Genomic DNA, 231592 nt, shown 5'->3' with positions numbered 1-231592 from the left:
TGGTTTCCAAGTGCAGAGCTCCTGCTGTTGGTTTTTCATACATATATTATATGCTTTTAAATTTCATTCCCTTTCTGTTATTCCAGTTGTTGCAATATCTATTTCTTCCTGGTTTGAGCCTTTAATCCTCTTCTGTGGTAGTAATATCTCTCAGTGTTTGCTTTCTGCAGAATTTCATTAGCATACTTTTTGGTGGCAGTCATTACTGCAAATATTAAATAAGGCAGATTCCAGTATTGATCTTTCAAGAATTACAATGATATCCTCCCCTGAGAAAACAATTCCTCTTCTAGCACAACCAAGGGCTTTTCCTGCTTTAGCATTTTATTCACAACTTTCTTTGCAGAAGCCTCTTTGCAGATAGATCTTATCTGCATCACTTTCTGCTGATTAAACAATGGTTTTAATCAACAGAGATACATTCACTCAACCTTCTTCACCTTTGGTAAACTTAACTTACATTTTGTCCCATTTTCCATTTTTTTTTCTACTCACATGGACGTTTTTCTTAAAGGAAAAACCTTCTAAATTCTTGAATATTGTTGAGGTCACTCTTGTGTCTTCTGGTTATACATTTTTCCCCTTTCTGAAGTCCTGGCTAGAGGTTTGCTTTTCAGCAGTGCTCTGCTACCAGTCAGCAGCTTTATTAAAAATTCTTGCTGCTGGACATGCAATTTAATGTGCCAGTTCTTTCAGAACCCAGGGACAGAGATTATCCTGTCCTTCCAATTTCAGTGCTTTAAGCTCTTTTATACCTCACATATAATATTTTCCATTTCGATATCCACATTTACATTTACATGTTACTTTTTTTGGTAGATAGTTTTATCTTTAATTGCAAAGTCCCTGACAAAGAAATTCTTACTAGAATTAATTTTCATAATAAAGATCCTTTGATAAATTACAGTTCTATGTGAATTATTAGGGCTTTGCCAAAACAAATTAAAACCCCATAGTTTTAGGATTTGTGGGGTTTTTTTACAACCAATTTGATATATAAATTTTACTATGAAAAGAAACAGTTACACATACCTGTATGTTATGCATGTAATAGTTCTGCGGCAATGTCACTACTATCAGACCATGCACGATTTAGAATACAAATACATCTGAAAATAACTTGATTTTTGAAATGGAAATGGCAGAACTCAACAGGTAACACTGCAATTAAATGACTTGCAGGATTAGAGAATTCATTCTGTTGTCAGAGTATTTAATTCAGGAGCCTGCACTGCATCCCTCCAAGCTCCACAGGACAGAGTAAGGTGTTTTGGGAATTACAAAACCTCACAGATGTACAAAGTTTACTTACTCAATACTTAATAACAGGGAAATAAGGAGAAATTGCAAGACTGTGTACCTGACAGAAAAGGTTTTCCAAAAGAAAAAAAGGTTCCGTGTAAACATGGAAGTTGAGCACAGCTTATGTGGAAATTTTAGTCAAAATGCTGGGAAGGGAACTACAAAAGGTGGTTGGCCCCCGCAGATTCAGTCCCTCAAACTCAGTGAGGGCAAGCAGAGCTCCTGCAGTTTGTGTTGCAGCTTTGAGGCCTGGGTGCCCTCACTACTGACTGTTCTTTGTGTCTGCACAATGGAAGCCTGGATGCAACAAATGCAGGAGTTCCATTTGAAGACTGCGGCACTGCAGCAGCAGCAAACTGTGCCTTGATTTCCCTCACAGGGCCCCTTCCTGCCCCACAGCGCGGCTGCCATTTTGATGTGCGAAGGTGCGAGGGCAGAGCGCTCTCCCCTCAAGGCCTTCAGCTGAGCCTCTCTGGCTCTAGGGCTGGTGTGCACTTCAGAGCAAGGCAAGGGACATTTCAACGGCAGTTTTATTGTTCCTGTGCATGTTGGCGTTGCTCAGGGCTCCCTGCACACCTGCCAGCCCAGGTGCCTCAGCAGGACCCTCCCTGTGCCTCAGGAAGGGCTGAGGTGAAAAAAAGAACATGGTCACCTCAGGGGAAAAATGGAGCCCAGCGCTACTGCGGCTGTGTGTGGCACCTGTAGAAGGGAAAAACACCCAGGAAGAGAGGAGGAAATAGAAAAAGAGACACAAAATACGGAGTAGCTAAAGTGGCCTTGCATTCCTTCCACAAAGGAAGCATGAAGCCATCCTTCAAGGAGGTGCTGCGCCAGGGGAAGCACAACATGGCCGCCTGGCGGGAGGAGCCCTGCAACCTGCCAGGGCAGATGGTGCAGGGCAGCAGTGCCCACGAGGAGCAGGCCCACTCTGTGAGGATCCCAGCCCTCAGCGGAAGAAGCCGCCGAGGAAAAGGTTAGTTTTTTAACTGAGGTGTTTCTTTCTGGCATTGTGAGGGTTCTTGGCTGCAGCCACCATTGTGGCGCCTTCTGTTTTTGTAGTACCTGGGCAACAGTACATGGCTGTGGTGGCTCATTTACCACAGCTCAGGGGCAAAAATGAGATGGGGGAGAGGGAACCAGGCTAAAGCTGTGTGGTTACATTCTCTCAAAAAATAAGTCTCCTGAAGCCCTCAGCTCCTCAGCCCATCCTTGAGCAAGGAAATTTCTTCAGCCTCCTTAGCCCTGGCAGAGTTGTTCTGTGCTGTGGTTATAAACTCTTTTGAGGATGAGAGGGCAGGGGCAGGAGGGCAGCAAGGGCTACCAGCCCCTGGCATCACTAGCCCTGCTCAGGAGCCTGGCACCAGCAGCTTTATCCATGGCATTGCCAAGTCTTTTTTGCTGGCCAGGGCTCTCTCTGGTAGAAGCTGATGTGCTGCTGCTCGCAGTCTCTAAAAGCTTGAGACAAAATTTCTCTGAGTGATGGGTGGATCTAGATAAAGAATCCATGGCATGGGTTGCAGGGGAGGTGGGTGCTTGTGCTTTCTCAGCAGAGTGCTGTTTCTAGAAATTCAAACTAAACTAGACAGTTCTGTCAAGAAAATGTTATCAGCTCCTGCTAGATTTTATTCCTTTATGCCAGGCTTTTATGCTTTGTTTCTGTCACAGTGGCAGGTGGAATTTTCATAGGGATAAAAGTGTTCTTGGCAAGGAATAGTTAGCCGAATATTATGGATTAGGTGAGTGTTCCCTGTGCAAGGACAGAGCCAAAGCAAAACTTGTGAGGAGAAAGAAAAAGCTGCAGTGACAACTTTGTCCTGTTGTTGGTTGTATTCTCAGTGACCTGTAAAATCAACAGAGCTTTTAGTGTTTATAATGCATCAGGCATAATAATAAAAAAATTGTACATGTACAATACATTTGGAGGGAATGGAGTTGAAAGCACTGCTTTGCAGCCAGGTCCAAAAGAAGCTGCTGCTCTGTGCATGCAAGGTCTGTGTACACAGCCCTGGACTGCAGAGCACAGCACTTCTGCCCCAGGGGCCCTTGGTTTGCTGGGTTCTTGAGACAGCTGAAAATCGTCTCATTAATGGCATTATTGATAGCAGAGGAAACGTACTCAAATTGCTTTTCAGAGAGGATAAAATACATAATTAAACACATTTCAGAATTCTTTTTAATTATATGGAGTCTATTTTCTTTATCTTTTACTTGAGCTCCTGAACATCTTTGTCTATCTAAGCAGACAATACATTTTTAATTAATAGCCAGTAAAGACCTCAGGATAGAAATAGAATCCTACAAAAAGATTTCTGTTGTGCTTTATTATATGAACAAATCTCCAAAGAAGACTTTTAATGTCCTAGTTTTTCTCTTTGAATATTCTTATTCCTCTGAGCAGAATCCAGCTTGGACAGAGGTTACTGCACGTGATGCCTGGCTGGGTCATTTTGCTGTCAGGTGTAACTGCACTTGCCTGTAGCATTCTTTCTCTTTGTTGAAAAAAATGGAGCATTTTTGACCCCGCACATCCCCTTTTCTCTCTGTTGCCAGCAGGCTGTGTGCAGTGCTAGCACAGCCAGAACATTTCCAGAGATTTTCCTGCAGTGGATTCCTCAGAGCTGATCAGGGCACCCCAGGCTATGGAGCAAAGTTTTGCTGCTGTCCATCCCTTCACTGTTACTGCAGTGATAAATATTCCTTTTGGGGCCACTCTTAATACTGGGAGCTGTGCTCAAGATGGCAGAAGACTGAGGTAATTTGGGCACTTTGCTTTATTTGGGCATTTTGCTGCAATCAAATTAATTTATAAGACCTTCTCTAATCAATGCAAGGTGCCATGTCAGGGAGGTTCAAGTTACATCTCATCCATCCTTTCTCTAGAATAAAGAGACAATAAGATAAATTTGTTTACAGATCTCAGCATGCAGCCACTGCTCTGTCTCAATACAGTTAATTTCATAGAAATTGTTCTTTCTATTTGGAATTTCAGAGGTAGTCTGTTTCCAAATGCTTGTTTCCAATGTTTGGATTTTCACATGTAGTCTATTTCCAAACACCTTGTTATGGTTCATACAGGTTTAATTTTCCTTAGTCTCTCTGTAATGTTCTGGTATAACTTATTTGATAAAACAATTTAGTTCTTTTTAAAGAGAGCTCACATTAAGCCTGTTTTGATTGATTCCTACTGTGCGTCCCAGCAGCTCTCAGGGAGCTTTATTCATCCCTCCTCTCAGCAGGATTTACCCAGGTTTGTACCGGAGCTCAGGTCTGAAATCTGCGGGATGGTTCCTAACAAAGTCATTCCGCCTTCGGATCAGTAGATGGAGCTCCAAGATAAATCGTTCCAGCCCTGAAGCGTTGCAATCAATTAAACATAACAGCTGTTAAGAGACCACAGTAATTACAAGGCTAAATGATATCCTTAAATAATCACTTGGGATTTATACATCTTATTCCTTAAATCTTATCATACATACATGGAGGTTTGTTAGGGAGAAAAATAAAATTAATTCTGTGCCTCTCTGCCAGATCTCTCTGGTGTCTTTCCAAGTGTTTAGAAGACTGAATGATAGCCAAAGTCATACAGTACTCTTGGCTACAGTGCTTTCTCTTCAGCTGCCTACAGAAATCCATTTTATAGAAACCTGCTTATGATAATGTGCTTTATTTTTAACCCTCTTAAATTCCCTGCATTTTTCCCATATAATATGGACAAGTAGTACTGATTTCTGTGGTTTTCCCACTTTACTGTGTTGGCCCTTAGTATCCCAAATTATAGTCTATAGTTAGTGCTATAATAATTGTTCAAAAATCTGACCCTCTACTTCAGGGTAATTTTTATTGTAATTAAATTGTCTCTGACCTCTACCATTCACATAATACACTAATTGTTCCCAAAGTTCAAATGCATCCCTTCCTGATAACAGAAGAAACATCAACAGTGAGAATTGCCATTTACACTGGGGTATCTATACAGGATGCAGTTGTCCAACAGTATTTTTTTGTGACAGCAGTAAAAGACAAACTGTCAGGGCACCAAAAAAAAATTGGTCTTAAAGTTATTAATTAAATTACTGAGCATATGAAAAGAATGACAATTTTTTAAATGAGAATTTGAGCTTTGGTAAAATAGTTGTAAGAGAGATAGAAACTAATTAGAACATAGCAAGAAGATTACCATGCAGCTTCTTTCCAGGTAAGTGAAATTAGGAAGAGTCAGGAGGCTGTGAGAATGACACAACAACAAATTAAGAATTTACTCTTGTAGAAAACCTGGATTAAGTCTGAGTTCATGTCCTGTTGTTCACGATGTGGGATGGGAAATGCTGCTGGTGCTGTCTCATATTTGGCTCTCTGATAAGCTCAGGCAGTACCAGTGAAGCCAGGGCTACTCTATATTAATTTACTGAGACTCTGTTTGCATCCTCTTAGTTAACTAAACATGTGTTTGCTTCTTCTGACATGTGAGAAATCCACAGAGAAGCATTAGCCATATTATATATTAATGTAAAATGAAATGAATAGTGATGTGAGCTAATAGGCTGGGCTTTGAACTTTGGCTGCAATAGGGAAGATTTCTTGCTTTTCTTCCCACTCAGAGGGATGGTAAACTTTAGGCAGGTGATGGGAAGATGCTGGCATCCAGCGTTGTAAGACCAGCAGCAGGAATTGCTGAGATGATGGATCACACACCCTGGGGACCTGTTTCCATCTTCACTTAAATTCCTCCTGGTGATTTTGCCAAGGCTGCACCTCACACTGCAGTTTGCCTTCCTGTTCCCTTGAAGGAATGAAACCCAGCGTGAGAAGAGCAGACTGACAGTGAGAATGATGGGACACAGATTGATTATGAATATTTCTCAGAGAGGTCATCCATTAGAGAGCACAGCTGACAGTGAAAGTTGAGATAATGTTTCTTCCCATGGGAACAATGCCGAGCTGGAGAGGACAGAGCCCCTCGCTGAGCTCCCTGCTCCCCTGCTGCAGGTGCCTGTGCTGCTCTGAGTCTCTGCTGCAAAATGGCAGCGATTTAGGGGATCAGCTCCCCCCTTTCCCCGACCTTGGGCCATGCTGCACATGAGGAGCTGGGCATGAGCTGTGCTTGCTAGAGTTTGAGCTGTGTTTGCTACAGTTTGAGCTATGCTTGCTAGAGTTTTCCAGTGGAAATTTTTCTCTGCGGTTCTGCTGAGTTCACCTGCTGCAACCTCCTTGCAATATTTATGGAAATGTTTGGCTGAGCTTGTGAGGATCTGTAAATCCCCAAGACATCTTCATGCGGGATTTCCATTGATGCCACTTGCAGTTAACTTTCACCAAATCCTTGAATAGCAAAAAAAAAAAAAAAAAAAAAAAAAAAAAAAAAGACCTCAAAGGGGAAGGCTTCAAAAAATTAATTGGGTGGGAAAAGCAAAACACCTTCTGCTGTTTGAAAATTCAATTCCATATAACTGTAACCCTTGGTACTCAGCAGCAACTTTAATCAGAACTGTGGCTGATTTTTTAGCAATGTTTTTTACTGCAGCCCAGCTTTGCTATTAAAACCCATTCTTCTGTTATGCCTTGGAGGAGAGCTGGCTCTGTTGGGAATAACATAAAGCATGTATATTGAATTTCTTTTTTTAAAAAAAGAGGTTAAAATAGCAATAGCAACCTTGTCAAAGAGCATTGGCTGGGGAGCAGCTTGCAGAACCCAGTAGCCTTTGGGCTTGTCTTCAATGGTCCAGTCTCACAGGTGGTCGTCAACCCTTGGAAATTCTGTCAGTGTTGATTGTTATTTGTTATTTTTAGTTATCAAGTTAAACACTGTAAGTTAGATGAGAGCTAAGAAGCATGGCTTGTCAGTTAAACTGAGATCTGAAATGCATTAATGGTGAAATTTCCATCTTCTAAAACCCTCTGGGATTTTTTGGAAGAAAGGAAAGGACAGATATGAATATGATGAAGTTTAAGCAGAGAAGTAAAAGGATTTTGGAAAGAAATTGCTAAGGAACAGAACCTGAATTCTTAAGCCAGCACAGGTGACTTCAACTGCAAACGTCCTGATCAGAGCTGGTTCAGCCTCTGTGTATCTGCTGAACAGCATCTTCAGGGAGAAAAGTAGATAGGGAAATGATTTCTATTTAAAGCATTTCATTGCTTCAAGTTGAGTCTGTTTGTACAAAGCGGAGAAGGAAGCTGAATAAGAAAGATACCATAAGCTTCACAGGTGAAAAGGCAATATAGAATAAATCAGGAGTGTCTGACATTTCCCTTTACACTTGGCATAAACCAGCAGAGTAGCAAGCTGTCATTATAAGCAGTGCTGTAGGAGAAATTCTCCTGGAAAGATGCTGTTCATTTTTTTCATTGCACCACCTGCCCCAAGGCCAAACCTGTCCAGAATTTTAAACATGCAGTCCCAGGCAAAAGTGTTAAAACCAAGTACAACTTATTTAGCTTTTCTTGAGTAGGAACAGGCTGGAAATAGACACTGAAGTTTCAGGGAACTTGCTGTCACATGTTTGTTAACGTGAGTAAAAAATCCAGTGGTGAGCCAAAATCTAGCAGCAACAGGAGGGAAAAACCAAGGGGAGGAGACCCCTGTACTACTGAGAGCAGGAAAAAATGACACTATATCCCAAATATCTCCTACATCCTTTCAGCAGGACCCACAGACACTGGATGCTCTCTGGCCAGAAGGGGAGGGAGGCAAAGAGCAGAAGCACAAAACTGCATAACAGAACTGCTCCCTCCTTTGTCTTTCTGCCTGGGAATCCTGGAGCCTTCATTTATCATCTGCAGTACTGAAATCTCTCCCTGCAAAGGTTTCAAGGGAATTAAGGAAGAGCAAAGAAATAAGGAAACAAATCTAGTAACAGAATTCCAGCTCCTCTCATAAATTGCATGCTGGCCTAAGCTTTAGCTGGAATTTCAAGGCAAATGTTAATGGACTGATAAGACTTAGAGGGGTTTTTTTAAAATGGAAATAGCATTGATAATACAGTGAATGGTTCAGGAAATGATCCACTTTAGACTAAAACTTCAAAGATAGAGAGGCAAGGCTCATTTACTGGAGAAACCACCCATGTAAAATAATATGCCTGAAATCTCTCTGACCAAGGAGACAGCTTATTTCAGAGATAGTCATCCAAGACCTCAGCTAGTGCAAATCAGCATAGCTCGACTGATTAAATCCTGTGAAAACATAATTGGGTAGAGTATCCCCTGCACTCCATTTCTTAGAGAGGGGTAAGGACAGGCCCAGTTCTTGTGGTGAAGAGGGCAGAAGCTGTAACAAGGAGTAATCTACAGGAGAGACATAATGAAAGAGAAATAAATTTGTCTGTCCAAGGATTCAAAACAGTTTGGAGCAATAAAAGAATGCAATATAGCTGTTCATTTTTGAAAAAGTGTCATAAAAAGGCTGATCAAAAACTCCATCCAACTTTGCAGTAGAAAAGATTGAGTAAAATGATACCATTTTCAATAGAAAATTGTAGGGGGAAAAAAAGCAAAAGAGCTCAGCTCTCAGTCTGCAGAGTAATTACTGAGAGATACCTACTCAAGCTTTGTCTGTCAGAGATCGTGATAACACTTACAGAGATACAGCCAGACTGTCTCTTTGGCTAGACAGCATTAATATAAACCATATAATTTAGAAACTACCTCTCCAGATTCCATCTCCAGATAGAAATCTGCTAATGAACCATGATTCAGTTATGTTCCTAATCAGGAAAATGTCTTTCAAGCTGTATTCCAACTGGGCAGTGTTTTGCTTCCTACATCCCAAAGACCAATTAAATGCTTTGTATGCAGTTATGCCATAGCTAATGAATGTACTGTACAAATTAACTCAATTTTGGTGAGAAAAATAGCTTATGTTCTGCTCATTTCAGTAAAAAGCCAAACTGCTGGTTTGCAGGACCCCTGTAAAATGGAGTCCTACACTGAAGGGAGCAGGGATTGTAAGTCTGGGTGGCAGCATGACAGTTCATGGGACTGGGCACTGCAGAAATTGGTGCCTAATCTGATTCTGCAGCATGTCAGTCACAGAACAGCAATACCACAGTCTGGGCTCCCACCAGAGATAGACTTGGCCCATTTAACTCAGGTCTGGAAAGGATGAAGTCCTATCAGTAAAACCTGGAAATAGCTGGGAAGTTTAAATTCATCCATTAATAGAAGGCAGGACTTTGTAACCCTCTTCTCTCATCACATGGGTCTGCTCCACTGATTTTTTGCCAAGTCAGAATTCTGCATTAAAATCTTCCCTGCCAGAGTTTAAATTAAATCCTCTCCATCCTGGCAAGGAGAAAATACAGAGGAAATCCCAATGCAAAAATATCCATATAGTTCAGAATCAGGGCAGAATCCAACCTCTGCACCAGACTTCAGACAGTGAACTACTATTTTAATATATAGCTTTTTTTAGGAAGATCATAAAAAACTTTCACAATGCTTCTCTCCTGGTATAATCAGAGAAGCCAATTCACTACAGTCAGAGAAGAGTCATGCTAGCAGCATCTTAATTTTGGATTTAATTGGCATCAGACCATTTATCATCCATGTTTCTCCCCAAAGATAATTGGGTTTACATATTGGTCCACCAAAGATTGAAACAAAATGTGTTCAAAACACAGAGGGGAAAAAGCTATTTATTTGTGTCCATGAAGGCCTTTTGTTGCCTATTTTGGAGCATCTTATTCTTTAGGCTGTTTCCTGATGGCTTCAATTCTGATTACTTTTCCTCAGGAACTCAGCATGATATTAGTTCCACTGACGTTGTTGACTTTGCTTTCATGTGCAGCGGGTAACGCTGGGGAAAAAGCAGAAAGGATGGAGTCATTATAGATTCTGAAAGAAGTAAAAACAAACACCCACCACAGAACACTTGGAAGAACACAGGAGACCCTGCAGCACAGCTCTGCTGTAACAGCCCACTCATTCCCACAAGCCTTATCTTTATGAGTGGAAAATGTGCTGGCACCAGAGACAAGCTTGTGTGAGAAATGCGGGCTGAGCCTCCAGGTAAAGGTAAGTAAGTCAGTGCTTTCCAACAGAAGAAAAGACAAAAGGAAATGCACAGTGCTGGACTGAAAACCATGACAGATTCCTGTTCCCTGATCTACCCAGTCATGAGGGAGGTGTCACTCTAGGAAAGCATCAGTTTCTGTCCCCATATCCTCAGCCCATATTTGAGTGTTTTCAATCAGCTGTAGAATGGACAAGATTTGCAGTGGTTCTTAGGTGCTACTAGGTAGACTTAAAATTTTTTCCCAGCTTAGGGAAAGGAGATATTTAGGTCCAAGGAAAGTCGGGAAGGATATCTTGAACAGATGGCCCAGATAGTTTGTGGAGTTTCCCTCACTGGAGATACTCCAGAACAGCATGGACACAATCCTGTGCCATGTGCTCTGGAATGACCCTGCTTGAGCAGGAAGGTTGGACCAGATGTCCCACTGTGGTCCCTTCCAACCCGACCCATTCTGTGACTCTGTGACTCTGTGACTTTCCTGTTTGGAGAAGCATGAGACTGGATGTGCTATGAAATGATTTTGAAAATCTCATCCTTGTTTTGTTTAGCTCATGCTGCCAAAACCCTTGTTCTAAACACTGCAGCTCCCAGGCTGGACTCAGAAAATCTAAGTTAATAGAAGTTGATTAGGAAAGGGGCCATCAGGAAATAGAAAGCAGGAACTCCCTCCTATTCTCACACCCCTCTTACCAGATCCATGTGGAGCCTGCCACATATGTACCTACACATCTTCCTAAATGGGTGTTTAAGGCACAAGGAGAGACCTCACCTGGAGATGTTTGGGATTTTGCTCCTTATTATCCCCTATAAGGTGTAGCAAATATGATCTTTTGCAACCATGAACTCAGTGCTGCAACTCCTTATTAAAGAACTCTCCTGAGGCATCCAGTGATTTCTTGGCATGAACAGGTTCCTGTCTCTGATAAGGCTTTTTATTTATTTTTTTTTTTTTTTACAAATTGAGGCTGCTTTGTATTGCAAGGGAAAATCTGCTTTTTGTGGTCTCTTCTTCAGCTTGTTACATGGCAGAATGCTTAGACAGAAAGCAAGAGGGAGAAAGGGAGCTCTGGTGCTCAGTGAAGAGGGTGTTGGTGACCTTGATTTTGAGGATTCTCAAAGTATCAATCAGACGAAATGCAAATATTTTACAGCAAAAGTGTGGCATACAAAACAAACCTATCAGTTTGCCAAAGGTGAGCAATCCAGCAGTTATTAGGTAGTTTCCCTATGCAGTGCTAAAAAGCCAAAGCACTACCATTGAAAAAGCAGCCAGGGAAATCAGAGGGAAAACATGCACCCAAATCTGTGCATATTTCAGCTGGTGGCACTGGAATATCTTATTCACAGCACATGCCAGTAATTGCTATTTTACACCTCTCCAAACTACATTAGTGTTTGCATTGAGGCATTTGCACATTGATAGCTTTGCACTGAGGTCCTCTCAAAGCTGTTTCCCCAAAATCTCATTTTGCCAAGGAGGGACCTGCTGAGCTGTGCTGATACACAGCTCTGCACACTCAGATGCTGACATTTGAGTGACCCATTGATGATCTTATTGGCTAAGTGCCATGGGAAGAGATTGAGTGCCCATTTGATAGAACCAGGAGATGAAAACAGGTGTTCAGGCTTTGATCCTTCTATTTGACAGCTGGACCCATATCCTTCAAAATCTCTCTATTAAATTGGCATCTCCCAGGGAAGCAAAAAGCCCAGAAAGACAAGGGCAGAACTTCAGATGAGAGGAGAAAACTAAAGCAAAGAATAAAATATTTTGCCTGGATAACAGAGAGATGCAGAATAATTGGATTTGAATTCAGAATGGCACTCTAACTCAGGACTGAATGATCAGGTATTTTGGGGGTTCTCCATCCCAGCCTGTCAAAAGGGCTGAAGCAGGTGGGGAGGTGCATGCTCATCTCTACCATTGCAGCTGTGAGGGAAAAAACTGAATTTGTGTTGCCTTGCATTTAGAAACCCTCCTTTACCTGGCAGGGCTCCTCTGCTGAATCTAACAGGAATATTTTTATTTCCTCTGAGACACAATTTAAGGCTCCTGCAGTATTAAGAACAGCTGTGCAAAGTAAAAAAGGGAAGGGACTGTACAAAATGAAAGGAAAAGGCAGAGTTAGTGAAAATAAAGCTGAATGGGGCAATAGTGAGGTATATAAAGAAATGCAAGCATGACTCTTGCTAAGGCTGCAATCCAGAGCTTATTAATTTGTACAGATGTTTTCCCTTTTATTTAGTGATCTTTTAAAACCCCATATTGTGGATTAAGATCAATAGAATTTTTTTTTACCAGTTTTCCAATGTATAAATCCTACTGGTACATAGAATAGAAATGGAAGATGTAATAGTGTTGATCCCCTCCCAGAGAAGAGGAATGAGCTGCACCATTGTGGAGAGCCCATCAAGGCAATTTGTAATGAGATTTTGTGTGGTGTCAGCAGAGCTGCATATCAGGGAATGGAAGGACAGAGCAAATTATTGAGACAGACAGGCAAAATTTGCTTGAAATAGTAACTATGCAGTTAGAATTTGTTATATGGCAGCTACAGAGGACTGAAAAAATCTGGTAGAGTACTGATAAATGGCTAAAATGAGGATTTTTTGATGAGCACTATGAGATCCCCCTATCCTCTGCCTTATCCCATGTACAGATCATTCCATCTTCCTGTGAAAGGTCCACAGGGAAAAAAATCCACAGATCCAGAAACTTTCCTGAGAAAAGACTCATAAACTTGTGTGGAGAAGCTTTGTAATTTAAGATCATCAGCAAAAACAGGAGATGCTTTCCTACTGTTGCCCAAAACAGTTTCTGTAGAAGGAGCTGTTGAAGAGAAATATTATGCTTAGAGAACTACTTTTATCAAAGAGGTAGACAGTTCACAGGCAATGTTATTAGTCAATTTTTAGGTTCTTGTGAAAGTAATAAATAGCTTTTAGCTGCAAATGTGCAAGTAGGGGACTGTACTGTGGCAGTCCTCTGCAAAACAAAGCAATAAATACAAAACAAAAAATTTCAATGCTTCAATGTATAGCAGCTCCTAAAGGGTCCTGTCAGAGTGGTTACAGTCAGCCAGGCATTGCAAACACCAGAGCTCCACTCTCACATTTCACGTTTCTCTCTGTGGCACAGAGCAGTCTTGGGGCAGAGCCATCCTGGGGCATCCGTGGCTCTGGCTATGAGAGGAGACATTGAGTGACAGGGAGGCAGTGGCTGCAGAAATCCCCAGCTTGGTTTTCCTCATCCCTTGAGAAATATGCACTCTTACTGTAAGAGTGAACTTGTTGGATCGCAGTTCCTAGCACCAGCCTCTGCTCACCAGCCTTTCTTTAAAATAAAGTAAAAATGACAGGCAGTCAGCCTAGCTCTGTATTAGAAATTAGTACAGCTGAAGAAATCATGTTTTCTGTAAATAAAATTGAAGGACCTTGACTATGGTTTTTGCCACCTAAGCAGCTTGATGTCCTTTATTAAGTTCTTTGTGTAGAAAATAGAGAAAGAGAGAGAAGAATTAAAAAAGCATTCCAGTTGTGATACAATGATAAGCGGAGATATCAGTCCATGAGGAGCAGAACCACAGAGTGCAAAGCTGTGTATGCTACAGTGCAGCTGAAATTACATTATTAAAGAGTAGATTTGGCTTTGTTCTGCACAGCAGAGCCTGAAACAGTAAAAAAATGTATGCAATTATTCTCTATTTTAGGTGAGCATTAAACATTCTAATGTGAATTCTAACAAGCAGTAACCTGTGAAAGAGAGAGATCTTTCAACAGTGTGGGGTCTGGGGAAGGGAGACTAAACAGACAGTTCATAAGTCATGGCAAGGGCATAAGTGGCTTACAGTTCATCCAGCTTTAGATTCAGTGCCCCTCTGCTGATTTCTGGTGTGAGCTTCAAAAAGCTGTGACAGGTGACTCTGAGAAACCTTCTCTAGCTGTCTGTAGTAATTCCTGCTGGAGGTGCCCACAGTTACTCCTCTCTGCCTCACCTGAGAAGGACGAACTCCCAGAGGTGGGAGCGGTCACGGTGCCCTCATGCTTCACGTCCCACGGCTGGCCCCGATGTCAGCAGGAGCTCGATGTGTCACTGACAGTGACACCCCGAGCCACCGGCCCGCCTGGTGTGTGGGGGAGCGGGCTGACCTTGCTTCATCCCGAGGCAGGGGTGATAGTGCTTATCTTCAGTGTGCCCGATACAGATCAGAGACAAGTGGAACATGAACTTACTTCCATTTGGGGAGAAGCCTGGAATTTTTCCTGCTCAGGAGAATCATGTTTAACAAATACAAACTTCTCCATCATATGTGTAACCAGCTGCTGCAAAAACTGCCACGACTTCAGTTCCCAGCAAAAAGAGAAGAGCCTGCTTTTACAGATACAGGCTCGCAAGCACAGGCATTTGTAGGGACTCTGTGCCCCCTCCTGCATTTTGCATCCCATTTTTACTACTTTATTTTGGATTTGGACTGACAGTATTGATGCCTCAAACCTGAGGCATCCACATCACTGGAATGGTCTGGGGACAGCGTGCCTAAGTGCAGTATTTACCTGCAGGACCACCATGTCAGCACAGCATGAAATGTTAGTGCCACAGGAATGCCTTGGAAAGGACTCATCAGTATGCATGCAGTAGCTGCTGAGCACAAATATGTATGAAATTCTGATCATTGGTATTGAAATGGTGATCCTGAATATAAATTAGGACACTTCTAAATGCATCAAATTTAAGTTAAATGAGAGCTAAGTAAATACTGCATTTTAAAATTATAGTTGTCTTCCATTTAAAAAACAAAATCTGATGTTAGTTGGTTCTTCAGATAAGCTAAAGGCCTTTAGGAATGTAAAAACCACATTATTAACAGAGACATTTAAATTTGAAAAATAATTGCCTAGGCATAAGCAAGACTTTAATCATGCATGTGAAGCTTTTAAATCTTTAGATCTTGTTGAGATATGGCAGATAGGTTATAAAAATGCTTATCTATGCAATACGTTTTTGCTCACAGAATAAATTCTCAAGTAAATTGATTATTCTAAACAAATAAAAAACCCAAAACAGAGAGAATTCACTGTATCTTGTTCCAGCTACCACTTGTGAGGGCTTTGTCTTCACAGCTTGCTTGCTATGGCAGCTCTCTGAAAACCATTAAAGATTGGACATTTTCATCTTCCCCCAACATTAAAGAAGAGAGAATTCCCATCATCAGGGATATAGAAAAACCACCATCAATTTTTTCTCAATTCCCTTTGCAGAGGAGCTGAAATGCACTTTCCCTTTGCATTGTCAGCTGCAATCCTGGGAGCAGCTCTTCATACAGTCAACAGAAAACCCTGCATAAGGAAGACACCAGCAACTTTTTTTTTTTTTTTTTTGCTTTATGAATCCTGATCTAGCAAACCTCTTTAATTACCTACCTCTGCAACAGAAGTTTTTAATTCAACCAGTGAGAAACACACAGTGTGTTAGTACTGCATATGTTCAAATCACCATGATGTAAATATTTGATAAACTTTCTATTCATCTTAAGCCAGTCTCTGCTTAACATATCAAATAACTGTGGAAAAGGAGAATGCAATGAATAGGAAAAGAAGTAATGGGAAAGGATTTCTAAAATTCAGAAGTGGCTGGGAGTAGAAATTCAGAAGGCAGTCCTTTACTTCTAGAGTATCATCTCAGTCTCTCAAATAAGACAGGTACAAAATCTATCTGTGCAATCGTGCACTATCTTTGTGTATCAGCAAAAGGGGATTTGGGATGACAGCCAAAGATACATAAAAGAGCACTGCCTTCACCCTTCTCCACAGCTCAGAAAAAACTGTCATGTCCAAATTGTGGGTAGACAGTTGCAAGGCATTGAATGCTTGTTTTTAATGATTATATCCATACAATAGATTTCTGAGCCAACCAGAAAAAGAAGCTTTCTTTTGCTGTATTTCACAGTTAAATGCTACAATGAGGGCACTGCTGGAGGTACCAGAATACAAAACACACATTGCTTAGTGTGCAGTACAGGCATGTGGCAGCACACGTGAACACCAAAGAATATCTCAGACCCCAAAGAGTTTGCAGGAAGTCAGAGGAAACACAGAGAAAGTCAGAGGTGACAACAATAATGTGCAGTATAAGAGGAAAGTGGAACCAGTGGAGCATGACAATGCATTCCCTCCCCCTTGTCCCAGGATGGAATATGGAATACAGCTGAAAGCAGAGAGGATTGTCTTCAGCAGATCCAGGGGCTGTATCTGGGATTACAGATAACTACAGCTGGTGGTTTGTTGGTGTTTGTGTTCCCATCCTGAACTTCTGTGGATGCTCACTCAACATCCTCTGTGATTATGGAATGGGGAATCACTGGAAAGCAAAGGTCATTTTTGGAGGATCCCAGCTTGTACACAACCCACAAGGTACAGCAGCAGGTCAACAAACTTTAGCAACAGTATAAAGATTTGAAGTAGCCTCACTTACAGTTCCACCACAAAGACAGTGGCTCTATTTCACAGATCATCTCGTGCCAATGCTTTTTTGGAGACTGAGCTAATACTGCTGCTTGTTAAATCCTGAGAGTCTCAGGTAAAATCTTATTTGAAGTCTGGTTCATGCCAGTAGCAAAAGTCTCTGTCATGAAACTGAATACTTTTAGAAGTTCATTTACACATTATTTGAAAAGGACTTTTATTTGGAAATATCACTATACATAGCAATCTTGATTGAAAGGCAGAGCTACACGTAAATATACAGCACAACATCAGGTGAGGCAGGTGTATCAGCTTATGGAAAACTTGCTTTTTGTGCTTTGCAGTGCCCTCAGACCACCTCTAATATCGCACAACTTTTGCAATCACAAAATTTCATTCATTTCAGTGGAGTATCTCTGCTTACACTGATGAAATAAGGAGGAGAATGTAGTGCCATATTTGTCCTGGGAGTCAGGGGAGGATGTCAGGATCACATCACTTGCTGTGGTGGGCATAAAATGAAGATGATATCAAGCCAAAGAAACAGTCTCCAATATCAGTCTGAAACCCAAGGATTTAACAAGCAGAAATTAAAAACCTGTCTTTGATATAAGAATGTACAAGTCAATGGCATTAAGTTCTGTTGCTGATTATCTGGTCTTTGTGATAATTGATTTCCCAATATTTCATGGCAAAATATTTCCCCTTCTAGTTGGAGTATGTGATTAGAAGTAAAACCGGGACCCTTTCAAAAGGTGAATTATTTGGAGTGGCTGAAAATCATCCCTCTAAGGGACAAGTACTTACAAGCACAAATCCTACTGAAAATTAGGAGACCTTGCAGACACTTTGTGCTAGCCCTAGGAGGGGATCCAATATGTGTTTTTATGGGCCCTTAATCATGATAATATTTGTACAATTAGTAAGCATTTTTAAGAAGAGAAGGCTTGGAACAAACGAACAACATTTCAGTGGAATGGCATTTCCACCTGCAACTGTCACAGTTAATGTTTTATTGATAAGATGCAGGTCTTGCTGACTACCATACATATCCTTCACTTCATTTCCTTTGCAGGCAGCAAGAATCCATCATTCACATTTTTCTCCTGGCCTACATCTGTCTAAGAGAGTATTCTCAGTATATAGTACTGGAACAATATAATATATTATTAAGTTGATGTTATATGCTTAATCCTGTTGTTTAGGCCCTCTCAGTGGGCAAAAGGGCTTCACAAAATTTTGGAAGTGCATGAACATCTGAGACTCTTGATTTCGGAAAGAAAAACCGCTGATCATCTGCAAAAGCAATCAATTATTTTTCACCTTTCTCTCTTCTCACTAACAGTGCAAAAGTGAAGGTGTGGACACAATGAACAATGATGAAGTTGTCAGAAATGTTCGTGTACAAAGCAAAGTCACACTTCTTTCCAAAGCTGCTAGGATGGAAACCTAAAAACCAGTGACAGAGTGTGTTCAGCATCTCCAGTGAGGCAGTGTCTGTTCACTGACAGCAAACTTCACTCTGTGCAAAGACCTGTGCACTATTTCCACATCCCTTAGGTGCAGTATCGGCCTTCTCAGTGGGAAAAATGAGTTCTTCAGTTCACTTACCTTCATTCTAATTTCTAATTCACTGACTCAACTCACTGGTCACAGTCATCTCTCATTTCTGTCTGGGCATCAGAACTACTCCTTACTCATATGACACTCCTCTTAACTGAATTCTTTTCACATAATTGTAGAAAATAACTTGTATTTTTGGCAAGAGCATAAAGAGAAGCTTGACTTGAGGTACAACACGGAAAATTGGGAAGGGAAGCCTAAACTGCCCCTGATGGATAACTTGATAAAACTGCACAGAGAGTTTTTGTATGGGTATCTCTGTCACTGTAAAAGAAAACTGACAGTGACAAATGTACAGACTCATATTTTGTTTCTTCTTTAATTAATGTAAATTTTAAAATTAGTAACATGTACTTTAAAAACATATCCCATATCTCACACCTATTTTTGAGAATGTTAAAACAGGAATGAACTTTGTGATGCATGAATTCATCAGCAGAAACAGTTCAGTAGAACAAAGCAATGATTACTACAATGTACAGACATGAAAACTGCCCTGAGGACATCCCTTAAACACAGCATTATAAGGAATGATATTAATTGAGTTTCCCATGTCACTGAATCTCCTGCTACAAAAGTGCCTTCACTCAAAGCAAAGCTGGAAAAATGCCTTCTGGCAGAGTGGAATCCCCCAAGAGCATGGGGATAGATCACACCCAGCCACCGGAGGACAGCAGAGAAACCTGTCTGTGCCTATTCTGGTCACAACTGTTTTCTTGTTAGCCAGCAGCTCCAAAACTCTTGGATATTTTCATTAGATCTGTTTCCACTGTACATTCTGTCTTTAGTCACATGTGTCATTTCAACTCCATGGTTGAGAAGTAGATCTGGTGTCTCTGCTCGTTGCTTTAGAGTGCAGTTCCTGAGGTCTTGCCTGCTTGTTCTGTTTTCTCCAGTGTTGGCTTCATTCCAGGATGTGTGAGCATGGATGTGTAGGAAGAAAACAAGAGAGCAGATAGGGATGATGAAGAGAATAAACTAACAAGCATTAGCCCTTTCTTTAAATTATTTTCTCAAAAATTCTTAGGTATCTTCTTTTTTTTCATCTTTCATTTTTTCCCAGAGTTTTTATCCTGCTTTACAAGTAGGGAAATCTTATTTTCCCATTCAGAGAGACCATCTGAGGGCACCTTTGCAAACGATAATTAGCTGTCCTTGCTCCTAGATTTCTGTTTGAATCTGTATATTCTGATCTTTGGAAGTTCTAAGAAAGTTTAGTTACAAGTTTTGTTTTTCTGTTGCAGCAGGAACTTACCACAAGTGATATTTTAAAGCGGGTCAGTAAAACTTTGATCTCAAATTTTCAAATCTAGCCTGACATGCAGCACCTTAAAGAGGATCTGATTTACAGACAGTGCAGGCTCAGCACTTTCGAAGGCAAAGTCCCCCTCTTGTCTTTCAAGCTGAATGTTCAAAAACAGAAGCATCCCAAAACATCAGACACATTTTGGAAGTCAAAGTGAATCTTTGCTATGGCATATTTGTTGTCACTGACTGATTTCCTTTTTTCTCTGCTTTTGCAGGGATTAAGATACAGAGATTACAAAGTCTTTCTTGTAGCCCCTGTATGAGCAATAGGAGGCCCTATAAAAAACCTCTCATGTTTATGTTCATTATTTTCAAGAGTTCCAGCTATTTATGTGCCTGTAAATAACCATTTAGCAGCAGTAGGAGTTCTCCATGGAGCAAGTCTGTTCCATTACACTGCAGCACCAGGCTGAAGGATGATGCCTGATCAAGCTGTCATCTGCATCTTTCAGACTTCACACCTGCTTGGAGTCAGGACAGTTTTCCATTCATAGGCTCTGTCCCTTCATCACGCTGGCCAAGGCGATTCTTAATAGTAGCACTGAGCTGCAACAGCAGGTAATTCAGACTTGCACAGAAAGGAGCAGCTTCCACTGATGCAGATGCAGGCAAAACAACACAGTTCTTACACTGAAACCTTTTCACTGCTAATACAGCCCCAAAGACAGAGCCTGACTTCCTGCCATAATATGCATTTATTCATTCCTTTATCACCACAGAGCAAAAGTGGTTTTCACCTGTCACAGAACTCCTGGAACTCGTCTCCCTGTGCCAGTGGCAGAAGGGTTTCTTTGAAAGTCTCACGGGAGAGCCATTTGCATGCAGCACGTCGTGGACACGCTCCAACTGCTGCTGCACCACAGGCATACCAATGCACAGGGCTTATAAAATAGGGTTTGTCGTGGCTAGTCCTTGAGAGGTGGCATATTGGGAAGAGAAAAATAAAGGTATTAAGTGAGACTGTAGCCATTCTCCCCTTAAGAGAAGCGTGTCATCTGCCCGCCATTGGCAGTGTGAGCCAGTGCCAGCTGACAGAGAATATCTGAAGAGACAAGTGGGAGTGTGCATGGACTAAGGGATTGATATGGAGTGACTCCAAAATTTGCACATATAATTTCTAAGGCCCTTTATTCAGGAGGTGCAGATGCACATATCAGGGCATTTATAGCTTGGTTTATGTCTAGTAAATAAAGAAGTGGCAACTGGGCAAAAAAAGAAAAAGGTCTTTTGCGGCAAAGAAAGAACTTGCACAACTGTGTTAGAGGGTCCATACAAATGTAGGGATTAATGGACAGAAAGGCACAGAGTTGAAGAGTGTACTGTACATTTTCAGCATCTTGCTTTTTGGCTATCACAGATCCTGTAGCTGGCAGAAATAGCCAGCAGTGCAATTCATCATTTTCCTGTATGGTAGGCCCTTTGCATTTATCTTCTTTCACTGATGTGATATATTAAACTTGGTGATTTCTGGATATTTTCTAGTCAATAAAATATGTTTACTGTAGTCTCATAGTATGTTTAACTTACAAAAAATTATTAAAAAACACCAAGACCTGACATAACAGTTTAACACAGAATTTCCCAGACAGGAAAAAGAAGAAATGCTAGTGTTCTGAGCACCTATCTAACTGGCATAAACATATTTTGAATCTTTCAAAAGTATTTTTAATATTTTGAATTTTCTATCCCCTGCCTATTTGAGCACTAATTCATGGAATTGCATTGGTGGTTCTGCTATAGAACAAAGACTCCAAGACTGAAAACAAGACACTGTTACCTCTTCATCATAAGAGAAAAGATACACACATTGGTTGAGGCTGGTGCTCTGAGTCAAGAATTTCTTGTACAATGTGCTTCAACTTGGGGGACCAAAAATGGTAGTTTAAAACCCTGTTATCAGGAAGCTTAAATTTGCCATACATGGAGCCACATCCCTACATCAAACAGAGCTACTCAGGCTGGAATTGTTGAATAGCTTCATTGGTGATTCACTGAGGTTATAGAGAACACGATTGTTAAATTTGCAGATTAGCACCAGGATTGAAGGGCTGCAAGCATTTTGGAGGGTAGGCTCAGTATTCAAAGCTATGTTTATAAATTAGAGAAATGAGCAAAAAAAATGTGAAGACAACTTGATAAGAACAAGGAGAGCACAGGCAGGAACCATGGCTGCAGCAGCAGAGCTGAGTGAGAGTTCTGCAGGCAAGAGTGCAGAGAACTTCAGCACATCCTGAACTGCTCTTCAGGCACCAGTGCTGTGCTATTGAGCAAGTAACAAACAGCACTTGAGCTGTCCAGGCTGAAGGAATGAATCAGGCAGGTGAGGTATAAATGCCCCAGGCTTCTCTCTCCTCTGCTGGAATGGTCTGACCCACCTGGCACGTTGCACTTTAGGAACACTTGGATCAATTAATTAGTCCTCAATGATGGTAGCCAGAAGGATCACAGATCTAAAAAATCATGGCTTTGAGGAAAAACTGAATAAATTGAAATGGTCCAAGGATGTCAGGGCTGATGGGGGTGGGGAGGAGAGAAAACAAATTGCCATGGAGTAAAAAGAATCTTCTTTCTCATATCTGTTTTCTGTCAGTAGTATTCTGTTATCATTGGACTTCTAAGGAAATATCTCTAGACAGCAGCATTTAGCTTTCTTTGCTTGTCTACAGTATAAAAATATTTACATTAGTTTCCTTACTAAATAGATAGGAGGATGTCAAATAAGTCTCATTTTTCTAGGCCAGTTTGACAGAGAGAATTAATATATTGCTGCTTATTGTTATGCAGTATGGTTTTAAAGTTGAAATTCAGTGAAAATGACTGACTTTGTGGTGGAAATATCAAAGTTGGAATTAGACTTTGTATTTAGCTGCCTCTAGTAAAAGAAGTTTCCCATACTTACTTTCAAGTATCTAACTCAGCACAGACAGGAAAGTTATGAATGTTGTTGGTATGTGGCCTGTTAGCATTTCACATTTATTTTAATCGTTTATTTTATGGTATTTCTTAGATTATTCTGGAATCCACACCCATTAGGGCATTAGTGATTTTCCTTTTCCTTCTCTTTATCTGATGAACACTGGATTTAGGCCCAGATATATAGAATTGTCTACACAGAGACAGTGCCCTTCATTTACAAACTAGCTGTTAATTTTCAAGGTTATTTGTTAGGGGCATAGCTAACATTTCTAGTTAGGATATTTTATTAAGAGCTGAGTCAAAGTTTTAAGCTTCAGCCAGCTGGATAATACCTTGCAGGGCACCTCCAGTAATTATAGCAATTTTCTTAGAATAACATGCTCTTCCATGAAGTGCATCTGTAATTATTTATCTCATTAATGGGATAATCTGCTTTCATCAGCATGACCATGTGAAAATGCATTTCAACATACAAATACAATGTTAATGCCATGTGTGTGTTTTTATGACTTTTTCAGCTTTTGAAGTATTATTGTGTTTAGAATGGATCTGTGCAGCAAAAATACTAAAATAATTTCCTGTCACTGTCCTAGGACTAGTATGTGTATCACCATTGCAGATGCATCCAGCTTCACTGAACTGCTTTGCCTTGGTATCTTTCATGCTGCATTTACAGAATGGTTATTTTCCCCAATATTCTTTTTAGAAAAATCATTCTTTTCTTATTTTGTTTTGGTCTGATTCTTTCCCTTTGCTAGTCGTTCATTTTATTCACTAACCTAATATTGTTCAAGTACAAAATAATCTAGATCTTGACACTGGACTCAGCCTTCCTGTAGCTCAGTGAGGTTTGGAAATTTTACAGGAGTAATTATTAATTCTTCTATTCCTCCTTGAGAACATGATCTGGTATTTTCAGGGAATTCAGTGCTGCATAAATTTACTATTTGTCTAAAGAGAGGCTTATAGTTTCATTGCTAATGATGGAGACATGCACAAAAAGCTGTTTTGAAATATTCAACTCTGAAGTAAATTGCAAATTTCTACTATCAGTAAGTTTGAATGAGTATTGAGTTGGATATTTAGCCAGCCAGCAGCAGAGGAATAATGTTCCCAAAGAGCATTAGAGGTGTTGCTCATCTCCAAGAGCTGCCCCTTAGGGAAGCTCTGAATTTGTATCATGGTGCTTGTCCACTCTGACACCTTTTCAATTTCCCTGTTTCCTCATAACTTTATCCCAGAAAACTGATTCTACTAGAAATACTACAAATCAGTTCCTGTGAGATGTATAAAAACCTGTCCCCAGAAACTCAGGAACAGTGATTGGTATTGGAGATGAGGAAGCTGTGAGGGTGAATTGAAAGGATGTGACATCTCTGTTCTCCACTTCTGCATTATGGCTCCTATTTTCCTTGAGGAAGGAGACAAATGGGGCTCGTTTCCAAGCTAGTGAATATAAAGTTGAAGTAATTGCATCTGCAAATATGTGGTCATGGTTTATATGGTTGAAATAAATGACATTGTGTCTCAGTGCTCAGTGATGCAGAAAACAGAGTTAGAGACAGAAGCATAATTTTTTTTTTTCTTTTTGTCTTCTCCCTGATTAACCAACATGTCACATCTTCCTTTTATCTGAACTCTACCTTACATGATGATAACCAGCTGTGTGTTCATGGGGTGAAATCTGCAGCACAACACCTGTGACACAGACATTTGCAAGGTATTTTAATGGTGCTCCTCCAACATTAAACGTGGTCTGATTTGTTATTCATTTTGTGAAATCCTGAGCATATAGCACATAGAGCAACATATCAATTTGTTGTGCTTTAGCAAACAAACAATGTTTGTAAAAGAGCCAAAACAAATCTGCTGCTTGTCATGTCTTATGGATATGTTGTTGTCCTAAAAAGTATGGAGCTTTCCATCAGTGTGCTATGTAGAGTTCAACTTAATGCTTTAGTAGTACATTTTACTACCTTTATATCTAATAAATACTTTGGCATGGTACAATTAAGTTACATTTCAAAGAAAATTTAGAATTATAGAATCATAAAATTGCACTTCTGTTTGATTTGTTATTTCACAGGAAAATCATCTTCATTTTCAGGAGCTGTGTTGCTATATTTACTATTGATTCATGGCTGGTTTTTGTGAATACAAGCAACATTTCTCTCAAACTAAATTTGGGTTGATCATGAAATATTACCTTGCTGTCTTATGCACAGGAAGGAGCCTTTAGATGCTTGTGTACTAAGAGCAACCTGTCACAGGGCAAGAGCTGCCTGCTGTAACTCAGACTCGACGGAGCACATCTCTTTTCTCCTCTGGAATGGGGACAGAGCATCCTTGGTGCAGCTTTGTCAGATCTGTGACAGACCAGCTCTTGGTGGAGCTGGTGCCTAGGATGCATTGGAGTATCCTTCCATACTCTGTACAAAGTAAAGGGTCATGGTGTACTGGGTAAGAGAGAAACACAGCAATAGCTGCAGTGGAAATCTATTCCTCCTTTTTCCTATCCCTTTCCTAAAGACAGCTGCAGAGAATGTAGTCTGGGAGCTCTCAGCACTTCTGCATAATTGTGCACTTAGTAATTATTAAAATTTTGCTCATTTACTGATTTCTAAGGAGCTGGTTCCAGTTCAGCTGTGGATAAGTTATTTTTCCAGCTGCATCTAAATGATAGTTTTCATTTTCAGCACCATGATTAATGATTTCAGAAACAATAAGAAAAAATATAGTTTTCATCAGCATATTTCTAATCCTTGTGAATCTGAAAAGTTTCTGTAAATACCCTAATCTTATCTTTAATTATGTTGGTTATTTGTGTAGGTTTCTTTGTCCTTGTTGATGCCTCACCTGAATGCTGTAAAAAGGCTTCTGGCTGGGCGCCCTGTGTTTAAGTGGCCACTGTCCTAGATTGTCCTGCTCATATGATACTGTTCAAAGGCAACCTGCCTTCAATGCAAATCTGGAGTAATCCCACTACTGTTAATCAAAGCACTCCTGAATGATACCAGTTCAAATGGGAATAGAATATAGTGCTGTGATACAAATCCAAAGCAATCCAATTGAACTCAGCCCTCAAATATTCACCATAGGTGTATTATAGAGCTATGGCCATACAAAATCACTTCTCAGTAGTTCATTTCATATGTGTTTGTTTTTATTCCCAGCAAACCTGAAGGGCCATCAAACTGTAAATAAAATTCTTTCCCTCAGAATGTGAAATCTTGAAATATTCAGCTGCAGGCTAAGTCTTACTCCTCAAGCATCATTCCTTTATTTAAAGCTGTTCTCTGCTGCAGACTGTTACTCTGTTGGCAGAAGCACTTCCTGGGGCACTCGGATGAAGGAGACGTGGCTGACAATTTGTCTTCAAAATCCCCTGTTTGCTTGAGGAAGGCTTTTTATTAATAGATGCCTTTAGCAGATAGTGAATCTTTTAATTGCCAATTTCCAGTCTGCAGAAATTGCTCATAGCTCACCAGAGCAATAGTCATCATCAGCTTGTAAAGGCCTTTTGTTTGCTCCTGCCATGAACTCAGTGTCATCACACCCATTAATCTGAATAAACTGCATGTTGTTTATCTCCATCATTTCTGTGAGCTGGTGATGAGCCCTGTCAGTCTCACAAACATTGAGATGAATGGGTTTCCTTGGAAAACCATTGCTGGGACAGGAAAAAACAAAGACAAAAGAATAAAGTGCTGAGGAAAAGAAAGGTAAAAGTTAAAACCTGGGTATTAAATTGAATTGCCTGGATTTGAAAATAAGATTAAATTCTTTTTGGCCAAACTGCTGGCAGGTTGACTTTAAATTGTCTGAAGTGAGTGGGAATTTTTTACCAGGTAACTTCTGAGTCAATACAGACTGAGCCCTCTCAGCTGGCTGGGTCAATTGATTAAGCTGAGTGCCATATGAGCCCCAGAGCACTCAGTTATCAGACACACGTGACAGGCAGCACAGTGGAGAGAGCCCAAGGTCTAACCCAGACCTGTGTTCATCCTGTGAGCAAACCCAGTGTGAACAATCTTCTGGGGACCCCTCTCCACTCCCACTGAGTGTAACAAGGCTGATCCTGCAGGACCTGCAGCTCCAACTGAGATCTGTTTCATCCAGGAAGGGAATAATGCTTTCATACTTTTGTAGCTAAGTTCAGTGTGCATTTGGAGAGAAATTACAAATTAATAAATTATTATGTTAGACTGCACAAATTATTTTGGCAGGTCACTTTAATAGATTTAATAGATTTATTTTTACTGTTACACTGAAGTTTGGAGTGTTTAGTGCTGTTATGGAGCAGCTGTGGTCTCTGTGGAGCAGAGACACTGGTACCCACGTGCTCATCTGAACCTCATTGCACTGAAGCACATTTTAATGGGTTGAAGCCCCTTGTAGGTGCTGTGGGAGAGCCACCCTGTCCCACTTGTCACCCTGTAAAGTGCAGTGCAGGAAACAGTGGATGTGCAGCACAGAAATCCTCGTCCAGGTTGCTGTGAATATGCAGAGACCCATCTCTAGAAACAGAGAGGGAGAAAAGCTTCTTTCATGTTTATTTTTAAGAACCTGGATAGTGTGGAACACTTGCTAAAGTAGCAATTCTTCGGATTCAGATAAGCTTTCCCCATATATTTCTTATCTCCAGTGGCTGCTGATAATGACTGGCCTTCTCACCTGCAGAGCTGCTCAAGAGTACATTACAATGTCAAGTGCTAAAGGAAATCGGTCACATATTCATGAATGCAAGCTTATGTCCCAATTTCCAGTGAGCAGTTTCATTTGATGTGACAGAAAGCATGCAAATTGGGATATTGGCAGGAGCAGAAAAAGTTTTTTGTGCATAGTGTTACAAAGGAAAGCATCAGTGTCTACATATATTAAAATTAATCTGTTTTTAAGGTAGCAATGCTGTAAGGAACAGCTCTTGCATTCAGTATTTTAAAAGCAGAATTAGGATTACACAACAATTTACAGAGAGGGTTTTCATCCTAATGAAGATGTAATTCCTGAGGGTGACTGTCCCCAAGTGCCATCAGTGGAAAGCCTAACACTCTAAGTCCCAAACAACAAATTAGGTACAATAATGTCTGGTTGTGTGCCTAATGGTAATTAAATGCTGAGGATTCTGAGGCTGCTGATCTCAAACTTTAATTGGTGCTTATTTAAAAAAAAAAGGAACCCAAAATCTGGAGATCAGGCAAATTCAGAAGTTTGGGTTTTTTTTCCTCTTTTCTAAAAGTTTATATAGATCCAAGTGGACATTGTCATTGTTGATGTATTTACAGTTTTGTCTTTGGGTTGTGAGGTCTCTGTATCATAACTGCAGAACATTTGTGCAAAATATTGGCAATAAGGAAATAAGAAGGAGCAGAAATACCAGCAGATTTGGTAACCCCCCTTTTTTATTTTCTCCCTTCCTGCTCTATTTGCTTGGACTCTTCACTTCTTCCTTGAGGCATATTTTCATCTCATGTTGCTGCCTGTGCACATCAATTACACTGGCAGCTCTTACAGAGTAAACCCAGTAACCTGGAGAGTTACCAGTGCAGTAAATGTTTTTTTTTTTTTTTCCTTTGGCAATGATCAAAACACAGGATGGCTCATGGCTCAGTGTGCCTGATCTCTTGTGTTTAGGGCAGTACTGCTGGCATGTGTGGTCAGTGTTTCTGTGGTGCTTCTGCTCCTTAGTGCTCACCCTATTCCCAGAGCTTTGCTGAGAGTTCATCTCTTTGTGCCATTGTTTGGCTGCTTTTTAAATGTCCTAATAAATGGTCACTTTAAGCAAATGCTGCTTATGGGTAGAATATCACTGTGATTTCACTGTGGCTTCTGGAGTAGGACTTGTGATGACAAATTTTTTCCTCATCTTGGACTGTCTAGTCAGTGATTCCCTCAAAGAAAGCTTGCTAATGCCACATTCAGACATACTCCATTACATATATATATGTACACACACACACACACACACACATATATATATGTATGTATGTTGCTCTAATTCCAGACATCTGATAACTGCTTATATCCCAGAGAGACCCTCTGTGCTTATATCCCAGAGAGACCCTCTGAGACTGGGACTAAGCTGTGGTCTTATTGAGGAGGAAGGGGAAAAAAAGGGCTTGTTCTACTGGCTAGTTTCAAGGTGGAAAAACTGAGGTTTTGTCAGTGTTTAAAAGTGGTAGGAGCTGCAGACAGAATGGAACTTAACCTTTTGATAGCTTATGTTCTGCAGATGGGTATCTTGGAAAAGACTAATCTTGTATTGTAATGCTGGACTGTGTTCCAGATGGAGAGAATAAATTGAGTTGGCAGAAAATATGAGCTGTACTTTGTTTCCATAACTGCATTACTGGCCTGAAATGAAAGGTGGAAGGGCTGGCATGTGGAGACCCAGGCCTCCAGCAATTTGGGGACATCCACATCCCTGCAGTGACTGTTAAAGTCATATGTGCCATGCAGGCAGGGCATGCTGACCTGCAGAGGAAGAGGTTTCCACCTCAGAAGCACAGGCTGTAGTTATGGCACCTGGAACAGTTCAGACAGAAAAATGCTGGAAATGTTTTCTTTTCCCATTGCTTTTTCACTTAGGCTGCTGTCCATGAGGGCTAGATCCATGCCCAGCCTCTTCCTCTCATTCCTGGCAGCTTGAAGCTCTTCATGAAATATTTGGCCACCTTATTGCATCTCATATTTCCCCCACCCTTTACTTCTTGAATAGTTTGTTCACAATTTTGAGAATCAAATTATTTTACAGGAAGTGTCTTTTCTTCACTCAGATTAAAATTTTGCAAGAAGTTTGGTATAGCCTTGCATCCTATCGACCACCCTGGCCTGCAGGACTTGCATTCTCTTTGTGTTTTTCTCTCCTGAGCTCATGTACACCATCAAATGGTTTCTTGCTGTCGTCTTTCCTGTTTTCCTCCTGCATCTCTCCTGGTTGCTGTGCCAACATTCCTGCTGCCACCTATCGTGAGTCTGGAGATGTCACCACTGTTCCCCAAGCCATGTTTGCACTGAGCACACACATTTAAATATGGATGAGCCTGGATAGATTCCACTTTGTCTTTTGCCTGGCACCGTTATAAGCTTGTCATAAACACTTCCTAAAGGATTGCCACATTGAAATATTTAAGAAGCTGTTTAATCTAGTTACACAGATTAAAAATATTTAGTTCTTTAATTCACCTCACTCTCTTGCTTCTATTTGTTATATTTACTGTACAGCTGGCAAATTTGTTGAGAAAAAAGATCAACAAATAATGATACTAATCTAAGTAACTTGCATATTTTTGTTATGAAAGGCTCATCTTTTGCCACTTCCGCAAAGGAGGAGTCGGGAAGAAATACACAAATGAAATATAAATATTAAATATTTATAAAATATAAATATAGTTAAATAATTGCTTAGGCTGAGAAAAAGCTATAACTGAAAAGACTTTCAAATCATTTTATTCCAGGACTTCATGCCTGAATTATAGATTCAATGGCAGTTTTGCTACTTCTGTCACTAGGAAAAACTTTTTACTGCCCTTCAATGTCTGGTAAAATCAACAGTCCTCTGAGAAGAGTCAAATTATTCGTGACTTTGGCTCTGAATGCAGTAAGCTCCTGCTTGATGTGTCATTAGTTCAAAGCCAGCAAGGACGAGCAGGTTTTGCCTGTTCTTTGTCTTTCATTCCCCTGGATAGCTTGCCATATCTAATTAATATTTTGTCACCCATCACTATATAATTCCTCAATGCTGTCTTCCATATGAAATGTTTTAATCTATTTTGCTCTTTGTACCATGTGTTGTATAACAGGCTCTAGTCAGTAGACAATAGAAGCAGCTGCCTCTGGTGTTAAAATGTGTGGCAAACATATCCTGTTCTGTGCTGCACTTCTTTGATGCTCAAACCTTATGGTAAGTCCCAAAACTCAGAAGCATGAAATAAAAATTAGTCTAGAGAGACAAAAAAATCTCTTATTATCACCAGCAAGTAGCAAGAGTCCATGTTACCTTGTTGATCATTCTGTGCATCAGATAAATTATGTATGTGCTGGTGGTGGTGAAGAAATAAATAGTAGAAAATAATAATCAGTTCGAAGTATTTCCATGATACATATTTGTAAATAGAGCTAGCTGCAGGTTTGTGGAAGCCTTTATGAGGTTGGAGATGACCATTCTGCCAGCCATGGTTTAACCCCAGCTGGCAGCTCAGCCCCACACAGCCTCTCACTCACTGCCCACCAGCGGGAGGGGGAGAGAGCCCAGGAGCAAAGTGAGAACATCCAGGGCTGAGATAAAGACAGCTTAACAGGTAAAGCCAAGCACACAGCCAAAGCAAAGCAAGGAATCCATTCCCCACTTCCCATGGGCAGACAGGTGCTCAGGGCTCCCCCAGCAGTGGTGACTTGGCAATTCAAACACCACCACTCTGGATGTCCCCTCCTCCTTCTCCTCCCCAGCCTGAAATGCTGTGCATGACCACCAGAGTCCAGACTGTCCCTTGGTCACTCGGGCTCAGCTGTGCCCTCTCCCAGCTCCTTGTGCACCTCCAGCCCCTGGGTGGGATGGGCTGAGGAGCAGAAAAGGCCTTTGCTCTGTGTAAGATCTACACAGCAATAACTAAAACATCCCTGTGATATCAACTCTGTTTTCAGCACAAATCCAAACTCCCATACCAGCTACCAGGAAGAAAATGAACTCTCTCCCAGGCAAAATTACCACACCATTGATGCCTTAAAGAATTTGTCCAGAAGTGTCTCAAGAAGTTGCTTGGGAAATCTTTAGTGTTTTTCCTGGTTTTTTTTCAAGGTTTATCTACTTGCTGCATATTGGCCCTTCTTTTTTTGGCGTAGTATGATGGGAAAGACACAAAACATTACTGGAAAGAAGAAAGGAGTTAACCTTGATCAAAGTTATTAGTAGTCTGTAGTATTATTTTTTCTATTTTGGTTAAATTTGTCAACTTCTGGCTCATTCAGAATGTGTCCAAAAATTCCTCCAAAAGTCTTCCAAATACACTGTGAGATTAATTTGGGTGTATGAAATGCAAGTTTACAAAGTCATATGGTTTAGGAAAGCACTGAGTGACCACCCTTTACAAATTTTTTAGGTGTCATAGTCTTCTATTTTTATTTTCTTAAATGTTTTTTCTAACATGACTACAGCTATTCTAAAATTAATGGGTTTTTTTCTGCAAAATCTTGATTGACATTACTTTGACCTAATTAATTTCTAATTCTTTAAATCTGTTACAGTATATACATGAATCTTCTTCATCTACCTTACAGGTTTTAAAAAAATCGTGTTACTCTGGTATTTATCTCAGCTGTTTCATGTAACTGATGTTTTTGGAGCCAAATGCTCTATTTCAGTTGAGAATGGGAAGGCAGAATGATTGGAAACAATTTACAGAGTATTTTTGCATTGTTGGGAAGCCTCAATATGCTGTGAAGTGTCTCAGAAGTGTCTGTGCCAGCACTTGCTCTCAGCCTGCCATGGCCTGGGGCTGGTGCACACAGAGCTGTGCTGACCTCCTGGAATAATTTCTCTTCTTGTTTAGGTTGCTGCTTTCTGCCTTCTCTTGTGGCACATTTCTGTGGAGATACAGAAACTTAGCTGACAGTGAATTGTCCTTTCCCTGTCATTTATGTGCATTTCCACAAGATATTTGTGATTTAGCAGGAACCAGATATTCCTGGATCCAGATATTCCACAGCAAGCTCAGTGCTATTTTCCTTCTCCTATCTGGTGAGTCCAAGAGCAGAGGATAATCCAGACTGGCATTTCAGCTGATGCTGCCTGCAGGCAGCTCTTAGCTCAGGAGGGCAGAGGACAGCTGAGTGCCAGTGCACCTGGAGCCGCTTTTCCTGGGACCTGCCCGTGCCTCCAGCTCCCTGACCCCAGTCCCAGGGAGATGCCGGCGTGTGCAGGCCCCTGAGCTCCTTTTCCCTGAGCTGCTCAGGAGCCAGAGGCAGCCCCCCTGCCTGGCTCTTGCTGCCAGGCCTTGGTGCAGCTGCAGAAGAGTTCAGGCCCCACTGCAGCTGCCCTTGGTGCTGGGCTGAGCCCATGCAGTGCTGCAGTGGTGTGGGCATGACCTAACCAGCACTGGGTGCAATTCAGCTGTCATTAACAGCTCCCTCCTCCCTCATTTTGATGGAGGGAATTTAATGTATTTTAGTTTTCCTTGGAATAAAACTCCTTGAGAATTGAAATCTCAGAATATACTGGTTTGCAATCAATGCAAAAGTGCTTATCTCTAGCCTTGGGCTTGAGAGGCACTCAGCTTGCAGCAGTACCTATCTATATGTATTTGATGACTCAAGTACCTTCCAAGAAAATAGCAGGAGCTGTTTGACCTCTAAATAATGCTGCACTTCCTTGTGTCCTATGAACTGGGCATCTCCATTCCTCTTGCTCAAAGATGTGGATTCTGGAGCATGTAAAAGCAGGGAGATAACAATGTCACCCTGCTGGTTCAACCATTGATATTTTTCCTTGTCTCTTCAGCCCCGTCTCAGCCTGATTTACATCTTCTGAGGAACTGATGAACAGAATTGGACACTGGTGAAAGTAACTGGGTTGTTACAGTAGAAAAGCTTTTCCCTTCCTACTGGAGGTGTAAGAACTGCACCCTTTGCTTGCCTGAAGACCCTTATTTGGACAAATAAATTCCAGTTTGAGCACTGGTCTAAAGGGGGCTGAAATGCCCAATCTCTGATGCAAGGTGGCCATGGGGCCAGCTGCTCTCATCACCCCAGGCTGCTTTTAGTAGCAGAACAGAAGCCAAAAAACACCAGGATTTTGGGGGTTTTTTTTGGTTTTTTTTGGTTTTTTTTTTTTTTTGGGGTTTTTTTGAGGTTTCCTATGGTTCTTTGGGCTGGATTCTATTTGAAGATATGTATTTCTTAGGAATCTGTGTAGCAAACAGTGACCTATACTATTATTAAATCACAAAAGCTATCTACTGATAGTGGGACAATAATGTGAGTCCTACCTTATTTCCAGATAGTTTGAGGGTAGGATAAGCATCAATGACACTTTAAAGTAACCTTTTGCTTTTAAAAGGCTTGGATGTCCATAGGTTTGAAGAGGGATTTAAACCTTTAATGAAAACAGAAGGGAGTGGCAGAACCATTTAAGCAAAATGGATCATATCATACAGAGGAATTGAGCCAAGTGAGGATGTCAGGCCACTGAACAAGATGAAATAGTGGCATTCAATCCTTCTAGTTCTTATACTGAAAACAGAATTGACCTCTTGGTTCTGGATGTCAGAACCTGGGGTCCTGCTAGTGCTGCTGTATTAATTTCCTGGAATTAATAAGGGTCTTTTTCTGAGCATAAGAGTCTTTCTTTTGAAGCCTTTCCTTGCTTGGGGGAGAAGGGCATTTATTTATGCTTATGAAGCCAGATTTTCCCATGCACACTACATGATAAATCCCACTGAAATCAATTAAAGAATATATGTCATAAGTGACCATTCAGAATGAGGAAGGGTGACAAATCTGGTCTGTAGCTAAATCACAGGAGGAGAAAAGTCTGTCTTCATACTTTATTTTTATAAATCCTTAAGAAAACACAAGACAGATTGGTACAAGCATGTTGCAGAAATGGAGGTGAGCAAAATTTCTTCCAAATACCCTGATAGCTGAGTTGTACCCTATACAAGATTAAGTTGGTGATAAATACATAAACAAACTAATTAGCAGCATTTTCTGTGGGAGACTAATATCCTGCTGTATTAGCCCAAAGTACTGGGAACCAAAGTGAAAAGAGGCAGATGAAAAGATGGCAAATAAAGGCCATTAAAGGAAAAAAGACAAAAGGAAAAAGAAAATGAAAAATTCTGCCTCTGAACAGATTCCAAATGGAAAACTGACATAGAGGATGCTGGTATTGTCTCCTACCTTCTGTTAGGGCTGTCTTACGGCTTGAACTGAGGAAATCTAAACTTTCTAGACTGGTGCAAAAGGAAAAGCATCTTGGATTCCTTGGCCTGATGCCCTATTGAAGCATCAATTCATATGCCATATCAGAGTGGGCCTGGCTAACAAGTGCTTCTGCTGGAACCCTGAAAAGCTTCCAAGGATCTCCAAGCCCGGACACCTGGCAAACAGGAGCTGTCTGTTGAAACCCACAGCCAGTGTCCATCCCCAGAGCTGCACCAAGTGAAAATCCATCTGCGCTACCTCTGGGTGTGAGGAGATCGGCAGAGAGCTGTGCAGCACTGAGACACAATTCATGTAGTGCACTCCACTGTGGTTAGTTGTGGGATCTCAGCACCTCAGGATGGAGGTGCAGAGAGGCCGAGACCACCCTTTGGGGGCTCGGGAATCCTGGAATGTTGCCAGAAGTGTCTGGTGGCAGGATTTTGATCCTACACAGGAGATGAGACCTGTATGAGGGCTGGGAGGAATTCACTGGGTGAATGGTGAAGGGATAAGTTAGTTAAAGTGTAGAACACAGGGTTTAGGATTTTGGTACAGGGGGGTCTAAAGAAGTAAGATGGAGGAATTGGGGCGTGTCCTGTCCTTCTTCTTCTTCTTCTTGGCCTCCATCTTCTGTGGTGGTGGTGGCACTTTGGGATTGGTCATTACTAGAAGTGCACCGGTTAATAAGGGTAGAAGGTATTGGGGAGAAATAGTAAATATTGTATACGTAACTTCGAGTATAAAGATAAGTGACCGCCCAGGGGGCTCGCAGTGTGCCCATGGCTGACTTGCTGTGCAGACCTCTGTCGGGCTGAAAGAAAATCTTTTAGATAAACAATTAATAAACACCGAGACCGAGACAAGATCAGAAGTCTCTCCTCGTTCTTTGAAGCGTCGGCTCTCCAAGGCCATCCCTGGGCCTTTCCAGGCCACCTAAACAGCAACAGCCAGAAAACCCGACAGTTAGTGACAGCAAAAGACTGAGGAGGGAATGTGTCACTTCTCAGTGAATAGCTAAAACCAGAAAAGCATAACTGATTTATTTCTGATTAAAATTTCTGAAAAATTACTGCTGTGACGATTGTACATCTTGGCGACTTTTAAACAGAAGCACAAAGCTGTAATTAAAACGATATTTAAAATAATGGCTGCTCTTTTAAGGATAGTTGAATAAAACTAGAGAATGTATGTGCCACGCTAAGAAGAGAAAAATGGAGAAAAGGAAAAGGAAGAAGAAAAAAGGAAGAAGAAGTAGTAGTAGTAGTAGTAGTAGTAGTAGTAGTAGTAGTAGTAGAAGAAGAAGAAGAAGAAGATGAAGACAACTAATTTGTTCAAACTATAGGTGGCTAAATGCAATGAACTAGTAGTGATCAGTTTTAATGAAAATGCCTTTCATGTCCAAAGGATCTTTCTTCCAAGAATTTTGAACTATTTCAAATTAGCAAGGGCAACCTTAAATCTTTGCAGCTTTCTCTGGTGCAACTTATGCAGCCTTCTGTGCCTCCCATGCTGAAGCCACCCCTTGTTGCTCAGTGATGACTCCCTCAGGTTTTACTGCTCAGGCCATGGCAGGGAACAATTCTCTGGCCACATTCCTGTACGTGCCACCTGCAAACTTCAGGCTGCTCATGGCCCCTGTAGCTGCACTGACAGATGAGCAGCACAAGGAAGGTGGTTCTCAATGGAAAAGTGTGAGCCTGTGCTTGGGAAGTGATGGGAGGAGAAGGAGCAGGAGGTGTAAATTTCCAATTTACTGAATTGACAGATGTAGTCATTTGTAGTATGTCAGCTTTTCTGAATGTCTTTCCACAAATTCATAAAAAATAGACTGCAGCAATTTTGTGCATGATTGATGATGGTGCATACTTCATCCAGTGTTAAACTCTACAACCTCATGTGATGAGCAGTTTTTCCATATCACTTTTTGTAGGATAGATAAACATTATCTTGAAGTCTGCTTTGTGTGTTTTACTGGCATTATTAATATGTTTTGTGTCCAGTTCAGTCCCATTAAAGTCGTGTCTTCAAGTACATTCACTGCTGAGTATCTCATCAGGGAGAGATGTATATTTATAATCCCTGTTAAGAGCTTGCCAGTCTTGCAGTCTCATGCTTTTCCTCATTCAGAACAACTTAATTTTTCAGTTTATCAGTAGCTGTGACAGTAGAAGCAGTGGGTGCTCTATTCTGAACTGCTTGCCTTTGTATTATTACTCCTTAATGTGTTATATGGTAGTTCCATCTTTCTATCTCATTTCCTTCGCTTATAGCATCACTGTAAATTTACAACCTCCTGTATAACCTCTATTACCTTTTGTACCTTTTGTCTAGGAAAAACATGAACAACATTTTTTGAAGCCCCATTCTGTCCCTTCAGGAGAACATGCCTGTAAACTCATTATTCATACAGAAAACTAAAGTAGATCTTAAATCTGTTTTAAATCTGTGTAGCCGGGTGAAAAGAATGGATACCTTTTTATTTCATTAGGTATTTGTGTGATAGTCACATTGCTTTATCATCCTACTCCTTTATCACTTCTATTAATAATTGTGTTTATTTTCTACCAAATTGTTCCTGGAACTTCCATCCCTGGAGCCATAAATTGTGCTGAAATATGTTGAGATTGTGTACTTGTTTATGCAATTTCACTAAAGCCAAATTGGAAAACAATGGCTGAAAGTGACAAGGCTTTAATTCCATTGAATGCTTTATCAAAACCATAAAATAATAGATAGTAATTAAATGGTGCAAGCAACTGATTAATGCCTTGTGAGGCTGCAAATGTAGTCTGCTCTCTTGCTGCTGTTTTCAGACAAAGGGCAGTGACAGTCACTCTATGCTTCAATGACTTGTGTGAAAAAAACAAAACTTGTACAGCCAGGCCACTTGCAAGTTTTCACTGCTGACATCTCGACACAAACCCCTTTTGGGGTCTAACAGAGATCAGTTCAGCAGCACAGTAATGACCTCATTTAGTGCCATGGAAATCATAAAGCATTAATGCTATAAAGCATCAGATTTTGCTCATTATTATGTTAGAAAAACATTATTATTAACACTTTATGCCTGCTTATATGAATTCTTAAGAGCAAGCTGTGACACTAAATGGTGGGTGGGTCAGCCATGCTCTTTTTAGTCAGTTTGGAAGAAAAGACAGGGAGTCCCAAATTCCACTTTCCTGAGCACAGGGGACCAGTGAGGCAGTGCACACAGCTTCCCCTCCCAGGCCTGTTCATACACAGCTGAGCATTCCTGTCTGCCCAAGTCCCTGCTGACAGCTGCAGCCTTACATCATTTCAGAGAACGAGGAAGGACACCTAGAGCTCAGCAGCGTTGTCTTGTACCATGCACAGCTCAACCCTGCTGCAGGAAAGGTGACTCATCCCAGTTTCTGTGGGTGAAGTTCTCCTCCAGTTCCAGAATTGTTTTAATATCCTCTCAAGCACCGTGACAGGTGAGATGAGTCTGATGCCAGAGATCTTAGCTGCAAGTGTGAGGACAGCTGTGTACTCACATCCCCTCAGGAGATGTTAGAGCTGCTGTTGCTGCCTCTGGCTGGAGTTAACATCTGATGCACCAGGGAAATGGTGATCAGGATCAGTTTCTTCAGCTCTTTGGGAAAACCACATATTCTTTTATGCTTGGTGGCTCTTCCCTCAGTGTTTCTGGGTTGATTCCCTTTTAAAAGGCCCTAGAATATGTTGCTACTTCTGTGAAAAAACTTTCTGGAGATTACAGTGTCATTTTACTAATGAAACAAAGACATTTCCAGCTCTCCTCTGTAGTATAACACTAGGAAATTTCACAACCCTGGCTCCTGACATACTAAACTTTACCTGGCTTCCTGATACCCAGCCAGGCTTTGTGTTTTAAAGCACACACGTGCATGTGATACTCAGAGGTTTGAAGTTAGGTGCCCAGATACCCAGGAGTGAGTTGCATCATTAAAGATGCTTTTTATGACAGAATGCAAATGTGGCTTGGTGTGTAAGGAGGACAGGAGCAGACTTTTCTCACTGGTCCCCAGTCACAGGAACAGAGATGATGAACACAAATTGAAATGCTGGAAATTCCATATTAATGTCAGAACCTTTTACACCATGAATTGGTGTAACACAGGTTAACCAGGGAGGCTGTGGTGTCTCTGTCCTTTGAGATTCTCAGAACCTGACCAGACACAGCCCAGGGCAACCTGTCCTAGCTAGTCTGCCCTGAACAAAGGGTAGGAGCAGATACCTCCAGAGGTTCCTTCCTACCTCAACTATTCCGTGATTCCTCAGAGACCAAATATTTGGTGCAGACTATGTAATGCTGAGGAAATATTAAATATAGGTGTGGGAATAGGACAGAAGACAGGCTCTGCAAAAGGTATAACAAAGACAATTTGTACACTTATTATCACAGCTGGTATGTTTGCTCCTGGAGAGAATGTAGAGCTTACAATGACCTCTGAGAGAAAGGCCAAGATGTAAGCTAATACTCAAGTCAGTGCTTAATTAACCAAGGAAAAATATCAATAGAGGTGCATGTGAATGTCACAGATAATATGGAAATACAGTTTCTAATTTAATGCAGTAAAGTCTCTAGGCATGCCCACTCCATATAAATGAGATCTAGGCCAATATTAAATAGAAAGGGTGATAAAGTAGGGAAAGAAAATCTAATCTGGAACAGCTTGCTGCAGTATTATCAGAGATGTACTGATAGGGATCATCTGAGTTTCTGAACAACTGTACTTTAGGTTCATAAAAATCGTTTTTAATGTGTTAATTTGTCATTCAGACTTCTGTTTGTAAGTCAGTGTTCCACATTGGCTCAAACCAGTCCATGAAGGTACCATTGTTTGTAACCTGAAGCCACTGGATTGGTAACAGAAGCTGTCTTGTGGGAGAGGAGCATCTCAGATCTGCAGCAAGGCTGGCCTGCCACACCCAGTGAGGGAGGGTGCCCGCACCCCACCTGGGGCCTGCATGTCCAAAACAGAACAATTCCTCCCCTTTTCCCTCCAGATCCTGTGCCCTCCATTCCCAAGAGTGGTGCTGGCACATGGATCTGGTGATGCACATCCACTTTGTTATGTGACCATCTGGAAGTGATGTTCCTGGCAGTAAAGAAAGGTGTTTGCTGTGCTCTGATATTGGGAAATGCAGCGTGGCAGAGAGCTGAGGTGGTCAATGGTGAGAGATCCTGCTCCCTGTTGAATCATTCAAACCCAGCTAAATCTTGATGTGTGCAACGAGAGCCCTGTGATCTTGGATTGAAATAACTCCAGTAAATTGGGCACTACTGTTTCTGTTACAGGCCCTTATTTGGACGTCAGATATGCCTGAGTGGCATGACTTTACACTGAATTTCTGATGTGTCAACACTGCAATCTGAAAGGAAATGGCTCTAAAGTAATACCCACTATGTTGTTTCCCTTTTCAATTGCTGTCTGAGTAATCCATCCTGCTTTAGTCGTGTCCTTATTTTCCTGCTCTTGAGCTCTGAGCTTTGCATAGCAGCCACAATGCTTTCTGAGCAGCATATCAAATGGGTTGTGTAGTCCATAGCAGCAGCATCTGTTTCAGGTCTTGATCTAAGCCTCCTTATTCACCCAACTTCATCCTTCACTGTGACTTCTGGGGACTTTTTTGACAACAAAATAGTAAATCTTCCTTGATTTGATAAATCTCTCTGTAAATGTGTTGAGTTCATGAATGCTACAGGGTAGCTCTGGAAACTGTACATCTTTTCCTTATAAATCACAGTGTGGGCAGGGATTGTGGGTATTCTTCACAACCTCATGCACAGTGATCCAGTCTTCCAAAAATAATGTTAATGCCAGGTGGGAGCCAAAGAGTTTTTATAGTTTGGGTGCTTTTCTTGTATCAGTGGGAACATCCAATCTTGCCATACAAGGCCTTGTTGTTACCAAACACTTTGTAAATTAACAGTTCTACTTAAAACTAAACTGGTGGTAGTAATGACAATGGCCTAGGACAAATCTATCAGGCAGGAATTCCCAGAAGTATTGTTCCTCTGAACTCTGTGGGTTGCATGGGTTCTGCTCTTTCCCCAAATGCCTGCTGCTGACCACTGATGGAAGGAGGATATTGTGTGCAGGTTCTTGCTTGGCCCAGTGCAGGAGCCATGTCCTTAAATCAGCTGCCTACTCAGGGTAATTGGCTGTTTCAAGAGATCTAAATTAATTTGAGCCAGCAATTTAATTTTTAAATGCTCTGCATTCCATGACTGTAACACACAGTTCTCTGATTGTTTTAATGATGACTACATTCAGCCAGGCCAAAAAAGTAAAAAGAGTAGCAAAAGGAATACCCATGCAGAGTGGAGGATGTGTGGGGAAAACATCAATATTTTACAGCAAGAAATCACTAATATTATTGGGGGAAATGTGATTTTTCAGACCTGCTAGTAAGAAATACCATATGTGAAAAATGAGGAAATATAGAGATGACTGAATCCATACAATTATGAGAATGAGTAATTATCACTGAGTGGCTCTTTCACACCATGTAATTGATTTTTAACTAATTCTATACCCAGAAAAACTAATCCTTGTGTGAAAAAAAAGAGAAATAATTATTGGATCTAAATGAATAGATCACCAAACACTGCCCCAGGAAGCAGTGCAGTAATATGGGTACAGACGTGTTGGTCTGCAGTGAGTTTTGAGTACGGGTCTGGCTGTGCACTGCCTGCCCTGCAATCGCTGCAGTGTTGTAGTGAACCCAGGACAGATCACACATCCTGGGAGGAGCACCAGCAGCAGGTGGGGGTGCCCAGACCTGGATGTTGCTCTTGGTGCTGCAGCTCTTCAAGGCTCCTTTTCCCTGACTGCCCTTGTCTGCAGCTGTGACCAAGCTCCTCCTGGCCATGACGGGCTCTGTGCCCAGTCCCAGGTCCTGTTTGCCTTCTCTGAACACCCACTCTGCTCTCTCTGCAGAACCAACACCAACCTGTACAATCAGGTGCCCTGCTGTGAGTTCCCTTTTTGTGCTTCATGCCAGCTCCAGGCAGGAATATCACATCACTGCACAGGAACGTTTCCATTCATGGAACTGTGATTTCCTGGTGCTCCAGATGCCTTTATCTTGTGCTCATATGCACAACTGCCTGTATCTGTGCACTGCAGAAGGATGCATCCAGAATTCATTTTCTTTCTCCCATAACATGAAAGGTATTTCTGAAAGAGTAGCTAGTGAAGTGATGAGAATCCTCCAGGCTTTGAAGTCTAAGCTTTGCTGGTGTGATTACTTTAAATGGCTCATTTGCCGTTTAGGGAAGTGGTATTGATGGGTTTGGGTTTCTTCACCCCCCTCTTCTGTTCTGAAATTTGATATCACCCAACAAGGGCTATTTGGAGCAAGCTCAAAGCTGCTGTTGTGTTTCCCAATGAGAGCCCTCCAATGCATGCGCAAAGAGGAAATTATCTGGTATTTCTGAACTATTCTTCTGGTTGCCAGTGTGCTACTTTGTAATGAAAATGTTTGAAAAGACAGTGGTGGGTGTGTAATACAAACTCTCCACAAGCATAGGGCACTTCTCAAAATACTTGTTTCTGACTCACAGAGTTCAATAAGAGCGGATCCGAGTTCTCTGTGCACCCAGCTGGACCTTTTCTGCAACAGTTATTCAGCTTCTCTGATAATCTCCCACAACGAGGATTTGTCTTGGTATTTGTTGCCTAAGTTTCATCTCCCCCTCATTAAAATGAGCTCTCAGCCAGCACAACCAAGACACATCTGCCATTTATGCAGTCCAGACTTCCCTGTGGCTGGATATTAAGAGGAACTGTATGATGAAAAAACTCATTTATGCTGAAGAGCAATTTGATTTACCAACATGCAAAAAATCAATCTTAGAACTCATCCTAAGAAACCTCTTACGTAGCTCAAACCCTCTTTTATTCAACAATTCTGCATCTGCTGTCAGCAGAGAAATGGGTTTTATCTCTAAATGCACCAGAGATCTCTTGATTCTCAGCATCCTACTCACATCAAATGAAACTTTTCAAGGCTGTTTTCTACTTGTGGGTTTTTCTGGTTTTGTGCTACACAGCTAAGATGCCAGGGCTGTAAACCATGTAATTGTTGAGCAATCACAGTTCCAGCTGAGGCCACTGCGATCTTAATCTTGAATATATGAAGAACTGTATAATAGTCTGAAAATGCAGGTTTTAAACAGCTTGTGTTAGGTACCCAAGTTTAGCTGATACTTCTTACTCAGTTCATGTTCCATAAAAATGGCAAAAACTGTAACTTTAACACCCCTGAAAGTTTATAAAAACGAATGCATTGATGTCTGAAGCATTCACACTGTTCTGATAAGCAGTGCAGAAAAGCCTATGAAGAAATGAATAATTCTGTTTTCAAAGCAGAATCTGAATAGCATGCAATAAATAATGCCTGGTGAGAGTGAATAATGAAGGGAAAATAAACCATTGAAAGCTACACATTAGTTGAACATTGTTCATTCTGCACACTGAATGAGGCAAGGGCCTTATGGAAACCAGCATATGTGACAGTGTCATTTACAGTGCTATCGTGGTGCCTGTGCACCAAGCACATGAATTACTGTTTCACAGGCAACCACACCATTTTGTGTGCTTGATTAGCAGCCTTTATAATGTAAGCATAGCACAGTTTTTGTGTGCAGTAAATAAGTTCCATGGTTTTTAAATCATTTGAAGTCCCTACTTCAAGATCTGAAGACTCTGAAGCCTTTTCAGTTAAATGGTTCTAGGGTTATTCTGTTCTTTTATGTGGGAGAACAATTCATTCTCCCTGCTTTAGCTCTCTGAAATACGTGGACTATTTTGTTTGAAACTCAGAAAGAAAATAAAGAGTGAGCCTGGTGCAGGTATTTCACATGATTAATTTTATTTATATTGTGAGAACAGAATTCCATCATGGAAATTGGTGGGCAGGGTTGTTAACTGCAGTGTTTCCAGTTGTCCCACTGTTATTTAGGAACATGGTGGTGGCTCATGCACCTCACTCATGCACCAGCAGTGACTGCAGATGCCAGAGTGCTCAGAGCCACCAGGCTTGTTTGAATCTGTGTCCTATGCTGCTGTTACTCACAGAAGGAAAAATGTGTAATTATCCCCCTTCAGGGCTAGAGCAGCAGTCTGGTTGGTCTCCAGGGACTGAGGAGGAATTCCCTGGTTTCCTAACTGGGATTGGTAAAGAAACACTGGACAATACCAGTAGGATTTGAAGGAGACTCTACATGTGAGACAGCAATGCTGTGTTTTGAGATCTGGGTGGGATGGGAGTGAATCATGAGAGGTGTTCAGGTTGCTCACAGTCATTGTGAGGATGGATTTACATTAAGTTTGCTGCTGCCTAGATGAATATTAGTGCTGAGGACACAGAAAGGTGCCAGAAGATGATGGCCAGTCTAATTTCCCACTTGGTAGGAGACAGAGAATTTGGGATTTGACAAAAGCCGTGAACAGCTTCAGGGTCATTAAGCAATAAGCTCCTATTGCCCACAGCAATAGCTAAAGAAAGGCTACCATTCCACTTCAATTTTGCTTTTCAGCCTTTTTTAGGGTAATCATTACTTTTTATCCACTGACAAGTTCCCATTCTACTGTGCAGGAATCAGTCAAATCAGACTGGCTTATTTCACAATAAATTCTTAAGTTCATCTTTTACATCAGAATCCTTGTGCACTTGGTTAAAAAAAAAACAGGCCAAACCACTGTGTTGTACTATGTCAATTGTTTACTCTTCCATTTAATCATAGGAACACTGTCCTGTCCTTTCAGCTTCCTTTGGAGATGGATGAATTCCCAGAGATGTCGAGGAAATCAGGAACTTTAACTTAACATGAAACAATGGCAATTTAAAAATTTTATGAGGGTGCCAACCATGCTGGTTTAATTTTTGATAAGGGATGATACTACATTTCTGCATTTTTAATAAGGAGACTGACAAAAGACTCACTTAAGATACCTAGAAAGTCAAACTTCTACAGTAGGACTGTAACTCATTCAAATGTTAATGGTAAAGATACCAGGATAGTATGTCCTAAAAAAAAAAATTCATTAAATACTCACTAGTGTTGCTGCATAAAAGTCAAAAGATTACTTTTGATTTGCAGACTTGATTACAGACAACTACTGTCTACTTTGATTACAGACACAATACTTTCAGGTTCTTAAGATTGATTTGGAAATAATTTTCATATTTTGAAATGCTGACGTAGTAAAATTCAGGAAAATACCACCCCTCCCTATGGGTAAAAACAGAAAGAACTTAACTTTACTGACTTTCTGTTTGTTCAGGGAATTAGTCTTACCAGATTTTTTAATGTGTTTCAGAAAGATAAGTAACCTTAGACTACTAAACTCTTAAGAATATGTACAAGAGAAGATTGATTGATGCCATTGGTCCAAATTTCATTTGCTAGTCTAAGTTAAGAGTTAGGACCAGCAGACCATAATACAGGCATATAAGACACAGTAAGATTTGATTTTTTAAAATTTGCACTATCTAGTTTTACAGATTATCCTCTTTTAGAAGACCTATGTTTATCCATAAAACATTTCTATTGTGAGGACCACTGGAAGAAATATGATGGTCACTTTCTCTCAAGGTTAGGTTTGTGCACTTTGTCTATTCTGGGGAGAGCTGAATTGTGAAATGAGATCTATCACCATCCATGCATCAGATCTGCTGGGCCGAGTGGGAAGAAGCTCAGCTCAGTTGATGGGGAATAGGGTTTCTCACAGGGTTTTGTGCAGTGCCCTGTTTTTTTGCACACCACTTTGTTGCCAGGCAGTGCCAGGGCCCATGAGCCAACTCTGCCACCTCTGCAGTGGATCACAGAGCCACCCAACCCTCTGCATCCTGCATGTGGGGCTCAGAGGGGGACAGAGGGGTCACAGGGGGGACTCCCTGAGGATCCCACACCTCACTGTGGGAAGTGTGCAACAGGACATTCCTGCATTGCCCCCAGCTCGTGGGTAACAGCCACAAGGTTGATGATTGTCTTTCATGGGACTGTTCAGCCCTGCCTCATTTTTCTTCCCTCTCTCCTGCATAAATTTTCCTGGCCTGGCAAATTTTTGAGAGGCCAATAATGCTGTCAGACCCTAGATGAACATGAATAATAGCATGTTTGCACAGCTGATAACTGAGCTGTAAAACTGAATCTGCTCCCAGATGAAACTTGACATGCAAAATTTAAGCTTGGGGAACAATTCTTTGTATGTATCCTGAAAAAAAAATAATTACTTGGACTGCTTAATTTTTATTCATCCCTAAAATAAAAAACCCTACAGGAGGGTCAGCAGAGAAAGCTCCTGTGTTTTGACACAGAACTTGAAATTAGCTTTAAACATAAAATACAGCAAATGTTTAATCTGCAATAAAGTTGAATCTGCTCATTTTGCAGAAGAACAATGGCTGAGGGTCGAAGCCTTGGGTTCTGCAGTTGCCAGATGGGATCATTTCCAAAAGGGAATTTGGATGGTAATCAGTGTCCGCTGGGATCCATGCCCACCGCTCCAAGCCCGCGTGCCACAAAGGAGAGATTAGGGGCAGAATGAGAATGTGCAAGGCTGGCACGAATCAAAGGGACTCCCTGTAAAACCTATTACATCTGTGCTCTAAAAAATGTATAGAGAAACTGACAGTCAGGAAAATGCAGTTTTGATTGTGCTTTGATGGCTGGGAAGCTAAAATTGTGTGGGTGGGTGGCTAAGTGTAACTCCATGTCCATGCCAGCTCTATTTGACTGGGAGAGCCGGAGTCAGGCCAATTTTCATTGTCCTTTCGAGACTTTCAGAGCAGCAGGATAAATAAAGGAGTGAAATGGGGAAATGAATTTATAGACTTTGGGTGTCAAATGATTAATAAAAGGCCCAAACCTTGGCGTTTTGTTCTATTGATTTTGTTTTGGCAAGGCAAAGATAAGATTGTGAACCCGTACAAAGGGACGTGGTCTTTACTTCCCTCTGTGCCTTTGTGGTGGCTGGGTAATTTGCTGAATAGAAGTTTCATTTTTGGGCTGAAAGCAGGTGTTACTCTGCACTGAATTATGAGATACAAAACACCATGCCACGTTTTTGGGGCCCACATGGTTTGTTAGTATTAAATAAAAACAGATCCCAAACATTCAGGTAGGAATATCTGAGCTTCTCCAGTGCTTGCTTTGTGATAGTAAGAGAAGTTACCTACTTCCCAAATCAAGTTTCAAGTAAACTACACCAACTTCTCGTGGTGTTTGGGAGCCCCTATTAGTCCTTGAGGCCTGTGCCCTTAGCAGGTGAGGGTGCCCATGATTTGTGTCCACATCTTCTAAATCAGTTTCCTCAACCCAATCTGGCCACAGGATTTATAATTTCCAGGGGAAAGGAACTTGCAGCTGTGCAGGGCTGTGACATTGGCTGAAGCCCTTCAGAGCTCTCCTCCAGGGCTTTGCGTTGCCTGGTGTTGCTCTCTCGTGCAAGTACCAAAACCAGCCTTTCATGACCAGTGGGCAACAAGTATCCAGCAATCCTACTGCTGTCACAGCTTGTATTGCAACAGAGGAGTTACTTTTAAAAAATAGGAGTCGTGAGACTAGTTTGGACATGTTGAAGCTTTTTACAGTGGAAGTTAAAGGTAGAAGAGGTTTTTTGGAGACAATAGATTAGCTCGGCTGGTCAGAGCAGGGTGCAGGTAATGGCCAAGGTCATGGGGTTGATCCCTGAATCACAGAATCACAGAAGTTCAAGGCTGGAAGAGACCTATAAGATCATCAAGTCCAACCCATGTTCTAACAATTCAACTAGATCATGGCAGCAAGTGCCACATCCAGTCTTTTTTTGAACTCTTCGAGGGATGATGACTCCACCACCTCACTGGGTAGACGATTCCAGTATCTGACCACTCTTTCTGTAAAATACTTCCTTCTTAATTCTAACTTGCATCTCCCTTGGCGCAGCTTGAGACTGTGTCCTCTTGTTCTATCTGTTGTTGCCCGGAGAAAGAGGCCAACCCCCAGCTCACCACAGCCACCCTTCAGGAAGTTGTAGAGAGTGATGAGGTCGCCCCTGAGTCTCCTTTTCTCCAGGCTGAACAACCCCAGCTCACTCAGTCGTTCTTCATATGGCTTGTGCTCCAAGCCCCTCGCCAGCCTCGTTGCCCTCCTCTGGACACGCTCAAGCAACTCAACGTCCCTCCTAAAGTGAGGGGCCCAGACCTGGATACAATACTCCAAGTGAGGCCTCACCAGTGCCGAGTACAGGGGAAGAATGACCTCCCTGCTCCTGCTGGCCACACCATTCCTGATACTGGCCAGGATGCCATTGGCCCTCTTGGCCACCTGGGCACACTGCTGGCTCATATTCAATCGACTGTCAGCCAGCACCCCCAGGTCCCTTTCCACCTGGGCACTGTCCAGCCACACCGTCCCCAGCTTATATCGGTGCAGGGGGTTATTGTGGCCAAAGTGCAGGACTCGGCACTTGGACTTATTGAAGTTCATCCCGTTTGATTCTGCCCATGCATCCAACCGTTCCAAATCTCTCTGCAGAGCCCTACGTCCCTCTAGCAGATCTACACACGTTCCCAATTTAGTGTCATCAGCAAATTTACTAATAAAAGACTCTAAGCCCTCATCCATGTCGTCAATAAAAATATTGAACAGAACTGGCCCCAGCACAGACCCCTGAGGGACCCCACTTGTGACTGGTCCCCAGCTGGATGTGACACCATTCACCACCACTCTCTGGGCCCGGCCATGCAGCCAGTTCTGAACCCAGCAAAGGGTATTCCTGTCCAGACCACGGCCTGCGAGTTTGTCTAGGAGTATGCTGTGGGAGACAGTGTCAAAGGCCTTGCTGAAATCCAAGTAAACAACATCTACAGCCTTCCCTGCATCCACTAGCCGGGCTACCTGGTCATAAAAAGTGACCAGGTTAGTCAAACATGATCTAACCCTCCTAAATCCGTGCTGGCTGGGTCTGATACCCTGGCCATCCTGCAAATTTTGCATGATGGCACATAATATAAACTGTTCCATTATTTTGCCAGGTACTGAGGTCAGGCTGACTGGTCTATAATTGCCAGGATCTTCCTTTGCACCTTTTTTGTGAATGGGTATCACATTGGCCAGCTTCCAGTCATCCGGAACCTCACCAGTGAGCCATGACTGTTGGTAAATGATGGAGAGTGGCTTTGCAAACTCATTTGCCAGCTCTCTCATTACCCTGGGGTGGATCCTGTCTGGTCCCATAGATTTATGAGTATCCAAGCATTTTAGTAATTCTATGACTGCCTCCTCTTGGATAATGTGGGGACCATTCTGCTCCCTGTCACCATCAACCAGCCCAGACGGGTGGGTGTCTTGAGGGCAAGTCATCTTCCCATTAAAAACTGAGGCAAAATAGGCATTAAACACTTCTGCCTTCTCCTCATCTGCAAATACTAACTTCCCACCTTTGTCCAATAAAGAACAAAGGCTGGTCTTACCTTTCTTCCTACCATTAATATATTTATAAAAAAATTTTTTATTATCCTTGACAGTAGTCACCATTCTGAGTTCAAACTGAGCTTTGGCCTCCCTAATTTTTTTTCTGCATACTCTGGGTCATTCACATCAGAGTTGGACTCAATGATCCTTGTGGGTCCCCTCCAGCTCAGGAGATTCTGTGATATGAGCAGGAGTCTCACAAGGAAAAATCACCGTGCTTTGAAGGGCTGTGGAAAGTGCCTGTGGAAGTTCAAACAGTGAGTCTGAGAGGAGCTGAGCAGGTACACCAATGCATCACTACTGGGCTTCACCACAGCCACACAAGGCAAGGCTGGAGCCCAGGATGGCAGCAAATCCAGGCCCAGCTGCATTGGTAGGTTAGTTTAGACTCCAACTATGTATATGCTTGTAGCTTTTCTATCTTGATCCATCTGGTTAGAACTTAACATCTGTGGATCTGAGAGAAGCCTTTGCCTTTGGTGAAAAAATTGGGGATGGATGGGGCAACATTTTGAAGAGTGTTCTGGAAAGGGTGAGAGGAGAGCTGTTTTATGCTTCCAGAAATTAATCTTGAGGACATGTTATTCTGAAGTGCATCTATCACTAGATGCTTTATGTGATATGACAAAATGCCACAGGGACTGATCCATCAACTGCTGTTGTTTCAACTTGGTGTAACAGGCAGGGAATCTGAAAAGACATGTTTTCTGAAACTTTGTTGAAAAGAGCTGTGGCTCTGGGAGTGCTGGAGTTAGGTCTGTAACTCACACACATGGATTCTACACATGGCCTGAGCTCTGTCCTGACATTTGTGAGAAAGGGTTTCTGAGCTTCAATGAAAGAAGTGTTTCACAACTCAGTTGCTCTGATGACTCTTCTCAAACATATGGGACTAAGGCTGCATAGCCTGATTCCAGTGTCTCTGCTGAAGCTATACATAGAGACTGCCAGAAGAATATTAGCATTGACTAAGCAAATCACCATGGAAAGTGAGGACATATTTGAAACTGGGCCCACATTTGCAAGATGATAATTGGATTATTTTTCTATCCTGAAAATAGATCTTCTGGTATTTCCCTTTTCTTTCCCTTCTCCCTTCCTCTTTTTGGGGGGATTTTAAAAGCTAATTTGATTTTTATCCACTCTGAAAAACAAATAATTTCTCTCTAACCAAGCTCATATCTTTTGGTAATGCTCAAATCTCCATTCATTCTCTCATCATTCAAGAATTGAAAGTGATGAGATGGCAATATTTAATGGGATAGCTTAAAAAGATTATTAAATACAAGCTAGTGAATTGAAAGAGAAAGCCAGAAAAAAAAAAACCATTCCAAATCCAACCTTGAAAAATTTGCTTTTAATGAGTTTTCACTTTAAAATGGAAACAAGTATTGGGTTCATATTCCTTCATAAAGAAAGACATCCCTGTCAAGCAGCTATGAGAATTCACAAATTGGATGACAGACTGTGCCTGCTGCTTTAACACGAAGGCAATAGATCCAGCAGGAGCTTGAAAGTAAGATGGGTTTTAAAGTGTTCTGCTGTCATACAGAATCCATACCAAAATAATGAGAAACATTCCACACAGACATCATCCTAAATTCCCATTTGGGTATTATTTTCTCATTGATGTTGTAATTAATGCTAAAATAATTTGTCTGTGAGCCTTCAAGATGCTTAGAGGTTTCCAGAGGGCTGCTGGGAGCTGAGGGAATTGGGCACCTCACAGAACCAGACCTTGTCTCCTCTTCTGCCATCCACACACAGAACACCACTGGAGCCTGTACATATAAGGTGTGGGAGAAAAAACAGAGCAAGCATCTAGCTAGCAAGATTTTTTTAACAGGAAAAAAAATCTAATCCAGTCTTGGTGCAGCTCCTAGTTTTTCCCTATTTGTGTCTAAGTCCTTTGGGAGCCACAGAGCAAACAGCCTGTGGTACTAATCTGCTGCTATATGGTCACTGTAGAGCTACATGAGACACTGTCAACTTCAGTTTTGCTCCAATTCATGATTCCTTTGTTAGTAGTAATAGGATGAACAGTTTGAAGTGAGACCTCTTGAAAAAATCCCACTGTACTTGTTAGGAACTGCGGCCTCAAGTCTGCATTTTTGTCAGCTTTCACAGAGATTAGTCACTGTACAACAGCAAAGAGCAGAGCAGTCTATAGCAGTGCTCCTCTGGCATGCAAAAGATCTTGCCAGACACCTAATCCTCACTTGGTACCTTCATTCTTATTAAAATGAATGGGAAAGGGCCCTGTAGAGGTGGTAGGTTTGGTTGCACTCAGAGATCCATTGCCTGGGGATACTGCTGGGGCAGGGTGTGCAACCTTGGGATGGGAAAGAAGGGCAGTTCTGTGGTAGCTCCTTTCTAGCTGAACAAAATCTTTCCCAATGGACTTCAAGCATGTCTTACCTTCCCCATACCCCCTTGAAAGAATTGCTATAGAGAAGCAGGGATGAGCATGAAGTGGAAGAGGTTGGATTGGGTGCCACACTGGAAAAGTGCTGTGGTGGGGCAGGGCTCTCCAGGCAGCTGTTCCAGGGAACTCTTCCCAGCTGCTTTTCCATGGCCAGGACAGTGCTGCAGGCTGCTGGGTGATGCTGCAGGTGGCTTGCTGAGGAAAACCAGGAGCTGATACCTAAAGTGGACTAACCTGGGTTGCAGGCTTGCAGTTATATGTAAAATTCAAGGGAGTGGTTGTAACTGAGAACTGCTCTGAAGACAATAATCCATGAGTGTGAGGTAGGGACCGTTATCTGTGTGAAAATGTGGTCATTGTGTGTTTTACATTTCAGTGGAAGCTTTGATCACTAAGTGCTGCAGTCTCATACCTGGACAAGAAGAGTCCCTGAGATTTTATTTGGCCAGCAGTGTGGCATTGCTACATCCTACTGCTACATATGCTTGAATAATGGAGCAGTGGGTTTTAGGACAAAGAATAATTATGGCTGTGGAAGTGAGAGATTCTGGCTTGCAGGAAGGACAATTCTTGGATGATAAACTGATGGGGTTTGTAGTTTGATTTAAACCTACTGTGTCCTTCTTTCTTTACTAGGCCATGAGCTAACTAAAAATAAGGATATAATTAGGAGACCTGGAGCATGTTAAGGTGCTTAAACTGACCTTTTAGACATGAAGCAAGCAAAAGAAAAGTCATGATGGCTGTGAAAGGTTCCTAAAATATGAAAAGGGAAGGTGCATCCAACAGGTAAAGAAGTACAGAGCATGGATTTAAGTAAGAAATATGAAAAGCAAACCAGCAAACAGCTGACTTAGGGGATTGGAGTTCTCTATAAAGAAGTTGAAGTTAAAAGAGAATAAAATTAAGCCAAGAAACAAAGGAGATTATAGAAGACATTGAACAAAGCATTTTTAAACAATGAAAGTTCCAAAAATAAAAGCATAGAAAAAGGAGATCAAAGAGACACCATTTAGTCAGATACAAATAAAAATATAAATTGGAAAAAAAATAAGGAAAAAACCCCAAACTAAAGAATTAAGAGACCTTATTTGCTTTCAGACAAGCAAAAAGGGATTTATGCAAAGGAAAAGTAATATCACCTGTTATTAAAGTGCCCTTGCAAACAGACAGATGAGAATGGCCACTTGGCTGGACGGTAAAATGTTAATGACCACTGATGCTACAGTGAATGTGGTTAAATGCATGAGTTAAGGGAAATTCTTACAGACACCTGGACAGGAATGGAAGGATTTAAGGAAGTTAGAATGGGAAAATTGGAAATCAGTGTAGGGAAACTATGAAAAGAGGAAAAGTTGAAGAAAATTTCTGTGCAGTTTAAAATTTCTGTGCAGATTTTGAAAAAATTTCACCAAAAGCAAAAGACTAAAGCATCTTAAACAGATAAATGCAGATAAATAACATACAAACAAAAGTAGGTTTGTGAATCCCAAAAGTAGAAAGGCAGGTTGTGAAAACTGTTGGTTACTTTGAACACAGCAGGTAAAAAACAGGAGCTGTGTAAGAATCTGAAGGACAAGTCTTGATCAGAAATGAACCTGTATTTATGCTCTGCTGGGCTTTTGTGGTTTGTTTTGTGCCTCAGTAGAAGCAGCAGAAAATAAATTTCAGTTTTGAATGTAATATTCAACGACGTATAGCTGAAAAGTCACAGTAGTTCTGGCAAGAAAATGTTACTTTAAAATGTAAATAGTATTGTGGGCGCTAACACACCAGTTGGCAGTTTAAGGGATGTGGTCATTGGTGCATTGGTTCAGCTAACTTGAGTTAAAAGGTTTAATTTCAACATCTTTTTGCAAAACATATTACATTAGCATATCTAAAAGCCGTGACGGGATTGAAGGATTGTCTAGTTGAAAGACAAGACTGAAAAAGTCAGCCAATGGACAGGGCATATTTTCAAAGGTTATTATACAAATAGAGGAGAACATGTTTTAAAATATCCATTTGAAAGAAGAAAGAAATATATTTTAGAAAGTCAGTAAATTGTTTTGAGGAAATTGGAGATGAGGGGGCAGTAGCACAAATATCTCAGCAACTTGGTCTCTGTGGCTTGAAGGTTTTCCCAGTTGTTCCTCTTCCCTCACAGCCTGTCATTCTACTTTTTTTTTTTTTTTTTTTAATTTAGCAAAGATTTTATGCTAAAATAATGAAGCACCCATCATTGTTCCATTCCTGAGAGCTGTCCTCCCTGGGGGCTGCTCTCCAGTAGTGGTCACAGGGCAGGGGAGGTGCTCAGCTTCTTGACGTTCCTGACTGTGAGTGTGAGTAAAAAAGCAGGGACTGTGCTCTGACTTGGCACCATCACACCCAGGCTCCCAGAGTTAAATTAGGTGAAATCTGGTGCCTTTCTCCGAGTCAGGGTGGATGGCTTTGGGTCACCTCATCTTGCACAGCAACTCTGTGGCCTCTTGGCTACCCCTGTGGACACTGAAAAGCTCCTGGGCATCGCACACACACTGCACACCAGTGGGAATGCCTGGAGCACATTGCTCAGGATGGACTTCTGCTCTGAACCTGTGTAGTGGTGATCTAAAAAACAAGGAAAAATGTACATACAGTGGGCAAAAGCTGGGAACACCAGGGGAACTTCCACCAAAATAAGCTTGGTGCATCACTTTTCACATGCTTCTGAAAGATTCAGTTCCCACTCTGTGATTGGGAGGGTGCATATCTGCACACCTGGGGGAGTAAAAACCTGGCGTATGAATACAAGCCTGCAGAAAATCCAGGGTGCACGGGGTCAGTTATTCATCCTGACACTGAAGAGACTTCTTTGGTATATAAGCTGCAGTTAGCATGAGAAATATATGGATTCAAGGGACCAATCATTGAAATATTTAAATATGGAAACCAAGTGTGGGTTCTGCGTTAAGAAAAAAAATGAGCTATAATTTGTAAAATAGATGAAAGGAATGGTATGGATGACAAACAACAGACATCTGGCTGATGGAGCTCTTTAGAAAGGACATTTCACTGTTTTGATGTACCCCCTTGCTGTGTTAGTGGGTGTCTGATCTGTGATTTGTTGTTTAATGTGCAGTGGTGTGTGATCAACTGGAAGCAATAAACCACAAAGGTAAATTAAAAGGTAAATTAACAGTCTTAACTACTGGAACATGATGGATGAAATTATATTTCGTTTCTCTTTCATACCAAATGGCTTCCTTTGCCCAATCTACTTCTCCCATAGCACCTCCAGTTTCCTTCTTGCCTCTGCAATTCCTCAGAGACACATATGTCCACAAGATGGTACTAGGCTACCAGTAGCCCCTACAATGGCTGGTCAGTGAAGGCTCTTGAAATTGCCGCTGCTCAGATGTCACCAGAAAAGTTCACTCAAAAAAATCTCATTGGTGTTGTTTCCTATGAGAGGCATTAAGGCCAAAACACCTGTTTAATTGTTTTTTAAAATGAAACAAAATTCCATCAGGAATCAGAGCAGATCATTGCTGTGACTGATGCTCTGCACATTCACACCTGTTTAGTCTCAGATAGCTTCATTATTGCCTTTGGATCCACTGCCAATGTCAACTAATAAACTAACTTACAAAAGAGAAGAATGAGGCCATGAATTACAGTAGCTTTATAAATCTGTGTTTTGACACATTCAAAAAAGAGAAATTTGACCTAATGTATTATAAATACCTCATTTGCTTTAAGCAATTATTGTAATCTATCACATTGATGCAGCCAACACAAATATGCGCTACATTTCTCATGCTAAAAATTGTTCAAACAGGCTTGAATAAATTGTTAATACTCTATAAGCTGCTAGTGGAATAGCTCAATGATTAGCTCTTCTCTTCACATGATTCAAAGGCATTAGTGACACTGCTGACTAATGACTTGCAAAATTTTGTTAAAGACACAGGTACATTTTTAAATGGCAGCCCAGTTCTTAAGTCAATGGCATTTCAGGCTTTGAAACTGCAAAGCTTTGTTACATTGGTTTATGTAAAATTAGTGTTTGATTAAATTTTTTTAAAATGACACTCCACATATAATCATGTTAATTCTAGATTCAAGTTATTCTTGAAAAATATCTTCTCATAATACGATTACTGGAATACTGTTAATCCTGACTGTATGAAGGAGGCTGCGATGTTAATTAAAGACGGTGAACTGCTTTCTCATCAGCACCACAAATGGAGTGATAAATAAGGCCCCTGATAGCTTGGAAACCATTTGTTATTACTGATCAGACCGCATGTGCTTAGGCAGTAGAAAGGGTAAGCAGTCCCTACGAGGAGAGGTGCCCACCTTTAGTATACTTGGTACTTGTTTCACTAATTTTAATACAATTAAGTGGAGATGACCACATCAGTATAGTCATAATGAAAGCCCTCAGTGGGAGATCTGAAGTAATGAGGAGAGCACATAATTTGTGACTCGAGGCCCTTTAAAGGAGCCCGCGTGTTTAATTGGCTTAATAAAATTAAGATCATGAATGAGGCTGCCATTGCACCAGGGCCACCGAGGGAGGCTCAGGACCTGAAGGCCTGACCCAGTCAGACCCAGCAGGGCCCAGGCCCGCCTATCCCAGCGAGAGCTCCAGGGTGACCAGCCCGGCCTGGGAGCGCACGGCCGTGCCATCTGCGGGGCTTCCTTTCTGTGGCCGCGGGAGTGTCCCGCAGGTGTCCCTCCGGGCTCCTCCGGGAGGCGGGATGCCGGCCGCGCTCTCCGGGGCCGAGCCGAGCGGGGCCCGCCCAGCGGGGCGCGTCACGGCGGCGGCGCGGCGGGGCGGGGGCGGCGCCGGCCGCAGTCGGCACGGGGCGGGCAGCGAGCGGCGCGCCGGCTGCGCGCACCCCGCACACGGCGCGCTGCCACCGAGGGAGGGAGGGAGCGAGCACCATGTGCCGGCCAGCGCTCGCCCGGCTGCTGCTCCTCCAGCTGCTGCTGCTCAAGCTGCATCTCGGCAAAGGTGAGTCCGGCGCGGTGCGGCCGCTCTCCCTCCGCGCCGGGGTCCCCCGGCCTCAGCGCTGCCGGGGAGGAGGCGAGCGTCCTGCCGGCACGGGATGTGCGGCCGCGGATGCCCGCTCGCTCCGGTGCCCTGCGCGGGGTTTGGGACCTGCGGAGGGCCGGGCACGCTCGGGGTTGCGACCTGCGAGGGCCGGGCAAGCTCTTCAGGCGGGCGAATGGAGCCCGAGAGCTGGTGACAGGAGCTGCCACCTTTAATCCTTTTCAGAGGGGATTTGTGCCTCATCAGAGCAGCGCGGCACCGAGTCTCTAAAGCAGATTTGCTCCGTTCTCCCCCCGCCCTCAACTTTAGTTGGGTCAGGTTCCTTTTCCCGGGACGGCGCCCGTGCCTTTTCCGCCCCGCATCCCCAGGTGTCGGTGCGTTTTGCCCCGGCAACGGATGCGCAGGAGGTCCCAGCATCACTGCGCTTTATAATTTTTCTTTGTCTGTTGTGTTTCGGGTTTAACCATATTCTATACCCAGGCTCCTTTTCCCTCCGCCTTTAAAACAATGTGGGGAAGCACGGGAATGGCCCCTTTTATCCCTGCACAAAGCAGCTTCGGGATCGCCGCCGTGCTCCCGCGGAGGCGCGTCTCCCCCAGCCCCGCACCGAGCCGCTGTGCCCCGGCGAGCCCGGCCCCAGCTCCGCACCGAGCCGCTGTGCCCCGGCGAGCCCAGCCGCAGCCCCCACTCGGCCGGTGGTTTCTCCCGGCGCCTTGCCCGGGCTGTCCGCGGCCAGGCGGCCCCGGGATGCCCCCGCCGCCCGGCCGTGGGAGCGCGCCCCGCTGACCCAGGCGCGGCCCCGTGTCTCGCAGGCGCCGTCAAGGAGTGCGAGGAGAACCAGTTCCAGTGCCGGAACGAGCGGTGCATCCCCGCCATCTGGAAATGCGACGAGGACGACGACTGCTCGGATAACAGTGACGAGGCGGATTGCCGTGAGTATCCGTGCCCCGCACGGGGCGGGGGTGCCGGGCAGGGCGCGCTTCCCAGCTGCGCTGCGCCTCTTTTTTATGAATGAATGAATGAAGTCGCGCCGTCCCCGGCCGCGGCGCCGATTGGCTGCCGGCAGCAGCAGATCCGTGACGCGGCGCCGCGGGGCAGCGGCTCCTCGCTGCCGGCTCGCCCGGCCCGGCCCGGCCGGGATGCCCGGAGCGGTGTTCGGTAGCGCGGGTCCGGCGGCTGCCGTCACCGGGCAGCTCCCTGCCCTCCCTCTGCCCGTCCCCTCGCCTCCAGCAGCGCCTCTGCTCAGAGCGCCTCAAGGAGCACACAGTTTGTGTTCTCGGGGCAGTTGGGAGAGATGTCAAAGCCCGGAAGAGCCCGTGCTTAGGGCGAGTGACAGGTGCTCATGTGAAATGTTGCTTACTAATAATCATCCTACAAGATGTGCGGTGGGTGTGGATCTTGTGTTTAAATATGTTTGCAGTCAGGGTGACAAGGCAGATGAGCAAGTAGCACTGCTTGGTTTGGCAGTGTCAGCCATGCAACACTAATTCCTTCATAGTGTAAGGGAAAAGAGAGCAAGATCTATACTTCCAATCCTGAAAAAATGGCACTCGTTCCTTCTCCTGTGGTGTGGCCCTGGTGTGTATCAGTGGAAACCCATAAACTCTGGGTACTTTGTAGGGTTGTGCTGTTATAACTTGGCTGTTATTTAGGTTACAGCTTCTGATACCTGGGAGAACTTGTCTCAGCCATGGAGTGTAAGAAGCATCTGTAAAAGAAATTACAGAGCCTAAATCTTGAAGAGAAGTGTCTTTAATTTGGGATTTAAAATTGCAAATATTGTAGCAAGTACGACATCTCTTAAATTATCTCTGTAGAATAATAGGCACTGAATGTGCATTCAGTGAGCGAACTCTTCAAAGCTCATAGACCCAGTGAATGCATCACAAAAAGAAAGGTCACTGAGTATGTGTTTTTCCATATGTGATTTTCCTGCTAACATCTTCCCATGTAAGTCTGTCAGGTGATATTTGGAGTGAAGTCTGAGTAGATCAGTTTAAGGAGAGCAGGGATTCCCAAACTCTTAAATTATAACAAGATGTTCCCTGTGATTACCCCATAACATTTCTTTCTGGTTGCTGTCTTTATTCAGAGGACTTGATTGACTTTATATATGATATTTTTTATGATCTGGGGAGTAGGCAGCATTAATTGAGACATAGAAATGGCTCTTACAGGAATTATAATGGCACTATTTTGAGGCAACTTAGGTGTGGAATGTTTCAAATTGGCAAAAGAGTCGGGGAAGCTGGGAGTGACTGAGAACTACCGTGGACTCCTGTGCAGCCATAACTGGGAAAGTTTTCTCAGAAGTGTCTGTTTCCCAAGACAGACAGTAATCTGTGGAAGCACTGAGAATCTCTGAGCAGGTGTATAATGGTGTTCTTGAAGCCTTCCATTTAAAACCTCTGTGCACTGTGGTACAAAGGCTTGCTGAGCTCAGGTGACCTGTGGGCAGTGCTTTTGGAGCTGCTTTTCGGAGGTTGGGATCGTGGCTGGAGGAGCATCTTGAATGGATTCTGGACCCTGCACTCAACACAGAAGAGTAGGTTTGTGTCCTGAGCTCTTGCCCTGAGTGAGTGAGGGGCTCAGTATCTGGGCTGCTTTTTTATTTTCTCCTTATAAGCAACCCTCTGAACATTGTCTCAGAAGAGAGAGTGTAGAACAACATGCTGCTGAACATCAGCTCAGCGTGGACTGTGCTATGTTATAATGCTTATTGCATCTGATTTAGGTTTATTTCAGAGGGGTTTTACAGTTGCTGGGTTTGGGGGTGGTAAAAATATGTTCTTCACTTTAATCTGAATTTGGCATTTATTATTGATTGGGAATTGGACTACAGAAATTGCTCACGGACTGTTTATTTAGTTCATAAATAGAGAGATTTTGCAGTTGCTTCTTCAAGCAGGCTGAAAGACAAAAATTACATTTGTCATGCACATTTTTCTCACTTAAATTGTTCTGAACACTGCTTTGTTTTGAAAGTGCATGCTGTTTTTCAGCATATGGAATGTTTGGAGTTCTACTCACTGGGTGAAAAAATACATTCCATGTTTTCGCTTCTAGATACCGCCTCTGTTATCACTGCTGTAATAAACAGAAATTTATTTTAAAACTATTTTATGAACATATGCAATAGAAGAAACTATTTTGGAAAACTCAGCATGCCAGAGTGGTGATGGAGAGGGAAATGAATATGCAGGTAGCCTGCTGGCAGTGAGTGCTGATAAGGACCCTGATAACCTCTGTAATTACTTGATGATTCCTTCTCCCAGAGCTAATAATGTATTTGTAATAGCTCATTGCTGTTTGTGTATATTCTCCCCTTTTAAAGAGACAGGATGGTCTTTATGGTGTGCAGAATTGGTTTGTGAAACCAATTCCTTGTGGCAGACAGTGTGATACTCTTAGTTACAAAATTTTCGAGTGTATCTTCAATAGTTGGAAAGAGTTGATTTTTTTTTTTTTGGCAGGACTCTGTGGGCTTCCTACGAGAAACCATCTTTGTGCAAGACTGAATTTTAATTTGTTTGTTGTTATCTGTGTCCCCTTTGTGTTGTGTCCTGTGTCTGTCCCTGTTTCCCCCATCCTCCGAGCCCCCATGATTTGCTGGCATCATGTTTTGGATTCTAAGGAGAATATTTCAGTAATCAAAGTGAATCGCGTCCTTGGCATTTGATTTCAACTGAGTAATCCTTTTCTGTCGGGGCTGGGAGTTCAACTTATATACCCTAGGACTGATGTGTGAGTTAATACAACAGACATGGACCTGAAGGCAGCACTGGTTTTTTGGTGTATTAAGTTTATCCAGGACTGGGTTTCTGGGTTAGCAAAAGAACGGTAGCCAAGGAGGCTGTCAGGAGGGAGGAGATGGTGCTCATTGTGTGTAGGCACATGACTTGTGAAGTGTTAACAAGAGAAAAGGAGGAGACACTAATTTGTGTGCATTGTAGAAATATATAAAAATAAATCAGTAAACAGATTGCCTAAATATGAAGATGCTGTTTTGCTGTCATGTTTTCAGAAATTTATACCATTTTGAGGAAAGGAAGATAAAAAGGGAGTAGATATGTTCCTTAAAATGTATCTTTGGAAAGGAAGCTAAACTACAGAGAGATAACCAGTGGAAGTTACATTGTTTGGATTGCTGGGGAAATAATGTTTTAAACTTTGGAATTAGAAATCTTGGGTACCTACTGCAGAGTTTAAACCTGTCCTAAAACTATTTGTTCTGCTCTACGCAAAAGGATTTGCTTGAGCTCAGTCCAGTCTGTGTAGGCCTGGAAAAACAAAATCCTGGTCACAACTTACAGCTTTCAATGCCACAATCTGCACTAAACATGGTCCATACAATGAGGACAGGGCCCCAGGGCAATTCTGAACATGATTTCTGTAGATGCATTTTCGTCCTTCCCTGTGATACATTTTCCTCTTTGGAAATACTGAAAAGACACTTACAAGCTGTTTCACACAATGCGTGCAGATGACAGTCATTGGGACATTTTTTGTAATGGTACAGCAGCAACTTTATAAAACATCAAAGCTACTTTTATAGTGGGAAAAATGTCCCTTTTCTGAGGCACAGTGTTTTAGCAAAAGCATTCTTTGCTGAGATACTCAAAATGTGGGATACTTTTTTCTGTGTCTCCCTCAGGATGGGTGGAGGCTGCAAAGCCAGGTCAGATTAGGGATGTGTGTGCTGTGTGTCCAGGGTGCTGTGATCATCACCCAGAGGGGAAAATCCTAGAGCTCTGTTCTGAAGGGGGAGTGGCTCTTGGAGGCTTTTCCCCAGCTTTACAAGTTTATTCCTGCTTGCCATTGTAGCCAGCAGAAAACAAGGAAGACCTTGCAAACAGCTGCCAGACGCAATGTATTTGACGCAAAATAGGAACTCTTACTTTGATAGGTGTTTGATTTTATTTTTATGATGTATGATTTTATTTTTATGAAGTATGATTTATTTTAACCCAGACCTGAGTGTGGGTGAAAGAGACTGGAGGATCTCTGCTCAAATGTTTCACTGTTGAATAAACACTAAATGTGGCAAAGAGTATAGTTGCAAAAAGCAATGAGTAGCTTAACCAGTTTCCTAAAATGAAACACAGGCTGCAGGATCATTTCAGCTTTGTAATACCTGCCTGCAGGGGGACACAGCCAAATGCAGAATTACTATTTCTTGTTTAAAGCTCCATTTTCCACCTTTGCACTGGTATCCTTTCTGTGATGTTGCTTGCTGGTGAGGACTGCTCATGGGGATATTTTATAGGCAGGGTTGAGGCTGCCTCAGGTGTGAGATGCAGTCTGAAGGGAGTTACTGTTTCAAAAAACTGTTCCCATGTGTACAGAATGCAAAGTAAACATGTGGCCTCAGCAAACCTCCCCTACCTCAGCCCTTGCCTGCCTTGTGGCTGTGTAGCTGAGACACATTTCCTTTGCAATTGAGGAAGGAGGAGTCCTGTGCTCACACTGGCTTTGTACAGAGAATTTGACTCCTGCTGCCTGTGTGGAAGCCCAGGAGGCAGCCTCATGGTCCCTGTGCTTGTCAGTTTAGGTTTCACTAAAGCTGGAATTTGGGAGTAAAAACATATCAAAAAGCCCATTTGAAAACTAAATTCTGGATCCGGTGCAGAGTTAAGTGTGGTCTGGGTGGCTTTGAAGTGCAGGAGTGTAATGGTGTGCCAGGCTTGCAGCTTTTGGGGCGTGACCAAGTGACACAGTAGGCACTCACAATGCCACATGTATTCTATAACTTTTTTTCCTCTGTTATGCATTGCTCCAATTTCTCTTTCTGTTTCATATTGAGCCAGTGTCCTGTATGCTGAGTGATTGCTGCCTGCCACCCTGGAGATCCTGTGCATGTCACCACGTGGAGTTTTAGGGTTCCCTGGCTTACGCATGGTCATATGCACTTGATTGTGTCAGTGACATTTTACCTGTGTTGTGTGGCCAGCTTGCATACTTATCCCAAAACTGGAAGCACTTGGAGGACTGGTGTTGAGAGGCAGGACTTGTTTGCTTTTCTGTGTGGCTGCTGCCTGCTTGTCCTGGTCTGTACTGGATTCATGTCCAGCTTAGGCCCAAAACCAGTTTACTGACTTCTTGTGCTCCACAGTGAATGCCTTTATTCATTTATCTTCATTTTTCATTATATTCTTGTTATCTGCTCTGAAAAAAACTAACTTGTATGTTTTTGGTGTCTGGATTATCTTCCCTGTTAGTGCAACCTGCTCAGCAACGTTTATGTAGAAAATGAAGTTTTAAGCACATGCCATCCTCCTTTTCCCTATTTCCTGGGACATTTTCTTGAGCAATTTATTTATGCAGTTTTATTTATTAAGCAGTCTAAATGCAGACTGCTTTCCAGAAGGTGATGATTTTCTATCACTCCTGCTCATGGTCTGGGAAAGAAAGAGAGGACTGAGATGGGACCACTGAAAAGGCAGAAGAGAGAGCTGGGAGAGCCACTGGGGACATGATGGTTACTGGGGGAAGTGAACTTGGTTTTATGCAGTGCTGCTGTTTTATGCAGTGTATCTAGTTGCTCTAGATACAGTTACAGGAATGAGCTGTGGGCTGAAAAGCTTTCCTGAGGTCAAGGAGAAAGGGAAGAGTGAATGTAATGATTAAGTTCAACAAGGAAATTATGAAAGTGCCGTTGAAACCAACATGACTTGGTTTGTTTATCAGAGAGCTCAGAGCTGGCATTTCAGAGGATAGAAGCATATTCTACATTTTGAGCCAAGGTAGGTTAATTTAATCCAAAGCATTTTAAAGTATAAAGAAGCTCTGGCTGCCCCATCCCTGGCAGTGTTCAAGGCCAGGCTGGCTGGGGCTCTGAGCAACCTGGGTTTGGAACTAATGGTCTTCAGAGTCCCTTCCAACCCAAACCATTCTGTGATTCTATGAAAAGTCAATGCAGACCAGTTCTCTTATGTCTGCAGTGTTCTAGACCCAGCCTTAGCACAGGTTAGAGATGTAATTTCTGACTGATTGATGTTAAGAGTGGAAGATACTTAGGATAATTTAATATTAATCAGAAAATGTTCCAAAGTTTATTCAAACTGCAATTATGAGACCAGAGAAATCAAGTGTAATGTGTTGGTGAACACATTTATTTGATACACCTACACTAAGAGATTGCCAGTGCTAGAAATAATAAGTTTTTGTGACTCGGTTGTCCACATAAAGGACATTAAACACTCTGTTACACCTGAAAATGTCTAACCATTATTGATTCCCTCAGCAGACTCCCAGCTTTTGTTTCTGCTGGCCTTTTCAATACCATCAGCTTTTTGAATTCACTGACAAATCTACCATGTCTTTGGTGTGCCTCAGAGACTGATGTTGTGTTAGGGATGCATTTGTGGTAGGATTGATTTGGTGTGAAGTTCTCCTGATCCTTTTACTGGTGTCCTTTTCTTTTGTACAGCTTTTCCATTTTCCTGCAGCTTTTCCCTGGTAATTTCAATGTTCCCAAAGCATGCTGTTGCTCACATCTGCTTTTCTGTGCCTGCCTTATAAAATGCTGTAACATGTCAGTTGTTCTTTCATTTTTTCCTTTGCCCAGGAAAAGAAATCAGTAAGTTGAGTTTGGTGATGGAGATGAAGATGTGGGTTGCTGTTTGTTGTCTTGTGCAGTAGCTGGTCCTTGGCAGAAAGGACCCTGCCTGCTCTGCTCCCAGGCTGACAGCTGCTTCCAGCCAAAGGGGAATCCTCACTATTTCATGGTGCATGTGAGGGAAGTGTTGGAAAAGCTGAGTGTAGTTTTTCTTACTCTCTATTTTCCATTAAAATTATCAATATGTAGATACCCAGGGAGGGGAGGGTAAAAGGCCCTGTGATAAAATTAATGCAGATTTTGTACTCTGTGAGAAATTCTGTCTGAAATGCAAGTGATAAAATCCTGATTAGACTTTAGAAGTTACAATACTGTAAGCTAGTTGAAAAATAAAACTAAACCCTTGCACACTAAAATATTTTCAAAAGCCAGATTTTAACGTGCAAGAAGCCAAAAATTTTTTAAAGGAGAGTTGTGAGCTCTGTCACTGATGGTCCCTCAGGTCGAGACATCCTGTTTCTTGCCATAGTAAAGATGCCCTGGTAGACAGTGCTTCTGTTCCTGGCAAGGCCCATGACTTTCCTTCCCCGAGCTGTGGCAGATCTGGCAGCCCTGTGCCTTTCTCCTCATGAAGAGGTGAATAAATGGTGATAGAGCTCCTCTGCTCCAGAGTGACTCTGCTGTACAAGAGTCAGCAGCCAAGCCAAGAACAGAAATGAGGCCTCCTGCCTGCCAGTCCAGTGCTCAACACACACAGCTGCTCCTTGCAGAGGTACCTGTTGGACAGGTGGAAGGGTTTCAGTTTTTCCTCCAGGTTTCCTGCTTTTATTCAGCCTAAGCTGAGGCCTGGCAGTCACTCACTCACACTTAATGCCAAGAGCAAGTGTTAGGACCTGGGAGAGAACAGGATTTGTAGCTGGCTTGGAGCAAGGCTTACAAGCCTTTGGGCTGCAGCCATGCAAAGTGAGTTTTATTGCCAGATTTTTTTCTTAGATGTTCTGTTTCTGATACTTCAATATTATTTAATGCATTATTAATATTTATTAAATGCTTGAGAGCATGTGTGGCACTGTACCAGGACCAGAGCAGTGAGGGACTCAGTTTCCATGGCAGCAGGAGCACAGTCCTGTACTTGCAGAACCAGAAGGGCTCTTTTTGGCAACTGCTCTGTGCTGTTGTGATTACTTTTTAAAGATAGATATATTATTTAACATTGAATTTGTTAATGCTGCAGAATCTTGTCCATCCTGAGTGAGAATTTTGCCTGCTGTAAGTTTCTTTATCTTTTTCTTGAGTTCTAGCTTTGTTTCTGTATCTTCTGTCGGTGTCATTTCTTTTACTTGCAAAATAGTGAAAGGAGTGAAAGTTTGCATTGAAAATTCATAGTAATAGGTGGAAGTTTTATCTTGATTTTGGTTAAATTTGAAATGTTACATTGTTGAAGACTTCTTTTCCTTTACATGTAGCATATAGCATAGATTTATCAATTAAAATAATTGTTGAAGAAACTGGTGTGTACAGCTGACAGTAAACTGTTTACTATGTCCCTCATTTAGATAACTGCTCCAGTTCCAGGTTTTAACTTTGTATTTAATTTAACTGGCCTTGTTTTATACTTTTTTTCATGCTGCCTTCCTTGATATGTAATGTGTAGTGTAATGTACACTGAGGTGATACTTTGCTTCAAGGGGTGAATTAAACTTTTTCTTTGATCCCAAGTCTTTGTCATGCTGTGCATTACCCAGTTGAGGTTTTCTGTCTTTCTTTCCATGTATGAAGTTAATGGGATTAATTCCTTTGATGACTTTTTTTCTGTTTTTGTTGATCTAGGTGAGTGAGGTTGTAGGCATCCTTCCAAATGTGTTGCATGAGTCTCCTATGATAGATACCAGCTGCTTGGCTTGCTGGTTGAGCAGTGATTGTGTATCAGTAAACATGCTGGATTTACTGGATGTGCTCCATCCATATATGATGCACTCTGTGAGATCCAGGGAGTAAAAATCAGCTACAGCAGGAGTAGTGAATATACTTGCACTGAGAAGAAGAATTTTGGATGTAAACTTACAACTGTTCCTGTAGACTTCTCATCCTGAATCACAGCTGATCTATAGAGCTACTTATAAACAGAGATGGCCCAGTTTCTTTGATAGCAAATGTCAGTGCTGACTGATATAGGCCAAGAAATACACCTCCTGCCTCTGTAACTCAGAGCTTCTATTCCTGTTTGTGTGCTTGTGTTACGCTCATTGCACATTTGTCATCCCGTGGCTGCTTAGCAGTTCAGCTTTCTATGAATCTTCCCATAAAAAGTGGGCTAAATATTATCTCAGGGACATGAAAATTGATGCTTGGGAAAGTTCCCCTCTGCCCAAGGCTGTAGAGTGATTCAGCAAATCATTGTGGACATGAGTGACTCATGAAGAAAGTCCCCAGTTTCTTTTTTTCAGGTCTATTATCATGTTGTTTTACACAGATAATTGTGTTCCTTGGATTAAATGACTGCTCAAGGATTTAGCCTTTGCTTTTGTCATATACAGTTTGTAAAATATTCAGGAAAACCCTGGTGTTGAGACAACTCACGGTTTGAAAATTTTAGTGTTGGTCAAGTGCAAGAAATGCTTCAGATGTCTCACTTCTTGTATATAGTATTGGACACAGAAAATACAGGTGCTAGAGGAGGAGCATGATACTTTTGTGTTCCAAAATGAACTTTGTTTTTTTTACATTCCAACAGATCCTGAAACATAGCCTGTGTACAGACAGACATCACTGCAGCCACTTCTTCAGCTGGCCGAAAGTGCCTGTTGTGAGACTGTACCACAGACCTTTGGTTTGCTAAAGAGGCTCTTTCCATTCTAAATTCCATTCAAGACTCCTTCACCTCCTGCCCACACCTTGCTGTTATCTGAGCATGCACTGCTGAACTAATCACCTGTGCACCCGTCCCTCCATAAATTATAAGTAACCTATCATTTTCTGGAAGGAACAAAGATAACTGAGGAGCTTAATTTTCTATTGTGTATTTTATTGCTCTTTTCCTTCTTCCTTTCTCGTGTAAAACAGCAAAGGTACAGTTTAGATTGCACAACTCTGAAGTTTACACAAGGTGGGCTCTGTAGGTGATTTAGGATGTGTAACCTATATGGGAACTGCTCTTTGGCACCTCGTAAATAAGGAGTTTCAAAAGGAACCTCTGGACCAATCTCTGCCAGGATCACATTGATGTGTTGAAATTGCTTTACTTCAAGCTCTTTGCTGGATGATTTCTGTTCCACCTTTTCACAAGAGCTCTTTTAACACAGAAATCTGTCCTATTTTTTATAAAATAATGTGTTATGTGTATTTGCCCAAGGTGCCAGTGCATGTTGATCCCTGAAGTTAAATTAGGATTAAGGAGCTGCATTAACAGGTGTTGAAAAGAATCATATCTGTCCAGTTCTTGACTGCAGGCTCTCTGATTGTGGCATGGCACTTCAAAGAGAGTGAGTGTGGAGTAGGGCAGAAATCCTGGGGCACCCTTTTCTAGAGGGAAATGATTAATAAGGTACTTAATTTTTCTCCATGGTTGTGGACAAGCCCATGCCTGAGCAATATGGAGCCTTTCCCAGGGTCTTATTGCCTTGCTCTTCTTCCAGTCTTTCCCCATGAGTTTGGCCATTAAATCTCATGGCCGTGTGTCACAGAGTGCCCATCCTCAGCAGCAATGCACAAAGCCTTTGTTAACACCTTCCCTTGCTCAGGCATCACAGGGGACTCTGCAAAGCTTGGCTGAGAGCAGCAGCATTTCTGCACATTCGATTATGCATGCAGCCATGTGAATATTGCAAGCCTTTATTTGTGCTAATGTTCATAGAAAGGATAAATAATTCCTGCACAAATGCTGTACTTCAGCTGGCAAGAAGCAGCTGAGTTCACTTTGCCCAGATCTAATTACTTAATTTACAGTATTTTTTATATTTTGAGACTGAAATGCAGGTTGAGGCTGCCAGGGTGACAAGTGTTGGAGGATTTTCCAGAGCTGATGTGGAGCTCCACACCTGCCTCCTGTTGATTCCAGTTCAGGCTGTTGGGCACTGTGAGGTGCACTGGCAAGCAGCGCCCTGAGGGATGTGTGATCACAGAACAAAAGCCATTGCTGGCACTGAACAGTTTTGATCCTCCAGTTTCAAGGTCAGGACTAAGATATTCAGCACCATGGGAGATGCTGCATTCCTGCAGCAAGAGTCAGGGCTGTGCTGGTGATTATGGAGTCCTTGGTTTATGGGGCTCTTGCCCTGGCAGCTTCATCCCTGCCTGCTTGGTGTACTGGAGGAGTGTTTCAAGAAAACCTGAAACTAAAATATCCTTTTAGAAGACTGCTTTCTTTCCTTTTCCAAGCAGGCTGGATAGCTGTCAGTGAGTTGTCCATAATAATAAGGATTGAGCAGTGATCTTTGTTGCTTACTGGTTCCTTTTCTGAGCCACATTGTGCAGGCTTCATCATCATATCACAGGGTTAATTTTGGAATGCAAAAAAGATGCTTCTCTGACAGTGAAAACCACCGAGGGGGAGGAAGGCAGCCAAGTACAGGACCTAATTTCCCCCCTTCCTACAAAAGTGTTTTTTTCTTCCTGTGGGGGAGTGTGAGTTTGAATGTAGCATTAGAAACATATTCAGCGAGGGGTTTAGGGCAGAATCTTGCTGTGTTGTTTTTGAAAAGGGTTCTGTCCTTGCTACTTGTTTCTACTGAAGCCATGTGGGATTAGGTTTCCTGAGAGGAATAACAAACCTGGTGAGATCCAGAACAACAAATTGGAATTCCCTTAATTTAATTTATGGCCGTTTTTTGTGACTGTGGTTCACCTGAGAGCTGTATCACCTTTTCTGGGGGTGGCTGGGGATGAATTTTCCTGTGAAGCGTTTTGGTGCATCAGCTTGACCTTTTACATAGAAAAAGGGCATGTGTAAATGTCACTTTTCTACAGTAATCAGTTGGGATTATCTGCCATTGTGTTGGGTTTTTTCCTCTGCTTTTATAATAGCAGAGATTTTTACAGCACTTTGACATGTAAGAATGATGGCGGTTTCACTCTCTTATGCTGGAGAAATTCTTGTCAGTAGATGGGAAGGAGATGATTCATACCAATTAGGACTCAGTGTGTGAGAGAGTGATATTTCTTATTGGATATGAAGTGGAAGATGGAGGACCTCATTTCACTCATACTGTTAGAATCCAAAATGTTAAATGATGAGTCTCTTGGGATTTGGGGAAGATATTTGCTGTGTGTTCTGCTCTAATTAATTGCGATGTTTGTGGGGGTTTCTCATTACTTTAATCTGCGGACAGCGCCGTTCTCTGATGGTGAAAGTTGAAGAGAGAAAACATCTTGTCTGTGTGAGGGCTCAGCCTGATCTTGCTGCTGCAGAAGTCTCTGAGGAAATGCTGACTGGTTATTTTAGATTGCTGACAAAGCTTGGTCCTGTAGCTTCAGAGCACAGAGCTGACCCTCTCCCTGCTGGTGTAGTTCTGTTGAGATTGACGTTTCTTAGCTGGAAAAGCTGCTGCTGTGGGCCCAGAAGGGCTGAAAGGAGATGGATCGGGGTGATCCACGAGGCCCTGCCGAGAGAAGAGCCCTGGCTGGCTTTGCTGAGCACGGGGCTGTGCCCACCTAGCTGAGCTGGCCAGGCTCCTCCACAGGGCCACCCTCCCCAGGCAGGCAGAGCTTCACCTCGGGTACATTTTATCTCCTGAGGTGAGCCTGTGAAATAATGGTGAAGGGAACAGTGTTGGCAGGGGAATATGCTGGATAAAACATGAGTTTGAAGTGATATTTCAAGAGATCTTTGTTCCTTCATAGTTACAAACGGTCACAACTGACCGTAAGAAACCTTTGCAAACTCAAAAATCAATGGCTTCAGGCCTGTGGTGTTCACAAAATGTTTTCTGCAGTGGTTTTCACCAGGGTATTACCCTGTCTTTATTTTAGCTTCCAGAAGTGCATAGAGAATAATTGTGGAGCTACAATACAAGTTCTGGCCTTGGACCACTGTTTTGTTCCAAGTGAGGATTAACTGCTCTCTAATTCTGTTTTAGGGGTGAAAGTACAGCTTCATTCCATTCCTGATCTCATGCATCCCCCAGCTACAATGTTGTGTGAGAACTTGCCATTGGCAAGCCATGAAAATAGAAACCATCCATATTTTATTGACCATTCAGTCTGTCTCCATCCAGTCCTTCTTTTGCTTGTGTTTCCCAGTGTCCTGCTGAAGGAATGATCAGTTGCAGGCATATTTTAGTCTGTGATAGCCCTAGTTTTGTAGTGATCTTGCTTTTAATTTGGATGGTGTAAAATTGCTCTCTTAGGCTGCTTAGTCTGCATTTGCATCTCTGCTCTTTGGTGGAAGAGGCCAAGCTTGCTCCAGTGGATGCTGTGTTATTCTATGGCTAAAGCAAGTTCTTCCTGTGCTAAACTTCAGGTGTCTCTTCCTTCTGGAGCAAAACCACCCAGAGCTCTCAGTGTGGTACAGGTGCAGTGTGTAGGCCTGAACTTTCACACAGGAAGTCTAGAAGTGCAGGAGATCACAAGGTTAACGTGACATTTAAATTTTATTGAGAATCTGCTTATGGCAGGAGAATCCTCACTGTGGCTTTGACTTTGCACCTGTGGTGCTCACCTTGCCCTGAACAGCACAGCAACTAAAATTTCTCCAGGCTTGGCTCACAGTTTGCAGTGTTATCTGTCATAGCAGGAATAGACCCAAGGAATATGAGCAATGTTCTCAATCCCACAAAATTGACCTATTGCCTGGGTTGAGTATTCCCAATTAAAGCTCCTTGCCCTGCCTGACAATATTGTATCCATGGCTGAATATGGCTTGGAAAGTCTCAATATTATTGCTTTAATCCATTTGCTTATGAAAGAACTTTAAGTTCATGTTCTGGTTTAGCTACTGTGCAATATATTCAACTGTCAAAAAAACCCAAAAACAAACAAAGCAAGAAAACTCCAACCCTGAGCCATTTGGAGAGGTGGTTTTTCCTGCTAAGCTGCAGGCTATTAGATTGCACAGCAGAACTCTTGGAGAGTTCAAAGTGAGTTTATTGTTGCTGTGTGGGTATTTAGTGAGTCAGTGTAAACCTCTTTAATTCTGTTACGTCACTAATGCAACTTTCATCCTGCTTTTTCACTACCCTTTCTCAGGTAACATTAACAGGATTTGCCTGTAATATATAGGTACTAAAACACTTCCAGGATATTTGTAATATAATAGGTACTTCCTGTAATATATAGGTACTAAAACACTTCAAGATTCTTTTGTTTGACTGTAAAAAATGGGCAGGAAGAATTGCCAAACGTGAGTAGGCACTCTCCATCTCTATCACTGCTGTGCGCTTGTTTAGAAGTGAATGAACTTGATGGAGATTTGCTTTGATGAGCTTTTGCCAGGTTGGCCTTTTGTTCCAACAGCATTATGTCTGACTAATTACAGTCAAATAAACTGCCTTGGAGTTTTCCAGCATGCTGCCTCTCCTCTAGATGAAGAGCAGGTAATCATGACTCAGTCCTGCCAGATCTATTCTATTACAAAGAATTTCTAGGCAGGTGCCTGTGGAGTAAATCTGTACTGCTCTTGCAAGGATCTTTGCTCATGAAGGCCATTTCAGGGAAGGTTTTCAGGGGGAACAGGCAGGTGGAGCCAGGCCTGCTGGAGGGTCATTTGGGTGCTTTGGACAGTTCTGCCCTCAGGTCTCCACTGGAAAAGTGCCTCCCTGCAGAGAGCTTGCAGTGCCAGCCTGTGTGATTGGGCTCCTCACCTTTGCATTTACTTACTGTTGCCATTTGCCATGGCTGCATGCAGGAAACTCCTGCTGTCGATGCAGAGACATGGGAGGCTGCAGCTGCATGTCAGGAAGGTGCTTCTCTGCTGCAATAAGTAGAAATAGGAAAGTAAAAATGCCTCTCTACCTGTCTGATTGTTAAGGGGGCAGATTGGCCCCAAAAGTAATACTAAGGTATTATATTCTATAAATGCCCTATTTTTAAAAATGAAAACAAGAAGTCTCATTATAGTCATTGAGGGTATGCATTGGGAGCAGGGTACCTAGCTGTATTAAAATGTGCCTGATCAGGCAGGGGCAGGGACTTGGTATAAAATCCCTTTGTAAGCTTTCATTGACAGCCTCCTTCAGCTCTCATTTTCCCAATTTGCCCTCTTGTGAGACGGGGAAGTGGTTTGTCTTTATTTTTGTAGAATAGTGCAGTCAATAAATGGTCAAAAGAGTGGAACAGGAGCTTGGTATTGCTGTTTAGTTAAATGTGTGTGCTTGCAAACAAAATCAGCAAGCTGGCATTTGGTCAAGAGAAGCAGCTTTCAAGTTTAGAGGGACGGACTTCTGAATCCAGTAAGAATATTGAATGCAACCCAGATGGCATCCTGGAGGGAAGCTCTGTGGCATCAATTAGCTTGTAGGTGACCATGCTTCCAGCCAACTGTGAGTTACTTGGCAGCTTGCCACTTGACTGCTAGTGAAAATTCAAGAGCAATGAGATGAATAAAAGTTTCTCAGAGACAAAGAGAGAAAGATGTCTTCACTTGAGAAAAGATTTGTGGATACTATTTCTTAAATTATTGAAGCTGTCTGCTTTTGTACAGCCACATAGCTCAGTCTCACTTATATACATTCTTTGTGTATGTAAACCCATTTAAAACTTCTCCCAAATTTCACATGTAATTTGTTCTGAAGAAGGAATCTGCAAATAAAAGGGCCACCAGTAGCTGAACCAGTGCCCACCAGTGCCCTTGTAGCTACTAGAGGGTTAGCTTAATTTAACATTTCCCTCTGGAAATTATGTTCTTATCTAGATTTTAGGGCTCCTGTATTTCTGCTAAGACTAAATGAGGTTGTTGCACTCTGGACTCAAAAAGAGCTGCTAAATCATGAGGAACTGGCTGCATTGTAATAGATTGTATTAGCACAGTTTCAGATCATCCCACTGAGGACAGAGTCTAAGAAGCAGTAAGACTAAACACTCATATGGGACAGATGTGATTTATCTGATATTAGAATGAGCTGGGGCCAGATTTTGTTGACTTTGAGTTTATTCATCACTAACAGAAATACTTCAGCATGGCTTTTCTTTTTGGAAAAAAAGTTAATTTTAAAGGGACTTGAAATTATCTGTGTGTCTCAAGTGCCAACATTTCAGATGTCTTTTGCATCTGTGCAGGGAGGGATAATTCGGTTTGTAGAGCAGATGTTGTGGAAGGCTGCACTGCAGCATGCCTGCCTGTTTCTGGCCACAAAGATTTACTCCTGGGTGCACTTGCTTTCTATTTATGTAGAAGAATGGCAAATTCCCAGTCTTCTGTATGCAGTAAGAACTTGAAGATCTCATAACAGATTTAAGCAGTAAATGCTTCACTAAGAGCTTTAGAAATGAGTGGTTTTACTCTCAAGAATTTATTTCAGCTGCTTAGTACTGAATTTTTACTCTGTACTGAAATGTGTTGTGAGTTTTTCAAAAAGAACAGAAGTGTTTGCAAGGAAGTACTGATGGTGAGATTCTTCACTCTGTTCTGCTGAGACAAAACAATTTGAAAAAGTCTCCATGGAAAACAGAATGATACCATTATCCCAGAACTGCATTCTGTTGTGTGCAACCTTGTGCTGTGCTGCTTGCTAAAGGGAGAAAAAGGATTTTCTAAATAGCCAGATAGGAACAAGGCTATGAACTGTAAGTATGGACGTGTGCTAAGAGTGACCTAGGACTGGCTTTGTACAGTACAAACTGTTCTCCATGGCACTTTCTGGTCTGGAGATGTGGTTTTGCTTAGTTTTATCACACCACACAAGGTTGTGTGCTTCTCCCAGTGTAGCTGTCAAGGAAAAAACCTATGTTTTGATTTTGAAAGCATTACATGTAAAAAGCTATTAAGTGGAGGTTGCCTTTTTAATCAAAAAGTTACATCTGAGTTTTTAATGAACTGACAATATAATATGCAGAGGTGCTTTCCCTGCTCATGCCATCAGGTGTTCCTGTTTGCCACAGACAAGGGCTTAGGGAGCTGATCTGCCTTTCCAAGGCCACCCATTTGCTTTCCTTTGGGGGATGTGGAGGCTCTTTCAAAAATGCCTTTGCTGGGTCACTCCTCCTGGCTTTACTCCTGTATGGCACATGGGTTTGTTTTTACAGCTTCAGAAAGATGTGGTACCAGAAGCAACAACAGCTTCAAGGAAGGACCTGGAAACACAGCACTAAAAATTTTAAGCTTTCAAAGCTTCCCAGGAGTGCATGGATGTGGAAGAATATTCCATGCTCAAAGCAATACAGCGAGTTGTATTGGGGTGTGCTTTCAACTGAGCATCAGAAATGGGCACGAGTTTCATATTTGTCTTACTCAGTTGGGTCAGTTGTGTTCCAATTCAGAGCAAACTCATCTTCAGTTTGAAGTTACTGGAAGTGTCAGGGATTTCCTCAATCTGGTTCTTGCTTTCTTAGTGCCTACAGAAGGAAGAAGCTTGAGCAAGCACTCCCAGGCATTTTACAAGGAAAGCCAAAGCATAAAGTTATTTTTAGATCTGATTTTTTAAAATGCCTGCTGAAAAACCTTTCTCTGCTTTGCATAAGAATGAACCTGGCAATCAGATCCTTATATAAATAAATCCTGAAGCTCACTCAATCAATATTTTGTTCCTCTCTTGGCTCATGTAGAATAAAATCACAGAAGAGCTAGTTAGTTTTCACAATTAATGCTGATCTTGGAACAACAGTCACTATTTTAAGAGTCACCTGATGTCTCTACAAAGTCCTGGCCAAAGAATTTTCTTTTTCTCCAGAGGTTGCATTGTCATGGCACTTTTCTGCTCTGAGGATTTTATTTTTGATATCACTTTTGTCAGAATCACGTTTGAGAGCTGCCCGTTTCTCCTCTTTAAATGTTGCAATAATTTGGAAATCATCTTGACAGCTGAGTCATCTGAGTGACTTTGCTCTCATCTCCCATCCAGGGTGAATCCTCCTTGTGCTTGTTGCACAGAAACGTTCAATTCCTTCCTCTCATTTACTTCCAGTGGTTTCTGCAGTTCTCTCTCAGGGGCTGTGAGAGAGGAGAGAAGCAGATAAATATGGCAGAGCGTTGCTATGAATATATGGTTTCTGTTTCTGTCACAGCTCAAAGTCTGTTTCAGTTTTCACTTGATCTTTCCAAAGAATCCCCCCAAAAGGTTTTATTATCTGGTCAGAGCTGTGCTCCAAGGGTACTGGATGAGCCCAAAGCACTCCAGACCTTCCCACATGCAGCAGCAGCTCTGCAAGGAGTGAGAGCAGTGCCCTGTTCCTCCTATGGGCAACAGCCCCTGCTGCAAGGGACACTGTAATATTTTAGTACCTGCTGGGACAGTTTATTTTCTTTCATCTCTGAGGCAGAAAACTCTCACAAGACTGTAAAGGACTTAAAATTTGGAAACTCAGCTGCTGATCATCAGCACCAATAGTTGAACTTTGAATCTGATGCAGCCAAATGTGTCTGAGGCTAACACACATTTTATACTGGGACATTTCCAGATAAAGATCATTAATCTTCAGAGTAGAATAGATCTTGATTTAACCTCTGGGCCCTCTAGAGTGTCTCCTGTGGTGCTGTGTTATTGGTCAGTATAAAAAGTCCAATTTAATCCTCAGTAAGAATTTGAACTTCTGTGACTTTCACATTTCAAATTTCAAGCTCTGCTCTCCTCTGGGATTATCTGTGTGAGTTTATGCAGGAGCTGGGAGGACATTAGTTTTTCCATTAACATGTGGCAATTGCTCACACTCCTCTCTCTCTTCCCCCCCAAGGTTTCTGGCATGGTGCTGCATTCCTATCAAGTCATTGCTCTTGGGCTCATGACTTTCCTAATCTCTTGGGACATTTTAAATTTGATTTTTCATCATGGTGGGTACTGCTTGGTAGTTTGGTTGAACATCTGATCTGAGTTTCTTTAAAATGCTTTTCATATTTTGTAGGAATGCCATAAGGAGGACTCTCCTCTTACCCTCTGGTCTAGTGGTGACTCAGTAGCTGCCTGGAATTCAGGTCAAGAGGCCCAGGGTGATGGGTGCTGTCCCAGTCCCAGGTACAGAGACCAGAAAAGATAATGGGTGTCCTGAGAAGGACATTCTCTGCTCAGTTCCTATTTTTAGGGTCATCTGGCCATATTTGCCTCTCTGTCTGCAAACAGAGCAGTGACAGAATCTCCCCTGCAGACCTGTTTTGGCAGCACCAAAATCAGAGGGGAAATGCGGTTTGTTTTTGTTTGCCTTTGAAATCCTCCTGCAGAAAGGAGCAGGAATGGGGCAGAGCTTACGAAAGACGTTGGGTGAGTTCAGCCTCTGACCACTTCCCTCCCAAGCAGGAGTGACACTTCTTGGTGACTGCTGCCACTGGCTAGAGATAAAGCAGTATTTTAAGTGCCAAGTATTTCATAGACAATTATCAAACCAGAGCTATCCAGCTATACCTTTTGGGTGTTTGATAAAGTCTCCAATTGGATCTCTGTCTTTCCAAGTCATCACAGTAAGGTTTCAGGACTTGTAACTTTTCTCTTCCCATTTGACTTTAGTATTATACAAACTTTTGGTCTGATGCCTCATCTGATTACCTCCCATTTAGTACTCTTCTGAGATGAGTACCTGAAAAGCACAACCAATCCATGACACTAATGCCACTAATTGCAACTAATGAGTGTGTTTAGAAGCATTCTCACAAGCAATTCCAGACCCAGCCTAATAGGGATTCTGATTTGTGTTTGAAGCTATATAGGTATTCTGATTGGGCTGTCAGTGCATCTCTGGCCACCACCAAACAGGATCAGTGCATGGAATTTGCTTTCCTTCAGTGAGGATGCTAATTCAGAGCTCTCTCACACAAGCTGTCATCTAATCTATTAATAAAGTCCCCATAAAGATGATAATCTTTGAGACCTACGCTTCATTTTCCAACTTGATTGAAATTAATCAGCTGGTTTGATTAGTAGATATTAACAAGAGGTCTAACAGAAAAGCAATGTGATCATGTAATCATCATGACTTTAATATACCAGTCTACAGACAGACTTAACTGGAGTTCCTCCTCTGTCTCTGCCAGGAGCAGGGGTAAGTTACAAATACATGACAGTGCTGAGTTCTGCTGTGAACAGAGATCACTGATGGATCCTGGCTCCATGTGAATGCATACAGGAAAGATATGTCCAAAATACAAGACCTATCAATGCTCACAGCTCCAGAATAATGAAAAGTTGAACCCTTAATGATGGTGTTTTGGCTGTACTCTTTCAGTGTAAAATCATTACTCCTTGTCCTACCACTACAGGTCCTGATGAAAAATCTCTCTACATCTTTCTTGTAAGCCCCCTTATACATTGAAAGGCTGCAATGAGGTCCTGCAGGAGCCTTCTCTTCTCCAGGAATCTCAAGGATGTGTTTGTGTCTCCTGCAGTAAAAAACCCTTGGATTCTGTAATACAGGATGAGTTAGGAGTAGCTATTGAGCAAGAAAAAAGGGAGAAAAATGCAAATTCCAGTGGGCAAATTCCAGAGGACACAAAGCAGTAAGAATGTACAAATCCAGTCTGCTCATGGAACAGAAATTCCAGCTGTGTTTGAATCTGAGAGAAGCCCTGGCAGATAAAGGCTGTGGGCCCTGATTTGGTCTGGAGCAAAGGCTGCCTGGGGAGCAGTGTCTGGAGGCTTGGGGCTGTGCCTGCCTGCTGCCAGGCTCTGTCTCAGGGGCTGCTCACTCAGTGCTGGGGGATTCTCTGGTGTCTGTCAGTGCTGAGAAGGGCTCATTACAGGAGATGGTGCTGGTGTCAGACGTCCACGTGCAGGGTTGTCACAGTCTGGTTATTCTGCAAAGATTAGTTCTTTTATTGACTTCTTGCTGAAGATTGGCATGCGTTTCCTGAGGAAAATCTGGACATCCTGCCCTAAAAATAGCTGAAGACAACTGGCTTCTGAGGAGTTTGCAGTCAGTCTGTGGCCTTAGAGGAAACAAATCTGTTCGTGAGCTTCTGGTGAGCCTATCCAATATGTGACTCTGTCCAGTCTTTTACGTGTTCTCCTAGCCCAGAGCTTTGACTCCTTCACCAAATGACCCCAAGTGCAACCTCTCTCAAATGCAGGTAGGATTTAGGAGGCCAGTGAGTGACTGTACCCTTGTGCTGGCTATGGCTGCTCCAGGTACAGTGCCATAGTGGGATTTAGGATCTGCAACCCGTAGTAGCCCATGGCTTGGTCTGAGCTGTCAGGCAGTCAAAGCTCTGCTGGACTGGGCTGTGTTCACAAAATTGTGATGTGTCCATGTAATCAATGAGAAAAATCAACAGGAGCCAGCATGTGTACACAAGTGGACAGGATTGATGGCTGTGTAACTCACTGGCCTGGGACAGTCTGCATTCCAGGGAAGGGAATAAACACAGTATGGACAGTGAGATGTGGAGGTGTAAATCATTTGCTATGTCTTTATCTACTGACTTTTAGGAAAAGTGTGACTCCAATCAAATAGGAATGGTTGTGATGTGATGGCAGAGCTGTCAGTGAATTGAGGTGAGGTGTCTGTGCTTCACTGCTTCTCAGAAATTGGTCTGTCCTTGGCTTCAGCTGCATTTTTATGTGACATTGGACAAATGGCTTAACCTCTCTGGGCATTGTTGCTTAAAATGAAAATGTAAATATTTTTGCCAACCTTTGAGCTATCACTGGATTAATGGGTAAAAATTGCTGCATAAAGGGTGAGCATCATGTATGATGCATTTAATCTTGTTTACTTGCAGCTGGGTTACCTTGAAGTGTCACAACTGCCAGAAGTGTGCAGGGTGACCTACCATATTTGCCTGAGCCAAGATACCTCCATAACTAACTTCACCTATAAATTCTTCAGGTTGGTTTAAAGACATATTTAGATACAGTTTATTTAGTGCTTGTAGTGCAGAACTTCACTTTCTCTAATGGACTCTGTGAGCTCCACGCTTTCAAAAATTGCTTAGGAAGATGACAGCACAGACACTGACAGCCATGGTCTTCAGGAGCCAACCTGGGCAGGCAGAGGAAAAGAAAATATATTGTGGTACCTCCAGGTAACACATCTGCTTTATTTGTTTCATTCCTTGGATCTTTAGCTTCCCATTTTTAAGCAAACCATTTGCATGCCTTTTCATTTTAATTACAATATTTAAAATTACAATAAATGCAGTATCTTAACTGTTTTTACTGAGAGAAAGAGTCTGGTTACAAAAAATGTCATCTCTCTCAATGCCTAGAATTAGCAGTCCACACTGAACCTTGTCCACTGGCCTGACTTGTCTCTGAGGCTGCCCCAAACTCTGTATTTCTGGCATGTAACTCTTGCTTTTGTGTTGGGGAAACATCATCCAATCCTCCAGTTCACAGCTGTGCTGCTTCAATCCCTGAGCTGGTTCAGCCCTTGGATAGCTGTGGAATGGTGAGTTTTGCTGCCAGGTTGTTGCATGTCTGTGGATTTTGTACTGCTGTGGTTGTTTGCTGTGCTGCTCAGACACATCCTCCTGCATCAGACAGTCACTGTTCCAGAGGGATTTGGAAATCCTGCAGCTTTGTTCTCAGGGACAGTTACACTGGAGAGACAAAGCTGTTCCCAGCCAAAACAGCCCATGGAAATAAAGGGCCAGTGGGAGAGCACAAACTGGGGCAGCACATGTGGAAAATCTGGCTTGTCCAATGCCACTGAGTGGTTCTGTGTTGGACCAGGGCATCCTGGTGTTTGGCACTCTACAAACACAGCAGAGACCTGGCTCTGTGATTTTAATTCTCTGCTAGATGCTGACAGCTGGGAAGAAGCACAAGGCAGGAGTAGGGTACAGTAAGGGCACAACAAATGTCTGTGAGTATCAGTCCATCTCCTTGTCTGTGTGACCTTTGCTATTTCTTCTTCAGGTCTCTTGGATGCATTGGTAGAATCCTGTTTTCTTTCTCTCTGCTGGAAAAACTTCATGTGGCAAATGTGGTGTGACTCAAGCTGTGATTGGCAACGACTGAGATTGTCCCTCAAAACCTTGTTTTGGTTTGTTTAGGACTCAGAGAAGAACAACAGGGAAGGGTTGGGGCAGGAAAGCATCAGTAGCCAGCAGTGTCATCACAGGCCAAGCACTGTCATCACAAACCCCTGGCACCGAGCTGGGGGGAGGATGTTGGGGTGTTCATTTTGATTCCCTAAGCCACAAGGGCTGTCTGCTTTTGTTAGTAGCTTCCCTGTTATCCCACAATCCCTTCAGACACTTGAATTTGTCTGCATTTCTGCCTACATGGTAGGGGGTGTTGGGAGGCTTCTTGTTTCAGAGGCACTTGTGGTCTTTGAATGCAACTTTTTACCCTAGTGACAAAAAGGAGGCACAAGGCCAGAGATGGCATGCTGTGCTGTTTATTGCTTGATTTATTTGTGCCCATGTCTGTCACACAGATGCCAATAGGTTTTATCTTCATTTACAATAGCCCAAAATGTTTCACCTGGACTGACACAGGTCCTAGACCAGACAGGGAGGTTCCACAGGGAGGTTTTTCTTAGCATGTAGCTTGTTGCTGTGATTTTTTTTTTTAACCCCTGCTTCTCTCCCCGACCCGAAGTTCACTTGTAAAGCTGTGCATGTTTTCTGTGCACAGTTTGGATAATTAAAAATAGCTGCTCACGGCGCTTGGCTTCTGTGCAGTCTTTTATCAATAGTGCCTCTGAGAATACCTTGTGTTTGGATGAGTGGTTTTAAATAGAGTGCTGAGAACTGCAGGGAACACAAACCAAACAGGCCTCTTTCACAGCATTTTTTTTTACTTTGTAATGCCTAGAAATAATTTTTAGACTGAAAACAAAACATACTGATATTTTCAATTTAATGAGTTCTTGTTGATCTTGTTGTCTAATCCTTATTGATTTTTCTTAGTGAGAAGAGTTCACAGGTCTGACACGGGGGCCCATCCTCATTATTCTGTGCTGTTATTGTTCTCAAAAATCAGATTTGTTACTTGGTGTGCAACAGGCCAATAATTACACACTCAAGAGACATTATTTATTTCAGAGCTGCATAAACCCCTGTGCTCAGTGGTATTCCACAAATCAAGCACACCAACTATCAAAACTTTTACTATTTATACCCTTCAGCAAACAAAGGAATTAGTGTTCATTGGCTACAAGTGACATAGTTCTTATTAATTAATATTCTGTTTTCTATTGGTTAATAATTCTCTCGCCTCTCATGCTAATTAGGCTGCATGCTCAGTCCCTCTCTTTTGAGTCTGTGGGTTTCTTGGGTCAGTGGTCACGCTCTGCCCCTGCCAGAATTATTTTTTACCCAGTTAGAGCTGATTTCAGCACAACTGCTGAGTTGCCTTTATTAGTGTCCCCTTATCTCAGGAGTTCTGCAAAATGCCCTTGTGGCCCATAAATTCTTGGTTCTTTGTGTCCACTCTCAGTGGTACCTCCTTCTCCCCAGCCTTTGTTAACCTCTGTGTTTGTCTGAGATAACTGAAACATGTCCTGCCCTAAACCTCATCAAGGCAATTCTACCAACAAGTAATTTGTGTTTCTAACACCTTGACATCACTTAGAGCTTGTTAGCTGCTCTAGGTTTCACAGATAAATCTCCCTTCTTGATAAGGCTTGAAAGTATACAAAGATCAACATTAAAGAAAAAGCCTTTTTAAAGAAAATTTTACATATTCCACATTTTCAACATTGTGAAGAACCCAGGATGGTGGGCTAAAGAAGATTCTGCCAGAAGCTACCTAGGAAATCATCAGTGAAAGTTGCTACATAACCTCCTTCAGTGCTTATCTTGGGCTCTGAAATGGAAGACATTTTTTATTATAACCCATTATAGCCATTAAAACTACAATTCCCATTTAATAAAAACCTCTGAATGTATTTATAGTCAAAAAGGTTGCCTAATTTCTTTTCTCTCTTTCTGCAGAAACCTCCTTTCTCCCACACCAAATCTTGGAGAGGTTTTCTACTGGAGGTTGATTTGATGTGTACAATCTTTCACTGATTTATTTGTGACTTTTCAGCTTCCTAGTCTGCCAGGATCTATCTACTGTAAGACATGCAGAATTCCTAATTTCCTTTTTTCCTGTGCCCTTTACTACATCAAAATACTTTCTCTCTACCTCCTCTGTTAAACAGTTCAGGCTTGCTGGAGGCAGTAGGAATATAAAGGAATTTCTGTTGTCTGTGGCTTACTCAGACTGTGAACTTCAATTTTCAAAGCCTTTGTTTCAAAATGTTTCATGAGGAGTGCACTCACTTAAAGAAGGGTGGGTAGATGTACAGGAAAAAGTTCTCTCCTCTTTACATACAAATTTTGAGTCTTGCATGCTGTTTCTCAGAAAAATCTCACCAAAATATCTCAGTATTCTATTTCTTTCTGAAAAAAAGAGGGGCATGCTCATCTGAACGTGCAAAATATTGCATGAACACAGGAATTTTTAATTTTTATTTTTTTATAGACAGGAAAGCTCTCCTAACAGAAATGGAATAAACCTACACCCCTGTAGTGTTGTGTTGTAATCATTGCAAATCTGCATGTGTAACCTTGTCTTGTGCAAAGCTTTCTGACTTTCTAGGAAGCTTCTGGCCTGAAGATCTGGAAATGAAAGGTGGTACTTTTTCTTTAAGCATGTCCATATATTCAGAAGTGAAGAAGAGTGTGTGTGCCTTTTATGACAGGTAATTAATGTTTATGTTACTCCAATAATGATTTTTTTTTTCATCATTGACAGACTTGATGCTGTCTGAGCCACTGACTCCTGGAATTATAGGTGGGCAACGTGATAGGTTTGTTACTGTCCGAAGTAATTTTAGTACTGGTTTAATTTTACCTTTGGTGAATTTCTAATGCTGGCTTTGTTGATTTATGCATTGGGAGAGAAAAATAATGTATGTGGTCTGAAGACTGTAGAAAAACTGTGAAAACATTGCTAGGAAAGCATGAAAGTGGAAAAAAATAATAAAGCCATAAAGGCTTGGTGATGTTTTTTCACTCAATTTTTCTTCCCTGTCCCCATTTTTCGTTCATACTGCAGAGAAGTGCAATGAGTTGGGGCTGACCAACTGCAGAAGTAAATCCCCAAGGAAGGAAAAGTCTTGTGTGTGTACAAATACACGGGAGGATGTGAATGCTTTCTCCAAGAGTTTCTTCCTAGAGGAAAGCTCATTTGCACCCTCACTGATGGCAGGGCTTCCTTCCAAGGTATCAGCTTCCCATCACTGCTGGCACCAGGGCAGACAGCAGAGCCCCAGGATGCCTCTGTGCTGACCCCATGAGCAGGCAGCTGTCAGTCCGGGCTGTGGATGGTTTGCAGTGTCAGTCTTTCTGTCTTCTCTCACTACTCTTGAATTTCAATGGAAATTCCATGGATAATCAGGGCCTAAACCCTGCTAAGTGCTGACCCAGCAGCAATGCCCAGCTCTACTGCTGCTCTGGCTGGCAGTGTATGAGAAGCTAAATGAATATTAATGCTTTCCTGTCGACCAGCAGCTCGGTTTACTTGGCTCTTTCATCTTCTGCAATGAAGGATGTGCTTTCTGGCTGGGGCATTAATAAAACAGCTACTGGGTGATTTATTTCACCCAAGGTGCTAGTTGGCCATTGTGTCTCCAGTGTCAGCACTGAATGGCTTTTTTACTGTTGTCATGGTCTCCCCCTTGGTAATCACAAGGATTCAGGAGAATGCAAAGGACCAGTATTGTGGGGAACTTGCTTACCACAAGCCTTGCCCCTATTGTGCTCTTGTGCAGTTTCCAACTGAACATGAATCCTCTGTTCCTGGGAGACACCAAGACCCCCTAGGCCACTTGGTGAGAATGCAGGGACCTTGTCACATCCCTCGTGGTGCAGGGCAGATGACTGCTCTAGCCAGCACAAAAGAAGATATAAATATATAATATATATATGTATATATATATATATATTCCAGGCTGCTGAAGGTAGATGCTGTCTGTCCTCCTTCCTGGTCTACCAACCATCTCTCTGTCTCTGGTGTTTTCGTGGTTCCAAGTCTTGGCTTAGTTTGGGCTGCCATGGAAAAAAGCATTGATTACCTGTCAGTCCTAGAAAAATGTATAATTTAGAGTAGCTAAGTTACTCTGTAGTCTAAGTCAAGTGTGAACTAAATAACTTTAGTGCAGTAGAACATAAGGAAAAGATCTGCTCTGAATAGAAGATGTGTCAGAGACTCTATAGGATCTCTAGATCATTATATTTAAGGTTCTTCCCCTAGAGAGTGTCAGAAATGGGCTCAATTACTTGTTCTGGATCTGGACCACTGTTCAGGTCAGCTGCCAAAATAATCTGGTTCAAAAATAGTTCAGTACTGAACTGTGATGTAGCAAAGAGAGTCCTGGCACATTGAGACACAATAAAGCTCTGAAATAGATCTAACATAGGTGGCTTAGACCATCAGATTTTATTAATAAAATGAATGTGTTCCCTTCTCCTGCTAATTTGGGGATAAAATAATCTTTACCACTTGTTTGCATTCATTAAAAAATCTGGAACAAGTCCTGGTTCCAGGGCATTTGTTCCCTCTGCCATGGTTTTAGTGGAAGCTGCACATGCAGGTGCTGGGTACTGCTGAAGGAGCTAAAACAGCTCTGCAAATTATTGCTTGTGGATATGCTCTTACAAAAAAGTGATTACAGGTCTAAAGGAGTAAGTGTATAGTCTCAAAGGCTTCTATACAATGTACATTTTCTTGCATGTGGATGAATTTTTCTGCTTTCTCCTTGTTCTTTCTCCTCTCCTGATTTTTTTTTTTCTGTTCCATTTTTGCCATTTGCTGTCAGAAAATTTGCCCCTTCATTAAGATGGGAACTTTAAAAGACACCGAAAACCTGAGATAACCATTTCAGCTGGTGTAAGTAATTGCAGATATTTCCAGACAGCAAAATGACAACCTCAGTGAAGCTTGGACAATTGCTACAGAGATGTTAATCAAGAGGGACATGGATAGATTCCTGAATTATTAAAAATGCAATAATTTTTCTGAAGCCTTGATATGCCCTAGTGAACCATGCTTAGGGAACAGATTTTGCCTGTCCCAAGCCCTCTTATCTGCTGCAGCAGAGTAAGAACTGAGCAACCTTCTCTCGTTGCCTTTCATCATTTGGAACATCTTTTCAGCTTTGAATTTGCAAGGCTGTTTCATTGTGCTGCCATTCCCCCTCCCACCCTTCGGCTTTGTTTGCTTGACAAGGAGAAAAGGCAGAAAGTGAAGCACAGAGCCACATTTCCATAAGCTTACACAAACTATTTCTTTCTTTTTCTTTCTACTCCAGACAGGGTGCTTATAATTAATCATCCCTGCTGTGGTTGAAGCAGAGTTTTTAGAAGAAAGCTTTGGTGCTTTCTTACCAGCAAAAGCAAGAGTTAAAAATAAAACTCATGCAGTTCATAATTAATTTGGGGAATACTTGTTAGCCTCATAATTCAGGCAAATCATTTCCTTCAGCCATGTTTGTTAGAAATACTGGAGCAGAGACCTAGCGCTACTTTTCCCTATCATGCTGAGATCAGACAGTGCTGGCAGCATTTGGTGTCTTGAAGCTGAATGCAGAATTAAAAGCTTCTTAAAAAAGCAGGCTATTAAAGTGGCACTGAGAAAACTTGTTTCACTGCTTAGTGGTTGGGTGGGATAATCTGAGATTCTGCTTTTAATTAAAAGTGGGCCTGCTTTGCAGAATGCAGGCTTGGGTTGAGATGGTGTTGTGTGTGTATTTTCAAGACTCCTGAAACTGGCAGTATTGAGCTCTTGGGTTTTGGCCAATGAGCAGTTCTAGGGTTGGGAGAGAGAAGAAAGAGAAGTGATGGAATAGAACTTGAAAGAAATTTTTTCATTTCTACATGGGAAGTATTGAGTGTAAATGGTATTGAAGACTCTTCCTGATAAGAATTTTAGATGAACTGTTTGGTAAGATGTGAAATACATGATTATGAACCTTTTGGTCTGAGGGTTAAAAGAAGTTATTTCTGTCACTGCTCTTAATACTTGCTGGGTCATTATCCTGTCTTGTAAGGAGCTAAAATGTTATCTAGCCTTCTCTACCCTGCAAAGCTTATTCCCTTGTCCTTTTTTTAGTAGAATAGGAATGAAAAGAATACACTGGAAAGTATGTACATAGACATAGGCTATGGAAGTCATGTTGTGTTGGAGCAGCTGAAGGGACGAGTCCTTGTAAGTAATGACAAATTTCCCTTTGATTTCACTCAGGCAGTTGAGTTAAATGTCCAGTGCTGGTTCATGGCTTAGTGTACAAAGCTGAGCTCCAAGTGCAGCTCAGATGTAGTGTGACTTCAGGACTTGGCTGCATCTTCTAATGCAAATTGCTTGTGCAAAAATCAGACCCTCCCTGCTATTTTTGCCATGCAATAGATTCCTAGACTGTTGATTTCTAATAAATAAATGTAATATAAACACCAGTTCTTCAAATCTGCCTTGTTTCTTCTATTTTGGTAATCAGAGACAAGTTAGGTTATTTCCTGCTGTGAACATGAAATTGCATTTTTAAGTTCTGTTTAATTTTTCTGCAAAATCAGTTCTTTCTGGAAACTTATACCACTTCTTGACTGAGAAATGGTTCAGAATATCTTGATTGTTCTGAGGGGAGGGAACAAAATTAATAAAAAAGGATTTGACTTTCCTGGGCAGTAAAGATTTGGAATTTGACAGGTAACCAGTGCCCAGTATTACTTAGTTTTTCTTGCAGGAACTGAAATTCTCTTTTAAAGTCCACTGCACAATAGATTTACACTTAACTGAGTTTTAATTGACACTTTTATTATTATAATGATGGGAATAATGCTTTGGTAAATGTATTTTCCAGTTGCTGACTTTGGTAATAAAACACAGCCCTAGATTGCAAAAGAGAGAGAAACTCAGTTTTGTGGAAATAGGCTGTCCTTCCATTGTAAAGATAACAGGGTCTTCTTTTAACCTTGTATGTCACTCCCCAACTTGTTTCCTGTCTTTCCTTCATTATGTTGGTGCCTGGCCTTGAAGAGGAGATGGCTTTTTAATACAGCCACTAAATTCCACCAACTCAGAATCTTTCAATCCAATTACTATGGTACATTAGCTCTTGACTCTCTCCCTCTGCAGCTATAGCACTTGTGAATCGAGTGTTTGTTTTTCATTGCAAGTTTTTCTTCTAGAATCAAAGGATTTTCTCTTTTTTTTTTTTTTCCTTATGCCTTAGCTGGCATTGTCAGTAGGACTCTCAAATGTTAATGACACCAGGTTTGCATAAAGCATCAGCTCTGCTGCTGTGCTTTGCAAGATAAAGCTCCTTGTAAAGTTGAGCTTGGAGATAAAGCAAATGTTTATATCCCAGAGCTGTGAGTATGACTGGAAGAAGGTTTATCCTATCTTTGTCCAAAAGAGCAACCTGTCCACCTTCCCCCTCAGGAACAGTAGTATTAACTTAGCACAAGAGTTTGTATCATAGACAGCAGTTTGAAGACAAAGCATAGAATGATAAACATAATTGTTAAATCTAAGGAATGTACCACAAATTCCAAGGGAGACAGTATTACTGTCTGGAAAGGATAACAATCCTTTCTTGTAGAAATGCCAGTTTTGAAGTAGCTGTGCTTGGGGTGGTACAGCTCATGGATGAGCGCAAGATATTTATTAGAAATTATCATGGGATTTGTTTTTGAGTTCTAACCTTGCAGGGGGTTCCACTGAATGCCCTCAGCATGGGGTGTGGTTTGGCTTTGAGCACTTTTGGTCAGGCTCTGGGAAGGCAAGGCTTGGTCTCTGTGTTCCACTGTTCCCCCAGTGTCTCCAGAGGCTGGCTGGCTCTGGGATCCCTTCAGGTGAGGGCTGCCCTGCTCTGTGCCATGCAGGAATGTCACTGTGCTGGCCAGGAGCCACCACAAGGATCTGGTGTGGTCCTTGCACATCCAGGATGTCCTTGGTCGTCTTCTTTCCTTCTCCAGCTCATTCCCCCCTCCTGAGGGACTCCACAGCCATTGCCATAGTACACATCAGCCCCAAAATTATTATTATACTTGGACAGGAACAGTTTTGATGTAACACTTGTGTTCTGTGACTCGTTCTAGTTTAGTCTCTGAAGTTGGGCAGAGCAAACTGTCACTATGGGAATGCCAAATCACTGTGTGATGCCTACCTGGATATTCTAGTACAGAGCTTGGTTTGTGTTTAACTGGACAGATTTTTGCTTCCAAATGGGAACTTGATTTCTAAGCCAGTTTCTGCTGCAATTTATACTGAAAAGCCTTGGAAGTAGCTGGGGCTGGATGCACTGTGAATACATTAAAGCAGATCCTGTATTTGTGCTCCATTCCCTGGTATAGGATTTGAGCATCTGTTTTGACTGGCAAGTGTCCCTCAGCTGTATTCACACATACAACATCACATGGGAGTTTGTGGACAAATGAGATGCATCCATACAAAATCTCTTGTACATTCAAAAATGTGCAAATGCCTTTACTGCTGGTAATAGGAGCTGAACAAAATATGCCAAATGATATGGAATAAATTCCAAGTATGATAGCATTTTTATTACAAATAATATATCAAAGTTATAGCCTGCTGAGGATAGATTGGAAGTTTTGAAAGCCTCTTTAGTTATATAAATCTAAAAAGGGGATTAAGTACTAAATGAAAGGTAACTTGAAATATGGAGGTGGGGTGGTTACCTGGGGTGTTACATGCAGTTAATGTGACTTAGGTAAGGATGTTGAGACACATTGTACATGTTCATTTTGAACTTCTCCACCCCTGGAGGTTGTGTCATCATTTACTGATTCCTCCTGGGTGTGCAGGTATCTGTTACTGTGTGACTGACTGCAGGTACCTTGTCACCATGGGAGGAGCTGCTAGGGAGGACTGGGCAGCCAGGAGCCACTCCATGTCTCTCAGGCCTCATACCTTTGAAATCCTTTGTGGATTCTGCAGTGGATTATACCATTAAAAATGTAATGGAAATAATCACTCTTAATACTTCAAACCAGCAATATGTATTCAAATCACTAAGCATCAAATAAATACTAAAAGCATCTTTGGAAAATTGTATAAAACTTATGTTGTAAATGCACTGCAGTAGTTTCAGGAAATTATTTTAAAGGAGTTTTAAAAAAGATTATATATAACAAATCTCAAATTCAATATAGCAAGATACAAATTTAAGGGAACTCAACAATATAGAATTTAATTTCCAGTCTTTATACCCAGCTCTTGGATGTAGTATAGCCAGAGCTTTATACACTTCCAGCATTCCCTGTTTTTAGCAGCATCCTGCTGCTTTGTTGGATGAATTAAAGCCTGCTGTTAACTCACTCCTTATAAGCAGCCTCCCTGAGCTTCCTCTGAGGCAGTTTACAACTCTGTTCTGTCTTTTACTCCATAGCTGCATCACAGATGGATTTGGGTTTTTTTCAATGCAACGCAGCATGATTCATTTTTATAGGGAGGCAGGCTTTATGTATGCACTGGATGAATCTAGCTCATGGGAAAACCAAGCCCTCCCAAATTTTACAATGAGGCATGGCACTTATTAACCATCTTGCCTTGCAAGGAAAAAAATATTTCAACTATCTCACCTTTACTTCAGGTTCTTTATTGATTCTTTATTGTATTTAAGGTGTGGATTAAATTCCCATTTGAGCTTAGCTTTGGGTTCTACTCCAATAAAATGAAAAGGTTGTGTCACTTCAAATACTGAAATCAGTTTGGACTTTCCTCCCTTTAACAGGGACAAGACTTTTCAATATATGTATACATGCACACATGCACTTATAGTAATTATCTAATCAGTGTATTTTCAGAGTGATTCTGAACGTGTGCTTTTTCTTATTCAATCTTTATTTAGTTTCTGATTTTTCTAGATATGTCTTTACTGTCATCACTATCTTGATGTTCCTAAGAATGGTTATAAAGAAAATGGCACCAGTACCTTGACCATTTAATTATCTTTTAAAAAAGAACTGTGCAAAGAAAGACAAACAAACAAACATTTCCTCATTAAGTAGGTTTTGCAGATTTTTTCCTAGTTTTTAAAACCATGTCAGCTCCATCAGTTTGTCAGCAGAATTGGGAATTTGATGCACACTGTTGTTTGTATGATACCACTTAATCTTGTTCTGTGCTTAAAATATTAAGAGGGAGCTGTTACACTCAGGCTGTCCACATTACCAGTGTGGAATTTTGAACAGTTGTTGACAGCACAGAGAACATTGCACAGTTTTCCCAGTTTTAGATAAGACTGTGAAGGGGAGTGTGTTTAAAATAACAGGACATAAAAGACAAATACGTGTTGGAGAGAAATGAACTCTTTCAGATAAGATTTTCTTATACACTTTGCAGTAAAGAGAAGATTGGGGGGTCTGCAAAATCTCTGAACAAGTGACTCGCTGGGTTCTGTGTCGGGCTCGCATTTCTTTACCTTAGGGCACAAGCTGCCAATGCATCCTGCAGGATTCTCACTTGAAAACACACAGAAAACAAAAACTTCTGTGCATGCATCACTCTGCTGTTGCTTTTATAATTTATGCCTCTTTCTTGCTTCACTTCAAGCTCCAGCTCTGGTAATGGTGAGGAGCTGAAGCCCATTTTGCTCCTCCTGTCTCATGTGAGGCTGTGCTTTCAGCAGGTGGTGACAGGGTGACCCAGATTCCCAGGGGTGCCACACTGATGCTCTGCTCCACAGTCCTTGCTTGGCACATCTTAGCCCAGCCAGACAATGTCATTTTCTTGCCCTGCTCATCAGTGCACACCTGCCAGCAGTGGTTTCCTGCAGTTAGCATTATCTAGCAGCATGTGTGCTGGGTATGGGGTGAATACAAATGGAATAGCAGTTGGATGAGGGGCAGACAGGTGTGTTTAATAACACTGATCAGCAGGAGGGGTGGAGAGAGGAGAAAAAGCCCACAGGCACAGGAGGCTCATAGTGGAGCCTGGGAAGCCATGAAGTCAGGTGAACTGGAGAGGGATGGGAAAGCCACATGGATCTAAGGTGAGGGGGGTGCCTTCTCCCTGGTTGTGAGCAAAAGGAAAAGAGGGAATGGGAACAGATGGCTCTAAATTGTATTCCCCCCTGAAAGTCTGTGCCTCTGTGGGATCAAAATGGGATTGACTTTTTATTTGAAGGTGGAACTGTGGCTTTTACAATAGATATATAGAAAATCAGTTCACCAAGAAATAAACCCACAATTCTGGTAATTCCTGGAAAGAAGGGTTGTGGGTGTGTGTCTTTTAACAAAGACAGTGAGGTGTGAACAGTCAGGAGCCTCTTCTGATGGGTTATTATGTTTAAAATACACCAGTCTGTTCATCTTGGATGGGTTTAGTTTGTTATGCCTTTATTTTTTTCCCTAATCTCTTAAGTAACAATAAAGGCAGGATAGGTTGAAAGATTATTCTCAAAAACTTTGAGGCAAAACACTGTAACTTGGGGTTGTTCTACCAGGAATCCTTACTACTGCCTGTAGGCTCACTGTGTTTAAAGCTGGTTTTGTTTTCAGTTGAGTTTTTTGTTTGATTTTTTTTTTCTAGTTTTTGTTTGTAAAAACAGTTGAATCTTACCTCACAGACAACTAAAGATGTTGCTCCTTGGCACAGCCTGAGTTTGTAGCTTACCAGAGGAATGCTTCATGGCTGGAGCACTACAGTGATCCCAAAACAGGTTTTATTTTTTCTTTTCTGTGCAATAAATCATGGATGTTTCTGGGAAAGCCTACACTGAATCAGGAGAGAGTAAAGGTGCCCCCCAGACTTATTTGTAACTTGTGTGGAATCTCCAGTGAGTGAGATCCTGGGAGGAGAGTCCCTTGTTGGACCCCAAAGCACAGTGGATCTATGGCCTGCCTTTTCTGGGGGCTGCTCCTGTCTCCTAACCAGAATGACTTTTACCAGCTTGGTGGTTTCCTGAGAGTCCATCAGGCAGAGGAACTTTTTTCTGAAGTAACAGGAATCTGTTGCATGATGCATTGCTGTGGCCATTGCAAAACTCCTGCTCTGAACAGCTTTTAATATGGGAAACCACTAGAAAAAATGAATAACTTTTAGTATGATTCCAGAATGCTACTAGATTTTATACAGCTTCTCAAATATTTTTGGATGTTCAGCAGAGTGGCTTTTCAATTTCAGGCTTCCCACCAGCCCCCAGTCTCAGACCTATTTCTACTAATTTTATGTGTGAATTTGGAGGCAATATAGCTCTTGGAAGCAGTCCTTTGCTTTGGGATCTCACTGTCTTTTATAAGAAAGCTTCAAAATATGCCTGTAACTAAGGAATTTAGCTCCAAAATAATTATTTTAATGTGCTGGATTTTCTTTTATTTAATTATTTTATTTTATTTCATTTCATTTTCTATCATACCTCCTTTGGCCAGCTCTTTGTACCTACATTATATCTCCTGAACTCCTTTGAAACATGTTTAATTCAGTTGAGCCCTTTTTGGTGTGTATTGCCAAGAGTTTAGTCAAACCAAGAGGTTTTGTTTGTTGAGGAAAAACAAGCCATAGAGTTTCAAACGTGGTTTAAATGTAGTTGGCTTAAGGGCATGAAAGCCTTGCTGCTGTGCAAGCAGCTGTGGGTGTTTGCAGCTGCACAGAAACATGGGGGTGCAAGTTAGGAACCCTCAGACTGGGAGAAAATCCTGTTATCTTCAGCCAGTGCTGGGCTGAATTGGCACAACTCAGCTGGGATGTTGCTTTAGGGTGGGCAGAGTTTGACAGCCTGTGTTTATGACCAGGACTGCTGGTCTCCATTACATATTCTTCCCTTGGCTGTCTTACTCTGTTGACCCTTCAGGGAGAGCAAACTCTTCTCTGCCATGGTAATCAGAGCCATGGGGAATGCTGAGGGAGTGACATGTCCTTGTTCATCAGCTCCTGCTCTGGAAATACCAGCAGCTTTCTGGGCATCCCTAGGATGCAGCCTGGGGTTTGACTGTTCTGGCTGAGCTGAGTGGAAGGGGATGAGGATGGTTTTAGATGAGTAGCATGAGAAGACAGAAAGTACAGCTCAGTGGAAAGTTAGAGAACACCCTTGGTTTCAGTTCATGGTGTGAATCACATTGCACTGGGGACAGATGGAGGGAATGGAAGTTGTCTGTGTCAGGACACTGCAACCAAAATGAAATCTGAGGAGGCAGAGACAGCAAGATGGGGGCTGGGGAAAGGGCAGAGGGTGTTCCATGTTGGAAAGGAGGGACAGGGTGTCTGCAGCTTCAGTTATGTGCTGTGATGTTCCATTTTCTTAAGTTCCTTGAGTATTAGAAAAATTGCATTTGTGGTATGGTGTGTTTGGTACAACTCTTGAGCAGAGCCTTGGAAATCCCCTTTGCTATTAAAGGCCTAAGGAACCTGCTTGCTGCTGCATTTCTGGGACTGAGTTACTGCTCACTGGTGCGTTGCAGTCCAGCCAAAGCATTTTCTGGAAGTTTATTCCAGGACAGTGCAGGCAGGTGTGAAGGCAAGCAGCAGTGACAGCATCAAGCACCTGATGATTTTGGATTGCCTGGTGTCACCTGTCTCCAGCAGTGGCCTAGAGAGAGCTGTCTGGTACTGAACTGAGCAGAGGAGGAAGATCTCTCATGGCAGCTGGATGAAAAGGCTGCAGAACGTGGCAAGTCTGCTGTGGGCAAACCCAGCAGTAGTTGCTGCTCTGAATGCCTAATGCTTTTCAACCCAATTTAAAGGATGTCCATGGTTTAGAAGGATGCAAATGACCTTTCCTTCTTCCTCTGTTTGTGGCAAGTATTTGAAATCCAACAAGAAGAAAAGCTGGAGACCAAGAAAGTCTGACTCTAAAATTCTTTTCAGGTTTTGCTTAGATAAAAATTATATTTTCCTTTTGTCAGGTTGTTTCATAAGACTAGCAGGATGTTTCTAAAATTCTGGCCTGTATTACTGCCAAAGGAACAAAAACATATGCAAGAAGCTCTGTGTGCTTGTGAATACTGCTTAAAATTATATATTCTTCTATTCTGGGATTGTGTTCATCAATTATTTTGTGTCTTACCTCCCTCATAAAATTCCTGTGTTTGCTGGAGAATGTGGACACCTACGAAGGCAGAACTAAGGTTGTACAACTCTTGGTGTGCTTGACACTGCACCATACTTTTAAAAACATATATTGTCTAGATAATGCAGTGTGTACTATTCATGGCAACGCAAATAATTCAAGATTATGCCTGGAGCAATGACAGCAGGGAGAGTTACAAGAATTTGGAGATTGTAATATGCAAAGGTGGAACATACAGAACATAGACATTTATTACACTGAGGGAAAGGCGCATTGCTGACACTACAGGGAGAGACAAGGTCAGAGTGCACCCTGCTATCTCTTGAAATTGGCACTGGGGAGCATCATGTGCCCAAAGGAAAGGTCACTGGAACAGCAAAATGGGCAAAAATCTCCACTGACAGAAGATGCTGGTGGGTTATGAGGAAGCCTGTGATTAGAGCAGAGTAACAGGTACAGGCACTTTATCCAGTTCAGCTGAACTTTACATGAATTAATTATTTAATATCAAGCAGCTGCTTCTGTCAGTGATGAAGATCTATCATGTAATATCATTGCTCCAAGAGAAAGATCTAGGTGGTTAATTTTTTTGAGAGCAGTTTTTCTTTCATTACTGTTGTGTAAATTGCATAAAGAAGGCTGAGGATGTGAAGCTATGAGTAGGTGCCTCTTCCTCCATTCTCCTGTGGCATGGTAAGTTACAGCTGGGTAGAAGAAAATGCTGTTGGTTTCCATACTACAGAGTCTTTGGTATGTGGTGTTGAATGCTATAAAAATAAACTTGAACAAATATATGCTTTTCTAACTGTCAAAAATCACACAAACATGCATAGGATTTGATGAGCAGTTGTCTAGGAATTGTAAATATATTCCTAAGAAACTGGGTTTGACAGACAGGGAAGGACATGCAAGCTGTAGGATTTCAGCATTTTTGAAATCTCATTTTCATTTCTGGACCCTCCATCTTCTTTTATGTGCACGTGCACAAATACCCATGAAGGCAGTGTTCTCATTGCAAACTAGTTCCTGACTTTGATGGGTTAGAAGTCTAAAATGGTGCTGTTTGCACTTCAGACAATGTTGGATTTGCTGCAGCATAGGGGTGCCCTAAGCAGCAGCTTTCCCAGAGGGATGGCTTTTGACTGCTGGATCTACAAGAGGCACTTTTTGTGGTAACTCAGAGTTTTTGTATTTGGGGAGAGCTATTTTGGTAAACTTTCAAGTGCTTCAAGTACTTCCCAGTGCCTTCTTTTCCTCCTGTGCTAATTGCCTTAGGCTTGTGCCAACAGCTGTCCACCCCTTGCATATGGAAGGGCAGTTTTGGGCAGGGGGGCCAGACCTGGTGGGGATCTCAGGCAGCCCCCACAGCCTCCCCACTGTGCAGCCCCACAGAAGGATGGCAGGGGACCCCACTGGGAAACTCCATGGTGCTTTGGTCGGTGCTTTGGTCTCCAATTCAGGGGATTAATACCATTTGCTGTTTCTTGGACACTGCAGCCAGTTGGCCTTGTGTTCATATTCAGTTTGCCCACTTCTCAAGTGCACTTACTTGTGTAAATCTGCTCGAGCGTTTCAGGCTGAAAGAGCGAACAAACAGGGAACAAACAGGGAATGAACAGCAGCTCTGGGGGGGTCGCTTGCCTCCCTCTCCTTGTTGCCATGAACGTGGCCCGTGCAGCACACACACAGTGCTGTCTGCCAGCCCTCCCTGCCCACGGGGCCTTTCCTCAGCTCTGAAACTCCCTCTGTGCTCCGTGGCTCTGCTCCTTGGATGCTGCACACACACTCCTTCCTCTTCCTCCACACTCGCTTCCTCTCTGTGTGCCCCAGGGCAGGAGGGATGGCTGAGCCCCAGGGCCTGCCAGGAGCAGCCACCCCAGGCATGGGGACAGCCTTGTGCTCCTACAAATGGCTTGAGGGGTTACACCAAGGGAGGACAGAGCCCTTTGGATGTTCAAACACCGTGGCTTGTCCCATAACTGATGGACCCCTGCTTTCTAGAGCAGGGTGCTGAGCACTGACCTGTTTCACATGCTGGCCATACAGAGCCATTTATGTGTTTCTCAGACTCTTATAATCTAATAGGTTTTATCTCAGAAGATTGCCTCTACTGTTTTATTGTAGTTTGTGGCTGGGTTTGATACCTACATGCACTAACTACTGAAGAAATTTGGTTATATTTCAGATTTGCAGGTTGTTATTCCATTCTTTATTACTTCTGTAAAATTGCAATGGTTTTGTTAATCCCTTGCTGGTCACTGAATCTCTGGTTTTTTGAATGGTTTGGTCCCCCAGGATATTGAAGGGGTTCTTCGGAACACCCTTCTCTTGCTTCTAGATCTCAGCATACGCAGTATTTCCCCTTCTGCATTTTGGCACAGAGCTTTCTGTGTATTACCCTCCATTCCTCATAGTTTGTATCATCCCAACCTTCCTACCTTTCTGTCTTGCACTCCTGATTTGAGTGAGTTAGACAAAGCAAACTTTCTGACCAAATTCAGGTCAGAGATTCAGGCTGTATTTCTCATGGGTAATTTAATTTTGCCTATTTTAAATTTCCACTTAACCACCTTAGACATGACATTTATTCCAGTCTTTAAATCATCTATGGCACTGTCTGTACTTTTTTAAAGGCTGCCACAGTCAGTCCTGGAGTATCTGGTGTTATAAAGGTTTAAGGAGTGACTTAGTGCAGAATCAATCCTGACAGGATATTCTGGACTGAAAGAAAACTGCAATGGCTGTTGTTCTGTCATGGAAATTGTGTTCTTGTTAAACAAAGGAATGCCATTGGGCTAAAAGGAAAAATATCTTAAGATCTGCCACATATTTTAATAGTAATTTTGAATTAAGCTTGTTTTAGTCACTTCAGTGCTGTTATATGTATTTTGTGTATTTGGTGATGTCTCTTGGGATGAAGGTGGTTCTTGCTCTTTGAGGCCAGCCAGATGTATTAGGGACCATCAGAGAGACGTCTGAGGGAGGGAATGGGGCAGGTTCTGGACACTTCTGTATCCAGGCTCTGTTTGCTCTGTCTGTGCAGGACCTCCAGGTATCTGATATTTGTGTGCCATCCATCTCAACTTGTCCTTCCCAAAGCTGACTGATTCATTTAAAAGCTAGTGCTTTGTTGGGAAGCCAGTTCTTCAGGCTTTTTGTAGTGAATTATGTTCCAAGAGCTGATGGATTTTCCTGCTTAAGTTGAGCTGTGATGTTAGTTTTTTTCAGTGGAAGTTTTGTACAAAAGTGGGTCTCAAACTTCTCTGCCTGTATCCCCATTCTGTGGTGCAAGCTCTTCTACTGAATTTCATCTGACTTGTGATCCCACCTGGGATTCCTGCCCCTGTTTGCCACTTGCCCAGACAGTGCACTGCTCTCTGCAGGCTCCAGCAGGAGCAGCTGCTGCTCAGATCCCAAAGGGAATTCTTTTGGTGATTCTTTCACATGCTTTTGGTGCAGAATGCTGGGCCAAAGTAATTCCTGACATACTTGCATCAAAAAAGTGACCTACTTAGCAAACTGGTGTTGATTTTATTGTTATTACAGAGTGTTTGTCTTTAGATTAAAGTATCAGCCCTGATCAAACATACAGGTGTTCCCTGTTGATTACATCTAAGGTTTCCTTCAAGAAGAGTTTGTATATAAATAATTGCAATTTCTGTTTGAGTTCCACATGATCTCCAGTGAAGACACAACACCACTGATTCTTTTTCCTTCTCCTTTCAGCAAGGTAAGATGTTTTCTCTGGTGTTTAAAAGGTGCTGTCAGACTCAGCCCTATTGCTTTGCATTCATCCAGGTTTCCATTCCTTGCTGTCTAACAGGTGTTTAAAATGTCACAGAACTCACCAGCCTGCCTTTTGCACTGTTCATTTATGGTTATTTATTTGCCTCCTGGTGATGACCTGCTCCAAGTCAGGAGAGGAGGGAAGGTGGTTGAATTGCCTGAGACCTAAGGTCACCTCCCAGCTGGAAGGTCACTGTCACAGTAGGAGCTCTGAGGGAGTGTCACTGATGGGAGCAGGGAGAGAACCCTGTGGAGGGAAGGCTTGGCTTGTCTGCACTTCTGTCTGTGAGGGGGAAGGCTGTCCCTGGAGGCAGACTGACCCTGTCCTGTCTTGGGTAAGACACCCAGGTGGAGGTGAACATTGTGAGACACCAGGAAACCTTGGCACAGCAGCTTTATGGGACATGATAAGAGGAGAAAAAAAGTGAAAGATCTTGGGAATTACTAGGATATGATGATTGTGCTACAAGAAATATTCTTCATAAACCCTTGTAGCTCTCTGGGGGATAACCAGGGTGCAGAGTCCTGGGACACAGAGATTGATGGGTCATTCCACTCTGACCCTTCTTCTCTTCTTAGTTGTCATTGCTGTGTGAAGTCTATTTGCATTAGCTCCTGTTCCAGAGCAGGGAATTCCCTTGTGCTAGTGCACTGCCTGACTCACCAGTCATGTTCTCTTTTTCTTTGTTTCAGAGTAAAATTTTACACCCCTATTAAAGAGGTTGCCAAATCCAAACTTGCAGTAGATAGAGGCAGCTTTCTGGCTTAATTCTGCCATCTCTCTTGGGTCTGTGTGCAGTATCCTGATCCTGGACTGGGCACTGGGTTCAGTGTGCTGAGAAGTGACCTGGATTGTCTCTCATGCTCATCTTTGAGACATCCGGAACTGCATCATTGTGAAACTGGCCCCGAACTGTGTCTTGAGGACATTTGCCAGGGCACTGTGTACCCCTGCTTTGACATTTGAGCAGCCCTCTTGACCATGTGCATAGATCTTGAATCTTGCTAGGGTTGAAAAATCCAGATCCTTCTGAGTTGGGACACTTTGGGCAAAAGTAAAAAGAGGCCAGCATTAGGGCAGCTCAATTCATTTGCATTTCACCTGCTTCAAGGTTGGGCTGCTTTCCACCAAAGGAAGACTGGCTCATTACCCTGGTGCTACTCTGCACCTCTGCCCCCCTCTTAGGGATTTCTTTTGGGGCTGCTCTGAAGCAGTAATCAAATGTGTGATCCCCCAGCATGCCAGCACTGTTGGATCCTTTTTAGCTTTAGTTGATGTGGAGGGAAGTGAGAGGCAGAGATGATTCTTGGGAGCCCTTAGGAAAAAAATAGCGTGCCTTGTAAAAACAAGTGATTTTAGTTATTGCAATCGAGGAGTCAATTAACTGGCTAATTAAAGCAATTTCTCATTACATAATTGAATTCTGGTTCATCACCATTTCTACTCTGCAAGGCTGCCCCAGAGAGCAGAGCCATTTCTGAGCACTCTTTATCACAAACAGAAGAACCATTTGCTCTCTCAGCACTCAGATGTGTCTGGAAAAGGGAGAGGTGGTTTGGTGGGGCTTCCCTCCATTACTTGTGGAAGTAAACAATGGAATGTCATCCAGGTGATAAAGAAAAAGGCAGTTTTCTCAGACACGTCTCTAGTGCCAAAGATAAATGAAGAGAGGAGGTGATGAATACTGGAGCAAAAACCCATGAGGTTTAGGATGCCCAGGGCTGTGGGACTCAAGGTTACACTCTGGAACATTACAAAGTCTCAAGCTCAAAGCATTACACTGGGTTTGAACATGCTAGTGCTCATCAAATATGCTCTTAAATTTGGATGAGAAGACTGAGAGCTTTTAAACTGTCAGCTTCCTCCTGCACAGAAAGGTAGACTGAAGATGGAGTTATTTTTTAATGAAGGATGAATTAGAAAAGTGCCAGTGTGCTGAAATGTTGGATAGCTATGGAAGGTGTTTGTGGGGAAAAACCTCATGAATTAAAAGAATCTGAAAGAATTTAAAATGTACAATGTGAGAGTTTATTTGGCATAGTTAAAACCATGGTGTCAAACCAGGCCACCTGCAGTAGCAGAGGAGGGAGGGCTGGGTCAGTGACATTTGTTGCTGGTGAGCCATGACTTGACAAGGAGGGACTGTGGCAGAGAAATTTTTGAAGTTAGGATTAAGTACTTCAAAGCCCAGAAGAAATTGCATTTGGCAGCTGATGTGGACTTTGAAGTCTGAATGAGACCATTAAAAGAGCTGTAAGTAACATGTTCAGCTTCCCTGGTACCCACAGTGCTGAGAGCCAGGGACTCTGAATACCCTGGTCAGGCTGTACCTTGGAAACAGGGCTCAGGTGGAGCAGGAGCCATCTTCTCCTTTGTAGAAGAAACTGGTTAAAATTAGTAAGTGTTGTGGATTTAGTCAGAGTTCAGGTATTTTAACTGATGTCTCATTAGTGAGCTCAAAGTGCTTGAGGAAAAATTACTATGTGGGGGTTTTTTTATTTGTTTGCATATTCTTTGTTTGGTTTTTTTGTGTGCTTTTTGTTTTATATGTTGTCTTTAAATATTCAGACTACAGACTTGGGCTTCTTCCTGTGTGTGAGGCACTAATCAGGTACCTTGTTCCCTGAGCCCCAGTTTCTCATGCAGAAATTAAATGTTCTGGGCTTTGACATCACAGAAGCACTGTGGGTCGCTGGTGTTAGTGAATCACTCCTACCTTGTTGATAATTATCTCTAATAAACATAAATAGGCTATTAAGACTCAGGAGATACTATGCTTTGAGGAGTGCAAAGTTTGCTGGAAATGGAAAAGTGAGAGAGTATTTAAAAAAATAAATAAAAAAATAAATTAGAGCCTCTTGGTAATAGCATCTCCAGAGAATGATGAGAGAGAAAGGAGAAGCAGGTAATGATGCCTTTGCACAGTGAAATATTTGTTTTCTGTACCTGGATGTTTGGTGCAATGGAAGAATGGGAAGCAGTGGTGGCAGATTGCAGCACAAAAACTGGGGGGAGGAAGACTAGGAGGAATAGAAATGCCCATGTTCACCTGTGAGGTGAGGGGGAGTGGGTGTAGTGCTGTGAAGGACTCCCTAAGTGGGAAGGAACATTAAATTGTCAACCATAACACAGTCATTAACAATGTATTGCCAAGAACAAAGCTAACAGAAGTTGGGAAAGAAAATCTATGACTGCAGCATACTTCAAAAACGTTCAGCCAGAAGCTGGAATGTAAAAAGCCCTAGGATGTGTTGTAGGGAGCTGCCTGGCACTGTTCTGGAGACAGATCACCCATAGAAAATATTTTGTGGATTCAGTTCAGCTGGGTTTTGCTGAGCATGGAGTGTGAGGGAGTTTTTGTTCTATGGGCTGGATGGCTGGACTGTGGGAAGGGAAAAATCATGGCAATTAAAAAAAAAAAGATTAATATTTCACTTTTGACTGCCACTGCTTAGTATCATGATTGTGGTGGAGCTGAGTTCCAGCCCTGACCAGCAGCCTCAGCTCCATCTGTCCCTGCTCCCACGGGTGACATGGGCATTCCTGGTGTGGCACAGCTGGCAGATGCTGGTTTGTCCTGTGGCAGCTCTCCATCGAGTTATTAGTGTCATTGTCATGGAGCACTCAGCATCTTTGAGCCCTTAGGGAAGAGCAGCCAGTTTGGAACAGAAACCAGTGCAGCCTGACAGCACACACTGAAGCAGCATGGAGCTAAGACAGCATCATGTTTGCTGTCCCTTAGGAAGCAGTCTAATTCCCAGGCTGGCACTTCTGACATAACTCAATTATGGAATCATAAATAAACAGTTGACATAGGCCAGGGAACTTCAAAGCAATCAGTACAGTTGTAATAGGTTCTAGCTTGAAAAATAAGCCATGCTGATATAGTCTAAAGGATGCTTAATTTTTTTTTCCCTTCTGTCTTAGATCAAAGCTTTTTCCTTGAACAGCAGCCTGGCAACTCTCCCTCACCCCTTTCCTTCCCCCACGTCCCCTGCTGATCTCTCAGTGCAGGCATCATTACCATGGGACTGGTGTCTGCAAAGTGTACTCCATCTCCTAAATTAACTGGCTACTGATACACAGTTGCATGCAAAGTAGCTTTTGAGAATGATTCTTGGCCAGCATTTTGTTTCTGTTTACTGAATTGACTTGCACAGCCTGGCTCCTTGGGTAATAAGGGTCACTTTAACATTGCTCCATGTTTGTGCTTTTAGTTGCCTCTGTGGGGGCTTTGTACCCACAAAGTGGGGTCCCAAGATCAAGACACAGTGAGGTTCTGGCTGAGATGGAGTTGCTTGTCCAGCTCAGTGATTGCTGAGGCCTCTTCCCCCGGACTGCTTCTCACACTTGGAATTTGCTGTGAGGCAACTGACCTTCATTGAGCCCCAGGCTCTCTTTAAGATATCCCATCCTCCTTCACCAGCCTGAAAACATCATGGACTGTCTGAATGTCTCGTGCATCAGTGGCAAGCCTTGGGATAGCCTTGCTCTGTGTTCAACAGAGTCTAAACACTGTCAGAGTTCTAAACAGTCTAAAACACTGTCAGAGTTCTAAACAGTCTAAAACACTGTCAGAGTTCATAGTTCCGGCTCAGTTTGGGGACTGTGAATCCTCTCGGAATATATTGCTGGCAGCAGTGGCATGGCCCTGGCTCCAAGGCAAAGGTGCCTTTTGCTTCTGTGTCCCAGTGCCCATCACTGTCTGGGGGACAGCAAGGCAGGCAGAGGGGAGAGGGGGAAGCAGCAGGTGCAAGCAGCCTCCTGCTGGGAGCATTTAAATACTGACATGTCAGGAGCTGGGAAGTGTGTGACAAGCAGTTTTCCTGTGACCTGGATCCTGAGAGCTTAAGGAAGTCTGAAACTTCTTTTTTTAAAACAAGCTGACATATTAATGAGAATGAGAAGTCTATTGTTTGTGTATGTGGGAGAGGGGCAGATTTTCACATGGGATCTGTTTGAGAATCCCATGTGATACCCAACACCACGTATTACTGTGCTGCCTGCTGCCCAGAGGAGGAAGTTGCCAGAATTTTCTGAGAAGAAACCAAGCAGAAACCTCCTCCTAACTCCAAATAAACAGTGAAGGAGAAGGCACTGGTGGTGTTAGCCTCCTACCAGCTGAGTTTGCAATGAATGCTGTCACTGAGAAAGAGTCCAATCTGAGGAGCTGATACTTCCCAATGTACCAAGAGCTCCCTGGTTTGCCCACATCAAAATAGTCCAGAGCCTGTGCATGGGTCTTTGGACCCAAGCTGTTTGATAAATATTTTAGTGCTTTGCACATTTTGGTGCCAGAAAATCAGAGTCTAAAGCATTCTTCCAGGGAAGGACATCTTTATGCATGCTCATGTTTGATTCAAGCACTTGTTCTTTACTGTATGTGCTGCAAAAAAAGGCAAGCTTTATAATTTAATTCTCTCCATTAGCATCCTCAAAGGATGTCTCTGGTCACATCAGAGGCAATCTTCCCTCTGTCTCTTATTCTTTTGTTTAAAACTTTCTTGTCTATGAAATCATCTGTCACCCTCTGCAGAGGCCTGTCAGGGCACTGTCTCTGTATTTGCCTCTCCTTGGGAATAACGAAGAAGTCTCTCCATTGCAGGCTGCCTGTCTGCCTCCCTTCAGCTGAGAGAGAAATGGTTTGCTGAATTTTTGTGGCCCATTTGGTCCTTGGCCTCTTTGCTTGTGCTGCCCTAAGGATGCCAATTAATGTTAATATGAAGGTATAAACTTTTCTATTAGGTCCTGGAGTAATGCCATCAGCTGGTCCCACATGGGCCACCAGGCAGCTGTCAAGCAATAATGTTTATTGCATTTTTACTTCATATCTTTTACTTTATGATTGATTGCTGGGGCTTATATAAAACAAATAAAATTGACAAAATTTTAAACTGTTGCAAAAGCCAATAAGTGAAAGGTGGGCATGAGAGCAGGGAGTTTGTAGCCTGTATCTTTCTTACACTTTGAGAAAATAGAGAGAGACAGTAAAATCAAGAGCAAATAAAGGTGTGTTTAGATTTCAAACAGGAACCTTGGAAATTTTCCTTGTCATGTGAGGATGATGTTCAGTAGCCCACTTTAATGTATTTATCTTACCCTTAGTGATGCTGTATCTCCTGTCTGCCCTTGCACACTCACCTCTGCACAGCTAAGCTCTCAGGGTGATACTTGCCTGCCTAGGGAACAGTAAAGAGGCTGTGTCACATTTCTGCTGCTCCTCAAGGGGTTTGTATTTGTCTAACCAGTGAAGGAGACAGCTTGGACTCAGTACTGGTTAATTGCTTCCACATTATAAATAAAGGTACTTTATTCATCCTGAGGTACTTCTGCTGAGCACTTGGATGAAGTGAAAGCAGGATTGGCCCGGTGCATCCAAGAGCTCCCCTCTCCCAGCACACCGAGGCTCTCTGGCAAGTCCCCCAGCCCTGATGGAGCCTGCAGTGCTGAAAATGAATTGCTGTGTTGGACTCGAGCCACAGGCCTCATTTTGATTGTTTACAATTGAGTAAATCAGGCCTGTCCCCATGGAAGTTAATGGGATCAATCCTGGTGTGACAGCAGAGCAAAACCTTGTGTGCTTGAATCCTGCATGCTTAATGCAGTCCGTGTTTTCCTGTCTCAGGTCCTTTACTCTTTATCATGTGTCTTGCTTCATGAATGTATTCCTTTAAATGTGCCATGGATCAAAACTGCAAAATGCCATCTGTCAGCATGGGTGAAATCTGTAATCCCTGTGCTGTTCAGGCCTGTTCAGGTAACCAGCAAATTGACATTTGTTGGAAATGGGGCACTTAGCCAGCCTACTAAGGCTATGGATTTGTTCCTTTTTTCCTCCCCCCTCCCCCTCCTGCTCTCCAGATTATTGCTTACATAATGTATGGACTAACAGTTGCTGTATGGTTTACATGTGAGATGCTTTCTGGAAGCTGTGTGTAGGCAGGGAGCTCAGGATGACATAAGGTAGGATTAAATAATTGCAATATTAAGTTGCAGTGCAGGAAGGAGAGAGACTGCTGTTTGTGAATGATGCTGCCCAGGTAAAACTGCATCCAGGCAGAACAGGCAGGAGGGACACAAGGTACAGGTGGATGGCTCCTCCCTGACCTGTGCTCTCTGCACCTAAAATTCTTCCTGCTGGCAGTTGGATAGGCTTGGAAGGACAGAGCTGTCCTAGTCATGCTACTGTAAATTTAGACAGGATTTATCCCAGTGTCACTGAGCTTGGAGCCTGCCTCATCGTGGTATTTATCAGCACCTTAACTGTGCCTAGGTTAGTCTGGTATTCCCCATTGGTAAATTTTGCTAACATTTCACAAATAAAAAATGTTCTGACTCCATCTTCTCCCTAGTCAGCACCAATTTTTTAGATCAACAGTTTGTAGCTTTAAATAAGCATCCCAGATTTTTTGTTGGTTTTGTTTGTTTGTTTTTAGTTTTGCTTTGGAACTGTTTGTACCTAAACTGGCTGTGACTCAGTGTGAGGCCTTGCTGCCTTCACTCACATATGCAGGTTTGCTGAACTCAGCTGGAAAAGATTTTTTTGTCAGTGGAGAGTGGAAAGGTGAAGAGAAGTGCTGGAAAAATTCAGTTAACACTTCACTGCAGTGCTATAGCTCAGCTATTAGTATGTCTTAGGAATATGAAAATGAGTGCTGGTTATAAACAGCCCACTTTTGTAATATCCAACATGAACCAAAAAGAAGAAAAACCCATAAGATGTAGTCAGGTAAGTTACAACCTAAAATCATTTCCCTTACAGATACTCAGCAGTTTCTATAAAACACAACAATTTTTTCCATTATCAATTTATTTATTTAGCCAGAGAAACCTTTAAAGAAGGGTTCTGTGTCTTTGTTTCCACGAGACTTGCAAGTTTCTGCTGTGAGAACTGGGAAGACGCAAGCCCAAGCCTCAGTTCAAACCTGCAGGCAGAGACACAGGTGTGCCTCGTCCCTCCCAGTGTCTGCAGGGCGTCCCTGTGCTCCAGGGCAGGCTCCTGTCCCTGTGTGCCATGCAGGAATATGTTCCCCATCACACTGCAGTGCTGTGAGCAGCAGAGCCTTGGGGCTCATTATCCCGTGTGGACAATGCAGTGTGACAGTGAAATGGCTGATGAAAGCTAATGCTGTCTGTTCAGCTAAAAGGCAGAGTGGTGATCACAGCCCGGGCTTTCCTGAAGGCAGCTCAGTGACAGGGATTAGGAGAGCCAGGGAGCTGTGCTACATCCACTGACCAAAGGTTGAGCTGTGTGTTTGGAGCTCCCCAGCTCTGGCCTGAGCCCCTGGGTTGTGCTCACCAGTGTTACTGTGATCAGTTGAGGTCTGAGATGTGCTGCTTTTCCTTTGAAAGCAATTAGGTTAAGGCCCAGGCTGATGTGTAAATGACTGTGGTCAGTATAACTGTTTATTGATGCTTTGTGAGCTTCTGTGTCTGCAAGAGTGGTGAAGTTTCCCTGAGCCTTTGATGCCTGTGTTGTTCTGAACCCACAGGACTCTGTTCTTGAATGGTTAGTGGCTGCCTTTCTTATGTGGAAATGTATTCTGTCTTTTCTTGGGAGCTGGGAAGGCTGTGGATAAGCATGAGTGGCCATGAGATGTCTGAAGACCAGCTGAGGGTCTGCAGGAATCTGCACTTGGTGCTGAGACTGTGCTGTGGAGATAAGGCACATGTTTAATAAGGTGCACCTGCAGCCAGGACTGAATTTTTTTTGGTGGTTGCAGTCATGCACCTGGGATGTTCTGGGTCATTGGTAGAGGGGGAATAAATTAGATCAGTGTAAGTCATGTTCTTCCTCAGTGTGGATTTTCCTGTGCAATGATAATCTGCTTTAGAATGTTCTGCCAAAATGCAAATGGCAGCAACTGCAGCCATGATCAGAACTGGACCCTGGACTGACCCTGAAAAGAGCCTGTGAAGCTTTAATTAACTAAAATTCTGCATTACAGCTTCTCAAACTTACTGTGGAGCATCCTCTGCTGAGGCCCCAGTGGATGTTCCTGGGACCTGGCTTTCCCCAAGGTGGTTACAGGCAGTGTCTGTCATGCTTGGAGCAGTCCAGCCTTTGGTGATTTTAATGAAACTTAGGCAGTGGACGGTTGTTGGGGAAGATGAAACAGGAAAGCTTTATAAATATGATTGTCTGGCAAAAGATTTTGAGAATATAGAAACTATAAGTGAGATTGAAATGAAAGCAAGCTTTGAGATACCTCAGTTACTGAACAACTGGAAACCAATGGTGTGGCTGGACTGAAGGAAATCTCTTTAGATTCCTGTTAACCCCCACCCAGCCCTCCCAGGGCATCCCCTGGGGAGCCAGCACTGACATCTCTGAGCAGTGAAGCCTTTGCTGGCTGCTGCAGGCACCTGGTGCTGCCATGCTGTCAGTCAGGAGGGTGCTGACTCCTGAAATGAAATGCTGTCCATCTAATTAGTATGTGTAGCAGCAGCAGGTTTTAATTATATGGTTAAATACACAGAAATATAGGATTGTCATGTGGGATCAGTCTATTGGCCCTTTGTGGCTGACATTCTGCCTCCAGCAGTAGCCAGTGCTGGAGATATTTGTGCATTAACATATTTCTGTTTGCCCTTGCAGTAATGTGCACAGGCTGCTACAGAAAAATTTTCCATCTTGCTTTTTGAAGCCAGTTTGTGTCCAGAGGAGAATTCCTCCTCTGTGAACTGTTCCATTCTGCTGTGGTTCACGTTAGCCCAGGGATTTATATTTTCCAGGCAAAATATGTAAGATGAATGAGCTCTTTTATTTTTTCACTGGCTCTGACAGGAAATTTATTTTTTGCAGAATTTTCTGAAGTTTGTGGTTTCTCCAGATTGTCCAGTGCTTTCCTGTATCTAGTGGAAATTCTTCTAGGTGACCAAGTAATGAGTATCTAAAGTATTTGCTTCTGGTATTCTTTTGCTTTCACCTTTTGTTGTGAATATTTCTCATGCAAATCAATCTATCCATTTGTGTTAATAATTTAGGGTTGGTTTGTGTTGTTGGTTTTTTTCTTTATTACTTTCACTCTCTTTTTTGATTATGCATTGACTGCTGGCAGCTAATTATGCAGTTCTGATCTAGAAATGCATAAAATAGTAATAAAATAGTAAATGAAAGTTGTGTTTTGGCTCACATGGGATGTGCTGTGTGGTCTCTCTGCTGATTTGGTTAAGTATGAAAAGGATGAAGAGAGCCAAGTATTGCTCCTGGTGGTCATATCCACACAGGGGATGCTCCACCCTTTGGATGGGGTGTAGTGGGGAAAGTTGTTGATCCTTCAGCATTGTGACCATTCTGCCTTCCTGTTGTAGAGGGGAAAAAAAAGATGGGAAGCAGCTCTTGATGTTGGAGGATCCCAGCCCAGTGAATTTTGGTTTTCTCCAAGTCTGTCTCGTGCTGTGTGGAGGGCTTTGCACACTCAGCCGTGTTGGTGGCAGCAGTATTGGTAAAGTCACTCACTGAGAGTCAGGAGGCCACAAAATTTCATCTGCTGAGGTCACTGAGTGTGGGAATTCCAGGCTGCAGAGCAAATTTTAATCCATGGCCACCTGGGAGCCCCAGAGCAAGGCTTTGCAGAGTGGGGATGACTCAGCTGAGCCTTTGGTACAGAGGCAGCTGTGTCAGCAGGGGAGTATCCTTGCTGCAGTGCCTCCAATATCCCTCCCAGAGAAATCGGTGATGCCTGCAAAAGCTACAGAATTGCTGGGCTTTAAGTGGCACAAGGTTTTTTCCAGAATACAAATATGTGATTATAAAGTCCCCACAGATCTGGCAGTTTGTTTCTCAAGCTATAGACCAATAACACATTTACCTTGGGGAGAGTGGGGATCATACACCAGTGGTTGAAATGCACTTTATAAAAAGGGTCACTGAAGGGCTCTGGAAGCTATGAGATGCTGATGCTTCCACACAGATTTGGGCACAGTGAGGGTGCAGGAAGATCCTGGAAACTGGATTGCTGCCCGATGTAAATTCCAGTCACTCCACAAATGTGTATCAGACTGTGTCTAGTCTGGGCTAAACAAGTGTGGGTGTTACCTTATTTTTCATTGTGAATGCTGATAAAGGATTTAGAGATCCCACTGGACTGAGAGATAAGCCTAACAGGAATTTTCCTGATTACTCATTACTCTTTTGACACTAACTAAATTGGAAGGGGGAGGGTGGAAGGACATGGTTCTAATGGTTTTTAGTTTTGATTGCTTTAGAGTGGGTTGTGGGGGTGCATTTCTCCTAATTCAGAAATTGTTGTTTAGGACTCAAGGTAATGGATTTTCTCTATGTATGAAATACATTGGAGGCAATTTGATTTATGGACAAATTAAATGTTGTATTTTCACAGGTGGAAAAGTTGCTTTCAGAAGTTCCAGTCCTGGCAAATTCCCAGCCATGGTGGTAACCCCACACTTCAGCCCCCAGCACCCTCCCTGGGGCTGCTGAGGTCTCCTGGGGATGATGATCCCAAGGGGATCATCACAGTGACAGTGTGTTTTGGGGATTTGTGTGTATTTGTTCTCCTTAAAGAAACAGCACTGGAGAAAATATAATTGTATAATGCCAGGCTGTAGCCTTCGCTGCATGAGCTCACATGGGGTCTCTGATAACAGTATTTGGTGGAGTGTGGGTTGTGAAGATGAGGCAATCATCCAGCACTGAGCAGAACGTGCTGATTGAGAGGTTCAGGTGAGAGGAGGTGTTCAGGAGTGATGCTTTGGAACCTGAGAAGGAAGGAGTGCAAGCATTTGCAGCAGTGATACCCCTGCCTTCCCAGGAGCAGCTTTCCCCCACAGGTGTGTGCCCTGTGTCCAGATGCTGTCTGTGGAATTTTCCTGCTGCATATTTCCAGAAGCTCCTGAAGTACAAAGGACACAGCTGCCTGTGGATGTTGGAGTTTTTCCAACCTGTTTTTCCAACCTGTAGTCTGCATCCAGCCCTCTTGGAAGGGAACGATGGATGTTAGTGGGCAGTGAGGATAGCTGGCCATTTTATTCTTATTCCCAGCATTTTGCTGCTGCAATTCACAAAAGGCATAGCAACAGTTTACCTTGCAATTTATTATTTCTTTTGTTGTAGATTGTTTTATAAAGACATGTGTTCTCCTTTCCTTTTGGGTTGTGTATCCCTGGCAGTAAAATGGAGGTAGCAAAGCTACATGTGGTGAGCCCTGTTCAAAACTTCCATTTTTAAGACCCTGCTTTCTGTTGGCCTAGGTTAGCTATCTGAGCCCAAATATACTCTACATTTGCTTCAGGCAGGTTTTGTTGATAAAGCAAAAGATAAGCTATTTATCAGAGAGACAGAAGGAAAATAGTCTCACTTATGTGTGTGTATTTGGTCTTCACTGAAGAACTTGAGTCATTAAAGGCTTGAAATCTGTCATGGCTTTGCCTTTGTGTTGAGGATGTGCTTTTAAAAGCCCCATTAAAATTCAGCTGGGCATGAAGCTTTGTGCAAATCTCTGTAGATTCATGTTTAGCTTCCATCCTGGCACTGTAATTTTTCTCTCCAATTTTTTCTTTTTTTTTTCCAAAACCTGAGAATAATCTTCAAGGATTTCTATTAAAAGAACATTGAAGGCATAGTCAAGCACTCAAAAATTTGATATTGTCAGAATTGACAATAGGAGCTGTTTTTTGTAACCTCTAATACTATTTTAATCTAACTCTTTATCTACACATTAAATATGATAAATGTAATTTGAACTTGGAGACAGAGTCCCAGTTTCTGGTTCCTTAAAAGGAATTGTACTTTGGTAGAATAGATAAATTATGACAGATGATTTAGGGGAGAAAAAATAGACAGGCAGTTAGAAATTTTGGGTGACATTTACTTAAAAGACTACACTTTAAAAGGAAGCATCTCTAGCTTGTGGTAGCACATGGGGGAATAAGCAACGACCTCATGCTTCTAACCTGGTGATGGAATAAATTCAGAGTTCAAAATTTTGTCAGTGGGTCCAGGTTGTAAAGAAATGTGAGCGATTCAGTAAATATCTTTGCCTTTTTAATAATGGATGATGTTATTTAAAACCTCAAATAGAGAAAACAAGGAGCATCACCTTCATATAATTTGGATTGGTAACTGTCAATGTCAAAATAAGGCTGCTGTTTATGTTGAGATGTCTAAACAAGACTACTTTGTGGGTTTTTTATTTTTCTTCTTTTTAAAGTGCAATATCTGTTTTCTGTTTGAGCAGCCTTGAGCTATTCATAAGATTTTCTGCAGCACCTGCTCGAGGGTATCATTTACTACCAGTGGAAGTGACTGTTTGCTGTACCTTCCATTGTAAGTGGAGGGGCTGCCACAAATCCTGAAGCAAAATAAGTCAGAGCACAGCAGATGCTGTTCCCATTGATTCACAGGTAGTACAAATTTGATTTTGTTATTAACACGTTTTTCTTGCAGTGGGATTACTCTCACTCCACTGTAACTTTTTATATCACAGTAGCTGAGAACAAAATTAGGCCCCCTGTGTTTACTGATGAAATAATGGTTCTAGAATACAGCTTTCTAGCTCTGCTGGAATTCCCACAGTTATCCATATTCCAGTTGTGTAGGGATCCCCATGGATTGTGTTTCTGTGCTTCCCTTGTTGTAGCTGTGCTGTGGCACTGAACTGCACCAAAATCCACTTTGCAGCTGCATCTGCCCTGGCTGCACACCTCTGTCACATGATGAGCATTTCTCACCTCATGTTCATTTCTTAAGCGATTCCAACTGTTTTTGATGCACGCTTCAATGCCAGATGTGGCTGCCAACAGCTATTGGCTCTGACCTTTTCAGTTCTTATGTCAGCACCAAGTTTTGTATTCTATACCGACTATTGTTGTTATTGATTTATTCCACACTATATTTAATTTTCACCTGGGATACTAGAAGAGATTAATGTTGCTAAAATAAGCATTTCTGCAACACTTGAGCTGAGGCAGTAGGACCAACTCAGACTGCAGAGGCAATTTTAGCCCTGAGACTGTCCAGAAATTCTGAGGTAGCAGGGGAGATATTTCCTTCAGTGAATGATGGCTGGTCACACAGCTTGGTTTCTGAGGTGGATTGTGTTTGTGCTCTGCAGCGTGCTGGGTCAGATGATTTGGATTTGGGTTTGGGAAAGCAGCTTAAGTGCTGACTTGCACTGTGAGTCAGGGATCACACGGCTGGGGCTGGGTTTGGGCTGCTGGAAGCGCGTGGTACGGGAGGGACTCAGATCCACTCCTGGAATGGAGAATGCACTGGAGGCAGGTGGAAGGGAGAACCCTGCCAGTGCAGGAACAGCCAAGGAAACCTTGCCAGGGACAGACAGAGTGACTACAGATCACATAACCCAAGTGGTATCAAAGATAGTGCTCTGGGAGGTCAGGAGGAGAGAAAGGGTTGAGATTTCTGCCTCCCCATTGAGCAGGACTGTGGAGGCCTTAGAGAGCAGGAGGGGAGCAATAGCAATGATGGGGACATGGGGTCAGAGTGGATCACTGTGATATGCAGAAGAGAGAGGCACAGATTTTGGAGGTTGAGGTGCTTTGTGAAAGAACAGGAAGTAAAAAACAACTTTGTTCAAAAAATTACCGTTTCTTTTAGTGAACATTTGATTTTTTTTGCATGGCTGTTCAGATAATCCTGTTCTTTTTGTCCTGATATGTGGAGAATAGGTGAATTTTACTTTCCTTTCCTCACCTCTCAGAGCAGGGGACAGATGGACATTCCCCTGTAGCTGGAATTTGAAATGTGCACCTTTCATTTACGTGAAATGACTTAATAACAGCAAACCCCAAACACCGTAAGAAGGATATGAGCATCCCTTCTCTAAGCAGAGACTTGTGGGACTGAGGGGCAATTCTGTTGCTGCTTTAGCTATCATCCAGACTTCATGAAATCGTGTCACGGAATGTTCATAAGACAGAAATTGTCAGCTTGCTGTGAAGTTTCACTGAAACTAGAAATAATAGGGTAAAAATGTATTATTAATACTGAGATTTCTGGATACAAATGGAAACCATTTGACAGATTTCAAGTGTGATGTGGTTTTTCAGGTAGAGATAAAGAGAAGAAAATGGCCAGGGAGGGAAATGGGGGAGAGATATATGAATCAAGGAGACATCACAGGTTGTGGTGTTTGCTGTGAGATAGAATTAAAGATGTGCTCTTTGCTTTGGGCAACAAAATGGGAGATTTGGGCTGATGTATTACAGGCTCTTGTGACACAGGCAGGGACCTCTACCTCCTCCTGCCTGGGAAGGGACAACAACAGCACCCAGCAGGCTGATCCCAGGGAAGGGGATGCAGGTGAGAGGCAAGGGCAGACACAACGTGCTGGGAGAAGGGGACATGAGCCTAATAAAGATAATTAAAGGTGTCCATATGAAGAACAAATCTACACCATGCCATAAAGTTTTGTTGCCTCCCCAGCACCTTCTGTTTGGAGTTCATGCTCATGGAATACATAAATGACTGACAGTTACCAATGCTGTGTGCAGAGAGGAGGTGGAGGTTTGAGACTGGCATTGTCCCACAGAACCTGCAGCAAATGCTCTCCTTGCCATGGCACCTCTACCTGTTTTAAAAGTCTTTAAGACCCCACTGAAAGTGCCAAGTTCCCAGTGAAAGTTCATTGCTGTGATGTGGAATGCCAGCAGCTCTCCTGAGTCCCCTTTACCTGGTTCACATGTTCCACTTTGGCTTCTGCTTTTGCTTCTTGCTCTAAGTGTTGATCTGATAAAATCCCATATGAAGGGAAGACCAAGCTCCTGGATGACTGAGTTGAGCTTTCATTGTAACATTTGAGCTGGCACCAGTGAGTGCTGAGTACCCCTAGAAACTGATTGCTCTGGGCTGTTGCAATCCTCTGCACTGGAGCTCATTCCTGATTTGCCCTGCAGGGAGAGAGGGCAGCCCACAGCCAGGAGAGACAGCAGAGTGAGCACACAGCAAGAGAGAAGCCCTGAGAGAAAAATGCTAATTACATATTTTGACCTTGTTGCGTTAGAGATGGCATCACCCACATTAGCCACTACACAAGATTGTTCCCCAGGGCCTGAATTGCTTCTGGACAAGGAGAGATGTCTGGGGCTTTTATTGTGGCTGCCTGGTTAAGTTTCAGAATGAAATATATACCATGTAATGCTTTTGGACAAATTCAGTGGTTCTAAGCTGTTTTTTTTCCTGTCATTTGTCTTGTGTAGCTGTAAGTAGCTTCTGTAGTAGAAAACAATTACAAGACCAAAATGAAATGCTGGGCAAAGGGTGGGATTGAGCTGCCCAAAGAGGGGAGGGGTGGAGCACAGTGTTCCCTTTGTGGAGGAGGAGGGAAATTGGTCAGTAAGTTAACAAAGAAATTTGTTCTATGTGTTTGCTTTAAATATTGGCAGGTGGCTCAGTTGTTTGTGTGCATAACTGGGGGCCAGAATTTCTGTTACAATGTTGTCCTGCTCAGTCATGCTTTTAAAATATTCTTACTCCTGGTACCTTGTACAAAACCAGATTTCTCCCAGAAGAGAATTGGTAAGGGAGCGAGTTAAGTGTGCTCGTGATCCAAGGGTAGGATGGGAGTGGGCAGAGCAAGTGGGAAAGAGACACTCTGTGAAGAAAGGAGAGAACAAGTTATTTTCTGTAAACCTTCTTAGCTGAAATCAGTGCTGTGTTGGAGAGAGGTAGAGGGACTTGGTGCCTAGAGGGGGAGCATGACTGGCATCCCCTGACTGAGTCAATATGCACTGCAGCTTCCCTTTGTGGGAGAAGTGGCCTGCTGCCTACTCTGAATCTGGATAGAATTAGGTCCAGTTTGTCACAAGGTGTGTTCAGCTGCCTACCCTCGTGTTCCTGTAAAAACAAGACTTGCATACACTTGGTCTTGGCACTTAGGTGTCTGGCTTCTTTTACTTGTGAACTGATTTTAATGGCATTTGAATGAAGGATGGGGGTCTTAAAGCTATATGGAAGGAGGTCTCCTGCCTCCATCTTTTGCATTTCTTGCTTTTTCTGGGACTGGAGAAGTTGGTCTTTGTGTAAGTATATAAGACACTGCAGAACTTGCACAGAGGAGTCATGTTCTGGTCCCAAAAGCACTTAATTAATCTCTTTTAACATCTTTTACAATAAATCCATTGAAAATTGAGCTTTAGAATGGTGCAAAATTAATTTGCTTCCCCTGAATGAACACTGATCCATGTCCTAGTGGTGGGCAATTGGCAGACGCCTGCTCATTTTGCAGTAAGGAATGACAGGATTCACCATGGTGGTCAGTCCTTCAGCTCTGCCTCCACAAACTGAATAATCAGAACAGGTACTAATGCACACTGTGGGATGCTGGCCTTCCTTTGGGATTGCCTGAGCTTCCAAAACTGTGGGAAAAAACCCATACGTACAATAAAAATTTTAAATCAAAGTAAAACTATGGCTATATAGACTAGAGCTGCCTTCATCTTTTTGTGTTACTCTTCCCTGTAAGAAACCTGTTCAATTGTCATGCAGTAAGTGCATTATCCATCTCTGCCTCCTGTCGTGGTGTAGCCTTCAGTAAAGTTACTGACACCTTCCTTCCTGGACACAGAACAAGTTGCTTCACATGGTTCACCCTTATCTGATTTGTCATCTGTTCATCTCATTTTATAAGACTCTATATTGTATTGGCTGCAAACCTGGACAAAGCACAGACATAGTCTAAGCTATTGCCTGTTTTTATTTAAGTCCCATGCCGCCAAGTTGACCCATTTTTTTCATGCTACCGACTGTTCAAATCTTGCAGATTAATTAGTCAAGGAAGGCACAGCTGATCCTGGAGCGAAATCCATCCCCACTCAGTTGTGGCTTTTTCCCCATTCTGGGATGTAAAGTGTCAGTATTACACTGCTCTGTAATAGACCTCAGTAGCCATTATCACTAGCAGTGGGTACCAGCTTACAAACCCAGTCATCAAAGAACAAAAATGCTGGCAGCTAAATGGAGAAATCCAGCCAGGAGGAAAACAACCCAGAGCATCAGCCAGACAGCTGCTATTCCCTGGACAGAAGAGGAGGACTGTGCAGGACAAGTTGGAAAAATGCTGTCTGACATTTAAAAACAACTGTTCTGTTGTATTTGGGAATGTTGTTAAGAAACCTCAGCCCAATGCAAATTGCCCTCAGCACACCTCAAATTGACCACAAACAGGCTGAACCCCCTTTCCTGTGTGTGTTTATTATATAGACCGGCAATTATCTCATGCATTCTGAGGGGCCATGTCCCTCATTTATTAGAGCCCTGGGATGTCTTTAAGCTTGCTTGCTCAAACCTGGCAAATGCTGTTACACCTGAGAGCCTCATTTGTGTTCACATCCTACTGAATTTAGTTCTCTCCTCCCCCCCCTTTTTTTTTTCTTCGAAAATGTTATTAACTAGAGCATTAAATGCTGGCCTCCAGCAGGGCCTTCTCCATATGTTTACAACAAATGTTCCCTCCATAGACTGAGGATGTATGTGTGTGAAGGAGCATGCAGATATAATGGGGCAGCTCCCAGATCCAGTCTCCCTGGGAGGCGAAACTCAGGCACTTGAAAATGCTTATCAGCTCCAGGAATTGAGATGGAAACAGATTGTAACATCTCCCGTGCACCTTTCACCCAGGGTGAGGAGAGGCTGCAGGCGTCACGGGCAGATCTCCCTCCCCTGCCATGCCCGAAGGTTGGCCCAGCTCCTGGGGGAGCCCGGGCTGGTTTCAGCGTGGCAGGTTGGACTTCAAAGCTGGTCAGGCTGGCTTCTCCCTCTCCACTCTTCTTTCAAGCCAAGCTCTGTGCACAAAACATGCTTCTTTCCAAGCCAGGATTGGATCCCCATGAGCAGCTGGGAGGATGTAGAACTGCTGCCTTCAGCATTGCTGAGCATCTCTATGTGGAGGCTCTGAGGTTTGTGGTGCCATGAGCTGCAGCATTCCCAGAGCACAGCCCTGTGCAGGGAGAGCCAGGGTTAGAGTTATCAGCTGGAGCTGGGCATCGCTGCGTTGTTCCCTCGTGTCAGCACTGCCTCGTTTGACTGTTGAGCTAACAGCAAAGGCAGAGTTAATTGCAGCTGTTTTGAACTGGAAATACCCAGTAATATTCATCAGTCACATCCCTCTTTCAGTTTGTAATTAATTCATGTGCTGACCCTTATTTTATACAAAAGTGTGGTCCTCACAGTGATGTACTTTGAGGGACTTAACTTTTGTCTATGCTCATCAGCTGCTCCACCTTCATAATTTGTTTTACTGTGGCTGTTGCCCAACAGTGAAGGTTTTGTTTCTGCTTCCTGCTCAGCAATTGAAATTTAAATGGGGAGAAGCAAATAGAGTTACAAATAATATGCTTTGGTACACATTTTCATGAGGAATAATTGTTTGAACTAAAAGCTTTCAAGATTCATTAAGCACTGGGTGTTTGTGGAAAAGCTATCAGAGCATTTATGAATAATGGAACACGAGTAACTATTGCACAGTGAACTCTGCCCTTTTAGATTATGCATATATTTGTGACCCCAATTGTGTACTAGCATAACATCGCCTGAATCAGCTCCTTACTACTGGGAGGAGAGGAGTGAAAGCAAGAAAATCTGACTTCCTTAATTGTGTTGGTTCCTAAGTTAGTTGTGAAAACTCATAAAACATTTGTTAAAATTGAATGCTAAATGTTAACATTAAAAACATCTTTTTAAATTGGGAGAACCACACTTCCTCTGACTTGAGACTGATATATTTATGTTGTTTAACTTCAGGGTGATGGAACAAAATGTACAGCCTGTGCTATAGACCATATGTAGGACACTGCATTTGAAATTATTTGTTTGGCAAAAGTTGTTAAGGATGGAAAGCCCAACCCATGATACCTGCACTGCACCTGATGTAACATCAAGGGTGTATCAACATACCTTTGGGAAAGCTATAATTTGGGAAGGCTACATTAACCATAAGCTATGTAGGCCATCTCAATCAAGTTCAAGTAAAAATAACCCCACGCTGTAAGATACCCACTTGTGTTCACAGGTTTTATATACATTACAAACTGCCTTAATGTTCCAAACACATTGAAGAATGAGGCAAAATGTAGCACAAAGCTTCAAACATGGCTTTGGCTGTATCTGAGCACTAGTGATACCTATAGATAGTTTTATTTAAGCTTTCTCCAGAAATTCGTCAGTTTTGCCTGGCTGTAGTTTACAAAGGCTGTCTGGTCTCTATTCTGGAGCTGTGTGGTCTGGTTCTTCCAAACTCCCTGAATTCTGCTGGGATTAGTGCTTGAGGATGATGTGCAGCAGACCTGGTGCATTCAGGAGGGATTTGAGTTGTTTGAAGCTGGAAGGGGGTGGTGGAGCAGCTGAGGGGTTTTATAAAGGTGATACTTTTATAAAAGGGTACACACCTTTGCTTGTGTCCAACCCAAAGGCATGCTTGCTACTGTGTCTGTATGTAGGCAGAACCGCTGCTGGTAATTGGGAGCCTTTCCCCATGAGATCAACAGCAAATGTTCTGGTGACTGCTGTGGAAGCAAAAATGAGCCAGTCCTCCGGAAACTTGTGTTCTTTAAGAGTAATTCTTCAAGCATAAGCAAACTAATTGCAGCATCTCTTGAATTGCTGTCAGATGTTAGCATTTGAATATTTTCTTTATATTAACAGTATCTTCCACTTGTTTTCCCAAAGCAGTCCCTGCCTGTCCCCCTCAGTGTGCGGCTGCCCTCACGCTGGCCTGCAGGCTCCTGAGGGGATTTCACTGCATCGGTGCCTTTGGACCCTGACTCACGCCTGGGTTTCAGCTCGGGCTCTGTGTCCTGCCCTGCCCGGCACAGCAGGAGGTGCTGCCCTGGAGGGACATTGTCACCTCGTCATTTCCCACCTCACGGTTCCTTTTGATGTGACAGACGGTGACTTTTGTGTGACAGAACCGGCCGGTCCCTGCTCCGTGTAACCAAGGCCCAGGCTCAGCTGTTGGTTAGTTTATTTTGCAGTGATCCTTTCCTGACTGTTTTAAGCGATACCTCATTACATCCCAGTATTTAATGGTTTGTGAAGCACATGAAATTACGGAACAACCTCAAGTCTCATTTTCATAATATCAATTTGCAGTACCTAGATAAGTGTTCGTTTTCATTTTATTGCTTTAATAGCTGTTTTGGAAGGGTGATCTCAGTGGTGCATTAGCATCTGTTTCTCTGTGAACACGTCCCCCTCTGTCTGTGAGAGCCTGCCCTGAGTCCATCCCTGAGGGGCCCATGGAGGAGCCCTCATGGAAGGATAAATCTTTCTTGAACATTCTCATGTTTTGAAATGGGCACGATGAGAGCTGAGCTGTTATCTGTGTGATTGTCCAGGATTTGCTCTTTGCTTTGCAGACAGGTAATTCCCTTTTTTCTTCTTCCTTTCATTCTTTCAAAGACCCAATTTTAATTTAGCAGCTTATTGCTGCAGAACCAGCACTGGGCTCTGCAATGCTGTCCTGAGATTTCCTGACTCCTGGAAATGATGTAACACTTCCAGTCTGAGCTTCCCTTCAACCTGAAGTCACTGGAGCACAGTAGAGTTGCCAACTCCACTAAATGAACCTTCTAATGCCCCCTTTTTGTTTGCCAGGTAGGTGCTCTCAGCCACTAATGAAATTACTCTTCCCATCTGCTTTGCTAAGCTACAAACCCTGTTATTTCTGCAAGGCTTGAAGCCCACCAAGAAAAACAACTGGTTAGCCTGACAGGATCTCATTTTATAAACTGCTGTTGGTTGTCCTAAAATTAAAGGCAAATGTAATTCCCTGCCTTAGCTTAGCTAGAACTGGTATTAGGTTGACAGGTCAATAAACACTTATTCATTGTATTTAAATTCTGACATAACATTAGCTTTCTTTGAGTCTGCTGGAATGACATAGGTATTTTAAGATTTAATGAAAATAACCAGTATTTTTTGTTACCTCCCATCAGCCAGCTCTTTTAAACTCTTGCATGCAGGTTACTTGCCTTAAAATGTCTAAATTTAATAAGTGCTGTGAAACAGCCTTGTGTTACTCAGTAAAATTGAAGCATTTTGTTATCTTCTGTTGTGGAATGGAAGCTATTTTTGAGCACTTTCTACATTATTTCTGTCACTTTTAGTGTTTTAAAAATGTCTTTAGTCTTTAATTTTGCTGCCTGAAAAATGTCTTCTTGTATCACCTTGCTTGAGTGCTGCTTTCAAGTACTCCTGCCCTGCATTTTTTGCATTAATTTGCTTTTTGACTTTCCTCTCTTATTTATGGGGGTTTTTTGTTAAAAACATCAGTCTGCGTTTTCACTGGCTGTGGAATGAAATTCAGGTGGAGTATTTGATCCTGTAAGTATGAGGCCAAGATTTCAGTCCATCCTTGGTTTGTAAATTCTTTTCAAGCAGATTGTCCTGTGTATTCTGAAGCAAGTCAATTTACTGACTTGGCTGGCACAGGCAGAAGAGGCACTTGAATATCAAAAACATGCTAAGGAGAAATGCATATATGTCCAAGAGATGCTAGTAACTGTTCCATTATTATTCATTTTCCAGTGAAGTGATTTAGTATTGGACCTTCACCACAAAGATAATTTAGCTGCTAAATTATATCTGAATTCCATGGGCACTTCCACTCTGTACACAGCCTGTTGGCATTTCTGTTGAAAACAGATAAAGTTTGAATACATTTGGTAAAGGAAAGCACATTAGAGAACAGAAATTAGTTTAGTTCTGCTACATCCACCAACCTTTTAAGTATTTTCATATATTTTTTCTTTTTCTTTCCTTTTTCTTTTTAAATTGTTTTTTGGCTGTCTGCTTTCATGCAGCTTTCCCCCCTCACGTCACCTGAACCAGCAGGGCTGTTGCTGGTTCATCTGTTCTTTGTGGGAGAGTTTTTTTGTGCCATCCATGGCTATGGATTAAGAGCTTGCAGTGCATTACTGACAGTGCAATGTTGCTGAACTTAGCAACAAGCTTTTTCTCTCAAGTGTTTTTAATGAAACAGAAGTTTCTTGTTGCCATCTAATAGGTTTAAATGCTACTAAAAAGAAATCCCCTCTATTGCAGTTAATCAGATTTTGTTTGCTCCCCGTGATAACATAAGCTTGCTAGTTCTGACACGTTGAGGGAGATGAGACCTGAATGTTTAATTCTAACAAAAAAGGCAGGGAAAAAAAATGGGATTTGTGTGGGAAAACTTCCCTTGCAGTTCATAAAATCAAGAAGGAGGGAAAAAAGGGTGCAGTAATAAATTTCCTTCCTTTTACAGCTCGTCTTAAAGCAGAATGCATGAAAAATACTTGCAAATTTGTGCACAGTAATGTGATTATATTTTCACAACAGTATAATTTTGCTTCAAAATTAATATCAGAAATTTCCTTTCTTTTTTTCTAAGACCTATAGCAAGAATAATGTTTGGCAAACACTCCTGTTTTTAACTACTTCCCTAAAGAGCAGCTTGGGAACTCTCCAAGGATTACCATACTGCTGACTTCAGAAAAAATTAGAGAGCACAAAAAGAAATTTATTTGCAACCCAGGCAGCGAGGGAAGAACAAATCCCAAGTGCTCGTAGGAACTGCTGACACCAAATTGCCTGGAAAGGACGTGTTTGGTGCATTTTGGGATGGCTGTTGTGTGACACAGAATTGGAAAGGACGTGTTTGGTGCATTTTGGGATGGCTGTTGTGTGACACAGAATTGGAAAGGACGTGTTTGGTGCAGTTTGGGTTGCTGTTGTGTGACACAGAGTTGGAAACAATGTGTTTGGTGCAGTTTGGGTTGCTGTTGGGTGACACAGAGCTGGAAAGGTTGTGTTTGGTGCATTTTGGGTTGCAGTGAGCCAGGGGGCACCTGCAGCAGAAGCTGAAATTGTGTCTGCCTGGAATGATTAAGAGCTTGATTCTCACAGTTTATCATTTCTAAAAATTACACATAGCTGGTAGTAATTGTATAGCAAGGGCTCATCTGACACTTCAGATTTATCTGACAAGCTTTTCCACGTTTTAACATTTGCCAGTCTGTGACCTTTTCATCTGGCCTCTTCTGAGTGCAGTTGATGGGGCTTATTTTATTGCTTATTTACTACATTTGCATTTTTGGTGAAAATGAGTTAGGGACTGTTGGGAGAGCAATGTAAAATGTCAAAAGGGAATTGCCAGCTTTGCATTAGGTGGAAAGACTGGATAATGTTTGCTGAAGATCTAATAACCAGGTGTAGTATTAAGATGAAGAGCAATATTCCCTCCCTCCCTGCAACTCTCTGCTCTACAAATGAGGCTCAGATGGTAGGGAAAGAAAATAGCCCAGGAATATATAAGTCTATTATGCTGTAAATACACAAGGGAGCTCAATTAAGGTTGTTCAGGAAATCTTGCTTGACAGTTTGCTTTGAATATGTGATTTTATAAACTTAATGCTCTTTTAGAGCAGTAGTTTCTAAACTACTGTGTGTTTTCCAAAGAAGTGTAATATACTTGCTTCAGGGGGAACCTGCAAGCAAGAACTGAGATGCATTCAGCTCACACAAGAACTGTGAGATGCACTCAGCTCACACAAGAGCTGCTCTCACAAGATGCTCATCTTGCTACCAGTGGTGCTGAGGCTGCTGTGTGATGCCAGCTGGGTATGTTTGGGTCTCTGGCTCTTGGGAGAGGACCCATCCTGTGCTCCTTGATCATAGCTGATCCCTGCTGAGCAGAGAAATCCCAGCACTGAAGTTATGGATGGTCCTTGTTCTTCCGAGCCTGTGTTTTGCAGGCAGTGTTGGGAGGGGAAGGTGGGTGTGAAGGGACTTGCTGGGCAGTGATGGAAGCTGTGAAGTGTTGAGCTTTGTCCAGCCACTGCTGCTCCATCTGGGAGAAGTTTAAAACCTTGTGTGGGTGAAAGATGGAGGTCTGGACCATCCCTCCTCACATGGAGGCAGCAGTTTAAGGCACTGGTAATGTCACAGACTCCAGCTCCCCACAGGAGCATCCCTAGGCCATGAGCAAGGGCTGCTTTGGTTCCCAAGGCTCTGCAGGGACAGGTTTGTTGGGCTGTGCCTGTGGTACCCGTGACTCTGGGCTTGTTTAAACATCACCCTGTTGTCCCTTTGAAGCTTTCCTTCCTCTGCTGCCTGGAAGGGAGTGAGGGGTGGTGTCCTTCAAATCATTAAATTGAGCACAGAGTTCTGTCATCATAGAGTGATATTGAATAACAAAGGAGTATGGCACCAGCACATACTGTGCTCTTGTGCCTTTTGAACACAGGACTAGTGAATTGTCCAGGTTTCTGACTTTTGTACTCAGTCCCTGAGGTCTCACAGGTTGTGCCCACAAAAGGGAAGTACAAACATGAGTGGATACTTACATGTTTACACACATATGTTTGAAAAAGTAGGTGGCTGATTCTCTTAAATCCAGTAGTGTCTTTCTCTTCTCCTATTTCTGCAAAGAAAGTAATTTGCTTGTGATGCAGTAATGTGCAAGGTAGTCCTTTAAATGGTTGATTTCTTTATTCTTATTTTGGTTTGTGTTTTTACACTGGCATTTTCAAAGTGAGTGCCAGTTGGCATTCTGCATAGGGGAACAGAATCACTGCTTTGTCAATATTTTACCCTGATGTATCTTGTTCAATGCAAGTTGAAATTAATTGCCTTTTTTCTTTCTTCCACAAAACCAATTACAATTCTGTCATCTATTTAGGATTAATACCGCTAAATTCATCCCTTTTTCAAGATAAATATTCCACTTAGTACACAGGTATTCTACCTACCAGAGGCTTGTGTGTAGGCTTACATCAATTTCAATTAAATCCCTCTTGCCTGTTGTTAGAGAATTTTGTGTTTATGTCCTTCACTTGAGTTAAATGTGACTTACATTGATGGAGCTTAAATAATTTCATCACTTAACATAATTACTGTTGCAAAATGAAGATTACAAATGTCCAGTTGAGTGGTTGGGGTCCCCTGGCCATGAGTTCTACACTGTGATACTGATACTAGATATATTTAAACATTTAAATGTGTTAGAACAGTGAAAGAGTGAGAAGCTTTGGTGAAACTCAAGATGATGGGAGAAAGGATCAGGATTTTACTTATGCAAAGAAAGACCTTTCCATTTTGGTTCTGAATACCAGATCCTATTTGAGTATTTTGGGTGTTGTGAGTGGACTGACTTTACTGAGGGTGGGAAGGACAGGTTGCCTATCTGATTTTACTTTTTTTCCTCTCTCCCTAACTTTGGAGTTGACTTTATTTTAGGAGGAATGGACTGATGAGAAAGTCAAGTTAAGCAATGGCAATTGAAATCAGGATTTCAAATGTCCTCAAATCTGAAGATGCTTGGCTGTTCTTAATAATACAGGATATGTATAGAAGTCCCAGGATTTATCACTTTCAGAGGTATCACAGCTTGTCAGAAGTGCCACTAATTTGTGTCCCTTTGTGCCCCTGCCAGCTGTACTGTCTCACCCTAGGACCTCTGCAGGCCCTGAGGGACACATGGAGCACTAAGCAGGAATTGCTCCTGATTGTGTGGTATTGATCCATACAAGCAGGTGAAAAGGAAAATGTTGAAGGCTTTTGCAAGGACCCACATCTGTCAGACTCTGCAGGTTCCTGGGATTCCTTCTGTACTCATTTTGTCTGAGTTTGCTTTTTTATTTTGAGTTCACTAAGTACAAGACTTGGCCCTCAGCCCTGAGTACTGTCCATGCAGGGGATTTTTACAGGACTGTGATGTGAATTCCCAGTAGTTGGTCTCACCAGTATGGAACTTTATTCCCCACACACCCCCCATGCTTAGAATATGAACTCTGGAGAGTTTATTTTATTTTTTTAGTGAGGTTAAACAAGATGCAAGTATAGTTTGCATGGAAATAGCTATATATAAATTAGTCATCTGCTTCTAAAGTGATAAAAAGTGATGTAAATACTGCTGGGAGAGGAAAAAAAAGTGTTCTCTAATCTATGTACACATTGAAAAATACTTTTGTTTGGCTCAGGAAAGCACTCAGCATGAATTCCCTCCTACCCAAGTACTCCAAGAGCTGATGTTACAGTGAACCAGTCATGTGGCAAATTAAAAAGTCTGGTGGACGGATGATATGGTTCCAAGAACTCAATAAAACTTATTACCTACAAGACTGATCTTTCTATTCCAGTGACGTGTGTGCTGGTGCTTCTGCAACAACAGGAATAATTAAGGAAAAAAAAATACTGGTTTAGTATTTTGAAGCTTCATTTTAATGGAACAAAAGAACTAATTTTTACCACGGTATATACAGGATTAAGTGGAAATCTCCCCTCCATTGCTTTCCCAAAAAGATGTAAATTTCCTAGCTGAAGTCATGCTTGTTAAGCTCAAGTGATGATGGAGGTGTGAATATATTAAGGAAAACCTGAGAGGCTGAAGTAGACAGGAATGATTTCCTCATCAGGGATGTGAATGTATCAGTTTAATGTGGAAAAAAGTCTCATTGCATTTAGGCCTAGTGGCAGCTGAGAAACACACAGTTGCTCTTCCCTGTGAATCAGCTGATCTTAGAAAACTTCCACATGAGTTAGTTCAGAAACAGAGCAAGCTCTGTCATGCATCTCTGGCCCATGAACTGATTGCTGTTGGTGTGTGATTATCCAGGACAGGAAACAATAAGGAAAACATTCCAATCCCATCACCCCAAGTCAGGCAGACCCCTGATGAAGAGTTGTTGTGAGCACTGAGGTAAATGAGATGAGCAGCAGTGCAGGCTCCCCTGCCAGCCTGTGTGCTGCTGTGCCCAGGGGTGCCAGTGGGAGCTGCAGAAGTGATGCCCACTCTGCCATTTTGAGGTGTGCTTGGAAGTTCAGCCTGGAGCAGGGGCACTGACTTGAGCACTGCAAACAGGCTCTGGGGCCTGCTTGGTCAGCCCTGAGTGAGTGTAAGGAGGGTGTGGAGGGAGGAGCTGAAACCTGTCTTGCTTTCTGCAGGCTTTCCACAGGAGAATGCCAGAGAGCTCCTTGAAGTTGAACTTGCAGGCTGTGTGCAGAGGGCACCTGCATGGCCAGCTGGCAGCCTTACAAGTGTTAGAGGCACCCTCGTGTTCCTGGGATAGTGGAAATCATTTCAGCTCCATCTTTTTTTAATTTGTCAGGAGGAGCTACATCCTGAGTGCTGTGAATATAAATGCTACTGGACGATCATTAAGGTTGGAAAAGATCTGAGATCACCAGGTCCAGCTGTTAACCCGCCACCACTGCTAAACCACATCCCCAAGTGCCACATTCACACACCTTTGAACACTTCCTGGGAAGAGGATTCCAGCACTTCCCTAAACAACTTATTTCAGTGCCTGAATCCAATGATTGTGTATGGGAATTGCAGTATACTTTTAGATCTTAGGAAAAACATCTGCGTTTTGTCCATATTGATAGGTGTTTAGGCTTATGCTGGAGCATCTATTTCTGCATAAGTCATTCAAAACAATTGTCATTATTTGATATAGGCCTTAAAATTGTTAGTTAATTCTGACTCTAGGCACAATTATTTTATTTTCATTTCTACTTGCAGTAGTGTTGTGTACACCAAGAGAAATTCTCATTATACACTGCTTTTATTTCAGTGTTTTGATGCCAGTAGCCCAACTTGGTGTCCTTGATGTTCTCTTTCTTTCTCTGAGCCAAATAACTTCAAGAAACATTCTCAGCTAATGATGACCATGCAGCAACAGTGACTCTGCAGTTCTGGGAGCTCAATTATCCCCATAAAATCAGGAGCTTGACTATAAGAAGTATTCTGGGATGTTCCTTTTGTTCTGTTCCCTTGACTTTCTCCCCTCATTTGCTTATATTGTCTTTGGAAGGATGTATTCCCTTCATTTGACTAGCAGGGAGGGCTTGCATTGCATGATTCTTTTTATAGTCAGTTCTGCTCTTCAGCAGAGTTTGCAGATGGAGTAATTGCTGTGCCCGCAGCAGCAGCTCCCTTTGTTCCTGCCCTGACAGGTTGCTTTTCGCTTGACTTGACTTTGAAGTTCTGAGCTCCCATTTCTTAGAAATTTGTTGTGGTTTTTTGACATTATTTCTTGTGTGTTTACGAAGCTTTCCATTCACATTCCCTTCTTGTCAGTGCCTTTGCACTGGCTGCTTAGGAGAGAGATTTGGGTGTTATAAATAATGAAGCAGAACGAGGCAGTGCAGCTCAGGAAGGCTTTGGGGAAGCAGCTCTGTGATTACCACTGCTCCCCTTGCTGTGACACCATGGACACGCATGGCTGAGGGGATGGATGCCATTGTGTCTCTGCATGGGCTTGGTCTCAGGCTGTGTTTGTGTTGGACAGGGGCTGCCTTGGGTTGGTGAGCTCTTACACAGGATCATTGTGGAAGCAGTTCATGTCTGGTAGCTGTGAACAGATGGTAATGCGTTATTTTTGGCATGGGGAAGGAAAAGGAGACCTCACGTTGCATATGAATAGACATCTCTGGGGCTTGTCCTACCAAAGTGAGGATGCAGAAGTAAAAGGAGAGCAAAGCTTTGCTGGCCCTTTGTGCCCTGCTGTGCCCTTCAGTTACTCCTGCCTTCATCTGTTGCTTCTGGAAATTCTTTATGTGGATACAAACACAGTAGGATTGATGAGCATATTTATTCTGGCTTGTCAGAAATATACTGTTTGCAGTTTTTGGGATAGAAATGGAGATGGGCCAGCAAGTTGGGTGAGAAATGTAAGGACTAGCCTGACTATAGTAACATAATGTCATTTGGGCTTTTATTATCAGTGTGATTGGGACTGTGTTGTGTACTGGCCATTGTGTTACCACAGGCAAAAAGACCATTTCTCACAGAGAGATGTTGTGCTCCATGTGTGGGGAAACAGGGGGTGCTGCTGTGCAATAACTGCCAGAAAAAGCCCATGACAAGCTCACCTGTATTTAGTGACTGACTGATTGAGAACAGAGGTTGTGGGGAGTTGGGAGGAAAGGTGACATTTTGGTTTAGACATACAGACTCTGTGATGAGAGCCTGAACATTTGCAAGGAGCCATGAAACAGGCTGGTCCTTCACCTTAGGAAGCTTCTCAATTCCTCCCTCCCCACACACCTCCCTTGCTCTATTTCCTGCTGTATTCAATCACTATTCAGCTTTCAGTCCAGCTCTTGGGATGTGTGGGCTGTGACACAGGTGCCTTGTGACCTCCAGAATAAACCCCACAAAGCTCCCTGGTGGGGAGCAAACCCAGGCAGATGCAGAACAAAACCAGGGAATTTGGAATTGGGGTTGTTTAAAGATGAATCTTAGAAGGTGAGTGCAGTCAACAGATGGAGGAAGATCTGAGAAGCTGAGAAACTTCAGGAGTTATTTCATGCTGGGTGAGATGTGGCACTAGAGGTTCATCATTTAAGTTCCCAACAGCATTTTCCAGATTGAGGAATTAACAATTCAGCGTGGGGAAGTGGAAAACTCTTTATATTCTGTGCAGAGTCCAGCCTGGGCTTTCAGGGCTGAGGGATTGCTCTCCAGCACAAAGCCTGGGAGATTCTGAGATGCCTGTGCTGCCTGGTTCTCTGTAGTTTCTTAGTTGTCTGTCTTTTAGTTTGTTTAAATAAAACCTGACTTGTAGCATGAGAGAATTTTTTCTTGGATGCATTTTTAATGAGCTCTTCTACAGTTGGTAGGACCCAGAGGTAGTTCAACATCTTCTGCTCAGTGCTGCTGATGCTCGTCAGAAATTAGTATTTGACAACACTTCATGATTTCAAAAGCCACTGAAACACTGATTATATATTTTATTTTTAATTCTGATTGCTTTACAGTGGTAGGTTGGTTTGCTTTGAATTGCTGCCACTTGTAGATGTGAGTTCTGTGGTCACAAATGTTTTCAGGTCAGCTCAGAATAAGGAAATGCTAAGACACAATAGTGCATGAGTGTTTGTGAAGGCCAGCTCTGAGCTTTGCCTTCAGCCTTCTCCTGAGGGAGTCATGGTCTCATATCTCACACTTTGAGCCAAAGGGTGCTGCTGTTACCAAGCCTGGTCAAATTAATCACATTGTACTGTGCAGAACTGCAAAAATGCAGATTTGTGTACTAGCTTTTGACACTAGTATGCTATTGTGTTTGAATTAATTCTCTTAGCCTTAATGTGACATGACCATTGTAAGGCTTTAATATGCTAAGATGGTAAAAAAGATGCTTCTATGTTTTTACTACAGTGTGAATAAGAAAGCAAAATTTATCAGTTCATAGCATTTTAATTGTTTTTATAAATGACAAAAACTGCACACTCAAAAAAAATCAAAATTATGGCACTAAATATACAGGGACAAGACTCAGGCATGTGTTTTAACCCTTTGATGAAGGTACCTTGTAGTTTAGTTTGGATCCAAGTGATTTAAAAGCTGAAATATAGATTTGAATTTTGTTGATTTCTTTGTAGCAGGTATAAATTGATTTGATCTTAAAGATAAAGGGACAGGGCCTGTTCAGTCATGGGCAAAATGGTTTTTGGACCAGAAAGAACCACCTTTGGTTTCAGAATGTCTTATGAGGACTTTCTGGCAGTCAGTGTGGCTGAAAACCACCAACCTCTCTAAGCAGCAGTTGAAATACTTCTGCAGATCAGATTGAGTATATCTTTAATACCTGCTATTGCTTCTGGCAGGCTTGTTTCTCCCCTCCCTTCTAAATAACACATGATCAAGAGGGAAAGACTCCATGGTGATGGTTTCTAATGGTTCTAGTTCTCTGAGAGAAGACTGTAAATCTCTGGGGTGCTCTAGTATAAATAAACACTGTCCCTTCCTAGCTGTAATAAATTTCTGAACCTGGTGTCTTTGTGAGTTCTGTCTGGAAAATGATGATTATTTGCCTAAATGAGCTCTATAAATAAGCATTCTGTATTTTAACAGGTGTGGTTGCCACTGCAGTACAGCTGCTGTACTTGGGGAGAAAAAGGTATTCTATTTTAATGGAGTAGCAGAAAGGCTTTGCATGTCTTTGCTCGAATTCAGTGCATAATTTAAAACACATAGGGAGTTTTTTTGTAGTGTATATACGCCCTGATATTTAACAGTAAGTAGCTATCACACATTATCTTTGTTGAGTAAGTATGAGGAAAACAGAGCATGCTCCCAGCAGCAATGGATCTGGCAAAGCTTGTGGGTTTGGTGATAAAATTTCCAATTTCACACTTATTCTCAAGTCAAAAGAGACAGCAGATAACTGAAATGTTTCTGAGGGGGACAATCCCAGACATCTCAAAGTTTAAGAGGGCTCTGTGACTGATTGCTAAGTGCAGGGTGGATTTACACTGACACATGCTGCTTTCAGAAAACATTTGAAGTTGCAAAGCAGTATCAGTTCCATGCAGGTTTTGTCCACCTACTTTGGGTCTGCATATGGCCAAGGTGTGAATTTTGTACAAAATGTTGCTGATGTTTTATGTATTGAGTTAAACACGTGGTTCTACAGCTGTCACTGGTGCTCTCTGAGCAGAGGTGTGTGGTTGTATCTCGTCCCTTCCCTTTGTGATAAATGTGACACGTTGCTTTTCAGGGGAAATTTGGTTGTTTTTAAGAACAAATTCAGCTCATTGAGTCCACTGGCAATGTCAGGAGAGCCAAGGTGCATAAATCTCTGTCTCACACACAGGCTCAGGAGCAGGAGCTCTGCACTTTGTTTTACCATTAGGCAGAGTCAAATTCTCACCTGGCGTGTGTTGACTCAGGCTCTGAAGTCAGTGAACCTCTCCAGTGATCTCTGGACACAGATGGTGGTCATTACTTCCAGAGGCCACCATACCTAAGCTGATCAAAGAGTGGAGTGATAAAGCTGGTTCTTGATCTCTGCCTCCTAAAGATTGACAGGAGTAATGACTGGACCCCCCACGACAACGGAGAGCTCTCTGGCCTAGAAAAATTCCCTTTTGGCCTTGTGCTTGCACCAGTAAAATTGGGTGCAATTATTTCTTTATGTAGCAAAAAAGACATTGAGATCTTTCCTCTCCAAGTGTGGAAACAGCAGCTTTGAGTTCCTGCCCTGCCTGCAGACCAGCCATGACTTGCTGTGCCTTGCAGGGTGCTTTGTTTACCCTGTAGGAGACCTTATGGAAGAGGACTGGAAGGAATTGTTGTGCATGGGATTTTCAGGAGATGTTTTCATTGATCAAAAGTGTCCAGCTGTGTTGCAGAGGTGACTTTCTGAAGGCAGCTGGAGAAGCACATCCATGAGTAGTGACTGCCATGGAATTGATGCAAGTCAGCTCCTGTCAGTGCTCTCAGCTGTAGGTGCAAGGCAGTGCTTGCAGAAATCTCTGCAGCATCACTTGGCAGGTTCATGTGCTGCCTCTGAGTACCTCTGTTCTCACTGAGCCTGGACAGGCAGTTCCAGCTATTATTTTAATGCTGTGCAAATAGTCTTTGTATTTCAAAGTGGGGGTTAGATTTTAACAACAGTTCTTTCTGCAAGAGCTGATATTTCTGTGTTCTTACAGCATTCAAAATGTCAGGGCCCTTGGGAAATAGCAGGCCTAATGTACAGTGGTCACTGCTAATGAAACTTCTAAATATTTCCTCCTGTGTCAGGATGTTGAAAATTCTTTGCTTTTGTTTAACTTGCTTTGTGATTTCCATGCTCTGATTATTTTTTTTTTCCCACCCAGGTTGCTTAATGCATGCCATAACCAGAACACTTGTTTCTCTGTGTGGAAAACATACTGTTTCTGGGGGGAGAAATGCAGAACTTATATCCAAAATGCTCATTTCTTCCTAATTATACTTGGTTTTTATTTTAACTGTTGCTGTCTCTGCTGATAATTGTCAGGTGGTCTCAAAACTCGCTTCTTGAAGAGTGAACTTTTGAGTGTTGTTACAGAAAAGTAATTCTTTGTAACCCACTGTCAGCTCTGAGTCAGTTTGTGCTTGTGGAACTGCCAGATTGACTTAAAGCTTTCTATTGCTTCTTTTGGCAAGGAACACATCTGGCACGCTGGGCACCCTGTCCTTCCTGTACAGGAGGCTGATCTTCCTGAGAAATAGACCTTGTTCTGTTCTTCTCTACAGCTGCTCTCAGCCTGGCTGCTCTTGAACTTGCAGAGACTTTCCCAGACCTGCTCACGTTGCCCAGAGCCAGCAGCAAGGGGGTAAAGTCACCCTGGGTAGCCACTCCATGTCCCTCTGTTTGGGAGTGCTGCTGCTTTCCATGCCTGGGATCCCTGGGAGGGCTTTGAGGATGGACTGGTTTCCTTGTTATTCCAGAAAGGTGCAAAGAGCAGAGACTGGCCACATTTGTGTCTTTTTGGAGACTTCCAGGATTCAAGGGTGCAAGTGTGTCCCTGGTGTTGCCAAGGCAGGTGTCAGTGCTGTGGGATGACCCCTGGCATGGAAACACTTGCTCTGCAACAAATATGAAATAAAAGATGGACTGAAGTGTCAGTGAAGAGCTCTGAGCACTCACACTCAATGTTGGTACCTTTGGGCAGCTGCTGTGTCTGCTAGCTGGAGCAACGTGAGGTGTTATTTTCATGTGGATCATGGAATGGTTTCCTTTATTTCAAACAAGACTCTTTTGGTGATGAGGGGGAAAAGCAATCCTGAGTTTTGAAGTTGTGAAGTTCAGGCTCACAAAGGATGTCTGAGGTGGGTCAGTCATGACACAAACAGCATCATGGCTTCTTTAGTGCTTCTGAAATTGGTCCTCAAAACTCTTGAAGCTATGATTGCTAAAGGAAGTTTTTCTGGGCCCTTTTATGCACATCACTTAAATCACTTTATGTATCAGTTTCAATGTGTGGAAAACAAATACACAAATGGTATGGAACCCTACAGAATCTTTTTAGAGAGAGGGATATATTTGAGTATAGAAGCTTAACTGTTCTTTTAAGTTCCTGAACAGCTCCTAGAATATTTGTCACTGCCACCTCTTTGAATTGGAAGAGAACAATCTGTGTTTTCTGAGACAGAGTGAATCTAGACTGGCACTCCTCTTTCTCTGTATCAGGAAAATATTCCAACATTATTCCAAGCAAGATGAGCACTACAGGTAAAGCCTCATCAGGATTCCAGTGAAAGGCAGTCATTAACAACCTTTTGCATCTCAGGTTTGTGCTTGCACACTGCTCAATTCTCTATGCTGAAGAACAGCAAGTAGGAAAACCCCTTTGGTTTGAGACTGAGTCTGCAGGCAGCATTGTTCTGGCTAGGAGGTGTTTCTGTCCCCATTCCCTTCCATTTCACTGTTCTGTGTGTGACCCTTTGACATTTGCACAAGGAAGGAATCAGAACAAGATGGTGAAGGATTTGCCTGAAGGAAAGTAGACTCTGCTAAGAAAGGGAGACTCTGAACCTGGGTTGTGTGCACACAGTCTCAGGGGTGAGGCTGACTGGCTCTAGATATTATTAGTGTGACACAGAAATGATGGTCTCTGGCTCATGGCAGAGACAATGGTCCCTGAAAAAACTGGGAGATCTCTGGCACAAGGAAAAGTTTGTGCAGAAGCAGCAAAATCTTCTGTGTGAAAATGAGGTGTTTGAGACAGTAAACAGCATCACTCCCATGGCAGTTTCTAGCTGTCACTCCTAGAAATACACATGTTCCTAGGATAATTTTTTCATCTTGCTTCTTTCATGGGATATGATGATACCTCAGATGTTAGACTTGCTCAGGTAGAGGCTCAGTGACTCTGTAATTGTTTTCCTTCAATTATCTCAGAAAGCATCCCTGAAATGTTACCCTGTTGATGTCTCCCTGGACTTGCTGAAGTCTCAGGAACCATTTTCTCAGCTCTGAGTCAGAAGTGCCATTCACTAACTTTTGATCTTTGGCCCTTCTTTCTTAAAATAAACTCTAAGCCATAGAATTTAACATTTCCTGCAAGAAAGACTTCATGACATTGCTAGGGTTCACTTAGGTGCAAAGTGACACTATATATTATTAGGACAAAAAATGGCAAAAAGAATATCTGGCATGTTTGCCTTGCCTGATCTTTTGTCTTAGTGCTGCCCAGAGAAATAGAAATGTCTCTGCAAACAACAAAATCAGAAATGTTTTTCTTAGTCCTTCTTTCTGATGTGTGTATGCCAATACTCCTGGGATCTAAGATCCTAATAGATTTATTGGTGATCAATATTTGTTGTGAGTTTACCAGATTAATTTTTATGTTGGTATTGCTGAGGGCTTTAAAGATAATGTAGACTTTGCTAATTTTCAGCCTTCTGTGTAAGGGGGGCAGCTGGGAAGATGCACCCAGTGGGCATTATCCTTGTTTGGGATCCCTGGCTGGGTGGTTCCTTCATGGAACCTGTCCTGGCTGCTGTTCCCAAGGCCAGCTCTTCCCTTCATCCCCAGCTGCAGCTGCTTTTGGGACCCCTTAGGCACTGCTGCATTCTCCATAGTATCCATATTATATAATCTCACCATGAATCAAAGTGGTGGTGGAAGGAAGCAGAATTCTCTCAGGTTTGCTGCAGAAACATAGTTTAACATGGATTTAGACCATCTATTTTTTCTTTAAATTGTATATTGCTAACCAATGCTGTAACTTCTACAATAATCATTAAAGCAAAACCACGGGTTAAACTATTCCAAGCATTTAATGAATTAATCTGTTCAAGGAGTATTTTCCAGAACCTTGTAGAATATTAGGAAGGGCTTTGAAGTGATGATGGAGTGCTGCATGTTTGAGACAATGTACTTGCCTTGCATCAGGGCTACATGCCTGATGGGGTTTCTTGACATGGGTATGAGCACAGGACTGCTACAGGGGAGCACAGCTCATCTTACATTTGTAGAAGTGCACCTGCCAGAGGGGATTTGATCCATTACATCTCCTCAAATGTGCTTTTCTTTGTTTCTCACCCAAATTCTTCTTGAGTGGCATTCAGGGCTGCACCAGGTACCTTGTTATTGTCCTAGAAGCATAGCTGCTTCTCAAAAGTGGGGGGTTTTTTAGTGTTGGAAGAGACTCTAACATCTAAACTGAAGTTCACTTATTTTCTTCCTCTTTTCTTCTGGAGAGTAGTGAATTTTGCTTGGAATTTTCCTTTTTTCAACCAGCCCAAGCAGGACTTCCTGGATCACGGGAGACTCCACAGCAGCAGAGGAGTAGGAAGCCACTCTTTGAGAGAAGAGCTGTGATTTATGTTCTCTTTCCTTCTGAACAGTTTTAGGGATAAAAGAGCTGGATCCTAAAATGACATTCTCTGCTGGGAGTTATTCCACAGCTCCATGGAATTTTGAGAGTGAGTTAAGTCCTTGTACTGACACTTGGTATCTTCTTGTAGCCTTGGATGTGGCACTGCCTTGATAGTATAGGAAATGTCAAACCAGAGATCTGTGAAAACGGGAAGAATTCAAGGCTTTGTTTTACTGTCTCATTTCTCACATATTTGATTTAAACATGAAAAATAGATTCCTTTTTGCTTTTGAAGTCCTCCTACAAAGCTGCAAGTCCATGAACAAGCTTGAGCTCTTTGACTGATAAATTAGTGAACCTCTGTGGGACTTGAGATGGAGCACAAAGCCTGAGAACTGTCAGGGAGAGGTGCCCAGGCTGTGTCCATGAGATGTGCAGGTACCTGCCTGTGCCTCAGGTGCCCAGGAAATGGTGCCCTAAAAGGAAAAGTTACCTAGCTGAAGCCAGAGGCTGAAATGGCTGCTAAGGTAGAGGAAAAAGGAAGGGGTTTTAGGGGCAAGACCACTGAAGGAGACTTAACTTCCCAAGGTATGTGAAAACAAGTCAGGTACCAGATATGAAATTGGCTTCTCTGGTAAACTCACCCTGCTGTGACTTCTGCCATTGCTGAGCTGTGGGGTTTTTACAAATACACCTGGTAACAGCACATATAATGCATATGTTCATTGTTTATAACCTGGCAAAGCTTTTGCATGAATGGTGTTGGTTGATGATTGTGTTGGAAGCTTCTGTGATGATGATTTTAAAGCTTGTACAGCAATAAACACAAATCCTGCAGTGCTGTGTGTTTAAAGTCCCTATTCTCAAACTGATCTGCCATTAAAAGACTGAATGTAAACAGCTGTGCAGATTTCTGTAAAGCTGCACTGGTTTACATCAACGAGGGTTGTGGCCTAAAATACTTGGGTATGTTTAACATAGTGCATTTGTCCAAAGATATGATGAAAAGTCTCTTTGCAGTGCCAAGAAAATTGTCCCACAAGCAGCAGAGCACACTCAGTCCATCATTGCCAGTTCGGTCAAGGCTGAATAGCAGCCCACAAGCCCCAGCACTGGGTAAATGCCTCTGTAATTTGTCTTCTGACACTGCACTGCCTGCAGCTCTGCCAAGGAAATGGAAAAATGTGGAGCGAGCCCTGAGTAACCCGTCACAACACAATGAATCCAGCTTCCAGAACTATTGTGGCTGGGATGCTGCTCTCCTCACACACACCAGCAGCTACAACAAACTGAACAAAACAAAACAAAAGCAACAACCCTCCTCTTTGAGAGAAACAAGGGAGGGGGAAATCACATGATTTGCTGTTTTGTCAAAGTAGCATAAACATGGCAGTTTGTGCAGCAGGATTGGGAAACAAGAGGCAAGTCTAGATCCATGTAGGCTCCTTGCTTCAGGTCCCAGTTTTCTTACCCCTCTGACCAGCAAGAACTCAGGGAAGCACAGATTTTCCTTTTGGTCATGCTCTGCAACATGAGCTTTGTTGTGGCAGTACATCCTGACACAGCTTGGGTGAGGTGGAGCAGGAGCTGCTCATGCAGACAGAAAATCTCCATTGGCACCAGTAGGTGAGGTGCTGACTTACAGGGAATGGTCTATTCTGTGTTATGGTCAGAAGTGAAGTGAGGAGAGCTCAGCAAGAGGCTGTTCTTGAAGCTGGGGACCCTCAGTTTGGATGCAGTACAATTGCTTGCTTTGCTTTGTGGCATGGACACGTAGGGTCACACCAGGGATCTCCTGAATCTCCAGGGTGCTTTGAGAGACAATGCAGCTTTCTGATCATGCCAATATATAATGTCCAAAATCTTTTCCTGTTTGTGCCATGTTTCCTCTTTATTTTTTCCTTTTTTTCAGGCATGTTATTAAATACAGTACTTTTTATTCATATAAAGTAGATTTCTTCTTCCGATAAATACATTCTTCAAACAGAACTTAATGGCAGAAATTTCCTGAGCAAAAATAAACCACATCTCTGGGCTGAAGCTGTGCTAGTGAGAAAACATAGCTCTTTTCATCTTCAAAGCACTGTGCAAACTTGAAATAATGGATTTTTATTTTTTTTAAATCGGGCCTGTGAAGTATGTATTAATGTTCCAGATGAAAGATGGGAACCAAAAAGAGAGGTTAAGTTAAAGTTGTTTGGATCAGAGCCAGCTTTGCCTACTCTCTGAGCTGCTTGGACCTATAGAATATGAGATTCATGCTTATTGACACTTCTGCCAGTCCATAGAATACCCTGGGTTAGGAGGGACTCACAAGGATCATCAGTCCAGCTCTGCACAGACACCCCAACAATCGCACCCGCACAAACATTGTCCAGCTGCTCCTGGAGCTCTGGCAGCCTTGGGGCTGTGCCCGTCCCCTGGGGGCCTGGTCAGTGCCCCACCACCCTCTGGGGGAAGAACCTTTTCCTGATACCAACCTGAACCTCTCCTGACACAGCTTTGTGTCATTCCCCCAGGTCCTGTCCCTGGGCACCTGAGAGGAGAGATCGGTGTCTGCCCGTCCACTTCTGCCCATGAGGAAGCTGTAGAAATTATTTGGATGTTAATAAAGTTAATAAAGCTTACAGGATGGAGATTGACTGGCAATAAATTTGTTTAGCCTTTTTCAGGTGCCAATGAGCAGCACCACTGAGCAAAGTCCTCATTTATTACCTACTTTTGAATAATTAAGATGAAAATCTTTCTACCTATTGGAAAGAAAGTAAACCACAGAATTTCAGTGTGCTTCATGCTGCAGCCCAATCTGCACACTCACCCAGAATTTCATTGTAGGATTTTTCTTTTTTTGTTGTTGTTTCACTGGGGAATGTTTTTATTGCTTTGGTGTGGGATGCTGTGCTGTCCTCCTCTACAGCAGAGATCTGAATGTGGCCTTGGTGCTGCACTAATGACCAATTTGCTGGTTTACAGGCACAGACCAGTGAACACGAGCTGTTGTAAGGGTACAAGAACTTGTAGTTGATATTAGTACTTGGCAGAACATGGAAGCACAAACATCCTCATTTCAGTCCCACAGCCACTGCTGGCAGTGTCCCTCCATTGCTCCCAGTGCCCTGTGAGTTAGCAGGAGCAGTTCAGAAAATGTTTTCAATGAATGTGCTGAACAGCTGAGAATGTTCTTAGAAGGGGATTAAACCTGCTTGGCTTTGCCATTGGTATTAACTGGTCACAGGAAGTGTTTCCAGGACAAGGACCTCTTCTGGGTGTTAAAAAATAAAGTGTATGTGGAGTTTTCAGGCTCTGGAGAAATCTCAGCAATACCTTTAGGAATGGATGTGTGATACTGCAGTGTGGTGAGTTTATGACATCCTGGCAGCTGTTAGAGTGGCTCAGCATGTTGTGATGATAAAGTCTGTTTATTCTAAGTGTGGTAACACAAGCAGCATTGTAACTTAATGATTTAATTTGTTTCCTAACTCATTCTTGCAAATGTTACAAGGCAAATAAGAGGGAAATAGAAAATTAGGATAAGGTCTGGGATCTCTGAAGTGAAAGATTTTGAGTCTGAAGTGTGATGCAAATGCCAGGCAAGTACATTTGAACCAAATGAAAAAAAAAAGTTGATTTATAGAAGCAACTGTTGTTTATACACAGGTCACCAAAGGAGCACGTTATGGAAATTGGCAATAAATTAAGATGAACTGAAGGCAGGAGATGGGATGAAAGAATGAGCCTACCAGAGTAATTCAAGCACAGCCCAGTTGAAAGGTCAGGTTATTGAGTGGTAGCTACTGTTCCCATGAGATCAGGGTAGGGGAAGGCAGCCAGATGCTTCCCAGATCCTGTTTTATTGTCAGGAAGACTTTACTTACTAAGAAGCAAGATCTCCATCTGCAATTTCAAATGGATGTCAGGGGGTTCAAAATGCAGCCCATGGTCTGAAACTGCCTTCAGACATTCCCTGTTTCACACAGCAGTGCCCACAGCTGCAGCTGGGCTTGGCAGTCCTTGCCCTCAGAGCTGGGCCAGGAGCATCCACTGACAGGAGCAGGCAAGAGGAAGCACTGCCCTCCCTTCCCTGGGCTCCCAGCTTTCCAGTGCAGTCTGGTTTCCTTGGCTCTGCAAGAGCTGCTGCCATTTGCAGTGGGCTGAGGCTCAGGGCAGCTCTTTGGGGCAGTGAGCTCTGGAGTTTTGTGTCCCTTGGGTTCAAACCAGGCTGCTCTCTGCCTGTGAGACCCCAGCAAAGCTTCTCATGGCATGTAAGGAACACTGGGGTTCCTGCCTGCTCAGTCCTGCCTTGTGTTGTGTGCAGCTGCTGGAGGGAGTTTGGAGAGCTCCAGGAGGAGCCCAGGTTTCCATTCTTCAGAGCATGGCACTGTAGAAGTGTGGGAGGGTGTTGCAAGGTGTGGGAGCTGTGGGGTAGCAGGGAGGCTCCCACAGAGTGTTTCTTGTGCATCCTTTGGTAAGATTGCACTTGTGTCCACTCAGTCTTTGAATTAATAAGGAGTAACAGGTTCTTGAGCATTATAAATAGTGACCACATTTGGATAAGACATTTTCTGGAAAGAGTAATCTTTTCTGTTTGTTTTGCCTAAACTCAGCATCTGATTTGCCATGCTGCTTTCTGCTGTGTTTTGAATTATATCTTTCAGACTTACCAGGAATGAACTAGTAGCTAATCTTCAAAGAAAGTCTTAAAAAAAAAATAAATTGCTTTAGGAAATGCTGTTAAGCATTGTTTATGTGCCTCTGTTTTTCTCATCTTTTCCCCTGGACAAAAATCAATATTCCTTCCTACTGGTAAGAGGATCTAAAGCTACAGCAGGTGTTGGCTCTCCAGCACATACAGATGAAGAAGGAAAAAGGAATGACTATTTGGGATTGATCTTTTCTCAGATTTTCAGAGGAATGTGGTGTTGTTCTATATTCATAGGTTGTTTGGTGCTTTGTCCTCTCATAAATAGACTAGAAGCAGCTGAATTTCTTGTGCAGGTAGATTAGCTTGGTTTCTTTTTTTTGCTTGCTCCTTAGATTTCATGTGGGAGGGTTTTTAGAGCATCTTACTACTTTGGGATGAAGGGCTGTGTGTGTTCAAATGAGAGAGTCCAGTGTTGTGTAATGCACACATATTCAAGCAACACCAGTTATTTTAGAAATAAATTAGAAATATTGAGACATTGCCTTATTTAGCATCTTTCTCCTCTGTGTCTGACTTTGACCTCTTGTCCTTGACATGGAATATATAACAATTCCCTGGCTTTCATGCCCTGGCTGCCCAGCACTGTGGGAGGGCCTGGAGCAAGAGGGTGATCCCTGAAAGGTTTTAATAATGTATGAATAGAATTAAAGTAAATGTAGGTAAAATTCTGACTTTTTAAATCTGCAAAATTACAGACAGAGGCATCCTGGGAGAGGGGTTTGATATATGGGTGCCCTGGGGGCAGGGAGAGAGCACTGTCACTGTGTGACTGTGATGTTACAATGCTCTTGACTTATTCCTAGTCACAGAAGAGCCCCACGGTGTGGGAATGGCAGCTCTCCTGTTCCTGAGTGGCAATGGCAGCTCTCCTGTTCCTGAGTGGCAATGGCAGCTCTCCTGTTCCTGAGTGGGAATGGCAGCTCTGCTGCCCTGAATGGGAATGGCAGCTCTGCTGCTCCTCTCTGGGAATGGCAGCTCTCCTGCCCTGAATGGGAATGGCAGCTCTGCTGCCCTGAATGGGAATGGCAGCTCTCCTGTTCCTGAGTGGCAATGGCAGCTCTGCTGCTCCTGTGCAGCACCACAGAGCCCTTGGCTGGCATGTGGGGGCTGCCCAGAGCGGCTGTGGCTGCTGGCAGAGGGAGCAGCTTGGGGACCTCTGGGATGTGGCTGCTCCAGAGGAGGATTTTCTGTCCTGCAGGTTACACATGAGCCCTGGCAAGGGATGGTGTGGGGGGAACAAGGAGACTGGTGTCACTGCCTTTCTTCTCCTCCTCTCCCAGCTGCCTTTGGAGCTGGCAGCACTGCTGCAGAGGAGCAGGGCTTGTGGGCTGCTGTGTGTGAGTTCACAAGTGATTTATTCCTGGGGACACCTGGGATCCAGCAAATGAGGAAGAAAACCATGGGGCAAGGCAGCCACAGAGTGGGGGTTTGGATGAAGGGATGCAGCCCAGATGTCACTGATTTACAGAATCACAAGGTTGGAAGAGACCTTCAAGGTCATCGAGTCCAACCCATTCCCGTCACCTCAGCTAAACCCTGGCACCCAGTGCCACATCCAGGCTTTGTTAAACACACCCAGGGATGGTGACTCCACCATTTAGGGCTCTGCTGTGCCCTTGGAAGGTTAGAGGGTGGTTTTCATTTATTGGTTTTTTTTTTTTCCCCTTCTCTTTCATGGTTATAAAATACTTTATTGACTTTATAAAAGATGATCACAAAAATTTAGGCTAATAAAAGAACCAAGCTATAATCTAAAGCTTCATCCTGGCAGACTTTTTGCTGCATGAATAAAGACTCTGCAGTGTGGCAAGTTGTACAGTAAAATCACACTAAGAAATAGCAATGAAAACAACTAATAAAAACTGATATAAACCTCTTGTTTTAAGAATTAATTCAAATAGAGCGGAAACAATACGTAATTTTCAAGGTGGTGATTGGGAAAGGGTGGAAGTATCACTGCAGGCTTATAATTTTGTGCTCACATAAATCAAATTTTAGTAGTCTCCTATTGCTGACTATGGAAAAACGATTCCAAATTGTAATTTTGTTACATGTGTTTCTTGTGAATGGTTTTATTAGTTTTTAGATAATATCAAACCTCTAAGGACAGGCCTGAAGCTGGAATAATTGTAGATTTTCTCTTGCCTTGCTATTTAAAACTTGTTAACCATTGTGATCTCAAAAGCAGAAATGCTGGTCCAGATAAAAATGGTCTTTGACTACAAGGCTCACAGCAGGGGGCTTCTGGCTGTCTGCTTTGCTTCTTGTTTCACTGCAGCTGAAACACAGAAGAGACCAGATTTGTTCTCCATTTGAGTGTACATAAATTCAGATTAACTCCTTAGGAAAGCTCTTCAGGCTGTGTTTGGAGGCACAGCAGGACTTGGAGAAGCAGGAGGTTTTTGGCTTCTGGCTTGGCTTTTGATCAGGGAGGATTTCCTGAAAGGAAATAATATTGAACAGTGGTCTCCAAGCAGCCAGTAGCCATTATAAGTTATGTTTTAAATATTGGTGACTGGACTTCATGTGGCCTTGGAGGGCTTATGGAGAGGACAGTGAGGGCTTGATCTCAGTCATGAGCCTGTGGTTGAATTGAGTTAGCAAAGGACTTGATGTTTTCACAGAAAACTTGCATAAGCCTGAAAGCTTCTTAGCAACTATTTATAAATTCATCTGTCTCCAAAGTAACTTTGTACCCTTGTACACAGTGTATCTGGCTTTAGGGGAGAGTCACATTTAGTCTTCAGGAAACTGCCAGCAAACCAGTTCATCTGTGCTGTAGGGACAGGTCACTGTGGGCAGTCCTTCCTTTGGGTTTGGGCACTTGGAGTGTTGCAGCCTTAGCCCTGTGCCCTGGCCCTGCTTTCTGCTCCTCCTGCTGGGCACTGAGGAGCCCCTGTGCCAGGAGAACAACCCTGGGAGGGTCTGACTTGGCTGCAGGACCCAGAGCTGTGACTCTCTGCAGTGCTCCCAGGCTTCGTGGCATTTGCCACGTTTCTCCTTGACAAACAGCTCTTCCAGTGTCAGCAGGCCTTGACAGAGTTACTTCCATGGCAGGGAGGAAAAAATATCAGTGTAAGGCAGCTCCATTACATAACAAAGGTTATCTGGAGACACAGATACTCTGAAAGTCCCCTCTGTTCTTTTCTATTTCCAGGGACAATCAGCTTATTCTCATTTTAAGAGCTTACTATCAGTTCTGACCCATTTAAAATTCACCTGCCAATTGCATTGTATGACAGGACCTGGCTGACCCAGGAACAAAGGGAAATGTTCGTATCTTTTAATGAACTGCCACAGACCAGGAGCTGAGAAGAAAAAAGGGAAAGAATAGAGTCAGCTCTATGAGAAACAAAACTTTTTTTCACAAGGCAGGGAATAGCAGCTTTCTTATTTAAATATTGTAAGTGGCTTTGCTCTATTATCTGTTAGCAGCTTCACATCCTTGAATCATTTATTCTTTCACAAGAAAGGAAGTTTGCAAGTGGGTGTTTCTCTGTGCCAAGGCCCCATCCCTTTTCTAATGATTATTCTGCCAGCCTGCTCCTCCCTTCCAGCCCTCTCCCAACAGAGAGCAGAGGATGGTCAGTCTGTCCTGGCTGCTTGTGCAGGACTCAGGAATGACTCTGCCATCAGCAGGGAAATGCTGCCAGTGCCTGTAGTTCCAAGGATCAGGACTGTTACATGTATGGCTCTTTGGAGAAACAGCTGCTGTCTAAAATCCATGCCTGCATTTTTCTCATGTTTAATGTTGGTGAGGTTTTGGTTTTTGTTTGCTTTTTGGGGTGATGGTGGTTGGTTTTAGACATCTGTATTATTAATAATTAATTTCATTATAATTGTCACATGCATGTCCAGGATACCTGTTAAGTGAATATCTGACCTGGGACTGAGCTGCTGGGGACTTGGCAATGAGTTTAACTTCATTATTTTGCTTATTCTTTTGCCTATAACAGCTAAGGAAAAGTGAACTCCATCAAACCTGGTGTGCACTTATTCCCCTATCTCTCCCCAGTGCAGGTGGACTGTTCCCTCTGTGTTCCTTTACCAATTCCCTTTCCTTTCCCAGAGATAACTAATGGAAAAAATGTGCACAGAGACAGCAAATGGAGAAGTGATACCACTGAGAAAAGATACTGGGATTGAAGTCCCCAATGCCAAGTACTGTAGGACAGAGTCATTAGAACAACATCATTTCTGACAGTAGTGAGAGTAATTTGAGGTTCTTTGCTTTTTTAGGCTTCCTAAGGGATTGGGGTCTTTTAATTCCCATTTTCTGCTTTTGGAGAGGCAAGCAATTGGTGATGGATGGATGAGATGAACCAGATCACACAACTTTCCTTAAGGGCTGTTGATTGCAGCTGTCACATGGTAGGGGATGGTGAAGAACTTTCTATGCCCTTTTTTATATTTCTTTTTCAGAATGAAGATTTTAATTGATTCTGTTAAATGTCACCATTACTTACCAGTTTGATGGGTTTTTACATCAATTCTATTCGGTGCTGAAGTTGATCATGTTCTTGCCACTGGCTTACAAGCAGGGCCAATCACAGCTCTCCCCACTGCCAGGGTGCTTAAAATGCCTTTGGTTTGTGCATGTGCAGCATCTTCCTCCCAAGGTGTGAAACAGCATGTCCTGGGAAAATCCTGCTTTCTCCCATCTCAAAACAATCAGAGCAGCCTTTAGGGAATGGCTGGAGAGCAGGGAGAATTTTTAATGCACAGGCATGAAGAGGGTTCTCTTGAGTTTTTAAAATAAGCTCTTGGATTTCATCAGTTGCTCCTGGCTGGGTGAGGAAAGGTCTGATAATGGGAGGTTTTATCCCACATCATCTTCTGTGGAATGATCAGTGTCTGAAGTGATTGGGGCTGCACTCTCATACTCTAACAGAGGCTCCTGCCTGGTCATACAGATTTTCCAACGAGAATATTTATTTATTAGCTGCACTCTATGAATTTGGCAGGAAGGACTTCACTTTAGCAAAAAGGAAGATGGAATAAAGTGGTCAGGCTCATGTTGCCTTGCTTTTGGCTCTGTGCAGTTGATACCTTAATCAGCAAATCTTCTTGTAGCCAAGCACTTGATAATAAAGTGTCACTGTGAGAGGGAATATAAGGGGTGTGAACACTTCAGCAATTTCCAGTCATGTGAGTTATGGACAGCAGGACTTCCCTGCTGGCTTTCGTTTGTGTGGGAGATCTGCAAAACTGCCTGAGGGTCCAGACCTCCTGTCAGGGATCTTTCAAGAGTCTTGCTGGAGAAATATGGAGCCTAATAATACATTTTGAATTTTTCATATATCTAACATAACAAATAAGAATTTAAGTGGCTGTTAATGCTCTGGTAGCTGAGTGGTTTATTTCACTTTCTGTCTTTCTCATTGTCCCACTGCTTCTCTCGAGTGATCCAGTTTAAGGGGCTGCCCCCAAAATGCAGGGCTGTGGGGGTTTTGTTATGGGGTTTTTTTGGTTTGTTTGTTTGGTTTTTTTTTTTTGTGTTAAAGTCTGCATGAAGATAGGACAGGGAGCTGGGGAGAAAGGAATTTGGCTGGAACGCTCCTGGCTCTTACCAGGTGAAGTTACCTCCTGATGGAAGCATAAAACCAAGGGCACCACTGGTTTCCTCTGAAGAACTGGCTCTGACTGTCCTGGCTGTAAAGTGTTTAGGACTTTCCAGTGAAAAATGTTCTGAAATTATAAAATACCATTGTACGTTACACAGCTTTAATGGTGGCTGCAGCTTTTGGTGTGTCCCACCCCTCCCTTGTTCTCAGGTTTCGGTCTCAGCTTGTCACACACCTAAAATTCTCAGTTCTGTTGCCTGTGTCCTTACAGTTACTCTTGCTGAAGCTATTTGCTGATGTAATTTTTCAGGGCAGTAACATAAGTATTGCTGTACTCAGTTTATCAGCATTTTTTCAAAACAATTTGTACATCCAGAGCATTTCTTTAACACTGAGTTTTAGAGATGCCTCACACATCAGTGCCAAAGGCAAAAGAAGGTATATTTCTTTTTTTTCTTATTTTCCTTTTTTTTTTTTTAATGCAGCTGTTGGCAATAAAGAAATTGCAATGCAGAGCTCCAGGGTTGTTTATAACCAGCTTTGTCTCTTGGCACCCAAAGCTGCCTGGCTTCCTTACATGTAAAGTTTGCCCCAACATCAGGCCTAATTTATAGTTGATATCCAGGACAAGGAGAAGTCAAAGAAGAAGTGATGTTTCCTAGGGAATGAGAAGCCCTTGCCTGGCACTCATGAATTACAAGGCTGAACTTTTTAATGTGTCTCTCCTCCTCCTTTTGCTGGGTTTTGTTGCTGCCTCCAGTAACATTTTGCCTGACTATAGCACCATTGACTCCTGTGATAGTTTAATAGTTTCTGCTGTTTACACAGTTGTCAGTGAAATTGTTGTGATTTAAATTTGCATGCAGAGTTGGTAAGTGCTGAGAGTGGATGGTGCTACCCCAAAGGTAATTTGTATTCCGGGTGCTGGAGTTGTCCTGGTAACACTTAGGTGACTGGAAACCATTTGCAGAGGGGAAATTTAATTCTGATATTGCTCACCAATCCCAGTCTTGGGGATCCAATCCAGGTTGGATGATGTTTGATAGTGACAAAACTCTGACTTCACCTTGTGGCCAGGGCCTTCATAGGGTCTTACCTGTGCTGCTGTTTAGAGAAGGCTTTTTAGGAACACATGTAAATTATTCCTCTACTTGTACCTTCATTTCTGATATACTGAGCTGGAGGATGCTGTTCCTTCTGCTGGAGGCTTTATTCTTATCTCTAAAACTCAGTTTTCAGTTCTGATGCTACTTTTGGATTTCTGTAGGGTACTGATTAGCAGGGGCTACAGGTCACTTGCTGCACTGCCAGTATCTGTGATGTAACAGACTTAAAAGATAAAAAAGGTAATTAAAAAACCCAGCCTATTGCTTTAAAATTGTACACACAGATTAATGTTTTTAGTGTATGTTAATGCTGGGGACCCAGATAATTACTGGAGTATTGCAAGTTTAGCACTCCATACTCTAGTAGCCAGGCATTTACAGACTTCTGTTTTGAATGGTCTGAAGTCATATTGCTAATTTTTTTTGTTGCTGAAAGGTGTCTGGTATTTCATTCTGGCTGCCCTGGAGAGAAAGAAGTGGTGTTTTTATCACCTGCAGGGACCCAGTAGAGAAAAGCAAGAAAGCATAATAAAACAATCTGAGAGACATTTTCATGGTCACTATCTCCTGTAAATCCATTCATAGCTCTTCTTATGAAAATGACAGTGACAAAAGACTTAATCAGGAGACAAATGTTGATACAATGTCTTCAGTTTCTGGGTTTTCTTGCAGCAAAAAATATATCTTCTGTACTACATTTAAATCTGGACTTAAATAATACCAGTGCATTACTGCAATACATCTTGGTGAAAGAGGCTTTTAGAGCTAATCTGAATTGGAGTAGCTGCAGTGACTTCAGAGCAGACAAGCAATTTCTCACACCAGCTGAGGGCATGGTGCACTTTGGGTATTTGGAATTACAGACTGAAATCTGCAGAGCTGTTTCTACATTGTGCAAGGAATGCTTTCTCCACTTCTTGCTTTCCTTCCTTTTGTGAATGAACCACAGGAGAATAAAGCCAAAATCCACTTTTGTACTGCTGGAAGAAAGATTAAGGCTTTGGTCATGACTTATTTTAATGGAGTCTTCTCCTTTTTGTATTTCTGGATGGCTTCCATAGGTTTTTCATAGATTAATCATTGGCCTTATGGAAAAAAAGTAAGAAACCAAATGGGATGGGGGGGAAGTAATAATCATTGGGATAATTATGTCTATGGATGTCTTTGGCTTATGGTACTTGATCTTTCAGCAGTGTTCATGTGGGACTCCATAAGCAGTAAAAAGTTCACAGTTCCATAAAAATTTATGTTCCCTTTACTCTCGTAAAACACAAGTAATCACAGAATAGTTTGGGTTGAAAGAGACCTTTAAAGGTCATCTAGTCCAACCCCCTGCCATGGGCAAGGGTGTTTTCTACTAGATTAGGTTGCTCAAATTCCTGTCCAACCTGACTGTGAATGTGTGCAGGGATGGGGCATTCACCACCTCTCTGGGCAACCTGTGCCAGTGTTTTGCAATGATTTTATGACTTTATGTCCTTCTCTATTCCTTATATCTTACATACTATACTGAAATTTGTTATTTTTTAGACTGGTATCTAAGTGCACACTCCTTTGGATGCAGCCCAGGGCAGGTTTGGTTTCTGGGCTGTGAGTGCACATCTCCAGGTCCTGTCTGGCCCCACACCCACCAGCACCCCCAAATCCTTGACAGGGCTGCTCTCAGCCCTTCTCAAATACCTTTGGGAATCAGTTCAAAGACACACTTCATTATGCTTGTCAGTCATAATTGGTAAGGTTATGTTTTAAGATGCTTATTTCTTGCAGAGTCACGGGAATTGCTGATGAGTGTGATTGCTTAATAATGGAGAAAAAGGAAAAACTCCTGCAAGCAGAGAAATTTGTCTGCAGCTGGTGCTGTGGTACAGTGACACAGGGATTGCTTATTAAACTACACCTTCTGTGGGTTTGCTTTGGGATCATTTCCCCACAGAGCACTAACGGATGGAATGCTGCATGGGGCCGATGGCAGGATGCTCCATCCACATGGCTTTGTTGCATTTGGCTGGAAGGGGCTTGGTTTCTTAAATCAGGGCAAAACTCAATTCATCAACATCTCCTTGCACAAAGAGGGAGGGCTGTTTGTGTTTAAACTCAGCAGGCAAATTGGTTTCTCTTTGTCTTGGCCTTCCTGTGCTATTGCCTTGCTACTCCTCCATCTCCAGCGAGACTCCCAGGTCCTTTGTTGCCTCCTGCCCATTTCCATGGCAGCCGATCCCGGCGTGGCAGCCCAGGCCAAACAGCCCCGCGTGGATGAGCCCAGTGTGGGAGCAGGGGAGGGCAGGAGCAAGAATGGAGCCTGTCACTGGGACTGCCTGTACGTAATTGCATAAATTCCAGCAAGTGCATCCCATGGTTTCAAGCCCCTGGAAGCTGTAAATAATGTGTTTTAATTAATGGGTTGCCAGGAGCTTTAAAGGAAATCAGATTGGACCGAGGGCTGCAGAATTCAGCAGCTGTGGTGGCTGGAGCATACGAGCACTTTGACTAACTGCTGGTTGTTCATTTCATTTTAATTAAATGGCTTGCAGAGCTGAGAGCTCCTGCCATCCTCACCTGGGTGCTGTTGAAATCCATGATGTGTGGAGCTGGGGAACTGGGCAAAACTGGTTGACAAGAGCAGGGGAGAGACTTTGTCTGAAGACAGTGGAGGGTTGTTAACTTCAAAGCCATGCAAACCACAGCGCTTCCTGTATTGCATTTCTTTGTGTGATCCTTGTGGTTTGGATTTTAGGTTTTCTGTGTGTGCAGTGTGATTGGTGGTGACCAGGAAGCCTCTCAGTTCCATCCTGTGTCAGCCAAGCTTTTGGGCTGGCAGTGAGAAAGGAGCAGTTGCTCTTTGCAGACATGTCAAGTCCTGCGGAATGACGTGTGCTGTACGTGTGATTCATGTAGCATTTGGTAACACACTGAGCTGCAGAAATGAGCAGAATGAGCAGTGTAAGGGCCACTGAAGGGGAGTTCTTAATGCCTTTTCCTGTCAGTATCTCCCAGCACAACCAGGGTTAGGGACTGACTGTCTCTGCCTCCTTTTCTCTCAGTGTGCTCTGAGGTTGTTAATGGTGCTGTCCTGTGACGTGGGGATGTGGTGCAGAGGAGGTGTCAAAGATGGAGCTGTGCTGGTAGAAGTGGGAGCACAGGGTACCTCAGATGGATAGATAAAAGAGGATTGTCAGTCCCTGGTGGGGTCCAGCTTTCCCAGCAATCTGCCTGCTGCTCCCCCGACCTCGGATCACAGCAACTGGAGAGTAAGGGGAAATGTGCCCACTAAAAATGTTGACATGGTTCCACCATCTGCTTCTACTGTATTAACTTTCCTGACTAATTGCATGTGTGATGCTGTGCCACATGGTAGCTTTGTTCTTTACATCAAAAGACAAAGCTGCTTTGTGTTTCCTGTGGACCTTTGAACCACATTTGCCATTGAAGGCCTTGTCAGTGTGACATAGTAGCTGTTGATGTCTTCTTGCCTTGATGATTAGAGGGCTCCAAATAAGTGATCTTGGTCATACTTGTTAATAGGTTAAAGGCTATGGTTTGCATGCATCATAATTTCCATGTTGTGCCTATTCAATTCCCATCCCCAGGGTACAAGTATTTCATATTGCAATGCACAAAAGCATTTGACATCACGTGGTGATGGGTGAAGAGGTTTGTGCTTGAATGGGGAGCTGCGTGCCCGATGCCCAACTCTTAACCTGAGCCCTTCCTCGGTGCCGTGCAGGAGCCCCTGTGCTCCGCGTGCTGGCAGGATATTAACAGACATTTGTTTGGCGCTGTTCCGCCGCAACAGACTTGGATCAGAGGATGAACCTGCTGTTCAGTCTGAAACGATGCTGCCTTTGGAGACAGGCTTGAAAATGCTTTTGTGTGTGATCCCTCCCAATTCCCAGGGCTCTGATTCAGTGGTCTTAAAAAGCAAGATTCTGGCCAATTAGTCATTGAATACAATGAATGTCTTCTTTACAGAGCTGTAGAAAAGGTGTCTTCACAGGTGCATGCACAGGGACATCTGTGGCATTGGTTTGTCTAAAGATCATTAACAGCCAGGCTCTATTTTTTTTTTAATTATCTTGAACATTCCTAATTGTTTCTGCCTAGTTAATTCGCTTTAAGTCCTTTTACTATAGCTATTGGTATGATATAAGAAAGCTTTCAGTAGTGTTTGTTATGGCATAAGGAGTTTCTGTGTGTATTTTTTGGTTTTGTGGCATTCCAATTGTTAATTTCCATTTTCCATTTCTATTTTTGGTGTTTGAAGGATTTTTACTTCATGACTAGGGGAACTTTCTAAAATAACTCTAGTAAAATGTTTTACTTCAAAAGTGCTATCATTTTGTTAGTAACTAAGTAAATGGGAAAAGGGAACGAAGCTGAAAACACTGGATTTAAATATTTAGAAAAATCTCACTTCCTTTTTTTGTTATTGACCCTTCTTCAAAGACACTACAGTGGGTATTTTAATTGTAATATTTTAGCCTCCCAGAAGGTAAACCATGGTACATGGGTTTTTTTCTTAAATGTAGAGAGCATTTCTTGCATGTTTTACCCTGTAACTTATTGATTAAAGTAGAACCAGAAGAAAATGATCAAACATTGATCCAATGTTAAGCAACTGGACCATGTATAAATTGACATAAAATGCTGTGCTGCTTCTAATAAAAAAATGCATAAATACAGCAGAGCCAAGCAAAATAACAGCTTCATTCCCTGCAGTTGGCTGCCAAACAGAATGCTCAGGTGTGTTGTTGCCCATGTAATTCCCTAATTGAGAGCACAAACCCTCATTGCCTTTCCCTACTGTCCCCCCACATGGATTTGTGCATCGAACCAGCAATACCTCCTCAGGCATCCCAGGTCTGTTACACTTCTTGTATCCCCTCTCTCTATTTCCTACCCAAACAAGGCATCATTTTGCCACTGCATGGATTGAGTCTTCAAATCTCTGATTTAGGCCATTGATCCTGACTCTTGAGAAGGCCTTGCTTTTTTGCTTTTTTTCCCTTTCTTTGTTTTCCTGGAAAGTGGGAGCTTTGCATTTCTGTTGGGTTTCCACCACGTCCTTAGATTTGGATCATTTCTTTGACAGGTCAGAGATACTTTTGCTGTTAGTCATTGCCACATTTTTGGAAACACACAAGGGTCATGCATAGGAATGTCCTGCACGTGTGTTTTACTGTGCTTACAAACACAGAGCTCACAGGTGTAAATATCAGGTTACTGTTTTCCCACACACTTGTAAGGAGCAGTATGCAGCCTGGACCCAGGCCAAGTTCTGCAAAACAGGGTTTAAATGGTGTTTGTTTCTCTTGCTGCTTTTAAGGCTGATTTGCAGAGGAAGTGACTTTGCCTGCAGTTCTGGGACCCCCAGTGTGTGATGGTGCTGCTCTGCTCTCAGTGGCAAAGGTGGCTGCTGAAATTGCTGCTGCTTCCCCGCAGATGTTTTGTGCTCTCACAGCCCGTGTCAGCCAAGCAAGCTGAGCCACAGAGCTCACCCAGCTGTGGCAGGGCAGACCCTACAGAGCAGTGACAAATGTGCAGCCAGGGGCTGGGACTTGCCAGAAGTGCCTGAGGCTGATTTGCACCCCAGATCACACAGCTGCAGTGAAAGGGTGACAGGGAGTTCATGGTACCTGGCTCTGTGCAGGGTTAGGGCCCCTGGGTTTATCTCCTGCGTGCAAACTTGGTGTGAAATTCTGCTGGAGGTGCCGTGTCTTTAGTGCACTTTAACCTCACAGTGTGTGCACTAAATTCAGGCAACAAGAACTTAAATGCTGTGTGTCCAAGCTGTGAAAGGCAAATTCTGTGCCTGTGAACTCCAGCGTTGTAATGTAGCAATGTGACAGCATGAGCCAGGTAAGAAAAGGTGGCACATCAGGCTTCAGGGGTATTCTTTGCTATCCTCCCCAGTGGTCTTGGAGATTTTCCTACCACCATCTATGAAAAAGGAATCATATTTAAAAACGTCAAAGAGAGCAGAGAGCAGTGACTGTATAGGGAGGCCTGCATTTTCCTTACATCTCACTCAGTGAAAGATCTGCATTCACATGTCTTTGTCTCTTTTCTTTGTCTGTGCTCACATGCCTTAGCCTCATTTCTCTAATTTTCTGAATTTTATCCATAAAGTATGGCTGTTCTCTTTCCCTGGTACCTGTCTGATAAGCTATGGGCATATTTGTAGGTGGGAACCAAAATTGCTCCATCAATTCAACCACTTCTGCTTTTCTATCTTACTGTATTTGCTCTCAGAAATAGCTTTCAATCTGTTTCTTCATTAGGGGTTTGACTCAGAGCACCAGGGACTTTAGTCATTGGGAGCTTTGACTTAGGCTGAGGGTTATAAAACCTGTACTGAAAACAGACATCATAGGGTGTCATAAAAACATCTGAGACCAATTTTGCACAGAGACCACTGAGACCAGTGATTATTCATGGACCCTGGGGATGTTTCATCAGTGTAGAATGTGGCCCCTAGGGTTCAGTTCCCAGAAATAGAAGGACAGAATAATATTAAATGCCTCTTGAGGAATTTGTGGACATCCTTCATTGTGAAATAACATACATGTAGTTGCCACCCCAAGAGCTTCTGTCTTGCACCAATGTCTTGGTTGTTAAAAGAAGGCAAAACAAAACCCAAAGAGACAGACAAAGCTGGCAATTCTGTCAGCAAAAGTCAGTGTGGATGAGCTTCAGTCAAAGAAATATTTAGAAACAAACTAGAAAGTCAGAGCATACCAAATCCTTTGAAAAGGTCATGACTGCAGCAATATGGAGTTCTGGAAGCACATTCAGCTTCCACAGCAGAGCAATGGCTGCTCTTTTCTGCACAGGGGAAATCTCAACTTGTGTGTGAGAGACGGTGACCACACCATCACACGTGGAGGAGAGACCTGGGCAGGCCCTTGGCTGTGCCACAGCTCTGCTGCACCAGCTCTGCTGTGTCCTTTAATGCCTCTGTGTACCTGCAAGAGAGAGCATGACTTGTGCACTTTCCAGTTAACAGATCTCTTAAGGGGAGCAAGTTTTCTGATAGCCCTTCCATTCAGTGCTACCTGGTATAAGCTTTGTTGTAAGAAAATATCAAAATATCCATTTACTGCAGGCAAACCTCATCTGTGCCCTTGGCAGCCTTCTTGCCACTGTTGCTGCTGGATGTGGAAGAGCCTCGGTGAGATTTTGTCGGTGGCATGTTTTGACACGGAGTGATGGCTGGTTTCTCACTCCTGCTGCGCAGTGTCACACAACAGTGAGGTTGATTGCAGTCACCTCTGGATGCTGCCAGGCTGGACAGGGCTGTCAGCCTGTTTCTGAGCAAAGTTGCAGTCTTATTTCAGATGCTGGTAGGAAAATCTGTCCCTTCTTCCCCTTCTTCTGCTGAAGGACATGATTTTCCAATTTACAAATATAGTGTGGTGGAAGATAGTTGGTTTTCTTTGTGGGGGTGTTTGTTGTTTTTGAAATTACAGACTTGAACATTGAGGTGATGGAGGTTCCTGGAGAATAAAAATGAGGAAATTGTCAGAAAACCTGGGCTTGTACAGCTTAAAAAATGACTTATGATTTATGAGTGGATTTTAAAAAAATGGAGGGAGCAGATGTTGGAGGGAGCCTTGCCTGAAGGAGTGTGGGGCTTGTTCCTCTGAAGGGAGTGAGGCAGCACTTGAGCTTTCTGCCTGGGCTGTTCCCAGCTGCGAAGCTCCCCAGGACAAAGCCCCAGAGCCCCAACTAAGCCTTCAAACTTGCAAGGAGAAGTTGTCCTGAATACCAAACAAGTATGTTTGACAGACCTCTGATGCCCTCCAAGGAGTACACCAGTCCAAATGGAATTTTGTCTTTGTTTTCTCTTCTGGGAAGAAGAGAAATCCTGCTTTTCCTATTGGTGAAACGTGGTTTGTAGGGACAAGTCAATAGACCAATGTATATATTTGGTAAAAAACAGAGCAACCTCTGAGCAGACAGCCCCTTCTTAAAGACTGAAATGACAACAGCAACCTGAGGACAGGTTGGGGAAAAAATATTGTTCAGTTTTACCTGATTTATGTGAGTAAATTTAGGAAGAAGGGCCTGTATTTGTAAGTTAAAGTCACTTTAATTTCATACGTGAGAACAGTATGTTGTTTCAGCATTCTGCTTTCCATAGGTTTCAATTAGGTTCTGCCATTTCCCTTACAATAAATTCAATATTAAATGTGAAAACTGATTTAAATAATTCTAAATAGGAGGCTTATGCTTATTACCACTTTAAATACTCAAAAGTGGTTACCTTTGATACTAATGAAAAATCACAGGTGACATCTTTTTTTCTTCTTTTAAAGTCATTGGTTTGATTTGATTGATCTGAGCTGCATGTTTTGGTTACTTGAGCAGCAGCTTCAGGCAGCCCCAGAGCCTCTGACTGGGCTTCTGTCAATGGGGCATTGTTTTCTGGGGCTGTTTCAGGGGGTCTTGGGGAGAAGTTTCTTTAGAATGTGTTTCATGTGGAGTATCAAAGGGACCATGGTCTGTGCCCGAGCGCTGCTCTTTGAGGGGATCTGATTAAATCTTGCTTTATAAAAGTAATTGCCTGCTGAGATGGCAGAGTCAAAAGAAGTGGCCCAATTCAGAGAATGGTTAAATATTCCCTTTCATTACTTCAAGGTGTCCTTAGTTGTATGAAAATTAAAGGACTTGATGATCCACATCCACTAGGATTTCCTGATATTTCGACTCTGGAATCTTCTGTGTTGCCATTTTATAGCTGCAGACCAGCACATTCCTGGGATTCCCATGCCAGGATTTGGCAGAGGTGCTGTGAGGGGTCAGGCTCCCAGCACAAGGTGTTTGGATGCCTGAAGCAGGGAATGCAGCACCTGCTGGGAGCAGGAAACCACTCCAGGGTGGGTTGTCCACACTCCCTGGGACATTTCCTCCTTTGCAAAATCAACAACAGCAGCAGTTGGGAGAACTCGGGCTGCAGATGTAAGTTGGGATTTTCAGATCACCTTAAGGACAGCTAAGACTTCCTTGGGGTATAAAACCTGATCAAAGGATTGGGGATCAATAGCACAGATTCTGTTTGAAGGGGCAGGGATGCTGTCAAAGTCTGTGGTTAAGGCTCAGTCTCCTGCTCCAAGTGTTTTCTCAGTTTGGGAGTATGTATCAAGTTTGTGGTGAGCATAACTTTGAATTAAATTTTTGTTAACTGTTTTCTTCTGTTTCTGGGAATGTCTGTTTGGGAGTGGCATTTGCAATGTCGCGGTGGCTGTTTGGGATTCAGGAGCTGACTGAGATTCTAAACTGAAAACAACTGTTTGATGTTCTGTGTAGCCCAGAAGCTTTCTTGAGCTGAATCTTGAGCACAGCCCTCACCTTTATCAGGGGAGCAGAAAACCTCATGGGCCAAGCCAGTGATTGAGCTGGGGTATGTTTGGCTCACTGTGAGGCTGGGTTGGTGGAGGTCCTTAGGAGGCGCAGAGTGACCCACAATAATGATGCATTTTGTTCTGGCAGGAGCTGCCCCATGTTCCATTACCCACCGAGGGGCTTGGCTCCTCTCAGGGCAGAGTGCTGCTGATGGGCTGTGTTTAAACTCCTCAACTCCTGCAATGCTGCTCCTCTTCTTCTCATATGGAGCCTGGTCAGGGGCTCTGATAAACCACTGATCAAAGCTGCCACTGAAGTTCCCCAGCAGGAAATGAAACCCTGTTTTCTGAATTTCAGTGTCTCTGGCCTACCATCATCTCCCATTTTCACATCCTATTTTATTGCTGCAGAAGGATCACAGCAAAACTTTCATTGTATGGTTTTTTACTATATTTTGTTACATTTTTACAGCAGCTTGGGTGAAACTGTTTTCTGCTAGAAGACTGAATATTGGCTGCAAATGAGAACAGATACACAGTTTGGTGGGAAGTCTGGTGTTGATGGAGAAATTAAAATAGTAGCAGGATCTACGTAAAGGAATGAGGGTAGTGGAACAAATTAAACCAGTTTGCAATGAGTTTGGTGTCTGGGGTTTTTAATCCCTAATTGCCACCTTGCCTCTGCCATAAACCCACCTCGGGATGAGATGCAGGGTCTGACTGGCAGGAGCAGATCAGCCCTGTGGCCACTTTCTGCCCTTATCTCCTTCTGTGGAGCTGTGACTTTGACTGTTCTCTATTCGGCTCCCAATTTTATGAAACTTGGGATCAAACTTATTTTCCACATCTTTCCTCTCTTTTAGAACTGGTGCAAGTTGGCCAAGAGTTACTGAGGGGAGAAAATGGGGAGAGGGCAGGGTGTGCAGAGCCTTTGTAGGTTAACTCCACGATGCTCTCACTGGCCTGGTTTTCTGTCTGGATACACAACCCAGAGTTTGAACAAAACCCTTTTGTCTAAAAATCCTGTGTTCAGATGTTAGAACTATGTAGGGTTCATTGTCTCACGTGGAAACAAACAAACCCTCATTTTCAAGTGTCCGTTACAGGCACATTGTAGTAAGAAAATATGCTTTTTTCTGTGCTTTTACATTACTGCTGCATGGAACTGTTGATAAAAGAGGAATGTGTTCATTCTGCTTTTCAGCTGTTGGTTTGAGGTAATCAGGAGTAGCAAGAAATGAAACTATTTTAGAGTTGAGTATTGCTTAATATTAAAGATGTGCAAAATAGGAATAAACAAGGTGTGAATTGGAAATTGAATCATGGAGGGCCTGGTGTCTTATAAGCAGTAACTGGAAAGATGTACCTGCCTTGTAAAGCCTCTAAAACTGAGGCAGAAGTTAAGTGAGGTTAAATGACGTGACTGAGGGCAGTGGGGGGATGTTGGCTTTTATTAGAAAGAGGAAAAAGAAATAAGTGCTGGACTTTTCCATTAGATTCAGATACCTTGTTCAGGTAAGGGTCAGGGACTTGATCTTTCAGATGTATTTTTGAAAATTGGAAGCCACATTTATGTCATCCAGTCCCTGCTCCTAGCCAGTACAAGGCTTGTTCCTTTCAGTGTATATTTATTCCCTCCAGTCTAATTAAACATTTCTCAGTCACTGCTTTTTTATGAAATCACTCAGTAGATGTTCATGTTCTACACCACTCTCTATGGGTTCTCTGCTTTTAATCTGCTGCAGGGATGACCCCTGAATCCTTGCTTGCAGGTCAGGATGAGAGATGTGAGTAATGGAACGGAAAAGGACATTTTGGAAAATGAGGGGCCATGTTGGGTTTGATGCAGTTTTATTTAAAATTCAGCATGTTAGGGTATTTTTCTGTCACTGCTGGGTAAAATTGAAGCCACCTTTCCCTCTTCCCTTGCCTTTCTTGCTGGGAGGAGAGAAGCAGGAATGGCTGACTTTAACTAAGGGCTCCTTTGGAGAGCTGCCCAAGGCAGGGCCCATTCCCTGTGGGAGCTGAGCCATGGTCACACAGGAGCCCGTGGAGCTGTGCCAGATGTGTCCAGCTGCACACGTGGGAAAGGAAGAGCAGGAACTGAAGCAAATGGAGCAGGAGTCCAAAGAGGAGCAGGCAGCCTCTTTGGTGTCCCTGTGCACCGAGCAGGGCAGGGGATGAAAGGCTTTGGAGCCTCTCTCTTCTCCTTCCAGGCATCGTTTGCCCCCCGAGGAGCAGAGGCTCAGGGATGCTGGGGCTGCTCGCTCCTGTTTGTTTATGTTCATCTGGAGGAGACGTGAGCAGAGCTGCCTGGGCTGCTTACGGCAAAGGAAATGCATCTCAGGGGGACAATTAATTTTGCTTGACTATTTCTGAGCCAGGTGAAGCTGTAAAATGAACCCCTGTCCTCCCCATTGTCTAAAAGGGATGTATTTATTTATTTTACATTTTAACGCACCACTGGCATTTTATGGTCTGAGTCTGAATGAATTATTGATAGAATGAAGGTGTATAACATGGGAGATTAATAAAAAGGGTTATCAAACTTCAAAAAGAAAAAGGAAGGAAAAGCAGAGAGCTGATATTTTAATTAACTGCTCCCTGCCTGCATTGTGATCCAAGAGACATGAGGATTGAGCGCCAGAAGGTAAATCTGGTTGGAAATAAAGTCATTCCAGTCTTGTATTAGAGGTGAGAAATGAGACAGTGCTTCAGTATCCTTGCAGTTTGAATAATCTGGGTTGCTGTTTGCAACAGAAAATGGAGTTATTTGAATTGAGACAGTCTGCAGAGCTCTCACCCCATGCTGGAGATTAATAGCAGTAAAAAATAATTGCAAATAAAAGATAATATTTAAAATCTAAATAATAAAAAGAAAAAAATTAAACAGCAGAAGTAAAAATAAGATTCGTAGAAAAGGTTTGAGCTCCCCCTCTCTTAATCCCGTTCCTTGAAGAGATTAGACAATTTAGATTCAAACACAAACCAAACACTTTTCTATCCTATTGAATTTTGTCATGGGACTGTTGGACCTTCAGGAGGACATGGGGACACGGTCACACTTCTGCACTCGGCCACTGCTGCTGGGTGGTTGTGCCCAGCTTCATTCTGCTGAAGGGAGGGAGCACATTGTAAAAACTGAGTTTCTAATGTCTCCAGTATTACACTGGTCTCTCCTTCCTGGATGGAGCTGTGATGATTTCATTTCTAGATGCCACAGCCTTCTCCTAAGAGCAGATAGTAACATTTTACCCAGTGAGCTTCCCAGCCAGCAGGAGAGTGCTCTCACTTCAGCTATGCATGGGTATCCTATCAGCATTTCTGGCCATTAAATACACCAGACTCATTACAACTTGCCTTAAATACCCCAGCAGTGATGTGCAATAGCCAGTTTCACAAGCTTTGGATTTCTGAAAGGAGTTATTCAGGAGAAAGTCTTTTCTCTCTGATAACAGATGTACAATGTCTTTAGATGATCCTATCCTTAGTATGACTGGTGTCTTGTAAAACTCTTGGTTTTTATGGAAATGGTTTTTCTGTCCTATATTAGTCCATAATATGTTTCTGAATGGCTGAAGAGAAAATTGAAAATTGTCCATTTTTCCTCTCCCTCATTCTCCAGAAGCTGGTTCATTTAGCAGCAGAAGGGGAATAAATGTACGTTCTCTTTAAAAAGTGCATCCTGAGAGATTGTACAGCTGCTTAGTGGTGCTTTGCAGTGTTTTCCTGCGGGGTGTCTGCTCAGGGAAGCTGCATGTTTTGTGTGCTAGAAAATGAGTGCTTTATTTCAGCCATGGAGGTCTCTCCAGCACCTCACACAGAATGCTCCATGTTTTCTGTGTGGGCACAAGAGTGATATTTAACATGACTCCCTTCCTGACAGCAGCTCATGTAGGAAAACAAGAAAGGAAAGTAAAAGATCAAACCCCAGAGGCTTATTTGTTGTGCTTAATGCTTTGAAAATGTTTGCTGGAGGAAGTATTGATGTAGCAATGTGTGTGCACATGACTTGTAAGAGAGAATGGCTTGGCAAGCCCAGGTCTCACTGTGATGTGAGGGCAGCTAAGATATGGAATAGGTTGCCCAGGGAGGTTGTGCTGTCTCCATCTTGGGGTTTTTGGATAAAACACAGAACAGCCTGGTCTGACCTCAGAGCTGAGCCTGTCTTGAGCAGGAGGTTGGACGTGATGACCTCCTGAGGTCCTTCATTACCTGAATTTTCCTGTGATCCTATTAGGTTGTGAGCAGCTTTGCAGGGGGAAGAGACAAATCTCCCTGGCAGCACTTCTTGTGTCAGTTTATGGCTACCAAAGGTAGATCCCAGTTAGCCAGAGGGCATTTCACTTCAGTGTGCTGACACTGAGCCCCAGCCCTGGCTCAGGACTCAGCAGAAAAGGCACTGAAGTCACCGCTGCCAAAGCAGTGAGTGAGTGGTGTCACACCAACACCGAGGCCTCAGCCTGAAGGGACCCAATTGAAGTGGAATTTTCTCTTTCTGCTGCAGTGGGAAGATGCTGACTGGAATTGCAGAGCTCATGGTGCTGCACCACTGGCACAGAGGAATAGACCAATTAATTGCTTGAGTTCATGTCTTGCATCTTTTTCAAGCCCTAGATTAATGCAAGCAAAGCAAAGAGCGTGGAGTGGTTGACATTTAATGAAATGAATGTTAGTGTTTGAAGGAGTGCTTTATGATCATCTGCTGTGGTGACAGATGTACTAACAAGCCATGAATAGATGGCACAGATAGAAACATTATTATTTAGATTATAGTACTCGAAAGGTGATACTTGTTTGTCTTGCCTGTCTGTAAATCATGCAGCATGCTTTCAGTTCCATGAAGGCAGAAGCTTTTTATAGTAAAAGCCTTAGAAAATTTTCTTGAAAAGGATGATCCCTGTTTTTTTGAATGGCTGGAAAAAGACATGAAGGGGGAATCCTTGTCAAATAATGGAGGGGTAAGAGTTCTAGTGAGAAGAAACACCCATCTATGAGATATGTGGGACTCTGTCATGAAGAAGCAATGTTGAATGTGAAATAAATCCTTTTAGCACAGGGCAATCCTTATCATCCTTGGTGGGGCTGGGTGCAGTGGAGATCTTCTGCACTGTTTGTATTCATGCCAAGTACTTTCTTCTTTTCTTGCAGCAAAGAAAACTTGTGCTGAGTCAGATTTCACTTGTGACAATGGGCACTGCATCCCAGCCAGGTGGAAATGTGACGGGGAGGAAGAGTGTCCCGACGGGTCGGATGAATCAGAAGCAGCATGCAGTGAGTAGCTCAAAGTGGTGTTTCCAGACATGTTCTGCCATCACAGCACAGAGAAACTGAAGCTGTTATTCCCAGCACTTGCAGGATGATCTGTCAGTTTATGCTTGTGCTAGAACAGATTTTACAGACACAAAAGATTCAGGTCATTCAAATCACACAGTTTACGAACTTTCAAATGTACCTGTTTTCCAGACTATGATACAGGCAGTGCTGTCTGGTCTGGATTTCTGTCTGCAAGGGAATTGTAAACATCTTGAGCTGCTTGTCAGGCTCATGATCAGCAGCAGTGGAGAAGTGTCACACTCACCTGGGATCAGGCTTTTTGGAAACTCAGATTTGGTGTTTTGCATGGTAACATATTGGGATTTATCATCACTGCAGACAGCACTTCTGTTATTTCAGAGGAGTTTTGCAATGTAACTGCATTGCTCAATCTTCATTTTTTATTTTTCCTCTGAGAACAAATGAAAAATGCAGCAGATGAAAGATGAGGAATGTAAAATAACTAAAGCTGAGAGTAAGTGTGACAGATGTTACTGCAGGTAACACCCTTTAAAAACCCAGTAAGTAAAAAGAATATTCTTGATTTTCATGTAGTGCATTTTATAATGGCCTTTTAAGGAGGCCCATTTGTGCTCCATTGTTCTAGAGCTGTGAAGAGTTGTCTGATGTTGAGTTGAAGGGAATCCCAGGGATATTTTAATGAAAATACTAATATGTAGACTTACATTTGTGTTCTTACTTATATCTGCATATCTGTTCTTGCCAGAGCAAGAAACTAGTACAGACCATTCTATTGAATTTCCAGTCATGTACTTCACAAATATTCCCATGAGTCAGAAGCAGTGTTGGAGGAAGTATTTTATCAGATCTTGCCAGAATGGGGTACATAGAGGACTTCAAAATCAACCATACTTTTATTTTTAATCCTAATACCAGTCCTACTTTCTCCCTAATTAAGGGAGATGAATGCACTTCTCTTGCATAAAATGAATTGAATCATTTTTGCAGCCGCATACAGGCTACAGAAAAAATTACCTCAATAAGTACATTAACATATTTATGTACTGTATTGCTTGGTCTTTCACCCTGCATCCTCCTTAGTTAAAAGCTGCCTCATTAATGCTACTTCCACTACCTGATTGTCTGGAGGGGGGCTGAATAACTAAGCAGCTTCATTTGCTTCAGTCTCTGCCTGCAAATCTCATGTCAGAGGCCACAGCACAAGCTGTGGATAGGCCAGGCAGCACTGAGATCCCTGATGGTTTCTGTTAATCATCTTCCATCCCTTTTCTACCCATTTCACCTTTCATTTTCCCCCCACTTATTTCATCCTCTGGGGAAATCAGCCTTAAATCTTAAGTATCACAAAAGAAACTTGACCTGAGCCTCAGATTGTTACCATATGGGACTGCTGTCCTCAGAGAAAAGTAATTTGTTCAGATTTTTGTGATTTTTTAAAATATTTTTTTCCTCCTACTTGAAACTTTCTAAGAGACCTAAGTCTGTGTTTCTCTGGTGGTTCTTCAGTTCAGAAAAATAGATAACCCATGAAACATCTTCCTGCAACAAAGGAAGAAGTTTGTTCTTGTTCTATTAAAGAATGTTGGGCTTTCCTTGTCTTTTGGCCCATTACTGTAAAAAGCCTGACTCTTCATCTCTGTAAATGTTATTTAAGATGAGGCTGTAATGACAGAAAATGTAGTGACAGGTAGAATGTATAGATGGGCATTCCTGTATGATACTTCTCTGCAGTCCCATTTTCTTTCTCCCTGATGAAATCAAGGCTGGACTTTCTTCCTGTGTCAAGGGGTGACTGCAGGGCCTGTGATTGTCTCATTTTCCTGCTTAGAAATGCAGCACAGCCCTGTGGAGGGGCCTGCCCTGCAGAGCTTCCCTAGGGAAGGGGCAGGTTGGGAAAGAAGAGATTTCTCACCTCTGTTGAGATCAAACTGCTTTATAAAATCAATGGCTCCCAGACAGGCCCATAATTGCCAGCACCTCTGCCAGGATCTGGGGTTATTCCTCAGTTAATGCAGCACTGGGACATTGTCCACAGTCCAGTCAATCCAGGGAGTTTAAGAGAATTAATAATGCTGACTGTTGCATTTTAGGAGTACTTCCAGCTTAGAATGTGGTGAAAACAAGGCTGTTGCTCTCAGCACCTAGCCACCTGCTAAATGGCTTTTTATTTTCTGAATGCTTTTGTGGTGTGTTTTTAATACAGTTTGTGCTCTCTTGTTGGTAGTTAGGGATGTCGTGTCCCCATCTCCTATGCTTGGTTGAAGGTAACAGTTTCTGGGATTTGGTTTGGTTTTTGGGGACTTTTTTTTTCGGTTTGTTTTTTTTTTTTACAGAACCAAAATTGTACTTTGTTTTTTCTGTTTCCCTAATCCATTAAGTTTGAAGCTTTGTACCTAACAAATCCTCTCCAGGGACATTAGCCATTCCCAGGTGCTCAGGACAGCATGACCTGTGTCCTGTTGGATAGGTGAGATGGCATCACAGCTGGTCTGATTTCTGCTGCACCTGTGATGTCTGCACTTTTTCTGCTATTCATGCAATTATTATTTTTTAACTGTGTTCTTCAAGCCACTGAATGTGTCTGGGAGTGGTGGCTGTAAGGATATCTCATGAGTCCCTCTGAATCCTCAGCTGATGATATCTCTAGGACTTCTCCCTGTTGTGGGTTCTGGTTCTAGGTGAAGGTTGATTAGTTTGATTGATTTTGAGGAGATGGTTACCCCGGCTATTGTTTTGAAATGGCTCATTGTAAATAAGAAGCTGCTTATATTTCTTCATTTTTCTGCAAGACAGGTCACTGGCAGAAGATTTTTGGTAGCTCACATGTACTCTACATTAGAGAGCCCACCTTATGCAGAGTCCTGGCCCTGTTTTTCATTACTGCCACTAAAGGCAGCCCAGCATGGCTTGGTGATGCCCTGGGGCTGTGGTGCAGCCACTGCTGATATTCACAGGCTCTGCTTATGAGGATGGAAAGATTCCTCACCTTTTCCTTACCCAGTTTCTTGGAGCTGAGAGAGGGGGAAGGGAAGTCATTTTTCTGACTGAGCTACCAGAGACCTCCAGCAAAATGAATGTTATCCACCTAATGATGTTCCAGCAAAGGTACTGAATCATTCTGGTTTTTATACAAGCAGGAAATTTTAAATTTCCCTCTGAAGAATTTAGGTTATTTAATCAGTGAGTTAGGCAAAAGAAAATTAAAATCTCAAGAGAAAAATAAAAACAAATGCTAACAATCACTAACACAGTGATGGGAACACAAAGGGATAGAGCAAGTGAAAATCTGAGCTGGCAAACTCTTGCCTTAGGACATTGTATATATAATGAGATCGAGGAATGCAGAGAGCATAAACTCACCACTTATTTCTTTTTCAGATACGTGACATTCTCCTGGTTAAGAGCAGAAATTATTGTACAGAAAGGTACAGGGTGTTAGAGTGTAGGATAGTAAAAGGAAGAAAAAGAGACTGGGAAACCTAATTCATACTGCATTTAATAGGGGAATGATTTAATAGGGCAGGTTTAATAAGCAGCAGTTCTGGAAATAGATTTTAAAATGGAAGTGGAATATAAAATCAAACCCTGAATGCTGGTTTGAAATACAGCACGAGTTCAGGCACTTCTTTCTTATTTTGAACTACATGTCATGAGTGCTTCAGGAAGATGTATCCAAACTTGACAGTTATATTTTTAATGGGTATTTTCCATGGTCCCAGGCACTCTGTGTGCTGCTGCTGTGTGTGCTGATCTCTCTTAGTGCTGGTCAGTTCTGCCCTCATTTCCTATTAAGTTGCCCAAATGTAAAATGCTGTTGTTGGTAGCATTGATGGTATCGTTCACCCCCAAATGCACAATCCTCTCCCAGCTCTCTGCTCAGCCCAAAGGATATTATGTCTCTATTATTCTTCTTTGATGCAGATCTCCTGCATGACTGAGTGGGCTTGGTGACATTACTGTGCTTTTGTGGAAAAGGACTTAATAAACTGTTCCCTGCCCTTGGAGAATTTTTCCTGGAGAAGGGTGGAGTGTTCCTTTCAGGGCATCACATACACTGGGCCATTGAATTCAAGCAGCAAAAGAAAAAACTAGGCCAAATCAGCCAGGCACAGCCAGATACCCAGTTTTGGGACCTGGGGCAGTAAAGAAACCTTTTTTTTTTCCTTTTTTTTTGTTTTTAATTTTTTTTCTTTTTTCCCCAAGGTTAAGAACAGATCTGTTGGTATAAATGTGATAAGATGCTGGGGCATTGCAAATGCACTGGAACATGTAAATTAAAGACTGTTCTGATGGAATAATCTGTTAGAGATCACTTAGGGAATTGAATACAGTGATGTTAATGCCAGATGTACAGGTGTGCATTTTAACAACACTCCAACTGCACCAACTGGCCACAGCCAGCATGAAATACAGCCCTGTCCCCCTGGCACTGCCCCTGCTGGGCCTTTGGGAGCACTGCTGAATGGCAGCAGCTGAGGACCCCATCTGTAAAGCAAAGATAGGACAAGGTACTGGATGTGGAAACACTTCTAGAGCCACAGGATCCTCCCAGAGACAAGGCACAAAAGTGGCAGTCTCATTTTCCAGGTGCCCAGACTGCTTTGTAGAGCTAGTGATGAAAGCTTTGATTTGTCAATGTGATCAAATTTATTGAGACAAAGTAAAATGAAAACTGCCATGATCATCTCTCCATGAAGTCATGGAATAATCTGGACCTTTGGCAGTCATCTAGTCCAATTCCTTGCTCAAACTGGACCCCTGTCCTCATGTCTAACCACCTCTATTAATGGAAAAAAATCCCTTTGCCAGACTTTCCTTTGCTGCAGCATGTGTCTGTCACCTCCCATCCTGTCACTGTGCACCTCCAAGAACAGTCTGGCTCCCTCTTCACTGTTCCCTCCCATTCTGGAGTTGAAGGCAGCAATGACATCTTCCTTTAACCTTCTCTTCTCTTGGCCAAACAAGTGCTGGTCCCCCAACCTCTCCATGTTTGTAGTCTCTCATTTCAGATTACTTTGTCAGATAATTGGCAATGATGCAATTCTGCAATCAAGGATACAGGTTTTGCCTTGTTCATTCACCCCTGTCAGAGCTTTATCACATCCAAAATATAACTTGGACATTAATTCATTTCTCTGGTTTTAAGATGCCACTTAGCTCACAGGTCTAGTTTGGAGAGGGTTCCAGACTCCTGAGAACTCCTTTTCCATGGGAGTGTTAAACAGTGGAGATGGACAAGACTTTGAGCTCTGTCAGCAGACCTGCAGTTCTCTGGGCATGGTGGCTTACATTCCCTTTTATTCTAAATGTAGATGATTCTTCAAATTCTCACAAAAGGACCTTGCTTGAACCCTCCCATGTCAGCCCAGTGCTTCCCAAGTGCCCCTGGATCCACTGCCCCTGCCTGGGGTGCCTCCAGGTGTGTCCTGCTGAGCAGCCCTGAGCCGACCTCAATATCCCAGAGGATCCTCAGGGACCAACACGAGAAGTCTGTGACAGAATAAAGAACCAAATCCAGTTCTTCTGGCATCCTGTTCCTTTTCTTGGAGCGTGAAATTATTCTTTTTACATCAAAGGAAATTCAGCAAACTCAAAGCTGAGCAGTTTATCTCCAGTAGTGGGATAACTTTGTCTGTGGCTTGTGGGCAGTGAATTACATCTCCTTTTTGATGATGATTACATGGCTTTGGTGATCTCAGCATTTTACTTACCTAAAGATGTAAATGAATTTAGGATTTGTAATGATTGTGCTGCAATTCTACCAGTGCTGAAAAGTTTTAAGTAATACCTACACAAAATGTGTTTTTCCTTTATGGGAATGCATTTTGAGCTTGTCTCAGCAGTGACCTTTGCAGAAGGCTGAGCAAGTTCTGTAGGAAAACCAACTGAAAAACCTACTGGGTCTGGTCTGGTGTTTGTCATGTTCTGTTCTTTAGCAGTGTTATCTTATGAGGGAGTCACTTTTTCATGTAGCATTGCCTGCTTGGACATTTGCAGTGCTTCCATCCCCCAGATCGATCTTGAGCTTTCTCTTGTTGTTGACTGCTACAAAGTTTAAATACCAGCATTTAAACATTCTCCCTATTGGTCTAATGGGTCCATGCAGTTTATAGACAGGAGTGGTCATAAAAGAGTTGGATGCTGCCTTTTTATGGCTACAATTAATCTTGCAGTTATTTCAATAGGAGAGAATAGCAGGGAAATTAAAGTTGAGTGTATGAAGCTCTTGTACATGTAATTATTTAACAGGCTATAAATATTGAGCTACTAAAAACATAAAAGTTTTTCAGAAATCTCAAGTAGCTTTTCATTGCTTGGTGCTTTTGTCTTTTCCATTCTTTTGCTACCTGATTTCTGAAATTCAGATTATCTGATTTTTATATTTATCCTTTTGTTTGTTTATTGAGGGAAGGATGCAGGAATCACAGTTGTTTAACTGTTATGGCTGATGTGAAAAGGAAATAATTTCTGGGAAAAAGGCAAAACATAATTTGCAAACTGAAATGTTTTAACTGAATTAAGTAGTATTGCAGTACAAGAGCACAGACAGCCCTTTTCACATCAGCCCTTTTTTAAATGGGTGAATGATGGTGTGAGGAAAATAAGCAAATATGAAATGACTTTATCTTAACGTTACTGACATTAAAATAGCTTCTGCATTTTAGTGTCATAATGAACTTTATATTGAAGCTGTGTTTCCTTGTTCTATCACCTTTTCTTTGATGGGTATTTTTCCTCTCTCTCTCCATTCCTGCAGTTGTAGGATCCTGTTTTCATTCCCTCCCACTGAAACCTTTTGCAGTTTTAATAAGGGTCTCATGACACTCCATCCTGCTTCCTTTAGGATTAGGATCACGATTTAGACTGGTTTAATATGCAGTCTCTGCATGCTTTGGTAGGTAATTCCTGTAATTTAAGCCTTGCACTGGGGATTTTTAATGCCTGCAATGCTTCCAGTGAGATTCTACTCTGGGGTGAGGGTCACAGCCAGCGCTGCCTGCACGTGTGAGAGTGGTGTGGATCCTCCCTGTGCCTTTGTGGGATGCACTGAGAGCCAGAATCAGGGCTTGGCTTTAGCATTAGCTTCAGCCTCCTTTCTAGGGACACTGTGTTCATGACTATTTGAAGTGACACATTTCAGCTGACCCTTTTTGTCTTGTATTTTAACCTACTACAACACATTACAAATCCCTTGCATTAAAATGCAGAGAACTGAGTGCTTTGTTAGAGCACACATTAGGCTCATGCCAGTTCTTGCACCCTTTTTCTGGCCTGCTCTCATCATCTTCCCCTGTCACTGGAGCTCTCTAAGTTGTATGACACTGTGATTCTCTGTTCTGGCAGTGGTTGCAAACATAACCACACTTCTCTTTTTCCTGTACAGGGATTAACATGTGTGACATGTTGGACAATCAGTTTCATTTCTAGCCATTGTGTGTGCAATGATACATGTGTGTTGAGAAATGCACACAGACACACAGAGAAAAGAACTATTGGTCATTCTAGTATTTCACCAGGTATCTCAGCCCCATGGGGAGTGGGACTGAGAAATAGCAATTAACATACTGAATTCCACTGGAATTTGCATTGCTGCTTCACAGTTCCTGCCTCTAGACATGTTGCAAGTATCAACCTTGGAGCTAAGTTGTGAGAACCAGCAGGGATGTTTGTAATGAAGTCAAGGTGTGGGTGGTTAGGAAAAGTCTTTTCTTCCCAGCCACAGGTCTACACATCAGTGTTCTTGTGCAACAGCTCAAACACATTCAATTAAAATTGCCATCTAAGCTGCCTGTTCCATCCTCTAAAAAAGAAAACAGGTGGGGGTTTCTTTGTATGTATATAAAAGATGAAATGTTCACTCTGAGATAAGAAACACAATTATTTAATAGCACCAGACTTACTTTCTTTCACACATAAAAGGATGAGGACATACTAGAATTTATTAAATCTATGCTTATCTACTGAATCCTTTTTTTTTCCCCTGAGTTCTTCATGTCCTCTTGGTTCCTTTGCCTTTTTAGCAGCATTTCACTTGTCAATACCTTTAAAACCTCAGAAGAGTTGTCACTTTAGCGTGGAAAAAAACAGCATCTCCCCTTGGTATGAGCCTGGGCCATGGTGCAGCAATGTCATCACTGTGGCCATGCAGGTGCTGCCAGGAAGGGTCTCCCTGCAGCTGCTGGAGCTGGGCTGGGACACTGCACTCAGATTTTCCTTTGTGGCATGAAGTTCTGGGAAGCCCTGAATGCTGTTTGTTTTATTCAGTCCTTTGACAGAACAGAGAGGAGATGCTGTCCTGGAAGATATGAGATGAAATACCAATGCTGCACCATCCTCAGGCAAGCTTTTCATTTTAATTTTAAAAGTACAAACTTCAGGAAGCAGGAAAAAGTGTTTTACAATGAATTCTGCCAGTGTCCTGGAGACCTGTATAATTTTTCTTTCTATGATTTTATCACTCATCTTGGCAGGTTTCATTATGTTTGCTCATCGAGGGACCTTTTGTGCCTTTATTTTCCCTCGTGACAAAAGGAGCACTTTTGCATCCATAATCTCTTTTACAAATAGGTCTCCTCTCAATGCTGCTCAACTCCTTTATCCTTTGTACAGTTTTGTCCCCCTTGCGTTCTGTGGGGCTTTTTCCTCCCTGTTTTGATTGGAGTTGGAATAATCTCAGTGAACAAGAGAAAGTGAGCCTGGGAGGAAGGAGAGAAGGAGCAGCTGCTGACACCTTGTTTTAATGATACTGAAAAGTTTTTCTGTTTATCAGTTACTTGTAAGTGTAACTTCCACTGTTACACAAGTTAGAAACAGCATCTTCAGCAAGTTGCTTCAGCTGAAAATGACTGGTAAGAAATCAAGATAAACAGCTATTGGTAAGATTTTCTAATCTCTTAGATTTCCCAGAGTACACCAAGCTTTTGTATAGTGTATGTAAAATGAAAAAACCCACCCTGTAATAGTAGATTTAATTAAATGAATCTGTGAGGAAAAATTAAAGTGGCTTTGGAAGAGGTAATTCAAATACTCCAACTATTTTATCTCTAGTCAGATACAATGTTTTGGTTTTTACAAAGAAAAGCACGTCCACGCTTCTTCTAGTCGGGCTTTTGATTATTTTAATCAATGGTTTCTTTCCAGCTTGCACAATATGTTTACTTCTGAGAAACAGCAATGCTGTGGAAGATCACAATAGAACTAGCTATGTTTTTTTCTCATAATTAAAGTTCTATTCTGTTTCCATAATTACCTGATGTGAAACCTGGAAAAATGGTTCCTGATTCATTATATTCAAGCCAGACAGTGAACCAAACAGCTCTTAAGGGATTAAAGAAACATTGTCACCCTTAAAATCACATTTTGAAGTTCTTTTTTGCACATAACTACTCTACTACCAGCCCATTCTAAATTGTTCTTCTGTCCAATAACCAACAAGCACTTAAACCACCAACTTAAATCAAAATTTGTAATTTCAGCACCAAGAGGTGCTTCAGAAAAGGGGTCCTGTAATAGTGGTGCCAGTTTCCTTTGTAATTAAGTAATTGTGTTTGCAGTGTAATTAAGCAATTGAGTTTGCAGCAGGGCATTGCTGATGGCAGTGGGGTTCTGCCCAGGCTGTGCAGCTGCCTTCTGGCACAGAGCTCATGGCTGTGCTGGGGTTACAGGGGGCTGGCAGAGGGATTTGGTGTCAGAACAGACTGGAGAGAAGCAAGAAGAGCAAGGAAACTGAGGAATAGCAGGAGGAGTGGAACAGATTAGAGTAGGGTCAGAGGGTCCCTCATCTGACACCAGGTGTGCCTTGAGTGTTACCCTTCATATACAGAGATAATTGTATTAACTATAATTCATTAATGATAGTTACTGCACATTGGGCAAAAGCAGCCTCTGAATGTGGGTTTGAAGAAGAAGAGCATGCCCAGGAAATGTGGGAGGATGCCCTGTGCAGAGGGCAGGGTGAGCAGCAGTGCAGGTAGGAGGGTGAAGGGAAGGGCTGGGAGAGCAGGAGTCTGTGCCAGTGGTGGAGCACACCTGCTTCTGTGCTGTCCCTGTGCTGAGCAGTGATAGGAAATGAAGATTTTGGTGTGTGGTTCTCAGGGGACTTGCAGGACATCCTGCCATAAAGTCCTGGAGCTGCAGGCCTGGCAGTCAAGAGCCAGGTCTGGCTTTGTTCTGGCTCTGCTGCTGCCTTGTGGCAGGGCCGTGGGGGACTGAAGTTAAAAGCATCACCATCTGCAAAAGAACTGGTGTCATTTTGTCAAGGCTGCTGCTGTGTCATCAGAACTGGGTGATTGAAGTGTATTCCTGATTATATTCCTCTCTGATAGACACCAGCTAGTAATAAGGCTACAAATTGTGATTAGATTTTACATTGAGTTAAAAGCTTTTAACTGTGACTCTGGTTGGTCTAATTTCTTGCCAGATTTTTTTAACTGAGTAAAAGTTAAGCACATGGGACATTTTAAGTCGACTGTCACTCTTCCACAATCCCTTACTGAATTTTTTCATCCACAACTCTTTAGTAAGATACTTTCTTAAGTCTGTTTTCCAATAAGTGTAGGTAAGGAGTAAAGCCTAGGTGTTCACAAGTACACCAGGAAATATCTATAGGATCCAGCTGAGACTTCTGAAAGAGATTGTCAGTGTTTAAATGCACCTTTGGGATGCTTCAGTGTAGGCAGCAGCTTCTGAGGTGAATGCTCTAAATTAATGGGTTCTGGGAAGCAATTCCTTTTGCAGACTCTGCTGCTGTAGGGTGGTTGGAAGGAGGCATCTGGCCATGCCTGTGCTTTGCTAACATGTGCACATGCATCAGTAGCTCACTGAAGGCACTGAGGTGCACAGGCTCTGACAAAAACTGAGCTTAAGCAACTTCTTCAAAGCCATTCATGGCAATGTTTAAAAAAGAAGTGGGAGTTATGAATTTGTGTAGCCTTTAGGCACAGATCATCTCTCCCATATGTGCTCTCAGATTTTGCCTTTGCCGTTCTACTGCCTGCTGTAGCTGGATTTTATTGTCCTGAAATTTAAAGGTCACTGTTGTTACTTCCAGCTGCTGTTGGACTGGGAACATGGATTTTTGGGATGTGGAGAAGTCAGCCCATCATTGCAGAATGACCTTATCTGAGTACCAGTTGTGCTCCATTGCTTAGTGTGTCGTGAGCTATTCCTTGTTATGTTTTGTGACCTGGCAATCTTGAGAAGGTTTAAAGCGAAGTTTTTAGGCAGAAGTGTGTGCCAGGATTATGGAGAAAATTGAGAATTTCCATTGTTCTTTTTTTCCCTTCCTTTCATTGTTACATGTGTGGGTGTAAACATTATACCTTGTTTTACTTGAAATGCAGAATTGTCCTTTGAAATGGTACTTGGAATGCAAACCAGAAGAATTAATAGATCTAAACTGCTGGTGGCCTCAGATTGGTGGTGGCCTGAATTCTGAGCACAGTTTGAGTACTAATGCACAAGATTTCTGTTTATTTAACAGTGGCCTTTGCATTGTGCTTGTACATAACAAATCCTATCCACCTCTCTGAGTTCTGCTTTACAGTTTCTTTCCACAGAGTACTGAGCAAGGAATTTCCATGTGTTTCTGTTTTCTTCATGAGATTAGAGCCCATGATATTCTCAGCATATGGTATGAAATATTTATTATTGTTTTTAAAGGCTGGTTTTAGGAGACAGTCTGTGATGTGACTGCATTTAGTAACATAAATGAAAGTCCTTTTCTTTTTGCATATATTTAAGAAGCTGTGAGGAGTTAGTCATGGTGAGTTCTAAATACCAGGGAGACGACCACTGTGAAAACATATCAAAAGGAAGTAGCTTGAAGCTATAGTGTGATGTTTAGAAAAGGCCAATTTAAACTAAATAAAAATGTAATCCCTGTTATACATAATAAATGAAGAAGAAATCTCTAAAATTGTGTAAAAGAATTAAAATAAAAACATGTCTGGAATTCAAGTTCCTGCAAAAAGTGTATTCAATGACTATGCAGAATCAGGGAGGAACTTCAGAACTGTGGGGTCACTTCTTTACTTTACATAGCCTAACAGCAATTTTGCATATTCTTCTCCTTCACTTGGATTTTTTTCATTCATCTCCTATGGTTTTGGTTGGAAAAAGCAGTGTTTTTTTCCAGAGTGTAAAGCAGCTGCCACTGGAAGCTGTCGTGTAACTTATGTTCCAGAAGGAGTGAATGTGTCCCTATCTGCTCATCAAATATTTTGAGAACAAGGGCTGATGTTTCTGGCTTTCAAGACACATTTTCTCTCCTGCTGAGCCAAATGAAAAATTTCCGTAGCTCAACACATGTGCTCACTTACTCCTCTGTGCTGTAATCACTTAAGCACTTTCCCAAACTCCAGAGACCTTGAGAGATCAGAACTGGCTGGATGGAGAGAGTGGAGAGGTTTGAGAGGGGAAGGAGGAACAGCAGCCTTGAGAGTGATGGTTCAGTGCATGGTTAATGCAGCCAAGGATGACACAAGGCAGTGCACACAGCAGTGGATGCAGAAATCTGTCTTTAAAAGCACAATTACTACACCTGGAACTCCAGCACATTGTGTAGTGGTTGTCAGCTAAAACCAAATTAAGAACTGGACCTACACTGCAGAGAGACTGGGCTGACCAAGTCATGTGGTTCTGTTGACTGAAAATCAGCAAGGTGTCCTCTTCTGTAACAGAATCTGTTTGCTTTTCTCTATAACCTGGGTCACTGAGACTGGGTCTGTGCTGGAATCTGGATCCTGGGGTGACTTGTAGGCCCACGTCTACAATATTTTGTATTGTATTTGGTATTTTGTGTGGCCCCTCAATGTTACCTGTATAGAAAATGTAATCAAGCAATACATTTGAACATTGTTACCAGCACATTTCTCCAGGCAATAGTCAAACAGGAATCAGTTTCAAACAGGAGGAAAGGAGTATTTTATTTTGATGATTTCACATGCCTACTCTTGTTTTAGATTGTGGTTTTTGTTGTTTTTGATTTTTTAACTTAACAGAATGAAGCACTCTTTAGGTATCCAGACATTTTTCATATTAGTTGCTTTTTAGGGGTGAAGCAAGAGAATATTTCCTTATCATTCTGAAGGTTATATATTGGTTCAGCTCAGCCTTTGTATTAATTCCAGCTGGGGATCATGAGAAATGTGTGTTGCTGCAGGACTGAACTGTAATTGTGACACGGATCAAAATCTCTGCCAGGCTGTTCTTTCCCTCTCCTAAAGCAGATTAGCAGCCTGGCATCTGTTTGCTTTGGGGAAGATGGCAGAGATGCCCAGAGAGCAGAGGAGCTGCCTCACAGCTGCCCTTTGTGCCTGTGCCCGCCATCGTGCCATGTCCCTGATGCTGGCAGGCAGGGCTGGTGGCTTTGGTGGCTCCTGGCTGCTCCTGCCTTTGGGGTGCAGCAGGGCTGGGCTGGAGCTTTGGGTCTTGGGGCAAAGCTCTTCAGTGTGCCAGAGCCTTTCCCCTTGAGCTCCGTGTGCCTTCACTCCTGCTTGCCAGGTGGGAAAGACCTACATAAAGACAGCTCTGCCTCATTGTCAGAGGAGGTTCTGGAAAGGTTGGGCTCTCTGAGTGCAATTATTTAAAGTTCTGATATCAGAGTCCCTCAAGTCTTAGGTGGCTGTGTAGGAAATTACAGCTGACCTGCATAGGAAATGAGGTGTGCTTTCAACCTGAATGTCATAAAACTTACTTTACCTAGACCAAGTGCCATCTTACCTACTATTCAGGTAACAGAACCTGGTCTCAGAGATTATTCTGCTTCTTTTAGTTATGGTAGGTTGGAAAGAAAGTCTTTCTGCTGAAAGCATTAAAAAAATCATGCAGCAGCCCTTAAGAACTACGTTACACTGTACTTCTGTGAGCTTTTCTCCTGCTTGCTCTGTGGATGGGATTCCTGCAAAGTTCAGACATTGAGTTAGCAAATACTTCAGGTGAATTTGATTTCTCTTCCATCCCTGACTCCTGTTCCTTTATGTCCTGGGCTTGATTGACTCTTTGGTGCATAAGAGAGTAAGAATTCCAATTAAAAGTTTCCCCAGTTTCTTTATGCATGGATTGTCATCCAGTACAGGCTGGGCTTTTGATGCAGCCTTTTCTTCTGTCAGAGCATTCTGCCCTGCCATCTATTTTCACTGAAGATATAACATTTCCCCTCAGGATATCATATATTTTTGTTATTTTATTCAATTTGGCCTCCACATTTGGTTATGAGGATAGAGAAGCAGATTACTGGGGGGAGGCATTAACTGTATATGGAAACTTTGTTTCTGTGGGAAATTAGTGTAAGAATCCATAATATTGAGAGTTGAAATTATTACAGTCTAGGTACAAGGGGGAGTTAGGTAATAAGTTCATTGAAGAAGGAAAGCCAGAAGCAAGCAGGAGAATTTTTTGGCCAGGTACAGGAAGGATTGTAAGGAATGCTTTAGCTGTAAGAAAAACAAATCCATATAGTGTGATACTGATCAATGAGAGTGCAAGTATAGGCTGCAGTGGCAGAAACTGAGTAAATACTGAAAGTATTTCTAATTTCTGTTCAGAAGGAAGAGGAAGAAGTTGCATTTGCACATTTAATGACATTCTTGCTACTCAACAGCAGCTATTAAAGCAGAAGCACTGACAAACTCTCATTGAGGGACACAGCCAGTCAGTTTTCTGATCTGTATTTCTTTATTTCTTTTTTTTTTTTTTTTTTTTTTTTTTTTTTTTTTTAGAACTTGCATTACTGTTTTTAGTAGATATTGGAACACTGGTGGAAGTTTCAGTAAATTAGTAAAAGCTGTATTTTTAGGGTGGTTTAAAAGGTTAAACAGAGCACAGTACAGAACCTGCTGTAGGAGGTCTGCAGCCCTAACCTGGAGTTCCTGACTGCTACAACAATAATAATTCAGCTCCAAAGCTGTGTAGCTGTGTGTGCTTAACTGGCTGTTGTTAGTTTTGGACAAAACCACAGAGAGCCTGATAATGGAACATAATGCATCAAGATTAAAAAAAAAGAAAAAAAATCCGTGTCAACATGTTAGGGAAAACAAGAGTTGTGTCACTTCTCAGTAGTTCTTGATTGAATCATGACCTTGTTAATAAGATACTGTGAATTTTAATAAGCTACTGTGTGTATTTTGTGATATGTGATTTGACTTAAACATAAAGGTTAGGAAAATGTAGTTTACAGCATAATTAGAGGTTGTACTAAGCAAGTTGAAGAGCAGGTGGTTGAGAGGTGGTAAAAGACATGGGCAGCTACTGTAAAGTGTAAAGGTTATTAGACAGGGGGCTGTGAACAACCTTGCAAGGCTCACATGATTAGAGTTGAAAAATAAACCTTATTAGAAGGGTATTTGGTATTTGATTTATTGAAGAGAGGGTTGAGGGTTGCCTTTTATCAATTTACACCTGTCTCTTTGGTTTCATCACACACTTGTTTCTTTAGCTTAGCAAGAATCAGCCTGATCCAGGAAACCAGATAAGAGAGACACAGATAAGATACAGCTCTTAACAGTAGTGGCAAATAAAGTGGACTCACTTATATAGAAATTCTTTCTGGCTTTAAACCAAAATTGGTACCTGTCTTAAAGATATGCTGTTGTTTAAATGAAGTGTCAATGTAAAGTCAGCCTTTGCTGTGCAAGCATTCCATGGTCCTGAGGCTTTCAAACATGGGAGGTGCTCTCAGCTGCTGCACACAGACAGCAGGGATGCTCACAGACTATAGGTGAGGGCACTTGGCCCAGCTGCTGCAAGGCACAGCAAGCTCTGACACTGGAAGAAACTCCACCTTGGATTCATGGAATACTCCATCCAAATCACTGGGAAGGAATTCTCAGGGCAAAAACTGTATTGTTCAGTTAAGGGAGCTCCACAGGTGGGGGAGAACCACTCTTCTTTCTTCTCCCCAAGCACGGGTCATTATTTGAATCACAGATTGGTCAGGGTTGGAGATCATCCAGTCCAGTGCCCCTGCTGAGGCAGGGTCACCTGGAGCAGGTGACACAGGAACGTGTCCAGGTGGGTTGGGAATGTTTCCAGAGAGGGAAACTCCACAACCTCCCTGGGCAGCTGTTCCAGTGCTCTGCTACCCTCAGTATAAAGAAGTTCTGCAAAATGTCTCAGGAGAAAGTCACAGGTACCAAGAAGCTTTTTTTTTCTGTTCTGTTATCCTTGGAGATGTGTTTTTCTCAACACATGGAAACCAGGAGAAATCTCTGGGAGGTGCCAGGTCACATGGATGGCAAACATAACTGGGGAGATTTTGCACACTGTAGTAGCTCATCACCTGATTGGTGATTGATGGCAGAGTTTCCATGGAGTTAATGAGCAGAATGTTAACGAGTAGAAGTTACCAATATCCATCTATGCAGACTATATTATATGTACTACCTATATCTAATGTAGCTACTTCTTTTCATCTCTGATGTGCACAGAATATGCCCAGAGATAACGAGACAGTGTGCTGTAGGTGCAGGAAGCTGTTTTGGCATGTTTTGCTGCTGAGCCCTTTGAAGTCGTTTGCAGCCTTTCAGCATCGGGAAGCGACAGTCGCCGTTCCAGCAGCCTCTGTTGTCTGAGCAAGCTCTGGCTCCTTCCCTTCTGATCAAAAGCACTTGGTGAAAGGTGCAGCTTGGATCCTTTAAAGCATCTCATTATGGGTTATATTTAGAAGTGTGAAGAATATATTATTAATTACAAGGATGCTCCAAAGCAAAGAAGCTGTTTTATCCATGCCCTTGATGAACAGAAAAGTTCCTGTGCTGAAGGAAGGTTATGCAATTAACAGTAGATTCATTAGGAGTTCATCAGATAGCAAACTATGCTTATCTTCAGGATGGTACTGGAATATCTGACAATTTCCTAGTTACTGCCTAAGTGATAAGGAAGAGCAAGAGACAGAAACTGCCAGTTCCTATTTTATATAAAAATATAAATTTTTATAAATTTCGTGATTATATAAATTTTACTGCCAGTAAAATTTATATAATACAGTTTACATATCTGTTATATGCTAGTTTTTTATATGTATATTTTACATCTCAATTTACAGACCAAGTTCTGTCTTGCTGCCTTGCTGGAAAGAACTGGAGGTGTAAATTTGCCCCACATATTTCGTGGTTGCTAAGTGAGCACAATGTATGGACACTGTGAGGATCATTACAGGTTTTTTGCTCTCTTTTGTTCCCACAAAACTCCTCTTACCAGGGTGTGTGTCCACTGGGTTCATCCAGGATCATTCTGGATGTTTGCTTTGACCTGCTCAGCACTCCCAAATCCAGTCTGTGCACTGGGCCTGTGAAACAGAGTCACCTTTGCAGAGACATTTCTCCAATTTAAGGGATTTTTGTCATTATTTGCAGCACTTACAAAATACAATAATTTTTCTGTCTTTAAATTCAGACTGGCATCTGGTAATTGATTTTTGCTAATTGAGTGGTATAGCCAGGTGAATTTTTTTTTAACTGTGCTTTAAAGCCTAATTTTGAGTTGAGCATTAATTTGCTCTCAAAGAAAGGAGAAGTCAAGTGTCCAAATATACCAGAATATGTATGAAATAAGCTGCCATCTGGAATTTGTTTCTGGATTTGCTGTAATAGAAATTGAGCACTCTGGGATGCTGGGATGCATATTTTGGGGCTTTCTAGAAATTAATATATAGAAAGAAAAATAGATAAATCTGTCCTGGTGCTGTGCTTAGCTGCTTGTATAAGAATTTGACAAGTGACCAAGGTGATAATGTCTGGTAGGCTTGGGCTAAGATACTGCCTAAGTGGAGGGAATGGAGTGAGATACTGCCAGTGGAGAGAATTAATTATTTTTAGAAACTAATTTTTTAAACAGTTCAGGGTCACAGTGCCAACAATTTGAAGAGAACCTAGAAAACTCTGTCACTTTTATCTATAAACCAAAGGCAGTCAATAACATTTGATTCAATAAAAAGTAAATTTATCCCTTATCTAAAAGTATGTGTGCAGAAATTGTTCCAAGATGCTTTCAAAGTGCTGAGTTACAAACCCATACAGGGAGGGATGATTGATTTATTGTGTGCTGCAATCTGGAGTATTTTATCACTGAATCTTTAGTGAAGAAAGTTGATGTTGTTAAAGCTGCAATGTATTTAGACCCAAAGGCTAGGAATAAAGCAGGAAGCATTATTGGATCAGGGCAGATCAGGAGATTGTGGTTATTACCTGTGTTTCTGTGGAGATCAGCTCTTTCCACGGTCTCTGCCAACCCAGACCAGGAGGGATGGGCTTTGGGCTTTGTGTCAGGGGTGGGCTCTGGTGTGTGCCCGTGGGATGCCCAGGTTGTGGGAATTGGCTAGTGGGAATTAGGCTGACACCTGAACAGGTGACAAAAGACTTGTAATGAGTCCCAGCTGGGGGAAGGCTGAGGCTGTTCCCCACCTCTGGCACATCACTCCCAAGGGCTCTGTTCAGCAGCTCAGCACATCCATTTGTCACCTCAGCTCAGCACATCCATTTGTCACCTCAGTGGCTGCGTGAGAAAGTTTCAGTGCTCACAAATCTGTTTGCCCACAAGGCTCTGGAATCCCTGCTCTCGGGCAGGGAACGAGTTTTCCTTTCAGGAGCTGCATTTCTGGGGTTAATGAGCTGCCTTCCATTCCTCCCAGTTTGTGCCCTGTCCCCTCCCGCTCTCAGTCCTGCCCGGGCCCTGCCCTCCCTTCCCAGGCGTGGCTGGGGTGGAGCTCTGCTCATCCCCAGCTCCCTGGCTGCCCCTCTGGGCTGGCTCAGCTCTTACCCCTGCTCTTGTATTCCCCTAAGGCCTGCCTCAGTCACAACTGCCTACAAAGCATGACGCATCACTCATCAAGGGGGAGCACAGTGGATCATTATAGAGTTTTAAAGGGTGTTTGTAGCCAGATTTAGTTTTTCGCAGTAGGCATCCCTGGAAAAAAGCAGAGGTAGAGGAGCTGTGTTGAGAAACAGAGCTCAGCTCTCAACCATGTCAAAGATTGGAGTTTCATTTGATTTCTGGGCTATGGGAAGGGCAAAATACTTTTTTTTTTTCTTTTTTTTCCTTTTTTCTTTTCTCCTCTGACCTCCCCCAACACTGTTACTACAGAAGGGAAGGCTGAACTGCATTGCAACTGGCAGTGTGTACATAGATTGACAGGGTAATTATTGATGTAGACAGTGGTGGGATGGGAGGTTTGACAGGACAATGTTGTTCATCACTCTCTTTCAAACCAGCTCTAGAAACAATAGAGTTTAAAGACGATGTTATGTTGAGGGTAAAAAAAGGCAGAGTATTTTTTTTTTTCTGACCTTCTTAAAGTCATGTCATTGTTGAATTTTTTTTAAGCTTTACTTTTGATTGAGCATGAAAAATGCCTCTCACAAAAGGGAATATTTAATAGCTTTTCTATTAGAAAACTATCTCTAAAGAAAATGTTGAGTCCTGGGTTTTGCTGGCAGGCCTGGATGTTTGCTAACTACCAAAGTCAACTGTCAGTTTATTATGGAACTGTTTGAGATCAGCAGTGCACATTGCTGCTTTACTCCTGCCAGGAGCAGGTTCTTCTTCAGCTGTTCTGGTTTCTTACTATGATGTCTGGAATTTTCCCTGAGGTTTTTATTAGTATCTTCTTGCCTCTGTGCCAAGCTAAGGGCATGACCAACTGATCCTTGAGATGAGAGAAAACCACCAGTGAAGAGAAAATACAATTTTAATTAGTACAAAGTTACCTGAAGAAATCTGATGTAGAAACTCAGGTTTTCAGTAGCCAGAATAATGTCTTAGAGACACAACTCCTCTAGAAGGCAAGTTCTGCTCTGGTTTAGAGGAGCAGCAGAGAGAAAGGCAAGAGGGTCTGGTGGTTTCACAAGGAGGGACCATGTTATGGTTTTAAACAGCTCTCCATTTCAAGTCCAGGGTAAATTATGGATTTTCCTCTTCCATCAAGAAGACATGCAAAGGGCCAAAGATGGTAGAAATAGAGGGGAAAGTTGGCAGATGGTCTCTGATTTGAGTTTATCAAAATCCCCTTTTTGTTCCTCTAAACAATGCGGGCTGTGCTTCACTGTCATTAAGCAGGGCTGTCACTACAGGGCTGTATTCATTTCTTCTCTGGATTAATCTGAGTGAATGTTTCTCGTGACCATATGGCTGTGGTGTCAGGAGAGATGAGAAACTGGCATTCAGAGGTGGCACGTGGCTCCTGGGCTCTCCCATGGCTGCACACTGTGCAATAATTGCAATCATGCTTTGCTCAGCTGGAGCTGGACTGCACCAGCCTCGTTCTGCTGCTCACATTTCTGCCTTGCCCCGTGGAGTGGAGCTCAGCCCTGCAGCAGGTCACACACAGCTGTGGTCCATGGCTCTTGTGTGTGTTGTGTTGTCCAGAACCTGTGGAAAGCGGTAGCAGGGAATGGAGTTGGAGTGCCAGGGTTATCCTGTGTCTCATTCAGGTTTATTAAAGGGTTTGTGCATCCCTGAGCAAAGCCGTGCTCGAGGCATTGACATCAGAGCCAGCAGGGCCCTGCTGATCATGCAGAGAGGGCTGGGTGGAGAGCAGGGCCAAGGACTGGCCTTGAGGGATTGGGACAGTATCTGTGCAACTGTTCCACTTCCCCTGCAAAGACAGCTTTTGTCTCAAGGTGCTTGGGCATAAAAGCTGCTTTAGGGAATGAACTTCTGCAATGAACTCTCCTGTGTGCAGTGGCAGGTAAGGAAATGCAGCTTGTTCAGGGGCAGAAAGCCCTCACTGTATCATGTGCATCTCTCTCATGCCTAATAACCTGTCATGGTCTCTTAGAAACTGGATTCTCTGTGCACAACCAGACTTGACAGTGGGGGAATGTCACAGTGTATTCTACAGACACCAGTTAAAAACCACTGTTGTTTTACAAGCACTAGATAGTTAAAAAATGGACTTTAATGAGGATCAGCAGCCTATATCCTCACTGCTGTTAAACATCTGAACTTTGTAAATTCTGAAATTTCAGAAGTATGACTATGAGGAACAGTTTAAAGGCAATTAAAAAGCTTTCTGATTCCTACTGAAAGTATCACAATTTTCCTGCAGGTTGAGACCAAGGAGGATCATGTAGTCACCCAGTTTGACCTCCTATTTGCCATGGGCCATTGACTTAGACTTGGATTTACCCAGAACAAGCCAAATGACTTGAATTTAAGACTTCATTTCTCAGCAGCAGGGCCTGTTGGGCATATCAAGTAGAGAACAGAAGTGCCATCAGAACAGTATGTGGAGAAGCTCTGAGATGAATTAGGTGAGATGTGCTCAGATGACTGCAACAAAAGAGCATTTGCTGTGTTTACAGGAATACAAAATCAGCTGAAGTCCTGCCAGTCAGACTGAGGGAAGGAAATGCTTTTTGTAGCCAAGTTTGATGTTAGATTTGATGTTTGAAGTGGATGAGTAAGACATAGCAATCAGGAATCGAAGATAAGGTGGTGCACTGGGAGCCCAAGAGCAGCAGTCCTTTCTGTGCACCTGCCTGTCCTGGGCTGGGACAGAATTCAGGATTCCAAGGGTGTCAGGATAGCTCTGAACCTGGGCTCTTCCTGAGCCGTGCAGGTGGCTCACACTGTGAGACATGGAGTTTAGCTAAAGCCTGGTGCCATTTGTCTGCACGCTGCTACAGAGATCTCTTATGTCCTTGTACTGTGCTCAAATACAGTTTATATCACCTGTTACAACTATTGGCATGATACCAGAGAATCATTTTCTTACTTGAGGTTGTTTGTAGTGTCTGTGCTTTTTGAACACACTTCTCCTATAAAAGTTACCTCACTGCTATTGTGACAGTGAATCTCTATTTCAGTAATTAGAATTAGTCCTGGGATTTTGAATTCCTGATTATTTCACTCTGATGTCAGAGGTGGTAATCACCAATGTGCTAATCTGCACAAAGTGAGGTACCTGCTACCTATCTCTTTTAGACAGGCTGAACCCTTTGTGTGCTAAGCTTATTTTCTCCCTCCAGTTTCAAGGTAGAGGAGTTGGAGACTCATCACAGACTTCTAATACAAGGAGGAGCCCTTCTTATAAGCACACAAGAATGGAATTAATAAGAGCTATACTGTGCAGTGCAATAGAGGGAAATCTGTGCAAATCCTCTGCTGTTCCCCTGGGAACTTCTGAACATAAGTCATCATCAAACAAATCACACCACTGAATCTATTTATCAGATGTATCAATTGTTAATACTGTTCCTGACATTTTACAGCATAGTTCTTAGTCACCTTTCCTAATCTGTCTTTTGAGCTGCGTAATTTATGTTGAAAGTTGAAAGGCAGTGCCCGTAAGTTAATTATCTTTTTGTGCAGGACAAACAGATTTTTCACTTTCCTGTGCCTTTGCATGCTGCCACAAAGGCTATGGCACATCAGCCTGTACTTACCCACTCACAAATGTAGTCAGGCAGCATCAGGAAGCTCCCAGCCCTGGGAACTGGTGCTGTCAGCCTGCCCCAGTTTGACCAGAACTGAGTTTCCTGTGGGAGCAGATGGATGGGGCTGCTTCTGTCAACAGAGGCGTCATTGCTGGAGGGTTGGTCTCATTCCAACTCTCACTGCTGTAATCTTAATTCACTTAAGCCACTAATCATGACATTTGTTTTGGCCTGGGCTGCTTTCAGCTGAAATTGCAGAGTTGCCTGTATTTTCTCGGAGATCTCAAGTGCGTGTGTAATACAGATATGGTGAGCAGCCCAAGTACTGCTGCTGGATTGGCTTTTGCAGAAGTCACAAGTTCATGTGAGCCTTGCTGTCCCAGCAGGCTGATGCTTGTACTTTGCTGCTTTGCATGACAGAAGGTTCAGTGCAGCTCCTGACCTTGGTGGGAGCAATTCTTTGGTCAGCATTCCCCAGTGTGTTCTGTCTCTGTGTATTGCTGATGCCCAGATCCAAACTCAGGCACCCAGCAAAGGCTGAGGGCTGGGGCATCCCTGTGTGCTCACAGGGCTCTGTGCACCAGGGCCAGAGAAACTCCCAGGACGTGGGAATCACCCACCATGGATGTTGCTGTCCCCACACAAACACTGCTGATCACAGCGTGTCACAAGGAGGGCATCAGGGAGATCAGGTATATCAAATGTGATATAACACACCTTAGAAAATCACACCCAGAATCTGATGAATCTTGAAGGGTTGAGACACATTAAAGTAAAGTAAAGTAAACAACAGTGACCTGTCCTGAGCTGCAGAGTGAGCTGTGGTCAATGGGGCAGAGGTTCCTCACAGCCACCCACAGCTGGGAGAAGGGCCAAGAGCAGGAAAGTACCAGTCAGATACAGCTTCAGCTGTGACAATATTTTAAGTCAGAAGATGGATTTTAACTGTGTTTCTTATGCACCGTAAATACTTCAATGGGAAACTTTGGGTTTTAAGTCAGTAGTAAGTGTAGATAGGGATATAAATTCATATACACACACACACACAAATATATATATATATATAAAGAACAATATATGCAAACTGAGACAGTCACAATATATGTGACTGAGATTTTTTCTGAGTCACAAATCGTCAGTGATTGAGAACTCTGAGTTCTGAATTTCCCTAAGCAATCTCTGCCTGTCAGCTCCCCTCCTCTCTGCAGAACAGTTGCTCATTTACCAGTTTGGCTTGTTTTCTCTGGAAACAAACCGGATTCTAGTCCTGTGCTTGGGCAGGTATGAACACTTATTTTGTTCTTGGTACATCTCTGAGGCAGTTCTGCCACTTGTGACAAAAGAAGATTTAAGGACAGTGTTTGAGGAGGGGAGGTCCCTGTTAAAAAACATTCCTTTAAAAAAAAAAAGCTGACAACTAAACCATTGCTGGGGGAAAGAGGGAGGTAAGAATTTTTAATTCCGTAATAAAAGTAGTGGAAATACTCGTGGGAATGGTTCATTGGCATGACAGAAAATAGTTAAACTATTTTAGTATTGAGTTTTCTCTGTTGTAGAAAAAAATGTCTTGGGTAGAAGCTTCTGAAGAACGTGGGAAAACCGCAAGGGGCAGTCTGGAGAGGATGGGGAGTTATTTCAGCAGAGATAGAGATGCTGTTCAGACCTGTAAGATGATGTATTTCCACAAAGGGCATTCTTTTCAGTCTGCTGATGAAAAGTCTTGTGGGTTTCCCACCAGCAGAAGCTGCTTAATTGCATTTTGTGTATGCTCTTAGAGTACCTGTTTGGTGAGAACCTGACAAATGGTCTTCTGAAAGTAAATCAATTTTGTTTTCTTGGGCTTTCTTGAATATACATGATGTCCGGAGCCTGAAAAGCACAGCAGTGGCACAAGAGGAAGCAAACAGTGGGGCGCCAGTTAGGCTCTGTGGGGCTCTGAAAGACTTTGTAGCCTCCTGTAAAGAGAAAGAAGAATGTGCCATTGGCGGTAGTGAGTAAATGGAACCTTCTTGTCTTCTTTGCTCTTGTCTCCTTATAAATAAACCATTGTTGTCCATCCTTGGCATTTGCAGTTCATTGTGATAAATTGGTCTTGATGTGTCTGACATTTCAACCAAGTTGTTTAATGGTGCTTTTCTGAAAAGGCAGATCTTGCTATAAGTTGTGTTGGTCCAGAATGCATCCAGGGTAAGAGCACTCACCATCACACACATCCTAACTCTTTCCTTTCTGCCTGCACAAAGAGGGAAGGAGGGAGTAAAACATTTTGGTCACGTCAGCCCAAGGGGCCTGGGTTTGTGTAAGCCGTGCACAGAAACAGAAATGTTCAGTCTGGGCTGCAGTTGCTGAAAGCCTCTTTAATAGTGTGGACAACAACATGGACCCCACTTGCATCTGCAGCCTCTGGGGGGAGAGGGGGAAAACACCCAACTTGCTGGAAATGCAGGTGTGTTTCCACCAAAGGTTTGCTTTGACTGTTGTGCAAGATCCCCTGTCAGTGCTTACAAGTCATTGGCTTCCATGAAACAATTGCTTGGGTGCAGAAACCACTGGAACAGAGATTTGATGAACTGTGACCAACAGCACCTTCTATTGTTGCATCCCTGAAAGTTCAAGCTTTGATTTACATATTTTAAATGTCTGTAATTATTCTGTCAGGGAGATGACTAACACAGAGGTTGCTTTCCATAAATAGGATACTTCTGCTCATACCTTTCCAAACCTTTCAGCTTCCCAAAACTATTAAGCATCTGCCCACAGCAGCCAAGCAAAAGTAATTCCCATAATTTAAACTGTGACCAGTAAATAACCTTTTTGCTGGTTAATGATCCCACTGTGTGCTGATACCATTTTATGATTATATTTTACCTTCTTCAAAATCAGGTGTGTGGAACATGTTCTTACCTGTCTGGACCCACTTGGTTCTCAGTGGAGATTTACAGTGAGGATGGAAAACCTGGTCCTACTTGGCATCAAAACAAATTCTCCTTCCCATCACCATTGCCAGAGCAAGAAGAACTAGAACAATTTTTGGGGGATGTGGACCAATAACCCAATTAACAAATGTCTCTGTGACATTTTGTTATCCCAGTTTTCCCAGAATGCCAGTGCAATCCAAACCTCAGTGTAGTTGGGCAGGACAAAACCTGCAGCTTAGAGGGGACACAGGACCTGGCCTGAGTTGGCAAATACACTGATCATGGTGAGGTCTTGTTGGAGAGCCTTTCCAATGGTTTTTATTACTAATTTGCTGGAAAAATAATCCCAAAGCCTAAGTAAGGATCCTTTTTTCCTCCCCCCTGTAACCATGCAACATTGATAAATGTTATTTAGGTATGCAGCAAGCAAATTTCAACAGAAATGCTGTCATGCCTCAGGGTTATAAAACTCCATTACATCTGTTATTAACTGTCTGTCTGTGGCAGGACCTAATTTTTCTTGATGTACTGGTTGCCCACAGCTTCTCAAAACTGCTTCTTCTAACACTTGAAGGCGCTAAGGCAGAAATGCAGGGATTAAATGGCTCTGCTCTCCAAGTGGCTGATTGATGCTTTGGGGCTGTAGGATGCCCTTTCACTGCCTCCTTGTGTAGATGCAAAGGGAGGTATAATTTTCATCCTCTCAGCACTTGGGAAGCTGATTGACTTTGTGTAAATACCTTTACCAGGGCAGGGTAATGTGAAGGTTTGAATTTAGAATCTAGGTTCCCACCTGCTCAGTAGACCTGCAGCCATACACAGCATTATTATCATTAATACCAATGGAAGAAATATTTGAATATACGTAATTTTTTGATGAAAGAAATCAATCTGTTTAATAAGCAAATCCTGCCAAACTGGATGATGATTCCAGAATGCTAAACAATTGTTTAAATTGTGGAACATTTTGCATTTCAGCAGCCTTGTCACAATAAATGTAGATCTGTTGCTCTTTACAGTAGTATGAAGGAAAAAAATACAGGAATTTTAGCAATGCAAACTAGTTATGAGAGAATGAGCTTCACAGCTTACTTGGTTCCAGATAAATCTGGCAGATTCTTTTTCATAGTTGTCTTCTTGCCTGTACTGGGGTTTTTGCTTCTGCAGGTCCTCCTGTGTCTCCATGTCTGACATCACAATTGCCTCAATTTATGCAGTTACAGCTCAATTTGTTAAATACCTGCAAATTCCTGCTTGTCCTTGCTGCTTTTTCCTCAGCTTTGCTGACCACAATCTGCCCAGATCATCATGTTTAGAAATTGCCTTGCCAAACCTAGCCATACACCATTGTACTAAAATGAGGGAATTGCTTTTTCTGGCTTGGCTGGAGGGGTTTGTGCAGAGCTGCTGTGCTGTGTGCAGGGCAGTGACTGAGCAGCTCCAGCTCAGTGTGTTGGGCAGGGAGGCAGAGCCTGGTGCTGCCCTGAGCATCCCTGCCCCAAGTTCCCAGCTGGAATCCCTGTTGCTCTGTGGGAACAACTCTCAGTTTGTTTTGGCTGAGAGGGGCAGGAGGGGCCTCGTTCCCAGGGCAGCCTGGTTGAGAAGGCAGCAGGTTCACTTGGGATTTCATTCCAGTATGGCTCAGGATTCAGCCATTCAAAGTAACTTTAACAGCATAAACAATGTTGGAAATGTTTATAAATATGTTTAACATCTGTTTATTTCTTTGGTTTTTTTCTTCCAGCCAAACAAGTGTGTCCTCCTGAAAAAATTAGCTGTGGAGACTTAAGCAACAAGTGCATCCCGCTGTCCTGGAGGTGTGATGGGCAGAAGGACTGTGAAAGTGGAATTGATGAGGCTGGTTGCACTCCTGGTGAGTTCATACAGATGCAACATCTCCATGTAGGACATAAAAGTCCTGGAGTGACTGTTACAAATGGCATGGAAAGGGATGGCTTTTCCTGCCAGCAAACTCACTCTGCTTTGCAGTGCTGAGTGGTGACTTCTAGAACCAGGGAGGAAAGAAGGATTCTCCAGTTGGAGCTGGCTGGAGAATGCATTAATTCTGTGAAGAATTAAGTATTATTATTAGGGTTAACACCCAGGTGATATGGAAAGGACTTAAATAAGGTTCAAATCTTTCTCTGTGATAGCTCAGCAGGTTCCTGCTGTCCTGTGCAGAGTGGGGACAGACTCAGGCTGGCTTCTGCTGGGGTAGAACAGATAGGGCTGGACATTGATGGCTTGTTGGTTTCACTGGACAGAGAGAGAATGATGTACTCTGTACCCATAACTGTTTTGAATTCAGTCCCTAAATGGCCATTGCCTTTTATTAGGCCTTTCTGTGCTGAATGAAAGAGCCCTTTAACAGTGTTTTCAGTCTGTGAAAACTCCTGCACTGTGTGGTCAAACTATTTCTCAGGCTGCCTTTTTGGTAGACCAAATATATTGGTTCTTTATGCTTCTTGGTGTCAAATATTCCTTTTGGAATGAATGCTTGACTCATTCTTGTGGCTCCCTTTGGTATTCCAGTTGGTTTTCCAACTTTCTTCTTACACAGACCACCAGAATTTAGTGAGTATCAGTCTTCCCAGTCTGTGCAGAAGTAAAATCACCTTTCTGATTTCTAATAGTGTTTTTATTAAATTATTTGTGTGCAAATGATCCCAGGCTTTTAAGAAGCTTTCTAAGTTCTGTGTATTCACCCATCCCTCAATATTTCTAGTGTTGAATATGTTACTTTTATTTCCAGGTTACTGGTGAAAGAGTTGAATGGTTACATTCAAGCACAAATTGAAGTTTCTTCCTTCGAAAACTGAATTTTGGGCTCTAATTCCTGCCCAGTTCATAATCCACATTATGTCTTTCCTTTGAAGCTGTATAAGGAAATGTGTTTTACATTAACATTTTGTGGCTCTGAGTGGAGTGCTGTGGACAAATTTATTTCTTTGCAGTCAGCTTTATCAAACAAAATATTGTCAAAACTTTTACTTTGTGAGCAGCTTGTTCCACTATTTAGCTCTCTTTGTAGAAGTATTTGTTCTCAATCCTTTTTTTTCTTTGTCCTTTTATTGGTTTCCATGTGAAACTCTTAAGTGTTTTCTCTTTAGCGTGTACAATTTTTTTGCTTTCAATGAAAGGCTTGATTTAGAGACAAATTCAGAAGATAATTCGAACTGCTATTTTCCTGATATGAGTTTGTGAATTTAGAACAATTTTTCACTGGTGGCTGCCTCCCCTGATTTAATGCTGCTGCTCACACCGGTGGGAATGGTCTCACAGAGTCCTTTAGTTATATAAAAATCTACTTGAAATTGCTTTGAACTTTTTTTCCAAAGCCTTAGGTAACCCCCAAAATGCATGTAAATATGTTCTGAATGCCACATAATTTCAGCATAATGATGCTATTGATGGATTTGGAAATAGCTGAGTGTTTCTGTTCTGGATGTTTCAGCACCTTTCCTCATAGTTAGCTTCCAGTTTTAGTGCATGTGCAGGTTCTTAAAAACCTTAAAAAAATGTAATCCAAGGACAACTTACCACATTTTGGTGCTTGCTGGGTAACTGGTGAGAAATGAATTAGTTGGCTTTCAACCAATTTTTAATGACTGAGCATTGTCCCCACACTGGAAATCTCTGCTGAGTCTGGCTGTAGGGTGGGCATGAGGACAGGGAAAAGGCATTGACAGGTAAACCTGGAGCATCCTGGGGGGGTGCAGACATCAAAACCTTTCAGTCCTGAGATCCCAACTCAGCATCTTTCAGAGGTCAAAACTCCCTTTTGAGAGGGAAGCAGGAGGCACTGCTGAATGGCTGTGGTGGGAGCACTTTCAGGGAGGTTCCCTGTCAAATGAAGGTCTTTTCCTCGTGGATGAGAACAATTGTGTGAGCTGTTTCACCAGGGAGCTTGTGGAGGATTGATAGCTATCCTCTCCTTATCCAAATCTGATAAACCTCACTAAGCCTATCCACTGATACTCTGTTAACATTCCCATTTCTTCTCTGGTTAGAATCCTCCTTTCTCTGTTTCCTCTTATCTCAGCAGCACACAGTATCCTGACCACTTCAGACTCCTTCTTCTCTTTGTTTTGTTAATTTAATCTCTGCACTGAGGTTTTTATTCTGATTTTATAAGAAGCTTCAGCACTGCCTGTCACCAGCAGCCCCTTGGAGCACAGCACCCTGTCACAGAGGCTGCACTCCTCACAGGGTTGGCCAGCCTGTCTATAAATAACACATCTTGCTGGATGAATGTTTGCAAGGGGATTTATTTGTGCTCAGAATAATTTCTGTGGTGAGAGCCTGCATGTCCAATAAACAAGTGGATGATGACTTGAAGATGCTGTGAGTGAGGGCATCCAGAAGAAAAACCCCCTAAGCTCTTTCTAAATCCATGTTAATAAAGCTACTACTGCAACCTCATGTGACACTTCAAAAAATGTTTTAACTGTGTATACTCTTGCTTTTTGATAGGAATAACTGGCTCTTGGATTTATAATTCTTCAAGAGGATTTAGTATGGAGTTTATGAACCTTATTTGTGCCTGCATTTCTGCATTGGTAGTTTGTACCAGTTAGAAGATTATGCTGGCATCCAGGAGCAGAGCTTGGTTGTGCTGAGGCTGTGCAAGAACCTGTTCCTGTGTCAGAATGTTCACAGCCCAGGCTAAGGGAGGATCTCCTGCAGGAGAGGACAGTAAAGATTATGGTGTACAATCATCCAAAACTGTAGGAGCAGTGTAGGTGTGTTATGGTTCTTCCTCCTCCAGCACTTTCCTTCCCAGCTACTGCTCTGAACCTTCTAATTTTTCCCCTCAGAATGGTATCACTGCTTTTTGAGTCCATGGGAAATGTATCCAGTGCAGACACTGGGGGGACAGAGCCCTGTTCAGAGACCCGGGGACAAAAGTAGAGAAGCTGAACAAGGAGACAATGGTGTGATTTTCACCCTGTGGAAGAACTTGTCAAGGAAGCAATGGAAACTGAAATTCTTTCACCTGCAATGGATAAAGCACCAGTGATCAGGGATCCAGATTTGTGTCTGCACAGGCTGTAGTTGCACCAGGGGTTAATTGCAGGTATTAATCCTTGCACATAGGTACTTAAGTGCCTGTCTGCTTAAATAATTGACTCCCAACAGGCTGTAAGAACACTACTGACTTCCAGTGCACAACCAATTTTTGAAAATGCAAATATTCACCTTTTTAAAATAAGACTATATAAAAAGAAAAACCTTATTTTTTCAGTTTTTGGAGCAGAAGTAATTTGAGTCTTCACAATACCAGGTGTGTTGTAGCCACAGGTCAGGGTTAGTAGCCTTGAATTTGCTGGCTTGGAGGTGCTGGCAGCCTCCTTATTTCCCTGGTGAAGGTTTTCTGCTCCCAGTGCACCCAACCTTTGGCACAATGGATTGGAGAAGCTTAGGACTGAGTTTAGGGAGACTGAAAGAGAAATTAAATAGGAGAGGCTGTAATTAAAGCAACACAACTCAGGGTCCATCTGGACTTGGCTAACTACTGCAGAACTTGTTAAATCTCTGCTGAGGGAGACAGTAAGCAGTGTTTTGTCAGCTGCTCAGGAATGCAGAGAGCACTTGAGAGAGGCTTTGGAAGATAGGAGCTGCCATCCTGTACCAGCTGAAACAGCACTGAACCCCTTTAGAGCACACAGGGCCCTCTGAGAGGGCTCTGGGATGCTCACAGAGAACAAGGCTCTGACCCCATCTCCTCTGGCTGTGGCACTGCTTCTCACCTGAACCACTGCTTGCACTCCATATGGAAATTGTGTCTTGCAGATGAGCAGTTGGAAGAACACCAGTTTCCCCTTTCCCAACAGCCAGATGCAGGGAAATGATGAATTCATTATTATATTGATAGCAGAATAAGCTATTTATCCGTGGGTTATTCTGCTGACTATAGCACAGAGACAGTGATCATGGGGAGCTTTTACAGGCAATGGACATACACTAACCTTGTGCAGGTGGCTGAGGTGAGAGCCAGGAATTCCTGCAGGAGCCTCATGCAGTGACAACCTTGTCACCCAGAGCATCTTCTTTTGGACCCTGATCTTCAGGCTTTTCATTGCTGACCACGTATCTCAGAATTAGTTCTAGATTTTCAGCCTTATGATATGATGATGTGCCAGATTAAAAGTGAACAGACTGGATAAAGGTTTTTTTAATTCACAGCAAGCACAGGTGTGTCAGCTGGAAGACTGTGTCCTTGCCATGGCAGCTCACAGGCTTTCCCATGTAAATAGATCATTTACAGGATCCTCAGGTGGTGAACTTTCCACTTCTCCTGGCACAGCTCCAGGCTCTTGTGTTACTCTCTAAAAAAGCAGCAGCCCCTCCCAAGTGAGGAGTCCTTTTCTTGGAAGGGCCAAGTCCAGAACATTTAGAGTCAGCTCTTGCCAGTGCCCTGGTTAACAGCCCTCAGGTCAGCTGAGAACCCTGGCTGAAGGCAGGATTTAAAGCAGGCTAAAGCTCCTCATCCCTCCAGCAGATCCACCTGGTGATGAACCAGCTGAAGGAGGGAAACTGCAAAGCTGATTTAAAGTCACCTTCCCCCACTCTGCTCCTGCACCTGTGCTCACATGAAGTGACCTTTCTATTGACAGTTAAATTGCTTTATCATTGTCCTGTAACTATAAAGAGCATCATGTTGTCCCAGCACTCTTTTGTGCAGTAGAAGGTACCTGTATTTTGCGTGAGCCACACTTCCAGTGCTCCCTGCTGGGATTTGAGCACACTGATCCAGTCCATTCCAGATCTCCACTGATCCTACTGAGACCCTCTAACTTGGTGATAATGTAGCACTGATTTTATCTTTCATTGCAGTTTGATTAATGTGTGCTTTTGTCAAAGTTAGTTCTGTTCACTGCCTGTTAATGAATTAACATTCATTATGTGCTGTCCCTCAGTCAGCTCAGAGGGACATCAAAGCCAAAGGATCAGATTTTGCCATGCATTCTCCCTGAGAAACCCACCAATTTTAAAACCCATAGCATGACAGTAATTCCTGTAAAAGAAATATTTATGCACTATCATTATTCATTATTTTAGTATGTGATGAAAAGAAACATGACTGGTCTGAAATTCCTGACATTTTATAGAGGGTAGCTGTAGCTTCAGTGTACTTGGTGGTGGAAGAATTTACAATTCTTTCCAAGAAGGAAAAAAAGAATTGCTAGATTTAACAAATGCAAGTCCTTCATAAATAAGCTAAGGTGGCACAGCAATGATATCCTCTGGGCTTTACATGATGTTTAATTACTGGACAGCTGGAGGGATTAATGCTTGTGCATTATGCCATGGCTCTCAGAAATTAAACATGTACAGCTGCCACCTTATCACTGCTTAAAGTATTAGAGCTCCTTCAAAAGCAGTAGTAATTTGCAGAAAAATCCTCATTGTTATTTAGGAAAAATCTCAGCCCATAATCATATTTGTCCTGAGTTCCTTCAGAACAAAATGGCAAGGGGGAAAAGGGATTGGGAGTTACTTTTAATTGCATGCTGACAGGAAAAGTGAAGGTAGCTGCATTTTTAATACATTGGATTTTCGTTGTAATTGAACATAATTAAACAGTGTGTGAACTTAGGTTAGAGGTAAGACAGTCATGGTGTAAATCCAGAATTAAACCCCAAAGCCATGGCCCAAGCTGTGCCAGGGCTCTACCTGCAGAGGATGAGGGCACAGTGCTTTGCCTTCCCTGCTGCTGGCTCTTGAGCTGAGCTTTATAAAGGAACCCGTGTGGCACATCTGCAGATGGAGCTTCCAGCACTGAGAGGGGCTTTGGGGGTGGCCCTGTGCTGATCCTCCTCACAGAGAAATTGTCCCTATCAGTGTTCCATGAATAATTTATTCTCTAAAGCAGAGTGGATGGAAACACAATGTGAAAACAAGACAATGCAGCAGTGGAATTTCTGCTTGCTCTGAAGGAGAGAGAGGGATGAGCACACTCACAGCCCCACACAGACACATCCTTCACACCCCAAAGGATCACAGGGGGCTGGGAGAGGGCTGTGAAACAGCTGCTTTTGTACAAAGATTTGTGGGCAATTAAAACTAAAGCTTGATAGTGCTGGACTGCAGATACCTGTGCACACCCACACAAGCTTTGTCCTGGTGCTCTTTCTGCATTTTAGCTGGAGATGTTGGCTCTGATTCTTCTTTCCAATCTCACATCGTACTGGCAGAGGAGCAAGAATTGATCTGTAATTATGTTTATCTTTTGGGTAGTCTGTCTTTCAACAGTTAGAGCTTCTAAAGTTGAAATAGTCAAGGAATTACATCTCTTATTGCCAGATACAATTGTATTTCATGTCCCTGAAGTGCTTTCTTCATAAGAATGCAGCTATAATTCTGAGCCTATTCATCCAAAAAACAAGAATCTGTTTAGTTTTATTCAGGGAAATCTTGCCAATGATGATGCTATGATGGCAGATATGTGGGTAGGAGTTGCATCCTGCAGTGGCCACCAGTACATATGTGTTACACTAATTAACAGTTCTGCTTCCTGAGCATATGATCTGAAGGCTAAATCAAAATCAGTAGCCTGAACTCAGCACAGTCCTACGCAGGAGAGGACCATGTCATGTTTGATGCAAGAGGGAAAAAAAAAAAAAGTTGGTTTATGAGTCATATTAACAGATAAAACTAATCTGGAAGTCTAATCTTAGTGGCTGGAATACTCTTTTCGTAGAGGATGATATAAGGGTTGGATTAACTTTGCTTTTACATTGCAAAGAAATTTGTTCATTAGATAAAATGTAATGAGAAAGGTAGTTCACAATAAACATTCATGGTTCATTACCCTTCTTTGTTCCAATAACTTTAAAATAATTTCTCATGTTAAGCACCTGAGTCCTCATCTCAGCCCAAATCGAGGAAAGTGCTGATTTCTACTCCCAAATCATAGAAACTGCAAGGCAAATCCTACTGCCATGGAAATCTCATTGCTGTTAATGTGAGCTCAGTCAGCACACGACCCTTACAGGTTTAATTGCAGTGAGTGTCACTCAGCGATTAAATTTCCCATTTGAGTAGAAAATCTAATCCTGTTTTTTGAGAAATGATTGTCATTCTTTGCTGGAATTGTGGGTACATAGGTACATTGCCTGCATCACATAATAGCTGTGCCCCCTAATTATCACATAACTGCAAACAGTCAGGGGCTGGTTGTTTCCTGAGCAGTCTGTCAGTCTCTCCCCCTCCCAAAATCACCACAGGGGTCTTGTGTGTATGGCCTTGGTCATTATAGGATGTGCTTATATTCATAACCCTGAATGGGCTTCACCAAATTCTGCCAATTCCCTTGTTGCATCCTCAGTGCTTCTGTGTTCAGGTACTTCTCCCTTCAGATCAGTCTTGCAAACCATTTTATTTCAAAAGCATCTTTTAATTGTTATTGAACCTACATTCAAGCTGACTTTGGATCACTGTGTGACATGGCTGGGTAAACTGGGGAGCTGAGAAGCAAAGCTCTGAGCCTTGCCTGCTTTGTCTGTGCTCCAGAAGAGTTAATAGTGCATGTTCCAAATGCAGTGGATGTTTAACAGTGAAGCAGACTGCAATAAGCAATATCTGCTCTTACAGACAGTTCCCATCAAACAAAATAAATTAGTGGAAATGGAAATGTTATGGGGCACTGGCCTCACTGCTTGCAATGTGAGCTCTGCTTTGTCCCTCACTGCTCAGGTGAGTTCAAACCTGTGGCTCAGCAACCTCCAGCACTCCCTGCTTAGTTATGGCAGCAACTTATAAATTACTTGACTGATTCTGGGGAAATGGCTCAGCTTTCCCACTGGTTAAACTGGAACTATCCCTGTGCTTGGAATGGGTAAGGGTAAAGAGAAAGTTTACAGTGACATGGCTGTGGAGCCATGGGCTGGGGTTCCTGCCTTTCCCCCATTTCCTAAAAATAAATCCAATTGTGCTGTCATTTGCCAATGTGATTGAAGTGTGCTTTTAGGATTCTGATGAAGTCTCTCCTGAGCTGAACATAAAGAAAACAGTGTGGAAAACAGGCAGGTCATGTCTCTGTGTCAGCAGAATGGCAGGGAGTGGGAATCTGCCCAGTGGGTGGAAGGTGACATCCATGGATTGGCTCTTCCTGGCAAAGTGTCTGTGATTTAAACTGCACAATAGCAAAATTAAATTTCATGGCTGGGCAGAAAGGCCGTGCACAGAAATCCTGTGCAGAAAATTCATAACCACAGGGAGTCCTGCTGAATCCAAGAGGTCTGTGTGTGCAGTAATGTGGGATTGGTGTGCGCTGTCCCAGGACGAAGCCCTGCTCAGGAATGCCCTGTTCTGCTTGCTGAACCTCCATATATTCCTCAGAAATACAGAATTTTGTGTGATAATATTAGAGCAGATGTTAGTTTAATGGCTGTTATCAGATGTTTCTGAGGGATTTGCCAAATTGGTATAATTTGTAAAATTGCCATTTTAATAAGCAAGTCATGTCTAAGGGAATAGGCGTGAGCTTGTCCTGTACAGACTCCAATTTTCAAAGTCAGGAAAGAAATTCACCAGACACTTCACAGCACATTTGTTTTCCTGTTAAATTTTGGCTAGTACTGAACATCTCCAGTCTGATTCAGCTGATTATATTCCAGTCAGAATATAAAAGAGTAATAATAATGTCTTTATCCTCATGAATCCCCGTGGGGTTTCTTGGATGGTCACAAAAGCAGGACAGTATTAACCTTTGGTATTCTGACCATCCATTTTTGTCTTTCATGCTGCTTTATTTTACCCTTCAACCCTGTACACTGGATTCACTTGTTCTTATTTTGAGGTAATTTTCAGTCATTTAGCCAGAACATCTGATAAATTTCCTAACCCTTTCCTGGTTTGAAGGAAAATTGAGGAGACCGCAGGTAGGAGTTGCAATCTTATTGCACATACATAAAATTAATGACAGAGTGTGTATAACTTTGTATATAAACTGCTTCTCTCTGTAAATTGGGGGTCATAATTAATTCTATTTCCAGATAATTAAACCACTTGGAATGAATATATGTATCTCAGGAAATACATTCTAAATCACCAAATACATTTTTGAACCAACTATTATTTGTCAGCAGGGGCTTTGGCATCTGGTTGCTGGGTTATAATTAACTAATACTATGCAAATAGTGCTGCAGAGAATGGGAAAATGACTGATTTGTGTTTGAGGGCAGCGTGTGACAAAGGCAGCCAGCACATGCAAATATTAATTTGCAGGAGCGCGTGAGATGGCTCCTTAGCTCCATTAGTGCCTTGAACAATATCAGGAATTACAATTCCTGCTGCAGCCTCCATCTAGATGGGCTTTTCGGTATCAATCACCATGGCAACAACCACTGGTGGGAGTGAGGCTGCAATTCCGCTGCATTATTCCCTCCATGGGAGGCCTGTCATTTTTTCAGAGCAATGAGCTTCAAGGTCATCTTCATTTACCTCCATCTCTTTTGCTGTCCTTCCTGGAGGGCAGCTTTCCATGGGAAACTTGTCCTTCCAGGCACGAATCCGTGCTTTAAAGACTGGCATTTGACAGAAGATCTCTATGAAATATTCAGGTATTTGGTAAGCAATTGACTGCAGGCAAAATAAATAATTTAGATAGAATTAAACCTGAAAATAAATACTAGTTAAGCAAAACTAACATGCTGACAGTGCTGGTAACTGGGAGTTCCAACATAATCTACCCTGTCTGCACTCTGTGACCTCCTTATCCATGGCCCAGCTCAGAGATTGGTTCCTGTGGGCTGGGGGAGCTGGGCTTGCACTTGGGACACAAAACCTGGGCAGACGGAGCTCAGGAAATCCACCCTCAGCCCTGCAGAACTCAAGTCCTAAATCTCAGAGTTGGGAGAGTTTCTCAAGCCCCGCAGCCTCCCCTGCCAGTGTTGAAGCAGCCATGAATCAGCAGCAGATCTCTCCCCCTGATGCAAATGTTGGTGTGCACAAATCATCCTTTGCCTGCTTTAGGAGATCCATTATCAGATTTAAACAAACATACATTTTCAGACACATTTTTAAAGTTGCTTTGGGGACAGTGTCAGAAAAATACAGTGTAATAATTCATCTTATCTTGTCTTCAGCATCAGTGGATAATTGCTGCTATCCACTTTGCCACAGATTTTACCAAATAATTATCATTATTTAAGCCATTCATGTAATTTCAAGGGGAAATGGCTCTTTTGAAGGAGAGATGAATTAAATACCTGAGTCTTACTGAAAAGCTATAAAATCTTTAATTAGAGATTAGCAATGACAGCAGTTACAGTCCATTGTACATAATCCCCAGCTCCTGGTAATGGTGGACATACCATTTATTTCATTTTTTCAATTTTATCTAGATTTGAGGATCCATGCTTGGTAGAGTTGTCCATTATAGAAATGATATGTACAAATATATATATATTTGAAATGACAAATTTTTATTGAGCACTCTGTATTTTTAGAGAATTCTACATCTTGAGAGCATTCTGCTTTTTTCTAAAAGCACTTAAAAAGCATGTGGCAGAATTATCTGAATTTTTTGGTGCCATGCCTGAGCTAAGAGTGTCCCTGCTGCACCAGACTCTCACTAAAGCCTCTGGCTGAATCCTGGCTCTGGGCAATAGAGAACCAGCCAGCACTGAAACACTAACTCCACAACTGCAATCTCTCTGATCTTCTGTTATTTTATTATTTTTAACTTCCTCTATCCCAAGGCTGCTTCTGCTCTGCTCTCCTCAAGAGAAGTGACAAGAGTGCAGCTGCAGGCTGTGAGGCAAAGTCTGTGACAGTTGTGCTCTACAGACTGGCACACAGCACAGGGCAAAAATTATTGCACAACACCTCTGGTATATTTTGTCTATAGGCAAAATCACCTCTACATAATCATTTGTGTGTGATATTTTACTTCCTGAAACTGTGAAGAACCTTTTAACATTACAGTGCTCTACAGTAAACTGCTGTTATAGTTATGCTTTGAAGACTGATGGTTAAACACATCTTTACAAACATTTCCAAGATTTCTACTGGGATCACTCATGTTTGAAGTAGGTTTTGCACCTTGGATACAACATTTATTAATTTCTTCTGTGCTAAAGAAAGCAAATTATTATTTGATTCCTTGGTCTTAAGTGAATCAGCCTACAACAGGATAGGCAGCAAATTTGGAGAATGCAAACAAATTGCTCAAGTCAAAAAATACTCCAGTGATCATTTAATTACTGCTGGCACATTTTCTACTGAAATGCTCTGGAGGCAATGAAATGCTGTAGTGATGGGACTGACAGACTGATGGAAGGGGATGTGAAGTGAGCTGTCCCTGGGGCTGTGCTGCCCCGTGCCCATCTCTGCAGGTGCTGGCTAAGAGAATTGTGGGGGTGTTTGTGGGGCTCTGGGTGCCAGCAGAGCCACAGGACCTGGCACAGCTCAGCTGCAGCCCCAGCCTGACCCTGCCAGGCCCTGAGGATCTCAGCTGGCACCCAGGGAGGGTGAGGGAGGGGTCAGGGGTCTGGGGACACTCCCTGCCCTGCCATGGCAGCAGCAGGGCTGGATGGAGCTCTCTGCTGGGGCAGCTGTGACCCACAAGGAACTGCTTGATCCCAAAGGGGAGTTACCAACCCAACAGCCAACCTGCTCTGCTTGCTCGTGGGGAGAGAGCTGGTAGTCTCTGGTGCTGGCATACACTGAACTTAATTTTTAAAAAGAAATAAAATAATCATGACCATGCAATTTTCTAGCTAGCAATTCTTAGGCTTCACTGAGGAAGTCCTCATGAGAGGTTACAAAAGCTGCTTCCTGGCTGTGATTATCAGTAATTTTATATCTGTGCTGGGATTTCTGGGTGCAAAGGAGGAGCTTTTGTGCAAACTTCCATTGTCTGTATCCCACTCCTGTGTTTATCAGTTGCTGATTTGCCAATGCAGCAGATTTCTGAAGGGAAACGTACAAACAGGAGGAGGGGTGGAGGTGGGACCAGGAAAACAACGAGGGGAAAAAGAGGGGCTCATTACAGTTGGTGGAAAAGACATTTATGTACATTTGGAATGTGAAAATCATTACAGTCTTGCCCAAACATTAAGGATCAAAGAACTATGCAAGATTTTGCTCTCTGATCTGTTTCTGAGATTCATCAAAATGATGCCAGAAAAGCAATTTCTTCTTCTCAGCCTTTATCTGTTACAGAAGCTGTACATAGCCATAGAAATATTCCTGTTTTCCCACTACCATTTTAAAATAGATTGGCAAGATGCTGTTACCTTGAATTTCCACTTTATGGAGGAGTGTTCCATGTGCAGTTCTGTGTAAGGGCTCCTCTGAAGACTGTGTGAAGTTATTTAGTTGTGTACTTATCAGCAGGGCTAATAGATGACTTCTAGTCATCGGGTAAGGATAGAGAAATCTGCTGAATGGAGATAAAGAGCAGAATTTGGGTGATATTTAGAGCATTTTAATGGGCTCAAGTTTGCCATGAAAAAGAGGAAGGTTTTTAGATGCTTCTCCACCAGACTGTGCTTGTATTTCAGGTCCTTATGAGAAGGATTCACCTCCTAGTATTAGTTCCTTCTGTTTGGAGAGGAGAAACTGTGGCTGTTCCAAGGGACAGGTGCCTGTTGAGGGCATCTCAGTATCTAAAATCCTCTCCCAAGTGCAGAAGGAGCTGAGCAGCTCCTTTGGTGCTCTCTCTGTGGCATTCCATGATTGGTGTCAAGTGGGGCAGCTGAGATTCTCTTTAACATTTCTCCCTGCTGGAGAGAGCCTGGGTCCTGGCCAGTGCATGGCAGCATTGCAGCAAGGAAGGCAATCCTCTTTCTCTTCTAATTAGGTGGATTGCTGTGCTCTAACATCTGGAAAACCTGGGGCTAAATGGCACAGAGCACAGGGCAGGAGGGGAGAGGTGTGTATATATATAATATGTGTGTGTGTATATTCACATTCTGATGTAAAATGAGACACTGCTTAGGTTATCAGGCAGAGCCCAGCAAGTTTGCCAGACAGAATGCAATTGGGCATCTGTGCAAGTGGACATTTCTTAAATGCTGGATAAATACAGCTTTATTCCCAGGTATAAATCAGACATAATATTGCAGTAGAATCCCAGTGGGTTCCTGTCACTGGCTGAAATCTGGGATATGACAGGTCTTTTAGAGGGATTCTGCTGCTTTCCAGGTACAATTGCCATTGCAGAGATTGGTACTATCTAAACTGTGTGGTGTTGTGTAGGGGCTCTGCAGATATGGCAGTAAGTACTTCTGCTTCTGAAGACAAGAAAAATTCCCAAGTACAGTATTTTAAAAAAATTATTGCAATTTATATGCATTTATATTTATTGTAATTTATCAAAGCCATACTTCCCCATAGAGGGCTGAAACTGCAGAAGAATTCTTTTGCAAGTAACTACCTCAAAGTACTTCTGGAGAATTTCTTCCATGGTTTTGGTTCCCCTAAGCCTTGACAGAATAAAGTGACTTGGAACTGCACTTTGTTGGAGTACCTGAAAGTTTAATTTGAGCAGGCATCTCTGGTTCAGCTGTCCATTAGGCTTGCAGAGGAGAGTGCTCCACTCAGCTTCTATCTGACAAGAGCCTCATTTGTATGTTAATGTTGAGTTGTGATTTCCAGGGAAGGCATTCAGCGTGTTGTAAAGGGCCTTACTGGCAGATTGCAGCTAAATTGATGCTCGACTCACTAAATATTTACCCTACACATCCCACTTAATATGTCCAAAACCAGGCATACTGTGAAATCCTGAAACCTGATTCTGTGCTTATGAAAGTCAGGAAGCTGGTAATGTCAGCACGGAGCCAGGCAGAGCCCTGGTGCTGCCAGCACAGCCCCAGCCTCTCCCTGCAACCTTCCCATTCCCAGTCCCATTCCCAATCCCATTCCCAGTCCCATTCCCATTCCCAATCCCATTCCCATTCTGTGCTGCTGCTCCTGCCTGGGGCTCACCTGGCTCTGGCTCCCCTGGCTGTTCCTCAGTGCCAGGACAGCGCTGCTCTGTCTCTCCCACCTGCAGTTCCCACAGCCCTGCTGCCCCTCCTTCTGCAGAGCTGCTGGGGTCCCTAGAGAACACGTCCTGACACAGCTGAGGAGCGCTGCGGCCCCACCAGCTCCTTGCCATGTGGTAACCACTGGGAGAAATGTTTGGGGTAGGACAGCCCTGGCAATGCCTTTGAAACACCCTGAATGTGCTAAAGCTGGGCCAGTGCTGAGGGCAGGGTTGGAGACGTCCCAGCTCACCTGTTTGTTTTTATTCCCAAGCCTGTTCTCCCAACGAGTTCCAGTGCAGTAACAAGTCGTGCATCTCCATCATCTTCGTGTGCGACGGCGACAACGACTGCGGGGACGGCAGCGACGAAAGGAAGTGCTCCCCCCTGACCTGCAACCCCAACGAGTTCCAGTGCAACAACAGCGTGTGCATCCCGGAGCTGTGGGTGTGTGACAACCAGCCCGACTGCGAGGACCAGTCCGACGAGTCCATGGAGAAGTGCGGCTACGACGCCAAGGCCCTGAACACGTGCGCGGCACACGAGTTCCAGTGCGGCAACGGAGAGTGCATCCACCTCAACTGGAAGTGTGACGGCGACGAGGACTGCAAGGACAAGTCTGACGAGCAGGACTGCCGTGAGTGTCTGCGGGGCAGGGCTCTCTGGGCTGGGGCAGGGGCCAGGAGGCTGCCTGGGCTCTGTTTGAAGGCAAGGCTTCGATGTCTGAGCAGCAGCAGTGCCACACAAGGAGCCCTTGCATCCTACATGGCTGGGTGCCCAGCCCAGCAGGGTCAGGTGTATTCCACACTCCTTTTGTGCTTTTTCCTTGAGAATCCAGAGAGGAGGTGTAAGAGCTGTTGGATGGTACCGTGCCTCAGAAGGGTTCTGTTTCACTAGAAAGACAAGGAGTGAAAAGTGGAAAAAATGTTCAAAGCCCTCAGGCTGCATGGTGGGGTCAGAGCCTGGAGGTTAGAAGCTGCTATGCTAAAGGGAATATATGATCAGCAGAAAAAATAATTCATTTTCTGCCTCTGAAGTTGGAGTATACTGAACAAGGCAGTCAAGAGAAGTACCTCTGAAGAATCCAGTTTGAAATGCTTTTTGAGCTTAGCTTGATAAAGGCAGAGAGCTAATAAATAATGGATTTCTTTTCAGCTGGCTTTATGCATGTAACAAGCTGGTGTTGGTATGTGTGGTATTTTGAATGTTTCATCCATTTTTAGCCACTAAACTGTTCAAGCTGGTCACTTACCTGAGGAGGGAGAGAGAAGAAAACAAGAGCAAAATGTTTTGCTAGAATATTCATATGACAAGATTGAAATTAAATATTTACATAGCTGTTTATATTTAGCAGCTCTGACATTGGGCCACCTCTGGGGAGGAAGGCAGCAACCAGCTGCAAACCCAGGGATTTTTGCAAGGTGTCTAAGAAAATGTATCACTTCTGCCAGCACCATCTTTTCATACCCATGACAACACCAAGGCCAGGGTGATGAGCAGCAGTGTGGGAGAGCCCTTCAAGGAGCTGGGGATCAGATTTCCCTCCAGGCAGAGGAGCAGGTGTAAATCCAGTGGCTTCTTTAACAAGAGAAAGATGTGGTGAATCCCAGACACCACTGTTAGCACTGCAGGAGAGCAGAGTCATGAGCCACAGGTTACCTTGGAGCTGCTGTGCCTTTAAAATTGCCAAGGACTGTTTTAAGAGAGGCAAGAGCTGAATAGGAGAAGCCAAAAATGTTTTGTTAGGAAGAAAGCAGTACCTGTTGGGTACAAGGCTGTCAGCTCCACCCAGGGAGGGGTGGATTAAGGTAGGCTGTCTTTTCCTTCATCCCCAAGGTGCTGAAGTTGCTGACAGAGCTCTTGGGCAGCAGGTACCCAGGCAGTACTGCTGGGCTCTGAAGGACCATGGGGACTGTGGAGTCAGGAGACAGAGTTGGTTCCTGGCTCTGTTTCAGGAAGGCCAGCAGAAGCACAGCTGCTGGAGATGGGCACTGCTGCCTGGCTGGTTTGGTGCCTTTCCATCCTGAGCCCTCCCACAGGCAGTCCTGTACCTGTGTCCCCTCCAAATCAGGAGACAGTGGCAAGGGCTGTGCTACAAACAAGGGTGCAGAACTGGTGTCTGGTACAGGGGACTCCAGCAGAACTGATCTCTGTCCCATGGGGTGCATTCCCTGCAGTGACAGCAACCTGAGAGGATGGCTGAGATGGGACAGCTCAGGAGAGGGCAAGGTGAGCTCCCCTCTGTTGCCAAGTGCAGAAAGAAAGGAGCAGCTCACTGATGGGGCTTTCTGATGAAATGCCTCTTAAATTTCAATCCCTCTTCAACATGAAATGTTTTAAGTCTTTTACAGGCCCCGTTTATTTTGACACTCTGCTGGGTGAGAGGAGTGGGACTGTGCCCATGTACCTTCCTGAGTAGAGGGCCCACTGCTCCCCAGCTTCTTTCCTTGGTGTGACAGGCACCAGGCATGTCCAGCCTTGTCAGACTGCTGAGCAGTGAGAGCACAGCTCCAACCAGCAGCACCTGCAGAGGCAGCTCCCAGCACACAGCTGGACACTGCTGCAGCACAGCACGGTGCTGACAACCAGTGGAGAGAGGGGGAAATGTGGCAGAAGTGACTTGGGAGAATTCTGAGCAGTGGAGATTTAGCACAATGAGGGTCTCTTTCTAGGAAGTCTCAGTCCCACACAATGTGCAGTTTGTCTAGCTGGGAGAAACAAGGATGTGAGCTGATTCTGCTGCCTTCAGTCCTGTGGACTGGGAGACAGAGGGATTCCAAGCCCCATTGTTTTAGCTACCTCTGCACACAGTGCCTGGTTCTGGTGGCAGCCCAGTGCCACAGCAGTGTGTGAGCCCACACCCTGCATGCGTGGGGTTCTCTCAGGCAGCAACCAAGAGAGGCCTTGCAGCACTGAGTGCACATCAGTGCAGCTGATGTGTTGGCTGGGTCAGAGCCAAAATTCGTGTTGCTTCCCCCTCCTAAATGCAGCTGTTGCTGGGGTGCACCTACTTGCAGGAAGGGACATTTGGGAGCTCTTGAAACTCAGCCTCACTGCTCATCTGTTGGACTGGAGAGTTTAGGGACCTTTCTGATTATTTTCCTCTGCAGAAATTCTCTGTTTGAGATCAGAATCATGGGACATGCAGAGAGTTACAGGTGTGTGACACAGCTCTGTCCCCTTAGCAACAGGGATGGCACATGGGCCCCTTGGCTGGGCTTCATTAAAACTGCAGATCCCACCACTACATCTTCTCTTGCAAATGGGGATCATATGGGGTTTGTGCAGTATAAACAGAGGGATGGGAACTAATGCTTTAAAAAAAAGTCATGAGGCCATCAACCATCATTTGTTATAAACATTTTGGATTGGTAAATGAGTAGAGTAGAAATGAAGGGTGACAATTGGTGAACAGGTTTTGGCAGCGAGACAGCAAATAAATGGGAAGGAATGAGTCATTTCAGGAAAGCTGTGTGAGAACATTGGGTGGCTGGGGTTTTTTTCCATAGCATATATATTCAAATATGTATATATGTATATTTATAAAATGAACATTAGGTTAGATTTATTAGTCTCCAAATCTGGAATGGTTATATTTTTAAATGTCCTTTGCAACTTGCATTAAGGCATCCAGGAGGGAGAATAAATAATGCTTACAACTGACAGCAAGAAAAGAGACCCCTTGAGACCTGACCTCACACTTTCCTGCCTCTGTCTCCCCATCTATAACATGGCATTGATGCATTTTGCAAATGTTGGGATTTTCTTTTTTGGGAAGGAAGGAAAAAAAACCAGAAACCAGAAGAAACTGAGGCTCAGGTTTGGAGTCTGGAATAGACCTGCTGAATTTGAATGATGCAGCTTTGTGCCTAGGATTTGTAAATGGGAAGTGTGTCTCTTTGAGGAGGCCTGTTAATTTAGCAGGGCTTTGGTAATTAGTTTTGTATTTGATTTGCTGAGGAGATGGCTGTAAAACTACTGAGATTTCACTGATTTAAACCTTCCAAATTAGGCACAGCAATTTTCTGAATATCTTGTGCAAATAAACAGCCCAGCTTTCCCTCTTCTTGAGTTACTTTTTCTCTTTTCCTTGGGAATGGCCTTAATGGGAACCTGCTGTCAGCTCTGCCAGTGGGGCTGAGATGAGTTAGTGCCTCCACTTCAGGATAATTTGGAATTCTCCTGAAAAATGCAGCAAAAATTAGCAATGCCATACATGCATTTTAGTGGCTTTGTAATCAGTAAGAGCTGTTACTGTATCTGCCTTTTTAGATGCCTGTTAAGAGGCCCAGGGGCTGCTCCTTAAAGGTCTGAACTTCCACAGCTCTGGTGGAGTGAGAACTGAGCCAGGAAACCCAGCCTGGTCTCCAAACTTCTGTCTCTTCTGGAAGCAAAGTTTGGGCAGTGGAGTACAGCCCCACATCTGTGTTTTGCAGTCTCTGTAGCAACTGAGCTAAGAATTGTGCTGTCATTTTTCACTCAGTCTTGTGGTGCTTTTGCAACATTGTCTTTGCAATTCCTACAAAATTCTCCTTAATTTTAATTCATTTTAGAAATAGAAACCTTTTTGTTCTAAGCATTTAGCTATAACTGCTTTTTAGAAGAGCTTTGAAGATTACAATTGAAGACAATTATAGGTTTTATAGCAGCTGTCTTCCAAATCTGTAGCTGTTGTCACACAGATTTACTTGATGAACTGGAGACCTTTTTTTGCTCCAGAAAAGACAAAATCCCATTGGCTTTAATTACGTTACACTTTTGTGAGGGGTATTTTGTGTATATATACACTAATATTTTTAGTCAGAAATGGAGGACCACCCTATCCTACCTCCACACATAGAAGTTGCTAGAGAAAAGGTGAAGCAAACTGGTTTACAAGTTAGGGTGAAGACAAGAAATAATTGTGGCAAAGGAATTTGCAGTGAGACAACTGAAAAGCCCTGCAGGGGCCAAGGTTCAGCTTGGCAGCAGTCAGGGTTTGCTGTGGAGCCTGCAGGGAGGCTGCTTTCCCCATGCTCAGGGTTTCCCCAGGCAGGTGGCTGCACATGCCAGCAACAGTTTAGGCAGAAGTGACTCTGCCTCCCTGCAGGAGTTCTTGGTGCCACTTCCAGACCTGTGCCCTGTGCCTCTCCCAGACCACAGCTTTGTTTCTTTCCCTCCTTCAGTTTCTGCACTTGGTAGAGCAGCAGATCCCACGTGCTTAGTTTGGAGCTGCTGTCCCAGATGTCCCACTGAGGTTTCCCATTCCTGTGCCTGGGTTTATTAGCTGAAACATGGCAGCACAGCTGGTCCTATAAGTGTGCTTATTTTGCTGTGGATTTTTTTCTCACTTTGCAGCTTTTTATGAATACAGTGCATATGGCTTTCCTCTCCAAGGAGCAGTGCTATTTCCAAACTTTCCTCATGTGAATATTGTGTATTTCTAATGACAGGCTTTCTCCCTTCCCCCTCCAGCCCTGCAGTTGTGGCTTTTCCTGTCTCTGGTGCCTGTTGCTGGCTGAAGATGGACTAGAACTAGTCCAGTGAAGCAGTCATGAACCTGGATCCTGCATCCTGCGGGATGTAATCACCAATAATGTGGAGTCTTTGTGCAACTGATACTTTATGATATTGATGCTGGCTCACTTCATGTCTGCAGCTCTTCCTGGGTTATCTGAAATTACTCATTTTTTATTAGAAGCAGTTTGTCAAATTGTCCAGGGCAGTCTGCAGACAGCTCTCACCTCCCATGTAGTACCAGCAGTGCTGGCCTCCCCTCAGAGCTCAGAAGCAGTGATTTTCTGTCAGCCCACACCAGGACACAATCATGTGATGGAAAGCCTGGAATCAGGAACTCTCCAGGGTGTGCTGCCTTAATAGGATTTTAAGAACACATCTGATGGGCCCCTCAGAAGGAAGCTGCAAAACGTGTCCAGGAATGAGGAGCCTGTTTTGCCAGGCTGCCTGATCCCTGTGTCAGCACAGGGCTGGTCCCAGCGAGGGGGATCTCTCATTCATGGTCATTTAGGAAGGGATATATGACTGCTTTTAGCATGGTCTGTGCAGGAGTCTGGTTTATATTTTCCCCCAGCTTTGCAGTTTATCCGATCTGGTTTGAGTCTGTTATAATCTGACCTGGACAAATGAATTTCAGGCATGGAAACTGGGCTGGTATTGTGGAGGTGTTTAGGGCTGGAAAGCCCAAGAAACATCCAGTGCAGTGGAGCTCTTCTGCCTTCCAGTGGGCTGATGGCTCATGGGCATTTGGTAACCTGATGATTGTGTCTCATTGCTGCCTTCGTCCCTGCTGTGACCACACTGCTTTGGCAGAGTCACTGCAGGTCTCTTGCCCAGGCCTTAGCCCAAACATGTTTTGAAATGTATCTGAAATGTAATTGTTCTGAGGAAGGAGAGCTGAGGAGTAGTTGCCTTTGCCTTCCCAGTGTCACTGTACACTCCCAGCTGGGAAGCAGCCTGGCCTCACACAGACTGCAGCCCCAGAGCTGCCCCACTGCTGGGAGTTTTGCTGCTTGCTTTGTTCTGTGTCACCTGAGAAACTTCACTGCCAGCACTGGGTCTGTTTTGCCTGGGTGTCCTCACATGGGCTTCGATGCTGATTTCCCAAAGATGTAGAAGTGGTCTAGGACAGCAGAGGGGCACAGGAGAACAGTGGCTGAGGCAGCTGCTGCCTCTGTTGCTTTGGTGGGAACAGCCGATACTCTGATATTTGCTGATGGAGGATGCAACCCCAGCAGTGTCAGAGGGACATGGCTGATGGGTACCACACAAGTGACTGAGTTCTGTGTGCCTGATGCTTGAATGTGTTGTCTTAAAGCTCTGGTGACCTGCCGGCCAGATGAATTTCAGTGTGGTGACGGGACCTGCATCCATGGAGCAAAGCAGTGTGACAAGGTGCACGACTGTCCTGACAACAGCGACGAGGCCGGCTGTGTCCAAGGTGGGTACAGGTGCTCCTCGTGCTCCATGGGGTAAATCTGCCAGGGCTGGTGGCCTCTGGGCTGCTCCTCTGGGCCATGCCAAGCTGCTTCCTGTACAGTTTGAAGCCATTTTTGCAGTGGGATTGCTTGGGAGAGATGATTGTGCTGACCAGGCAGACTGCATGACTTGAAAAGTTCTTTGCATGATGCTTTAGGCTCAATGTTCATTTGCTTAATCCCATCCCATTTCTGCTAATGATGCCCTCCTGAGCTTTATGTCAGCCTGTTTGTTGTCACGAGCCTCATCTAACTTAGATGCTTTCCTCTCTTGCCCAACATGACAGAGTCAGCATGTGAAAGTCCCAGCAAGTTTCAGTGTAAGAGTGGAGAGTGCATTGACGGAGGCAAAGTGTGCGATTCACATAGAGACTGCAGGGACTGGTCTGACGAGCCTCTGAAAGAATGTGGTACAGTACTTGCCTTCTACGTGTTGCTCCTGTTGTAACTGCTTCCCCTCTTCTCCATCTGCTGCTCACAGCTTTGAGTGTAACCACATGTAGCTGCTAATGCTATTTCTCACTCTGCTCCTCTTTCCTTGCCTTTATTCTCTCATCACCCTTCATATGAATATAATTAGTAGCTTAGTCTGATCATCTGTAACTTTGAACTGTGCCCTTCTCCACTCAATTTTTATTCTTGGAGGGATGTATGAACTGAGCATGGGACTAGGAATGAGGAATTCCCCCTCTCCCCAAATACTGGTGTCCTCCACAACACACACCAGTTTATTTAGCCTCATTGCCTAAATTATCTTTGAATTCTAAGATGATGATAACACCATAAAAATATAGCGTTGGGAACATGCTTTGAAGGTGAAAACATGTAGAGTGGCAGCAACCCCTGAGAGAGGACTTCAGCCTTTTCTGGGTTGCACATGTTGCTGCTTTTCCCTCAGCAAAGACAGCAGGCTGCTCTCTGCAGCTCCTGCCAGCTCTGGGCTGTGGGAATGCCAGGGCAGTCGGGGCTGTTGGAGCCAGGGAACAGAGCTGAGGGCACAGAGCTGTGCCCTTCTCCATAGGACAGCCCTCTCTTGCCCTTCCCACCAGACATTGTGGGCACCAGCCCCAGTCTGCAGCATCACTCAAACACGTTTGTTGTTTTTCCCAGTGCAGAGATGTCTCCAACAGGCATCTCCTTCCATGCCATCATGGAGCTCAGGGGCTGCCCCTTACATAACTCCTGTTCAGAACTGTCAGTCTCTCCCTGTTTTAGACAAGGAAGACTGTGTGCTTGCCTAGTGAAGGTGCTCCTACCTCATGCTTCCAGTGTGCCCTTGCTTTCTTCCACTAATCCTCATCTCCCTGTTTCTCTGAGTGGGTGTTGCAGTGTCTGTCTGTGGAGGTCTCCCAGCAAAGCTGGCAGCCCAGTTTGTCAGAGGAGACTGGGCAGTGGCACAGCTGGGCTGGTGCTCAACCCATGGTCATGGTGCCATGATTGTGCCGCCCTGGGCTGGCAGTGAGGTGTTGTCTGAGCTGGGAAGCAGAGAAGAGCCCCCAGGGGAAGGTGTTTCTCCAAGGGCACAGTGCTGTGGGTTGCTGGGACACTAATGCCCACACAGGTGATCCCCACAGGAGGCAGAGGTGCAGGACACACTCCCCAGCTCAGTGTGTGTCTGGCCATGCTAAACTCTGCAGTGCCCTCTGAGAGTCCCCCAGAAAAGCACTGCAGAAGGCATGACAACACTTGGCTATTTTAGCCAGGCAACTTGCTCCATTAATTATGTGTTGATATCTCTGTATGTCCCTGCTAGGAAGGTGAAAGCATCCCAGAGCTGAGTTGGATTCCTTCTGGCATGGTATTTTCCCTGTCTTACTGACTTAATTGGGTTGTGGTTGTTTCCATTTTCTTCCAAGAGCAGTGGTTTATTGGCTCTGCTGTGCTGCTCACCTGCAGTGTGCAAGGAAGCAAGAAATAAAAGATAAATGAAAAATTTGCCTTTAAATTGCATTATAGACTGAAGCAAATCAGTTTTCCTTGTTCTGGTGAGTCCACTATCCCTGAAATCCCACAGCTCCTGCTCAGCAGTCTTCCTTAAGGAGAGAACTTTCTCTTCACCTTTTGTAGGTCAATTATAAGAAGAAGAAATGTTGTCTCTGACAGAAAACCAGCTTTTCCCAACCTCTCATTCAGTTCTACTTTTAATAATCCATTTATTCTGTTTTTCATTTCAGCACTTGAGAGCAGGATCAGACAGGTGGCCTTGGATTAGAAAAGGCCCCAGGAGAGTTTGGGGGCTGTTGCTTTGTAAATTGCACACTGGGGGTGCCAGCAAAGACTGTTGTGGGGAACGTGTTTGTGGGAGGATGTATCAGTGCTAATGGAGTATCTCTGACAGACTGCACTTCGGTGTTTTCTGGAATTTTTCACATAGATCATTCCTTGGAGCTAGATGGGAAAATAGTAGAGTATTTCAAAACAGCTGGCCCCTGGGAGATGAGAGTCCCCCAGCATGAATTATTAAAGCTCAGAGAGACTGTTCAGAAAAATCAACATGAACCAGCGCATGGGGAAGGAGGAGCATGCTGGTGAGAGCCCTTAGGTCCCTTGGAAGTTTCTCACATGTGGCAGAACAGCTCAAAGCAGCTGCTCTCTGAAGGGATGAGATGCAGAGACTCACATACGCTGTATCCCCAGGGCTCCCCATTCATTCAGCCACTAGCTTTGAGTCCAAATGATCCCCCAGCATTGGTTTGGAATAATAAAGAGCAAGAAAGTGATACAGTGGAGGCTTCCTGTCTCTGAAGGCACTCATGCTCTATAGGGCCTGCACCAAAACTGATAGAAATGGGAAAATTTCTAAGGAGATCTCTTAATTTTATTCAATCTCACAAGTAAAAGCCCCGTTTGTCATAGGTGATCTGTGTATCCCCTGCAGGTGTTAATGAATGCTCGATGAACAACGGTGGCTGCTCACACATATGCAAAGACTTGAGGATTGGTTACGAGTGCGAATGCCCGCCTGGATACAAGCTTCTGGATAAAAAAACGTGTGGAGGTAATTGACATGCAAACAGCAGTCCCTTGTGTTTCACCATAGAGAGACGTGATTATATTCACTTGAGCATTGCTCCATCACAGATGGTTTGATTTCAAGTTATTGATGGGTTTCAAACACTCCTTTCAGACATAGATGAATGTGAGAATCCAGACGCTTGTAGCCAGATCTGCATTAATTACAAAGGAGACTACAAATGTGAGTGCTACGAAGGATACGAGATGGACACCCTGTCCAAGAACTGCAAAGCTGTAGGTAAGGCAGCGCCACAGGCACTCTGCTTGAACACAGGAAACTCTGCTTGCTCAACAGCACAGCTCTGCTAAGAAAACACGCTCCCAGCTGAGGCAGGGGAGTGGAAACAAAAGGAAACAGGCAAATCAAGCAAAGACATTTCACTGTGAGCAGCACAGAGCTGCTGCAGCAATAGCAGATGCGTCTCTAGGCAAGAACTACTGATCATGCAGATCAGAATATTTTAACAGTGTACAGAGCAAGATTGCAGTCACTACTTGGCTGTTTGAAGCTGAAACTAGAAAAGAAAGTCTCTTGACAGGTGTTATTGAAAACAGTGCAGCAAAAACATTTTATGGTAGTAGTATTGAAAGAAAGAAAACATCCTGATTAAAACAGGGTATCTGAGCCAGCCCTCCACCCTCCCAGCTGTAAGTCACCAAAATCTGGCCCAGGATTTTGTGCTGAATGAATTGAAGATGAGGCCATTCCCCAGAGGCTGTCCAAGTACCAGTGTGTGTCCAAGGGCTGCAGGGGTGCCTGCATGTGACAGCCCTGCCTCTGGACCAAGTTTCCTCTTGCTTCCAGTGTGGTGTAAAGCTTCAGTACAAACACAGCTATCGGTGACTGATAATTCCATTCTTGTTTGAGAAATGAAAGCTGAATCCAGCCCCTGGGACAGCTGCTGAAGTGACAAATGTGCTGATTTTGTGTGGTAGGCAAGAGCCCGTACCTGATCTTCACCAATCGCCACGAGGTCCGTAAAATAGACCTGGTGAAAAGGGACTATTCCCGCATCATTCCCATGCTGAAGAACGTGGTGGCACTGGATGTGGAGGTGTCAACAAACAGAATATACTGGTGTGACTTGTTCTACCGAAAAATCTACAGGTAAGGGGCAAGAGAGGATGTGTGTGCTGGTCCCCTGCCAAAGCTGCATTCCCTGTATCCCCTAAAGCAGTCCAGAGAACAGTGCAGGGTAAGGGCACCTGAGGGCTTTTCTGCCCTGACAGGATAACCTGTTGTGGCCCAGACTTGGTAATCTTTTTGGGGAATTGATAAAGACATCAGAGGCTTGTGCAGTTATCTCTTTGATAATACAGGGTGACTTTTCACCAATGCCAGTTCCTGCTGCACTCAAGCAGTTAAATGTAGGGCTCTTGTTTCCTGAGCCATGGATACTGCAAAGCAGGGCCAAGGCTGCTGCTGCGCTGTGAGTGCTGTATGGGAGGCCACAAAGGACCTGGCATCTGGAAGCACAAAGCAGGCAAATGGTGGAGCAAGGAGGCAGCCACACAGTCACAAGCTGCTGCCCACTGTAGCCTCTGGTAGATTGGATTGAATTCACAGCACCTGACCACAGTACACATTCTGTAACTCTCATTCTCACTCCTCCTTCAGCTGTTTTTATGGCATCCATCACAATTATTATGTGCTGGGGCTTAGCCAAAAAAGCATTTAATTTATGTGCTGAAAATCCCCCGTGTATATTCTGATTTGCACAGCTATTGCAGCTTCTGCAGTGGTTTGCTCTGGATTTCAGCTAATGCTCAGGCACAGGCTGACTGGTGTCAGCACGTGGGAGCCAGGCCAGGGTTTCTACAGGCACTGGTAGCTCCCATGCCCTGCAGGGATATCTGCCCAGGCTGTGCTGGGCATTGACCACCAGCAGCTGGGCAGGTACCCTGAGGGGCCTGTGGGGCTCTGAAAGAGGAGGGATAGCTCAGGAAAAAGCTGTCAGCACTCACTGGGTCTGTCTGGGCAAAGGCTGAGTTCGTACACAGAGGATTATCCAAGACACTGCTCCTGCAGCTTTCCAACAGCAAATATGCTGGAGTACCTGGGAACAAGCAGTCTGTGGTTGAGAGGCTATTGCAAGGTGAAAACTGTGGGACAGGAGGTAATCACTGGCAAGAGATCCTGTCTCATTATGGTCACCTCATTTGCCTTTCCAGATCCTGTCCTGTTGAGGTGATGTCTCCTTTGGGGTGTCACATCTTTTACAATATTTAGTTACTGGGAGAATTGAAAAGTCACCTGTACTTGAGCCCTTCCACTGTGGAAGCTGCAGGAGCCTCTTGCCTTTCCCTCCTGTGCAGGCACAGGTGGGAAGCAGGGAACACAAGTGTTCCACTGGCAAGGGATCACTGGCCTGGAGCTGGGCACTGAGAGCACAGGGTCACTCTGGAATACTGGAATCTTGGGAGCACTGTCAGATACCCATAGAGCCCTGAGGTACCATCCCTGTGGTGCTGGGTCAGAGACAAACCAAAACCATTCTTGTAGGAAGATGCAGCAATGTGCTGGCCATCCAGGCTGACTCTGCATGGCCATTCCAGCCCTGACTGCAGACTGTAGAAGTGTCAGGAATTCCTGGGTTTAGATGTTTCGGTTCCAGGGTCTAATCTGATATTGGAGAACTCAGCTCCCATGCAATTCACCTTCTCATTCCATCAGCAAAGGCAGGATGGGCAGTGAAGAGGAAGCCTCTTACGATTCCAAATATGTGGGGTAAGGGGCAGAAACTTCTGCTTTATAACTGTTCTAAGATGTACTGTGTTATTCTAAGAGCCAGACTAAGCTTCTGCAAACACTGATGCAAACTCAGAATAACTCATTTCAGTGCACTCAGCAGAATTGATATTGAGAGCAGAATCAGCCTGTGTGGTTGTAGGAGCAACATTCCAGTTATTTATGAAACATCCATGTGGAGTCTGCTGCCTTTCATTATCGTTTTGAAAGATTTTGAAGCTGCCACTAATATTTAGTGAACATTTTGTTTGTATCTAGTGAAATCACTTGCCAAATTAATGCAGCTTCATGAATTCCTTTGATGAGTCATAATTAGCTACACAGCTCCTAATTCTGCAGTACATTTAAGCACATTTATTGCATGCTCAGTTCAACTCTGCTCAGCAGAGCTCTGGAGATTATATTTTTCATGTCCATAAATCCCACAAATCAGTGCTGTTGAAGTTAACATGCCAGAAGTCAAATGTTTTCCTGAATTGTGCAGTTACAGTAGGAAGCAGGTAGAATGATGAAATGCACAGTTCCCCACTGTGGAAATGCTGCCATATGGGAAAGGGGAAATAAGAGGCTGTAGGAGCAAGCAGAAGGTTGCAGGAGCACCGTAAGGGTTCCTGTGTCAGCCATTCCGCCCCTGGGCCCAGCTCTGGGAGCCGTGTGGGAGCCCTGTGACCTCCTGTCCCCGCAGTGCCTACATCGACAAAGCGAGTGACACGGCCGAGCAGGTGATCCTCATCGACAGCCAGCTCAACTCCCCCGAGGGACTGGCCATCGACTGGGTGCACAAGAACATCTACTGGACAGACTCTGGAAACAAAACCATCTCAGTAGCCACTGCAGATGGAAGCAAGAGGAGGACACTTTTCAACAGTGACCTCAGCGAGCCCAGAGCCATCGCTGTGGATCCCACACAGAGGTAGGGGTGCACACCCCAAACTCCCCTTTGCCAACAGACACATTCCAGTCACAAACCTGGGGCTGGTTCTCATCTCACCAGGACTCAGATGCCCTTTGAGATGCACCCTGCAGTGGGACAGTGGAGAGGCTTTAACTAGCCCTTGGCAAGGTCCTGCTGTTAAAATCAATTCAGGGCCAGTTCATGTGTTCAATGCACCTGAGCTGGTCCTGGCACAGAGGCTGTGCTGGGAAATGAAGTCAGCCTGACTTGTGTTTGGGCTGTTTGGAATGAGTGAATGCCAGGTACCTAACAGGCACAGCAGGAGAGTTTTCAGGGGTTAGTTACTGGGGTGAGATGCTGCATTCTGGTGCAAGTTTTGTGGCAGATTACTCAGTGGGAGAACTGCATGTGGTTCCACCAGAGGAATTAACTGCTGTAATAAGGAGAGAATCTTTGGCACATCTTACTGCAACCAGCAGTGCAAGTTTCTTAGCTGGACTCCAGCTTATTGCTTTCTTACCTGTGCCTCTGCCAGGTTCATGTACTGGTCTGACTGGGGAGACAAAGCCAAGATCGAGAAGGCCGGTCTGAACGGCGCGGGGCGGCGGGTGCTGGTCACCGACAACATCGAGTGGCCAAACGGCATCACCCTGGGTAAGTGCCCAGCTCAGAGCTGCAGCACCCACTGGGCCTGAGGGAAATCTGCTTTTGGTATTAAACAAGTGGGAAAACAAAATTGTAAATGCTCAAAGGCACCTGCACACACAAGTCCTAAACTGGTCAGTCAGTCACTGCTGCTCACACACGAGTTCCCTTACCTCAGTAGCACAGACAGAAAGTCTTGCTGTAGTCAGACCCTCATACTGCAGGAGCCTTGAGGTGCCTGTCATTGTGCCTTCAGGCAAAAGGAAAGTTTGGGGAAGGATGCAGAGCTGTGACAACACTTTAGGAGTCTGCAAAGCATTTGAATCCTTGTTTTTAAATGTCTCTGTAGCTGGGCCTGTCTCAGGAGCAGTGTCAGGCTCCTGCACTGGACTGATGAATGGTGCAGAGGGAGAGGGACAGGGCCTGCAGAGCCCATTCCCTGTCACCATTCCCTGCCTGCCCAGCTGCTCAGGGTGAATGGAGCCACTGAGGGCCGTGGTGGTGCTCACTGCCACACCAAGCAGCAGAGTGGGAAGGAGGTTTCATGGAGCAGCAGGGAACATCCTGCTCTGCACTGGGAGCTGTGTGTGTTTAACACCATGCAGATGTGAGGTTCTCTGCTTGGCTTTAAAAATGCTGGCTGTGGCAAGGATGGAGGAGGAAATGCTGCTGCCATTACATACTGCTGAAGTGCTACTGCTGGGAACAAATAACGTTATCATTTAGTAATTAAGAAATTAATTAATGACTTGTTTAATTATTATAACTGGTTTTGTTGGCTCTTATCCACTTGCATTCTGTTCAGTCAATCCCATCCAAAATAAGTGAATTTGCTCCAGAAAGAGGAATGCAGTTCTTAGCATTCCAAATAACATTGAATCCTTTCCTCCCACTCTTACCTGCACCCTCCCCAAACCTGGCTGGTTGTGGTAGGACTGTCCCCAGCAGCAGATTCTCCCAGCCTGCAGCATAAGAAGGGTTTCCTGCCCCAGGACTCTGCTTCACTGAAAATGTGTGAGTCTCACAGCTCCTTCAGAGAGGTGTTTCATTGGAATCTCAGTAGTTGTTCTCCAGCAAGAGCCAAGGCCTGAACAACCTTGGGAGGGATGAAGCTTCTCACCCAGGCACTGATGGGGAGAATCTGGGAAGCCCAAACTGCTGCTTCCCTGCTGCTCCTGATAACAAAAGAACCTCATTGTACAAGACTGTCAGTCAGGCATTCCCCACACACACAGAGCAGAATGTTCCTCCTTTTTAATCTTATTTATAGGGTCTTATCCCAGCATATCTGGGCACTGATTCAAAATCAGAACTAGTGTTAAAAAAAAAAAGAGTCCCAATAATAAAGAGATTAGTCATGCTGCCAGCAGGAAAAACATGCTGGGCAAGAGAAAAAGAGTTGCAAGAGCTGTGTGTAATTTTGCTTCATTGTATTTTACTTTCCAGATTTGCTGAATCAGCGTCTCTACTGGGTAGATTCCAAATTGCATTCACTGTCCTGCATTGATTTCAATGGCAGCAACAGAAAAGTTCTGATCTCCTCTGTGGATGATCTGAGTCATCCTTTTGGCTTGGCAGTGTTTGAGGTAAGAGTGGAAAAGGGATGCAGAACAGGCTGGAGCTTGCAAGAGGTCTCAGAGCTCTTCTTGATTGAAAGTTCTGCCTTTTGCCCAGCACAGAGCTCAGTGAGGGCAGCTGCTGCTATAGAAACCGATTAACCTCGTGTGGGCTCAGCAGGGAAATTGGTTTTTAAAGCCTTAATCAAGAGCAAAGTGTTATCTCATGCTTTTACCTAATGCAGCACCAGTGCATTAAATGATCAGGGGAACAAAGGCTTCAACTTTGGCACTCACTGTAGGTAAGTCATAGCAGAGAAAGGTCCATTGGTGTCTGGCTCAGGAAATCCCTCATCCTTAAATCCCTTATTCCTCCTGTGTGAAGTGTGTGATATCTGGGCATCTAACTTTGGGCATAGGTTTCTCCAGGTCAGTGTTGCTCTTCAGTGCTATCCCCATCAGCAGCATTTGGAAGGATCTCTTGGGTTATTCCACCTCTCTCCATCCTTCCTGGTAGGAATGGCTGTGTAGGACAAGAGACAAGTTCTGCTGTTGCTAAGCTGCCCTGTTGTCCAGCAGTGTGGCTTTCCTTCAGGAAATACACATGGGTTTGGGAGGCAGCAGCACACACACATGACCAAGCAATTAAACTGCTTGGTAATAATGTGATTCCTGGGTACCTCTTCCACCAGTAGTTCTGTATCTTCAGGCATAGTATGCCATGTAAAATATAGTAATATAAAAGAGAAATAGGTGCTCTAGGCACTGGCCTCTTCAGAGAGACCTGTTTATGCAGATCTTACCTAAGGAAAGGAGGAAAAAATCAGCAAGGTAACAAATGTTTCTAGTACAGAGTGTGGCCCTTTGCTCATGATTTACCCCAGCTTACAAAGAAAAAGCAGTTCAGAAACAACACACATGCAACTTGTCTGTACCTTACCAAATTTCTCCCTCACCTCAGTCTCAGAGCTACTCAAAATTTCACAGCACTTTGTAAACTTGTAGGAGTGCTGGGCTTTTGAACAGAACAGAAAAAAGCTGCAGACAGAAGTAGCGTGAACAGAAGGTGCCCCAAGGTAGGAACATGGTGCACTGACTCTGGGACTGCTGGAGTTCAATCCAATTTGAGCAGGCCAGGTCAGGAATGTGTGCATTCCCTGCAGGACAGAGTGTTCTGGACTGACCTGGAGAACGAGGCCATCTTCAGTGCAAACAGGCTCAATGGCTTGGACATCTCCATTCTGGCAGAGAATCTCAATAACCCTCATGACATCGTGGTGTTCCATGAATTAAAGCAGCCCAAAGGTAAGAGGTGTCCTCAGGATGTCATGGCCCTGAATCAGGTTTGTTAGAGCTGGCAAATGAAATGCTCCCTGATGGTTCTTGATGAGAGAGAATGCACAGGTAATAATGGGAAATCAATGCCTAATGCTTGAAGTTCCTGCATAATTAATTCAGCAGCAGCATTTATTGAAGAATCTGCAATTTGCTAATAGCTGTTTAATTAGCATCTTTGATAACAGTGAGTTACTCTTGTCACTGTGATGCTTCCCATTCATTATGCACTTGGGAAGTTTTTATAGTACTTTGTAAGGTTCCACCCTACCATACAAACTGTAAAGATGCTTAAGCTGCCTGATAAATTGAGGTAGGGAGTGAGAGAAGGTCTTTTCAGAAGATCTGATACCTCTTTGCCAAGGGCAGGAAATAAATTATTAGAAAAATAACTTGTCTTTTCTTCCATCCTTGAACAGCTCCAGATTCCTGTGAGCTCAGCCCCCAGCCAAACGGAGGCTGTGACTATTTGTGTCTTCCTGCACCTCAGATCTCACCCCACTCCCCCAAGTACACCTGTGCCTGTCCTGACAATATGTGGCTGGGTCCTGACATGAAAAAATGCTACAAAGGTAACCACCATCACATCTCCATTTCACTGTCCCAACAAAATCATAGTCACAGTGAATATATTTCTGATGGTGAAAACACAAACACCAACTTCTGTATTCCACTCCTTGCTGCCCACAGCAGCACTGTGGTGTCCTTGCTGAAAGCTTGCTTATTTTGGAAAGCTTCACCAGAAAAAAGATACAGCAGGAAGAGGGGAAAAAAGGGCTAGGGACCAGCACTAGAACATTGATATATTGATTATGTTATACATATATATGCAATGTGTACTTATATATCTATTTAGGTATCTATATATCTATCCATAGATAAGAAACCTGGTCTGAAGAGGACACAGTTTTTGTTGATATATCCTGAAGAGACGAGTGGCTTCACTGTAGTTTCTCCTAACATGCAATGAGTTCCTGGTACAAATTCAGAATCTTGGGAGGTTCTCAAAAACCCCCAAGTCTGTGAACTTCTTAGCTACCTTCAATACAGACTGATTTTTAATTAGTATTAATTAATCAAGCTTGACTTCAGGAAATAATTTCTGTAGCTTTAGGCAGAGCACTGTCAATAGTTTGACTATCTGGGAAATGGAATTGGAATTTAGTTTCTGCTTGTCTTCATTAAACATAACAATCCTTTTTAGATTTCTATCACCATTTGTGATTTGTTTGGTGTACTTGCTTTAACCAAATGTCATTGTTGCTCTTGGTTTTCAGAGCTTCCAACCACTGCAGCTCCTGTAGTGGTTTCCACAAGCACAGCGTCCCGTGCTGGCGGCACCACGACCATCACTGCTGTACCTGGCAGTGCCAATGACACCACTGGAGTTGTCCCCAAAGCTGTACCAGAAGCTACAATCACCACCCCAAGCCTTCATTTACCTTCCACCACATCCATCCTGATAGACTCTGAGATGACCACTGGGAACAGCAATTTGTCACAGCACTGTAAGAGAATGAGATTCCTTTCCTTCTCCTGTGTCACAGCTCCTCCTGCACTGCAGGAGACCTGACCCAATGTCAGAATTGCAGAGGGGTCAGTGCAGGCACACCCTGGTGCACAGCAGGAGACTCAGCTCCTCTCTCTGCAGGCACCTGGGCTGTGATGGCTGCTGTCATTCCAGTCACTTGCATGTCAAGGAACTTATATCAGCTTTTATCCAAGGCACATGAACAGCCCTGAGAGTTCACATCAGCCCTTGCCAGTACTGGCTCATCCCAGCTTCAGTGCTGCTGACAGTAGAATGGATGGTTCTGCTGATGCTTCCCCTGTTTTAATTGTTTAATTATTAATCTGATCCGGCACAAGTTCTGGGTGAAAAATTCCCCCTGTGCATCTTTAGTGCTGCTGGACATGTGGAATCACAAGGCAAGCTGCCTCTGGTTTGTGTGGCCGTGCTTGGCATGTTAATGTGGCCTCATCATGACACAGGTTTGAAGTTTTGCATTATTTATCAGAAGAGCATCCCAGTGGAGAGCACTAATAGGCTCTCCTCAATGCAACACCAGTCTCAGAGCTAACAGGCAATCCCTCCAGGTCCTGCTGCCAAGGCAAAGCAGAAAGGCTGAACTGCTATTAAAAAAAAAAATTCTAGTCCAGAGAGATTTTGCTCTGCAAGACCTCAAATAGACATGTATGTTTGAAACCAGTGAAATGCTGTTTCCCCTGACTGTTTCACTGTTTCCATTACATCTGGAAAGCAGCAATACACCACCCTGTCTGTAGAACTGTGCTGCATGGGGAAAGCACAGCCAATGGCTAAAATGTGTTCAGTTCTCTCTGTGCAAGTTTCTTTCAAATGAATTGATTAACTTTTTAATAAGCCATGGAAGAAAAATTCTTTTATTGTCCACTTTGGAAATAGTATAGTTTTTTTATTAAGTAAATAAACAACTATGTAATGGAACAGCTTGCCACAGGGAAGTATTTAAAAGTTGCATGAATTGGTGTATCAAAAGAAAAAGTATAGTTAGTTCCTCCTCTTGCAACTCCTGATATTTTAGCAAAAGTAGATTTTCTCTACTGATATGAGAGCTCAGAGCAAACATTTTAAAGTATAGAACTTGAAGGGTTATATTGAATTTTTTAAAACTATATTTTCCTGCAATTGCCTTTTTTTAAGTACAGTATTGAGTTTTGGGACCACTCTTGCATGCTGGGGCAGGCTGCAGCAATGAGGGATAGATGTGTTCACTAACTCCTTAGCTATAAATAATAAAAAAGGAAAAAATTAAACAGAGAAGCTGTGTAGATGGCTTTGAACTACATTCATTTTCTGACAGCTCAATAAGTCATTCATTGTGTCAGTACTAGAAAGTGTTCTGTTGTGGATTTTCGGGAATGCTCTTCACCATCCCCTGGTGTGTGCATGGCATTTCCATTAAATGTCAGGTTTTTAAAACTGGACTCCTTTTTGTGCATGAAAAATTGGAGGCCCAAGCACAGTCACCATTTCTGGTCAGAGCTTCTCTTGACATCCTTGGAGCCTGGAGTGTGTGAGTGTCCCTGCAGGGGCCTGGAGCTCTGGGTGTCCCTGTCCCCTGGTGAGGCAGCAGCACTGCAGGGACCTCGTTCAGCTCAGCCCTGATCCCTGTGCGCTGCTCAGTGTCACCTGAATCATTTTATTATTAAACTTTTTGTAAATTCTTTAATTGCAAAAGCTTTCTGATGGGCAGAACAGCACAGGTACTACCAGAAAACATTCTTTAAAAGCAGCAAACGAGTTAAATGATCAGAACACTTCTGTAATTACAGATGCAAATGATGATGAAGGCTTTGGTTCAACTGTGACAGCAGCTGTGATTGGAATTGTCATTCCTGTGGGTAAGCAGATTGGATTTAACCTTTGAGGGAGTTCACCAAAGTGCAATACCAAAATATTGTATTTACCACAGTAAATACACTTTTCCAGTTTTCATTGATGGGGTGGGAAAGAGCACAGGAACTGCTGAACTGGGGAACAGTGGCCCAGCTGTGAGAAAATGTTCTGAGCATGGTGCCAACATGGGAACATCCAGCAGATCCTGCCTCCCTAACAGCCCCTTCTGTCCCCTCTCCTCAGTGGTCATTGGCTTGCTGTGCATGGGGGGATACCTCATCTGGAGGAACTGGAAACGGAAGAACACCAAAAGCATGAACTTTGACAATCCAGTTTATAGGAAGACAACAGAAGAGGAAGATGAAGACGAAATCCACATTGGGCGAACTGCCCAAATCGGACACGTGTACCCAGCAGTAAGTACCTGAGGAGATGGCTGCTGGAGAATATTAATGCTGTTGAGAGTTCCAATAGAGAATCTGGATTAGTGTTATTTATTTGCCACATAATGACAAAAACCAGAACCTCTTTAGTATCATTGATTAGGCAGAAGCTTAAACTTCTGGCAGCCCCTGCAGTTGTCTTAGAATGCAGTGCTCTGCCTCAGATACTCGGTTCAAATGAAGAATGATTGTCCTAACCAAGGTACCAACCTAACAAAGGTAAAGCTCCCTCAAGAGCTACCCCAGGATGGGACAGGTGATTCCTCATCCCCTACTGGATTCCATTTTATCTGTGTTTAGGCTGCTACCATGTGTCCAAATTATCCTAAGGATAAATTCAGTTTCTCTACATACCAGGGAGAATATTTTCTCTATAGCAACAGTATAAAGAAAAGTCACATTCCTCATAAGGAGACGTGACTGAAATTCTGTAAGAAGTTAAGGAAAAGGATCCTCCCTCACAGCAGCATCCCTGGGGAGAGGAGCACTGGCAGGTGTAAGTGCATTGTGTTTTCAGAAGAGAGCAGGAAGATCCAGAGTAATGAGTGAAGGCAGTACAGCTCCTGCAGGCAGGCAGGTGGGTGGATAATGTCTCTGTGATCTAAAGATCCCACACAAGATCACACTGGAGGAAGTGCCATCCCTTACAAGGAATTTTATCCAATATACATGGACAGGAAACTTCCCAGCACCTCTTAGTAACACTTGAGCAAATGACCTCATTTGAGGAGGGAAAAAAATCCCTATCTAGAATAGACTTGTGACCAGTACAGGAGGGCCAGCCATGGGAGCTCTAACTAGAAATACAAGTTAGCACCAGTATCACAGTTCACAAGAGTGTTTTTCCCTCCCCAGCGTGTAGCACTAAGCTTAGAAGATGATGGGTTGCCATGAGGATGAAGATGCTGCTCCAATCACCTGAACACTGAACAAATCTGCTTTGGATCACAGAACCTGCTTCTTCTTTTTGGTCATTATTTATGTTGCAGAAGGGTAACCACAAAGTTATAATGAACTGCAAACATCCAAAGGATGTGAGAGTTTTGTATGTATAATCTTTTATACACATTTTAACTTGTTGCACTACCCATTTGTGATAGTGAATAAGCAACAGCTGAGCTACTAACTCAATGTACATAACCAGCCAGGCTGAAGGTTCAGTAGCTATTGCTTTATTTTAAGACTATATTTATAGATATTTTGTAAATATGTTGAATATGCTTTGTGGCTATCCATCAACATAAGTAAAATAAATTCTGTACAGGCAGTTTAGAAATATTTATTAACAAAATCTGGATTATAAGATCTGTTCTGTAAATATAGTAGAGGGGTGAGAGTATTTATTTTTTGTATGTTTGGCTTGCTGTGCATAGATTATCTGTGTATATATCTATCTGGATGAGATAGATATATAGGCATATAAATATATACATATATATATATAAATATATATACATATATTTTAAAACTACTAGCCTACATTTATGAAAATTAGGAATAATTGAATTTTTACAGGATGTTTGAGAAGTTTGCTTTGAAATCTAAAGACACTATGTTAGATAGAGCTGTAGTGTAAGTTAGCTGACCAGTGAAGCACTCCTTACAAACATCTCCTGATTTCCATCCTGGTTCTTAAGGGCTGCTTGTACATTTTCCAGTCTATCCATGAAGAATCCATAAGAATCCATGCAGTGCATTAAACTGGAGAGCTATTGCCTACAGCATTTCAGTCAGGAGAAACTCCTACAGCACCCAGGGGTTTTGTGCTGTATCGTGGCTTTTTTACAGCTTGGTACAAATCTGATTTGGTTTTTGTTTGTTTCTAAATGTAAATTTAAATGCTTTTCCACACTGGGAATCTTGCATCTCTTAAATCAGCTCAGAATTAACAGAAACAAAGATTTAGCCATATATTTCCACACTCCCAAGTGAGCACTCTCCCTGGTTCATCAGGAAAATAGCACAGGAACAAAAGTCACTTCCTTCCCTCCTTGCCCCTGTCCCTGCTCATACTGATAAAAACCCCAATTTTAGGAGCTGCTGTGGCACACACAGAACTCTTCCCAAGTCCTGCCCTTTGGCTGGGTCATCCTGCACCTGGCAGGAAAAACACTTGATTTTTCTCATCTCATTCTATAGGATTTCCTGGGAATTCTGTGGGAAGTGAAGACACTTACCTCCCACTGCATAATGGACTAGTACCTCCCTGAACTGTACCAAATCCTAGAGAAATCTTCCTCATGGTTTTATGTCAGTCCAAGCTTTTGGATTTGAGTGAATAGAAGAAACTCAGGCTGAGTAGGTTTGGAGTTTTTTTCCTCTTTTTTTTTCCTTTCTTTTAGAGTACATTTACAGAGTAATGTGAGCTGGAAGCTGATTCTTGACTAAGAGAAGAAAGAAAGTGTTTAAAGCCCTGGTATGCATTCCAGACATAATCCATACTCTCAAATGCCTCATGGCCTGCATAGACAATACAGAAGTAATCAAGCATCCTTCTATTCCAAATTTTAGATTTTAAGGTAGTGACAACATGAGTGAGCTATCCCATTGTTGTTTTAAGGTATGAAGCTCTCTTTCTATAAATCCATGCACTGTGTGCATGAAGAAAAAAGCTGAGCAAGGCTGTATGTGATAACACTGTAACTAACAGACGAATGTAAATATATATGAAAGTTCTACAGTTTTGATACTTTTTTAAGAACACACAAACAAACCTGTACAAACCATGTGTAAAAGGCTGCAGGTTTTTTCAAACCATTGTAAATGAACTCAATGTGCAGTGCTGATTTCAACCTTTACAGATTTATAACTACTGAGAAGTAAACACCAAATTTGTTTTTTAAGAAGTTAATTATTTTAAATAATGGTTCAGATTGGTAGGGTGATATTTAACATTGTAATCATTTCTGCTCTGTCTTGTCATTCTGAAGTTCTGTTAGAGTAAGTTCTTGCTTGGTGCCTTTTGTGTTTCAGTTCTTACCTTGCAGACAAAAGGCCCAGGGAGGGGCGGGGGGGCTCTGTGTAACACTTGCTGTACTGGAAACCAAATGACCACGTTTGTAAAACAGTGCACTGTTTCTATAGAAAGATTAAATTTTTTTATCTGGGATTACTGAACTAATTACTTCATGGTGTCTGAAATGGGACTGTATCATATTTTGTTCTGAGTTTTCCCTAACTCTTAACTGCCCAAATCCAGAGTGGGATTTGGGAGCAGTGCTGTGTAAGCAGCTGTCCAGCTGCAGTGTCACAGCAGCAGCACTGGGGACAGTTCATGTTCCACAACAGAGCACTTTGTTCTCCAGTCTCTTTCCTGCCACGTGGGTTTTGGTCATCTGCAAATCACATGGCAAACAGCACCAGCTTCATTTCCTGACTCACTGATGTAACTGAGTAAAAGCTCCCATGGTACAATTACACCAGGCCTTACCCAGAGTGAGAAAATGTCCCAGAACTGAACAGTGCCCACAACATTGTGCAGTTTTCTACCTGAACTATTACATGCTGGACTATTCAACAACTAATTGCAAATGACTCAGTTTCTTCTTGGAGCTTTTGGTTAAAACACCTACACAAGCTGCAGAACTCCTTAGAGCCACACTTCTGCCAGCTTGGAAAAAAAGACAGAAATACTGCTGTTCTTGGAATCTCAAGAGGCAGGCTCACTTCTTTTCTTTTAAACATACAAACAGCCCCTCCCATAAAGCTGGAAAAATGTTCATGTACTGGAGGTATGACAGTAATTTTGGCTGGACAGATAAGTGACTCAGAACTAAACACACTGTTAGCTTGCTGTCTCTCCCCTGTCTCCTGAAAAATGAAATCCTGGATAATACAATACAACACAACACTCCACAGCCTTTCCCCACTGCATGTTGTTCAAAGCCCTTGGAAGCAATGCCTTTATTGAAATTCTCTTTCAGCCAATTCTTAGCCCCAGAGGAAGCAGCCAACCAGGTAAAACTTTTCAAGCACAGAGTTATTACCAAACTAATATGGACTGAGATACTGGTAAATATCAGTGGTTTAGTTTTCTATCTAACTGAAAATGGGCTTTTTCTTACTTCAAAACATTCTTCCCTTTCAGTTAAGTATTTTAGCAAAGTAATATGGCAACAAATAGAAAAAGTGAAACAACAATAAAATTCTCCAGGCCTAAATAGCAAGGACAGCACAGAAGGAAATTGAAAGAGCCTCATAACAGTCTCAAACCTACCTGGGCATTAAACCTCCCAAAACAACTCCCTTTTTAAATTATTTCTGCTGTATTAGCAATAAAATTACATTTTTTGTTTCAGTTCTTACGCACAGTTACTGTACAGTCTGAGCTAATCTGCACCAACACTGTTCTGCCTGCTCCCATTAAGATGCTCTCTGGACTACAGGGACTCATCTCTGTCCCTCAGTGTTTATGTAACACATGGAACTCAGTCACCTTTCTGCAGGAATATGTGTGCTCATTTCCTTACACTGTTTGTTCTCCATCAAACCAGCCCTTTAACTTTGGGAAACACTTTTAAGTCTGTCTTACCATCCTTTCCTTGAAGCAGGGGCCTGCAGCCACAGGCTGTTGTGAGCTCTGTCACTGCTCCAGTGCAGGCATTTACAGAGTGGTGCCAGTTCCAGCTGTCTCCTAAATGCACATTTCCTCTGCTGTCCCCTCCTGAGAATGGGAGTGACAGAAGGCCTTGGCTGGGCAAATGGCATCCAGGCAGGTCAAACCCCACAAGAGAAAAATGGGGGGGCTCACTTTCTACAGAGACCAGACTGGCTCTTCTCAGACAGGTGAAATGAGCCTGGCCAAGTTTGCCAGGGAGCTGGCATTACACCCCAGGGAATGGACTGAGCCCTCTTGTTTCACTTGCATGGCTTTGAGCACTGACTCCCCAGCCAAGACACAAATCTCAGGGTACAATTTTACACAGAGAAAGATGAACTCATGGCTTTTGCTATCACAGCAGCAGAGACACAAAGGATCAGCTTCACAATAGCTCACCTCCCAGAGTGTCCCCAGAAGATGGCCTGTGTGCCTCAGGGTGCTGAATGTGCATTTCTCATCCCAGCTTCCAGAAGAAGCCAACAAGCACCAGTCCAGGCTGAGTTCTTGGCTTTTACAGGAGGGCAGTAATGCCAACCTGTATCTGCATCTATGCATCAGCTAGCAAAATGAGAATAAACATGCTTTAAAAAATGATAACTCCTTTTGCAAATTATTTGCAGCATTCAAATCTCTCCATGTAGCTCAGTGGGAGAACATTTCCTTACAGGATTAGCCACAGCTGCCTGCTGAGTTCCCCACACTATCAAGGAAATCACTGTAATCTTGTCAGTGGTGATAAGGCAGTGCCTGAGCTGAAGTTATGGCAGTGAAAGAAGCAAATCTCCCTGATAGTTTGATAGGCCCTGCCTGGCTCCAAGGATGATGTACACAGGATTGCAGAAGGCTGGACTGATAATTTTGTCTTCAGTTCAGTTCTTCAGCCCTTGCCTCAAGGCTACAAAGTCAGGTAGAAGAGGAGAGGTTTCACCTGAAGTTCTTGGCCAGGTACAACTGAGGCCAAAAGCAAAGACATTCCACATTACCCTATTCAGGACTTTATCTGCTGACTCTGCCAATCAAGAATTAATTAGTTCCCCCTGCAGTAATTTATTTTCATGCATACATTTCCCCACTGGGGCTCAGCTAAAAGCACATGCATTACTTTAATTCAAGCCATTACACATAAAAGATTATGGAAAGCCTTACTACCAAACATTCAAGAAAAATCCCTGAATCTACACATTTTACTAATAAGGCACAGACCTAAATAAGTTCTAAGCAAAGAGAGCACCTTGAAATGATGCTTAGAAGATAAACAATACTTGGAAGGTAATATTTAGGTCTAAGCTTCATTGACAGAAATTTTCTTACAAAGGCTAAAGCTGACTTCTAGACTTCCTGCAATGAAAAGCTGACTCAAAAATCAATGGAAATTGGCATTATTTTTAGCAATATCTGAAATGGGTGTCACATTCAAAAGCCTTACCTCATGAACTGACTTCATATTTCTTTGATACTAAAGGCATCAGTGGCAATAAAAGTCATGAATAATAAAAACTTTCTCAATCACATCAGTGGCTGGCAGCCTGTAGAGGAGCAGGTGAGGTTAAGAGAATCTCTGGCTATAGAGGTCTTTGCAGGAAAAGCCAAATTAAAACCTTTTTTTCCCTTACGGAGTTCAGTTGACACAAGCTCCATCCCAGCATGGTGAGGGCATGAACTCTCCAAATTACATCTCTCCTTGTGTCTTCCTTTTTTCTTTTTTTAAAGGTGATTTAAGAACTATCCATACAGACTCTAATCATAAAAACCTAGTTTCTCTTCTATAGACTAAGAGACAAAACCAAGGGCTTGGCTCACAATCCCCAAGGATTAGTTACAGTTGTTCCCTTGCCTTGGCTATGGCTCTGCTCAGGATATAAATAAGCAGTGATGCTTTAATCATTACAAGGGACATGCACAACCACCAAATACAGAACATTTTGGTGTTTTCTTCATTCATGTTTTCAGTTTACAGAAGATCACAGGGCTACAATATTTGCTGCATAGAGAGGTTGCAGCTTCTCCATCCCTGGAAGTGTTCAAGGCCAAGCTGGAATATCCTGCTCTAGTGAAAGGCATCCCTGCCCATGGCAGGAGGTTGGAACTGGATGATCTTAAAGGTCCAACCCAAACCATGCTATGATTCCATGAATATGGCACCAAAATGATTAAACTAGGAACATGTGATATTCAAAGTATGATCACTGGCCTAGAATAGACTCTAAGGAATACAAATATACCAGCTAGGGATGCACCCCAAGCCTGATTTATACACAAGCAAAGACATGGGCCATCTGCAGACCTAGATAAATTAATTGAGAAGCTGTGACAGGACCATATGATGATGATGTGTTGTTTGTAACACATTACTCTGGACTTTCAGCTACACCATGCCAGGAATTAGCTACAGTTATGGTTTCCCATAGCAACAGGATATATGGGACAAACTGCTCAGGAAAACCCAGCAGAACAGGAGCTGCACCTCCCCTGCTGAGCCAAGCCAGGTGTTGTGTTGCCTTGCTTTTCAGGAAAGTGAAACCCAGCTCCTCCATGTGCACCTGAAATACTTCTCAAATTTAGTCAAAATGTACCCCTTTCAAAGCAGCTGATGTTTTACCACTCCCACACTGCTTCAGACCCTGCAGATGAGCCTGGTCATCCCAAAGAACAATGGACAAACCCACTAAACTTGCCTCTAGCTGTCATTAATTTAGTGAGTCTTGTGCACAGGACTGTGCTTACACAGTCCCTGTCACTCAGCCACTGTCCCTGCAGTGACCACACAGAGCAGCTCTGCACTGACCAGGCTTCAAATGTGACTGCCCAGCAGAGCACTGCAGGTAGCACCAATGGCTGTGTGCAGATCTCTGACCCAATAATCCAGTTTCTATGGAGACATAGAAACAGCTTCCTCTTGGGAGTTGTCACCTTCCAGAGCAGGTGGGTGTTTGGCAAATCCACTCCCCAGAACTGCACGGGGCAGGGATGGGCCAGGGAAGCAAAGTGGAGCCTTCTGGGGGAGCACCAACAGCACAACTTCAAACACCTGCTCACACCTTGGCCAAAAAACAAAACACAAATCAGCATTTGTACTTATATATTATTGTGATGCAGAATTCTCTCTCTCTTCCCTCAGGGACCTGTGTGCCATCTGTGTGACCTACCCAGGCAGGCTGCAAAGGGTTCAAGTTAATCCTAAATACTGAGCAGCATCTCCTAATGAGCAGGTATACAGCAGCCTTTAACATAAATGAGTCACTTCAAGGCAAAAATCCTAATGAAGAGAACATAATTGGTAGTGTCAGTAGCTATTAGTGCTACAAGGGCTCCAGAACACAGTGAGTTTGATTTCATGTCTCCCTTTCAGAGCACACTCCACCTTCATCACAAGAACAAGGCCAAAGAGGAATAACCTTCAGGGGCTCTGCAGATCAGGAGTCCACAGCCATACATTATTTTGATTACCATTCCCTCATTTGAGAAAAATCAACACAGTGCTATCAGAATATTTATGTCATCAGACTCAATGAATCTCCAACAAGATGTGAAATTATATTCATGAAGCGTTAACTACTGCATTTTTGAGACTCTAGAGAGTACTTCTTGTTTTCTGGGGCTACAGGGAATCCATATTTTCCAAATCAAGGAGTAACTTTGCTGGGTGACACTGGTCTTACAATACCAGTTTTGCTTCCTTACCTCACCTCTGCAGCAGCAGCCCTCCAGAATCTCCTCTTCTCCACCGGCATTTTTAAAAAGTAAATGCTGATCCAAGTGTGAAGTTTACTTCCAGAGAGGGTGAAATGAACTGATAAGGAAGGAACATGAAATGGGACTGATCTGAGAGCAAGGGCAATGAGAG

General features: G+C 43.0%; 1 protein-coding gene across 1 annotated transcript; it reads left to right on the top strand.

The window, feature by feature from the left end:
* Positions 1 to 56355: 56355 nt before the first annotated feature.
* Positions 56356 to 226149, top strand: LRP8 (LDL receptor related protein 8). The gene is made up of 18 exons (XM_058808279.1): positions 56356 to 56425; positions 57277 to 57396; positions 160743 to 160865; positions 187925 to 188053; positions 202432 to 202794; positions 208972 to 209094; positions 212010 to 212129; positions 212259 to 212384; positions 213083 to 213254; positions 215581 to 215808; positions 216326 to 216444; positions 217882 to 218021; positions 219155 to 219296; positions 219746 to 219898; positions 220604 to 220834; positions 222642 to 222710; positions 222949 to 223121; positions 224004 to 226149. Exons 1-18 carry the CDS (start codon positions 56356 to 56358, stop codon positions 224040 to 224042), a joined length of 2640 nt encoding a protein of 879 aa, XP_058664262.1. The 3' UTR covers positions 224043 to 226149.
* Positions 226150 to 231592: the final 5443 nt, after the last annotated feature.

This window comes from Ammospiza caudacuta, chromosome 7 (assembly GCF_027887145.1).
Source record: "Ammospiza caudacuta isolate bAmmCau1 chromosome 7, bAmmCau1.pri, whole genome shotgun sequence".
NCBI classification, from domain to species: domain Eukaryota; kingdom Metazoa; phylum Chordata; class Aves; order Passeriformes; family Passerellidae; genus Ammospiza; species Ammospiza caudacuta.
Note: the sequence above shows the minus strand (reverse complement) of the source record. Positions and strands in the feature narration are given on the sequence as shown.

Coding starts and splice junctions, on each gene's coding strand:
- LRP8 (XM_058808279.1), top strand. CDS start 56,356: ATGTGCCGGCCAGCGCTCGCCCGGCTGCTGCTCCTCCAGCTGCTGCTG. Junction 216,445..217,881: donor GCCAAACGGCATCACCCTGG/GTAAGTGCCCAG, acceptor TTTACTTTCCAG/ATTTGCTGAATCAGCGTCTC. Junction 218,022..219,154: donor TTGGCTTGGCAGTGTTTGAG/GTAAGAGTGGAA, acceptor CATTCCCTGCAG/GACAGAGTGTTCTGGACTGA.